Below are 288358 nucleotides of genomic sequence, written 5' to 3' on the forward strand. Positions count from 1 at the left end.
GAATCCAAAGACAGCAAGCACTATGGGAGTAGTATGTAATATTAATGTAGCATTGCAGATCAGTGCACAGCGGGGATTATTCAATAAATGTTGAGAAATTGCGATTGGCATTTAAAAGATAAACGACTTTATTTACTTACTTGTTGCACTAAAACAACTTTTAGATGGATCAAGTATTTAAACTTAAAAATGAAGCTATAAGAGTACCAGAGAACACCAGGGAAGCTTTTCTTTGTCTTCTTCATGTGAAGGCTTCATTAAGTGTGGAAAGGAAAGAGAAACCACAAAATACAAGATGGATAGATTGAACCACAGGAAATGTTGTATCAAAAAAGCACCATAAATAATTCAAAAGACAAACAACAAATATTTGCAAGACATCTCTAAAAGCAGAGGGCTAATTTTCTTCATATAAACGGTGCCTTATTTCTAACTAATGATGTGGACCCTTGGGTTGGTAAAGAAATGGAAATATTAACATATTTTAAATATAGACAGTGATGAGTCTTTGAACCAGCAACTCCACTTTTGGGAACCAGCAATCTCGTTTCTAAGAACCTATCCTTACAAACATGCATATCTGCATATCTGCAACCTGATGTACACACGAGGAGATTCTCTGCAGCCCTATCTGCTGTGATAAGAGACCGGAGGCAATCTGAATGCTCACCAAGTAAAGGCCCGTTGATTGATATGGTGCATAGACCAAGGTGATGCTACGCAACTCTGGAGTAAATGACTCAGCCTGGGATGTACTTGCATTAAAAAAGAAAAATCTACAAAGATATAACATCAGGTAAAAAAACAAAAACTAGAGTAAATAGTATAGTAATGTTTTTTGGCAAACAAGCTTATAAATGATTATACTAGCTTATGTATAGAATATCTCTGAAGTGGTACAAAATAATCGTTACCTCTGAAAAGTGGAAGTGGTGGTTGAGAAACAATAATAGAAGAAAGAATTGCTATTCTCTGAATTTTTTTTTATCCTTTGTATCATGTTCATATAAAAACCTATTAAAACATTTTTTCAAAAGCTTAATCTGGAGAAATGAGCAAGAACAGCCAATAAAATTTTGAAAAATAAGCTTAATAATTAAGTTCTAATTTTACCTGATCTTTAAGCATATTATATAACTACAATTATTAAATACATGTGTTGTACTGGTGCAAGAAGAGGAAAAAAGGCAATGAAATAGAACTTATAGCTATATACATTTAATATATGTGTATAATATATATGTAACTTTTGTATATTATACAAAATAAATTGATAAATGATAAATGAATCATCACAAATTAGAAAAGAACAAGTGAAATTTCCAGCTTGCTATACAAAGATAGAATCTTTAAAAATAGCTAAGTTTTTTTGTGGATGACAAACTTTCTAAAGTGAAAACTTTAGTGTAGAAAAAATCTTTAAATATGAAAATATCACTTTTCAAGTTCTACATTTCAAAGAGAAATAGAGACAAAATCAAAATAGAAAACAACTTGGAATAGACATTTGCAACACAAATGATTAAGTGTTATTATTTGAAGTATTTTAAATTTTCTATATGTCGCTAAGGATCTGAAACAGCCTAAGAGAAAAGTGGGCTATGAAGATGAATAGGAATTTCACAAAAAGTACAATTACAGATGGTCAATGAAGATATAAAAATATTCTGTCTCACTTGTAATGGGAGAACGTTGTTCCAACCTGAGACGGCAGTTGTGCTTCTGTTTGTTCAGTATGGAACCTTGCAACAGAGGTGTGAAGAAACAACTCTCGTAAATGCTTCGGTTTTCTGGCCAATATTTTTTGTGGTGAATTAGCTCGTTGTCTTGCCCAGTGTGTGCCTTGATGTGACTCACGCCCTCTGAACGCAGTCCCCCCAGCTATGACAATATGATGGAATGTATCAGCAAGTTAAGTGGACAGGGAGAAGGAACCTGGGGCACCTGTATGGTCACATAATCCAAAGTAGAAATTACTCAGATGGGTCAAGGTTTACCTGTTCTAGCCCAGTTCCTGGTTTGAGATGATCTCTTCTTAGATCCTGATTCCAGTAACCCGGCACAGCATACCTATAGCCTGGAATACCTCACATTTAACCTTTTACACAACCTCTGACTATAATGTCTTTCACAACGTTTTACCACCTCAGTAGAGTTAACGAGATTCTTGGTTGCAAAACCACTACACCAGTTTCTGTGAGGTTCTGTTCCTCCTGTGTGCTTTTCTTTATTACTTGTGACCTTTACCTCTCTGTCCGTGGAAATTTGTTGACGATTTTAATTTATTCTTTACTTTTATAATAAAATTGTTCCGTCATGGGCACTGAAATACTTTGAGTCTGCAGGATGAGTGTGTCTAAAGAGAGACAGAGCTCAAAGGTGCAGTGAATCTTGGCTGCAACACTTACTAACTGTGGACTACAGGCAAATTCCTTCACGTCTCTCCGTCTCAGAGATCTCATCTTGTAAAATGAGATTATCCCTCATAGGATTGCTGTAGGAATTAAATGATTAATATTTTAATAAATGATTATGTTAATTCAATGATTAATATTTATGAAGCATCTAGAACAGAACCTAGCATAGAGTAAATGCTAAATAAATAGTTTATGTTGTAATTTCTTGCAGTATACATTTTAGCAAGCATGTTCCACATCATTTGGAGACTTTTTTTGGTAAAGATTTTATTTTTTTCTTTTTTCTCCCCAAAGCCCCCCAGTACACAGCTGCATATTCTTAGTCGTGGGTCCTTCCAGTTGTGGCATGTGGGACACTGCCTCAGCGTGGCCCGATGAGCAGTGCCATGTCCACGCCCAGGACTCGAACCAACGAAACACTGGGCCGCCTGCATCGGAGCACTGGAACTTAATCACTGGGCCACAGGGCCAGCCCCCATTTAGAGACTTTTGGCCTACAGTTGCAATGTACTCTACAAATGTCTTTATTAACAATGAGCTCACATGTCTGTCTCCAGGTGTGAATGACTAAAATAATATACCACAAAATCTAACTTTGGATATGTTTTTCTATTTTTCAAAATCATTGAAAAATAACAGTAAGCATATTGATTAAATATGCATTATATACGCATTTGTATTAACACTAAAAGAAAATTTTTTTTTTTAAGGATTGGCACCTGGGCTAACAACTGTTGCCAATCTCTTTTTTTTTTTTCTGCTTTATCTCCCCAAACCCCACTGTACATAGTTGTATATCTTAGTTGCAGGTTCTTCTAGTTGTGGGATGTGGGACGCCACCTCAACGTGGCCTGACAAGCAGTGCCATGTCCGCACCCAGGATCCGAACCCTGGGCCGCCGCAGCGGAGCATACGAACTTAACCACTTGGCCACGGAGCTGGCCCAGAAAATGTGTTTAATGTTTGAAAAAATAGTAAGTATAAATTTTTACTTCTTAATTTTGATTTCAAATAATTTTAACTTTATCTGACTCTGATACACAACTGTCTTAAATCTTTTCTGAAACAAGTGTGGTATAATTAAATTATTAAAAGCAAACTCTAGTATTCTTCAAGAAATAATAACTCTGTGATACTTTCTAGTATTAAAAAGTAGTCCTTGATGAGTTGTTGCAAGTTTCCTTGATAAAAGTTTGAAAATTGTCTCCGTTAGAACTAAATTACTTACACTATTCTTGTAAAAGGGAAACAGGGGCCATCCCATGGCCAAGTGGTTAAGTTCAGGTGTTCTACTTTGGCGGCCCAGGGTTTTGCTGGTTCGAATCCTGGGCGCGGACATGGCACTGCTCATCAGGCCACGCTGAGGCGGAATCCCACATGCCACAACTAGAAGGACCTGCGACTAGAATATACAACTGTGTACTGGGGAGGCTTTGGGGAGAAGAAGAAAAAGAAAGAAAGAAGATTGGCAACAGTTGTTAGCTTAGGTGTCAATCTTAAAAAAAAAAAAAGGAACCAAAACAGGTAAACAAGTGAGAATATACTCACTTTGAAGCCCTTATTCAGTCATTGATTCAGCAAGTATTTATTGAGGTCCTGCTATTTGTATTAGGTGTTGAGATATATCAGTGAAAAAAAATTGACAACCATACCCTCTAAACTTACAGTCTAGCAGAGGAAAAGATAAAGAGTAGACATCATAAACAATTAAATTGTGTAGTATGTTTGATAAGTAAGTTTAGCGCTATGGAGAAAGAAAAAACATCATACAGTGTAAGGGTGATAGACAGTGAAGACGTGGCTTGAAATTTATGAACTTAACTTGCATTGTTGCATAACTTCCTCTGAGCTAAGTGGATTGCCCGATACTTTCATCCAATTTAAGAGCAAAAGTTTTGAGAAAGACAGCTATAATTGGACAGTCCTGGGAGAATTTCTCCATTTGGCAATATTCACCTTACGAGGATGACTTACTTCTGTTAACAGGTTACTATTTTACTCGAGTGTAGTCTGCATTTACTAGGCCTCCATAGCTGTTGGGTCACAGAAACAGGAGTATCTCCTGTCTTCTTCCTCTGCCTAGCCGTCTGAAGTCTTCCTTTCCCTTTTTCCCTCCCTCCTTCTTCTCTCCCTCCCTTTCTTTCTTCCCTCCTACCATTTTTTTCTTTGATAAATTTAAAAACTTTAGAACAGTTCAAAGATTTATGCCCTAAATATTTGTATTACCCACCATTTGGAATTGGAAACTTTTAATATTTCTTTCCAATTCTTTTTAATAAAAGAAGATGTTACAGATAAAATAGTCAACCTTTCACAATTTTTCTTTGGTGTTAGACTGCGCTATGTACTTTCCATATTTTAATTCATAATCCCCTATGTTAATTAGTATGTTAACTCATCTGTTAACTAATCCTCAGAACAATCCTGTGAGTTAGCTTCTACTAGTACCCCCATTTTACAGATGAAGAAACTGAGATGTAGAGAGATTAAGTAGCTTAAGTTTACACAGATTGCAAATGGTGGAGCTAAAAGACCCAGGCTGCCTGGCACTGGAGTTCAGGCTCTTAACCACAGAGTCATATGCCTTGTTCCAGCCTCATCCTCATCCTCCTCCTCCTCCTCTGAAGCAACCCACTACCATAAACTTTGTGTGTATCCATGAACAACACATAATTCCAGCATGTGTGTGTAAACCATCTCAAATTTTGCATATCTCTTTTTTCATACTTTGTTGTTCTCTGCCAAATTTTTCATTTGCAATTTACATCCTTGAAATACTAAGCATAATTATTGTAAAGTCTGTGAGAGCTCTAACGTCTGGAAACTGGATGGGTCTGTTTCTACTATCTGTTGTTTTTGCAAATATTTATTTATAGTGTCTTGTCTCTTTGTGTGCCTCTTTAATTGTGTGCCAGTACGTATTTGCAAAGTTGTTTGCTATATATTTGCAAATTATTTTCAAAATAATTTGAGGGTTAGAGTAATTTTACTTTTTCTCCCAATTTGATTTACATTTGCCTCTATCAAGTGCCTAAAGGGCAGTATTAGAATTTTAGGATCTCGTTAATCGAATTTCACACTGTAGTCTTTATAAGGCTCTATTTCTGACTTACCCTTACTCTTCAAGTATAGCCCTTCGGGTTCCAATTCAGGGCAAGGGGGATTATCAGTCCCCACCCCCAACCCCACCGTAGTAAACCTTGAACTCCAATCTGTGTCTTCAAAGTCCCTTTCTTCAGTCAAAGGAACAGCCTTTCAGCCTTTCCCTCTGAAGCTGGCAAATGACCCCAAAGGGAAAACAGCTCCAAGGCTAGGCTCCCGCCTTGGCTGTTGTTTCTCTTGAATCATAACTCGCACTCAGTTCTTCACTCCCTGGTTGACTTTCCTTCAAGCAGATGCCTGGGTTTTTTCCCTCAGCTTTTCAGGTTGACAGCAGTGGAATCATTGGTCCAAATTACCTTGACCCCTCATTCTAGGAAGCAGAAATTCTGTTTTTCAGTTTTAAGTACTTTTTCATTACCATTCTTATTTCCCATTTAATCCATAAATTATTCAAAAACAACCATTTTTAGTATTTAGTCCATTTATGTGTTTGCTTTTACTGTCTTTTTTTGTTAATTTCTCTCTCATGATTTTTAACCAGAGAACATTTGTATAATTTCTATTTTAAGAGTCATTGAGGGGTCCTGTTGTAAATATTCCTCCTGCCTTGAAAAGAATGTCTGGACCCTCTTTACGAGACAGTGTATGTATCTTTTAGATTAAACTTATTATTGAGCAATTCAAATCTTCTTATTCATACTAAATTTTTGTTTGCTTGTGCGATCAGTTTTTGAGAGACATTTCAAACTCTCCATCTATGATTATATATTTGTCCATTTCTCCTGGTAATTCTGTTAACTCTCGTTTTATAAATTTCAGGTTATTAGGTAGATGCCAGTTCAGGATTATTCTAGCTTTTGGTGCATTATTATTTATATCTTTATGTAAGCTTCTTCTATATCTCTATTAAAGCTTTTTGCCTTAGACTCTATTTATTCCAATTAATATTTTATATCAGCTCTCTTTTAGTGATAATATGATATCTAGGCATCTGTCATTTGGTCTTATGTGTATCTTTTGTAAATAACTATCTGAATGCTTGGATTTCTTTTTTTATCCCAGTTTGGAAATCTCCAACTCTTTACCATTATTATTATTCATAATATATTGCAACTTATCACTACTATCTCATTTTTGTTTTCTAACAGTTTTTCTTTCTATCCTTTATTTTTCCCTTTCTGCCTTTCGTTGGTAGAAAGACTTTCTCTGGTATATTTTTGTTTTCCTATATTTAAAAGTAATACACAGGGGCCAGCCCCACGGCCGAGTGGTTAAGTTCTTGTGCTCGGCTTCCAAGGCCCAGGATTTCGCCAGTTTGGATCCTGGGCATGGACATGGCACCTGTCGTCAGGCCATGCTGAGGTGGCGTCCCACATGCCACACCTAGAAGGACCCACAGCTAAGAATATACAACTATGTCCCGGGGGACTTTGGGGAGAAAAAGGAAAAAGTAAAATGTTTAAAAAGAAAAGTAATACATAGTATTTATCCTTAAGGCATAAATAGTTAATGATATGATAACGGTTAACCATATTCTTTTACACTCATTCTTAATTTTTGTAATTTTATAACAAGGTCTCGTTTTAGTCAGGGTCTCTATCCTTTATTAGAGCAAGATGAGAGGATCTTAGCAGTTTAACTTCTTTCTAAACTCTCCCTCCAAGATCCTTGTTACTGTTACCTAGTATTTAAGTTTCACATTGTTTTCTAAATGTTGCCCCATGTTAATTTTAATTTCTACTCAGTGTTTATTTCTGTTTCCAAACAGAAACATCTCTGAGATCCTTGTTCCTCATTGCTACTTGCATGGTATTTTTTCTTCCTGGGATCTTTTTTCGTCTTGTTGAGGTATATTCATTGGCATTTCTTTCAGTGATGGTTTAGAGGTAGTGAACTCTTGGTCTATTGCATAGAAAATTATAAGCCCTATATTCTTCAATTTAGACTTTGCTAGAAAGTTTAGCCACATGTCATACGCCTTAATTGAGTTTAATAAGAAATCTTGAAAAGAACGAGAAGGCAATTACCACCGGTCCCTGGAAAGGTGGACGGATGATTAACTCATAGCTCATGGCGACAACAGAAGGTTTGAAAGTGTTAACTGGTGAGTTACTCCAAACTTACTTTAAATTTATTGTTTGTTTTTCATCTTGTCATCATAAAGTTGAGTATTTCGTTGTCTGTTGACTGAGGACAAAGAAATTTACAAGTTCGGTTGACTTGTAACCTGGCGACCCAAATGTTTGTTTTAAAAAACTGTATTTCTTAAAATATTTGCAAACTGTTCACTTAAAGTTGTAAACTATGTTTGTCATAGAAAGAAAGTGTGAAATTAACCCATTATGTAGGATTTCACTGAATTTCTGGAATCTCAGTTATCTATAAGTGGTTTGAGTTCACGTGTTAGAAAGCGCTAATACCCTTTGTGGCTGAATATCTTTATTTTATCTTTACTGTTAAATGGGGTGGAATTCTACAGTAACCTTGATTTTATCCAAATATTTTGAATATTTTATTCCATTGTATAATAATCTGTTTTCACTGATGGGAAATTTGCTGCCATTCTAATTGACTTTCTTAGGTAATATATCGTTTTTTCTTGGTGAATTTTAAGAGTTTTTAATCCTTCATGTTCTGCAATGTCATTGTATTTAAGTGTAGACTTGTTTTTACTCACCTACCTCAAGACTAGGCATATACATCTTCAACTTGAAGATTCATGTCCTGCTTCAATTCTAAAAGATCTTTGCCGTTATTTCTTGAATATTTCCTCTAACCTATTTTTCCCTTCTGGAACTCATATTAGACTTATCTTGGAAGTTTTCATTCCTTATATCTCTTTATTTCCCTGTGCTACATTCTTGATGATTTCTTCAGAACTTCCTTCCATTTCTCGAATTCTCTCTTTGTTGTGCCTAAGCTACTGTTTACCTACAGGATTTTTTTTAATCCCAGACTGTATTTAAGATTTTCACTTGTCTTTTTTTCAATTTCCTGCTCTTATTTTTGGTTCCTTGTTTTATCTCCTTGAACATTTTAAGCTACGTATTTTAAAAGGCCTTTAGATCACACTTCCTGTAATTACTTAGGTGTGATTTCCACATTTCTTGGGTCTGTGGACTCTTTCCTTTCTGAAATTCTTTATGTGTTTTATAATTTTTGTTTATGCGGTCATCGTAAGTGGGAAATGTGTTCTCTGGAAGGCCAGCACATCCCCTTGGCTATGGAGACCTCTCTATCAAGCACTGTGATGAACTCTGCTGAGATGCAATGGGGGCCATTGGTTCTAAATCTTTCTCTCGTTTTACACTGGGTTTCTCAGTTTGGAATTCCCACGTTGTGTGAGTAATGTGATTTCAGGCCCTTGTATCCTTGCTTGGTATATCTTCAAGCTCTGATTTCTTGAACTTGATTCCATTTCGACTTACAGCCTGAAGTGGGTATTTTTCTGTATACTGAAGTCTTGATTGTCTGGGGAAGATTTTCTAGTCTCTTTTCATTAACAGAGCAGAACTTTCTTAGCTCAGGGCTCTAAATATCTGCCTGTGAGATCTTAACATCCTAGGTCCTAAGGCATACATCTATTACAGATTGTGACCACCTATCACTTTCTTCCCATTATAGCTTCAACGTCCGCTCCGTGTTTCTGGGATTGCTCTCTTTTTTGTTAGCTGCTGATAGCCACTCATTTCTTCTGTGTTCACTCATCCAGTAGCAATGTCTGACTCTAACATCATTTTCCAGGTTAAAATGCAAGCTTCAAAATGATGTAATTATGATCATATCAGACCGTAGAAAAAGAACTTTACAAAGTCATGTTTTGAACCCCAATGATTGCATGAGATTCTGCTGCTGTATCAAGTGAGAAATATGGCAAATCTATGATGCATAGTTTTGACGTGACAGAGTAGTATTAGTGGTGAATGAACATTCTCACTGAAGTGATGTTGTTGAAGGTCAACCTGTCTCACTCTGTGCTTCAAAGTCTTCATAGCACTTCAAAATGGAACTAATAGTTGAATAGTTATCTGTACTTTTGAAAAGAATACTGCTGGGATAACGTGATAGGCATTGAAAGGCAAATTACCAAAATGAATGTGCTGAAAAGATAATAATTGAACAGGAAAGAAAGGGTAGGACTTTACCATTGCCGCACAACCACAGGATTTAGCATCAATTCACATGTCAGAACATTCTTCAGATCTATACTGAAAGGGAATTTTTTCCTTCATTTATTCTAGTGAGAGTGACTAAATCACATTTTTATTTCTGCCTAACAGTCTCACATTAACAAGAATTAGCATACGAAAAACTTTACATGGAAGATATGTAGGAAAAGCTGTGACACATAATTTTAACTGCAATAAGATTTATGTTTCCTGTTTTATTCAAGCTGCTGCTCAACAAGCTAGAACAAACGTACCCATATAATTTTGAAGCCAAAAAATATCTTGTGGCTAAATTTTACATCAACAGTTTTATCCATGTACTTTGAACAAGAGATTTTAAAAGCAATCTGTTTGAAAATCTTGGTACTGAATATTTCAGATTTTTTCCATATTTTAAATACATAAAGAAAAAAAATGACTGAGTTAGGAACGATATACTTCTTGCAAAGAAAATGACCATATTGCTTGCTTTTCATCTTCTTTTTCTTTTTCTTTTTTGGTGAGGAAGATTGGCCCTGAGGTAACATCTGTTGCCAATCTTCCTCTTTTTCTTTGAGGAAGACTGTTGCTGAGCTAACATCTGTGCCAATCTTCCTTTACTTTATGTGGGATGCCTACCACAGCATGGCTTGACAAGTGGTGCTAGGTCCGCCCCCAGGATCTGAACCTGTGAACCTCTGGCGGCTAAAGCGGAGTGCATGAACTTAACCACTACACCATTGGGCTGGCCCACTTTTCATCTTTGCTGTCAAAGATCTCCACCGCTATGTTTCTATGACTATGGAGTTGGAGGGATGTATAGTACTATTAAAATTATCAATTCCTAGGCACTGCTTACTGAATTCTGATTTTCTTTTCTTTTTTTTTTTTTTAAGACTTTTTTTTTTTTTTTTTTTTAAAGATTTTATTTTTTCCTTTTTATCCCCAAAGCCCCCCGGTACATAGTTGTGTATTCTTCGTTGTGGGTTCTTCTAGTTGTGGCATGTGGGACGCTGCCTCAGCGTGGTCTGATGAGCAGTGCCATGTCCGCGCCCAGGATTCGGACTAACGAAACACTGGGCCGCCTGCAGCGGAGCGCGCAAACTTAACCACTCGGCCACGGGGCCAGCCCCAGGATTCTGATTTTCTTGATCTATGTTGGAGCCCAGTAATCTACATTTTAGTATGATTAAACGATTCCTCCCTCCACATGATTCCTGTGCATACTAAATTTTGAGAACCATTGATACAGATGCTGCATTAAAGGGCATAGTAGTCAATACACTAAAACATGTACTCAGACTACCCAGATTTCTGTGGAAGGTGGTCGTTTCTTTGATTACTGGCCGGGTATGTTAATTTATAAAGGAACAGCTGATACTAACAACTCAGTGAACAGTTTTATCCAAGCTACATATAGCAAAGGCAAGTGGAATTCAAAATATATCATCCTGCAGTTTGAAATTCATACGCTAGATCTGCAGGGTTAAATTAGGAAAAGGCCAAGAACATTTTCAAGGAGAAGTGGCACCAGTGACATGATTAAAATGTGAATGAATATAAAGAATAGTTTTCAACCCATAGGGGCTTTGATAATGAAGCAACCTTAATGTATCTAATGAGAATTGCTTATAATTTTCTGGTGGGTTAGGTAAGGAATACACATATTACTAGATTTGTAATTCAAGTAATCTGATTACTAGAATATCATTGGTAGAAATAACCCATAAGATGAATGGCTGACATTGCATACAATCAAATTTATTATTCATGCAAGCATTTACATTAGTCGGTTGTGCAGTCTTAAAAATATTACTTGTTAAATAAGCCAACTTTTAAACTTTATGTTATTAAGACAAGCCATGGGTTCCTTTTCGCTTTTAATTTTTTTTTTAAAAATTCATTGTTGTGATATTATTACTTTTTAATCATCATTATTCACATAGAAAGCAATTATTAGTTTTAGATTTGAAAATTGATAAGCAACTATGCTCCTCTATACTTGCCAATAAGTAGAACAAGTTTTTTTTAAAAATTATTTTATTGAGGTCATATTGGCTTATAACATTGTGTAAATTTCAGGTGTACATTACTATATTTCAGTTTCTGTATAGACTACATCGTGTTCACCACCAATAGTCCAGTTTTTATCTGTCACCGTACGTATTTGCCCCTTTACCCTTTTTGCCCTCTGCCCACTCCCTTCCCCTCTGGTAACTGCTAATCTGTTCTCCTTGTCATCTATATGTTTGTTTGTCTTCTGCATGTGAGTGAAATCATATGGTATTTGTCTGTCTGACTTATTTCACTTAGCATAATACCCTTAAGGTCTGTCCATGTTGTCAAAAATGGCACGATTTTGTCTTTTTTTATGGCTGAGTAGTATTCCACTGTGTATATATATAAATATATATATATACCACATCTTCTTTATCCATTCCTCTGTTAATGGGCACTTGGGTTGCTTCCACATCTTGGCTATTGTGAATAATGCTGCAATGAACATAGGGGTGCATAAGTCTCTTTGAATTATTGATTTCATGTTCTTTGGATGAATACCTAGTAGTGAAATAGCTAAATCGTATGGTATTTCTATTTTTAATTTTTTTCAGAAATATCATACTGTTTTCCATAGTGGCTGCACTAGTTTGCATTCCCACCAGTAGTGTATGAGGGTTCACGTTTTTCCACATCCTCGCCAACACATTATTTCTTGTCTTGTTAATTATAGCCATTCTGACAGCTGTAAAGTGATATCTCATTGTAGTTTTCATGTCCCTGTTGTCTGTCTGTATATCTTCTTTGGAAAAATGTCTGTTCACATCCTCTGCCCCTTTTTTGATTGGGTTGTTCATTTTTGTTGTTGTTGAGTTGTATGAGTTCTCATATATTCTGGAAATTAATCACTTGTTGGATATATGATTTGCAAATATTTTCTCCTGGGTGATGGATTGTCTTTTCATTTTGTTGATGGTTTCCATTGCCATGCAGAAGCTTTTTAGTCTGATGTAGTCCCATTTGTTTATTTTTTCTTTTGTTTCTCTTGCCTGAGTAAACAGCGTATTCAAAAAGATACTGCTAAGACCAATGTCAAAGAGTATACTGTCTATAATTTCTTCTAGGAGTTTTATGGTTTCAGGTCTTCCATTCAAGTCTTTAGTTCATTTTGAGTTAATTTTTGTGAATGGTGTAAGGTAATGGCCTACTTTCATTCTTTTGCACGTGGCTGTCCCGTTTTCCCAACACCATTTACTGAAGAGACTTTCGTTTCTCCGTTGTGGACTCTTGGCTCTTTTGTCAAAGATTAGCTGTCCTAGAACAAGTGTTTAAAGTCTTCTTATTTTATTACTTCTTAATTTATTTTTAGTTATTACACATTTGTCTAAAACAAAAAAAAAATTAAAATTGCTATAATTTTTATTTTATTTTGTCTGTAGTAAATTTTAACATTTGTACCAACCCATCAGACATATTGAGAAAAGCATGAAGCAAACTCTTAGAGGTAAGGAGAGTCCAGCTACAGCACACAGTGGCTTAGATGTGGGCTATTCCATCAGAAATTTTGTGTCAAACTTTTACCCATATATGTAAATACTGCATATTTTTTTCCAACCAGTACCAAGGATACCAACAATCTCTTTAAAATGTCTTCGCTTATTTTACCATAAAGCAGTTCACAAACTTATGTCATCACAAACATCATCCCCAGTTTAATAGCAACATAATAGGCAACAATTAAATTCTCTGCTTCTGTCCAATTTTAAACAGAATTGGATTGAGCTCAATCTTTTAATAATTTGTTTACTATTAAAATGTGAGTTGTTTTATAAAGGAAACTTATTCACCTTGGCTTCAGCTTTGGTTGTCGGAGCCATGCTGGACTTCATAAAATATTCTCCAGTTATATTCAATTTACCATCCAAGGTGATTCTGACATTGACTTTGAAGAAAGTTTTGAGCAATTTTAATTTGACCCTCTGATTGGGTTCTCCATTCTTCCTAGTTAGGACTTCTGTCTTTGAATTTCAAAATAGAGTGATGATTTTATTTCAAATGTGCATGACAGTTTTTAAATATACAGTAAGACTGATGATTTCATGCATTTATATCTTGGGGATTTCTCACCAAAGAAACACCCATATTTTGGATCTTTTGCAGCTTCACAGCAATAAGACTGATCTTCAATTAAGTACCTAAGTACTTCATAATTTTTACATCTCCTGTTGATGATCGCCAATACCAGTTCACTGTTCGTGGTTGAGAACCTGCTTTGAGCTGTTTCACTTTCAAGTTCAGCTCAGGGGACCTAATGGACAGTTACTTCTTTTCAACATGCCTCATGATCTCAGGTTGTTCTGAATTTTTCTCATCATGAATATTTTCTCTATAGTGAAGAATGTTTTCTCTCTCTAAATTAAGAATCATGTTTAAAAAAACAGAATTTTCCATTCATTAGTATTATCTGGAAACTTCTTGCAGAAGAGTAGAGTTCTGCCCATTTAATAAGAAAAAACATTTAGTGTAGCACAGATCCAGCAGATAGGGAAGCTGATTTGTGGAAGCTTGGTTTATGGAAACAAAAGTTTAAAATTGCCGCTAATTTATGAAGTTACAAACTAACTTTTCAGAAAATCTATCTGTGCAGGACTCCTGGTTACGTCCAGAAATTATACTTCACAGCATAGCCATGTAGGTTACTAGCTGCAGTGTTAATATCTAGATCCTCCCAAACCAAGATGTAAGTGGCCAAAAAAGTGGCTGCATATGTCTTTCAAAGTCTCTAAGGAGCAAAAAAATCAGAACTGGCTACTCTGATCTTTGAGGAAATTTGATCGTTTCAGAAGATGGTCAGTGTTTAAGCTAACAATGAAATGTATTGACTAGTGTATCCTAAAATGTCCAGGGGCAGGGCTGAAACTTCAAACAGGGTTCTAATCAGGGGTTGTCAGTGGTCGGAATCTTTTCCATGGTTCTCGCTGCTTCTATCTCTTGTAGTTTCATTCTCAAGCAGGCTGTTATCCTGTGGCAGCATTGATGGCTTTTACAAAACTCTAAGCTTTCATTCTGCTAACTTAGCAATGAAATCTGAAATCGAGAACTTTTCCCCCCAAAGAGTTGTGATAAAAATCCCAGGGCTGATTGTCACCGTCCTGAATTAGGCTGCCTGCCTGACTCTCAGTTAATTGCTTGTGTTGAGGGTGACGGAATGCTCTGATTGCCCCTGGGGTTAGAGGTGAGGTAAGCACACCTAAACCAGATGCAATGAAGCTAAGGAAAACTGGTACTCCATCGCAAAATCAGGGTGCTGTTTTCAAGATGGGCATGGATGCTGGCAAGGCAAACACATTTTTACCACCTTTTACTACATGCCGTGTATCTCCCTAGCCATGCAAACACAACCGTCTGGAGGGTAAACCAATTTTGATCAGGTTGAGAAGCATCTGAATGTGTGTCACTCACAGGAGGCCCTCTAGTCCCTCAAGCGAATGGACTGCAGTCTGCTCGAAGCAGTAGTGTGCAGACATCTGTTCGCCGGGCCCACTGAGACCGGCCTGATTCCTGATAGTCACATATGTTAGGCTCAAGCTGGGGACCCTAATTAGACCAAATTTACCTCTTTTCTTTCTTATAGCTTTCCTTTCGCTCACTGACCCCTTCTTTCTATTAAATTTTTTGTTAATTCTTAAGCAAGCGCTTGGTCCTGGAAGGCCTGCAGTTTGACCTAATTTATTGCCTAATATAGACTGCTGAAGGAAGCCAAAGTTTTTTTTTTCTTCTGCCTCATTTAAACACTTTTGAATAACAGTTTCCTCAGAGGGTAAAAATAAAAAAGGAGGAGGGGAATAAGTCATGACAAAGGACGAAGAATTGGAACTCTTCACATTAGTGCTGTAAGTTGATAATATTTGGAAGGAAGCCATCTTAGAGTGTGAATTAATTTAGGAAGGAAAGTATAGTTATGAGGTTTTCCATCCGTTTATAGCTTGACAAAGGGAAGAACAAACACTGTGATAATGTTTGTCTGAGAGAATGTGAATCCACAGTAACATGGGGACTTGGAATTACATCCTTGACACTCTTGTTAAAACTTAGGTGGAGAGATGAGGGTTATCGTAACCCCCAGTGCCCAAGACCTTAAGTGCCTAATATAATGAGAATATTTCAAGTGCCTAAATTATATAATTATAATTAAGGTTGAGGTTGAGAGACAAGGGTGGTGATAATTTCAAGGTATAGTAAGTTCTGTTTGAATGCTTGTTTTGAAAACCTGAATTTATTCCAACATAAAGGCACAATTTGAGCATAATGGGAATTTTGTGTTTGCTTATGCATGATTTCCTCTGAGAGAACGGCTACATAAATGCACAAAGCTGTTGAAGCAACCTGCGTAGACTATGCACACACATGCCCACTTCTCAAATATATACCAGCTACCTTGGTTCACATTTGTGTTATGAGCTGACTCATCTGCATCTGCTGTTACATCTTTCTATCCAATTTCTATAGCCCTTCCTCCATCACTTGACAGTAACTCACAAGCTAAAACCCTTCTGGACACCCACTTCCACATGCAAACTTCAGGCATTTTTCAAGATAAAAACCCTCAAGATAAAGTGCCCTATATACTGAACCATTTATGTATTTCTTAACCATTTAAAATGTATAAAACTATGCTACTGTTTTTATTAGGGTTCTTTATTTTTTTAAAGATTTTATTTTTTCCTTTTTCTCCCCAAAGCCCCCCGTACGTAGTTGTATATTCTTCGTTGTGGGTCCTTCTAGTTGTGGCATGTGGGACGCTGCCTCAGCGTGGTCTGATGAGCAGTGCCATGTCCGCGCCCAGGATTCAAACCAATGAAACACTGGGCCGCCTGCAGCGGAGCGCGCGAACTTAACCGCTCGGCCACGGGGCCAGCCCCGGTTCTTTATTTTTTTTTAATGTGTCACTGATAAAATTTTTGAGCATTATATCCCTAACCTCAGTTTTCCCACAAGCCCTGAGGTTTTTATTGCTCAGTTTTACAGCGTGATGATTTAGGAAGGCACATATCACATTACGATAAAACTGACTGTATTGAGTGCCAATAAGACCTTCAACAGGAGTTTCAAATATTTACTAATTATAAGTAATATTTATTAAGTGAGTACTGTGTTCTACATATTTTACATATACCAGCTATCTAATTTAACTTAATCCTAAAATGACGCTATGGGTTAGGCATAATTATTATCCCCATTTTATAATGGAGGCAACTGAGATTTAGAGGGGTTAAATAATTTCTTCTCCATCACAGAGCTAATAAGCAGTTGGGATTCAAAACCCAGCTCTCTGAAATTGCAGATCCTGTTTCAAACAACTTTGGCCAAGCAACCGCCATGGTTAAAGTGCTGTGCTGAAGGCCCCGGAACTGGCAGCCTTGGCGTCAAGTCCAGGTTCCACCACTTACTAACTGGGTAGCACTGAACGAGGTACTTAGATTTTCTAAATGTCAGTTTCTTAATCTGAGAACTGGAAGGCAATCATAATAAAATAGCTAATATCCATGGAGCACTTACTATTACCCTCAAAACACTCCAGGAGATAAATATTAACCCCTTTCTGCAAATGGCCACACTCAGGCTTAGAAAGGTTAAGAACCTTGATCAAGGTGGCACGGTGAGGAAGGAGTGGAGCTGGGATTTGAACTTCAATGTGTTCCACTTCAGACTCCTTGTCTTGACCACTCTTCACCACAGCCCCCAGTAAATCCTTCCTCCTGGCTGTGTCTGAGGTTTGAAAGAGATGCTGTGTATAAATTACTTAGGACGTGCCCACTCTATGGTATGAATGTAATGAGTGAGGTCCATTATTGTTATGATTACCACTGGAACTGAGTCCAAAACAAAAATCATTATAATACAAGGCAGAATGTAAGCAGCATTGGAGAGGCAAAGAAAAAAAAAAGGATATCCAGGGAGTTCAAAAGAGGGAAAGCTGATGGTTATAAATAATACAATTCTTCAAGGAGGAGGCAGAATTTGAAAAAAATTGTGTAAGACCTTGGCAGACAGAGATAGAGGAGGGTTACACATGTGGAGCAACAGCAGAGAGCCTATCACACGGAGGGGCATGTGGGGAGTGGAGGGCAGCTGTTGGCTGCAGCTGATGGTCTGCGTGGGGAGCCCTGAGAGGGTAGATGAGAAACAGAGACCACTCGAGCCTCCCTGGGGAGGGTCTCCCACTGCTGGGAGAGGAGTCTTTGCCAACATGGCGCACAGTGGGGAGTCAGTGTCGATTTTTGAGGAGGGAGGTAATGTAAGCAGGGTTGAGCACTGAGAAAACAAATCTGGCACAGATTGTAGCAGAGAGTGACTGAGGGCGTGGGCAGGGCAGAGTGTCTGAGTCATTGGATGCCCTCCCCTGCCAGCTTCCAGGTGAGTGTGGGTTCTCCTGAAAAGCACATTCCTGGGCAGCCCTGCCATCTGAGATTCCTTTCTGGCTTGTGAGGTTTGCAGTACGACAAGGCCCTCTACAGGCAACCTGATGACTAAACTCGGAGGAATTCAAATAGGCAGGATCTTAAAATTAACCCAAAGAATCAAGGGGGCAGGCTTTAAAGGCCCATAGGAACCCCGAAGGCGTGGCATAGTGACAGAAGCAGGCTGGCTGTTGAGGGCATACTCTTCTAGCCAAAGCCATGTAAGAATATAGGGCCGTCGCTCTATATCTTTCAAAAGAAGCTAGAAAAGCTAGATTTTTTTTTTTTAATAGTAAAACATCTTGATTCCTAAATGTGGACTTGATTTAAAACAAACACCATGAAAGCCAAAGGAGATATCTCAGTGGGCTAGATCTGCATTCTAGGCTGCATGTTTTCGACATACAACTTCCAACCAGGAAGGGCATGTGGAGGTCATCTTTTGTCTAACTTCTCCACTTCATAGACAAGAATATCATGTCTAAAGGGCCCCAGCCAAGTTAAATAACCACACAGCTGGACTAGATCACAGGTCACGTAAGTGTCCATTCATTGCACAGATTTTTAAATGTTGCTTCCAGTTTTTGCACCGAGCTGGACCACCGCCATTGACTCTTTTTCTGTAAGGCCTATGTGGGACTAGGGTTAGGATTCAGAGTGATGTGGTGGGAAGGAGGTTGATGAGATTTTCCTGTAAATGTGAAAACCGTGCACTCCTCACCCCGTTACCAAACTGACCCAGGTGTGTCCCAATTAGGGTAACATCAGTGCCAGAGAACCCTTGTCCACAGGTGGTGTCAAGTGTTCCCAAGTGACCTCCTCGTGCCCTGAGTCCTGAGGATGAACCGGGGTTCACTTACAGTCTACAGGCTCTTCCCAGCCTGTACATTCAGCTGTCAGCGGGCACTTGAAGACTGTTCCGGCCCCACCCTCAGGATGGTATGTGTATCTTAATAATCTGCAGATGACAGCAGAGAGTTTTTGTGGTTGATCCATGACAAAGGTTATGATTTTATGTATTTTAAAGAAAGGAACTTTTTTCATTTGCATACAAATTACCTGGGTATATCTCTAAGCTCAGCAAGAAATCAACCCCTGATGCTAATGTTTTCCGTAAAATATTGGGAAGCATTATCATCTAGAGTTCAGATGAAGGACTTTGGCGTCAGAGCTACCTGATTCAGGTCTAGGCTCTGCCACTTAAAGGCTGTGTGACCTTGAAAAAGTGAATTTCCTTCTCGCAGCCTCAATTACACATGGGTGTGGATTAATTAAAACATGCTAATAATGCTTTTCAAATGTTGTAAGTGCCCATAAATGGTAGCTATATTACACTATTGCTTCAACTTGATTTGTGAAGGAACTTAATATCCAATTAATATTTTTGTGGAATTTTAAAGATCTAGAGATGCCATTCTTTCCAGAAAGATGTGAAGCCTGATCAACACCCTTTTAAAGATCAAAAGCACTGCGCTTGAATGGGGTCTTAACCGAAGTGCAATCTAAGTGACTTATGCTCCAATAACATCTGAGAGGTAAAAATTACAAAGAAAGGCCATGGGGTATATAGATAAGACCTAACTAAATAATTCAATTCTCCTGGTTACCATATAATCACCTTCCTAATCTTTATGAGGTGTTTCCTTGGAAGCCATGGGTGTTGCCCACAATCTGGAATATCCATCATGTTTAGTTTTGGCAGAGGAGTGAAATATGGTGATGGGACATATTTACTCATGGATATACTCCAGGGACCCAGCCTTTGGATTCTTAGGAAATTCACTGCATAGGCTCTCGTATTCTGAGCTGTGCATTCATTGATGTAATAATTAACAGAAATTTGGAGCTGAATTTGGAGGATATGCTTCTGAAGGTGCTACTGAATAGGGCTGCGCCAAAGGTTTGGACAGAAATGTGGACTCACCCAGGTTAGCAGTGCCAGACTCTGACAAATGAAATTTCAACACTTCCAGTTCATCTTGGCAGATGCTGGTATCCTGATGTCATGCAGCCATGATGTAAGCCAGAAAGAGTGGTATTTTGCAATAGAGAGATTCTGGTAACCCTTCCCATGAGTGTGGGTTGCCGGATATCAATATTTACATCACACCACAGAGAGTGTGTTACATTCTGTAATTCAGAGAAGTTAGATGGCTTACTCATGGTCTTCTGCAGACAAAAAATTGTCCTATGTTCAACATCAAAGGCTTAAATTACTGATGTTTGCCTTGTTATTTTCTTAAGACATTTTTTCAATTACATATAATGAAAGGAAATCTTCTTGATGTCACCAAGATGGACATTTCAAAATTAAAGGATTAGATTTGTATTGTGCCAGGAAACACTAAAAGGTGAACCAAGTTATAATTTCATCTACTTCAAACGTTATAAAAACATAATCACACAAAAAACTAATTTGGGGAAAGAAGATACAATAACAAGCAATTATAATTCCCTTTTTGTAAATTTACTGGCTCAAGTATGACTAAAATTATAGTGTTTGTTCCAACCTCCATCATGCTCCAGAATATTAACTAATGAAGCACTCATGAATATTGATGACCTAAGAATGTGTTCTCCAAGAATTGAAGGGTAGACACAGGAAAGAGACAAAATAGGAAATGAAAGAAACTGATGAATCCTTTGGCCAGTTTGATTTAAAGATTCCAGAAATATGTTCTCATTTTTTTTCTCAATGATCCATCCCACATAATGATCCATAAACTGACGGTTGAAAATGTAGTTCTGATGCAAGGGCTTCACTGGTAAGCTTTTTTCAGGGTCTTATTGCATATAGGAACAAAATAGAAGATGAAAAAATTTGCAGAACATCTTGTGTTTGTGCATTTTCCCACTTAAGTTCTGCTTACACACATCAATACTGCCATAGGAATGCCAGAAACTCCATCCTGCAAAATTAACCCTAGGAATTATGGGATCACAAGATGATTTTGTATGACAGACCATAGACAGATGGCTTCTCATGAGCCACACTGTAAACTTCTGTAGTCCCACTGGTGGATTTTATACTGTTAACGCATACTGGTGAAATTCTGCATTAACTGTTTGACAGGTGCAAAAATTTGAATCTCTAGTGGCTTTTGTTTTGGTTTACTTTTTGGCTGGCAGTCTGGGGCTTTAATTCTCTGTCTGATGGTGTTTAATTTCGATTGTATTTTGTTTACCATTTAGAAATATTTATAGACAGCACATATTTATAACTTTATCGGTTCTCACCTCTCTAGACTCTAGTGTTGATTGTTCTTTCGTCGGGAAGCAGTCCTTAATTAAGCTTTATTGTTTCTTCCTGGACTCTCCCCAGTCTTTTAAGACCATTTTGAAATGCTCAGGAAGAGCATAGCTTTCTAGGTGTGGTCACTGGCGTCACTGGGAGGAACCTTCCCCTCCCCACTCCTCGTATGATGTAACCTCTGCATACTGTGTGAGGACATGCAGAAAGTGCTAACGTGCCGTTCCTTCCGAAGGAAAAACAAAGCGAGTGAAACACCTTCTACTCAAAGGAAAGCAGAATGTGAGGTTTTGTTTAGGAGTGAATGAAAAGTCATTAACTTAGTACAAGCGGAAGTTTTGTTACTAGGCTACCGTTGTGAGAATATTCACATTTGATCCTCTTTTAACCCATCTCATGATCAAAATTAGTTTTGCTTATCTACATCACAACGGGGAGAAAGCGTCCATAGTTTTAGATTGAATCTAAAAGAAAAATGGTCAAGATTATTATTCTTTAATTTCGTGTTTTAATTCCCTTAAAAACAAATTCTTAAATTATTATTTTACAAACCAAACAGTAAAATATACACCTAAGATGATATCCAGTGGTGCGTTTTTGGGTTAGAGATGGGGCTGGGGACAGAGGTGGGTTTGAGAATAATCCCACTTGTAGCACAGATGTGGAAAAATTCCTCTCTTCTCCCCCTGTCAAACTTTAGAGCTAGAGGGGCCTTGTAGAAAATGAAAACGAAGCCCAAAGAAATTAAGGAAACTGCATAAGACTTATTTAAATTAAGTGGAAGAAACATGATTAAAGAGGAAGGACCCTAATTACCAAATAGTTATGTCTACCATTGTTCCATTTTCTCTCTCTCTGTGCAAATCTGCTTTCAAGTATTCAGAAATGGTAAAGAAAGTTTCCATATGCTGTTGGCTGTGGAAAATTCCTATGTCCAATTCTTCAGTTTCTATTTCAGGGCCAATTGTAGAATTTTATTTATTAGTAGAATTCTAGAATTTCAGCCCATATGGATAGTCACCGGGTAATTCCGCTAACAATAGGAGGAAGTGATGAACGTAAGCATTAGGAGACTAATAATTCTGACCCAGAGTTTTATAATCCATGCAGAAACAGAAATGTTTTGCCTACTCAGGGCTCGATATGCAGATAGCTTTCAGTCATCAGAAACTATTTAGCTTATTCCATATTTCACAGATAAAGGCTACACAATGTTGTCACCAGCTGGGTATGACTTGTGTTTGCCTCGGACATTCCATTTTCTTTTCTCTGGCGTAGACTTCTGGCACATGTTTGGTTCATTGGAGGTGCCATAACACTGATCTCATCCTAAGAGTTGACATCACATTCTTTTAGACACCATGAAAGCAGCATGTTTGGGATTAGGTCCATAGAGCCGTGGTCCAAAATACTGGGAGCATGCACGTGAAGAACCCAAGCTTGGCATTGCTTTGGCTTCCTGCAAGGTTGATCATTATTCCCGTGCAAATTCACATCTGACATGGTCAGAAACATGAAACTCAGTCTCTGCTGTGAGCACGATAACAACACAAAAGAGCAACAAACCCAGAGAAGGACTATGAACTTGACTTCTGTCACAGCAGCCTGTTACTTGGCTCCCATGGCACTCCCATGATGGCAAAGTCTAAAGACCAAAATGAAGTTTATTCTCTCATTTCATCATGATCTCAACTTCCACTGTTTTCAAGTCTAATCAGCTTGGATGGTTTTGTTGCTTCATTTGAAGATTTCCATTTTGGGCCCACTGATTTTTACAAATGCCTCACGATCATTTCTTACGAAGGCCTCACAGTGGTCTTCCTCCAGAACAGATGTTGTAAGGTGATTTCAATTTCAAACACCTAAAACAGAGCATCAGTTTCCATATGAATTTGACTTCTGTTTGTATAGCTTATTGAGGATTATCAAAATGGTCTGGTGTAGCAATTACTCTTGGTGCCCCACCCAGATCCCCTTCACCCACTGGTGGATCCACCCCCCCAGCATTTGTGGGTGTTAACAGGCTCCCAGGAGCATCCTCCTCCAGAGGATTGCCCTTGGCCAACAGAGCACTTTACCTGAAGATCCCTGGGAAATTCCAAGCCCCTGCTTCCTACCTGACCAGGAGTATGCCACCCGTGCTCGGCTGACGCAGGGTACTAAAACCAAGATCCCTCACTTTGGGACAGGGCTGCAATGCCATTCATGTTCTACATCTCCCTGTGGAGTCAGGGTGAGGCTAGACTTCAGCTAAAGCCACATCTTTCCTTACCTTCTTCCTCAGCTCCAGCTTTCTTTACTTTCTTACAGGTTCCACCTTAGAACACTCCTTTAGCTAATCACTTGCACGAGAATCCCCATCTTAGATTCTGCTTCTAGGGAACCTGACCCCAGACAGCTGTCTTGTTAACATTAAAAGATCTTATTCCCCCTTTTTTTTCCCCTTTCTTGGTCTCTTAGGCAATTGATATAGCAATATCAATTGATATAATAGATTTATTCTCTCTAAGATGCAATTGTTAAGCAAACAAAATTTCTCTTATTTTGTACAGTCTTGATGATTTTAAAAATGACAACTTAGTTAATAGAGTACAGCAAGAGAAATATATTTTTACTTTTTTCTTAAATGTATCTTATTATTTCTTGACTTTTCTCTAGTTATATGGATTTAAGAAAAAGTTACTACAGTGGATAAGGCAGAAATAAGAATTAATACGTAAGCAATTTATACTTAGTGGATCGAGCTTATCTTCTTGGGCTTTTAGCAGTAGACAGTATCTCCTGAATATACCTTCAACTGATGTCTGGGAAGAAAATGGCCCAGGTTTGTCACAATTTTCATTAATTTAAGACTCATTTCTTGAGTTGTTCACTCAACAAATATTTACTGAGTGTCTCTTGTGTGCCAGGCACAGTATTTGGCACTGAATATATAATTGTGAAGAAGACCCACTTACCCTCTACCCTTGTGGCACCTGCTGTCTTCCTCATTTATAACTCTGATATAGGCAGAGAGAGATGAGGATGAAGGGAAGTTGTAAACTGGAGCTATCCTATGGCAACTGCAGGTTAATTTTTGCCACTTGTCTGGGTTTATGAGAAAAGCATCAAAACAAATATGTAGGGGGGCTGGCCTGGTGGCATAGTGGTTAAGTTTGTGCGCTCGGCTTCAGCGGTCCCACGTTCACAGGGTCAGATTCCCGGTGTGGACCTACACCAGCCGTCAGCCATGCTGTGGTGGCATCTCACATATAAAATAGAGGAAGATTGGTACAGATGTCACCTCGGGGACAATATTCCTCAAGCAAAAAGAGGAAGATTGGCAACAGATGTTAGCTCAAGGCCAATCTTCCTTACCAAAACCAAACAAACAAAAGCAAATATGTAGGAACTTGCCAGATTTACAGCCATATTTTCACTAGAAAATTGTACATGTCAATGCCTGGTACATGGTAGAGCCTCAATAAATATTTGCCAAATGAATGAATGCCCCATGCCTTCATAATTTGTTTCTTTCATACCTCTTTCTTACGTAGCAGTAAAAAATAGCAAGAAAACCACTTAATAATAATCCAACGCCAATCCCAATTGCAACGTATTTTTCATAAGAATCCACAGCATATGAAGTTAAGGTCAAGTGCTCACATCTTTCTCCAGTATAACCAGTAAAGCATCTTTAAAAGAAAAAAGAATATATAATTTTAAAACTTATGATGATAGAAGTATAAAGAAATGACCCATTTCAAAGAATGAAAAAATTTCAATGGAAAGGAAGTAATTTAAATCAGAGGCAAATACCAAAGGAAAGGCAATCTGGTAAAGGTATTGAAGAAGCTGTGTATTTTACAATTATCATTTCATTAAAGTTCCATATTAATGCAACTTCCCTCATTGGTAGAAGGGAAAGGCAGTACGTTTGCATGAGTTGATCTAGAAAATTATTAACCTACTCTTTCTCAGAAGGATTCCAAGCAAATCAATGATCATAAAAATAGTATCTTAGTTGCTCTAGAACTTTTTATTTTGAAAGGTCTTGCTTGCTTTTTTTTTCTCCCTTTCTTGGTCTCTTAGGCAATTGGTATATCAATTGGTATAACAGATTTTTTTTTTTTTGCCATAGTCTGTTTCATTTCATCCTGTAATCAAACCCATGAGAACTCAGAACCACCTTTGCATGTTGCTAAAATGCAGGTTTGGATTCAATAGTTTTGAGGTGGAGCACAAGTTTCTGCATTTCTAACAAGCTCCCAGGTTAATGCTGTTCATCTGGGAATCATATTTTTGAGTAATGAGGATTAGGTGGCTTAAGAAAAGACTCCTTAGATATTCAAATACAAAGAGGATTAGTGAGTCATGCTCAGATCACGAACCTTTTTTACTAGATAAGATAGAGGTGTGTGGAAATGTACTATGTGAAACACCAGTGGCATACATTCAGCTCCCAACTCTGGGACCTGGGAGGTTCTTTGCAATTACCTGCAGATGGCTTTCTCCAGCTCGTGGTGGAATGCACAAACACCATTGATGCAGTAACTATTGAGGTCTTCCAGGCAAGGATGTGAGAACTTCAAGGCTATGGGTCCTTCTGTACTGTAGTGAGCTAGGAAAAGGAGATACAATATTTACAGATGAATTGAGTCGTACTTTTACAGTAGATTTGTAATACATACGTAAAGAGATCTTTAATTTTAAGAATATTTTCTGGGTGCTCTGTCCTTTGAACTATTGATTTTTTCCTTTGGCAGTTATATCCACAAGGGCTAGGTTAATATCATCTAGACATTTCATTAATGAACAGGGAGTGGAGGTGGATTGGTGATTCTTTCATTCTTTGGAAGCTACATGATCAGGTACAGATACAAGTTTGCCAAAAGGTGGCAGCGTTGATTCTAGCTGTAGCTCGCTATCTTGAGCAAGGCTTTCCAAATGTGTGCCTGAATGCTGATAAATATAGAAGATCTCACATGATTTTTTCATTCTTCCCTTTACACCTGAGAAGTCAGCACTCAGGAAGATTTGAATTTACACTTGTGGGATAATGAACTTGATTTCTCTTCACTCTTCAAGGGAGAGTAAGATGAGAATTCTCCCCTCCTCTTCGGTGGACTACCATGAGTAGCTAATCGAAAAGGGAGCATTTTTCCTAACTGATTTCAGAAGAAGTATTGTTATCGCCTATACAAGAAGCTAGAAACAACTTATGGCTCAGGCTTAACATAGTTAAGACAATACCTTTGAACATTAATTAGAAATTTTACATAGTCAAGAGGCATTATGAGGGCCTGGGGAAAGCCGTGGAGTTCAAATGAGAAAACCTGGGTTTTGATTTCTAGCTCTGATACTATGCAAGTGACTACATTTGGCCAAACTTTCGTGGTCAAGTGTTCAAAGCCTCTGGGAAAGCTTCCCTTTGGGAAGCTGTGTTGTGGCAAAAATGTCTATATTTCAGGATGCTTACTCCACATTCCCTGACATACTAAAGGCATATGCTAGACCATCCTTGGGATTTATGCAGTGGGAATGACCCTTGGGTAAAACTGCATAAATGAGTCCTTTTTGGTGTACTTTAATTACTGATTCTTACATTTTTCTTAAGCAAAATGAGTGGCATTTTATTTTGTCATTACATTACACCATATTTGCCTTGCTAAATAGATTAAGAGAAGTCTACTTATTTGCTTTTAGGGAAAAAAAAACAGTTCTAAAAAAGCATACTGTTTGATAGTGAAAATACTAAATCTTTAGATATATAAGATACTGTGTTATATAATTTCATTTTGGTTGAGAACAGACGATATTACCTTAAAATTCACATTCATTTTGTTGAATGTGGTGTAATGAATTTAATTTCTCATTTTAATAATTCTGAGGCAGTGAGAATTTCCCATTACAAACAGTGCTAGGTTCTTCCTACTTGAAGACTAAAGAAGTTCAGTGAACTGAGCCTGAATGAGGACCTACTAGAAAATGTGAGAAGTGAAAGAAGACATTTCCAAAGAAAGAGTATACTAGAGAGACATCTTTCCCCTAAGGAGAGGAATATTAGTTATAACTTTGTGAAAATTTTCCTAAGAAATTGGATTCAGATTTTTAAGTTAAATAAAAAGCAAGGAAAAACTAAAGTTCTCCATCAAGAAAGCAAAGGAAAACTATAGAGATGGTATATTCAATCCCTTTCTTCCATTATTACTACCTGTAACTTGGAGCATTTTGCTTGCAGTTTACTATGAAGGAAGAAAAAAGGCGGTGCTGGGATAAGGTTATGAAGTCAGTCACTGAGAGGAAACTGCATTTTAATTTTCTACCATATTATCTACTAATGAAGATGTTTCCTCTCTGTTCAAAGGCTCAGAAGACGAAGAAGCTGCTAAAAGTTATTCTAAAATCCAGATTGATTTCATTTTGCAAATTGATAGATATTCAAAAACTCAAATGGGGAAAATATGTATATATATTTTTTTTGCTGAGGGAGATTAGCCCTGAGCCAACATCTATGCCAATCTTCCTCTGTTTTGTATGTGGGTCGCTGCCATGGCATGGCTGATGAGTGGTGTAGATCTGAACCCGTGAACCTGGGCTGCCGAAGTGTAGTGTGCAGAACTTAACCCCTGGGCCACAGGACCAGCCGCCTAGGCAAAATGGTTTTTTTTTTTTGTTTTTTTTTAAAGTATAGTTTTTTTTTGCTTTTTTTTTTTTTAAAGATTTTATTTTTTCCTTTTTCTCCCCAAAGCCCCCCAGCACATAGCTGTATATTTCTCGCTGTGGGTTCCTCTAGCTGCGGCACGTGGGACGCTGCGTCAGTGCGGATTCGAACCAACGAAACACTGGGCCGCCTGCAGCGGAGCGCGCGAACCCAACCACTCGGCCACGGGGCCAGCCCCCTAGGCAAAATGTTTTAAATAAATTTTTAAAATTTTAAAATTAACAGTGAAATGAATATTTAAATATTACTGTCTTCCATATTCAGAAACAAAATATTTGACTTGATCTTCTTTTATTTGCCTGGCTCTGAGGACAAGATATGGTGTTTCCTCTGTCGGATGTCCCCTCACCAGTCTTCACAGCAGGGGGCTGTTATAGTTTGCGTGAGAATCATTACCACCCAGTACACAGGTCTTGGCAGGTAACAAGCTTTTCCAAATTCACCTCTGAGATTTCAAATAGGTTTGAAAAAGTGCTGATGCTCAATAGCAGTCAGAAGCTCTTCTAATAATAATGATAAAATAGGAAACAAACATATCATCACCATCAACAATAAAAATTGAGTGCAAGTGTGAGGAAATATAGCATATGCTAAAACAATAACAAAAGCCCCCAAAAACAAACAACAAAAAAGATCTTTTCAAAGATGAGGGAAAGTGGATTAAGGCTTCATCTTGGAGCCATAATTTCTCTGGCTGTTAAGAAGACCAAAATCTGATGTCACTCATCAAGAATTCCGAAGTGGGGAGAAACTGCCTCTGGACACACCTGGCTTATGGGGACCCCACCAGGAGTCAAACAGAAAACGTGGCATGTTTCACAGTCAGGACAGTAACTCAAGACAAACGTTTTCCTCTCATTTGCTTCATTTCCTCCTTTTAAAAAGGCAATTCTTGCTGACACATTTACCTGTCACTTCCACTTAACTTCATCTTGCTAAAAGAGTCGATCATCTAATAATAAATATACATCTAAAAAATTCCAATTTGCTTTTATCACAATCCAAATTTCTCTTAAAAGTTAAAAAAAATCACTTGAAATAGGAAAGTGCGAAGAAAATACCTTCTGTTTTGTTAACTGTCCAGTTACTTTGCTGGGCTGTGACTGGGGGTGTGACAGTCGTGGCTGCCTCTTCAGTTAGCGCCATCATTGCTGTACGAAGGGGGGAAAGGCATCGTTAGCCGGTGAGCCTCCTTCTTGGTACAAGCAACAGATTGAAAGTTCCTATTTATCCTCACTTCTGTTCTATTTTTAATTCATTTACACGTGAAATCCATAACCTGACTAGGGCAATTTCCTGCCAGTTTCTCATTCATACCAATTCCATGGACTACATTATGATTATGGAAAATAGAAACACATTAGTTTTTAAGAGAAAGTGATATACTAATTCAATCACAAGGATGTTAACATATAATAGTAAAAACATCAACTACTCCTCAATTGCACAAAGCAAACATTTCATAGGTCTCAGAAAAAGAGGTGTCAAATATATTAGGAGAGGAACGTACATTACATAGGAAACTAAATTGGTTCACAGATTCCTTGCTCTGATCTTTGTCTTGAAGAACAACTGTTAAAAGCCAACTTGTCACTAACTCAGAGAAAACGAATCGTATCCACATTTTAGGCTGATACAAAATGAACAAAACAAAAAGAAATTACCTACCATTGAAGAAGAGACAGACTGAGATTGGCACTCCGAAAGCCATTTCCTGCCGTTGTTAACAGTATCTCGCTCTTCTCCTCCTAGACTGACGGGTGGAGGCTGGAAGCCTTTTATTGAGCTCTCTGAGTCTTGCGTTTATATTTCGTGAAACGTCATCTGGCAGTTCTTACCAATCAAAAAAATATGTACATCTGGCAGCAGCTTAAAAAGCCTCGAGGCGCTCACGCACTGGGTTCAGATACCTGTGTTATCTCGTAATGTGATCAGGTTTTCTTGTGGAACACTGGTTTCCTGTTACCCGTGGGCATAATCGTGTATGTAAAAGCACTTAAAACAACAAAAAAGAATCTGAATTCAGGAAAGGCCCCACTGGTGTGAACAGAATTGTACCAGCTCCAATGTTGCTAGGGACCTATATAGGATTCCAGGAGAGTGGAGTTTTGATATTTGCAAACTAAGAAATAGCATAACTTGTTAATAAAAGAAATATTCCTGTAATTGCACTTACATGACTTTTCAGTACAGACTGGGTCCCACTGCAGATCAAGATATTTTGTCATTTAATAGCAGGGGAGAACAATTAAATTTGCACAAGAACAGAGGTTCAATATTCCATTTTAGTTTTTGCTACTTAGTTTTACTAAGTTCTGTAACAGTAATTGTTTTTAGTAGTATAACATTTACTTTTATGTCATTCTGCCATTTAATATTTTTCTGAGTGAATGGGATGGGCTACCAATTCTGGGAACTACAATGCTTGAATCTGTGCCCCAATGATTAGGCTAGAGAGAACCAGTAAATTACCAAAGCAATAATAAAATAATAATAATAATAATAATAATAATAATAAGGAAAATCTCCATTAAGATAAATTTAAAATATTTAGGTTTAGTACATCTAATGAATAGAAAGTTGTAAATTTAACACAGAACATTCACAATTTTCTCACTTTTAATCTAGTTAGGATTACTAAAGTGCATTTTAAAGGCTAAAACATGTAATTATTACCATTACATTTTGTGATTATAAGAGCTTCCTATAAATTTGCACTTGCTCCAAATTATTATAAATAATTTATAAATATGTTTTGCCGAGGCGTTGTGTCTTTCTACCAGGAATTTCAGTCACTCATATTTTCTATACCTTGAAAACCTGTTTAAGTCAAGCTTGTCTATCATTTGCAATATGTGCACCCAGCAAATTCAATTTACCAGAAAGGCTCCCTGTCACTATTCACATATGAACTGGGCTTTAGAAATCACACAAGAATGAGCTTGTTGAACTCATTATAACTTGGGCAATCACTTACCACAAGAGTCATCATTTTAAAGTTGAAAGAATATATAGTACTTGGCTCACTTTGAATGTGCCTACATTTTGTAATGCTTTTGTAGTTTTTTTTAAACTGTTTATTATTAGGACAGTGTCTGGATAATATTTTTCCCGGGCAAATAATATTTGAATTATAAATCAAATAACCATCTTCTGTACCATTTACAAAGGCTTAAAGAAACATCACAACCAGTTGCAATGTTAGCGCCACCAAATTAGTTGAGATAGACATGAGATAGACATAGTCAAAAGTTAGCGTAGGGAAAGCCGTGGTGGAGAAGGAAGCCACACTGGAACTATCAGTGACCCTCACTCACCAGACCCCCTCCTCCGCCTCATTCTCGCAGTGTGCTTTCAAGAAACGAAACGCTTAGAAAGGCAGGGAGGCAAGCTAATTAGGAGCCAGTCAGTAACCAGTGGAGAGAATGACTTGTTAGTAAAAGGTTTAAGTCCTCTCCCCAAACTATTCCTTCTCTCCCTGATAAGAAAATAACCAATGTTTGCTTGGATTCCTCAGGAATGTTGCATTCAGCAGATCCGAAACTTTTGTCTACGCAGAGGCAGCCAAGGGTCTGGGGCCATCTGGTCATCCGACCCCTGGCACTACTGAGCCCCTCCCTTTCCCTGCTTCTTTAGTTACATTCCTATGTCAATAGTTTCTTTAACCTTTGGCTTCACATATGCCAGAAGCTAATGTTGAGATCAGGGCACTAACCTCCCCCTCTCGCACAAGGCAAATAGAAGTTACAAATTGTTCAAAGCCCAGGTGGCCCCACGCTGGGCTCACGCTGGAGTCTGAGCTAATTACGGGGCCTTAAAGTTTTATTACAGGGAAACTGATGCCTGGAGGATATCAAGAAGCTGAAGCTTCCCAGACCCCAACTCCTGGGCTTCCTGGCGCCAGAATCCACTATCCGCAAAGGAGGCGGACACAAGGACACCCACCTGCCAGTCCCTCTATTTCTCCATCCGCCAGCAGCCTCACAGGGGCAAACGCAGGCGGAGGGGAAGGCGCCAACCTGCAAGGCCACATACGCCCCCCACCCCCCCGCCCCCCGCCAAAACCTCAAATAAAAACCCCAACGTTTTTTCCTTTAAGGCGGTGGATTTGAGTTTTAGCTTCCGTCTCCTCGTCTGATAATAATAATAAAAACCCTTTCCTTGCCATAAGCCTGGCGTTCCAGTTTTATTTCGCCCCTCTTGTGTGGTGGGTAAAAGAACCTGTGTTTGTGTCCGGTAACAGCAGTTTCTGGAGGTTGATGCCAGGACTAATGTTAAATATCTTTATTTCCAACACTGTGACACAGAAGTACAACCATTTTGTGATAATTATTAACTGGTGTTTGCATAGTGCTTTGCATTTTATGGAAGGTTTTCATGCATATTTAAATTTTCAGTAATCCTGGCCCCCAAAATTCCAGTGCCTAACATAGAGTAAATACTCATTCTGTCTTGAGTGAATAAAGAAATAAACTACAGGCCTTATTTTTATTCCCATCTGATAATTGAGGAATGGAGACTCAAAAGAATGAAGAGTCGGGACTTGAATCTGTGTTCAGATTCCAGATCATATGCCCTTTCCATTTCTCCAGCTGTGCCCTCTGGGGGGAGTCAGTATACTGATCTAGGGGAATTCTCTTAATTATCTCCTAAAATCGAGCGTTAAATAAATTATCTTTATCATAATAATCTAAATATTAAATAAAGTGTGGCTCTCACACACATTTGGGCTGAGAGAAATGGAAACATCTCTCTAGACGTTTCCCCACTCTGGTGAATTGGGCCACATAATATAGAAACTCATCTACCACTTTAGCTTAAGGTTTATACCAGAAAATAGCCCTAATCATCCCCAATGCTTCTTTTCCTCTGGGACTCATACTGATGGAGGCCACTTACATTTCTCTATGGGAGAGTCTCCTGCCTTCACTTCTTCAGTCTCTCACCAAAAAGTCCTTTCCTCAATCCTGAAGAATGGGGGAGACGGGTATTGCAGGGTCGCCTCACTGACATCTTTACTCATTCTTTTTTGGGAGGGTTCTCTTTTTCCTCCTGGGAAAGATTCACCCTGAACTAGCATCCGTGGCCAATCTTACTCTTTTTTTTTTTCTCCCTCCCCAAAGCCCCAGTACATAGTTGTATATTCTAGTTGTAAGTCCTAGTTCTTCTATGTGAGCCACCACCACAGCATGGTAACTGACAGACGTTCAGTTCCCTGCCTGGGAACTGAACTTGGGCTGCCGGAGGGGAGAGCACCAAACTTTAACTGCTAGGCCATCAGGGCTGGCTCTACTCATTCTTGCTACATGTTAGAGCAGTTTATAGTGAGAAAGGAGAAGGCTAAGAGCTGTGGCACTCCACTATTATTTTCCCCTCCTACCACTTTTTCTATCTTAATTTATTTATCTCTCTCCTCTAGTCATAAGCATCTCTACAAGTGTCTTCCCTTCTCTTGCCTCCCCTCCCTCCCTTCTCTTTCCCTTAGTTTATTTTTTCCTTCGACTTCCTTTCTCTTCTGCTTCCCCTCTGTTTTTTTTCTTTTCCTTTCCTTTCCTTTCTTTTTTGCTCATTCACTAACTCAATCAAAATTTGTTGCTGGACATGGGCAGGAAATGGTCACCAGTCCATTGCTTATCTCTCTCTATAAGTATTCTGTAATTCTCATGGATTCAGTTGCCATTCATTCACAAAATATCGAATGCCTACAACATCCATGGCACTGGGCTGGGTGTAATGATGTTTGCAAAACAAATAGACAAATCATGCATGGACTCTGACCCCAGGGAACTGGAAGGAGCTGAGGAAAGTACATACATAACTACAGTACTGGGTAGGGACTGATAACTGCCGTGGATGTCTGTATAAAGGGCTATGAGAGTTCAGGGGTGGGGCTTAGTCAAACTCTCACAGTGTTTTTTCATGGACAAGTTTCATTTGAGGTGAATCTTAAATAACAAGTAGAATTTAAACATATAGCAATAAGAGAAAGGATTCTAGGTGGGAGCTGGGCACTGAGGGGAGGCAGAGTGGTGTGTTGTGAAAAGAGAGTGAGTTCTGGCTCACATCATCTCAACAGATCTTGGTTGGAATCCTAGTTCCACTTTTGCTATCCATTTGCCTAGGCTGAGGCTTTTTAATAACCCTAAGGGTCAATTTCCTCATCTATCAAATGGGGATTGTCAATAACCAAAAAAAAAAAAAAAAAGTAAAGCATTTAGCACATGATAGGTGCTCAAGTAAGGATAGCTATAACTATTGAACATGTGTAAAGACACAGGGTGTATAATGGTCAACAAGGTCAGAAATTTAGTTGTTAATACATGTGGATGAGTCCTAAATTCTCATCACTAGCCATGAATTCTTATTCTCTTCCCAGACTGATATTACATCAGGACTTTTATTTATCTACTATGTCATCATCTCAACCTCAACATGTCTTAAACTGAACATTTTATCTCTTCTCCAAATCAGCTTCCCTTTACAACTTCCTCATGTTCATCAATGATAACATCTTCTGGGCTCTAACCACAATTCTCAGAACTTATTAAATACAGTCCAAACTCTGGTTTATCCAGGCTTTCTCTAATCTATTTCTGCAAACTTATCCAGCTGTATTTCCACCACTCTCCAACACACACTTCACCTTAGTCTGACTGTAATCCTTGCTTTCACACACACACACATATGTACTAAGCTCATTCTCACCTCCATATCTTCATACTATTGTTCAATCTCCGTTCATTCTTCAGGTCCTTTTCCAGACACTTGGAGGACAAGGAAACCTAGTTCTTCAAAGCTCCTCCACCAGACCATCACATGTCTGTCTTTTATGGACCCCAAATATCCATAAATAAAGTCACGGTACCAACGAACCAACTTTATCTCCTTTACGTGTTGACAAAGGCTTCCTCCGTGACCAAACTTTAGTCAGGTTCCTCTGAGTCCTCTTCTTGACAAGGGCTGGACTTGGCCCACTGAGCCCAGTTTTAGCAAAGACTCCTGATAAGTCAGTTTATAAAGAATCCTCTCCCCCTTTACATCTGATCAAGTCCCTCACCCCCCGACCCTTGATAACTGGCCTGGGTTTAGCACGACTCTAGTAAACTAGTTTAGAAAGAGACCCCCTACTTTTGAAGTCTAGTCAAGCTCCTCTTAGTAATTTTCCATCCACTGATCTCCTCGCTCTGCTCGTTGGCCACAAATGCACAGCTGCCTTTGCTGTATTCAGGCTGAGTTCAATCTCCTCTACTGCTGCAATGGTCTCGACTCCTTTGCAATAGTCTAGAATAAAGTCTTCCTTACTGTTTTGAACAAATGTCAAAATAATTTTTCTTTTACAGTATTTTAATTAGTCTCTGGAAAGGCTCACCCCTGAATTTTAGCCTAGCCAAGGGGGCAAAAATCTTCCAAAAATCACTCCTCCTGCACCTTGGGGGGTGAGGGGACTCAAAATTACACACTTCACCTTTCCTATGTACATATATTTTGGGTCATTTTGTTTGTTTTGCGAATTTGGGAGCTTTGAATTGAAACTTCTGTCTGGGTTATGAGACAAAGATTGGTCTAGGCTGATTGTGGGATGGGCTATAGAACCCTTTCTTTCATGTTTGAGAAACCTGTACATTTCCCCAGCATGTTGTAAAGAAACAGATAACAAATACATGAACAAAGAATCTTACAGATATCTTAAGGAAACAGAGGACAGGTGTTCTTCAAATTGCTTTTATTATGCAGTTGAAATATTATTAATTATAAACAGTAGTCTATTTTCACACAAATTATCAAGAGTACACACTGATACAGACATGCATTGGGTGAGAATCATTACTGGTAATAAACACACTGGGATTTGGGCATGAAAACAATACAATTATGTGCCTAGGGTAGTCTCAAAATAGCCTTCAACTGGCACTCACATGTATTTCCTGATTTAACTTGTGTGAGAAACAGGGCATCTACTTTGGGAACCCAATGCCATAACAGAAGAGAGAACTGTGGGCAACAAAGCAGTGGATTTTTAGTCATACCCTAAGGTTTAGCTTTGGCACATTGTGTCATATTTTTCTATTAGATTTCTGAATTTGTGAACAAACATAACATCTGTTCTTTCTCTTTTCTTTTTTTTGCTGAGGAAGATTAGCCCTGAGCTACCATCTGTTACCAATCTTCCCTTTCTTTATTTTTTTGTTTGAGGAAGATCTGCCCTGAGCTAACATCTGTGCCAATCTTCCTTCGCTTTATATGTAGGTTGCCACCACAGCATGGCTGGCGAGTGGTACAGGTCCACGCCCAGGATCTGAACCCAGGAACCTGAGCCACCAATGTAAAGTGTGCCACACTTAACCACTACACCATGGGGTCAGCCCCAACATGTGTTCTTTAATGAAGTACTTGCTCATACTATATCATATTTTTCTGATATTTGTAGGAAAACACAACCTTAGTTTGTTTTGCTTGTGTTTGGATTTTCTATTATTCCTCAAGGAAGGTATTGTTCAAATATTTTTCTAGAAGAACACAGAAATTACATGTAAGCCTAACATATTCTTATTACGTTTTTACTGTAGCAAGCAGTCAGCCAGAATTTGACGTCACCATTTCCAAGTGGCACTGCAGGTTTTGTCTCCCCTGTATGTTTTTCTTTCCTTGAATAGAGCATCATTTCTCATCAGGATGGCCCGTAGGATGCATTTGGGAGATATATGAGGTCAAGATTTTATTTTTAATATTTTATCTTTCTTTTAGCAAGTAAGCTCTTTTTTAGCATATGATATAGAACATAAAATATATAAAAATTGAGCATGCTCGTAGCAAAACCTAAATTACATTTTACATGGGTGCTCATTTGGCTGACAAAACATTTGTTGAAAACATACTGTATGTGATGTTTAATTGGTTCAAAAATATATTCATTTATTATGAGCCCTTTATTGTTTTAACATTATGAACAAATATCATCCACAAAATAATTGTTACCAAAGTTTTCACTGGAATTGTTTTGATTTTTTTCCTAAAACTGAAAAACTGTTAGCAGGAAATGCATAAAGTTGTGTGAATCATCTGATCCACAATGATTCCATCCATGAAAAAATAAATACAATGTAGAAATAAATAGCTTTCTAGTAAAATATAAAGGTTTTTGCCCTTTGCCAAAATAAATAAATAGCATGACTTCAGTTTGCTTTGCTCTCTCACGTGATCTAGTAAAGGGTTTGTTTAGCCGCCAGAAGGGTGTTCTTCAGAAGCATTGCCACGGTCACGGGTCCGACGCCTCCTGGAACTGGAGTGATAAAACCAGCCTTCCTCTTAACGGCTGATGGAGGAAATAGAAAGTATTCTTTACTTTTAAATTTTTCGGAGAATGTCATAATTTTTAAACATACTGAACTGTTAAAGGATAAACTGCAGCATATTAAACATTTTAAGAGCTTATTTGAGCATTTATTGATTAGAATTGGGCACCACCAAACCGGAAATGGTTAGGGGCACTCTGCTGACAGGAACTCGGCGAGAGACTTTACTATAGAGAAAAGGAGGAAGCAAAGTAAGGAAATTACCAATCTGCTGTAGCTTAAAGCCTAGTTGGCTGTTTGTGATTGGTTGTCCTTAGGTTTCAATATGGTAACCTTGAGGCATTTACAGGCTTAGATTTTGGTTTGCTATGTAGGCTGCCACAGCATTACAGCCACCTCAGTCTAAGGGCCCCCTTGTTTACTTTAACAGAGTATAGAGGATTCTTCTACATTCCATATAATTCAAACAGCCTCAAATCATTTTTAGAATGAAGTGGGCTATCACACACACACACACACACACTTAGAGAAACACTGCTGTGTGTGTTATCTAATGTGGATAGAAAGGAAACAGAGTCCAAAACTGTGGGTTTTGTGTGCAGCTCAGTTAGTTTTCCATGATTAAAATCTATAACTCATTGACCCAACTACCTGTAATTCCAGTTAATTACTTCTAAAATGCACGATATTGGTCACAAAAGAGAGACAGGATATAGACAGTTCAGCAGACACCATTCATTACAGTGGAATATTCCTGTTATACCAATAGCATCATGTATGTGTGGATAAAACATTCCAGTGCAAGTCTAATAAAAATCATCAAACTTATTTGAATTACTGAGCATATACACACATAGTCCTGTTCTAAGGTATGAAGACTTCCTATTCAGTAAATCTACTCAAAGGAAATGGCAGAGAACTTTCAGCAAGTTTTATTTACGAACATTTCACACCCACATTATCACAGCTGAATGGCTCCGTGCACAGACCTGCTGGTTAGCGTTTTACCGTGTGAGTAAGAACAAGGAGGTTTTCCCAGATAACTCTTTTACAAAGTTAGCATGGACAATACTTCTTTAACTTGTAGTCTGACGTTATTAATCACATATTATTTAGATGCATAAGTTTTACATTTAGATGTATAAACTTTTACAAGTTTGCTCATTTATGCTTCTGCATGAATCAAAACCAACAGATGTTTTCTAGATTTAAGTATTATTTTTGTATAATTTATAATGCTTTCTTAAAATATAGTTTGTAAAATTTACATTTACCTTAAAGCGTAGTAGTACATTGCAATAAAATTTTTTAAATTATAGGAAAAGCAAAGGAATAATATTCTTCTACTTGAAGAAAAGTCGAAATAAGCTTGAAGAAATCACCAAAAAAAAAAAAAAAATCTATCCAGTGTGTATCATGAATCTTCTCATGGTATGTAACAAAGAAAAGATAAGAATACTGTGATTTGGAAGGTAATATTTTAGTTTTCCAAAAGCATGCCCTCTCCCGTGCCATACTTTCATCCAATGTGCTCTCTGCTGTAGAAACACTCACTGAGGTCAATAGCTATTTCATAAACAGCTATGAATTATCTCAATCCTTCCTTCCTTTGCTCTGGCTATTTCTTCCACCTGGAATACTCTTCTACCTTATCCAAATAAGAAAATCCTCATTATTTCTTAGAAGCTAATAAAGTGTCACCTGTCTGTAATTTTGCTCAAAAGTTCCCCCTCCAACACTGAATTAAATGTTTACAGGAACTTTATACCTACCTCCATTATGGAACTTAAGATGCTCTGCTGTCTGTTCCCTTAACTAGTCACCACACCTAGAAGGCACAAACCAAGTCTTTGTGGTGGCGGTGGTTGTCATTTTAAATCTTAGAATTTCTCCATATGCATTTTAGGCAGTCAGTTTTGATAAAGTGAATTAAATAGCCCTTGAAATTCAAAATTTAAAATCAATTTGTAGGAATCTTTCAGTGCTTTTGACTGGATACAAACAGTATCAAAACAATTTGGTTCAAGCTAATTTCATGAAAAACTCAAGCTACTCCTTCTGCTTGAGGGTGACAAACTGCATTTTTCACTTTTCAATAAGCCAACTCAATGGCATGAACAATGCCTTCCAGGACATTTTCTCGAGGATTGGAGGAGCAATGCCTTGGAAAATTTCAGCAGGTCTCTGGAAGAAATGTACTATACTACTACCACTGACACTGATAGTATATAAATCACATATTTATAAAGCACTGACTTTGAAATATTAACAGATAAAAATAAAAGACTATTCAGTAATATGGTAAATTAATAGTCAAGTACAAACTAAATCTTCAATGGAAAATGAAATAGTTTATTTCATAATCAAAAGGTGGATAAAATCGGTTATGTCAGGGAATCTGTTATGGGTATATAATCATTTTTATAGAATTTGGTTTTCCACTTTGAAAAGTAAAGTGGCTTAGAATTATGTGTATATGGAAAAAATAATAATAACCATAGCTACTATCAATTGAGTACCTACTTTTTGCCAAGAACTTTATACACATTATTTTAATAATTAATATTTAATTATTATTTCATTTTAGTAGGTGAAGAAAGCATGGTTCTCTGAGCATCTTACTACTCTCCTATATGGTAGAGACATTATTCAGAGCCAGGTTTGAAACGTGCTATGATTGCAAAATTCTACCCCCTCCTGATGCATCTGTATTACCATGACCTGAACAAGTAGAAAAGTCCCAAGAAAGGCTCATATGCCAAAAATTAGCTCATTTTTCTCAAATGATTAGGAGGATAGTCTGAAAAATGAAACAAAGAGGAAAAAGTTCCAATATAGTAATTTTTCTACATTTTTACTATGAGTACTCATAGCTCACTATCTGTGAATTATATCCAACACTGTAAATTACACAGATGGCTTAGCAGTCTGAGTTGGCTTCTTTCTGGGCATCAGATTGGATAAATGAAACCACTGGGGTGCTCAGGTATCATGACCTTCCCTTACCAAATTATGTTTTTTCCAACATGCTTACTATTGCATTCTTTTGCTCAAAAAGTGAGCTTTAGGGTGGAGGACGAGGGAACGGGAGAGGCTACTGCATGAAGTAATACCTGTCTGAAATTTGTAGCTGGTGCCTGCGTTTTCGCACACTTCACTGATGGAAACTAACACGTATTTATCCCGTCCTGCCTATCACTTCACAGAATTTGAGTTCATATCCATAAGAGACGTGTAATGGCTCTTCACCCCACCTCGGTTAGGGCTTCTCTGGACATTCATAAGCACTTAGTGGCATCAGTGGAGTCTTGTAAGTTACTCACTAGGCAGAAGTTTATGATATCACTGTGAACACACCTGGTTATTCAAATACTTGTTACAAATATTTTTTATAGACAGATGTGAAAACGCAGTTTATACATAGTCATAAGAAGCAGACTGTGATGAATTTGACTTTAAATAACATATAAGGTAATCTGTTCCTTTTGATTTGATTTTCATGAGCCTCTATGTCTAAGAAAGATATATAAATTTATCTGATGCTGGCTAGTGTTAGTGTATTCTTTGTTTAATAAGGATCAGAATACACAAAGATGGACCTTGAGGGTATTATGTTAAGTGAAATAAGCCAGATAGAGAAAGACGAACTCTGTATGACTCCACTCATAGGTGGAAGTTAAACATATAGACAAAGAGAACTCATTGGTGGCTACCAGGGGAAAGGGGGTGTAGGAGGAGGGCACAAAGGGTGAAGTGGTGCACCTACAACATGACTGACAAACAATAATGTACAACTGAAATTTCACAAGGTTGTCAACTATCATAATCTTAATAAAAAGTTAAAAAAAAAAAAAGGATCAGAATACAGAAGTGATTTTTCAAGAAAGTTGGAGGATGTCTGATGCTCTGAAAAGCATCTTCCCTGAAATGTCTGCAAGAGAGTAAGTTAGCAAGCATTACATCACCAGAATAACCTTTCATTGGCTGGTCTTTCTCTGAGGGCAGACAAGGGTTTGCATGTGCTTGTAAAAGATGATGCTTTTAAAGATTAATCTTATTATATGTGGGGAAAAGGTGTTCTATATGATCCACTGAAAAGAAATACAGAAGCATTTTAAGGCAGTAATTTCCTTCACAGACTTATTTACTGTGTGTTTAGATATGAGGGAGTGTGTGCCTGTTTTAAGGAAAACACCAAAAGTTCTGTATGTATGAGAGTCAGGTGTTAGATCTTGATTGATATTAGAACTTTCATGAGAGGTTCATGAACAGGTATCACAAAACCAGGGTTAGATTCACTTTCATAAAGTGAATTTCATAAAGTGAATTTCATAAAGTGGTTTTAGAGTTACTGAAACTGTTTGAGAACGGAGGCAAATAAAGCAATCATCAGATTCTATTGTTATCTGCATGGAACTTGCCCTGAGGAATGAGATTTAGATGGAAATGATGTGGTCATGTTTAAACCAGGTTCCCAAAAATAAGAATATTTTGAAGAAAGGCAATAATTATCATGACAATTTATTTGAATGACCTCTCCTGCAAAGTGAATTCCTATAGATTTCCTTGAAAGTGATAGCATGATTTAGAATGTTAGAGAGTCTATGTTCAGTTGTACAGTGAGAAAAGAGATGACCATTTAAAATCAGTCATTTTAGATACAAGATTACTCTTTGTACCTACTATTCTCTTTGTTTGACAGACCCTTCCCCCACTTCACCTGGTGAATATTTAGTCTTCCTTTTCAGCACTAGTTAAATGTCACTTCCTTTGTGGTGCCCATTAGTTCCTCAAGCTGAGTTAACTGTTCATTCATTGATCCATGAAATTTAGCAGAATGATTTTCAATTTGTAGTCAGAGAGTATGTTGGAATCTCCTGAGAAACGCAGTCCGACTACATATGTCTCCTCTCACCTCAAGATTCTAGTATGCACCACTGAGAATCACTGCTGATGTGAGAGAGGTTTCTATCGTGGTTGTGGGATGGGGGAGTGTTACACATATAAACAGTGTGGAGGAGGTTTAAAACATGGTGGAAATTCACTGCTTCGGTAGGGCTGCTTCACATGGTGGCCTCAGTCAGGTCCCAGGCAAACCCTCATATGTTAAGGCTTGAATCACAGTTGCTCATGCCCCATTGGTCAAAGCAAGTCACATGGTCAAGCTCAAGGTTAAAGGCTTGGGATAGGAAGAATGGCAAAGTCACATTGCCAAGGGGATGTGCATATGGGGACAGAAGATATGTGCGGTCATTTTTCATAATCTACTATAATAGTCTCTTGGTTTCTGGTCTCTTCCACATCAGCCCTATAACCTGCTATCAGATTTATTCCTTAAAACACAGATTAGGCCATTTCAGTTTATAAACATTTGCTGACTCTTCACTGTCTCTTGGATAAAATATCAGTTCTTTGTCATGGCAATTAAGATCTTTCATTATCTGGCCCTGCATCCTTCTTAGTTGTTTCCTAACTCTTGCATATTCTCCTAACTCAATTATTCACTGTTCCCACACACGCTACAAACTGGCTCAGATAGATTCATAGCAAATGTTTCTTGAGAAAGGCAGCCATAGTCATTGTCCCTTGGAAATTATAGTCTAGTTGGGAGATATATAATACAAATATAATTACTTAAATAATAATTGAGCGAATGCTATGAAATGTGCTACAAATGAAATGTTTACTGCCCTGTGAATGTTAGGAGGACCTAAGTGAGCCTGAGCACTGTGTACACATGTGGCATTTATCTATGCCAAGTTCAGAAACCTGAAGGATAAATTAAACTTTTCCAGGTGAAATGGAATGGGAGGAGCAGACAGTGTTTTGGTAGGGGGAACAATGTGATGAAGGTGGAAAGAAGCTTCTCTCACGTGGAAACCAGCATGAACTCTTGGAAACACTGCAAGAAGGCCAGTGGGGTCAACAGGCAGGAGTGAGGAGGAAGCATTGCAGGGCACGACATGGAGGAGTCCAGCTCATGGAGAGCCTAGCACTCAACGTTAAAAATTTTGGATATCAACCTAAGAGCAATGGTTAAAGTATTTTTTAAATTTGGAAAAAAAAAATATATTCTGAGGCAGGATAAAATCAAATGGGGAGACAAACTGTTCTCTGCACATTTCTCTAATGGAATGAGTTTATCATCTGGGGCACAAAAGTAAGTACGTAAAATGAGATGTGCTAAGATGGGAATAAATTCTGGTTCTTGCGCAAGCACCTCAAAGAGGAATAGAAATCAGATTTGGGGGTCAGAGAAATATTTGTAAACTGACAGAAAAGCTTCAAGATCTTATGGATGTCCAAGGGGGTAAGAAAGAAGGAGAGAATGCAGTGCAGACATAGAGAATAGTAACGGCGAAGAGGTTTGGAGCTGACAATCAATCTAATGCAATGAGGAGCCGAAAGAAGCTCATTATGACCGAAGCACATGGTGAAAACAGAGAGTAGACAGGATGAGGCTGGGGAGGTGGTCATGGGCTGCATGACCACGAGGTGAGGGGTCAGGCAACTTAGGTTGGGTGATAGCAGCTGTAATTACTGTGTTCAGGGTAAATAAGCTTTTTTAAAAATGTCTTTTGTCAATAAATTTGGTTATTTATATATGAAGGAATAGCCAGTTTTGCAAGATGAGAAATTAGAGAGCAAAATGTGTATGGCTAAATAATTTTCAGAAGAAAATTAAAGGTGGAGTTCATGTTGTATTTTCATGTTTCAGGTTCTTGCATGTCATTAAATTATTATCCAAGAAATCCTTTTTCTGCCTGGAATATATATCTAATCTGCTGTGCTCCCTTTTCTTCACAGTGTGGATGGCTACTTTTTTCATGCTATTGGCTTCAGATTTCTAAAGGGAAGAATTAAGACATCAATGACTTGACATCATTTCCATTATTCTTACTTGAAGACAACCATTTTTCAATTCAGGATAAGAACAATAGGTCTGGAGCAGAGATCATTTCAGGTTTAACATCTGAGGTGATGACAAGGATGATGGAAGAAACTAGGTGTTCAGTTTACGTGTGTGCCTCAAAAAAATCCAGGGGTGACACACGGTCACAAGGTGTGGAAAAACTGCTCATGAAGGATACTAATAGCAGCATAAGGGATATTAAAATACCCTTTTATAACCTACATAAGAATAAAGGAAGAAGTATGTGATCATTAATGATTTGGCACCGTCAACTCTGCTTCATGACAGGGAGTCTCTGGCTTATGTGCTCTGTCATCATTGCCTCTGGAAACTTTACATTCCCAGGTGCCCAGGGCCTGGCTTAATAATCCAAACTCTCATCTAAGATACTTTGTTAGGAAGACTCGCTAATTCTTAGACAGATAGTGAACTTCCACTTCAATACATCATATATAACACCAAAGGTCTCCAATAATCGAATTTCCAGATGTACATAAATAGAATTAATTTTGCTAGTATTGTTTGGAAATTATATATTCTAGCAAAGTCAAAGAACATATTTGAGATTTATAAATCTATTTTTGGGTGGAGGAAGAGGAACTGATGTCTCAACTTACTGTAGCATTGTTTTATTTCCTTTATATTTTTTCCAATTCTCTGTCACTTTTAAGGAAGTACTCTATGGCCCATGTTAGATTTCCAACAATGCTACAACTCATTTTTAAAACCCACTCCCTTCCCCCAAAGAAAAAGGGATGATTCCTTATCTGTGACAAGACAGCAGAAGAAAAATTTCTTGTTCCTCTCATGTGAATTTCTGCCTCCGAGTATACACATGTAATTGTCTAAATTAAATGCTTAGAGAATTTTCCCATGCTTCTAAATGCAGTCCATTTAGGCATGACCTCTCAAACATATACACTATAATGAAGGGGAGACAAGCTTCAGGAAAATGAAGTGCATGAAATAACAACCAGAAAAACCTGACTGGCATAAGACTAGAGAAATAGTATGACTCAAGAGGTATTATGGAAAACACTCAACTTTCTCAAATTGTTGATATAAAAATGACACAAGGGCATGATGAGCCAGAGAGAGTAAAGTGCTCCTTGACAAGTAATGGCACACCACTCAACTCTCAGAAGGCAACAAAGATTCAGGTGCCGCAGCGGCAACTTACAATGCTTTCTTTTGCATTTATCTGGTTGCCTGATTCCTGGGGTTTCTACAAGTTTTCTGCATATATTAAGACATTCATTATCACACCACCCTGTGGGACAGACAGGATTAATGCCCTAATGGTACAAGAATATGAGACTCTTATCCACATTCCTTTACAAATTGTGTTGGCTTCATTGGGTTGGTGAGCTGTACTTACAAAGACTTTCCTCATCTCTTTACCATGCTATCTATATGTGTGTGGTGGCTAAGCCTTTATTTTGTTTTTTGCTTTAGTTACTTTTCTCCTTATATTAGATCAAATCTATATATATCCAGCTACCTGCCTCGTAGATTTGAATACCTAAAAATACCACTCATACCTCTCAGAAGGCATACATGGAGCCAAATAGCAAATCAGTCACCTGATGTAAGTTTGAAATTGCTTTCTGTGAACTCTGTCTATGACCCATCAGTGGAACCTCCTTTCTGACCATGGATGGTGTCAGTTATCATTACCAGTTTCCATTTCGGTAGGCAGGAGTAGGGAAAACTGCTATGATATTTCTAGTACTCTATCAAAATGACTAAAAATATCTCCCTTTCATGATTTCTTTAAAAAAACAAAATCATCATTGACTCCTGTCATTCTCCCCAATCCTTTCTCCTCAAGCCACTGAACATTTCTATCACAGAGTGGCAAATCTGTAAACTGGATAGGCTGTTTGGAGTCCTCCTCCAATGTCTTGGCAGGGCCTTGACCTGAGTCATCTGCCATCTGCCAACCAACCCGAGATACTAGGAGATAAAATTTCCCTCTGATCGCTATTTGTATTTTAATATGGGGCCCCAAGAAATAACTACAAAAATACCCTTATCATTAAGTGTAAAAGAAGAAAGACACCAGGCCCTTCTTTTGTTCCCACAGATATCCTTTTTATGCTTCAACTTTAACTCTTCTCTATAAAGGTAGATCATTCAATCTTAGGTACATTCTACTAAAAAGAAAGTCTTTAAAGGTTGACCTGATTTCAAAGCCCAAGGCTTCGCAATAAGCATTTTGTCCATGTTGTAAGCAACAATGGAGGCAGTGGCTCACTGCTGACAGGGATCTCATAGTGACCATCAGTGGTTCTACCTGTTTCAAATGACATGTGTGGGCACTATAACCACAGTCTTAGTAATAGTCTCTCTAACAGAGGCTTTCGTAAATTTCCATCAACTTTTTCAAAATGCTCGGAAGAGACCACCTCTGGGTTAAAGTGTTAAGTCTTCCCTTTTCCTAAAGCTGGAATTGGGGCTACTTTGTAGTCATCTACCACAAAAAGTTGATGTTTTGAGTCACACTGATCAACCATATTGTTATGGACTGACCATTTGTGTCCCCCCCTAAGTTCATATATTGAAGTCCTAACTTCTGATGTGAAGTATTACGAGGTGGGGCTTTGGGGAGGTGATTAGGTCATGAGGGTGGAGCCCTCACGAATGAGATCAGTGCTCTTATAAAAAAGACTTCAGAGAGCTCTCTGGCTCTTTGGGTCATGTGAGGATACGACGACAAGTTAGCTGCCTGCAACCCAGAAGAGGGTCCTCATCAGCACCCTGATCTTGGACTTCCAGCATCCAGAACTGTAGGAAATAAATGCCTGTTGTTTAAGCCCCCCAGTCTATGGTAATTTGGTGTAGCAGTCTGAACTGAGACACATATCTTCAAATTAAATGAATAACTGAAAACTGAGTTGCTGGGGAGTCACTTTAAGTTGATTCTTTACAATATCACAGACTAATAGTTCTTTAAAAGTGATATAGTTCAAAAACAGTCCTATTTCCTTAGAAACTGGTAATATGCTCTTACTTTCCCATCTTGTCAAACACACACTTGGGAGAAAATAGTGCCAAAATTACTTCCAAAAGAAGCTGACTCTGACATATAGTCTGGAGAATATAAGTCCCATGAGAGCAGGGACTTTTTTTCTATCTTGTGCACGGCTATATCCGCAATACCTCAAATGTGTGCTAAGTGAGAAAAATGTGCTGAGTAAATCAATGAATGACTTAATGGGTGTATCATTACTGGATCTGGGTTGTTGTAGATTAATAATCTGTTTGATGCTACCTTGAGTGGGAGCTTTTTTTTTTCCCACTAAGGCAACCTTAAGGAATTACTCCTGTAATGTAAGAGTAAATAACACTCAAGATTTCTAAGCACAGAGGAAGAGCATACAAATGACCAATGGTATGACTAAGAAGACTGAAACTTGGTGTGGGATGGAGATACAAAAGAAATGTAGGACAGGGAGCTTCCCTGACAGGCACATACAATTTAGTTGGGAACAACTAGGTAAAAATGCAAGGTCATACAGGATTAAGAGCAAAATGAATAAGGCAGAGGAGACCTGCTATAGGAGTTTGGAGAAGATGGGGACAAGCATGAGTGCTTTAAAGTTGACTCATATGACTGTTGGTCAAAAACAGACTCGACCAGAAGAGAGCTGAGGCCAGAAAAGGAATGAGAGGCAGGTTGGTAACTGAAACATGAAGTTATATATTTCCAGATTAGTACTGCAGCGGGACTGAAGAGAAAAGGTGAATAATGTGCACACACACAAACACACACACACACACACACACACACACACCACACACTGTTTTCTGCCAGGCATTCTGCTCAGCAAGTCACATATGTTAATTCATGTGAGGTGATTATTTCATTTACTCTTCATAACAACTTTATAAAATAGGGATTATTATCTCAGTTTTTCAGATGATAAAATCGAGTCTCAGAGAGGGGAAGTGATTCGCCTAAGATCATAACTGTTTTAAGCAACAGAGCTCGGATTCAAACCCAAGTCAATCAGACTCCAAATCGTAGTCTTTTATGAAAGGTTGGACATAACAGAAAAAGAGCAGGGAGTGAAAAGTAACTGTCAGGTGTCAGATGTAGAGGACCAGGCATACACAAGACACCTGGAAGGGACTATAGTAAAAGAAGAGAAAATATAGATGAAAAACTAGTTTGAAAGCACTGGAGTTTTACTTCCATTTCTAGTAGTTTCTTAGAAGAATGGTACTGGGCTTCTCTATAATTCCAGACAGTCTTCTGTACTCATGTCTTGATTACTGGGTTGGAATTTTGAGGAATAATTCTGACCAGAGAGAGTCCTAAATTATAGAGTCCCTTTCACTGTAGGAGAAATTTCCTGTCCAGTGGAGATTCTTTTGAAGAATGCAAGTTAAGGCTTCAGCTATTTGGGGCACAGTTCACAATTGTTTACTATATCATACTTCCTCATTCAACAAACAATGTTGGGCTTACTATTGAGTATATTAGGCCTTCTGTAATTTTTCCTTCTTGCCTTTGATCTGCTGTTCTCTCCACCTCTGCCCACTCTCTGCCTTATATGCACATACTTAGGAGAAATTCATCAATCCTTTCAGGCTCATTTCAAAAGGATTCTGGAAGTGCATTCACTCTTGCTTATGCGAATACTCTTGGAGTCATAATTGATTCTTCTCTTTCTTTATATTTAATCATTTAGCCAATCATCCCAACTCTCTTTTTAAATTTTATCTACTATCTAACCATCCCTTAACATCTTCACATATTAACACCCTGGCCCATGCCCCATCTGGGATAATTTCTTACTTGGATAATTACCATAGCCTCCTAAGTGGTACCCTATTTATACTTTTACTTCTCTAAGATGTATTCACCATTCAGTAGCCAGAGTGATTCTGTTAAAATCAAGTCAAATGTTATTTCTTTGTCCCAAGGCCTCCAGTGGCTTTCCATTGTACTTAGAGCAAAATCCAAATTCCTCTCTGTGGTCTACAAGGCCCTACATGATGTGGCACCCCTGCTGATACCTCTTTGACTTTCCTTCCCATCATTCTTCCCCTTACTTTACTCTGTCCCGGTTACAATGGCCTTATGGCCACTCATCAAAGCCGCCAGCCAGGCTGCGCCTCAAAATCTTCACACGTGCTACTCCATGTGCCTGGAATGTTCCTCCCCGTATATCCACAGGCTCTCTCCCTCACTTCAGCACTTAGCCTTCCTTGGTCACCCTTTCTAAGCAACTTCACTCCATAACTCCCTAGCCCCCCTTCTCATTTTATTTTTGTAACACCAAATGCTGCCTAATATATGGATATGTGTGCATTTGTTTGTTATCTGTCTTCTCCACCAGAACGTTAGTACTTGTGGGTAAGGCTTTGCCTGTTTAGGTCACCGTTGTATCCCAAGGGCCTAAACAATGCCTGACACATAGCATCCCCCCACCCTCTCCTGCAGCCCCTCCTCTCCCAGCCCTGCTCTGGCCTCCAGGAATTCCTGAGAGGGCTGTGGGCAGCCCCTTCCCTTCCCACTGGCCTCCTCAGCTCTGTTTGCAAAGGGCTGCTATGAGGGGACAGAAAGGCCCTGGGCCTCCGCTGTGCTGGGAATCATGGGTCAGGAAAAAATCACTAGCAGGGGGTGGACTCAGCTGTTGTGTTCCCTCCAAGGCTAGGGGGTGTTCCATTCCTGGTGCAGTTTAAGAAAAGAGCAGGTTGTAGGTCCTGAGAGTAGGCACACAGACTAGCTCAGGGTATGGGACTTCTCTTTCCTCTTACTGTCCCAGGGCAGCTGGGCTAGGGGCTTCCTTTCTCTCTCTCCCTAGGATCACCCCCTTCCTTTCACACAGCCTCTCCCAGTTCAAGCACAGACTCCATCATGAAAACTGTTCTCTGCAGTAGCTCAGTCAGCTAGTGCTGGCCCTGTGTCTCTCTGTGGCCTATAGGGCAAGGTGACCAATCTCTGGAAGGGCTCTTGGCTCCATCAACTCCTGGCCTATCCATGGCAGGGGACCCTGCAGTGGCAGCACACAGGACCCCATGAGAGGCCCCAAAGGTCAAGCCAGGACATTGAGGAGCAGAGAACCAGGAAGCAGCAGGAAGGAGAGGCCCATCCCCATGGCCCTCTCCAATGTGTCCCAGCCTAAACCTAACTAAGATCCTGAGCACTGTGGTATTTAAAAATTTTTTTATTGAGATATAATTAATATATAACGTTGTATAAGTCTGAAGAGTCCAACCTGTTGATTTGATACATTTATGTATTATAATATGATTACCACTGTAGCTTTAGTTAATACCTCTATCACGTCACATAATTATCATTTCTTTTTTGTGGTGAGAACATTTAAGATCTAGCATCTTAGCAATTTTGAAGTATATTGTTGACTGTCATCACCATTCTGTGCATTAGATCTCCAAAACTTACTCATCTCTACTTGCAAGTTTGTACATTTTAACAACATCTCCCTAATTATTACCCCATCCCCTAGTCTCTGGTAACCACCATTTTACTCTCTGTTTCTATAAGTTCAGCTCTTTTAGACTCCACACATAAGTGAGATCATACAGTATTTGTCTTTCTCTGTCTGGCTTATCTCACTAAGCGTAATGCCCTCAAGGTCCATCCTGTTGTCACAAATGGCAGGATTTCCCTCTTTTTCATGGCTGAATAATATTCCATTGTACATATATGCCACATTTCCTTATCCATTCATCCATTGATGAGCACTTAGGTTGTTTCCATATCTCAGCTATTGTGAACAGTGCTGCAATAAACATGGGAGTGCAGATATCTTTTCGGTATCCTGTTTTCATTTACTTTGTATATATGCCCATAAATGAGATGGCTGGATCATAAAATCAATATATAGAAATCAGTGTGTTTCTATATACTAACAGTGAAATATTTGGAAAAGAAATAAACTATCCCATTTACAAGAGCATGGAAAACAATAATATACTTAGGAGTAAACTTAACCATGGAAGTAAAACATCTATATAATGAAAACTGTAAGAGTTTGATGAGAGAAATTGAAGAAGACACAAACAAATGGAAAGATACCCTGTGCTCATGGATTGGAAGAATTAATATTGTTAAAATGTCCATATTACTATAAACAATCTATAGGTTCAATGTAATCCCTATCAAAATTCCAATGGCATTTTTCATAGAAATAGAAAAAACATTCCTAAAATTTGTATAGAATCACAAAAGACCTGGAATAGCCAAAGCAATCCTGAGAAAGAACAAAGCTGGAAGCATCAGACTTTTTGATTTCAAACTATACTACAAAGCTACAGTAATTAAAGCAGTATGGTGCTGGCATGAAAAATAGACACATAGACCAATGAACAGAATATAGAGCCCAGAAATAAATCCCCATATATACAGTCAACTAATATTTGACAAGGGAGCCAAGAACACTCAATGAGGAAAGGATAGTCTCTTCAATGAATGGTGTTGGAAAAACTGGATAACCACAGGCAGAAAAATGAAATTAGACACCTATCTCACATCACTCACAAAAATAAAGTTGAAATGGTTTAAAGATTTAAACATAAGACCTGATACTGTAAAACTCCTGGAGGAAAACATGGGGAAGAAGCTCCTTGACATTGATCTTAGCAACAATCTTTTGGATTCAACACCAAAAGCACAAGCAACAAAAGCAAAATCAACAAGTGGGACTACACCAAACTAAAAACCTTCTGCATAGCAAAGGAAACCATCAACGAAATAAAAAGGCACCCACAGGATGGAAAAAAAATCATATAGCCGATAAGGAGTTAATATCCAACTTATATAAAGAACTCATACAACTCAATAAGAAAAAACAAACAATCCAATTAAAAAACAATCAGAGAAGCTGAACAAACATTTTTCCAAGCAAGAGATACAGATGGCCAATAGATACATGAAAAGATGCTCAACATCACTAATCATCAGGGAAATGCAAATCAAAACCACAATGAGATATCACTTCAGACATGTTGGAATGCTCTTATCAAAAAGACAAGAGCTAATAAGTGTTGGTGAGGATATGGAGAAAAGGCAACCCACCCTTGTGCAGTGTGGATGGGAATGTAAATTAGTGCAGCTACTATGCAAAACAGTATGGAGGTTCTTTAAAAAATTAAAAATAGGGGCTAGCCCAGTGGTGTAGTGATTAAGTTCCCGTGCTCCGTGTCAGTGGCCCGGGGTTCACGGGTTTGGATCCCGGGTGTGTACCTATACACCACTCATCAAGCCATGCTGTGGCAGCGTTTCACATACAAAATAGAGGAAGACTGACACAGACATTAGCTCAGGGACAATCTTCCTCACCAAAAAAATAAAAAATAAAAAATAGAACTAACATATAATCCAGCAATCCCACTTCTTGGTAGATATCTGCATGCTGTGTTCTAAGAGTAGGTAGCTCACAGTGCCTGGCCATGCATACACAGAAAAACCTTAGTACCTGAACCAGGAGACACACGGGGGCTTGGGAGCCCTGTGCAGCCCTGGGCCCAGGAACAGCCGCCAAGGCTTTCTCATAGGCATGTCCCCAGTTCCTGCAGGTATGACCTGGCCTTCCTGCCTTGGGCTTCCGTAAAGTACCACTGGCCACACTACTGGGGGCTTGGTGAGCTGTGCCCAGCCCTGGCCCCCAGTCTCCAGCAGAGCCACATAGCAGTGGCAATAGCCACATCTCCTGAGGCCGGGGGCCTTAGGTCTACTGCAGACTCCCACCCTGCGGCCCCCACCCCACCTCTGGCCAACATGGCCTGACTCAGCCACAGTTGGCATGCCCTCTGTTGCTACCCCACCTGTCTGGTGTCCCAGCCTCATCCCCAATCTGTCCTGGGAGCTCTTGCTCAAGAGGCAGGTTACCTGGAGCCAGTTCATGTGCCATGGTGAGACCAGTAGGGGCAGAGGGAAGCTCAAGGACCCCACCCTGGCTAGTTCACCTCTCAGCAGACCACCCTGAAGGCCTCATGCTCTCCTGCCAATCTCACTTTGTGGGTTTCTCTTTCTTGCCCAGTCAAAATAGGTGGTAACTCATATGCCTTTCCCGCTCAGGACCTGTTGTATACGGTGTCTGGGCCAAGGCTGGTCTCTAGATATGCTCCCTTTGTTATTTTTCCAACTCCAGAGCATATTGCATGACATGCATTTCAATAAAAGTTGTGGCCTAGTCAATTTGAAGGGCAACGCTGAAAACATCGGTAATGATCAACAGATTGAAAATGAGGTCAGTAAAGTTGGACATATGAAAAATAGAAGCCACAAAGGGACTTGATATAATTTTCCACACTGCATAAAGTGGTCAAAAAGTGTCTAGTCTCTACCAAATAACTGAATAATAAAAGTGAGTTTAGTTAGAACTGAAGACATTTTTGTGAGGCTGCACAATGTATACAAATTCTGTTGCAAATCTACACACCTCTGACCTACGGAGAGTTCAGGGTTAATTCTGTAAGATCTGAGCCAAGTATGACTTCACTGACACCAGGCATCCACCAAACCCACAGGAAAGAGTTAATAAGTGGAGCAAGCTTTCAAACTGATTAAAAAGCAAGCAGATAATGATCAGACTGTCCCTGAAGTTTTCACAATTGAATTCAGGACAGACTGAATGGTCTGTGGATGTTAAGTGAAGAAATCTCTCTCTTTTTTTTTTTCCCAAGTGAGAGATTAGTTTTCAAGTTTTTATGTACAGAGTGGATCATTATTCACCCAAGTATGGCCTCCCATCTAAAGACTATGAATTCTACATCCTTTTCATGTCCACTTAGAATGGCCATGTGACTATTTTCAGGTCAATAGGATTCCAGCAAAAGAGATGCACGCATCTTCTAGTTCAATTTTCTTAAAGGTGAAGTCATTCTCACCTCCCCCTGGAAGAAAACATAGACGAGGAGGCAATTGAACTTCAATTATACGGATGAGAACAGTGCTCACATGCAACAGTGTTATAGGCTGAACTGCTCCCCCCGCAAATTCATGTGCTGAAGTCCTAACCCCAGTACCTCAGAATGTGACAGTGTTGGGAGAAAGGGATTTTAGGCCATTAAGTTAAAATTAGGTCATTAGGGTGACCTAATCCAGTATGACTGGCATCCTTTTAAAAAGAGGAAATTTGGACACAGACATGTACAGAGGGAAGACAATGTGAAGAGACGGGAGGCAGACGGCCATCTGCAAGTCAAGGAGGGAGGCCTCAGGAGAAACAGCCACGGCAACACCTTGATCTCTGACTTCCAGCCTTCTGAATTGTGAGAAATAAATTTCTGCTGTTTAAGGCACCCAGTCTGTGGTACTTTGTGATGGCAGTTCTATCAAACTAATACAAACAGTAAAATGGATGAAACCAGCAGCCCTGAATGAAACAGAGCTGCGAACTCCCTTGACTGCCTGCCTAACTCCCGACTGTTATGGGAGAAAGCGAAACTATCTTGTTTGAGTTAAGGTATTTTGGTGTCCCTTTGTTACAGCAGCTTAACCTATACTCTAGCATAATCCTTAGAGGGGTAAAAATGGAAACAACTTAAGCATTTAATAAGAGAGAAAGAGTGAAGCAAACCACAATATATTCACTAAACACAACCATGAACTAGGACCTCAGTATGGAAAATGACTGATAAAAATTTAAGTGTGTAAGTCACATATCCCTCAATCAATGTAAAATATGCATACACAAAACATCTGGAAGCAATTATGGTAAAAATAACCATATTGATTGTGATTCTAGGTAGTTTTTTTTTTTAAAAGATTTTATTTTTTTTTCCTTTTTCTCCTTAAAGCCCCCCGGTACATAGTTGCATATTCTTAGTTGTGGGTCCTTCTAGTTGTGGCATGTGGGATGCTGCTTCAGCATGGCTCAATGAACAGTGCCATGTCCACACCCAGGATTCGAACCGATGAAACACTGGGCTGCCTGCAGCGGAGTGCGCAAACTTAACCACTCAGCCATGGGGCTAGCCCCTCTAGGTAGTTTTGACATAGGTATCTTTGCTGTAAACATCTTTGCCATACGCATTTTCTCCACAAATATTTTCCCTGCACAAATAATTGGCCGTAAGTCAATTTTGCCATAAAAGATAAAATCTGACTGGTTGACAGTTTTTGGTCTCATTTTTCCATTTTTTATATCTACAGTGATAAAATTTACTGGAAGAGTGAAATAAAAGAGCATAAAGCCAGATTGCACACTATTCTAGGAAACAATAATATATCAGTCTCTGCAAATCCTTTGGTGAGAGCACAGTCATCCCTCCCACATTACCCATAGAACACTGGAGATGTGACAATATTGCATTTCACAAGGCAATACAAAGCTCAGTTACAACTATGCATCCTAGTATTTGGAAACCTATACCTCTCTTAATGAAGGAAAAAACTTTAGTGAAAAAGAAAAAGTGACCCGTAAAAACCAAAACTTGACCAAACTATGGCAAGTGTGATGCCGAAGGAGAATAAAAATCAACCAGCAAAAAAACAAAATGCATAATACTATGAATGAAAGACTTGGAAGCAGAGTCCTTAGGTACACAATACACAAAATAAAATCAGTTATTTACACAGTATGTATTAAAATATTTTGTGCTTTCATTTTTTGCAAAAAAGTCTTTTAATTTTGATATTAATTTTTCATGTGTCATTATGTCTTTTCTAAGGTCCCTCTTTTATTTTTCATTATTTTATCCTTTACAGCAAAATTGCCTTATGGCCAATTATGCGGTGAAAATATTTGTGGCAAAGATATTTACAACAAAGATGCTTACCCTGAAACTATCAGAAATGATCGGTTGTGTTAGAGGATTGCATATTCTTTCCCATAGTATATAGCTTCTTTACTTTTACAATGTAATGTACCTTTAGACTTATCTCTATAATTTCTATTTCCTATCCTATAACTTTATAGGATAGTTAGCTGAAAGCATCACTCTTAGACATTAACCCCACCTATTTTGATTTTGAGAAATGTGCCTACACATTGTTCCTCTTTCCTACCTCTTGACTTCCATTTCACCAGTTCTCCCCAGCATTACTGCGTTCCCTGTTTTGGTATAGACCAGTGCGTGGAGAGACATGGTAAGGGATGGAAGACTGGGAGGAGAGATGGTAGGGAATAATGAGCAGACATTACAGTTCCCTTCATTCCACCTCCATCTCAGCAGCATTCATCATAAAACTGAAGCAAAGCTATTAAAGCTTCAAAAGATTATAGAAACATCCGTGTGCTAGCTACGAGGTGTAAAGGAGGCCTGAGAGTTCACCAAATGTGAGCAAGGTTAGCTGAATTGACAGCACGGGAAGTCATTCGTTAGACTGTTCAGCTGACCAAATCTATTCAGTGAGTTGCTGTTACAAAAGCAGTGTAATTACAAGCTTCCGGGACTAGGACTACAGACTGCTTTCCAGGTTGTTATTCAGGACAGGCAACTACAACTCACCGCACATAATCTCTTGTTTGTGTCTGATGAGAATACAGCATTCTTGGTCAGAAATGTATGACGTTTTCTTCAAAGCTACTGATAGCAAATGATTAAAGAAAATTCCAGGTGAAAGTAGGTATGTCTCACCATTTTTCTTTTTAGATCTATACAGCAAATCTGAATTTTTCAGATAGATTATTTATTGTATGATTTTATTAGTTACGAAAACAATTCTTAGACACAAAGTAATTTTATCACAGATGCTTTTAAATACTATTTCTTCTTTTAATGTCTTAAATTGGAGGGGGAGGCATGTTCAGGTAACTGAAGGGGAATGGTAATATTTGTCAGAGGCTAGAAGGAATTATGAACTATCTTGAGTTCTATAATTGAGGATCAATACAAAAGAGCATTTTAATTTAGTAATAATTTTAGGGCCCTATTAATTCCCTGAAGCACTCAGAGAGGAATGGCGTTGCAGGGCAGAGTAACTTGGATCTATACTGAGGAAAAGCACCAATGTGGATTCCCTAGGAAAGCTGCTAAGCAAACAATACCTCCAACACTGAACATCCTACATGGGTAGTAACACTGAGAAACTGTAATCAAACACAAGTGAATAATCATGTGGTAGAGATGAGTATGGCACTGGATGTGAATTTGAACTATATGACCACTACTTTCATGACTATTGTAGGGCATCGACATAAATATAAGCAGTGTTCACTTTTCACCATAGTGAAAGACCATGAAAATGATTGTGCAAGCTGAAACAGCGCACAGCAATCTTAATAGTCAACACGGCAAATTATGTTTGTTCAACGACCTTTAAAAATGTTTAGTGTTTTAATGTCAAAACATTTAAAACTCTCTTACTCTGGTTTATAAATATGTAGGAAATTGAAAATAATAGAAAAACTAATATTTATTTAGTACACCGTAATTTAAAACATTAGAAACATTGAGAATTAGTGTTTTATTTCTATGTAAAGGTCTTAGCAAGAGTAGTTTGAACGGTGCTTTTCTTCTGGTCATATTCTTTATGATCTGGAGCCAGCATCTTTTCTACGCCTTGGTGAATTGTCAGATTCCTTTCTAAGTTTGGATCGGCTTCCAACATTTTGTCTTTGCCCTTTCAAGGTCGGGAAATTTTTCTGAGAGTTCCTTTAATGTGAAGTTTTATGTCATGTCACTTCCTCTGAGACACTGCCATCCTTTTAGTCACAACCATTTTCCTCATTTTTGTCGCTAAGTTTGCTTCACTAAGTTCCTCTGGCTGTATACCTAGAGTCTCTCAAGTGGCAAACGGTGGCGTCATCAACATCCCATGGCCAGCTATTTCAAATTTCACTTTCAGTATTATCACTTTTCATTTATTTGCCGGCAATTCCTTCTTTCTGAGATCTATTTTTGTAAAATATGTGGTTTATCACTGGGAGACAAGGAGTCAACAGAATTACACACTTTGCTGTCCGAACTGAACAGCAAACGTGCTATGACCAATCACTAAGAGATTTTGAAAGAAGTGATGGGATTGATCACAGATCACGATGCACATTTATTTACATAATGATTTGTGGACTGAAGAGCTAGCAGAAGAGTCTGCACTTTATGAAAATACAGTTAATACGCCATGCTAACTGAAATTCAAACCGCTTCACTGGGGGACTGCTGTTATTCAGCCAGACCATGGTAACTGAAATCTGTACATATCAGAACCATGCAAAGTGAGGGCTGCTGTACGCCAATACTGTTGTCCAGACACTTTTAAAATCTGCTACTATACATCTCCTGGGGGAGAAGCGGAATAAAAGAAGTAACTTCATGTCCCCAAAGCAAAATATTAGCAAAGTGAAGTACAAGATAGTGGGGACAACAGAGGGTAGAAATTCCAAGCGCCTGGCTGTGGACCCACAGGGCCCTATTACTATGTCATCTCAGACAAGATGCCCAGGCTCTGTGTGCCTCTGTAAATGAGGGATAATAGCAATATCTACCTTATAGGGTTGTTGTAAGAATTAAAGGGATAAGTTACGTAAAAGGCTGAGAATAGTACCTAGCACATTGTAAGTACTTCTCAAACACTAGCTACTATTATTACTAAATGAAGAACAATACCAAATGACCTGAAAAGAGGATATCCCCATGTAAGAAAGCCTCTTATACCTTCCTTACTCTCAATGTAATTTTCTACTAGACTTGCCAGCTCTCTCTCTAAGAATATTGGCAATTTTGTGACTGAGGTGGCAGGAAATTATTGGAGGAGTGATGGAGGGACAACAATTATTTCTCTCTAGTCCTGACCACAACACAATGCCACCAGCTCAGGAAGGGCTATTCTATTCTACTCTGGGCTCAGGAGAGGAGGAAGAAGGAAGAAGAGAATGGAGCAGAGGCAAAAATGAGAGCAAGAAACCCTCGTAGATGAAGGAAGCTGTGCTCTGGAGGAAATTATATCTAAACCAAAGCAAAAACCTGACATTAAAGTCAAAAAGAAATATTTAGGGAGTTTTTATGTCTCCTTTTGTTAAGAACCATAATAAGTGGTGATGCAACCCTTATGGTGTATTTGATATAAAATATCACTCTTCTTATAGAGGAGCCTGATTCAAAACCGAAGCCAAAACATCTCACAATGAAGAAGATCACAAGTATGCATTTGTCTTTTCTTAGAAAGAAAATAGATAAAATAACTCTTGGTTTTACAAATCAGCGAATTTGCAATGATTTACACATTTCTGAAATGGCCCAAATGGGGTCATTGATGAAATGATTCTTTACAAATCATTCTCATAAAAGTAATCTACTGGAAATAGGTAGTCCTGTTTCCTTTATTAGTGCGCCAAACATTTCTACAGGGACAATTTACTTCACCATTTGACTTTACCTTCATCTGTTTTGTTTGTCTTGGCTATGGTTATAGTGAAACTTCCACCGATACTCGCAAAGCAGCCACACTTTCCCTGTGGCAATCTGCAGCCAAACGCTACCTATAAGTTTTGTGGCATAACCCAAGTTAAAATTCCTCCCTCTCAGCTGAGGGATCATCCCTCACCTCAAGTTAAGTCCTGATGAACAACCTGAAGAGCAACATGTCAAAACCTATCACTTGCCTGCTCCTCTGGGTGGCTGAGTCATGGCCTCGCTGGCAAGGCCTTCTTTTCCAAGTCCAGACCTTCCTTAGGGCTCTGGCTCCATGAACCAGCAGGGTAGTAAGAGTGATATTATCAATCATATAGGCATACTTCATGGCAGGATCAGAGAAACCTGACCTTCCAAAAGTTTCCATGGTTTTACACAATCATTTGGTAGCACTCAGTTGAATGTCCAAGATGCACCAAGCACTAGAGCTGGAAGGAGCCACTGCTGTCATTGCTATCATTTAACTAATAACACTGATGGCCAGAGAGACTGCAAAGTTATCAGGTTACTATACTAGATCTAAAAGCACCTCTTCAGTCTCCCAGCCTAATTCTCTTTCCTGTTCATCTTATACCTTTGTTTCTCTGTCATTTCCTTTTTTATTTCATTATATACTTAGATGCACATAACTGCAATTTAATTTAAGATTCGACCAAGCAGAGTGGTATGCAAACTGAAGTGCGTATCTATGTGTAGCTAAGCATAAGCACCCACTTAAAAAGGCTCATTTTTTTACATATTCAGAATACCCTCATGAGTAAAAACCATTCTTAGCTAAACATAAAAATGCATGGAGGGGCCAGCCAGTGGCGCAGCGGTTAAGTGCACACGTTCCGCTTCCGCAGCCCAGGGTTCCCCAGTTTGGATCCCGGGTGTGGACATGGCACGGCATGACAAGCCATGCTGTGGTAGGCATCCCACATATAAAGTAGAGGAAGATGGGCACGGATGTGAGCTCAAGGCCAGGCTTCCTCAGCAAAAAGACGAGGATTGGTGGCAGATGTTAGCTCAGGGCTAATCTTCCTCAAAAAAAAAAAAAAAACAAAAAGAAGGCATGGAAATAATCTGACACCAATGAACTATGAGAGAAGGATCTTATAAGATGCAGTGAACTACTGGGTAAGCTGGCCCCACAAGGACAGTCAAGGTTGTGAAGTGCAAACATCCCTGCTTTTCTTGCCTTGAGCCAGTTATCATGTGCTGTCTGTGCCATTTGGGTGCATCATAAGTGGGTGGTGATTTTGCAATAAATACATGGTAACTATAATGTTATCAAGAGGCAGAATGACAGTGAAAAAATAAGAAACAAGGTCAAGTTGTAAAATGAAATGTATCCTTAACTCTTTCAAGTTGAGAAATTCAAATAAATTATTGACATCTGACATTGGTGATTGAACACGAAAAATGAAATAAAGAAATGAGGTCATTTCCTAGAAGAGTTCAGTGTGTAGACAGACATAACACACACATATATACAGACAGACGACCACGTTCACTTGGAGAGCCACCCCTGTAAGACTAGAAGCTCCATCCCTGGCAGGGACCCTGTGAATGACAGCCTATGAGGGCAGGAGTATGCTCTCGGATAAGGTCCCTCTGGGGGCTGGCCCCGTGGCTGAGTGGTTAAGTTCGCGTGCTCCGCTGCAGGCGGCCCAGTGTTTCGTTGGTTCGAATCCTGGGCGTGGACATGGCACTGCTCATCAAACCACGCTGAGGCAGCATCCCACATGCCACAACTAGAAGGACCCACAATGAAAGAATATACAACTATGTACTGGGGGGCTTTGGGGAGAAAAAGGAAAAAAATAAAATCTTTAAAAAAGAAAAAAAAGGTCCCTCTGTACTTTGCTCTTATTCACCATTCTGTCCCCAGAGTGTATTATTGCATATTTCTGTCCTGTGGTTTTCCTTTTTTTCTTTTCTTTTTAGCACCAGGCTCAGATTGCCTACCTGGATCCTGTCCTTGGTGCACACTGGAATCTTACCTGTGGCGCCAATACCCTAGACACTGCTGAGTGTCTGCATGGCTCTTCTTCTTCACATGGCTCTGCTCTTTTTGGCCAGAATGATCAATCTAATATAAAAAATATTTCTAATATGAAAATGTCTCCACTTACTTTACTACATTCATGTCTTATTAGACATCTAGGATTCCTAGACTACACTGAACCCTGAATGCAGTCTGACAAAGATACTGGAAGTAAAACTGGATTAGCGGTCAGGCATATAAAAACATGTCTGTCTTAGGGCTCAGCTTCCTCATCTGTAGAGATAAGGCATTGGGTTAGGATTGTTTTTTCATTATGACACATTGGCTGCCTTATGACACATTGGCTGCCTTATCTCCTTCGTTGGACATAGAAATGCTAGCCTAGCTCCTCTTCCTCATCTTCTTTAAAACACAAGTAAAGAATATTGACTTAAATGACCCAGATAACTGTCTAGATCTGAAATGCAGTTAGGGTTAGCACCCGCATCTGAAGATGCCTTCTGGCTCTAAGAGTGAAAGGCTGAGTATACAGCATGGACGGCGAAGTATAGAGACACACTCCAAAAAATCAAAATAATGCCTGCTATAAAAGGCCAGCTGAATTCTTTCACTAAAAAACGGCACTACAAGGAATTTAATCTTAAAACTAAATATTAATGGTGCGATTCTATTTTCCTCCCAAGAAAGGAGAGAAGAAGGAAAGGAAGGCTAGAAAGAAGGAAGGCCAGGTGGGCAGGCAGGCAGGCAGAAAGAAGGAAGGGAAGAAATATGTTAGTACAACTAAACTCTTTTCCCTCAGAGGAAAGAGGTGTAATGATTAATAACTTAACAATGTCCCAACAGATAGAAAGTTTCTTCTTCTACTATCAAAACATGCAAAGCAGAATCTTTCCTTTTCTTTACTTATCAAGAGATAAAGTTTATTACCTTCAAAGTCCACATCTCCAACTAATTTTGTCTTTCCTGTCACTGGGTCGTGGACATAGTTGATACCCACGTCAATTACAGCAGCACCTTCTTTAACCATATCAGATGTAATCAACTTTGGAATACCTGAAAGTAAAACAGAGTTGTAAAACACTCCGGAAAATACTTGAACTTTGTCCTTGAGTAAAACAAAGGTTTATTCATCTAATTTTTTGTTGTCATTGCTTTGAAAAAATACTTCCTAAGGAAGAGGCCAACTGTGCTTGATCATTTCTGATCACACCAAAGAGCAAAGGTAGCACATGGGGGCTTCTGGGGATAAAATCCTGCCAGGATTTACCCTTTCACCTTAGTGATTGCTCACCCGACTTCTCCAAATGGATACCTGCTTGAGCAGCATCCTTTTGTATTTCATGTACTGTAAAGAGCATGGGGAATTTACAGAGATGAAAGAGGCTCCTGCTGAAGTGCAGTGGAGTGGAGAGGAGTGAAAACAACTTGGAAATTGGAGGCAGAGGGAAGAAAGGGAAGGAGGAAGGACAGAGAAAAAGAAAATCAATGAGAATGATAATAATTCATATTCCCCAGTGTTGTGGTAACCTGTACAGTGCCTTACACAAAGTGGTATCTCATCAACCCTAAACACGAAGTGCTACCTTGAGCTTTCTTTTTATTTCTTCTGGGTTTCTTTGATTCACTATGTCTGTACGTGACTCGGAAAGGTGTAAGATCAGTAAGCTCTACTCACTATTTCTACTTTCCAGTTCGAAAGATAGCTCCACAGAGATCTTATATCACCATCTATTTTCTATAACTATTTTCAAATTTTATTTCAAGTACAATAGTACCAGCTAACAATGGCTAATGTTACAATTTTTTGGTTAATAAGTAACAAACCATCCCCAAACTTAGTGTCTTAAAACAACAATTTATTATTATGTCTCATGGTTCTGTGGATGATCTTCCTTGAGGTCTGTCATATAATTAAACTGTGGCTGAGGTTGAAGTCATCTAAAGATGTGACCAGGCTGACTGTCCAAGATGGCTCATTCACATGGCTGCAGTTGATGACCATGGAGGGCTGAACTCAGCTGGGGCTGTCAACTGGAGCACACAGGCATGGCCTCTCCATGTCGCTTGGGCTTCTCACAGCCTGGCAGCTTCCAAGAGTGAGTGTTCCAAGAGACAGGAAGTAGAAATTGCCAGTTGCTTAAGGCTGGAACCTGGAAACTGGCACAATGTTGCTTCAGTCCTACTCTATTGGTCAAGCAGTGACAGAATCCACTTAGATTTAAGAGGAGGGATACAGCCTCCACTTCTCAGTGTGAGGAAAATCAAAGAATTTGTGGCCATCTTTACTCTACTCCAATGCCTCTGGTGGATGTTGTGTCTGGTAGATGATGTACTCACTTTCACATTCTACCCCCTTGCAGGAAAAGGGCCACCCCAGAGGCATTCTTCTAGCATCTAAACTATCCATTTAAGCATTCCAGATTGTTTACATGTCACCTTGTGACATATGATTTTTAGTGTTAGTAAGAATTTAAAGTCTATAAAGAAATGATCAGTGCCAAAAGAGATGTAGCTACATGATAGGTTCCTCAGCCACAAACTCACATAACCAACAAGGCATCAATGTTTGAGATCTAAGCAGAGCACGTGAATTCAACCACTACCCCACCGGGCCTGCCCTGCACGAAATATTTTTAAGATGAAAATGTTGATGAAATAGTTATTAACATCCAGCTGCTATGCTTTTGAAACAGATTCAAATCTACCTCCCAATTGTAATTGTTCATTACAATTTCTTAGAATATCTGACTGGCAATGGACAAAGGCACAATTTTCAAAATAGAGAGAAATGTGAGCTTGATTTTAATTTCCAGGAAAATTTCAAAATGGGAAAAACTTAAATGCATGTTTATTTTTTTCTGATGATGATGTTACATATGTCTGTTGTAGGAAATCTGGAAAATATCTAAATGTTTAAGTTGAAAATAAAAGTCACTATAATCTTGCCATCCAAAGATGATAATTTTATTTTTTGTTGCATTTCTTTCTAGTATTTCAAAATATTTATTTTTAGATATAAAGTATTATGCCTCTAATTTTGTTTATGTCTCACTATGTATCTTACATTTTTGTCACTAAAATTGTGAGCATGTTCTTATCTCATCAATTATTTGAAATTTAAAAACCACATGAAATAATTTATGGATTACAATAAGTTATTCATTCTGCACTCTTTCCAATATTTTGCTATTATAAATAATGCAGTGACTGTTTATGTTCAGAAAACTACAGATGACATCTTAATTGCAGCATCAAATCTGACAAAATTTTTCACTGAACCCTTATTAACATGAGGGAAAAACGTGGGTGGATGAAAGCTCCTATTGGTACAGTCATGGCTGGTTAGATAACATATTCCAAAACACTCGATCCATCTGTAAAAAGGTCTATTAAGATCTTCCATGAAAAGTATTTGTCAGTGCTATTTTCAAATTTTTTATAAAGAATTTGTAAGAACACATGGGCATTGTGATAGTTATTTTATCTTTGTCCTCCTCCAGGTCCATTTTCCATCTTTCTCTGCTCTACCCTATGCCAGGGGTGGGGCTGATCCGTACAGAGGTCTTGTGTGCTTCCTATCTCTCTTGGAATCCTGTCACCGCCATGAGAACAAGCTCAAACTAGTCTACTGGAGGATACAAATCCTGTGGAGGAGAGCTGAGTTGTTTCAGCTTAGGCCATCCCAGACCAGCCAGCCTCCAGCAACCACTAGCTGAAGGCAGCAGATGCTTGAGCAAGCCCAGTCAAGGTCAGAAGAAACAGGCCACCGTCACGATAACTGACCAGCTGAACCACAGACTCATAAGAAATTGAAAAAAGAAAGTGGTTGTTTAAAGTGACTGAGTTTTGTTGTTGTTGTTGTTTTTTAACCCAGCAATAGCTGTATAGTCTATATTTCCAAACCACACGAAATTGGATAGAATAGCTAGTAGGTAGCCACTTTGGAAGGATGGACTATAAGTAGCAAGAAGAATTTGAAAGGGGATAAATGTATAATTCTGACTAGGTTCTGTACTTGATTAAAAAGTCATTAAAATAACTATTAGGCTACACTAAGAAAAACAGTGTCCAGATACAAGGATGTAATGTTGCCACTATATTTTTAGCAGACTTTCTCTGGAAATGCTGGTTGCATTGCAGAGGCTGGTCTAGTGAAGAGTGATTAGAACAGATCAAGAAATCATGTCATGTGGAGCAAGTGCTATCAAACTGGTTGGTTTAATGGCTTACTGTCAGTCTGCGACAAGATAAAAAAGCTTGTGCCATAAGGTAAGGCAACTCTATCACTCAACACACTGTTTAACTCAGCTAGCTTGACTTTTTCATAGCAAGATTTTTTCAGTGAGGGAAGCAGCTCCATATCTTGTTGTGGACCTGTAACATATGGTTCCCAGTGGCCAAGAAACAGTCACAGACCAGTACCAGTCCACATACTGAGCACCTCTGAAATAGGAGAATGGGTGAATACACTCAGGCTGCTTATCTCAGGGGAAAAAAAAAAACAACAAAAAGCAAAACCCAGTTGTCACGGTAGTATCTCCAATATGTTAAAATGAATAGGGAGTAGATTTACTCTGTATGTTTTCAGAAGGAAGAATGAAGGAAGGAGGGAACAAAGTAAGAGAAAAGATTTTAGCTCAATATGGAGAATATTTTAAGAATAATAAAATATGCCACAAAGAGAAATGTTATACTGTCCTTATTCCCCATTAGAAATATTCACAATAGGCTAGAGGAAGGGTTGAATTGGGAAGATTCGTGATGCCTTCCAACTGTGTGATTTAAACATTCTCTTTTATCAGTCAAATTTTAAAAAATGTCTTCTTTCTTCTCTCAATTAATTCATTTCCAAACCCTTACAGACTTCTGACCTTATCATTCTACTAAAGACAAGAAAGAAATAATACAAATGGTATTTAGTGGTTGAAATTATCACAAAGAGACATAAAAAAATCTATTTCAGATGTTAAATACTCTAAGTCGTCTACTTGTTTTCTTGTAGAGGCAAATGATTGGAAGTATAAAGTTGTTCATTAGTTGTATTTTTAAAGACACAGAAATTTCTTAGAGATGATGTATTTAGTTCTGGGAGTATACAAATGCAATATATTTAAATTCTTATCACTTGACAACAGTGAAATAGCAGTAAAAGCTATTTAAATATTTGGTCAAGATAAGACCTATACATACCATTAGGATGTAGTGTCAGAAAAAAATTTTTTTTTTGCTTTTTGTTAAAGTTGAAAATGAAGAGTGATTTCAAGGGAACATTTCCTATGAGCTTTATTTATTTTTTTTGCTGTGACAATTCCATGGAAACATATCCTTAATTCTCATAATTTGAAGGCTCAGGCATTATATGTGAGAACCGAAACCATCCACACCCACATAGCTTACTGTGTACATTAATATGACTTTACTATTCCACTATCTTCATCAACATGACTTTATTATTCCAGGAAACTCTTGCTCAGAAAGATAAAAGTTGCAAGTAATTTCATTGTCTCAGGAACTTAGTGAAAAACTCATTTTAATTAACATCAAACTGTTTGACTTTTCAGTAGATAGTATGAAATGACTGTTTATTCTCCAAGACTCTTGGAAACCCTTGCTTCAAAACCCTCTCCTTGTTGTGCCCACAAATCCTAACCTTTTATAGTATGATCCTTCCCCAACCCTAATCAAGCCTCTGCATTAAAAGACTTGCCTTAAACTTCAACATCTCCTAACTATCTCAACTTTGCTCCCATACCCCAAGATGCTACTAAGGTAAACTGGCTTTCTAGGGGAAAAAATCCCTGATTTGTGAAATTTGATGATTTCTGTGGTATAAATATTCCTACTATGGCTGACTTCAAGCTGCCAAGGTGATATCACTGAACATGAAATTGGGAAGAGATGCTCAGAATCAACCTTCTCAGGCTGATAGGAGCTAGCTCCAGGGACCACTGCTCCCAAGGGACTGTCAAGGTAGTGTTGTCCCATGCTTCCATAAACTCAGATTTGTCTTATCAATGGATTGTTCGGGTGATATCTGGGGAGAGCCGGTATTCAACCCTATTGGGGATCCACAAAGATCTAATCAAGAACTTCTCTTGGCCATGATCCAAGACCTCAACTCGGAAACTGCTGGCGCCTCTGTGGCTTCTTGAGCCTCCGGCAGGGACAGGAAGCTGCTGGCCTCTCTGACTGGGATGATGAGGTAAGCCTCACTTTGAATCTGATTTCTTTTCATTAAAGCTCCCCAAAAGCTGAGTTTAATTTATCTTCTACGAATAAGGAACCCTTTTTAGGAATTCTTTCATTATGCAATCAGTTAAAGAACTTTCATCCATGGTGGAAATCAGTCTTATTACTTATAACACAATTTGTCTTTGTCCCTGTCATTTTTCGTTGTGTATCTATAAGAGAAAAGTTCGTAGGAAGGGCATGGGGGTAAGTCAGAGAAATCCATTCCTCAAACTGACCCTGAGGACTGAGAAATTCAGAAAGCGGCTTTTGAATTTTGGAAAACCCTGTGGAAAAACTTTGCCTCGGGTCACTTAGCAAAATTTTATGAGAACTGTCCTCAGTCTTGTTTTGTCCGTGAAATCTCTCCAAACCTTTCTGTCTGCGGGGAACTGCAAATTAGTCAGGTTTGCAGCTGGAGACGGGCCAGCCAGTAGGCCGCAGGGGCGCTGAGGCCACGAGGTACAGCACTTTCAACTGACCGGTCCTAGACTCTTCCAGATTTGCCTCAGTCTAGACCAGAGACCACTCGACCTCTGATGTAGACTGCTGCTTCCTACATGTATTTACACCACATCCCACGTTCTTATACTTACCTTTCTAAATGCCATCATTTCACCAAGGATAATTTAGAACTACAATAGCCATTCTGAGGAACTTTGATGTGAATAAAAGTGCTCCTTTGAGAGGTGCCTTACAACATAAAGGAATAAAATCTCAAACATCCAATGGTCTGCCTTTTTTAATGTTCTTGAGGAAGTATCCAAAGATATTCAGATTCCAAAATTGTTCCCTTAAAAGATTTCTTGGCCAAGGCAAACAAAATGTGGTAAACTAAAAATGGTCTCTCTCTTCGATTCCTCCAAATCTTAGCACAAATCTAATAGCCTTTTTCCTATCATTCCTCTTTCCCCCAGCCTAAGTTTCTCCATTGCCTTCTGACTTGTTCCTTTTCCCTTCCAGCTGGCCAGAAACCCCCAAAGTGCAATTACCTCATAAAGTTAAATCCCCCTCAGAAAAGGAAAACCACTTGGTTTTTAAGATCTAGTCTTATTCTGAGCCGAAAGACGGTGTTGAAAATTTTCTAAAGCCTAAAAATTTGCAGAGGAATCAGGAATAGTTTTAGGAACGTATAATCCAGCACTCCCAAGTATATATGTTCAGATGCAAAAGAAGTGGATGGAAAGGTAGAATTCAAAGACCCCAAATTGCATAAGAAATCAGGCAGATTTAGAAAAACTGTATAGATTGGGCAAGGTCTTTTGGAAACTATCCCCCAAATCATTCCTGTGAACAGAGAGTAGACTCTGATTCAGTCCTATAAGCAAAGAAAGGATCCATCCAGTGGGAAATTCAGAGACAAGCTCTTTAATACCTTTACACAGCATTCAGCACTAACTCCTGATGCAGAAGTAGTGAGTTCTCTGCTAACTGTGAATAACTTTGAGCCTTAAATGGAAGCTTAATACACAAGAAAAACTAGAATGGGAAATAGCCCCATTCCCAGACCTCCATCACTGAACACTTTGAAAGAGGCTAAGAACAAAAACAGAATAAGACTTGGAATAAATTTATGGCTTTACAGATAAAACAATTAGACGCTCTCAATCATGAAACAAAAGGAGTCACTTGATAAAGACATTTGTAGATACTGTAAACAGAAAGAACATTAGCCAAAAAACAAAACAAACCTAAAGGAAGTGAACAATGCACTTTGTTCCTCGAGGAAGAGGAGGAGGAATCAAACGCCCAGTCTCCCATTTTATCCTTAAATTCACAATAGAAATTTCTCACAATGTTAAAGGACAACCTTTTGCTTGATCTAGGCATCCCTTTATTAGCTTTAAACTCTGCTCTTCTTATTCAACGTCTCCCTCGGAGTAAACAAACTTCTCAAGTGGTGGGTATCTAATAAGCCTCATACATTCCCCACTTGTCCTGGCCCAGGGCAGAGGTGCAGTCTTTCCTCTGTGACACCACACCTGCTAACTTGATAGGGAGAGATGCACTCCGAAAATGCAATTGCCAACATATTAAATGACTTGATGGTTTCTTTCCTAAAATCCCTGAGGACTCCCTATTCATCCTGAGGTCACAGCTATTTGAATATTGACTTAGACTTACTGGTACTTGTGTGTCTAAATAAAGCCCCAGTTGAAGATCTCAAAGAGGTGCCAGAGTTTTTGTGGGTAACACTTCTATGATGTTGGCAGGATTCATGGGGCTGAATCCACCGGAGTTCAGACTGACCTCTATCTAAACTTATGCATCTGCTGCCAATCCTCCACTTTTTGCTGAGGAAGACTGGCCCTGAGCTAACATCCGTACCCATCTTCCTCCACTTTATATGTGGGACGCTTGCCACAGCATGGCTTGTCAAGCAGTGCCATGTTGGCACCTGCGATCCGAACGGGCGGACCCCAGGCAGCCAAAGCAGAACATGTGCACTTAACTGCTACGCTACCAGGCCGGCCCCAAAACTTACACAATACTCTCTTAAAGTACAAGCTAAAGAAAGACTAAAAATGATAGTGAATAGACTCATTCTTACAACACTCATCCTCCTAGTTAAAAACCCAATGGATGAGGAGATAGATTCATTCAGAATTTTAGATGCATAAACAGAATATTCATTCTCTGGTTCCCTGTAGTAGCAAACTCAAATTCTTTTTCTCTTTGTGCCTCCTGAGGCTATATATTTTAGTTTTGGATCTGTATTTTGTTTTCCTTAGTGTCCCTTTGGATTATAATAATCAATACTTACTTGCCTTCTTCTGCAAATGTCAACAATATACCTACTTGGGTTGTTATGCCCAGAAGTTCACTAAGACACCCTCACACTTTTCACAAGTCCTCAACTCAGACCTAAAATATCTGAAATTTGCCTGTAATTCTACTCATCATTCAAGTGAAGATTTGAGGCAGAATATATAATTCAGAAGATATGAATCAAAAGCTGAATTTGAGGTTTGTAACAGTTCAAAGTACTTTTATGTTATGCTGATCATATTAGCAGACATATTCCTGAAGTATAGAGGTAATAAGACACATTACAAATACAATAAACTAGCTATTAGAGTTTATAGAAATACTTGCTGTTGTAAACTCTCAGCTTGATATTTAGTAGTTTTCAAAACTCTTATATCAGTTGTCTAAATTCCTGATAAAACATATCAACTCTATATGCTGGGATATCCAGTAAAATCTGAACTCTAATTGTTATGTACTTATAATATCATCATTAAAAAATTCTAGCTTACAAATATAATTATACACTAAAGCCCAAGGAAGCTTTATGGAGGTAAGCTTGGGTTTTTTTCCCCAAGCCAATTAATCCATCTATGAATTTATTTCTTGCAAAAGAAAAAGGTCTATTATTAATGCAGATTTTCAAAAATAATTGGGATAATTATTTTAGGGTGAACTATTCTCATCAGGAAATTTAGTACGATTTCTGATTCTTCTAAGATTTCTCTCTTGTGGGTGAAAATCTCTTGGACTGATAAGTGTAGACTAACCAATGGATGATCGGCCCAGAATTACCTACCTCAAAGGTCACGACTTTCTTATTAGGCGATCGCAAATCTGTTATTTTGTGATTCCTTACGTGACAAATATGAAATAAATCACCAATGTTGTCTTAGCAAAATACACTGAATAAACAACATATTAAAACAATACTGTCACCGACTAGTTACCTGAGGAACTCAAGGGTGGGTTTGGATATTTTAATTGTTTTTCCAAATTGTTCTTTTTCCTTTTGTTATGTTAAGGAGATGCAAACACCAACCACCCTGAACCAGATCAAGCCTCTCCACCAGGAGAGCTCTGCCTATGACCTTTGCCTTGTTTTTAATGCTAAGATCTCTCCAGGAGGTGCTTAGGCCTTATTACTGTCACCTGCAGTGTATGTAGCAGTACATTTTTCATCTGAACCTGCACAAGAGAAAGTACTCACCTCTCCCTGTTGAATATTCATTCCCCATCCAAAATAAATGTCCTTGCTTCCCTTTGTTTGGGGATGCCATGACTCTGAAAATGATTCTATGGTCTCCTATTTGCCTCAAATATAGTTTACTTTGTGAGACAACTACTTCTGGTGTAGAGTCTGATTTAACTCACCAGGAGGGAACCCACTTCAGTTTTGGTAACAATACCAATACCTAAAGCACACAATAGGGTACAATTCTGTACCCTAGGAGCTAAGTTTACCCTAATATGAAGGTATAACCGTTACCTCTTAAGCAAGAGTGAGGCTATATCCTTATTCTTATCAATTAGAACCCCAACTGGGTATTTTCATATGCCTCTTTGACAATCTCAGAATTGAGTTCACATGAATTAAAAAAAAATCCTTTCCCTGTGAATCCTCCTATCATAGTCATCTTTAAGTGTTTATGAAATGGCTCAGTCAAGGTATCCTGATAAAAGGAAGAATCGTATTTACACATCAATTTAATTAGTAGAGTTCAAAGGGCTGTGCAAACATTATCTAATTAAACTTCACAATAATTCAGTGAAGCAAGAGAAGGTTTACCCATTATCCTCATTCACAGAAGAGAGATTCTGAGGCACCGAGAGGCTAAATGATTTCTTAGTTTCACAATGATGAGTCAGAGGTAAGGCTGGGAACAAAACCAGAACTGTTGTTCAGACAGAAAAGTAACACCATGGAAATGCTTATTCGGGAGGATCACTCCTTCACCCAGAAGTTGTCCTACAACCTAAATAACAAGAGTAATTGCAATGGAATTTGTATGAATGCACATGTTCCTTTCTAGATGAGAAAAACTTTCTTCAGCATTATTTGCTTTGGAGACAGTCATATGACGGCTAAATGCATCCTAGCTAAATAGAACCTACATTAGTAGTAAGAGTACCTCAGCATCTTCCCCCAAGGGTCCTCTTGTTATTTCTAGAAATCCTCAAAAAGTGTTTATATATTGGCGTGTCAGCGGCAATGGCCACAGACCATATTCTCTTTTTTCTTTTTTTCCTTGGCTTCCTTGGTTCCTATCTGATACCTGTTTGGCTATGATGCCTGTCATGAGAATAACGCCCATACCAAGGATAATCTCGGTATGCTTCCAAAGCTTCTAATCCTTGGGGTGCCAGAACAATGCCAGGCTCCTTACAGAGCTGAGGGCCAGCAGGGCTCTGCTTTGTGCCATACTTGATCATCAAGGGGTATGGAATCCCTCTATTCTCAGAAATTCATAGGATTACTCTTGAGTAGTTCCATTAGCTTCTACCTTAAACCTTCTCTCTGCAAAGCCCAGCCAGATGCATGTTTCTCTTTTCTTCCTCCCATCAACAGACCCTTGGTTCCCTTCAAATAGACACTGGTGCATTTGGGGCACGGGTAGACAGTAGAGGCCAGTGAGGGCAATAGGCAAAGGTCTGTATTACCAACCACCAGGTATTAAAATCAAATGGAATGAGGTTTCAAATACTTTTTAACCCTTTCTTTAAAGGAAAAATGTTTACCAAGTTCAGTATGTAAAATCGTCAAAGCAAGGAGACATGTACTAGTTGAAAAGAGAAGCTGAGGGTAGGAGAGCTCTATAGATAGCCAACAGCCCCTTCAGTTCCCCAGAGTCCAGTTTGAAAACCAGCGAGTCCAATTCCTTTGCTTTAAAGATGTAGCTCCTGAAAGCCAGATAGTCTAGATAATGTATACAAATGAAGCCTGATATTTAGGAAACAGAAACTGTTTTTCATAATCCCTGTATTTGATTTGTATGTAGTCTTAGATCTTCCCTTCTCCCACCTTGCTGTGTGCCAGTCTCAGCCTATCAACAACCAATGTTGTGGCTGGACCAGCCCTTGTGGTTCTTATGATTGCAAGGTGCCCTCAGCAACAGCCATCGGGAAATTTTGAAAATAGAAAAAGGGGTTATTACTTACAAAACCTGGAAGTTACATGGCACACCTGGAGCCATACAGGGAGGTCCTTGGTAGAGACAGAGAATGAGAGCATGGGCCTGGGATTCTGCTTTTTATTGGGGTCAAGGGTGGGGCCTAGAGTTTCACAGGCTCATTCTTTATTGGTGAATTCAAAGCATAAGAGTAGAAATTTAAAGCATAGTAAGAGAAAAAACAAGAAGTACAAATGGTCATTTTTTTTTTAAATCAACGAAGATCTCTAAAACAAAAGAGTCTGGGGGGGAGGGGCAACCTGGCTCTTTATCTAGTGGCTGGCGATGTGTTTATTGAGATAGCTGTCTTTCAAGTAGATGCCTCTTTGAAGTGGATGCCTCACAATCCAAGCTTAAGTTAGGCACTTGCATTATGAAAAGAAAGCAAATAGTCAGGCTTATACTACATACCTCCTCTAAACATTCAAGCAGCAGCTAAGACAATCTGTGCTTACTGACATAGGGAAGTGATACAGATGAAAAAGAGAAGCAGAGAAGAAGGAATTTACTCCCTGGCTCCTGGATTTCAAAAGACTAGCACTTCTGGCAGACAGATGGACTCAAACTAGAAAATGGAAGGCTAAGTATGAAAAATAAGGAGAACTGGAAGGAGTGATGAGAGCTTAGACTTAAGAGGTTCCCAGGGAGAGGTCACTAGTCAATGCACCTTGGGCTGTGTCTTGGAGAGTTGGCAAAAACCTCACTATTGGTTTTGGGTATCCAAATACAAAGGGATCTTTTCCTCATAGCCTGTGTAGAGGTTGAGAAGGTGCCATAGTCCAAATAATTAAATAGATGCAAGGAGGGCCTAGGCAGATGCCTTAGATACTTTCTTAGTTTCTTATAGCAGAGTAATACAGCCACTGGAAACAAAAGGGCCAATATATGTGTAGATAGTTGACCAAGAACCAGATGAGATGAAAGATATCTTATTGGATGCTGGTAGAGAATCATAATAGTGAGAACTAACTGCCCCCACCGTGCCTGGGCACTTACAGGCAACCTCAGGGATTATGGAAGGAAAGTCCAAATGGATGAAGCTTGAGTTTCCACTACATAAATTAACTTTTCAAAGATATTAATTTAACAGTCAATAAAGATTAGGGGGTTGTTTAACAGATGTGTAAGGATACAGTGGTCTGGATAATTGGTCGCCAAATAACTGAAATGTTTTTAGAACTAAATCAGATCTACAAATACCAGAATCTCAAACACAAATAACCAAATTTAACCTAACATGTTTAAAGTAGTTTGGACGGACAATTTAACAGTGCTTTGCCTGTTAAAAGAAAAAAAATAATGAAGGCTCCACATGTGCAAATTAGGCAAACTGCATTTCCTCTTCATCTACCACACAAGGTATTGCTCTAGAAATCTTGCTAGACACATGTTCACACAGAGAATATCAAACTTTGCAGATCTTATGATCTACCAAATTACTATCTTACTAACTTATATATTTAGTATTATCCATGACAAAAATACCAGCCATGGCCAATTTTAAGTGCTTGTCTAGGTTCCCCTGTCCCCTGGCCAGTAGGTTCAAATCTGAGGCTTTCTGGGTAACCTTGGAAAAGCATCTATCTGAGTCTCAGTTTTCTTATCTATCTATTTAGAATAATAACAATATTTACTTTCTAAGAATGGCTAGAGAAATAAATGAAACGATGTATATAAAGTACTTAGCACATTGCCTGGCACATAGAAAGCACCCAATACGTGCTCAGGATATGCCAAAGTTATTCACATATTATCCTGGACAAAGCATCTGGAAGAAGAGAAAGTTACTATAGATGCTCGTGTTATGTTACAATACGGTATTTTTCAAACTGTGAGTTGTGATCCATTAACAGATCATGAAACAATCCAGTAGCAATCAGCATTTTTTTTTAAAAGAATAGCACAGTATAATGTAACCTGGCATAAATCAAGGAGCAAGATAGTAATGATACCGCCTCAACACAAGGTTGACATAAGGGAAGCCATATTGTAGAAAAGAGACCATGTCATAACTTTGAACGACCTCTGACTGACTAACCCAGCTGGATTTGCACTCTCCAGGAGATCCACCTGTTCTGTAGATTTTATGACCCCTGCTAGTGCATATACCTCCCAGCTGCGATAGGACGATAACTTGGTTCTTTTGAGTTCCTTAAGTACGTGATGACCCCCCAACAGAGGGTCTATGCTGATAGCCATCATTAGTGAAAACTGAAAGATCAGGTGTGGCAACTCCTAGTCTGTAACACCAGAGGGTCAACATTCCTAACCCACTCCCCTATAACCCACTGGCCTATATAACTGCTTCAAGTTTCTGTGCCCCCGCTTAAGATGGTTCTTTTGGACATTAGTCGGCCCTCTTCTTTCTTGCTAGCAAGCTATAATAAAATGCCCTTTCTCTGTCACCATCTTGCCTCTTTTTTTTTTTAAGGAAGATTAGCCCTGAGCTAACTGCTGCCAATCCTCCTCTTTTTGCTGAGGAAGACTGGCCTTGAGCTAACATCCGTGCCCATCTTCCTCTACTTTATATGTGGGACGCCTACCACAGCATGGCTTGCCACGTGGTGCCACGTCCGCACCCGGGATCTGAACCTGCGAACCCCGGGCTGCCAAAGCAGAACATGCACACTTAACCTCTGCGCCACTAGGCCAGCCCCACAATCTTGGCTCTTGATGATTGGCTTTTGTCTCGCAGGGAGCAGATCGTGCCCCTCTGTGCAGTAACAGTAAGGGTAAGAATTCTTTTGTAAAAATTTGTCTTATTTTATGTATGTATATGTAAGTATATATTAAGTAACGAAATGTGTTATACATTGCATTGAAGGCCCTAATTCTTTATCTCCATTCCCCCTGTATTCAAACTCCTTAACATGTGACTTTGCAGTTCCTTTATTTAAGAGGTAGAGTCTACTATCTACCTTCCGATGCAGGTGGAGTCTATTTTCTACCTTCCCATCCGAGCCTGGCCACGGGAGCCAATCTGGCCAATAGAAAAAGGCAGAAATGACAGGGTGTCAGTTCAAAACCTAGCCTCAAGAGGACTTGCATGTTTCCACTTGCCCTTTGGCACTTCTGCAATTGCCATGGGAAGATCACATCTGGGTCTGTATGCTCGTCCTAGGATGACGACGACACACATGGAACAGCTACAGTGCATCACCCAAGCCCAGACTGGAGCACAGCCCTTAGCAGACTCGCAGATGCATAAGCAAGCCAGTTGACCTATAATATGTGAATGAGTCAGTCTGAGATCAACTGGGTCCAGCCTAGTGGGTCAATGGCCCAGGAAACCACAGACTTGTGAGTCAAATTAATATCTGTTGTTTTAAGCCACTGAGTTTTGGCATGGTTTGTTCCACAGCAATAGTATGAAGTAAAAATTATTTCTTACTATCAGTCATAAGTAAAATACTTGAAAGACACTGGTTAGAAATTGATGTATATTCTATCAATTACAATGTGCAGTGAATTTGTTTTCCAATGAATTCCTAAAATCTCCACATATGATAATATGAAAGATTTTTTATTACTCCTTCAAATCACTGTACATCAGAACTTCTCATTCATGATGCCAAATAAAAACTGTCTTCTTTTGGGGCTGGCCCCGTGGTCGAGTGGTTAAGTTCGTGTGCTCCGCTGCAGGCGGCCCAGTGTTTCGTTGGTTCGAATCCTGGGCGTGGACATGGCACTGCTCATCAAGCCATGCTGGGGCAGCGTCCCACATGCCACAACTAGAAGGACCCACAACAAAGAATATACAACTATGTACCAGGGGGCTTTGGGGAGAAAAAGGAAAAAAATAAAATCTTAAAAAAAAACCCCAAAACTTCTTTTTGTTTCTAGAAATTTAAATAACATAGAGAAATAACATTGAAAAGTATGCAGCAACAAAGAAATAACATAGAAAGTAGAAAAAAAGAAAAGAAAAGCCTACCCATACAGCCACTACTCAGATTTAACCAGTATAAACACTTGGGCATATTTACTTCAAGTCTTTTTTCTAAGTTTATGCTTAAAAACATTGCCCTTGAAAATAATAGAATCATAGGTATAGATAAAGCATCTCTCAACACTATTCTCATCCTCTTGCTAGACTGGTGCGTATTCTAATCTTCTAACATTTTTCTCATTCTTTTATCTACATTTGTGTGTTCACAAATATAAACTATATATAAAACATTGAAGAGTTTTTAAAACATGAGGATGGAATAAAAAGTACATACCAGATGTAAGTTACCGGAAATATTCTAGTTCTTGGGTTGGAGGGGTGAGTACATAGATATTAATGATTATATTATTCTATTGACCATATATTTTGCAAACTTGCTAAACATTTATAAATTCTGGTAGTTGTTTTGTAGATTCCACTGGATTTTCAGACAATCATGTCATCTAAAAATAAAGACAGTTTTACTTCTTCCTTCCCAACTGGATACATTTTATTACCTTCCTTCCCTGATTGCACTAGGTAGAACCACGATGTTAGATAGCAGTGGTAAGAGGGGACATCTTGGTCTTGTTCCTGATCTTAGCAGGTAAGCATTCACTCTTTTACCATAAAGTATGATGTTAGCCTTTAGATTTTTTTCTCTTCATTTGTTAATTTTTTTTCTAAAGATTGGCACCTGAGCTAACATCTGTTGCCAATCCTCTTTTTTTTCCTTCTCCCCACAGCCCTCTCACCCCCCAGTACATAGTTGTATATTCTGGTTGTAAGTGCCTCTGGGTGTGCTATGTGGGTTGCCGCCTCCGAGTGGCCTGAGGAGCGGTGCCACAGCCACACCCAGGATCCAAACTGGAGAAACCCTGGGCCTCCAAAGTGGAGTGTGTGAACTTAACCACTCGGCCTCAGGGCCAGCCCAGCTTTTAGGTTTTTATGGATGCTATCTATCAGGTTGAGGAAGGCCTCTTCTCAATCTGCTGAGAGTTTTTTGAGAAATGGATGATAGATTTTGTGATTTCTGAGACTACTGGGATTTTTTTTTTTATTTTGATTGTTTGGTTTTAGTTTGTTAAAACGGTTAATTAGATGGATTTTTTTTCTTTAGGAAGATTGGCCCTGAGCTAATATCTGTGACAATCTTCCTCTTTGTTTTTCTCCCCAAAACTCCAGAATATAATTGTATATCCTAGTTGTAAGTCCCTCCAGTTCTTCTATGTGGGATGCCACCACAGCATGGCTTGATGAGCAGTATGTAGGTCCATGTCCAGGATCTGAACTAGTGAACCCAGGGCCACTCTAGCAGGGCAGGCGAACCTAACCACTAAGGCACTAGGCCAGCCCATAGATGGATTGATTTTTGAATATGAGACCAATCTTCCATTCCTGAGGTAAACCTCATTTGCTCACAATGTGTTATCCTTTTAATATATTGTATTAAATTTGGATAAATTTTGTTCAGAATATTTGCATCTATAATGATGAGAGATATTGGTCTATAGTTTTCTCTTCTTGGAACATCTGCCTGTTTTTGGTATCAGAGTAACGCTGGCCAATTGGGAAGTGTTCTTCCCTTTTCCACTTTTTGGAAGAGTTGTTATACTATTGGTAATATTTCTTCCTTAAATATTAGGTACAGTTCACGAATGAAGCCATTTGGACATAGAGTTGTCTTTGTGGGAGGAACTTTAACTATAAATGTAATTTCCTTTGATAGATATAGGGCTGTTTTAGGTTCTAGATTTCTTCTTGAGTGAGCTTTGGCACTTTGTTTCTTTCAAAAAATTGGTCTATTTCATCTAAATTGTTAAATTTATTGGCATAAATTTTTCAGCGTATACCTTTATCATCCTTTTAATATCTGTAGAATCTGAAATTATATTAACTCTCTCATTCCTGATATTAGTAATTTATGTTTTCTCTCTTTTTTTTCCTAATCATTCTGGCTAGGGGGTGTGTCATTACATAGATCTTCTGTGTATTCTACCTAACGCACTGCAAATCTTGAGTTTTTCCAGTCTGGATAACAGAGAAAGGCACTCCTCCTGGCCCTGTGTGAGTGCTGGGCCCCGTTATCTCTAATCCTTTCAGGTGGCTCTTTCTCTGCCGTGGATAGTTTCCTTACATATAAGCACTGTGAGCACTCAAGGGTGACCCTCTACAGAGCTTGAGTTTTCTCTCTGTGCTGCCTCTCCTTTTCAGTATCATGTCCTGTGAACTCTAGCCATTGTGGTCTTCCCAGACTCTCAGCTCCTTCTCTCCAGCTCAGAGAGTCCACCATGCTTTGCCTGGGTCACCTCCATCCATGGCACAGTCTTAAAACTTTCTCAAGCCCATCAGCTGGGGCAATCAAAGGGCTTGCCTTCTTTCCTATGTCTCAGGGATCATTTTCCTCAGTTGCTGGATATCTAGTGAATGTAAATTTTTTCATATATCTTGTCTGTTTTTTTTTTTTGGTTGTTTCAGGCAAGAGGGTAAATCTAGCCTGTTACTACATCTTAATCAGAAGCAGAAGTCTCATGATTATATTATTATAAATGAATACATTTTTATAAAGAAAGTTCATATTTCCTATATATAACCTAGATTACTCCTTTAATTGCTATCCATTGCGTGTATGCACACCATTTTATTCATCTCTTCCTCTCTTGGTGAACACTTTAGCTGTTTTCAGTTGTTCACTCTTAAAAACAAACTGCAGTAAACATTTCTTTATATACGGGCCAGATTTCTCTTCAGACATCTAGAAAAAATGGGATCTCTAGGTCATATGACATGCATATCTTCAGATTTAATAGCATTTTCAAATTACCTCTGGAATGACTGTAATGAAGCACACCTTCCTCAGCAGGGTGGACAAGTGTGTGCCTCCCTATAGACTTGCCAACACTGAGATCATCAGACTTTTTATTCTTTGCCAATCTGATGTATGAGAAAAAGGTCTCATTTTGTTTGTTTGCATTTCCCTGATTATTAGTGACACTGAGAAATTTTTCATGTTTATTGGCCATTTAAACATTCTCTTCTATAAATCATCCTTTTTAAAACTAGGATTTTATATTTTTAATCATTTTTTTTAAATTTAGTTATATACACTGGATATTGATTCTTTATCATTTATAATGCAAATATTTTGTCCCTACACAATGCTTGTATTTTAACTTTAATGGGCATTTGTTCTATAGGTTTAAAAATTTTGATGTGTTGATTAGGTCAAGCTCTTTGCTGATTTTCACTTGTGTGTGTATCTGTGTGTTTGTGTGTATCTTTTCTAAGAAAGCTTTACTTGCTCTAAATTCATGAAGATGTCCTATTAAATTCTCCAATAATTGTTTCATTTTTTATTTTTGTTTTTTTATTTTATCCTCTTTATTCTACCCGGAATTAATTTTTAATTTAATTTTGTGAGGTGGGAATCTAGTTGGATTTTTTTTACAAAATGAGAAGTCAAATGTTCTAACACTCTTTATTGAATTGTTTGATTTTCCCTCAATGTTGAATGACACCACCCTATTGCATACATAAGTATGTGTGTATTTCTGGCTTTTTCAATTTTCTTCCATTGATGTATTTGACTTTCTTATGCCTATGACATAATGTTAATTACTGGAACTTTATAATATAACTTGAGATCTAATAAAATACTATTATTCATAGTAACTAATATTTGCTGAATGTCTATATTATGTCTATGTTCCAAAAGTCTTGCATATTTTATCCCTATTAAATAAAAACCATATGATGTACATATTATTATCATCCTCATTTTAGAAATGAGGGAAGTGAGGAAGAGAGAGGTTAAGTAATTTGTAACTTAAGTACAAGATCACACAGCTTGTAAGTGGGAAAGCTGAAAAGCAGAAGTAAAAGGATCTTCTTCATTTTTTTCTTCCACTCCTCTTAACTTTTATAAATAAAATGACTCTATATTTTATGATCCAAAACAGGACAATTTTGAAAATAACAGAGAGCACTAATAATAATAACAGGTAACATAATCCTGAATCCAAATAAATCATGACATATGGTCACATTATTTATAAGATAACCCTTCTGTGAAATGAACTTTTCCATTTCCTTGCAAAATCATGATACTTTGAGATCATATTGAATTTATAGATTAATTTAGGGATAATTAACATCCTTATATGAATAAACTCTCCCATGCAAATACATGAGTTATATCTCCATTTTTAAGACTTTTCTCTTTCATTATATTTTATAATTTTTTTCTACTTTATTATTACTCTGTTTAGTTTTATTCCTAGGAATTTTACAGTTTTGTTACTATTGTGAATAGAATATGTTTTCTGTTACATTTTTTCATTGAGGTATAATTGACATACAACATTATTTTAGTTTTGAGTGTACAACATAATAATTCGGTATTTGTATATATTGCAAAATGATCACCACAATAAGTCTAGTTAACATCCATCACCATAGATAGTTCCAGAACTTTTTTTATTGTGATGAGAACTTTTAGGATCTACTCTCTTAGCAACTTTCACATATGCAATACAGTATTAACTATAGTCGCCATGCTGCATGTTACATCCCCATAAATTATTTTACAAATGGAAGTTTGTACCTTTTGACTCTCTTCACCCATTTTGCCCACCTCCCCCCACCCCCTGTCTCTGGCAACCACCAATCTGTTCTCTGTATCTATGAGCTTGGTTCTTTTTTCTTTGTGTTTTTATATTCCACACATAAGTGAGATCATTTGGTATTTGTCCTTCTCTGTCTGATTTATTTCACTTAGCATAATGTCCTTAAGGTCCATCTATGTTGTTGCAAATGGTAAGATTTCCTTCTATTTTATGGCTGAATAATATTCCATTGTATATACATAGACCATATTTTCTTTATCCATTCATCAGTCAATGGACACTTAGGTTGTTTCCACATCTTGGCTATTGTAAATAATGCTGCAATGAACATGGAGGTGCATATATCTTTTTGAGTCAGTGTTTTCGTTTTCTTCATATAAGTACCCAGAAGTGAAATTGTTAGATTATATGGTAGTCCTATTTTTAATTTTTTTGAGGAAGCTCCATACTTTCTTCCATAGGGGTTGCACCAGTTTACATTCCCATCAACAGTGCACAAGGGTTCTCTTTTCTCCACATCCTTCCCAACACTTGTTATTTCTTGTCTTTTTGATAACAGCCATTCTAACAGGTGTGAGGTGATATCTCATTGTTGTTTCAATTTACATGTCCCTGATGATGAGTGATGTTGAGCATAGTTTCATGTACCTGTTGGCCATCTGTATGTCTTCTTTGCAAAAATGTCTTTTTGGATCTTCTGCCCATTTTTAAATAGGATTTTTTGGGTTTTTGCTATTGAGTTGGATGAGTTCTTTATATATTTGGGATATTAAACACGTATCAGATATATGATTTGCAAACATATTCTCCCACTCACTAGGTTGCCTTTTCATTTTGTTGATGGTTTCCCTTGTTCTGCAGAGGATTTTTAGTTTGATGTGGTCCCACTTGTTTATTTTTGCTTTTGTTGCCTTTGCTTTTGGTGTAATACAAAATATCCTCGCCAAGACCCATGCCAAAGAGCTTACCGCCTATGTTTTCTTCTAGGAGTTTTATGGTTTAAGGCCTTATATTCAAGTCTTTAATTAATTTTGAGTGAATTTTTGTGTATAGTTTCATTGTTTTGCATGTGGCTGTCCAGTTTTCCCAACACCATTTATTGAAGAGACTGTTCTTTCCTCATTGTATATTCTGTATATAATTTGTCGTAAATTAATTGGCCATATACGTGTAGGTTTATTTCTGTATTCTCTATTTTGTTCCATTGATCTATGTGTCTATTTTTATGCCAATACTATACAGTTTTGATTACTATAGCTTTATAATACAGTTTGAAATCAGGGAGCATGATGCCTCCAGCTTTGTTCTTTTCTCAGGATTGCTTTGGCTATTTGGGGTGTTCTGTGGTTCCATACAAATTTTAGAATTGTTTGTTCTATTTCCATGAAAAATGCCATTGGAATTTTGATAATGATTGTGTAGAATCTGTAGAATTATTTGGATAGTATGGACATTTTAACAATATGAATTCTCCCAATCCATGAACGCGGAATATATTTCCATTTATTTGTGCCTTTTTCAATTTCTTTCATCAATGTCTTACAGTTTTCATTGTATAAGTCTTTCACTTCTTTAGTTAAATTTATTCCTAGGTATTTTATTCTTTATGATGCAATTTAAATAGGATTTCTATTACATTTTGTAATTGTATAATATTGATATCTATTGATGATACTTATATTTTGTTCCTATTGTATCCAGCCACCTTGCTGAACTTTCTCATTAGGTATGGTATTTTATTAGTTGATTATCTTGAGTTTTATAGGTAAACAACCATGTCTGCAAATAGACATCATCTTGTCTCTTCTTTCAAGTCTTTATCTTCTAAATTATTTCTCTCAACTCATTGAATTAGTCAGGAACACCAATACAATACTGAAAAATAGAAAAAATAGTTGTTTTCCTTGCTTCATTCTTAAATGAATGGGAATAATTCTAACATTTCACAATGGAGTATATATTTTTCTATTTATTTAAAATGATATCTTCCATTAGATTAAGAAAATTTCCATTTATTCCTAGCTTGGAATGAATTTTTTTGTTTGTTTGTTGTTGTTTTATTAAATCATGAATGGGTGTTGACAATTACTAATTATTTCTTCTGCCACTGTTTAGATATTAAGAGTGATGCTAATCTATTTCTTAAATTTTGAATTCTTGTCTTGTATTCTTTTAACACACTGTTGTTTTTAATTTACTAATATTGTACGTAAGAACAGACTGAAGGTTTTTCATTCCCCTGTCACCCGTCTTGTTTTGATATCATGATTATCCTAATCTTATAAACTGAACTGGGTGATGTTTCTTCTCCTCCTCCCTCCATACCTTCTTCTCTCCCTTTCTTCTATTCCCATAAATCTGTTTGTATAAGACAAAATTATTTATTATTTGAAGAGGTAACAGAATGATCTCAAAACCATTTAATACTTATGTTTTTTAATATGAAGAACTCTGTTATTTCAACTTATTTTATAGTTAGTAGCTTAATCAGATTTTCTAATTCTTGGGCCAATTTAGGTCATTTTTTTCTCCCTACATTTTAAATTGTTATCTAGGTTTTGAGATTCAATTTAGGTTTTAAAATTTAATGACATAAATTTGTTTATATAATTTTTTATTTAAAATATGCCACAGTCTCACAGCTATATGTAATTAAAAATTTTCTGGTGTTAGCTTTTTGCTGTCTTTCTCCTTTTTCCCCCTAATTTTGCTCCTACTTTACATACGTCCATGAAAATTTTCATGTATTCTAATAAGATTATAAATTTATCCTATTGAAAATATGAGCTCCATCAAAAGATTTATCCCATTAGTTGAGATATCTCGAAGTTCAATTATAGAATTCATAGGTAGATCTGTATACAGCTTTTGATATCTCACATTTAAGTTTTACTATTTATTCTTTAATTCATAAAGCTATATTTCAATAAACTAAGGTTTGTAATAAATGCAAATAAGTGCAACAAAACCCATAGAGTTTTGGTGTTTCATTCATTGAACACTTAGATTTGAAATTTCCAATCAATTTTGAATAAAATGCAAACAAAATTTAGATGATCCATTTATAAAATTTCAACTCCACTCTAGTACACTTTACTTGACTGACAAAAAAATTATTTAAAGGTTCAAAATTTACATAAGATTGAGGATGAGCAGAAAAGAAACACAAACATATGTATGCATATATAAAAAACTGTAAATTTTGACAACTACTGCTTCTGCTTCAATTAGTAGAATATTTCATCTCCTTTGGAAAAACATCCTAAATTATGTGTGTACCACAATTAATACCAAGTCATTCACATCCATAGGATTTTTTTTCTTAGCAGCTTTATTGATATATAATTCATCCATTTAAAAATGTAGAATTCAATGGTTTCAGGATTTTCAGAGTTGTGCCTTCATCACCACAATCAATTTTTTGTGTTTGTGTGAATAAGATTGGCCCTGAGCTAACATCTGTTGCTAATCTTCCTCTTTTTTTGCTTGAGGAAGATTGTCACTGAGCTAACATCTGTGCCAATATTCCTCCATTTTGTATGTGGGACACTGCCACAGCATGGCTTGATGAGCAGTGCATAGATCCATGCCTATGAACCCCAGGCCACCAAAGTGGAACACACAAACCCAACCACTATGTCACTGGGCCAGCCCCCACATCAATGTTTGACCATTTTCATCAACCTCAAAAGAAACCTCTTACCCACGAGCAGTCACTCCCCATTCCTCTCTTATCCTACTCCCAGTCAATCACTAATCTATTTTCTACCTCTGAATTTGCCTATTTGGGCATTTCATATAAATGAGATCATATTATATATGGTCTTTTGTGGCTACTTTTACTTAGCATAATTTTTCAAGATTCATTCATGTTGTAGCATGAAGGTGGTTTAGTACTTTTATCCTTTCTATTGTTAAATATAGTATTCCTTTATATGGTTATGCCACATTTTAATTATCCTTTCATCAGTTCATGGTCATTTGGGTTGTTTATACTTTTGGGTTATTATGAATAATGATGCTATAAACACTTGTGCACTAGCTTTGGTGTCTCTTGAGTATATACTTGGGAGTGGAATTTCTGAGGTATATGGCAACTCCATGTTTAATATTTTGAACAACTGCCAAATAATTTTCTGAAGAAGCTGCACCATTTTATATTTCCATCAGCAAAGTATGAAAGTTCCAATTTTTCCACATCCTTGTCAACACTTGATATTATCTGCCATTTTGATTATAGCCATCCTAGCAGGTGTGAAGGGCTATCTCATTTGTTTTGGTTTGAGTTTCTGTAACAGTTAATGATGGTGAGCATCTTTTCATGTGCTGTTATTGACTATTTGTATAACTTCTTGGATAAATCTCTGTTCAAAATAATTTTCCCACATCTGAAATAGGTTATTTGCCTTTTCATTGTTGAGTTGTAAGTGTTCTTTGTATATTCTGGATACAAATCCCTTATCAGATATTTGATTTGCAAATATTTTCTCACTTTCTTTGGGTTGTCTTTTTACTTTCTTGATGGTGTCCTTTGAAGCACAAAGTTTTTAAAAATTTTTTTATGAAGTTCAACTTAGCTATTTTTTTAATTGTTCCTGATTATGCTTTTGGTGTCATAATTAAGAAGGCTTTGCTTAACCCAAGATCATGAAGATTTACTGCTATATTTTCTTCAATGAATTTTTTAACTTTAGCTCTTATATTTGGTTTATGACCCATCTTGAGTTAAATTCTGTATATGGTATAAGGAAGCAGTCCAACTTCATTACTTTGCATATGTGGATATCCAGTTGTTCCTGAACTATCAGTTGAAAAAGACTTAATATCATTAAGATAGCAACACTCCTCAAATGGTCTACAGATTCAGTGAAGTTCCTGTCAAAATCCTAGCAGACTTTTTGCAGAAATTGACAATCTAATCCTAAAAATCATATGGAAATTCATGAACATGGGATCAATGAATACAAGATGTCTTTCTTTTTATTTAGGTCAGGTTTTCTTCAATTTTTTTGAAAAATGTTTTGTTATTTTCAGAGTGGAAGTTTCTCACTTCTTTTTGTTAAATTTATTCCTATTTTACTTTTTTGGAATTGTTTTCTTAATTTTATTTTCAGATTGTTAATGCTAATGAATATAAATACAATTGATTTTTATATGTTGACCTTGTATCCTGAAACATTGTTAAACTCATTTTTTAGTTCTAATAATTTTCAGTGGATTCTTTAAGATTTTATATATACAAGATCACGTCATCTGCAAATAGAGATGGTTTTACTTCTTCCTTTCCAATCTGAATGCCTTTTGTTACTTTTTCTTGCCCTGGCTAGAACCTTCAGTATAATATTGCATAAAAGTGGTGAAAATAAACACTCTTATCTTGTTCTTGATCTTAGGGGAAAACATTCAGTTTTTCATGAATAAGTATGATTTTAGCCATGGGCTTTTCAAATATGCCTATTATTGAATTGGGAAAGTTCTCTCTGTTCCTAGTTTGTTGCTGTTTTATCTTGGAAAAATGTTGCATTTTGTTGAATGCTTCTTTTATATCTAATGAGATGATCATCATGTAGCTTTTGATGATCAGTATTCTGTTGATGTGGTAAATTACATTAATTGATTTTGTATGTCACAGCAACCCTATAGTCCCAGTATAAATCCCAAATGCTCATGGTATATTATCCTTTTTAATTATAGTTAAATTCAGCTTGCTAGTATTTATTGAGGATTTTTGGATCTATATTTATAAGGAATATTGGTCTGTAATTTCTTTTTTCTTGCGATGTCTTTGTTTTGGTATCAGAGTAATATTAGCCTCATAGAATGAGTAGAGAAAGGTCCCCATCTCTTAGATTTTTGGAAAAGTTTCTGAGGAAGTAGCATTAATTTGTCTCTAAATATTTGGTAGAATTCACTAGTGAAGTCATTTCAGTCTGGGCTTTTCTTTGTGAGAAGTTTTTAAACTACTTATTCAATCTCTTTACTTGTTAAAAGTCTACTCAGATTTTCTATTTCTTCTTGTGTCAGTTTTGGTAGTTTATATCTTTACAGGAATTTATCCATTATAGTTTTTCATAGTATTCCCTTATAATTCTTTTTATTTCTGTAAGATTGGTAATCATATGCTTTCATTCCTGATTTTACTAATCTGATGTTTCCTTTTTTTTCTCTTTGCCAGTCTAGGTAAAGTATTGTTAATTTTTTGATCTTTTCAAAAAACCAATTTTTGGTGTTGTTTATAATTTCTATTGTTTTTCTATTCTCCATTTCTTTCATGTAGCTGTAATCTTGATTATTTCCTTCCTTCTGCTTCCTTTGAGTGTAGCTAGCTCTTTTGTTTCTAGTGTTTCAAGTTGGAAGATTAGGTTATTGATTTGATGACTTTCATTTTTTTATTTAAAGATTTTATTTTTCCTTTTTCTGTCAAAGCCCCCCAGTACGTAGTTGTGTATTTTTAGTTGTGGGTCCTTCTAGTTGTAGCATGTGGGATGCTGCCTCAGCATGGCCTGATGAGCGGTGCCATGTCTGCACCCAGGATTCGAACCAGCGAAACACTAGGCCGCCAAAGCGGAGTGCATGAACTTAACCACTTGGCCATGGGGCCAGCCCCCTCATATTTTTCTAAATACAGATATTTATAGCTATAAATTTCTAAGCACTGCCCTACCTGCATTCCATAAGTTTTGTTATGTTTTCATTTTCATTCAGTTTAAAGTATTTCCTAGTTTCCCTTGTGATTTCTTTTGTGACTCATTAGTCATTTAGGAATGTGTAGCTTAACTTCCACACATGTGAATTTCCCAAGTTTCTTTCTGTTATTGCTTTCTAATTTCATTCCATTGTGGTTGGAAAACATACTGTGTATAATCTCAATCCTTTAAAATTTCTTGAGCCTTGTTCTATGGCCTAGCATACAGTTTATCCTAGAGAATTTTCCATGTGTGCTTAAGAAGAATGTGTATTCTGTTGTTGTGTGGAATGTTCTAGAGATAACTGTTAAGTCTAGTTAGTTTGTAGTGTTGTTCAAGTTTTCTGTTTTCTTGTTAATCTTCTGCCTAGTTTTTCTATCCATTATTGAAAGTGGGGTATTGATTTCTCCAACTATTATTGTTAAATTTTATATTTCTCACTACAATTCCATCTGTTTTTGCTTCATGCATTTTCAGGTTCTGTTTTTAGGTATACAAATGTTTACAATTGCTGTATCTTCTAGATGAGTTGATACTTTTATCATTATAAAATGTCCCTCTTTATCTCTAGTAACTACTTTTTTTTACTTTAAAGTCTATTTTGTCTATTAGCATATCCATTCTTAGTTTCTAATGGTTGCTATTTTCTTGATGTATTTTTTGCATCTTTTTATTTTTTCATCTGAAGTGCACCTCCTATAGACACCATACAGTTCAATCTTGCTTTTTACCAGTCTGATAATCTCTGCCTTTTTATTGGATTGCTTAATCCATTCATATGTAGTGTTATATTGATAGGGTTGGGGATATGTCTGTCATTTTACATTTTTTTACATATGCTTCACATATTTTTTCTTCTTCTGTTTCTCCTTTACTGTTTTCTTTAATTAAGGGAATATTTTCTAGTGTAACATTTTAATTTCTGTAATTTTTTTCACTTTATTTTTGATTTGTTTTCTTAGTGGTTGCACTAGAGTTTACAGTATATATATTAACTTATCAGCACTGACTGAGATTTATGTTAATTTAGTTCCAATGAGATATAGAAATGTTAATCCTATATAGCTCTATTCCTTCCTCCTATTTTTAATTTTACTATTATTATATATATTACATCTTATTATATCCTTATATGTTACAAACCCAACAATATATTGTCATAAATATTATTTTATATAACTTTATGTCTTTTAGAATATATGAGAGGTTAAATTCAAGCAAGTATTATATGTCTTTTCTGTTTCTATTTATTTGTTCCTGTGGATTCAACTTATCATCTGATGTCATCTGCTTATAGCTTTGCTCCCATCTGCTTCATTTGTATGCTATTATCAAATATGTTACATTTGAATATGTTATAGGTCATCAATGCAATTATGTACATATTTTTGTATGTATTTGCTTTTTAAATAAGAGAAGAAGGAAGAAACATAAATTACACTGTCTTTTATAATTATCTCCATAATTACTTTTACTGGAGCTCTTTGTTTTTTGTGTGTGCACATTTGAATTACTGTCTAGGGTACCTGCTTTCAACTTAAAGAGCTTCTATGGGGCCAGCCCCATGCCCAAGTGGTTAAGTTCACATGCTCCACTTCAGTGGCCCAGGGTTCACTGGTTCAGATCCTGGGTGCAGATCTACACACCACTTATCAGGCCATGCTGTGGCAGCACCCCACATAGAAGAACTAAAATGACTTACAACTAGGATATACAACTATGTGCTGGGGCTTTGGGGGGAAGAAAATAAAGAGGTTCCTTTAGTATTTCTTGTAAGGCAGGTTTGCTAGCAATGAATTCTCTTATTTTTTGTTTATCTAGAAATGTCTTTTTTACCTTCATTTTTAAGAGAGAGTTTTACTGAACACGAGATTGTTTGACAGTTTTTTCTTTCAGCATTTTAAATATGTCATCTCATTGTCTTCTGGCCTCCACTGTTTTTGATGATAAATAAGCTGTTAATGTTATTGGGATTCCCTTAAACGTGATGAGCTATTTCCCTCCTGCTGTTTTCAAGGTTTTCTCTTTGCTTCTCAACATTTTGGTTTTTTTAAAGATTTTATTTTTCCTTTTTCTCCCCAAAGCCCCCCAGTACATAGTTGCATATTTTCAGTTGTGGGTCCTTCTAGTTGTGGTATGTGGGATGCCACCTCAGCATGGCTTGATGAGCAGTGCCATGTCTGTGCCCAGGATCTGAATTGGAGAAACCCTGGGCCGCTGAAGTTGAGTACCCGAACTTAACCACGCAGCCACGGGCTGGCCCTGCTTCTCAACATTTTAAATATGATATGGTTAGGGGTGGATCTCTTTGGGTTTATCCTAGTTGGAGCTTGTTGAACTCCTTGCATGTGTACATTAATGTTTTTCATCAAATTTAGGAAGTTTTCAGCCATTATTTCTCCAAATACTTTTTCTGCTCATTTCTCTCTCTCCTCCAATTTTGGTAATCTATTACACATATGTTGATATGCTTAATAGTTTCTCACATTTCTGGTGTACTTAATGGTTTCCCATATTTCTCTGAGGTTCTATTCATTTTTCTTCATTCTTTTTACTCTCTATTCTTCAGATGGCACAATCTCCATTGATCTGTTTTCAAGTTCACCAATTCTTGCTGATAACAGCTCAAATCCATTGAGCCTCTCTAATAAGTTTTTAAATTTACTAATTTTACTTCTCAACTTCAGAATTTCCATTTGGTTTTTTTTTAATAATTGCTACCTTTTTATTGATATTCTCTATTTAATAAGACATTGTCATCATGCTTTCCTTTACTTCTGTAAGCATGCTCTACTTTATTTCTTTGAATGTATTGATAATAGCTGTTTTGGAGTCTGCTAAATTTTAGGTCTGGGCCTTCTCAAAGGCATTTTATTTTTCCTGATTTTTTTTCTCCCTGTGTACAGAGAGGTCTCATATTTTACTGTTTGGCAGTTCTTAATTTTTTTTTGTTGAAAACTGGATATTTTAGATAACATATTATAGCAACTCTGGATACTGATCCACCCTAATGGGACTTGTTGTTGTTAATTTGGTTAGTGACTTGGCTATATTATTTCAGTGAAATCTATTTCACCTATAGTGTGCAGCCTCTGATGTCATGACTCAGAGCACAGCCTTGGGCATACACACAGCTACCATGGGATGACAATGGTTTTAGCAGATCTCTCTTTAACTACATCTTTCTCTGATGTTTCTGGTAAGCTTTTAGCTCGTCTTCCTCTATTGGTATCACATCCAGCTTTTACGCTCCTCTAATTGTCAATTAATTGCTCTACTATTTCAACAATAAATTAGGGAATAAATTGCTCTACTGTCTGATTCAATTAGATTCAAGCTTCTTTATAGAGGTAGACTTTGAGGCCAGTCTTTTGCTCCAAAACCAGGAGGTATTTTCTTAGGTTTATCTTTCCCTGTTTCTCTCTGTTAAACATATAGCTGATCTGTGATTTAGCTTATTGTTCTCATGACTACTAGCCTCCTCTTAATTGTCCACCACCAAAATCTCCATTGATTCTGACAGTGCCTTTAGGCTTGAACTTCCCTGCACTCTCTCCAAATAGTCATTTTCCTTAGAAAGAGCTATGGAACTCTCTGTTTTTGCAGTCTGCCTGTCCCCCTATACAAAAACTTTAAGCCACTTTTTCAGACTTGAGGGTGGGGACAGTGGCTCCCTACCAACAGAATAACACTTTTGCTTTATAAGCTGGTATTGGGGGCCAGGAGTGGTGGTAGTCCCTGGCCTTCACAGTTTGCTTCTTCTGGCAGGAAGCCTATACCCTACAAGTATGCTGGAATGAGGGTAAATGAGACCCAGTATTCTTGAACTGCAACACCTGGGGTAGAGCCTCTGCCCTATGAATGGGGGCTGGGTGGAAGAAGGGAGTCCCAGACTGCTCAGCTGCTCTTGTTTGGAATAAAGCTTCTGCAACAACAAGCAGAGGGAGACAAGAAATTCTGGCAGCCTACCTTTCCTGGGAAGATACTAGATTGGGATCTAAGAACAGGGAGCCCTGTGTTCCTTGGATACACCTGCCCAAAATAGAACTTCCGTTATGCCAAGCTGGAGGAGGGGCGGGAACCAGTGGGTCATGGCTCAAATGCCACCGACTTGTACTTTTCTTAGAGAGATTTAGTAGATTTTCTTGAATGAATGTTTCTCCATTTGCTGTATGCCCTTTACAAATTTTCAGAGATTTAAAATGATTTTTTAAAAAATATTTTTCACCAATGATGGTTTTTTCACTGGGGAAAGTGTCCATGAAGACTCTCTCGCCACCATTCCAATAGTGTCTCCCTGCCCAAAGGTTTCTTAATAAGGATACTGTTCTGCACTCATATTTATGTTCATATTATCACCACAAAAGCTAATTATTTCATCTTTAATGATGAACTTTTAAACCAAATTTACTATAATATTCATAATAATGTTAGATGTTTCATATTTTATAGAATACAATTCTAAAACTTTACATTGATTCTATGAATTAGATGAAAAATCAAACCATTATTATAAGTAAGTGAGTTTCTCTGAAGTGTCTGATGATATTTTTGAGCACTCTATTAAAATCAGCAGGAGCTCTGCATGCTGTCCAAAGGAATGTGTCTTTGGTTCAAGAAAGAAGAGGGAAAGAAAGATGGGTTATCTCTGTCTTTCAAATTTAACTCTCTCTGTAGACTGACTTCACAGCTTCAGACTTTTGTCAACCTTATTTGCTCCCCCACTGCTCTTTTCTTTTAGAGGAATATCCTTTTTCTAGTCTATAGAGACCTTTCATTCTTGTTTCCTAGAACAAGTATGTTAATTAATTTTAAAAATATTTTACTCTAATGTTTGAGTTTGGAGTAGATAGGATGGGGTACATTTCAGCATGTGCTCAATTCATCATTATTGACCAGAAGTTCATACAAATAATTTCTTCACATAAAGTGTTCTATATTATCAACAATATAATATATACAGCATATATGACGTATAATGTATATCACAGAATATGTGTAAATATCATTTCCATATACATATGTAGAGAGAGAAAAATCCTACCTAATGGAGTCATAGGTTTTAATGTCCATGAAAACTGCTCTTGAAGGTACCATGTTGGAGAACAACCTACTGTGTCTCAGGAAATCCAACACGGCCAATCAGTTTCTCTGGTTGATACCAGAGCTGGTAGCTGGCTCAGGGTTAGGGGCTATGCTGAATGAAAAATAAATCATATCTTTTATCTCTAGACTCACACACAATGCATCATGATACTTGAATTCTAAGAGACACGTAGGAACTGAGACTGTCTGAAAGTTGAGCATATTCATATTCATATTTATATCATGTTCATTCTCAGGCATAATGTAATTAAGTGGAATGTCAAACATAGCCTGCATTATTTAAAATATTATTTCTCATTCTTGTTTTTCACCTTTACTGTTGCTTTAAAAATTTATTTAGGTTAAGTGCAAGTACTATGCCACTCACCAACCATATCTTTTAATATATTAACGATCTCTGATGCATTTCAAAGGAACTATTTGAGTATTTACTATGGAATGGCAATGGGCCATGGTTTCAACCATTAGGGCAGATAGCATGAATTGTGGTAATTGAGCAGCTTAAGAATTTAGGCACTACCCCCAAATTCTGACTTGTGTTCAGGAAAATGCTTTTCCTCATAGCAGTGCCTAAACCATTATTAATCAACCAAACTCAAAGGCAAGCAAGACAACATCAATAAAAAAGTCACAGCAAATTCCAAACAACAAGTGCACTGGAGTAAAAGTCAGGAATTCTTAGTTCTAGTACTAGGTACATTGCAACTAGGAGTACAACCCAAGATAAATCATATGACTGTCTTGACTTCACTTGTAAAATGAAAGTTATGGATATCTAACCCCTAAGGACACTTCAGATATAAATATTTCATAAAACATCCACTAATTAACTTTTCCAATATATAATACACTTATCCATCTGTCCACTCATCCATTTAATAGGCACTTAGTGATGGTTTATTATGCATTAGGCTCTGTCTGGATACTAATAATTCAGAAATTAAGAAATATACATGGTCTGTTTTTAGGAGTTCATGATCAAGCAAAAGAGTCAGGCAATTATAATAGGGTGTGTCACTGTGATTATAAATGCCCAGGATGTGGAGGTAAATAAATCAGGGAGGGCACACCTAACTTAGGCTGTGGCAGTGAAGGCTTCTTTTCCAGAGGACTGTGTTGATTCTGAGAGATGCTTTGAAGTGTGTGAGGTAAAAAAGGTGTGAAAAGCTGTTCTAAACAGAGGAACCTAACTATACAAAACAAACAAACGTGAACTTCCAATAAACTTCATAGGTTTAAGGAAACTGAAAAGAGTTTGAGATGGTTAGAGTCTAGGATGCATGTTGAGGACAATGGCTGGAGATGAAGATGGAGTCTAAATGGAACCATCAAATGACAGACAAAAACATTTTGCTTCCCACTATGCACTTAGGAGAAGAGAAAGGCTGATTCACTTTCACTTTCAATCGATCACATTCCAGTTCAGGTGTATCCTGAATTTACAAGACACTTGGTTTCTCCATTGAAAACGTCATAAACAGCTAGTTTTGTATTACATTCAATTCTTGGAAAAATTATGGCTGAGTATACCCAGTGATCTGGAGGGATGTGCTGACAGAAGTCCCTGTGGGGACGCCTGAGGAGCAATTCAACCAGGTCTTCACATTAGGGTCATCTGGAGAGCTTTGAATGCTTTCAATGACCAGGCTGCATCCCAGATCAACTAAATCAGAATTTCTGTGGGTAGGACCAAGGCATCAGCACTTTTCAAGTTTCTCAGTTGATTCAAATATGTAGCCAAGGTTGAGATTCTGCTCTAAAGAAAAAGGGAGTCAGGTGTGTGTGATGGGCTTAAACAAGCATAGTATTTATTGTTAGAGGAGAGATGGGTCTAAGCGATCTTAGTGTTCATAACTCACATTGGGTTCTATTCCAGGCTCCCATGGAGTCCATTCAGGGTTGTAGGAGGAAGAAGCCATAAATAAAAAATGGCAAGGGCTCGTTCCTTAAAGATTCTGTCGTGTGTTTTGTGACCCTCTAAGAGAGAATACCGTGAGAGACAGGCATTCTTTCCCACTTTGCAACAGAACTCCATGCAATTCTACCTTGAGGGCTCCAGCACATCTAGGATGGAGTGTGCAGTTGCGAAACTGTGTTTGGCCACAGTGGCAGCTGTTCTTCACAGGAAAAATGGAACCTCATCTCTGAATGAATTTGTGTTGTGAGGAGAGGGTGTTGAGGGGGTTGAAGCAGAAGAGAACACCATGCGAAAACTGGCTGGATTCGTTCGGGAGTATAAAAATCCATGAGAGACTCAAAAAGAGAGACTCAAAAATAATGGCAAAGGCGTGAGACGTAATTAAAAAGAATTACATACAGAATCCCAAAAGTTTTAACACTATAGGGAAAATATCCAGATAGGAAATATTCTCATCATTTCAACAGATATTTGCTAAATATCTACTATGTGGCAGATACTATAATAGATGATGGGGATAAGGCAATGAACAAGATAGACAAAAATCTCTTCCCTAACGGAGCCCACATTTTCATAGGGAAGACAGCTAATAAGAAAATAAACAAATAGATACAAAACACAATGTCTGGTCATGATAATGCCAGAAAGAAAAATTAAAAGGCTGCTATTTTTACATAGGCCTCTCTAAACAGATGCCATTTGAATAGAGAGATGAAGGAAGAGTGTTATTACGCAAGTTAGTGGTTCTTAAACATTTTGGTTTCAGGACTACTTCACATTCTTAAAAATTATTGAAGACCCAAAAGAGCTTTGTTTATGTGGCTTATATCCATTGATTTTACCATAAATTGTTTAAATATTTATTTAATTCTTTGGCAAAAAATAATAAATTTATCATATGTTAAATAACACACTTTAAATAAAGTAACTATAAATCCCCCAAAACAAAACTAGTAAGAAGAGAGGCATGATTTTAAAATTTTGATAACTTTTTAATGTCCAGCTTAATAGAAGATAGCTGTATTCTCAAATCTGGTTCTGTATCCAGTGTCACACACATATGTAGTCGGAAAAAGGAGAAGTGTTTTAATAGCCTTTTAAGATAATTGCAGTTGTCTTTCCTGGAATCTATACCAAAATTCCACAAGTAATAGTTTCTTTTATTTTTTTTTAAATTTTATTGAGGTCATAATAGTTTATAACATTGTGAAATTTCAGTTGTACATTATTGTTTGTCAATCACCATATAAATGTGCCCCTTTACCCCTTATGCCCACCCCACAACCCCCTTTCCCACTAGCGACCACTAATCTGTCCTTTTTGTCCATATGTTAGTTTATCTTCCACACGAGTGAAATCATATGGTGTTTGTCTTTCTCTGTCTGCCTTATTTCACTCAGCATAATACCCTCAAGGTCTATCCATGTTGTTGTGAATGGAACAACTTTGTCTTTTTTATGGCTAAGTAGTATTCCATTGCATATACATACCACATCTTCTTTATCCATTCATCAATTGTTGAGCATTGGGCTGCTTCCACATCTTGGCTATTGTAAATAATGCTGCAGTGAACATAGGGGTGCCTAAGTCTTGTTGAGTTCAAGTTCTTTGGAAAAATACCCAGTACTGGGATAGTTGGGTCATAAGGTATTTCTATTTCTTTTTTGAGAAATCTCCATACTATTTTCCATAGTGGCTGCTGCAGTTTGCATTCCCACCAGCAGTGTATGAGGATTCTCTTTTGTCCACAACCTCTCCAACATTTGTTATTTTTTGTCTTGGTGATTATAGACATTTTAACAAATGTAAGGTGGTGTCTTAGTGTAGTTTTGATTTGCATTTCCCTGATGATTAGTGATGTTGAACATCTTTTCATGTGCCTATTGGTCATCTATATATCTTCTTTGGAGAAATGTCTGTTCATATCCTCTGCCCATTTTTGATTGGGTTGATTGCTTTTTTGTTGTTAAGTTGTATAAGTTCTTTATACATTTTGGAGATTAACCCCTTCTCAGATATATGATTTGCAAATATTTTCTCCAAGTTGGTGAGTTGTCTTTTCATTTTGTTTGAGGTTTCCTTTGCCCTGCAGAAGCTCTTTAGTCTGATGAAGTATCATTTGTTTATTTTTTCTTTTGTTTCCCTTGCCCGAGTAGACATGGTATTTGCAAAGATCCTTCTAAGACTGATGTCAAAGAGTGTACTGCCTATATTTTCTTCTAAGAGTTTTGTGTTTTCACATCTTACCTTCAAGTCTTTAATCCATGTTGAGTTAATTTTTGTGTATGGCAAAAGATAATGGTCTTTCACTCTTTTGCACTTGGCTATCCAGTTTTCCCAACACCATTTATTGAAGAGACTTTCCTTTCTCCATTGTATGTTCTTAGCTCCTTTGTCAAAGATTAGCTGCCTGTAGATATGTGGTTTCATTTCTGGGCCTTCGATTCTGTTCCATTGACCTGTGTGTCTGTTTTTGTACGAGTCTCATGCTGTTTTGATTACTATAGCTTTGTAATACAGGTTGAAGTCAGGGATTGTGATGCCTCCAGCTTTGTTCTTTTTTCTGAGGATTGCTTTAGATATTTGGGGGTCTTTTGTTGCCCCATATGAATTTTAGGATTCTTTGTTGTATTTCTGTGAGGAATGTCACTGCCATTCTGATTGGAATTGCACTGAATCTGTAGGTTGCTTTGGCTAGTACGGACATTTCAACTATGTTCATTCTTCCAATCCATGTGCATGGAATATCTTACCATTTCCTTAAGTCATCATCAATTTCTTTCAATGATGTATTACAGTTTTGCTGTACATGTTTTCATTCGCTTGGTTAAATTTACTCCTAGATATTTATTCCTTTTGTTTCAAAAGGGATAAATGGGATTTAGTCTTGAGTTCTCTTTCTGTTAGTTCATTATTAAAGTTTAGAAATGCAACTGTTTTTTAGAGATGATTTTGTACCCTGCAACTTTGCTGTAGCTGTTGATTATTTCTAATAGTTTTCTGATGGATTCTTTAGGGTTTTTTATATATAAAATGACATTATCTACAAACAGCAAGAGTTTCACTTCTTCACTGCCTATTTGGATTCCTTTTATTTCTTTGTCCTGCCTAATTGCTCTGGCCAAAACCTCCAGTACTATGTTGAATAACAGTGGTGAGAGTGGGCACCCTGTCTTGTTCCTGTTCTCAGAGAGATGGCTTTCAGTTTTTCCCTATTGAGTATGATGTTGGCTGTGAGTTTGTCATATACGGCCTTTATTATGTTGAGGTATTTTCCTTCTATATTCATTTCATTGAGAGTTTTTTTTTTTTTTTGTCATAAATGGATGTTGGATCTTGTCAAATGCTTTCTCTGCATCTATTGAGATGATCATGTAATTTTTATTCCTCATTTTGTTAATGTGGTGTATCACATTGATTGATTTGTGGGTGTTGAGTCATCCTTGCATCCCTAGTATAAATACCACTTGATCATGGTGTATGATCCTTTTAATGTATTGCTGTATTTGGTTTGCCGATATTTTGTTGAGGACTTTTACATCTATGTTCATCAGCGACACAGGCCTGTAATTCTCCTTCTTTGTGTTGTCTTGTCTGGCTTTGGGATCAGAGTGATATTGGTCTCATAGAATGTGTTAGGAATTGTTCCATCTTCTTCAATTTTTTGGAATAGTTTGAGAAGGATAGGTATTAAATCTTCTTTGAATGTTTGGTAGAATTCTCCAGGGAAACCATCTGGTCCTGGACTTTTATTTTTGGGGAGGTTTTTGATTACCATTTCAATCTCTTTACTTGTGATTGGTCTATTCAGATTCTCTATTTCTTCTTGATCCAGTTTTGGGAGGTTGTATGAGTCTAAGAATTTATCCACTTCTTCTATAGTGTCTAATTTGTTGGCATATAGTTTTTCATAGTATTTTCTTATAATCCTTTGTATTTCTGTGGTATCTGTTGTAATTTCTCCTCTTTCATTTCTAATTTTATTTGATCCTTCTCTTTTTTCCTTAGTGAGTCTGGCTAAGAGTTTGTCAATTTTGTTTATCTTCCAAAAAAAAACAGCTGTTAGTTCATTGATCCTTTCTACTGTCTTTTTTTGGTTTCGATTTCATTTATTTCTGCTCTAATTTTTATTATTTCTCTCCTTTTGCTTACTTTGAGCTTTGTTCGTTCTTCTTTTTCTAGTTCTGTTAGGTGTAGTTTAAGATTGCTTATTTGAAATCTTGCTAGTTTGTTAAGGTAGGACTGTATTGCAATGAATTTCCCTCTCAGGACCACTTTCGAGCATCCCATATGGTGTAGTACGGTGTATTTTCATTTTCATTTGTCTCCAGATATTTTTTTATTTCCCCTTTAATTTCTTCAGTGACCCATGAACGAATGGATCAGTAGCACACTGCGTAATCTCCACATATTTGTCCCTTTTGCAGCCTTTTTCTTATAGTTGATTTCTAGTTTCATAGTATTATTGTTGGAAAAGATGCTTGAGATGATTTCAGTCTTCTTAAATTTATTGAGGCTTGCCTCATTTCCCAACATATTGTTTATTTTTGAGACTGTGTTATGAGCATTTGAGAAGAATGCGTATGCTGCTGTTTTTGGATGGAGTGTTCTATATCCATTTGGTCTAGTTTTTCATTTAATTCCACTATTTCCCTGTTGACATTCTGTCTGATGATCTACCCATTGATGTAAGTGGGGTGTTGAAGCCCCCTATTATTATTGTGTTTCTGTTTATTTCTCCTCTTATGTCTGTTAATAGCTGCTTTATATACTTTGGTGCTCCTGTGTTAGGTGTGTATATTTATAAAGGTTATGTCCTCTTGGTAGAGTGTCCCTTTATCATTATATACTGCCCTTCTTTTTCTCTCATTGTCTTTTTTATCTTGAAGTCTACTTTGTCTGATATAAGAATGGTAACACCTGCTTTCTTTTGTTTGCCATTAGCTTGGACTATCATCTTCCATGCCTTCACTCTGAACCTGTGTTTGTCTTCAGATCTGAGATGTATTTCCTGGAGGCAGTATATTGTTGGGACTTGTTTTTTAATCCATCCAGCCACTTGTGTCTTTTGATTGGAGAATTCAATCCATTTACATTTAGAGTGATTATTGATGTATGAGGGTTTAATACTGCCATTTTATTGATTGTTTTCTGATTGTTCTGTATTTCCCTTGTTTCTCATCCCATGTATTTCTGACTGCCAATTCATTTTGGTGGTTCTCTATGATGGTTTTCTCTTTATTCATCATTTGCATCTCTGTTCTGATTTTTTGTTTAGTGGTTACCATGAGGTTTCTATAAAAGATCTCATAGACGAGATAGTCCATTTTCTGATACCCTCTTATTTCCTTAGTCTAAGTAGGTTCCTTCCTTTTCCTTTTCCCCATCTAAGTTATTGTTGTCACAACTTACTCCATTTTGTGTGGTGAGTTTGTGGTTAAAATAAAGTGATTATGGTTATTTTTTATGTTTTCTTTCACTTTATCTTCAATGTTATAATTGTTTGCTAACTTGTTCTGATAGTTAGCTGCAATTATATGGGGGTTTTTTGGTCTATTTATCTCCTTGCTCAAGCTTTTGTAAATCCTTTCTTTGTTTTTCCAGGTATGAGGGCCTTCTTGATCATTTCTTGTAGCAGGGTCTTATGTTGATGAACTCCCTCAGCTGCTGTTTATCTTCGAATATTTTTCTTTATCCATTACATCTGAAGGATATTTTTTGCTGGATAGAGTAGTCTTGGCTGAAAGTTTTCATCTTTCAGAATTTTGAATATCTCATTCCACTCTCTCCTAGCCTGTAAGGTTTCTGCTAAGAAATCTGCTGAAAACCTGACAGGGTTTCCTTTGTAGGTTATTTTCTTCTGCCTTGCTGCCCTTAATATTTTTCTTTGTCATTGACTTTTGCCAGTTTTACTAATATATGCCTTGGATAAAGTCTTTTTACATTCAAATAATTAGGAATTCTATTAGCTTCCTTTAGTTGTAATTCCAGCCCCTTCTCCAGGTTTGGGAAGTTCTTGGCTATTATTTCTTTAAACAAGCTTTCTGTTCCTTTCTCCCTCACTTCTTCCTCTGGAATACCTATAATCCTTATGTTACATTTCCTAATTGAGTCAGATATTTCTCAGAGAATTTCTTCATTTCTTTTTAGTCCTAATTCTCTATCATCCTCCATCTGAAGCATTTCTATATTTCTATCCTCTGAATTGCTAATTCTGTTCTCCATAATATCAGCTCTGTTACTTAAGGACTCCAGATTTTTCTTCATCTCATTCATCTCCAACATTTCTGATTGGTTTTTCTTTATAGTTTCAGTATCTTTTGTGAAGAAATCTCTCTGTTCATTAATTTTATTCCTGATTTAATTGAACTGTCTTTCTGAGTTTTCTTATAACTCATTGAGCTTTTTTATGATAGCTATTTTGAATTCTCTGTCATTTAGATTGCAAATTTCTGTGACTTCAGGATTGATTTCTGGGTACTTGTCATTTTCCTTCTGGTCTGGAGGGTTGATATACTTCTTCATACTATTTGATGTAGTAGGTTTGTGCCATCGTACAGTGGTAGTATCTGGTTGCAGATTCCACCTGCCACCATGGCAGGGGGTGGGCAGGAGCTGTGCATTCTGAGCCACTGCGATCCCAGCAGCCGTGCCTGTCCTTTGGAAGCTGTGCTGACAGGGTCTGTCTGTGTTTGCCTGCTGGCTGCTGCTGCTTTACACATGTAGGTGTGCAGGTGCTCTGGCAGGGGTCCCTTGCTCTGACTGACCAGCCGAGCTGGTGTACCATGTTGGGGGAGGGGTGCTTTCTTTTGCATTTGAGATCCCGGAGATGCTCCCACTCTGAACTTGCTATCTGCCATCTTGGGCTGGTCAGTTTGGTGAAGACATCCCCACAATTGCTTAGCCTCCTTGGCATTGAGCATTCCCATGGGCTGGAATGCAACTCTGAGAGCCAAGGCGTTCCCGTGGAGGGCTTCCCTTTCCACCCTCTCCTCTCAGAGCCACATGCATTCCCATGCCCTAGATTGCTGCCATTCAGGGAGGAAGAGGAGATCCCCTTACCTCTTTCCACTACCTCCTGGGGGGGTTCAGCACCTCCACCTTCAGACGAATGACTGCATGGATCTCTCAGATGTCTACTGTATTGTGTGAATGTCCTCTGTTGGTTTATCAGTGTCTTTTCTTTGTACCTTAGGGAGGATAGTCTAAGCGAAGAACTCATTCTGCCATGATGCTGATGTCACTCCCTCAAGTAATAGTTTCTTAACGGTTTTTGCCTTATGGAATTTGAAGCCATTTCAATGAGCTTCCTATACTTTGTAATATTAAAATCCAATATTGATCTATCTTATACTTTTAATGGATTTAGTGTCATCATGCATTGCTTATTTGGAAAATATCACTTAATTGAGTTATGCAGATCTTCCAAATGTTGTCACATATTGTTATATGATACAAAACATCTTACTTGTTAATATCATCATTGATCTCATGAGAAAGAAATGTTAAGTACTGAAAAGCTTTTAAGCTCACACTGGGAGCACTGCTTTTGCAAAATTCTAAGTTTGCTTGAAATCAAACTATAGTCTAGCCCAGAGGGCTAGTTCAAATCCACCACAACTCTCCTGGATGCCTTCTGTACCCACTACCAGTCTTTGCTTTGATATCTTCCTTCCCACTGACAAAGGCAGACCATGGGGCACTCTGACCCATTTCCTTCAAGCCAATAAAAGGATCTATCTCTACACCAAGAAAAGACCTCCCCATCCCATCCATCTTTCTGGTCTAAGGATCATACCACTCCCTGAAGATTGGAAAGACTGTGGTGATGAATACAATGAATGATCTCACTCTTCACTTGAGACGCACCCCCCCAAACAGGGAGTGGCACAACTTTAAACATATAATAATAACATAACAACAGTTGGAACAAACAGTAGCAAGAGGATTGCTCTGTCACACCTATCAACAAGCTGAATGGTGTTATTTCTAATTTTGGGCCTCCATAAAGCACAAAAACAATATTATTAAACAACGTTTGGGGCCAAACCTCACAGAGTCCACTGCCATAGATGAGGTCAGTGTACATGCCAAAGTCAGGAAAGAATGGGCACTCTGAGAGAATGTGAGAAAACCACTCTGTCCTCATAGGGATTTAATACGTGGCCCTGTTACCTTGCCGACAAGCTTTGTTTTGGGAGAATTACTGTTGCTTACTTTGTGATGCAAGGACCAAACTAAAAACAAGGGCGACACATTCATATTCATTTGGAAACACCAAAAATATGCAGAGCATGGAACTCTGAAGAGGCCTGAGATGAATGCAGGCAAATCAAGGAAATAAATTTTTGAGGTAAACAAAACGCTTGTTAAAACAAACAAATAAAAGAAAATAATAAAACTAAATACCAAAAAAGGCCAATGCTTGTTTTGAAAAAAATCAACAAAATCCACAAAAGTGGATTTGAGAAAGCTTCAAGACTTCATGGTAGAATTCTCATCCAACCATAGCAACCCGTTCCCATGCAGCCTAAGAGGAGCATAATGAGACAGGCTGACACAGGGAGTGCAAGGATAACCAACAGAGCCCCTGTCCTCAGAGAATTCAAACGTATGGTATGAAAGGTGACTGGTAAAACTGAAATGCACTATAATAAAAATACACCAGATGTGCACAAGGTGCCTAGTTAAAACTGGTAAAAGGAAAGAAAACTGCAAAGGTCTTTATTGCTTATTATTAACAAATTCTTGAAAAGTGTATGCCAGCTGAATAGCCGCTTCCTCCAGGAGGCCTTCTGTGGCCACAGCAATCCTGACACTAGACTAAGCTCCCCTCTGCATATACACCCATAGCCCTTGAACTTTCCTCTCAGCAGTTTTCAAACTTCACCTTTACATTTGCTTGTCATTATTTGACTAATGTCTGTTTAGAATAGACTTCAAGCTCCATGAGGGCAGAAACTAAGTGAGATTTGTTGTACGCCCAGCACTTAACACAGTGCCTGACACTACTAGGTGCTTAACAAATGTGTTGAGTACACAAAGGGAGGGAGGGAGAGTGTAGCTTTAGACCAGCTAGGTATGCCAGTCCTTGGGAAGCAGCACATTGATTAGGAGAAAGACAAGAGAAAAGAGTCCCATGGGAAAATAGGAAAGTCCCCAAGCCTCTTGTCCCTTACACTTTAACTTGGTGAAAAGGAGTTAATGTGAGGAAGCAATTGAACACAGTTCAGTGAGCACCTATTAGACATCTGGAGATAACAGATAAATCCTAAGAATTCTGACCAATAAACTCAAAGTATTCTTTGTGAGATGTTTCTTTTTTTCTTGGTGGTGAGGAGGGAAGAGTTTCCAAGAGGAGAGAGAACATTATTTGAGAAGTTTCTTCCATTTGTGCTTATAATTTAATTGGCTTAGCTGGCACTGCAGGGCTGTGGAGAAGGAAGAAAGTGAAACAGCTGTAAGAGTCTCTGCAGGTCTTGGAAAGGTCTTAGCTGGCAGTGGCAGCAAGGACGGCAAGAGGGGAAAGAGAAGTGAGCAGAAATTCCAGGAGTTCCCAACCACAAATTTCAGGGGGAAATGTAGATGTACACCTGTGATTCTGCTCCATGTGACACGACAGGGCAAAGTACGGTATGAGTAATTCTTCATGGGGGAAAATGGAATGATATTGACAGCTCTGCATTAGGAACCAGTAGTTACCCAGGAGGGTAGTCAGGTTTGCCATTTGGTCTGCACAAGTACACAGTCTTCTCATGGGAAGGAACTTGAGCTTTGGCAACAAACAGATCTCCACCTTGACAATTATGAATTGTGTGATCTTACACTAATGGTAAGATTATATTCCACAGTTATAAAAATAAACACAATAATATTTCCCACTCCTTGCCCTAGGTTTGCTATAAAAATAAAATTAGATGAAAGCACAGAGCATGACAATTGATGAATGACAATTGCCTTTGGCTTCTTAGTCTTCTAATTGAAATCTCAAACACAATCTGAATATTGTATTGTATACAGCTTTACTGATATTAAGTTACTGTAAATGATCTTCTTTCTATATTACTAAAATGTCTGTCTTTTTCTATAAGTTTCTTCAAAATTTTTCTTCCAAAGAAGTCAGGGTAGAATTAAATTTCCATAAATAAATGTCATTGTTAATCTCCTTTTGGCAATTTTAGCAATTCAATTCATTTTGTGAATATCCTTAGTTATTTCTTTAGGGTAAAAAACAAGTATGGCTAGGGGCTGGCCGGGTGGTGCAGCGGTTAAGTTCGCACGTTCCGCTTCTCAGTGGCCCAGGGTTTGCTGGTGCGGATCCCGGGTGCAGGCATGGCACGGCTTGGCAAAAGCCATGCTGTGGTAGGCGTCCCACATATAAAGTAGAGGAAGATGGGCATGGATGTTAGCTCAGGGCCAGTCTTCCTCAGCAAAAAAAGGAGATTGGCAGTAGTTAGCTCAGGGCTAATCTTCCTTAAAAAAAAAGAAAAAAGAAAAAAAAAACAAGTACGGCTAAAGGACCACATAGAAATGCACTAAAATTGCCCCGATTTTACCTGTTTTGAGCCACCACTGTGATGTGACTATGATCTCTAGATGATTCTAGGAAACAAAAGTGATAAATAGCGAGTTGTTATTTTTGTCTCTTTGGTGGGAAAGGAAGGGGGAGACTTTCCTTGACCTAAATAATCTAGGATGAGTGGTGCACCAACTAGTTTCCACCCAGAGTCACAGGCCAGAATCTCTAACAAGGCACATTTGATGGTGAGAAACCATTTAATGAATATGCAAGAACAAAAAGAGGTAAAAAAAAAGATTTTGATTGATTTATAAATTAATTCCTTGGTCATAAAAGTCATATAAAAAAGCTACCAGGAGCTTAATTTTTCCAGTTGAAGCACATATTTTGCTAGAAACAAATATGAGTCTATGACAAAACGGAATGGAGATGAAAGCATAATTTTTGCCCCTTTCAGCAGCTTATTGATTCCTAAAGAATGTCAGCATCACTCTGTGAGCATGCTCTTCATCATCGCCACACACTATGAAAGGGACACATATGGCAGGCTGTGTTTTGTAAAAGCAGAACTGGAAGTAAAGATGTAGTAATACTCTACTCAGCTTAGGAAAATGCCAACTTTTTTGCTATTTGAATATCGGAATGTGAAATGTTATTTATTGGCAGAGAGTTACAGAATTGTAGTCACAACTCTGAAAGCTTTGCAAATTTAAATGCATGCTAATTTTTCGTCTTCCATAAATATGCCCCTTTGGTTCTATTAAGAAGTGTTACTAATAAAATACGAAGTGTGACCAACATAACTATAAATTCTTGAGAAAGAGTTATGCATGCCTGATGCCTGCTTCTTCAATTATTATAACATTGTCACTTAAGATAAAGCAAATAAACAAGGAAAATACAAGCACATGGCACTTTCCAAAATCATGGCAGCAAAACCCAAAAGCAGAATGATGAATCAAGATCAGGGGTTTTCTAGTCCTGGTTCAACCACTTCATTACATGACCAGGGACAAATCAATTCACTTTAAGCCTCAATATTTTGCATCTATAATATAAGGATAATAACCTTACTGACCTCATAAGGGTGTTATGAGGTTTAAATAAGATGATGTTTCAGAAATGCTCAATAAATATGAGTCATTATTATAACAAACATTATGAACACTGATATTTAAATAAATAAAATGATGAAAAGCCTATACTGAAACTCTCTATTCAAAGATTATTTTAAAATCTGTTTGATAACAACTATCACATTTTCAAAAATAATATCCCATGATACTCATAAATATGAGAATATGTTATTTAATCATATAGGAAAAAATTTTAATGTTCTTATATATTTTTGGTATATAAGCTATTTTGATATATAAGTTATTTTGATATATAAGCTAGTCCTTATATATCAAGGATTAGCTAGTGCAGGAGATGAATCAGATAAATTTGAAACTATATGGGTTTTTCTAAGGTTTAAAATATTTATATAGGGGCAAAAAAATGGATGTGGCCCTATTTAATATAAAGCCTGCTTCAGTTAAAATCTGGATTTGTCCTCAGTTGACCTCAGCATTACAAGGTATTAATGACATCTGGATAGCTCTAGGGGCTCGAGGCAAGAGGAAAGAGCTTCGGCAGCAAGGGATGTTCAAGACAGAATGGCAAAGGTAGGAGTCAGGAATGCAAATGAGAGCAGGTACAGGTTTTCCGTTCCTACCTATTTCCTTCATATGCTTGCTCCACTCCTTCTTGGTGCTAATTGAAAACTAGATGACTTCTTTACTCTATATATTTGGAAGTGAATTTAAAAGCCAAAATTGAGCATCCCTAGGTCTTTCAGTTTTCCATCTCTCTCTTTTTTTTTGTAATCTTTACTGAGATATAGCCAGCCCTGGTGGCCTAGTGGTTAAGATTTGGTGCTCTAACCATGTGGCAGGGGTTCATTTCTCAGTCAGGGAACCACACCACCCCTCTGTGGTGGTTGCGTGTTGCTGTAATACGGAGAGCTAAGCCACTGGTATTTCAAATATTTCAGAGGCTCACTCATGGTGGACAGGTTTCAGTGTTCTAGACCGAGAGAGACTATGAAGAATGACTTGGCCACCCACTTCCGAAAAAAATTGGCCATGAAAACCCTATGAATAGTAGCAGAGCATTGTCTGATATAACATCAGAAGGCAAGAGAATGGTGCAGAACGACCAGGCAGGGTTCCACTCTGCTGTACACAGGGTCGCTAGGAGTCGGAATTGACTCCATAGCACTAATAACAACAAATTGAGATATAATTTACATCTCATGCAATTCATTCATTTAATTCACATCTCTTTTCACTTCTTTTCTTCCAAGAAAAGCCATTTAATTAACATGTTTGGTACTTTGTAGGACAGGAGCTATTTCAGTTTAGTACACCACTCCCATGCTCCTCTATATTAAAAAGTTAACAGTCCCAGAAGACAACATGGACAGCAGGCAGAAACTTGACATGGATTGGGAATGGATCATCTTAATATTTTTTAATTTTATAATTATGAGATCAATACATCTTGGAGAATTCAGAGAAAGATAAAGAAGGAATCAATATTTATTTATCACCTATTCCCCACTAGCCAGAGATATCCACTCTTCTCAAGTTGTATTTTTCTTCCATCTTTGTTTTTCTGTTTGTCAATGTGTGTGTGTGTGTTGGGGGAGGAAGGTTCATATTTGGATTTTTATCACGGATGTAATCTAATAAATATATTTTTCAAAATATAATTGGCTGTAGGAATTCCTTTTAGTAGCTACACCATCATTCATTAAATGTCCCCATGTGTTGGGTGTTTAGGCTGTCCAACTTTTTGCTATCATAAATAAACCTGTGATGGATATCCCTGAATATTATCTCTGCAAGCCTCCCTAGATGTAGGATTTGGGGAACTGAGATAGTGTCTGTTGATAAGCTTATATGTGAAACAAGTTTTAAAATCTATTTATTTATATTAAATAAAGTTTACTCTCTAATCTAGTGCCCATTGTAAACTAACGCCATTTTTGAGTTCTTTCCAAGCCATTCAGTACTCCTTTGAAGAGCTTCCAGTAAAAAGTCAGAGAATTTATCATAAAGTAAAGGAGGGGGAAACTCCTTCAAATAGTTTTTTATTCAACAAAAGTAAATACGGGGTGATATCTTAGTGACGTAAAAGATATACAGAGTGTGTGGTCTTAATATACAAGGGGCGATTCTCATTCATTCTGACATGGTGTACCACATTATTTTTAGGAATATCCTGACCAACTATCCTGGGAAGAATGTATATTATAATTATTATGTGTCCTTTGCTGTGTGCGTCATGCATCTGTTGCATTTGTGTGTGTGTATTTTACAGAGATAATGAATCCTCCTGGTTATCTTTAAAATATGTTTTAGAATGAATTATGAAACACACAACAGAAACGCAATAGAATATTATTGAACTGAATCTGCCTTGTTTTTGCAATGGAATATCTGATCTCTGATATTGATTAGGATCGTGATTTAAAGGGCACATATTAGTAAGATACTAAGAGTGAATTGCCTGCAATCTGCACACTCAGAGAAGAACTATGACTTATTTGAATTTGTTCCAACCACAGTAATAAAGCCCACACTCATGCACAGTACTCATTAATCCTCAGGTTTTGTAACAAAGGTAAGTTGTTCTAAAATAAGCAATTATTAATGACCCAAATCAGAAATAAATTTGGAGGAAATGCACTTAGGTGAAAGATGAAGAGCCAGAGTTAGAAACCTTTTTCTGACTACACAAATGGGTAAAAAGAAGGGACTTAGAAAGCTGCCTGAGGAGATCCATGCCAACACAGTGGTTCCTTCCTTCTCATTGCTCTCCCTCAGAACCAAAGCCACACCTAAAGCAGGTAGCCAGGTGCACAGTCAGAGTCTCCATAGCCCATTTCAAACACCGCCTCTGTTCAGATTACTACACAAGTGTTGATGTGTGACATTTTGATCCCTGAATTTCTTTTTTAATTTTCAATTTTCCTGGATTTTAATCAGGTATGTGGATGTTACTGCAAAGCTACAACTAATAATGACCGACTATAGATCTAATGAAATCATTTCACTTTCTGCCAATCAACACATATTTGGAAGAGACATCGAGCAATACCACACACTCTGAATATACCACAGAAATGATGACTTCACCAAAGAAGGGCTCATAGTCCTACCCACACTAGAGAGCAAAGCAAGAGCATTTTCTCGTTCTTTCACTGAGGACAGTCATCATTTCTCAGCTGTTTCTCTGCCTCCTCCCTACCTAACCCTTGAATTCTGCAGGTGCAAGCTCTGAGTCAGTGCTGCTGATGTAATGCCATATTAAGCCTTCATAAAGTGGAACAGCCCCAAACAAGACATAAGGAGAATCTAAGGTTGAATGGATCCTGAAGAGATCATCTGCCCCTGTGAAGGCCTTCCTCAGCTAGGAAAAAAGGTCAAACCAAGATAAGCACCTGACTTTCAAAGAAGGAATTTTATTCAATCAACAGTGAGTTTTCTAGTCCCCATGCAAGGTTCTTCACTGGGTACAAGAAATGCAAAGATAAATAAGACATGGTTTTGGCTATTGGAGGTCACAATACAGTGGGAGTCACTTGAATGCTGTCCCCTCAATGTGGTCACCTTCAGTGCTGTTCCCCTGTAATTCTTACTGTTCTTCACTCATCACATACTGTACCTTATCTACGTCCTCCGTGTTTCCATTCTCCTTCTCCTCTTTTATTATTTGGTTACACTGCAAAATTCACAATGTGATACCTGAGAGAGGACTTTTCTACTTTAAATAAAGGCAACCAATGTCATCCCATGTTAGCATGATGTATTTAAAATTTACTAGTATTAAGGCATATTTTATGCCTTACCATGGGTGTTGTTAAACAGGTTTCTACAACTATAAATTATGACTTGATACAGCCTCATATAAAGCAAAGTCTAAGAAAAAACCAATAAATTACAAAGAGGTAAGCCCACCGAAGGTATGGTAGAAAAAATGCCTGAAACTTTCTCTTCCATGTGGTCCAGATAGCATTTATTAGAGTCATCTGTTGAAGTGGGTGATAATATTCAAGGGACATACTCAAAAAGGGCACAGAAGCCTTAGAGTAGATTTTAAATCATCTACTGATACACCAGGGAAAATATCATGGCTCTAGACACCAGCCTTTGTTAGCTATGGATTAGATACCCTAGAACCTATCCTGCTTTGAAGGCAGAGATAATCATTTGCTAACAGGCGGATAGAGGGCTTTTAATCCCTACTAGCATGTAGACACTGAATGTCTTGATCATGTCTGCCTTGACCAGAACCTCAGGAGAGTTGAATGGACAATACAAGGATGGAAGAATAAATACAAAAAAATAGACTGGATGACCAGAAAAATAGACTGGTCAGGAATAGATGACCAGAAAGAATGACAGAGCACATCCAGAGCATGCAGAACTTTCATTTTCAGGTCCCATTTTTTAAAGAATAAGAATGAATTTACGTCAACAGAAGTTTCAAGAAAAAGTTAGGCAACCCAGGCTCAGAAATCAGATACTCAGACCATAAAGGATTGAGGAAACAATTTCTTCCTGTTTTATAAAGCATTAAAATTATTAAATAATAGACATGGGAAATACATGGTTACTGAAACCGGGCTTTCTATGGACAAAACTACTATGAAAATACAATAGGCTGTGAGAATTAAGGCTGGAAAAAGCACATCAAGAGGGTAACATGGCCAAGCAAATATAATGGGAATCAAATGCATCAGATGGTAAAGCATTGGACGGTCAGGACAAACTCATCATGCACAGACCAGAAATGCAAGCGTGAACAGAAAATACAGACTGTGAGAAACATTTATTAATTAAGCTTAAATTTATACATGTAAAACATTCAACATTTGTGAAGTTAAGTCAATCATTCTATTTTTAGAATATAATTTTGTCTCTACTACAGAGAGTATTTTGGCTTAAAGACATTTTCTCACGTTACTTAAAAAATGCTTTCAAAGATGATAAAGGGTGGGGTTACAAGAGAACAATAGGTATAAAACAGCAAAGTTTCAGAAAAAAATTTTTTTCTTACACAATTATTCAAAGTGAATGCTGCAGCAAGAATAGGCCATCTTTCATTGGCACTGGTTAGACAGAGGCAAGAAGGCAATGTTATGTAACTTACATCAACCAACACGCTTCAGACATTTCAGAATAGGACTGCTCAATCCACACAGTACAAACAAGCTCACTCTAGATGGTATGGCCCATGCCTCAGTGTCCCATACTGTTGATGCTAATGACTTCCAAACCTGTCACTCCAGATTAGAGCTCTCTCCCAAACCCCAAATCCACATATCTCAATCCTCTACTGGACTTTTCCACCTGAATATACCACAAGTGTCTCAAACTCAACAAGCTCAAATGGAATTCATCATCTCCTCCCACCCACTCATCTTCTACCCCTCCTGAACCTCGCTTCCATTCTATATGCTCTTCCTTGTTAATGGTAACACCATGTACCCAGGATGCAAAGCCAGAAAGTCTTTCTGTTTCTCTGTCTCACTTTCAATTACTCCTATATTAGTTTAAAACCACATCAATGCTACTTCCAGCCTCATCCCTTATCTGGTAACCCAAAGTAATCCTTCTAAAATTTAAATTATTCCAATGCTTACAACTATTTAAAGATCACCCATGACCTACAGGATAAAATCCAAATCTCATTTATTTTGCTGTCTGGCCCTTCCTAAATGCTCAGGTTTATCTTTTACCACTCACAGACAGGCATCTATCATTTTGAAATAGTTAACATTTTCTTTGATATATTCACAGTGTTTTACATGTCTAAACTGCCAGAAGTCCCCCTTTTCTTTGATTCTGCTCAGTGGATTTCTGTTCATTCTGTAGGATGGGACCCAGCTCAATCAATCCATCTTCAGAGTCAGTGAAACACAGCTGTCACTCCCTCTTCAGTGGTCCCTCTCTGTGTCCCTCTTGGTCATTGTCTCTCTATTTCTCTGTCTCTCTTTCTTTCTCTTTCTGTCTGCCTAGATAATAGCCAGACATATATAGGCATAGACATATCCACACACACACACACACCTCTAATACTGTATTAACAAACTGTATTACACTAACTTGTTTGCATATCTTTCTCCTCTACTAGATTCTGAATTTCTCACGAGCTGGAACTATATTTTATGTGTATTTGTGTTCCAGCACCTGATGTAGATCCTGATATAAGTAGGGGCAAAATTAATATCTGCTGAAAGAGTGAATGAACCCAAGGAAATATGTACAGCCGTTTACACTATAGCACTGTTTATAAGAACAATAAATTGGAAATTATATACTACGTATCCGTCAACAGAAAGTGGATACTCAAGTAATTGAGTGCCATACAATTAGTGCTGCATGCATTTGCATGAGCAATCTTCAAAGTACAAGGTTAATCAGAACAAAACAAGTTCCAGAAATGTACAGCATGTAGAAATTGAAAACATGCATAACAATATTCAAATCTGACAAATCTGGTTAGTGGTTGTATAGGTGTTAACATTGTTCTTTTGCTTCTTTTTTTTAATTTTAATTTTTTTTTTTTTTGAGGAAGATTAGCCCTGAGCTAACATCTGCTGCCAATCCTCTTCTTTTTGCTGAGGAAGACTGGCCCTTACTAACATCCGTGCCCATCTTCCTCTACTTTATATGTGGGACACCTACCACAGCATGGCTTGCCAAGCGGTGCCATGTCCGCACTCGGGATCTGAACCGTGAACCCTGGGCCACCAAAGTGGAATGTGCAAACTTAACTGCTGCGCCACTGGGCCGGCCCCTATTCTTTTGCTTATTTTTATGCATATTTAAAATATTTCATAATATAAATTTTTTGAAGACTTTTCATAAAAATGTAACAAAATGATGATGCCAATGGCTAGAGACATACCTTGAAGGGGCCCTTTCCCCCTGTGACATGCACCTATGTAACCAAGTAGAATTAGGTATAAACATCATATCATTTAACAATTTAAAACACATTTCAAAGGAAATCTGTATTTCTCCATAATAAAGAAAGATCTTTGATCTAATTGCTGTTTACTGAAGAAGTTTTCTGGTTATTGCTTTTGACGCTTGTTTTACCCATGGAAAAGAGGAGTGTATATATGTGTAGAGAGAAGAACCTCCAAAGGAAGAGTCAGTCTCAGCTCACCATGTGCTGACGCCACCAAGTGAAAACACTGGAGATGAAATGATTGCAACTGCTTTTTCATGAGAACATGTAATTATAACAAGTTGAGAAAAAAATAGAAGGGTCCCAGGCAAATAAAGAAAAAGAAACAAGGCCTCAGGATGCTTCTCCAGTGCTCGATTTCCAGGGAATGTTTTTATCCCTTTGAGAATAACATGGGCCAAGGAACAATGTAAGAGTAATAGTTCATAGATAGCTTTTACAGTCTATATACCAAAGTAACAGCAACTTAACCAAGTCCTTTGGTGCAAGATGATAAATTTTTGTATATTTTCAGTTGAAGCATACTGTAATTTTAGCCATAGGGTCACAACACAGTATCACACTGAAGGAAGGAAAACTACACTCATTTAGTACCAATTATGTGCTAGGCACTTAATTCTTACAGCAGCTTGTACCATTAGTAGTATTACCTCATTTTGTAATAGTTGAAAATGAAGCCCAGAGAGTTAAACGTGATTGTGTGTGTGTGTGTGTGTGTGTGTGTGTGTGTTTGTGTGAGGAAGATTGGCCTTCAGCTAATACATGTTGCCAATCTTCCTCTTTTTGCTTGAGGAAGATTGTTGCTGAGCTAACATCTGTGCCAGTTTTCCTCTGTTTTATGTGGGATGCTGCCACAGAGTTGCTTGACAGTGGTGCTAGGTCCACGCCTGGGATCTGAACCTGCGAGAACCTGGGGTGCCAAAGCAGAGTGGGTGAACTTAACCACTACGCCGCCAGGTTGGCCCCTAAATGTGATTTTTAAGGTTAAAACTGAAATCGAACCCAGACCCTCCTTACTTTAAATTAGTCCATGCTTCTACTATAACACACTGTCTCATGTTCTTGTCCCTTTCCCCTACTATCTTCTTGCATGTTTCCCTAAAGCCTTGCAGTGCACTGATTTGTAATGGCAACAGGCCTACAGAATGGGTTACGAATGATACACATATGCCAGCTTTGTATATGCTAAAGCTGATTAACAACACACATGTAAGGCATAAAATATGCCTTAATATTATAAACACATACATAACCTTCGGTATACACAAAGCTTTAAATGTTAATTTTGTTTTTGAGAATATAAGTAAGCATTCATAAGCAAATAAAGAACTTAAGACCAATACAATAAATATTAAGGTGTCTTGTGCAAATAATCTTCAGTGTTTACAAAGATGTTCACAGTTGTTTACTGAAATATTTATAATAGCAAAAGACAGGAACAATCTAAATGTACAAAAATCAAAAACTGAATAAATAAATTATGGTGTACCCATAGCACAGAACACGATGGAGTCATTAGAAATCATGTTTTAGAAGAACGCATTTTATGAGGAAACACGTACACAGCGTGGAGCTGTTAAATACGAACAGTAAGAACAGAGTGAAAGAATTGTGTAAATATTTGGATTTACATATAAATATAAAATAGTGGAAGACCAAACATCAAATTGTCAACTGTGGTTGGCTTTGGCTGGGAATACTGTTCTTTCCCCCTCTTATTGTCCATATTTTCTAGGTTTTTAAGGAAGGGATGTATTACTGATACCAGGAAAAAACCCAGTAGTTGCGTCCCCTCGTGTACACGGGTAAGGCTTGCTTGTTGTGGATCAGCGAGGCTTGGCCTACGGGGTAACTGAGGCTCAGGATGGATTGTGGGGGCTGAAATGGGGAGGGGAGAAGAGGTAGGAGGAGAAAGGAGAATGGGTGGGTCAAGGTCTGAGAGAACAAACCCCTTCACCTACGTGCCTCTACCTTCCCTAACCCCTCACAAAGTCAGACCGTTCCAGAAGAGAGAGAACAAGAGAGGACTCATCCAGGGACCACAGAATCTACAGCTATGAGCAAAGGTTGGTGTCATCCTGAGAAGCCACAAATCTTAAGTAAAAATAAAGCTTTTATGAAGTTGGCCTCGTACGTCTAAGTCATTGCTTAGATTAATTTATGTATGTTTATAATGACCAGTCAACTCTGATAGTTAATATTAAAAGTAACCCAAAGGAATACTCCTTTAATTATATAGAAGTTGTAGCTTAATAATCAATTGATTTATTATTTCTAAATTATTGTTTAAATATTCATATGCAATGGCCTAAAAAGGACTAACATCTAACATATTAGCCTATAACATTTATTCAGTATTTGCAATACGCTAGGCACTGAGCAAGGCTTACATGGGTTGACTAGCTTAATAACAGTGTGTTAGAGGTTATTATTCTTCACACTGAAGAAACTGAGGCTCAGAGAGATGACTTGACCAAGGATGCACAATTAACAAGTGGCAGAGTTGGGATTTAAATTCTGGAATTCTTATTCTAGCAAGGCTTATGCATTTACACTACTCTATACTATTGAAAATAATTGGCAAAATTGAGATAAATGACAAATTTAGGAAGGCAGGAAGGAATTCTAAGTGGAGAAGCAGAGGCTAAAGGGGACAAGATGGAGAAGGAGAAATAGGATATGGAAGAACAACAGCATTAATGAAGCCATGAAATGTGCTGGCACGCACTCAGGAAGCACCCAGAGCTGACAGTGAGCAAGCTCCACTCCGGAGCTGAATGAGCTGCAGATGGTGGAAAAGACTATTTCCATGCCCCACCCCTTGGAATTTCTCAGTGTCCTAGCATCCTGAAAATTACTAATTCTGCTCCAGGGAGGAGGAAATCCACCAGAGGGAAAAATCTATTGAGAACCTAGGATGATGTTTGATGGGAGTGTATCTAAAACTTGATAATATGATGGGAGAAGTGGTGAAAAGAAGGTGGTTGGTCACCTTGTATTCTATGACGAGTAAGTATGAATATTCCAAATTACTCTACTGAATTGCCCATTTATCCTGTTTTATATTACAGTGTCTATCATTAAAAGTGTTGTAATAGAGACGCTAGAGCTATGACTGTGAAGGTTCATTCATCATGCTGGAGGGGATGGCTTAGTGGACAAAACACCAGCTTTCACCGGCTATGACACTGCATCCAGAGGTTAATATGCAAGTGACATTGCCTCAGCAGCTCATCTTCTGAAGGAAGCTAGTTCCACAGAGTTTACTCAGATGGGTGGAGGGTCCTTTGGACAATGTCCAGAAGAAACTTGCCTATCCTGCCTGGATAATGAAGATTCCTAGAACTTTTGTAAACTTAGGATTTACCCCAACTTCCTGGAAGCATGAGATATGAGAGAAACGAAGGATCTTCTAACACCTTCTTAGAATTGGTGCCCGATTCTGGCTAGCTCTCCCTTCTTCATCATCAGCCTTACACAAGCTAATTTAGCCTTCCTCTAAACTACTTCTTTCCATTCAACTGTTTAATACTGTAACTATATTTTAGATGTCTATAACAGACTCTTTACTTTCTGTACCCTCCTCAAAATTTCTTAATCTTAACATTTATATTCAAATCAGTCCATTCACCACTTTCATGACATGACCCATTCTTTTATGAAAAAAATCCTTCACTTTTGTGGCTTTAGCAATTACTTTACAATGATAAACTAGGAATGTTTAGTAGTTCACAAAAATAATGCTGCTACTATATAAATCAACCAAAAACTAAACTCATGATTCCATCCTTATAAAATTATACTTTAAAAAATTTATCAGCTAAATTTGTATCAGTTTGAAGAAGCCTTTATTCCAGTCGTAATCTCAAAATCAATGCAGCATACATTTACTGAGTATTCACCACGTGTCAGATATTGTTCTAAGCAATTGGCTACCAAGCTAAAAAAAAAAAAAAGCCAGTGCTGTCCATGGTGCAGTCTAGTGAAGATGGCAGACAACTATAAACAGGTGTTAAGTGCTATAACCACAGTAAATAAAGTGCCCTAGAAACAGACTGATTCTCTCCACAAACTCAGAGAAGTAGCTTTGAGTAGGGACTAGAAACCTCTTATTTCTAAATGTATAGTTTGACAGGATCTGATTTTCAGATCTGAGCTTCTAAATTAGTCTAAATCTCAATTTTTGTGGGGAAATGTTTCAAAGGTAAGTGATACACATCATTAAACCTATAAGGTTAGGACTACAGGAATTTGAGAAACTGGAGAAGTGAGAATAATATGAACCTAAGCTAATTTTATTCATGCTCCAAAATCTTCACATAATGATTTCCTCTTTTAGTTTTTTTCTTCTGCAAGCTCATTCCGAGATTTCATCACCAGATTTTTCACTGCCATCCTCAGACATTATCAATCTTTCTGATACATCACACACTCCTCCTCCTTTCTACTCTTCATGACTCCTAGATGGGACTGCTTCCATATATGCTGACATTCTGGTTATGACAACGATCAAGCCCTCCCTGTTCCAGCTACCTCTGCCATTAGATCACTATCGCCTTCTTTAATATGCACTGTTAATTGTATTTGTTTATTTCCCACACATAATGCATGAGGTGGTCATTTAGTTATATTTCATTCCTATTGTCTGGCTATATGGAATCTCTTTCTATATTAATTCATGCTTTCTCATTACTTTCACTGTAATTTACAATATCTACACATTTTACCCTTAAATTCTCCAGATAATTATGAAGGAAGTGGAAATGTAGCAATCTTTAGTTATTTCTCATAAACTCTCAAATTTCTTTCCCGAAATTTCCCATTATCCAAATATTTATTTCTTCGGGATGACTGCAAGGTTATATACAGGACTGCCTTCCAGCATTCAGCATACCCAGGTATCTAGATAGAGGCATTAGAGCTAGAATACATGGCAGGGAACAAGACCTGTTCACACTGCCTTCACTCAAAATGTCTTTCAGCGAGGATTAGGACTGTGTGTGGCCAACCGGCTGTCTAAGTTAGCTGCACACCTGACTGGTGCCCTCTGGTGGTAAGAGGATACTCTGTAGGGTGGCTGTGGTATAGAGCCTCAAATCTGTCTTCACACCTAGGGGCCTGAGTATCCCCTGGCTCCAATTTTGTTAATTTTATATAAACTTGGTCCTTCCTTTCCCTTCTCTTCCTTTATTTTCCTTTTTTCTTTTCCTGTCTTATTTTTTTATTTTTTATTTTTCTGAGGAAGATTTGCCTTGAGCTAACATCTGTTGCCAATCTTCCTCTTTTTGCCTGAGGAAGATTCACCCTGAGCTAACATCTATGCCAGTCTTCCTCTATGTTGTATGTACATCGCCGCCACAGCATGCCTGATGAGCGTGTAGGTCCGTGCCCAGGATCTAAACCCATGAGCCCAGGCTGCCGAAGCAGAGCACATCAAACTTAACCACTAGGCCACGGGGCCAGCCCCTCCTGTCTTATTTTTTTAACACCTTGTACACAGTGCTGATTTAGGCCTTTACAAAGGAGTGTACAATCAGTCTACAGGAGAAACTCATTGATCACGACAATGTGGTATAATGACTTGTGACATAAAGTTTGATTTGGTCACAATAAAATGTCAGCTGTTCTTGAAAGAGGAGCCTGATCATCCATTTGCCATTTCTCATGACAAGAAAAACATGAGCATGAATGCATTCTGAGGGGTTTTGCTCTACTAGAAAAAAATATTCATTCAATATTATAATTGATAAATGGGAACTAAGATAAATTGTGAAATGTCCTTTTCAATTTAACATTAGATTCAAGTAGCACCTTTAAAAAATGTAAATTTTATTCTCTCTAAAGTTAGCAATGGACAAAGATGACAACTCAAATTCCTCTCTACTCACCAAATTCTGAGTCTTGTGTATGAATCCAAGTGTTTCTAAAAAGAAATCAATGTAATATTTGTCGTCTATGAACATATCAGTTGGTGTAGCAGTATTTCATTTAATGTTTATCTGTGGCCTGAAAAAGTTTATTGCCTCTCTAAACATCTGTCAATCCAGTTCAAAAATTTGCATTTGATATCATCTAAATATAATTTCTCAGAAAAACAGGAAATGTGGGTAGCTGCACCAGCTTACCGGTGACTTCTGGAAAAGGGAGTATTTCTATTTTTACTTTATAAAGAGGTGAATTATTCCACCTGAGTCATCACATATATATTTTGAGTTCCAGAAAAGGGTCTATATTAGAATAAGAAAGTGAATTAAATTGGTTGAAACTAATTTAAACTCTCATTATTTTCTTCATCAAACTCAACTTCTTCTGGAACTTTTACTCTCGCTTCATAGTTTGTAAATACTCAGCAATTCAAATGCAGGGTCTAGGAATTCCCACTAACATCTAATTGACAAACAAAATGAAAGGCTCTCATTCAAGACTTGGAGAAAGCAAGAGAATCACAATTGTCTGCAATGTAGAAACACCACCTGACAAGAGTAAAAGTCGAAGGAAAGGGCAGAATTATTTTGTATATTTGAATATAAAACAAGTCATGGAAAAAAACCTAGATCGATCCATGAAATGAAACTGTTCTCTCTGTGTCTACTCTTGCCCCGCTAGAGTCAGTTCATCTTCAGACAGTTTGAGTAATCTTTTTTTTTTTTGAGGAAGATTAGCCCTGAGCTAACTACTGCCAATCCTCCTCCTTTTGCTGAGGAAGACTGGCCCTGAGCTAACATCCATGCCCGTCTTCCTCTACTTTATACGTGGGATGCCTACCACAGCATGGCTTTTGCCAAGCAGTGCTATGTCCGCACCCAGGATCCAAACTGGCGAACCCTGGGCCGCCGAGAAGCAGAACATGCGCACTTAACCACTGTGCCACTGGGCTGGCGCCTGAGTAATCTTTTAAAAACTTAAGCCAGACCATGTTAATCTCCTGCTCTCAGCCATCCTTGGCTTATATCAAAGTCCTTACCATGGCCTACAGGGTCCTGCATGAACTAGCCCTGCTATCTTCTCAACAGCATTTCCTACTGGTCTCCCCATAGCTCATTCATGTTTAGAATCAATCATGTCTGTCAAACAAATTGGCAAAGTGACATTTGTTTTTGTGTTTAATCTGTCATTCCAAAGGCTGTTTGGGTTTTCCATAATGAAATGACAAATGCTAACGTAGGTACGATGGACCAATATGATGACTGCCAAGAGGCAGAATACAGTTGATGGAAGTTAGTCATACATATACCTAACTCTCCCAAGAAGCTCTTCTTATGGAGGTGTCAGCAATTAGGGCAGGAATTACTCTGCTGATGACATGCCACTAAAGACTCACCTGCAGCTACTATGATAACATCTGCCAGCTGTGTATGGATCTTCAATTGTTCTTTGGGGGTATATCTGTGAGCTATTGTCACAGTTGCATCACCTGGAATGCAGAAGAAATCTTGTTAATGATTACAGAGCTTTGTCAAAATTTATGAATGCACCAATTTTAGAGTAGTTTCAGTTACATCCAAAAGGCAGGAAAATTGCTTTGAAATGATCAAATCACTTTGAGAACAAAAGCTAGATAAGAAAACTTAGAAGACCCAAAATGTAGTGCTGTTCAACTGACCAGTGGAAAATCAGAGACCAAAATGAGGGTATGCGCTGACCATCAGAGGAGAGCTATAAGTAGAGTCCTAGAAACCCAGCATTTGAACGTATTGACAGGTTAATACACAGATGCAGGGGATGCGCATTAGCTTGATAATAAGATATGTAAATACTGAAGACAGCAAGATAAGTGCACTAAAAATGGGGCAACGTATTGTGTGAGCTCTGGTGAGAGATTACTTCTGCCTCGTCTGTAGCAGGTGCCTCATCTTGAGGAGGTGTCGAGGAAGGGTTCCTAAAAGAGGCAATATAGTTTTTTAGGGTCTTAAAGTATAAGCAGGTGTAACCTAATCAGGACAGGAAGAAAAGGGCATTCCAAGCCAAAAGAAGAGCAGGGAAAAATGGACCAACTTTGAAATTATGAGTTCAGGAAATGATGAAGAGGTCTAGGATATAACAGGAAGTATTCATACATGCTTTAATGAAGTGATGTGTGATAACAGAGGTTAGCAGGCTGATGGATTCCAGTGTTTAAAATGTGAGTGAGACAAAGGCAGCGACGAGGACAGTCAAAGGAAGGACTTGAAATAAGAACATGGCTGTGTGAGACAGTATCTTCTCTCTTCCCCTCCTGGATAACATACAAATGCTACACAGTTAATGACAACAAAAACTGCACAATCTCCATTTTTAGCAAGAAGACACATTTAACACATTTAACAGACTCCAAGAACACTTAAGAGTTACCCAGGAGCAGCAGAGTTAGTAGAAACCACACGGGAGAAATGCAGCAAAGAAATGTAGAGAATAAAAAGGCAGCCAGCAGCCCAGATCTCCAAAAACGACTGTAGAAAGATACTTCCTGAATGTGAAGCATTCACGTCAAAACGCAAAATATATCTCTCTTATTTGTAGCAGAGAAAATAGGAACAAAAGCAGAAGTGGCCCTGTTGGACCCAGTACAGTTTACAATGGGTGGTAACACAAAGACATATGCAGAGGAGCCAATTCAAGAGGAAGCAGTTTAACTCTGTGAAAGTGGTGAAGGAGGAATCTGAAGGCTGCCTAGCACCTCCTCCCCAACCCCTAGCAGAAGTATCCCGCCAACAGCAGACCCAAGAAATCAAACCCATTCAATGATAAGAAAATTTCAAAGGAGTTGACACAGCATTAATAAAAGGATACTATATAAGGATCAGCCCAGGGGAGTTGTGGGTGCGATGGAACTGTTCTGATTCTAGTGGTAGTTACATAACTATAGGCATTTGTCTAAATTCACGGAACCGTATACCAAAAAGAGTGAATTTTACTACATGCAAATTTTTTAAGTAAATAAAAGGATATGTTTCAAAAGTGGTAGACTCAAAAAAACAAAAGCAAAAAATCTTTTTAAAAGAATTTACCAACATACCAATAAACTCAACAGAAAAATGTTATGAAAAAGTTGAACATTATGACCAACCATTATGCCAAAAATTTAAAAACTAAGAATTTAAAGTCACAAAAAAGTGGGGGGAAAAAGACTCAAATCCACACATATTGACCTATAATGGCCAACACTGAGACATATTTCAGTAAAGGTGCTAGATTTTTAAGTTTAATTTTTTTTTAATAAAAGAATCCTATGAGCAATCAGGCAAAAATTCAGATTTTTACATCAACTCCAGAAAACAGCAGAGCAATACTTACAAGAGACTCATGTAAAGAAACTGGGAGTCAATGCTTTTATATCCAGTCAAATCCTCCAAGATTAAAGGTTGCAGACAATTTTGAAGATGTAAAAACTCAGGGAATATTGTTCCCATGAGTTTTGTGTGAGGAATTTGCTAAAAGATGAACTTTAATGAATCAAAATATATCTGAGGAAACTTGCAAAAGCACCATTGGAGAGTTTTGAATATATTTAATGACAAAACTAAGACTTAAAAAAAGCTGAGGATTGGAGTGACAGACAAAATGTAATGCTATTTGCTCTGATTATGTAGAAATGGTACAACTAAAAAAATTTAAATGGGAAGGGCAAAAATGAGAAAGTTTGCTGATTGTCTAATTTCTAATGACTGAAATTGACAGATATCATTTAAAGCTGACCAACCAAATAATAGAAGTATAAGAATATTTAAAAGTATAAGGAAACATACTACAAAGATAATTTTTATTGGTAAATATCAGGTAGGAGACAAAAGAAATGGAATCAGGGAAGAAAAAGGAAACATTTTATAATTTCTTTTATTAGAGTATCAGTGGATACCATATAAAGAAATAGATAACTAAGGGTACTGCGTAAAGTTAAAATTATTAAGGTGACCACAACCTTCCTAAATATAAGAAAAACCATACACTAAAAAAAATTGTAAGAAATAAATAGAAACCATAAAAACAACAAACAGAACAGAAACTAATATGACAATTCAGACCATATATTTGTCATAACAATAAATATAAATTTTTGTATCTATTTAAAAGAATAATATTTTCAAATTGGCTCACAAAGCAAAATCTAATTCTAAACTTTATGTAAGACACATCTAAAACAAAGCTGTTTAGAAATGTTGAAAATAAAAGACGTATAGCAAATGTATAGCAGGAAAATGGAAAAAAAAAAGATGACGTTCTTAAATAGAATAAGGAGGTACACATTATAATGCAAAGCGGTGATTCAAATGAAGATAGAACAATGACAAATATATAAGCAACAAACAAAAGAGAAATATAATTCATACAGTAGAAATTACAGAAGATACAAATAGAAAAAGAAACACGTATTCGCTAAATTTAATTCACCTGTCTAATCCATGACAGATCAAAGATATAGAAAACATAAATAACATAATTAATGCTATATACTCGATTAAAATATATCAAATTCTGAAAGTAGATCATGTATTTCCTTTCATGTACCCAAAGAATATAATTTTAAATGGTAAGATTTTGTCTACTAATAAAATTTTAATTATTAACAAAGGACAGTTAGATAAACTACAGATTTTTTTATCACAACTCTAAAGTTATAATTATGACAAAATCAGGAATTAAAGTCCCTTCCACTGGAAATTTTTTTTAAATCCTACTTTAATCAATCCTCAGGTCAAAAAAACCCCACAAAACCACATTGAAGAATTTCTAGAAACATTTATACTGAAAGTACTACATACTAGATGCTATAAAATAAAGATAAAGCAAAGCTTAGAGAAAAATTCATAGACAAATTATTTTATCAATAAAAGAGAAATAAGAAAAGAAGTGAATTAATCATTTAACTTAAAAAGTTAGATAAAAAACAATAAAATAAACAAAAGAATTTAGAAAAAGATCAATAAACATAAAAGTCAAAACGTTAATATTAAATAAATCTAAAAACTGGAATATTATAAGCAATGAGAGAATTCAATAAGTTAGCCAAGTAAAAAATGAATATACAGTAATAAATAGCTTTCATATATAACATGTTATAAGATATAATGAAAGAAAAGACCCTATTATGATAGCAATACAAAAGACAAAATAGTAAGAAATAAATTTAACAAGTTTAGGTGCAAAATCTATATGGTAGGAGAAAATCTCTAGAACACCACCAAAGGATATAAGTAAGACTGAGGAACTAGAAAGATGAACTACGTTCTTGGATAGAAAGACTCAATATCATAAAAATATCAATTCTCCCTATGTGCATTACAAATTTAATACAACTTCAATTAAAAAATTGTAATTTTGCTTTTTTGGGGGAAGGATATAATTTGATTCTAAAGATAATACGGAAAAATAAAAGACAATAACTAGGAAAGCTTTGAAAAGGAAGAACAGAGAGGAACTAGCATTGATAGGAGTCTTTCTCATCTCAGTTAATGGAACCACTTTCTGCCCAGTTACTTAGAGTAAAAGTCTATGGCTCTCCCCTGTTTTTTCTTTCTTTCACTTGCTACGAACCATCAACAAATGTGGAGTATATGTTTAGAACCATCCCAACGCATCAAAATTATGAAGCATCCTCCCATCTCTACCTGAGTATCTCTCCTATATTGAGAAAGGTCCCCTTAGACATTAGCAACCCACTCAAGCATTCTCTAGTTCCAAAGGAGAGCCTCCCAAATCCCCACAAAAACTAAAATCAAAAATAAAACAAAACAAAAACCTCCTACTTCATCAGTACTGATGATTTCAGCAAGGAATTGAAAAATACATAAAAATCCAGTGAGTTGTATATACATATAATTAACAATCTGTAAAGTTTTAAGCAAAACAAAAAAATATTGAGATGAATTGCAATCAGCATGGAAAGATCTTTTAGGTAACTTTACTTCCCCTTCAATAATATCTACTTAACTTGCTATTAGTCCTAAGTGAGTTTGGCTAGAGATACCCATGGTAACTATCAAAGTTATATTTAGACTTGATTGATAAGTTTCTGACTATGGGGATATCAAACCATGGAAAGGTAGATCAGATGATGACAGCAAAAGAGAAGTGAACCAAGGGAGTTAAAAGCAAATGTATTCAAATAACGCCTCAGACCCTTCTGCCTTTGCCCCTTGCTGATGAGCACCTTGATACCGGTTCTGCTCCTGAGAGCTTGCTATTCTGCTAACTATATTCTTATTTAATCTGTGAAAACTCTTGTCATTCCCATTTTCAATTCTGGTGCCCCATTACTTTTCTTCAAGGAATTGTCTGTCTTGCTGCACGTAATCCTTTCTATCTCCTCAACTTTTAACTAGGGTAACCAGTACTAACAAGTTACAGCAGCTACTCAGTAGACTGATCCTCAGATGACTTTTTCCCAAGATCAATTTTATCCTCTTATTGTGCATATGATAACAGCCTGGGCGAGGACCTAGCTTTTTTAACTATCACATAGACCCAGATAAAATTTTTTATTAGCAGAGTCTTAAGCAACTTCATTGTGCCCAGGGCTTTACATCATGTTTGTGAGATACAGCAAGAATAAAAGACATAGAACCTATCACCTAGAATCATAGGGTCCTGTTAGAACGTAATAATTAACTGCTGGGCAGGATCTGCTTCGTACAATATAAAAGTCCACAGTCGATCAATCATTGTCTCCTGGAAGCCACCTGAGAGTGCTCTAGACTATCATTACTTCTATAATTTATGCAAAATTGCAGATTGTAGCAAAGAGTTGTTGGCAACTAATGCAGAGTGCCAATTTGAGGAAAACAATATTTGCTATTTTAAAAAAAGCTAGAAAAATAACACAATACGTCTCATTTTAGAGCATCATTTTTCTGTTACAATTACTTAGATGGGGAGTTTAATTTGTTGGACATTTCCAAGCTATTCCCTACCTTCATTTATTCAATAATCAAGAAATAATCCCAGAATTATGCTAAGTAATGGCGATACACAATTCTCTACTCTCATATGAAAAACAGATATATAAATCAGAATTATAATACAGTGTGATAAGTTCCATATTAACGGGAGGTAAAAGTTACAGTGTTGGCACAGAGCATCACTATCTACTGCAGCTGAGAACAGCGTAGTGGCAGTTAAAGGTCTTAGGGATGACAGGCTCTTGATCTGAGTAGGAATTTGTTTGGCTTCTACTTCAATCCCCCTTTAACTATGTTTTTCTCATCCTTTATCACTGATAAATTATTTTCCATAAAAACACGAGGAAGGCATATTACTTAGCATAGACTGTTAGAAACTTCTTCCTTACAAGAGCTGAAGTCTACCTTTTTGCAACTTTTGCCTTCATTCTAGATCTATCTTCGACAGCAACACAGAACAAGTCTCAACTTGCTTTTCTACAAGGCAGTTCTTCAAATATTTGCTTGTACCTGCATCAGAAGGTGGAGCAAGACAGCAAACCAAATAGGAGCGAGAATCTCACATGGAGGGTTTTGCTTTGTCACTTTCCCTACATAAGGGAAAATGGAGTCCTTCCCAAAATATTAATTCATACCATGGTCTGGTTTAAAGGAAAAGTCACTGAGGAAATTACAGGAAGGAAAACTCAGTACTCATCAACAGAAGAAACAGCACCCGAAGGAGGAAAGAAGCCTGAGTTCTGTTTTTGGACAAATGCTTCCAGAGGCCTAAAGACTCTGGATTTGAATATGTCTTTCTTTCTCCAAAAACTACTATTGCATCTGTAAGCATAAAAACAAACAAACAAAATAGGTTTCTACAGAGACATTCTCTGTAGAAGCTAAATGGGCAGAGCCAAAACATATGTGATGTAAATAACCTTCATATGAGAACTTACTACATGTCTAGCACTGTGCTAATACTTTACACATATTAACTCATACAATCTCCACAAAACACTGTCAAAGATATTTCTCATGAGTAGAAACTAACATTATTTTTATTTTATAAGTGAGGAAACATAAGTCCAGTAATTTGTCCAAGGTCATACAAACCATCATAAGAGCCAGAATTCAAACTCATTCAGTCTAGTCTAGTGCCCAAGCTCTCAATCATTTCACTATACAGGCCCCACATCGGGTAGAAAGAAAAAGAACTGTTGGGGTTCACAGTTGTGAAATCAGAGTCGGCAAACACTATGCTCTCACTTCTGTCAGCAGACGAGCATTTGTGGGATTATCATCCTGACTCTTTCAGGAAGCCAATGTGGGATCTTGGATGATACTTCTTTTTCCTGAGGGACAAATTCTGCCCTCAGATCCCACCTGGAACACACTGGTAGTACCGATAACAGAGCATCTAATGACAGAAAACACATGTGCCTCTGACACAACAAGGACAGTTTTAGCTTTAATTTTTACTACTTGTAAAATGATCAACAGATCTATTTCTCAGATCTTAAGATAATATTGCACTCTCTTGACTCCTAAAGTCCATTTACTGTAAGTTTTCTATTTCAACTTCAGCTGCTTTTTGTGGATTAAACTGTTGAAATAATTTTAGATATGGTTACAGAGCACTCAGATCTAAGCCTTCTTTTCATGAATAAGATGGACCAGGCTTCAATAGCTTTGTATCTGGTCGAGACCTGGCTGGTTTGATTTGCTGTTTATCATCCTTCAGTTACCTTCCAAACACCTTGGGCCACTGGGTAGATGACAACTAAGGAATATGATTTCACTTTTAATTAGTCAAATACTGTTTCAAGCTTACTCCTTTTCAATATCTATCTCAAAGTTCTTTTGAGAGAAACAGTATTAGGGAGCACTGACTGAATCCTGACCACCAGTGTGTCTAGATATTTCAAAAATCTGCCGCTGGATTTGACCAAAAATTATTGAATTGAAATCATGGATTCATGTATTCAACAAGACAAGATACAAATGAACAAATACATATATAATAAAATTTTACATAGTAATCATCCTATAAAAAAAGGGTAAAGAGTAAGTGAATCTGAGAGCATAAAGAGTAATAGCAGAGGGGCTGTTTTGATAAGGCAGTCAGGGACAGCCTGAGAAGGTAACATCTGAGCAGAAACCCGAAGGAAATAAACTATGTAAATAACTTCAAAAGGAGCATTCCAGACAGAAGGAAAACCATGGGCAAAGACCCTGACACATGAGCATGTATGACATGTTCTAGGAAAGCAAAAGTCAGTGGTGCCTGGAAGGCAGTGATGGTGGGTGAGAAGGTAGGAAACGAGTAAGGAGACACAGCCCTGGTCAGATTATGGATGGTCTTGCATATTATTGTAAGGAACTTGGACTTTATTCTGGTGTTGCGTTGTTCTGAGTGTTATGGGAAGCCACGGATGACTGAGATCCACTGGAAAACATACTGCATATGGGAGATGGGACAAGGGTGGATGCATGGAAACTACTTCATAAATTTTACAATGTTCCAAGTGAGAGATAATGGCTGTCTGGATTAGGATCTTATTATTGGAGGTAGTGAGATCATGGGTATATTTTATACAGATTGTTAATGGATAGGACATGAGGTGTGAGACAGAGGTCAAGGATGGCCTGAGCAACTGGGTGAAGTGATGGTACCACTTCCTAAGATGGGGAAGACTACAGGGAGTAAAACTAGGAGTGAGGATTTGTATGTGGTAAGTTTGAAACGCCTGTTGGCTATCCAAGCAGAGCTGTCAAGTGGACAGTGGTTACATGAGTCTAGAGGACAGGGGGACACAGATGGTATTTAGAGCTATGGGGCTGGAAAGGATCACCTAGAGAATGGTTCTGGAATAAGAAGTGAAGCCCTGGGCTCATTCCAGTGTTTTGAGCAGTTGTCCTCAACCCTGACCGTCTTAGAATGCTCTATGGAGCTTTCTGAAAAATATTCACACTCAAGTCCAACTCATAAAGATTCTGATTTAATTGTTCTGTGTTGGGCTCAGGCAGCTATATTGTCAAAAGCCCCAGGATGATTCTAGTGGGCAGCTGAGGTTGAGAACCACTGGTTCAAAAGTTGGGAAGAAGAGAATGACCCAAAAACAGAGAATGAGAAGAAATGTCTGGTGAGATAAGAGAAATGCATGCCAGTGGTAGCTTTAGTTTGGGCTTAAACAATAAAATAAATAGCCCTATAAAATGTGGCCATTTCGTTAAATTAAAAAGCATGTTATGAATATTACTCAATCTACTACATAGTTTCTCATTTATGAGACCCCTCAGGGGAAATTACTTTTCAGTCTTAATATCAGAAAATGTTTTATTTATCCTGAGCATGTGTTCATTTTTAATCCTAAAGACACTTAATTGGGTAACTAGTTATTTTCTTTCCTGCTAAAAAGCCTCTCAGGATGAAATTAGTGACCCAATCACAGAAAGTATAGTTGAGACTCAGTTAAATAAACTCACCAAACATATATTCCGTGCCAGTGTATAAAAATCAGGGTGTGTGGCAATGGGAATATATCCGTGAAGATTTAACGATATGCTTATTTCGAATAATAGCCTTATTCTTGGCTCCATTTTAATTCCAAGTCTGGCTTCCTCTTTTTCTTAACTATTTCTCATTTGCTTTGTGTTTTATATATTGCTTTTTAGAGTAAGTATACTGTAATAACTGATATGTATTGCAGGCTTACTATATTGGACACTAAATTCTTTATAGGTATTAGCTTGCTTAATCCTCCCAACAGCCTCACATATCTTATCTCACAGGGAAATGCAAGAACAGAATGTGCACTCAGGCAATATGATCAGAGAGCCTATGCTCATTACCACTAGGCTCTCCTGCTCCAGGATCTCCACCAATCAAAACTGCAACTATGCTATGAACAACCTGGCAGGGACAAATGAAGCTACACGCTTGGAAGCCTTATATTTCTAGGATGGTTTTCCTATTAATAGGGATAAAATGTGTTGAATCACCCACAGGAATCAATTCCCCAGGTAACCAAATCCCCCATAGTACCAAACCGCCAGGTCAGGGTTGGCGGCAGCATACCTGATTGTGAAATGGATTTTACAATTTTCACAATACCTGATTGTGAAATGGGTTTTAAGCTATAAAAACCAAACTAAATTTTAAAGCAATCAGATCTCCTAAATCCTAGCCAAAATCAGCTAGCCAGCTCAGCCAGGGGACAAGGGACAAGTGTTAGCATGAGCCAAAGCTCTGCCTTTTCTTTCCTAGTTGTTTTGGCTAAAAGTTGTGTGTATGGCATCTGTTTGTTAAAGCTTTATAAAATTTTTGCATTTATTTTCTGCTTTCCAAGATTAACAGATGAAAATAAACTGAGGAATCTTACTACAACATCTGATTCTGCAAACATGCTTAAAAGATCATAGACTAATGCTAAATAAGCATTCCCAAGGTGCCTGCATTTGAGAGTGAAAAATGCAGACATCTTCATCCTCTCTGTGGAAAAAGCTAGAACTCTGGGGGTATACTAGTACAAACACAGCAAGTACAGAGATACAATATACCAGATATGAATACAAATATATATATTGTGTTAGGATAAAATAAAACCTTCCAGGGTCAAACACTGAATACTATTACTCTCTCAGAGATTCACAGTGCTGCCTCTATTAAAGGCTATACTACGTTACTATATTACAGCCTCTGAGAAAGAGCACAGCCAAGTTATATGTTTGATTTTGTTTAACCCAGATTTCCCATACTTATTTGACCAACTCCTCTCTTTCCTTTTTTTAAAAGATTAAACCCATTTAAGATGCTGTGGCACATCAGTGTTCTAAAGAATACAGCTTATGAATAGCTTATTAAAACTTTCATGATACTCTTGGTCTTCAAAGGATTCATTCATTTATTGAACAAAGACTTTTTGGAAAGCTATCATGCTAGGTGCCGGAGACAAAATGGGAAGATAAACAGATCTGGTCTTTGCTTTTGTGGAGTTAACAGTTCAGTGAGTGTGATGAACATTAATCAAATAATGATGCAAATAAACGATCCTTGCAAACTGATAAAGTCCTGAAAGTCTGCAGAAATATTCACAAAGGGAAACAGAAAAAGACCTCAGAATAAGAAGAGCAACACATTGTAAGAACACAAAAACAGCGGAAACCTCAGAGATATTTATTGATCAAACAGAATAGGGCCCACACTCTTTTAAACATTTACTACCTTTATATAATAATACTGCTTGGTATTGACTTGATTTTTTTTTTTTTTTTTTGAGGAAGATTAGCCCTGAGCTAACATCTGCCACCAATCCTCCTCTTTTTGCTGAGGAAGACTGGCCCTGAGCTAACATCCATGCCCATCTTCCTCTACCTTATATGTGGGATGCCTACCACAGCATGTCTTGCCCAGCGGGGCCAAGTCCGCACCCAGGATCCGAAATGGCAAACCCTGAGCTACCAAAGCTGAACATGCAAACTTAACTGCAGTGCCACAGGCTGGCCCCTGACTTGACTTTTTAAAGTCATCAAATCATCATTTGTATTTATGGTATAAATTATCTATTTCGTAGAGAATGAACATTTTTCTTCCAGATTTTAAATTTTTTAATAACTTCAATTAGAAGATATTTTTAGTTTTGGCTGTGAAGTGGATTTTTTTTGGTTATTTGAAATAAAGAATAGTAACAGAAGGTAAACAATAAAAGCATCCCATGGGGCTGGCCCTGAGGCCGAGTGGTTAAGTTCGCACACTCCATTTTGGTGGCCTGGGGTTTCGCTGGTTTGGATCCTGGGCGTGGACATGGCACCACTCGTCAGGCCATGCTGAGGCGGGCGTCCCACATAGCACAACCAGAGGCACTCACAACTAGAATATACAACCATGTGCTGGGGGAGTTTGGGGAGAATAAGAAGAAAAAAAGGAAGAAGAAGATTGGCAACAGATGTTAGCTCAGGTGCCAATCTTTAAGGAAAAAAAATCCCATTATAGCTGTAACACAAAGTAGACAAAAAAGAGTATAGCATTCACATATAACTATAATTAGAAATCACTCATTCCTTCCTACAGCTAAGTTTTTATTGCAGAAAGCTCTACCTCTCCTTTGCAGCACTTTGCAAAATCGCAACGAGTTACTCATTCATACCTACTTGATTAACGGCTGTCTACTGTAAGCTCAAGAGGACAGGGCAATATCTGATTTAGTCACCATCGTATTGGCCATGCTTAGTAACAAAGAAATCAGCCCCGCTGCAAAAGGACAGTGTTACATGTCAGTAACTTAAGAAAAAATAAAAAGTTAGTCTAAACAAAATGATATATCCTCAATGTTTTACAGGAAAAACACTGTAACTTCTTCCAATTAATGCTTTCAGCAACAACTTCTCCTCCCTGCCCAGTGTCCTGAGGTCTCCTCTCCACTTCCTTATTGTCAGGAGGCACCCTCTTCCCCTGTGATCTGATTCTTGGGAGCAAGGTGAGTCTTAAGTTATACTTTTATATAAACGCCTATAATTTTAAAATATAGGGGAATTAGTGTACAGTGAACACCTAGTTAATTCTCTCCCTCCTCCTCTTTCTTCCCACTACACAAGATTCTTTTTCAATAAATGACAATGTCTTACTTTAAATCCCTAGCCTGTGGTCTTATTTTCTACAATACTGGCACAGTCCTTGGTACCTAGGAGACATTAAATAAACTTTTATTGATGGACTGACTAGTTGCATTATTACAGGCCAAGCCCTGTGCTAAATTTCAGAGATACAAAAAGCCTAAGACAAAATATTTGTTATTGAGAAGTTCACATTTACCGTGTGAGGGTAGGAAAGGGGAACAGGTAGGCAATCAATATGCAATAGGATTAATATTGTGATGGCAGCATATACAATGTGCAAAAGTTAGAAGATTTGAACCGCATCTTGAAAGATGGGTGGGAGATGAGAGGACAGTAGGAGAGTGATGGGAAAGAGCATTCCACGCACAGGACACAGGGTGTACAATGGCAAGGAGGCATGGAAGAGATGGTGTGTTTGGAGAGCAGTGTGCAATGGAGCTTCAGCATAAGGTACCAGGGAGAAAGTGACAGGAGGAATAGCTGAAGAGGCAGAGTGGAGCAGACCACAATATCCTTATGAGTGATGCCTTGAACAATCAGGCTTACAGACATTAGAAAAAGGATGCTTTGTGCTGGTAGTAAAACAAATGCCTAACACTCTGAGGTCATGTGAAAAGAGAGAAAATGAAAAGGAAAGAGAAAGATTTGGACTTCACTGTACATTTTAAGTAACGTTTAACGTCAGTTTCAACAGTGGAACAGTCCCAGCTGTCTGATGTAAGAAAACATATTTTCCAAGTACAGTGCTTTCCAGATAATAAGCTGGCTGAATTTAAGAGACATTGAAAATGAAACAGTACTTTTATTATTTATTCAGTTTAGAGAATGAGACGAGAATAAGCATTTGTTCTTTTTTATTGCTTTCCACTATGAAAACTCAAAGGTGTAATTCAGAAAAGTCTAACCAACATGGAGGCATCATAAAACATAATATCCCTAACACCTTATCATGAGTACTTCTAATTTACAGGTAGTGGGAGGAGAGGGGCAGAGACTAAATGCCTGCCATCCTCTCTGCCGCAGTGTGACAATCGTTCATTTCGCAGAGGAAGCAAACATCTGACTCCTCTCACCACCACCAAGACTCAGAGTCTCAGTCCGGGTGGTGTGATCCTTTGTGTACTCTTGCATTCCTAAGTATTCCTACTTGGCTCCTCCTTTTGAAACCTGAGAGTGCCTGGCCCAACCTGGCCCTGAGCTGAGCTTAATCACACATGCCACCCATATCACGTTGTACTACCTGGAACATCCACTGCTGTATTACTACCTGAAGGCACCTCCTGTAGGTGGGAGATAAAACTCCCAGGCTGCCAAAAATTTTCATTTTCACTACTGGAGCAAATTTTCACAAAGGAAAGGCATTCTACTTGCAAAATTTCTTGTGATTTTCCATTTAGATAGGATGCCCCTTGAATAAAAAAAAAGTTGCAGCAGCAGGGCAGCTAGAGGGCCAAAGCTGAACACCAATGCAGAAGCAGTGCTTAGAGAAAACACAGCATCCAAAGATGAACAGTGAAAATGCAGACTGTCAACTTCTGGAAACAGAAGACTAAGTCTTTTTCACTACTGTACCCCACAATGTTTCATAGGGAATAAGCACTGAATGCATATTGACTGAATGAAATCAAGAACATCCCTGGGCCCATAGGACTCTAAGTAAATTCAGTAACTTGCTGATCCTTTCAAAATACTCTTTAAAAAAGTCCCAGCATCAATGCTACTGCAATGATACCACAACCTTTTAGTTAAAGGAGGAGCATGTAGCCCCATGCTGTAGCTATTTAGGGGGATCTACTTAGATGAGATGTTCTATAGAAGAATATAGATATGCAGAAAGGAACCTACTTTAAAAGAATTTAAAATAAAATCAGATTCTGTATTCTTTTGATGACAATTAATAATCACAATGCCTTGGTCATTATGGCACTTTGTTATCCTGAAGGAAAAAAACTGTTTTGGAGAAATTGAAGAACTTTCCTCTTGCTTCCTCACAGTAAAGCTAAAAATAAAGACACTGTGCTAAAGCCAATGGTATTCGGTTTTCATTCTGAAAGAAGGTGAAACTGGGTAGGTTACTATATATAAAGAAGTTAAAAGAATACAAAGTGATCTATAGGTCATCACAATGGTACTCAAACATCCTAATAAGTAGTGGGGCTGAAGAGAAGAGACTTTCCACTGTCAATCTCTTTATCCATCAGTTAATCACGGGCTTCCCTAAGCAAATGGAATGTTTGCTTAGGGCTGCCAAATTTTATTTTGTGCCACTGACTATTTATAATTTAAGTATAATTTATACTTGTATATCATGCCTTGTCCACCACCACCACCAAGACTATAAGCCCTTGGAGGTCAGGAACCATCTCTCACCTACTCTCTCTAAACTACACAGTGGCTCAAATGCCATGTCCTCTACAAAGCCTTCCATGATGACATTCCTCCACAGCAGATGCTCTCCCTGCAGCATCCTGCTGTGTTGAGTACCAGCACTTCCCCTTTAACTCAAGATTTTAGCACAATCTCAGTCCTCTAAATAATTTCAGCCCCTTAAGGAATTAAAAGAAGTTCTTTCTCAAAAAATAGCTGGCATTCATGTCCAAAATAATCAAAACTAAAAGCTAGCCATGAGTAGACACATATTAATCAAGCTAAATTACAGTATGATAATTTTTCTTCTAGTGCAATTATCTTTGGCTTTAAGATACAAATGAATCATTGGGGTTCTGAATCTCCTCTGGCAAAGAAACACAGTGGGAGCTGAATGCTCAACATTGTGAGTGCCATCAGAACAAGCTCTATAGATGTGAATTTGCTAAGTTAATACTCCTTCATTATCTCCATTAGCTAACAGCGCATGTGTAGTCACTGCACATAATTAACTGCTCTAACAAACATGGACGTTTGAGATATTAACTTTCCTATAGACTCCAAATCTTCAATAAGCAGCTCTCAACAATTCATTATATTAAGCATGCATGTCACCACACTCCTATTAAATATGCATGAGAATAAACACCATCCATGTTGCAAACTGTCCAACATCATCTTTAAAGTAATTTACTACCTTTTAGATACTGTAATTATAACGGCACCCAGGTGCCTCTATAATAAATATAAATTTAACTACCTGACTTGTAAATTACCAGGATTATAACTAATTCCACTTTCATTGAATTTTTAACGTGCATTCAAGTGAGAATATTTTATAACACAAAGTATAAAATATTTATAAAGTTAATATGCTTTATGACATTGAAAATGTCTAATTTAAAATCACATAAAGAGTGTTCGCTTCAGCAGCACATATACTAAAATTGTATAAAGAAAGGGTAAATTAATTTTCTTACACTGAGGTATTTTATAGACAAATAATTCAAAATTGAAATTTATCAAGAAATTAGCATGCAACATAATGATATGTACAAAAAAGTGCAATGGAAAGTATGATTTGTTGCAGTATGATGTCCTATTTCTAATCAAATACTTTATAGACTTTACAAATTCTACATGTACGCAAATTATTATAACAAAGACTAGATTAGATGCAAAAAAGAGCAAAAATAAAACTCACCAGAAAACGAAAATAAAATTTCAAATTAAGGCGAAAAATAAAATGCATCATTAACCTCAGATCATGTTACTCTAAACGTTATGGTTAGTATGGCCACAGGTTATTAACTTAAGCATGATAATGAAAATAAGAGAAATAGCCACAGTTTACATGTACCAAGGGCTTACTTCACTTACTGTGTCAGGCACTGTAATCAGTGCTTTACATTCATATCTCCTTTAGTTTTCACAATAACCCAGTGAAGGAGATGTTAATATTATCTGCACTTCACAGATGAGGGAAGTGGAGGTTTACACAGATTAAACGACTTGTCCAAGGGCTCAGCAGGAGAGTGGTCTGACTCCAAGCCTATCCTCCTAACCACACAGGCAGCACCCAGCTCCCAGCTCTGGATCTACCAGTTCCATGTGTGGCCTTGGGTAAGTCACCTGAAGTCTCTAAAGCTCATTTTCTTTAACTGCAAAATGTGAATAATATTAATATATGCCAGAATTACTGACAACTAAATAATACAGTTTATAAGAAAGTACTGTACAAGTCGTGGAGCTACATAATACTGCCTGTTACGTTATTAATGAGATAGGAAAATAAAATGTTGAAAATAAAAAAAAACTGCTTATTGGCTGTTGGTCAAAATTTTCCAACAAAAATGGTATACCTAGGTAAACTTTCATGGTTGTTCATCTTGCTTAACATAGAAAGCATTACATAAAGGCAAATAAAGCATTATCTTTATTATATCCTAAGAGACAGATAGACAAGCACTAATAAATTAAGTTAGAAGTGAATAGTAAAACTAGAAATGCAACTTTGTAGATAGTTACTGTGAAAACTACCATCAAATTCACACCACCAGATTTGGCCTTTCAAAGAGCTCTTCAAAACTAAGGCTTTTTAAAGTTGCCTGGATTCACTACCAGGCCCTAATTTACTATGATCCACAAACACATTCCGATTTCTGGCAATATTTAAATCCTTAGGCCTAGGAAGGAAAAATAATATTCAAAACTCACTATTCTTTATTTTGGATAAGGGATATGTTATCATTGGGCTTATTTTTCCACAGAGCTTTGTGGCTTAGAAAATTATTTCACATGCATTATGTCAACCAAGATCCTAATAGTTAAAAGAGGTATTTGAAAATTTGAGATCAGGAAACTGGAATTCATCAAGGTTAATAATGATAAGAAATCCATATATGTATACATCGGTGTTTTGTGTGTGTGTATGTGTGTGTGTGTGTGTATCAGCATGCAGATGTCTATCAACACGTGATTTTTGTGTATCTAGTGGCTTTCCACTTTCTTAATGTCTATATTGTTAATGACTTTTAAAAAGTATATATAGCCAAAAGAAAAAGAGGAACAAAAGTGCCACATATTTCCAGTAATTCCTCTATTGACTTTCAAGGTCCTCATGTCATTAGGTGAAGAATAAGGGAACCTTTAATTGCATAAACCCACAAATATGCTAAGTCACATTTTCAGACATCTTTACTTGATCACTTTAAGAAGTAAGAAAATTGTAGGAATATATAGATCTCCAAGGTCCCACTTACCTCCTGGCCGTTCGTGTTCTCCATCAGTGTGTAAAAGCATGGCAATGGGCATCCCTACATTCTTGGATCTTCCAGCCACAACCACATTTTTCCCAAATGTTTCAATTCCTTAAAAATGCAGAGTTTGATTTAAATGAAAAATCAACAACAAGAAGCAAATTAAACATTTGAATGGCCAACTGAAACTTCTATAAAAACTTCTAATTAAATTTGGATTATTGTGTGGCTTATCTATAATGTGCCCACATTCATTATTTATAAATATTTCTTTTTACACTTCTCGGATTTGTCACTTCCTCTCTGATTATGTCCTCATTAGAAAACCACAAACATTTTCAAGTTGCCATTAAATTACTTTTAAACACTGAGATTCACATGAAGAATTAGAAGTGCAGAGACTTAAAATATATTAACTACTAATTATAAAATAAGCAAAGTACAATGTCAAGCTTAATTGGCAATCAAACTTTGAGCAAATCTGGAACAAAATGAAGTGGGGAAAAAAGTATTTTTCACAAAGCTCATGTACTTTACTCCACAGGAGAGTGCTTTAGAGAAGTACTAACCTTAGAAACTTAGAAAAATATGAAAGATAACACACTTTACCTCTTTGGGGCATAGTTTCTTCATAAGTAAAATGAAGAAGTTAAAATTAAGGTTTTTCCAAGTACTAACATTCTAAGAGGATGACACTAGGATCTGCTTTCCCTTGGAACTTTTCTCTCTTAGTTAGAAAACAGCAAATTCGAAAGGAGAAGATGCTGCCAGAAATGGAAGTGACAGTGATGGAGGCAGGAGAGTCATCCATATAAAAGACAATGTGGATCAATGAAAGTAGAGAGAAACATCTCTACACATCTCAGGGGTCTGTGACAGCATTACAGTATTAGAGCACAATTCAAAGATAAATATTTGTAACGAGATCCTGGGTCATTAGAGATGGTTCAAATATGTTCTTCACATTTTGTTTTTAAAGATAAGAAAAAATATAATACATTGTGGAAAATGTACATCAAAATACATTAAGTTTATAGTTTAAAAGTAGAGAGACAAACCTACTATTCGGAAAATTCACTCCCTACATGGTGCAAGAGCAGTTACCTGTAACCTGGCACATGTTCCTCATTTTATTTTATTTTGGATTACTGTTTGACTTCTATAACTTTCCATCTTCCTACAGTCTGAAGTTTTATGGCTTATCATTTTCTTTCACCCAATACCACTGAGAAGGTTCCATCAAGGCAGTGCACAAACGCTCAGTTTGGCTCTGCGCGCCCCTGTCCTGTGCACTGCAAGTTACCAACCTGCTCGTTTGATTATTTCCCAGACAGCACTGGCAGTGGCGGGCATGAGAGAATGCTGGTCAAGGCACAGTCTTCCAATATTGATAATATGAAATCCATCAACATCTTTCTCAGGGGCAATGCCATTGCATACCGTTCGCTCATCCACATGGTCTGAAAAGTAAATAAAATTGGTCTAATTTTACAATTGTTCTTTATTTGGAAGTCTGGAAAATGAAATGTGAAGACCTACAGCTAGATCACTTAAGATTCAGCTTGAGTAAAGGTGTAAAGTCATGACTCTGTTCCTTTTCTTGCCAATGGCTGTAACTAACCGCTGTAAGAATATGCAAGGAGAGGGCCGGAAGTGGCTGGCGTGGTGAAAGGGAAAAATCTGAGAAATAAAACAATACCAGTGAGATCTGCAAACAGTCAGGTGATAAGCCTTTGCCTCAGTAAGTTTGCATATTTAAATCTATGTTTTTCCTATACAAGCCATTTCCACAATTAGGTTTCTATTAAACATTTCTAGCTTTACAGATTAAAAGGGCTGTGTTAATATTAAAAATAGTCATAACATCATTAGTGTCTAGTTTCCTCCCAAATGACATAACAAAAAAGCAAATATAAAACACGCACACACACACGCCACACACATATACACACACACGCGTGTCATTTCCCTAAAGCACTAGCACATTGAAATCCAAAATATCATTACGGTTTCCTATACGAAAGGAAAAGAACGTAACTTAAGTAAAGAACTAATCAAATGAGATAGGAGACGCCCATCACCTCACTTTGAAAAGCAGTAAGTATAGAAACAGAAAATAGGCTCTTACTATTCTGTGCAGAGTAGCTTAGGTTACCTTAAACCCAACAATTAACCCTTGTGCCTAAAATAATAAAATAAAAGTACATTTGTTACATAAAAGTTTCTTTGTTCATTACATAATGGATGTCATTTAGACATAATTTTTTAAAACATTATCAAAGCCCAAGTTCAAATTGTTTTCAAGGAGTTATGCCTTGTCCTAGATCTTTTGTATTCTAAAAGTGACACTACTGCCATCTTACTTTAAATAGACCCAATTTGCCATCATTAGACTACCAAAGTCCGTTACATATATAAAAGTAGTAATTTGAATCATATTCAGATAGAATCATATTCATCTGGGTCTTTGGAAAGTCTCTCCAGTCAATAGGTTTCCACTTTCAATAACTGTATTCATTCTATAATGTTCGAGCAGAGCCTCCATCTATTTTCTCTGAAGTTAGAAGATGATTATAAAGGTTCTAGTAAAACTTCTTTAAAATTTTATGTTTAATTTACTATTTGAGGACCAAAATAGTGGTTCCTTTTTTAATCTGGATGATGATGGTGGTGATTATAGTGATGATTTATTTTTTAGACATCTACCCACTCATGCAAAAGCTTCATGCCATGGATATTTTTTACAATAAAATCAAAAGTTTCGTAATGAAAAGAAAAATAACTATATTTGAAATCTCCCTATTGAACTAGGACTTAAATTAGTTCATTTCTAAGTTCAAATTTGGCTAATATATGTATGGGTTGGCCATTGATTGAAAGAATTCAAAAAGCTCTTTTGTAAATTTTGAGAGCCATCATCTCACCAATAAGCCTGGGCTACACTGAATTTTGCCATCCACTGGTCTGTACTGTTCCATTCACTGAAAATAACGTTAAGTTGTAACAAATAATTCAACTCACACAACAGCTGAAATACTCCAGAAGAAATATAAGCATCTGAAAATTTGGAGGCAAGCATGAGAGACTGGTAATTACAGACCTGTCCTCTTACGTACTTCTTAAACTGCAATGCAGTTCACAACTCAGGTCACCATTTCATAACAGTTCTGTCTCAAGCTAATTAAGTAATAGTTTAAAAGACAGATGTGTGGACACACAAAAGGTGTTATGTAGAGAACACATGAAAACCAATTATTCATGTACTGGTTATTTAGACTAAAAGAGAAAGAGCCTACATGAGTACTAAAAATGTTAAGATCATAAAAATCTAGGAAACCAATTCATACACTATTTTTATGTAACTCTATATTATCTCAGGACTGGATTAAATCTCACATACACCCTATGCCAGGAGAGCTGTAACTTTTATTATGTAATGCACAGTGTATGGCAATAATATGAATTAGTGTCTCTTACATTTAAATAGGGCTTTGCAACACTCATGTTACCATCACAAAGGCTTCCCCTTTAATATTCACAGTTACTGGGGACTAAGGTAGAAAAGATATTATAATCTTAATTTTAAAGATGAAGCTCAAAAATTTGAGACTCATCCAATCTCAAACCACTACTGTGAGAAGACTCCAGAATTCAAATCCACATCTTTTTACCCTAAAACCAGTTTTTCCTTCTGTATTACAAAAAAGTCATAAATATTAATCATCTTGACTACCACGCAAAAATCAAAATCAGAGAGGGCCCCTCATCTCTTTTTTTTGTTGCTGAGGAAGATTTGCCCTGAGCTAACATCTGTTGCCCATCTTCCTCTTCCAGTATGTTAGTAGCCATCACAGCATGGCCACTGACACATAAGTGGTGTAGGTCCATGCCCAGGAACCAAGCCCAGGCTGCTGAAGTGGAGCATGCCAAACTTAATTACTAGGGAAGTAGGGTTGGACCTCCTCATCTCTTTTAATCAAGACATTTGATAATCCTAAAATATCTCAAGGAATATACTGTTTCTTCTAGGCCTCCAAATACAACACTATTCCTAGATTAACTAATACGTGTCTAAACACATGCAAAAAAAGGCATCAAATGTTTTACAACCAATACTACCTTTTGTTATATGAGTAAGAGAAATAAATACATTTTATGTTTTTGACTGACTCCTACTGAAAGTCGCCTGATGTCCTACCCCTGGGGCCCATCACTTGAAGAAAAGAAACAATCATGAGACTCAATAGCACCAATTTTTTCACAATGGTTATAAAACATTTCTGATTCAAAGAATACACTGGCAAACAACTAATCTATTAATATCCTACTCAGATGAATGAGAAACCTGGCATTATTCACTTTGTGTGTGTTTTTCCTCTATATTTAAGATCACGAGAAGTCATTAAATCAAGCTGGAAGAAAAAAGTCATCAAATTAAATTCATAACATCGCAATAGAACAGCTCAGGGAGTGCCTTAAGGAACTACACTGTAGAACTACAAGACAGAATATATATTTTTGTGATTTATCTATAACACAGTTAAGTGCCTTTGGACAGGAACAGAAAAAAAAGGAACAAATTACGGGTTTATTTGCCACCCAAGGATTTTTACATTACTGTTTAAATGTACCTCTTTTCACTTACTCAGTTCCTGTTGTATAAGTGCAAGCTCATTAGCCTAGTAAATAATATATGCTGTAGCTCAATACATCTTTTTCCTATAGTTTCCTCTCTCCAAGTGCTCAACCCCTTTTCCAATCGTCATCACACATTCTTAAATCTAGTCCCACCAAACTGTGTCCCATTCCCAAGCCCTTATCGTTAATTTTTGCATTTCAGTGCTATTGCTCATAATTATTTTCCCATTACTAATTCCTTCCTTTTGGTTCTTTCACACCTTATTCATTCTTCAATAGATTGATCCATTTCCACCTGTTCCCTCATCACAAATTGCAATGATACTTTTTTCTCTTCTGTTCTCCCACTGAACTGCTATAAAAAGTACTTAGCAGATTAGTTCAGTTAATTGATCATATTATTCAATTATCTCTCTCACCTATGAGTGTGACCTTTTAGGGTACAGACCTTGTCTTATTAAACCGATTCACTCATAGCCTTCTCCATCTCAGTTGATGGCAATTTCACTCTTCTGTGCTACTTGCCAAAAAAACCTGGAGTCACCCTGAATGCCTCATTTTCTTTCACATATAACATCCAATCAACTGGAAAACCTGTTGGCTCTTCCTTCATAATATGTCTAGCACTTCATTTGTCTCATCAGGCCCATTGACACTACTTTGGTTTCAGTGGCCATTATCTCTCCAGCCAGTTCTTGCAACAGCCTGGTAATTAATTCTCTGCTTCTATATGTGCATCCATACAATCTATTCAGAAAATAGTAGGCATTATATTTTTGAAATTCATGTCTGATAACAGCACTCTTCTCTTCAAAACTCTGTTCTTCTTGCTGTTCCAACATATTAGGCATTTACTACCTTGGCTATAGCTCTTCTGTCTGCCTGGAGGCTTTTCCAAAAAAACTATCAATTTGACTAAATCCCTTTCTTTATCTTTGCTTAAATTCCATAGTCTCTGTAAGGACTATTCTGACCACGTTATTTAAAAATGTAGGTTCCATGTGTGATTTCTACTCAACATTTCTACTCAATGTTTTATTGGAAATCCTAGCTGGTGTAATAAGATGAGGAAAAGAAAAAAGAAGCCTAAAGATCATAAAGGAAGAAGTAAAACTCTCTAGTCACAGATGGCATGGTGTTTTATTTACAGAGAATATCCTAAAGTATTTACAAAACAACAAAACAAAAGAACTAATAAAGTGAATTTAGCAAGATCACAGAGTTCAAAGCCAGTATACAAAATATCAATTGTATTTCTGTATACAAGCAGAAAGTACTAGAAAATTAAATTTTAAAAATTCTATTTACAATAGTTTACAAATCATAAAATGCCTAGGAGTAAACTTTAGCATTTTGAGGATGACCTCTATAATGAAAATGATAAATCACTGCTGACAGATGATCTAAGTTAAAGGAAGGTGTATCATATTCATGGATTGGAAGACTCAATAATGTCAATTCTTCCAAATTGATCTATAGGTTCAATGTAATCTCAATCATAATCCTATGAGGTTTTTTGGTAGAAGCTATAAAATGATTCTAAAATTTATATGGCTATGCAAAGATCTTAGAATCTCCAAAGCAATCTTGAAATTGAACAAAGTTAGAGGACTTACAATACGTGACTTCAAGACTTGCTACAAAGCTACAGTAATCAAGACAGTGTAGTACTGGTGTGATGATAGACAAATAGCTCAATGGAACAGAATAGAGAGCCCAGCTTTAGACTCACAATTATATAGTCATTTCAGTTTTTACAAAGGTGCCAAAAGCAATTCATGGGAAAAGGAAAGCCTTTTCAACAAATGATACTTGAACAACTTGAGAGCCATATAAAAAAAAGAAAACAAAAAATCCTGAACCACAATCTTTACTTCACACAGAAAAATTAATTGGAAATGGATTATAAACCCAAATATAAAAGCTAAAACTAAACATTTCTGAGAGAAAACTTTAATTTGTGTGCTGGGTGAAGGCCAAGTTTTCTTAGAAAGAACACAAAAAGTATAAAGCATAAAAGAAAAAAATTGATCAATTAGACTTCAGAAAAATTAGGAATCTTATGCTTATGAAAAGACACCATTAAGAAAGTGGATAGGAAGAAATGAAGAAATCCTCTGATAAATATCTGACTCAATTAGCAAATACAACATAATGATTATAGGTATTCCAGAGAGAGAAGAGGAGAACAGAGCAGAAAGCTTGCTCAAAGAAATAATACCAGATAACTTCCCAAACCTGGGAGAGAAGTTGGCAATGCAAGTGAAAGCAGCCAACAGATCTTCTAACTATATCAATGTAAAACCCCTACCAGGCTTTCAGTGGATTTCTCAGCAGAAACCTTGCAGGCTAGGAGAGACTGGATGAGATATTCAAATCTCTGAAAGATAAAAACTTTCAGCCAAGAATACTCTATCCTGCAAAAATATCCTTCAGATATGATAGAGAAATAAAAAATTTCCCAGATAAACAAAAGCTAAGGGAGTTCATTGCCACAAGACCCCCACTACAAGGAGGCCCTTATACCTGAAAAAAAAGAAGAAAGGCGTTACAAAGCCCTGCATAAGGAGATAAATAGGTAGACAAAATCAGAAAATTGTAGCTATCCCTCAGAACAGGTTAGCAAACACTCAAACACAACATTAAAGATAAAGGGAGGAAAAGGCCAAAAATAAATAAATTCTTGTCATTTTAACCACAAACTCACAATACAAGACGGAATAAGATACGACAAAAACAATGTAGGAGGCGAAGAGGAAAGGGATGAAATTTGTTTAGTCTAAGGAAATAAGAGGTTATCAGAAAATAGACTAACTTATCTATGGGATTTTTCACACAAACCTCATGGTTACCACTAAACAAATAACTAGAACACAGACACAAATAATAAATAAGGAGAAAACTAAGAAAACCAGCATAGAAAACTACCTAACCAAGTTGGGAGTCCAAAATACATGGGACAAGAAACAAAAGAAATGCAGGTGAACTGGAAAATGAGCAATAAAATGGCAGCATTAAGCCCTCATATATCAATAATTACTCTAATTGTAAATGGATTGAATTCTCCAATAAAAAGACACAGAATGGTAGGATGGATTAAAAAACAAGACCCAACAATATGCTGCCTCCAGGAAATGCATCTCTGCTCCAATAACAAACACAGGCTCAGAGTGAAGGCATGGAAGATGATACTCCAAGCTAATGGTAAACAAAAGAAAGTAGGTGTTGCCATACTTACATCAGACAAAGTAGACTTCAAGAAAAACAGGTTTGACGAGATCCAACATCCATTTAGGATAAAAACTCTTAACCAAATCAGGATAGAAGGAAAGCACCTCAACATAATAAAGGCCATATATGACAAACCCACAGCCAACATCACTCAATGGGGAAAAACTGAACGCCATCACTCTCAGAACAGGAACAAGATAAGGATGCCTACTATTACCACTCTTATTCAACATAGTACTTGAAGTTTGGGCCAGAGCAATTAGGCAAGAAAAAGGAATCCAGGGGGCTGGCCCCGTGGCCGAGTGGTTAAGTTCGCGTGCTCCGCTGCAGGCTCCGCTGCAGGCGGCCCAGTGCTTCGTTAGTTCGAATCCTGGGCGCGGACATGGCACTGCTCATCAGACCACGCTGAGGCAGCGTCCCACATGCCACAACTAGAAGAACCCACAACGAAGAATACACAACTATGTACCGGGGGGGCTTTGGGGAGAAAAAGGAAAAAATAAAATCTTAAAAAAAAAAAAAAAAAAAGAAAAAGGAATCCAAATAGGAAATGAAGAAGTGAAACTGTTGCTGTTTGCAGACGACATAATTTTATATATAGAAAACCCTAAAGAATCCATCAGAAAGCTATTAGAAATAATCAACAGCTACAGTAAAGTTGCAGGGTACAAAATCAACTTACAAAAATCAGTTGCATTTCTATACTCTAATAACTAACTAACCAAAAGAGAACTCAAGAATACAATCCCAATTACAACCACAACAGAAAGAATAAAATATCTAGAAATATATTTAACCAAGGAGGTGAAAGACCTATACAATGAAAATTATAATACATTACTGAAAGAAATCAATGATTACACAAAGAAATGGGAAGATATTCCATGCACATGGATCAGAAGAATAAACATAGTTAAAATGTCCATACTATCCAAAGCAATCTACAGATTCAATGCAATCCAAATCAGAATCCCAATGACATTCTTCACGGAAATAAAACAAAGAATCCTAAAACTCATATGGGGCAACAAAAGACCCCCAATAGCTAAAGCAATTCAGAGAAAAAAGAATAAAGCTGGAGGCATCATAATTCCTGACTTCAAAATATACTACAAAGCTATAGTAATCAAAACAGCATGGTACTAGTACAAAAACAGGCACACAGATCAATGGAACAGAAGTGAAAGCCCAGAAATAAAACCACACATCTACAGACAGCTAAACTTTGACAAAGAAGCTAACAACGTACAATGGAGAAAGGAAAGTCTCTTCAATAAATGGTGCTGGGAAAACTGGACAGCCACATGCAAAAGAATGAAAGTAGAACATTATCTTTTGCCATACACAAAAATTAACTCAAAATGGATCAAAGGCCTGAAGGTAACACCTAAAACCATAAAAGTTATAGAAGAAAATATAGACAGTACACTCTGTGGCACTGGTTTTAAAGAGCTCTTTTTGAATACCATGTCTTCTCAGACATGGGAAACAAAAGAAAAAATAAACAACTGGGACTTCATCCGACTAAAGAGCTTCTGCAAGGCAAAGGAAACCAGGATCAAAACAAAAAGACAATCCACCAAGTGGGAGAAAATATTTGCAAATCATATATCCAACAAGGGGTAAATCTTCACAATATATAAAGAACTCACACACTGAACAACAAAAAAACAAAACAACCTGATCAAAAAATGGGCAGAGGATATGAACAGACATTTCTCGAAAGAAGATATATAGATGGCCAATAGGCACATGAAAAGATGTTCAACATTACTAATCATTAGGGAAATGAAAATCAAAACACTAAGACATCACCTTACCTCTGTTAAAATGTCTACAATCACCAAGACAAAAAGTAACAAATGTTGGAGAGGTTGTGGATAAAAGGAAATCCTCATACACGGCTGGTGGGAATGCAAACTGCTGCAGCCACTATGGAAAACAGTACAGAGATTTAAATAGAAATAGCCTATGACCCAGCTATCCCACTACTGGGTATTTTTCCAAAGAACTTGAAATCAACAATTCAAAGAGACTTATGCACCCTCATGTTCATTGCAGCATTATTCACAACAGCCAAGGCATGGAAGCAACCCAAGTGCCCATCAACTGATGATTGGATAAAGAAGATGTGGTTTATATATACAATGGAATACTACTCAGCCATAAAAAAAGACAAAATCGCCCTATTTGCAAAATAAGCCAGAGAAAGAGAAAGACAGACACCATGTGATTTCACTCATACGTGGAAGTTAAACAAACAGACGGACCAAGAGAACAGTTCAGTAGTTACTAGGGCAAAGGAGGCTGGGGGGTGGGCACAAAGGGTGAAGAGAAGCATTTACATGGTGACAGACAAACAACAATGTACAAGTGAAATTTCACAATGTTGGAAACTATTATGAACTTAATAAAAAAAAAAGAAGAAAAAGAAAATGGACAGGCAAGCCAAAGACTGGGAGAAAATATTTGTAAAACAAATCTGACAAAGAACTTGTATCCAGATATATAAAGAACTCTCATAGCTCAATCATTAAAAGATAAAAAACTCCATCATTTAAAATGAGCTTAATACTTAAACAGGCATTTTACAAGGGCAAGTATTCAAATGGACAATATGCATGTGAAAAAAATCAGAAGAGTGGTTACTTGAGAGTGAGAATGAAAAGGAGGGACAGGGATTGACTGGGAAGGGACATGAGGAAACTCTCTCAGTTGATAAAACGATTCTATATTTTGATAAGAGTTTAAGTTACATGGGAGTTTGCATTTTTCAAAACTTAAGGAATACTACATTTAAGATATGTGCACTTCAATGCATGTAAATTTCACATGCAAACATAAATATTGAACTGTAATTAATGATATGCACACTGAAGTTTTAGAGGTACAGTGTGTCCTTTTTTAAATGCTTTAAAAATAAGATTGATGGGTGGATGAATAAATGGATAGATGTGACAAAACAAATATAACAACATGTGAACAATTATAGAATCTAAGTTAGGAATATATGGGTGTTCACTGTGCCATTCTGTTAACTTCTCTGTATGTTTCAGATTTTTCATAACAAAATATTGAGGGGAAAAACAAAACTACAACTTGTCCCCCAACATCACAATCCTCTTTACCATGCTCTGCTTTTTCTTTTTTCCTATAGTGTATCAACTTCCAATAAATGTAATTGCTTATTTTCACTGTGCTTATTTTTTATTGTCTGTCTCTCCTGCTACCACAACAACAGAAATTTTGTCTGTGTTTTTCACTGATGTAACCCTATCACAAAGAACAGTACCTGGAAATTTAGTGAATAAAAGACTACTATTACCCCTGATTTATAGATGAAGAAACTGAGACAAAATTAATGAACAAGTGAGAACAATTAGAACAAGACTACTATAAGGAAAAGATGTCTCATCCTTCTATAACCTCTGATATCTACCTTTAAAAAATATGATGAAAAACCAAAGGTGTTGTGGGGGCCTAGAATTGGCCACCCCAAGACACGTCTCTTTGGCATGAGGATTATTTGGGGCTGGTTACTTTTAATAAAAACTGCAGACAGGAAAGGAGCTCTGAGAAGCAGAGTTTACTTACCCTTTGTTAGGAGAGATTTACATTGCAAAGGAAATCTTCATCTGTAAAGATGCTTCCCTCTCTGTACCAGGAAGAAGGGGGGATGACCTTACCTTATCTCTAGAAACTCTTAATCAATGCCAAAGGCAAGGACTTAAATCTGCATAATAATCTTATTCTTGTTTTGGGCTTGTCTGGTAACCTCCTGTAACTGACTCCCCCGACCCCAACATCCTCCTTTGTCTTTAGCTGGATATGATAATTAAGGTGGTGGCTTCAGCCATTTTGGCGAGTTGCTCAGCTTTCCTGAGCCTCTCCCATGCATACATCTTATAAAGCTTTGTTTAATTTTCTCCTGCTATTCTGTCTCATGTGAATTTAATTTGTTCTCCTGCCAGACGAACCCAGAGAGGGTAGAGGAAATGTCCTCCTCCCCTACAGTGGCTTTCATTAAAATCCTGATTTGTCAATATCTTTGTATCTGCATCATTAGATATCTGGCACTTTATATTCTCTGATACAAGTTTTTTTTTTAATTTTTATTGAGTTGATAGGTTACAATCTTGTGAAATTTGATACAAGTTTAACATAAAAGATTCATGTTTGTTTTTCATTTATTTCTTCCTTTGAGGATTAAAAATCAGAAATTTCAGGCAAAGCTTTATGCTAATTGGTTAAAGTCCACACTCTGAAGATGAATATAAGGCCCTGAAAAATTCACTTATTTATTCTCTCAGCAAATATTTACTGAGTGTCTACCATGTGCCTGGCACTGTTCTAAGGGATTACGATACATAAGTGAAACAAACAGACAAAATTCTTATCCTCTGGAGTTCACATTCTAATGGAATAAATGTCTGCCTAACCAAATTACTTAGCTATAGCCTCTTAATGAGTTAATTATTTTCTAAGAGTAGATGAGAGAGAGATTTTTGCAAGCTGTGTTCACTGTCTCAAGCCAATAAATAACGTTTAAGTTACACTCTCTGGGTTCTACATCAAGGTTTCAAGACAGAAAATACTTATCAGATACTTATCACTTGCCCAATATCATTTAAAAGTTGTTTCATCATCCAGGAGTGAGGGGACAAAAAAGGAATGGGAAGTGACTCTAATCTCACTGTGCCACTCCACCCCCAGATGTGAGAATCCAGTAGAGATCGGAGGTGGAGTGGGAGGTGTTCTCTGGGCCAGAAAAGGGTGGATCTGGCCCTCCACCCTTCTTTAGCCTCTTCCTCCTATAGCCACAGAGACTGTACAAGATGTTCCCAGGCAGGCTTACTTCACAGGCTATAAAAAATAAATAATGGAGTGGGAACCTACACATCATGCAAAATTTGCCCTTAATGACTTTCTAGAGTGCTCTGAAGAGTACATGGAGATCCAAACGTCACCTTACTCTTCAGAAGCAGTGTTGAAGACAGCCTGGTTTATTAAGCCCTTGGTTTCCTGGGCACTATACACAGTGACTTCTGTCAAATAGATAGCACTGCACTCGAAGCAGTGTATAGTCTATAGAGGAAAAAACTCAGATAAGGGAGCATGTCTATTCTAATGAGCTTCTTTTACACACAAGGGACAAGCAGAGATTCTGTATTTTGGGGATTTTGCTTGCAAACTTCTCAAGGACAGTTAGTCTCAAATTGTTTTCTAACTATCCCTTTCCCCTGGTGCCTAGCACAGAGTTATACATAAATTGGATTCTGGGCAAATATTTTTTGGAACTGGTAAATGAATGGAGAAGGTCAGAGAGCAATCATATAAATAGATCTTTTAAAAGACTTTCTACAAAGAAATATCCAAATGTTTCAAAGGAACTTTTGAAACAGAGTAAATTCTTTATCAAAACTGAATGCACTCAAAAATAGATGAGGATATCACGATAAAGGAAAAAGAAAAGGATGAAAAAGAAAAGAAGTAACTACTGTTGTTCCAAGAAATTTTGGATTTTGAAAATACTTTGGAAGTAAATTATCTTGTTACATGATATAGCCTGTTTATGAGAGTAATTGCTCAAAAAGACATAATTCTATAGATCTGAGGGACTAAAAAACTCTTGAAATGGTGTCCACCTGGGCATGAATAGGGAAAGATATAAGTGGTTACAGGGGCCAACCAATTCCATTAATATGTAAATCACATGAAAGTGATTTACTCAGCTTCCAGAATAAACATTAACCTTGTAAAAAATCACTGCTTGCTTAATACTGCCATCATGTGGTTAACATAATCCATACACAGGAGAATTGTGTTCCATTTTGTTCCTTTTGCATATAAATTCCTTGAGAAAAATGTTATCTATGAGAATTTTCTTTTTAAAGTAGATAAATGATATTGTGGGGATGAATTTGTTTCTATGTGAACACTTAAATCATACCAGAAAGGACTTTAACAAAATATTCTGTTAGAAATCTGGCCTTTTTTCTTTGAATAAACCTCAAATGCATAAGTTGGTTGAATCAATTCATGGCTTGCGACAGAATCTCAACAATGGTCTAAGCAGAATCTGATTTTAAATAACTAATTAATTAATTTTCATAATAAGCTAGGAATATATAAATCCATCACCCAAAACAAAAGTTATGGCCTTGACAATAATCTGTATTTAACCATATAATCCACCCAATAACCCATTCCCTTTCCTGCTCCAACCTGACATCAACTTCATCCTGCATCCTGTACTTATCATTCCCTTGACTTCCCTTCCATACAGTTTTATTGCATTTATTTGTATTCCTAATAGATTTTGTCTTTGGTTTTATTTTTAAAAATAGCTTTATTTAAGAATATTTGAATATAATAGAAATGCACATATGTAAAGTGTACGATCTGATAAGCTTTGACATATGTATATACCTGTGAAACCATCACCACAATCAAGATAACGAACACATCCACCACCCTGAAAAGTTTCCTCACACCCCTTTTCCTTATCCCTTCCCCCCTCCCTTTCCTGTTCCCTCACTTCCAATCACCTGCAACCACTTGCTATGGACTGAATTGTGTCCCCCGTAATTCACATGTTCAAGCCCCAACCTCTAGTGTCATGGTATTTGGAGATGGGGGTTCTGGGAAGTAACTGGGTACAGATGAAGTCATCAGGATGGGACCCTTATGATGGGATTAGTGTCCTTATAGGAAGAGACACCAGAGAGCTTGCTCTTTTTCTCCACCATGTGAGGATACAGAAAGAAGGGCCATCTGAAAGTCAGGAAAACAGTTCTCACAAAAATCCAACCATGCTAGCACTCTGATCTCAGACTTTCAGCCTCGAGAACTGTGAGAAAACAAATTTCTGTTGCTTAGCCACTCAGTCTATGGTATTTTGTTATGGAAACCTGGCAGACCGATAACATCTGCTTTCTGTCACTATATATCAGTTTGCATTACATAGAATTTTATACAAACAGAATCATAGAGTATGTATGATAAGTATGTATAAGAGTATATTCTTATTAGCCTGGGTAATTTCACTCAGCATAATTATTCTGATATTCATCCATGCTGTAGTGTGCATCAATATTTCATTCCTTTTTATTGCTGAGTAATATTCCATTGTATGAATATACCACAGTTTATATCCATTCACCTGTTGATGGGCATTTGAGTTGTTTCCAACTTTTCATTATTACAAATAAAGCTTCTATGAACATGTGTATATAAGTCTTTATATTGACATATGTTTCCTTTTCTTTTAGGTAAAAACACAGACATGGAATGGCTGGATCATATAATAGATATATATACATGTAACTTTTTCTTTTTTTTAAAGATTGGCACCTGAGACAACATCTGTTGCCAATCTTTTTGTTTTTTCTACTCCCCAAAGCCCCTCAGTACATAGTTGTATATTCTAGTTGTAGGTCCTTCTAGTTGTGCTATGTGTTTTGACCATTCAGGGTACTAACTTTCCATTTCCATGTGAATCTGACCATCAGTTTGTCAACTGCTACAAAAAAGTATGCTGGAATTTTCATTGGGACTGCCTTGAATCTGCAAATGAATTTGAAGATAACTGACATCTTAACAATATTTAGCCTTGCAATCCATAAACATAGTATATTGATCTATTTATTTAGGTCTTCTTTAATTTCTCTCAAGAATGTTCTGTAGTTTTCAATGTACAAGTTTTTCACATTCTTTGTCAAATTTATGTCTAAAGATTTCATATGTTTGATGCTATTTTAAATATCTTTTTTCATTTCAATACTTGATGTTTGATAATAATATATAGAAAAATTGATTTTTGCATATTAATTCTATATCTTCCAATTTCTTAAAACTCATTTATTAGTATTAGTAGCTGCTTCTTCCTAGATTCCATTGGATTTTCTACACAGACATTCATGTTATCTGCTTTTTATTCTCTTTTTCTTGCCTTATTGTGCGGGTTAGCATCTCCAATACAATGTTGAATAGACATGGTAAGAGTGGATATCCTTGACTTGAAGAAAACATTCAGTCTTTCATAGTCAACCTTGATGTTAGCTGTAAATTTTTCATACATGCCCTTTATCAGCTTGAGGAAGTTTCTTTTATTATTAGTTACAGGACAGCTTTTTATCAGGAATCAATGATGGATTTAACCAAATATTTTATCTGTATCTATTGAGATGATCATATTTCATTTTTAGTTTAACATGGTGAAATGCATTGTTTGATTTTCTAATGTTAAACCAACATTGCATTCCTGGAATAAAACCCATTTGGTCATGAAAAATTATCCATTTTATATATCATTGAATTTATTTGTTAAATTTTTTAAATACCTTCTGCATTTATGTTCATGAAGGATACTGGTCTGTGATTTTACTTTCTTGTAATGTCTTTGTCTGCTTTTTGGTATCAGGGTAATGGTGGCCTCATATAATGAGTTTGGAAGTATTCCCTCCTCTTCAGTATCATTTTTTTCTTTAACTATTTGGTAGAATTCACCAGTAAAGCCATCTGAATATGGAGCTTTCTTTGTGGAATGGATTTTAATTACAAAGTCAATTTTTTAATAGAGTTATTCAGGGTATCTATTTCTTCTGGAGTGGGTTTGGGCAATGTGTGTCTTTCAAGAAAGTTGTTCATTTTATCTAACTTGTCAAATTAACTGGCATAAAGTTGTTTACGATATCCCCTTTTATCCTTTTAATATCTGTAGAATATTACCTCTCTCATTGCTGATATTGGCATTTTGTATACTCTTTTTCCCCTGATCAGTCTAGCTTTTGTTTAATTGATTTTTTTCTTTATTTTTCTGTTTTCTATTTCATTAATTTCTGCTCTGGTCTTTATTTTGTTCTTTCTTGTCCTTACATTGTCTTTAATTTGCTCTTCTTTTTCTAGTATCTTAAGGTGGAAGCTAAGGTTATTGATTTGAAACCTTTCTTCTTTTCTAAGATAGGTACTTAGTGCTATAAGTTTTCCCCTAACTACTGCTTTAGCAGCATACAATAAATTTTGATAAGTTGTGTTTTCATAAAAAGTTAAAAATAATTTCTAACTTCTCTTTTATTTTCTTATTGGACACGTGTTATTTAGAAGCATGCTATTTAGTTTCCAAATATTTGGGGATTTTCCAGACATTTTCCTGTTAGTGATTTTTTATTTAATTCCATTGTGGTCAGGGAATGCACTTTGGGTAACATGAATCTTTTTATATTTGAGATTTGTTTTATGGCCTAAAATACATTATATCTTGGTAAATGTTCTATGTAAATGTGAAAAAAATGTGTATTCTGTTGTTTGCTGGGAGAGTGTTCTACAAATGTCAATTAGGTCAAATTGGATGATTTTGTACTTCAAATTTATATCCTTACTGATTTTCTGTCCATTTGTTCCCTCAATTATTGAGAGACAGGTACTGAAATCTACGACTACAATTTTGAATGTGTCTATTTTCCTTAAAATTCAATTAGTTTTTGTTGTCTTCATAGGTATATAAATGAATAAGATTGTTATTTCTTTTTGATAAACTGACTCCTTTACTTCTGTGTAATGATCATCTTTATCCCTGGTAATATTCATTGTTCTGAAATATGCTTTGCCTGATATAACATAACCACTCCAGCTTTCTTTTGATTAGTGCTAGCATGGTACATCTTTTCCACCCTTTTGCTTTTAACCACTCTGTGTCTTTATACTTGAAGTGTGTTTTTTGCTGGCAGCATACACTTGCATCTTGCTTTTTATCCAATCTGACCACCTCTGATATTTAATTGGATTATTTACAACCTTACATTTTATGTGATTAAATCTATCATCTTCCCATGTTTTTTCATTGTCTTTTCTCCCTTCCTTTAGAATTGAGTATTTTTAATGATTCCATTTTATCTCAATTATTAGTTTATTAGCTATAACTCTTTGTTGTGTTATTTAGTTGTTGATTGTGGTTTTATAGTATATATTTTTAACTTATCTCAGTCTACCCTCAAGTGATATTATATCAGTTCACTATAGTATAAGAATCTCACAAAAATATCCTACCATTTCTTCCCTCTTGACTTTTGTGCTATTCTTGTCACACATTTTACTTTTATATATGTTATAAATCACATATTATATTGTTTTTATTTTTGGCTAATATGAATTATATGCTAAAATGATTTGAATAATAAGAAAACTATCACATATATTTACTTATGTAGCTACCATTTCCAGAACTCTTCATCCTTTGACTAGATACATATTTCCATCCAGTATCACTTCCTTCTGCCTGAGGAACTTCCTTTAACATCTTTTATAGTATGGGTCTGCTAGTGATTGTTTTCAGCTATTTCTGGGTTCTTCCTTCCCTAAGTGTTTGAAAAAATACTTTATTTTGCCTTTTTAAAAAGATATTTTCACCAAGTACAGAATTCATGGTCAACAGGTTTTTTTTCTTTCAAGACTTTAAAGATCAAGATGTTCCACTGTCTTCTTGCTTACATTGTTTCTAACAAGACATCTGCTGTCTTCCTTCTTTTTGTTCGGTATGTAATGTGCCATTTTTCTCCTTCTTGCTGCTTATAATATTTTTTCTATCACACTGGTTTTGAACAACTTGATTATGGTGTTCTTTGGTATAGTTTCTTCTTATTTCATGGGCTTGGAGTTTGTTGAGCTTCTTAGATCTGTGGGTTCATAGTTTTCATCAAATTTGTTTGTGTTTTTAATCTGAAATCTCATTCACTTATGAAAGGATATTTATTTCTTATTCATGTAAGGCTCCATAAGAATCTCACTTCCCTCCTTCTTGTAATTTACAATCATCTGTAATACCTAGCTTCCATGATAAGTGCAACAAAAAGAGGAGTGGGCATGGGGGTACAGTAACTCTTAACCATCTCAGTCCAGAAGTGGCTCAAAAACGTCACTTCCTCTCACAGTCCAGTAGCCAGTAGTCACACAACCCCAGTTTAATTGCTACAAGAAGCTGAGAAATGTAAGGGAACATGCGGATATTTGGAGTACTTTATTTGTCTCTGACACAGGAAAAAGCAGGTCTGAAATAGAGAATGACAGAATTAAAATTATTTCAGAGGATGTTGGCTGGGAAGGGCTCTCTGAGGCTGTGGCACTTCAGCTGAGACCTGAAGGGCAGAAAGAAGTCAGCCCTGGTATGTCTGAAAGATAATCAATGTAGTGGTCAGAGGCTAAGCCCTATTCAAGTAATAAAATGTACATTATCCTAGCATGTCCTCTGTATAATAAATACTACAGCTAAAGGTAGCTTTCAAGCGTATTGGGAGTATAAGATCCTCATCAAATCTTGATCAGTGACAGAACTTACATACTACTCTCTTAGAGGTAGAAAAATATGAAGAAGGATTAGACTTGAATAACAATAATCACCACAACAAAAAACAGTGGCTGAGAAACTACAGGGTTCATTCATCCCAGCAATAACATTCACTAAGAGTCTACCATAATACAGAGTGGATTTCAATAAAATGTTGACAGCAATTCTCACTGCTTTGGTGGAACTAACAGACCAGTCAAGGAAACATATTACTAGAAAAGTAACGAAATATTCTTTGTGGAATTGTTCTGAACACTCAAACACAGAACTAGGGTTTCTCCCTAGAGAAAGGGGAAAAAGTGCTATAGCAAAGGCCAAATCAAAATTTAGAAATAAACAGTGGGGCCGGGCTGTTGGTGTAGTGGTTAAGTTCACATGCTCCACTTTGATGGCCTGGGTTTCATGGGTTTGGATCCTGGGAGCGGACACACACCGTTTATCAAGCCATGCTCTGGTGGTGTCCCACATACAAAATAGAGGAAGACTGGCACAGATGTTAGTTCAGTGCCAATCTTCCTCACCAAAAAAGAAAAAGGTTTAGAAATAAACAGAATAAATGGCTCTACAAATATGAAAGAGTCCAGGAGGATGAAAATTTCCCACTCTGGTCAAGAACATTAAAAATAGAGTAATAAATATTCTGCACACATAAATTTTATAATCTCACAAGAAAAGTAATTATGGCAAGACATTTTTTCCTCCAAATGAAGAATCAAGTTTTAGACAAATGTATGTATCTACATGTTTACTAATTAGGTCAATATCCACATTTTTATGCCTACTAATTACTAGCAAATTTTATATTTGTTAAATCTACACAGTGAATTCTAACTCTTCTTACTTACCCTCTCCAGATTTAATCATAGTCAGGACAGGAGGAGAGAATCACCTACATCTGGCTGTTTTTACTTCTCCCTGGTTTTAGGACCAGCAACAGGAGAAACAGCCAGGCCATGTGACTGTGGACACATGATTCTATCCTGAGTATTTCCTGACCAAAGTTGCACAGTTTCTGAACATAAACAGAGGGTTGGCCTGTGACACACTCATTACCACCACAGAAGACAGAATTCCAACTCACTTCCTTGCTTTTTACCCATACGAGATGCATGGAAACTCCTTGTAAATTCTGTTTAATCCTTAGGCAAACTGGTCCTTCAACATCAGAATTATAATTTTACTTTAGAATTTCTTTTACTTAAGATATTGCCTTAATGGCAAAAAATAATCTCTGATTTCTAATTGTGAAATAATTTAGAATCCAGGTTATTAACCAAATTATAGAAAACTGGAGGTATAATCAACTAGAATCGTTTCATTTGTTCATTTGCTCATTGTCTTGTTATAATAACCTCATAAGACACGTACAGGAGAGGCTATCTCAATTCACTTCCACAGCCAACCTACCAAAATGGCTGAGTTCCATTTCTTCTGTAAAACATGCAGGCCGATGCCCAGGGCTTGCCGAACCTATCAGAAAGTAGTTACTAAACTAGTCTTGTCCCTACCCAGTTGAGTTTCATAATAATCAAGAGACAACTGTGTGTATTTCCCAATCTGTTTTTGCCAATTCTGTCACAGTGAATTATGTAATTTAATTAAAAATGGTATAAACAAATGACAATGGAATGTGAAAAGAAAATAGTTGCTATTTCTATGAAAACTAAGTTGAACGTTCTGGAAAGACTCTTGAGAACTAAAACAAATTATTAGTAACTTAGATAAGGGCAAGACAGCTACGAAGATTGGGAGACATTTTAAAATCTAGATAAATTTTCACTTAGATAGTATCACTCAAACTGAAAATTATAAGCAATGAATCACAGGTATTATTAATACCAGAAGATGACACAAAATTCCAGTCAGTAGGTTCCCAAGAGTCTTGGACCTACATCAAAAGATTGACGAATGAGTATTTAAATGCTTTATGCTATAATATAATGTTTAAGGTAAACATGCATTGTTTTATGCTTTTCTACTTTAACCAACTTTTTCTATTAACCAACAAACCTTATGTCCCAGTATAATGGAGGTTAAGTAGGTTAAGTACTGTAGATGAGTCTCTTCATCTGTAAAATGAAGATAATTCCTACTCAAGGCTGTTCTGAGGATTAAATAAAATCATTCATATAAAGGAATACCTGCCACATAGTAAGCACACATCACTCACTAGCTAACACTGATATATATGCTTGTGAAGATAGTAACATCATGGTTAAAAGTAATGGCAAGGGACCAGTCTGCCTGGATTCACATCCAGGCTCAATTACTTACCAGTTCTGTGACCTTAGGGGAAGCTACTTAACCTCTCTGTGCCTCAAATCCCTCATCAGTACTATGTACGCAATAATAGCTTCAACTCCACAGGATTATTGTGAGGATTCAATGAATTAATAAACGTAAAGTACCTGAGACATAATAAATTTTAGCCACTATTCCTTTGTACATTATTGGCTTCTCAGCAAGATAGAAAATTGCCATATCTCAGAACATCCAGATATTTGTTACTACCATGGTCCCTTTGGCTCTACGTTTCTCACTCTCTAAAATGAAGTCAGGACTCAAGCAATTTATTTTAGTACAGACAGATTACCAGTGCCATCTAGTGGTAAACTGCTAATAAATTCATCAAAAGAGGAATGTTGCCCATAACGAGGGAAAAAATCTACAGATATGAATTTAATTTTTTAAGACAAACTAGATTTAATGTAGTTATTTTTAAATTTGTGACTTTTTTAATTTTTACTTTTTAAATTTTTTTTAGGAAGATCAGCCCTGAGCTAACAAATGCTGCCAATCCTCCTCTTTTTGCTGAGAAAGATTGGCCCCGGGCTAACATCCGTGCCCATCTTCCTCTACTTTATATGTGGGACACCTGCCACAGCATGGTTTGACAAGCGATGCATAGGTCTGCACCCAGGATCCAAACCTGGGAACCCTGGGCCGCCGAAGCAGAATGTGTGAACTTAACTGTTGTGCCACCAGGCTGGCCCCTGTGACATGTTTTTAATAACTACATGAATGTAGTACAAATACAAGTGGGAGAAATTTTAAAAACTGCAAACTGCAAGATGATTGCTTAGCAAACACAGTGCAAAAAAGAGATTATTTTTTTGCATGAGCCAAACAATTGGGTTTAAACCCACTGCCAAAATTTTTTGGACAGATTTGTGATGTTAACAAAGCCCTGATGTTTCCTAGAACTTAATTTCCTATGATATAAAATGAGAGTGTTGCATGTGTTGAATTCCTTTTCCAGTTATAAAAATAAGTGATTAATCACTACACTGGTTTCAACATGATGTATCTACAGTATTATCTGTCAGAAGCATTTTTCTCAAGGGGAAACCTTGATGACCTCTAACATCCTTCCAAACTTTTTTTTTTTTAACGCAGCCATATTGGAGGAAAAGAATCTGAAATGTGAATTTTTGGTGTGATTTAAACAAAACAAAAGTTGTAATATATACCAAGATATTAAGTTCTATTGTTGGATAAATTAAATACTGATGCCGTACAAAGATCTCACATCAAGAGCTTTACTTTCTGCAAATCCAAACTTAACAGAAGACCTCAAAACTGCACAAAACTACTGTAATCTATACTATACTGGCAGTCCTTGCTTTGTTCAGTTGAAATATGCATGAATTTCAGAGCCACAATTTAGTTAAATAAATACCAGTCCTCCAACAACAGTTCAAATTTCAGTTATCATCGTATTTTAACTGTGAGTAATTATATAAGAGCTATTGGCTCTTTGGGCCACAAACCACTACGTAAATAACAGATGGACATCAAGATCAGTGACTATGTCACTTCTTTCAAAATCCGTCCATCACTGGTCACTGCGCATTTGTTATTCAGTTCAAACAGAGACAGCAAATCGAGTTGCCTCCTTGTACCCCAGTGATAAACTCACATGCTATTTCAAAAAACCGGATAATGGGCAGAGGAACTTAGCCTATAAAGATGAAAGTGCAGCAAAGAAATGAAATGTGATGAGGTTGGAAGTGAAATTGGATGCGAACAGAAGATCTGAAAATGGCGACAGTGAAGTAGATAGGGGATATCTAGGCCAGCATGAAAGTAAGAACCATGAATGTAAAAAATAAGATAAAGTCACTTCAGTAGGATTCTAACTGACTGTAAATGGATCGTACAAGAAATAGGTGACCCTGGAATGTTGACCCTGAGCCCTTTGGAGCGATGTAGCTACGCAGCCATAGGAACTTAGTGAAGGTGAGCTGTTGACATAAACGAGGAAAATTATTGTGACAAAAAGAATGCCAACGTCCCAGAGGAACTGACACCAGCATAAAACTTCAGATATTAGAAATTCGCAGAGATATTTCACAACATTGGAAGTACAAAGGACAAAATGAAAGCTGTTCCTAACTTAGAAAGGAACATGACAATTTAATTCAGCAAGGTACAGAAAAACGCTTGCTCCATATTATGTTCTACGAGAAGAAGGCAAGTACTGTTCAGACTCCTCTTGACAAGTTTTTTGCAAAGAAATAAAACACTTTAATTCTCAATGTTTCTAATGTTTTAAATTACAATGTACCAAATAAGTGTTAGTTTTACTATCTTTTCATTCCTTTATACATTTAAAAACTACAGTAAGTGAGCTTTTATTGTTTTGAGAAAACATTTTAAAGGTCACAGAACAATTATTATTTTTCCCATTGATTATTAAGATTGCTTTGCCCAGTTTCAGCTTACACAGTCCTTTTTACGGTCTTACACTATGGTACAATGCAAGGACGACATGCATTGCCAATGCCTAAGTTTTTCTTTCACAACTTTCAGTCAATATAAACATAAGTCATTCAGAAATTGTCACCTATTACATGCTAGTATAATAGCTAGTCCCCTTCTGAACATATTTTATAAATTACTTGAAGTATCATGATATAATGTTGAAAGATGCCCTCTTTCCTAACCAAACCAGACAAACAGAAGAGCGTTACGTACCTGGCAGTGGCAACTGAACTAATATACCACTGACTCTCGGGTCCATGTTCAACTGATCAGTCATATCCAAAAGTTCTTCCTGAGAAACATCCTTAGGTTTTAGAATGATCTCACTACAGATACCTGGAAGGAAAATAAGTACAGAGAGTCACTTGACTAACAAAGATGTGGTTTTTCATTAGTGGTGTCTTACACAGTGTGTGGCCGGTTTCCTCTGCTCCTGTCCCACTGGAAGGACAGGCCCTTCTACAAAAACGATGCTCAAAGCATCATCTGGAAGGACTTCTCAAACAGCACACATGCTTTCTCATAATTCACATGCATTCTTCGGCCCAGTGTCTCATGTGGCAAATTCCATTTATTTGTGACAAGCTACTGTTAGTGGATTCTAATAGAATAAAAATGCCAATACCACCACCACCACTATTAGGCCAAGTTCACAGAGTGAACTAGCCAGGTTTATTATCTGATTAAAGCAAATGTAATAAAAACTGGCCCTTTAAATGTAAAATGTTCCTCTCACATCTCACCATAGGATCTGAAATCCCACTGAACAGATTCAATAAGAAATCTGAAGAGAAAGAGTAAGAAATGATTATAAACTTTGGTAACTGAATAATCTCTAATAATAATAACATGTTATTTGAACAGCACTTGTTTGACAATTATCACTCATAATTACCACACTTTGAAGTAAAGCCAGAAAAAATTTAGTAATAAGTACAACTAAAACACATCCCTACCTACAGCAGAGGCGGCTCTGATCTTCCTTCTGACATAAGTGTGACTTGCTGGGTTATCACCCACTAAAATGATACTGAGGTGAGGTCTTCTGTTCCCAAGGGAAATCCATGACTCCACACCTCGCTGGATTTCTTTCTGGATTTGTTTGGCCATTTCAGTTCCTGAGATAATAATGGCATCATGTCTGTGGAAAACAAAAGAATAAATTTAGTACTAAAAAGACAATAAGGAACATTCAACCACCTATATTTAAAGTAGAAGAGTGAACAAAACATCTATGGTTCTCCAAGTGAGCAACCAAAATTTGATTTTTTTTTCATGTATACTTGACACCCATTCTTCAGTTTCATAAATACGTTAGTGATTTTGTGGATTCCAACTCTGCTTTTTAGTTCTATATTATACTTATCTATAGTGTACATTTCTTCAGAACTTTCATATACACATATACATTTTTTTTAAATTACCAAACCACATACTGAAGACCCGGACGATAATAGTGGCTGTATTAAAGGCTCTGCTATTTTTTCAGAAGAGGCAGACCAGCACAGTCTATGTAAAACCAGCACCCATCTTCAAAGCCCAGCGCCATGCTGTATACACGTGGCCGCAGTCTTGGGACCCTAAGGTTAAGTTAGTTCACTCTTTAGTTAGTGCATCCTGCACAAGACCCTGAAGTCATGAGCTCTGTACTACTCAACTCTTTTAACTTACTCAAGGAAAAATTTCATTCCACACCTCCAGGACAACTCTGTGACAACAGCTGCCAGTCTTGCCATGCTTGTCATTCATTACTGTGGGGACCAGTTCAGTAAGCTGATGGCTTAGCTGCTCCCCACACCTCGGCATCGTTTCTAATAGAAAAACTGCTCAGAACATCATTTCCCGGCAGTTTATAAGTGCTTAAGAAAGTAAGAAATGCTATACTTTAATAAATGACATAAATCTATCTTTGGAAAGGCACAAAGAAATGCATAGTGGGAAGGCTTTCCTACTCTCCATGATATGAAACTTAAAAGTGGTGAACTAATGTTGCTCTGTGTGTTTATTTTTTAAAGATATCTGATAAAGTATTTGATGGTTCCTTTTTCCTGCTGATCCTGTCCTCTCAATGTTGAAAGGCTTGGTGAAAGCATGATCTATAGCACATGATTATTACACAAAATGCCAAATGCAGGTCAATGAATACGCAAAGAAGAGGAAAAGGAGGAGGAGGAGGAGGAAGAAGCAGAAGAGGAAAAGGAGGAAAGGAAAACCTTATGGCACCCTAATTCTTTCTAGTCCCTGTACACTCTTTATTTTCTAATGAGGGCAGGCACCATGAATATCAGCCAACACAAACAAAACGCAGACTTGCACTCCTTCCAAATAGGTCAGCCGCCCTCTCTAACAGGTTTGTGTACATATACGTAGAACCCGATCAAGAATACTCTATTTCAGCTTGGCAGCAGCGGTCCACAGTGTTCATCCAAGTTCATACAACTTTGATGTAAACAATTTTCTGGTAAGAAGGGATTCCAAAATGTGGTCTATGGATACATACACGAAAATTGCCTGGGAAGCTTGCTGAACTTGCAGATTCCCAGACCCCACAACCATATCCACGATTCAGAATCCCTAGGGGTGGGGGAAGCCTGTGAATCTGCACATCTAACAAATTCCCACAGGTATTCTTGTGCATGACCGTCTCTGAAAACTACTTCTTCAGTTCAACACAAAAGTATATTTTAATAATAATCATAACCATGGGTAAACAACTAACTGAGCAAGTAAACTGACTGGCTAGACAATACAACTAAACAATTATACGTAAACTTCTAATTTATAAGAAAGTATAATTAAAAGAAAACTCTACTTTTGATTCTAATTTTTTCTACTTTCCACTAAAACTTTAACAGCTTTCAAGACATGGAAGGTCATGGTAAATTCAGTGTTATCAATCTTGCTCCACTGCCCTAATTTTGTAATAGATTTGAATTAATATTGATATAATATTAACAAGATATTGAAGTATAATTGACATAAAATAAACTGCACATATTTAAAATGTACAATTTGATGCTCCGATATATGTATATACCTGGGAAACCATCAACACAATCAAGAAAATGAACATATCCATCACCCCTAAAGTTTCCTGATACTCCTTTATAATCTCACCATTTCACCTGTCCCTGTCATGCTCTCCCTCCATCCCCAGGTAATCAGTGATCTGCTTTCCTTCACTATATATTAGTTTATATTATCATGAATTTCATAAAAATGGAATCATGCACACTAAATACGCCTTTTTACCCAGCTAATTTCACTCAGCATAATTATGATTCATTCCTGTTGTTGCCTGTATCAATAGTTCATTTCCTTTTATTGCTGAGTAATTTTCCATTGTAAGGCTATATCAAAATTTATCCATTCAATTGTTGATGGATATTTGGGTTGTTTCCAGTTTTTAGTCATGACAAGTGCTGCTGCTTTTATAAACATTCACGTACAAGTCATTGTATGCACATATGCTTTCATTTCTCTTAATCAAATACCTAGGAGTGCAATGGCTGGGTCATATGGTAGGTATGTGTTTAAATTTGTGAGAAATTGCTAATCTGTTTTCCAAAGTGGTTGTACCATTTTACATTTCTACTAGCAGTATGTAAGAGTTCCAGTTGCTCCACATACTTATCATCACTTGGTAAGGTCAGCCTTTAAGTTTTAGACATTTTAGTGGCTATGTGACGGTATCTCATTGTGCTTTTAATTTGCATTCCCTTAATGAATAATGATGCTGAGCATCTTCTCCTGTGTTTATATACCATCTGCCTGCCTTCTTTGGGGGAATTGTGTAATTTAATCTTTTGCCATTGTTTAATAGGTTCTTTCCTTATTATCGAGTTTTGAGAGTTCTTCATATATCCTAGATTTAAGTCCTCTATCAGATATGTGATTTGAAATATTTTTCTCCCAGTCTGTGTTTTGCCTTTTCATTCTCTTAGCTAAGCTTTGGAAGATCAGTTCTCAATTTTGACATATTTCAATCAATTTCCCTTTTATGGATCATGCTTTTGGTGTTGTGTATAAGAAATCTTTGCCTAATTAAAGGTGACAAAGGTTTTCTCCAATGTTTCCTTCTAGAAGTTTCATGGGTTCGGGTTATACACTTAGTTCTATGATTTAGTTTTATTCCTAGTTTGATGAGACTTTTTATAAGAATATTGTCAAATGCTTCTTCTGTATCTATTGAGGTGATCATATATCGTATTTTTTTGTTTGTTTGTTTTAGTCTTTCAATATGGTGAATTACACTGATTGATTTTCAAACATTAGACCAATCTTGTATTCCTAGGATAAACCTCACTTGCTCATGACATATCTGTCCTTTCCAGATATTGTGGATTTCATCTAAAATTTTGTTAACTTTTTGCATCTGTGTGCATGAGAGGTGTTTCTCTGCAGTTTTCTTCTCTTGAATGTTTTTGTATGGTTTTGGTATCAGGGTGATGCTGCCCTCATAGAATGATTAGGAAGTACCTCATTCTCTTCAAATTTCCAGAAGAGTCTGTATGGAATTATTATTATTTCTTATTATTTCTTCCTTAAATGTTTGGTAGAATTCACCCGTGAAGCCATCTGGTCCTGGAGCTTTCTTTGTAGGATGGTTTAAAACTACACATTCCAATTCTTTAATATAGAGGGCTGTTTGGGTTATCTATTATTTTTTGAGTGAGCTTTTGTAGTTTGTGTTTTTGTACATTCTAATAATTAGTACATAATTACAATTATAGACTAAATCAAGTTGAGATGAAATATACTTACTTCTGAGTTTAAATTTTATTTTCCAGGATTAAGTAACAAGCTTTTTTCACTATTTAATATGAATTTCGGATGCCCAATTTTTATTAATTCACTTAGGTGGCCTTTTAATGCTAAGAGAACAAAGACCTCCTATATTAGCAAATACCAACTGCAGATATGGCAACTGATTCCAGCATGAATTATTTCTAAGAGGTAGTAAAAATAAATACTTTCCATAAATTAAGTTGTGTCAGCAATATTCAGTTAGGGCAAAATACTCTACTAGAGAAGCAAGTTTACCTGCTAATATATTAGCACTCACTCTTACAGTGGAGAACATACATTTGTATTTTAAAATACAAAACCACCTGAACTCCATGTTGCATTTTACAGCATATGAATAGCAGTGTTGCTGCTGATACGTTTTATTAGTTGGTTCTCTGCTACACACAGTAATTTGTTCATAGGCTACTGTGAAACTGGCAATCACTAAACATAAGCCAGGATAATTATGGCCTAGACACTACGAAACTGTGTGACCCCGAGAATGTCATAGATGACAATGGCATAAACTGATTCCTGGCTTCCAAAGAGACACTCTATATACAGATTAAACTTGACTGCACCCAGTATGCTGGAGTCTGAGAGAGTGACAGGGCTTACTTTACATTATAGCTCTGATGTGCTAAGTCATGTTGCTCATTATAGCTGGCATGATATAGCCTGGCCTAGCTGGTGTTTATGGGTAAACACCCATATGACAGTCACCCAATTACGAATAGGGACTTTGAGGATTTCCCATAGCAGCTGGCCCATCCTATTGATTCCCGCAGTCACTGCAGACCTCAGCAAGCCTGGTTCTGTGGGAGATACAATATAAGGATAAATCAGGCAACCTGGAATTAGTGGAGGCCCAATGGGAGGATGCCTGTATCAGTCCACATGCTGGAAGAAGTGGTAAACACACGTATTATCTAGCTCACGTAGTCCTTAGTGCATAAACAAATGAGATCTTTTAACATGCATATTCTTGACAAATGTTAAATATCAGCAACAATTCAGATGTTCAGTCAGAAGCACACGGCTCCTAAGAGTGCTCCTTGGCTGCAGAGTTGATCTCTGCTAATCCATTTTCCACATTACAGCCAGAGTGATTTTCTAAATTTACTCATGTCAGTTTCCTGGTTAAAACTCCTCACTACACGCCCATTATTTAATAACTTAGTAGATACATATTGAGAAACTTCTCTGTGCCAGGTGCTATTCTAGGCACCAGGAATATAAATAATAGTGTATAAAACAAATTGTCTGCTTCTATAGAAACTATACTTTAGCTAAAGAAGACACAAGCAATTTTTTGTGTGTATGTGAGGAAGATTGGCTCTGAGCTAACATCTGTTGCCAATCTTCCTCTTTTTGCTTGAGGAAGATTGTCCCTGAGCTAACATCTGTGCCCATCTTCCTCTATTTTATACGTGGGATATTGCCACAGCACAGCTTGATGAGCAGTGTGTAGGTCTGTGCCCAGGATCTGAACCCACGAACCCCACGTTGCAAAGTGGGGTGGGCCAAGTTAACTACCATGCCACCAGGCCGGCCCCACAAGCAACTTTTCTTAAAAAAGAAAATATTTAACATGTCATATGTGAAAAACAGAAGGAAAGGGCGTATCTGGAGGCTAGAGCTGCCATTTTATATAGGTGAGTTAAGGTGTCACTTCTCTGATTAATCAGGTGACATTTGAGCATAAATGAAAGAAATGAAGGAATAAGTCATGTGCTTATCTGCAGAAAAGAATTCTAGGCCAAGAGAAGTACACAGCAAGTACAACAGACTTTAGGCAGAAGCGTGCCTGGCATGTTTGACAAACAGTAAGGACACCAGTGGCTGCAGTGGAAAGAACAAGTGGACCAGGACAGGTCTTGAAGTCAGACAAGTAGTGGGACATCAGATCACATAAGGTCCTGCAGGCCTTCAAAAGGACATTGGCTTTTACCGTGAGATAGGAAGGCATTTGGAGATTTTAAGGAAATCATGACCTGATTTTCACTGTTCACCGATAAGTGGTTAAAATGTGGAGGGCAGCCTCTAAGGGAGCAAAGGGGCAGTGGGCATGCCCATTAAGAGACTAGTGTGGTACCCCAGGAAAGAGATGATGGTGGCTGGGGCAAGTGGGGTAAGCAGCGGAGATGATAATTAGTCTGATTCTGGACTATTTTGCATTCTATTTTGGAGGTGGAGCCACTGGGATTTACTGAGATTGGGTGTAGGATGTGAGAAAAAGGACAGAAGTCAAATACAACTCCAAAATTTTTGACCTGAAAAACTGAGAAAAGGGAGTTTCAACTAAAATCCAAATTTCCTGTAGCTTACAAACCCCTGCATGAGCTTTCTTTAACCTCATCACTAAAGAACGCTGTGCTCACCAAGTCCCACACTACACACAGCTGCATTTCAACTTACCAAGTGAGCCAGGTTCTCATTTCTGGGCCTTCGCATATACTATTCCCTCCAACCAAAACACTCTTCCTTCTCCTTCCTTCCTCTCTAACCTCCCTAACAAGTCTGTTCCTCCTTCACTCCCACATATTCCTCAAGTCTCAGTGTGGAAGGCAGTCTGGAAAGTGTTCTCTGACCCCTTTACCCTGAAGACTTGCCTCTGCTATGAGCTCCCACAGCAAGCAGCTCTTACCCTTTCGTAGGATCTTATGTCCTTGTTAAAATTACTGTCTCCCCCACTATATTCAAAGCTGGGCAGGGCTGTGTTAAGAAAACCTCCACCTTCTCTGATAAAATTTTCATCACAGAACACAACAGGACTCACAGTTGGTGAGACAGACTGGCTAAGGTAGTGCCAGGACTTTTTGAGACTGGAGTTACAAACCAAGGAAAACCAAGGATCACCAGCCACAAGAGGCTGGGGGAGCACGGCTCTGCAGATACTTCACTCTCAGACTTGTAGCCTCCAGAAGGGTGAAAATAAATTTCTGTTAAGTCATCGAGTTTGTGGTACTTTGTTTATGGCAGTCTTAGTAAACAAATACGGCTATAATGCCAATTTAAAATATTCCAATTTGTGGGAAGAATCTTTTGATGGAGCTCCTAGTTTTCATTGAATAAATTTATATTTTGGAATGGAATGGAATGGAATTGAGAAGTCCTATAATTTTATTACATCAAAATATGGCAAAATATTTTAAAAATCATAAATAGGAACAACTTATTTGATGACTTTTACCCTAAGTATTTATCAAAAAAAGGTATACTGAAAGCAGGCACAAAGATGACACCTGTGAAAATATTTAGACTGAAATATCTTCACGTTTCAATATGAAAAAAACTAGAATTGAGACTATGTTCCATTTGGCAGAGTTTGGTCTGGGCTTCACAGGTGCTTCAGCATCTGGAGAGACATACTTTTAAAATTGAAAATACTACTGTCTAAAGAAAAGAGTAATTTGCAACTTTTAAAAAAACTGTAGCGAATTTAATTTTAAAATGAAGCATCTTTTTTTTTTCAGAAAATTAGTATCAAGATAAAAGATACGGCTAAGAAACCGATTCAAGGGGCTGGCCCCGTGGCCGAGTGGTTAAGTTCGTGCGCTCCGCTGCAGGCGGGCCAGTGTTTCGTCAGTTCGAATCCTGGGCGCGGACATGGCACTGCTCATCAGACCACGCTGAGGCAGCGTCCCACATGCCACAACTAGAAGAACCCACAACGAAGAATACACAACTATGTACTGGGGGGCTTTGGGGAGAAAAAGGAAAAAATAAAATCTTTAAAAAAAAAAAAAAAAAAAGAAACCGATTCAAGTAGGTGATTATGTACCAAGAATTTGGCATGTGTTAAAAGTTACTCAATCAACAGAAAAAAATAAAGATAAAATTAAGATAAAAAATTTAAATTGTTTTAACGTATAAAGATATAAATTACCTTTAAAAACATTAATTTTGAAAAAAGTTTCAAATAGAACTCTTTCATAGGCCCACTAATATATCTGTAAGTCAATAAATATTCTAAATTTTCATTACTTTAATGTCTCTTTTTATTCTCATAAATGTGCTACTTTGGTCAAAAAATTACATAGTCACATTGCCATTAAGACATATCAAAGGTACAGTCAATTTGATGCCTTAGCTATCTTTCACACCATGCACCGTGTCACTACTTGCTCAGGTGACATTTTCTGAAAAGGCAGAAATGCTGCAAGTGACCCCCAAAGAAGGCAGGACAAGCAGGTCTCTTTTTCAGCACTTTCTTTTCCCCTCCACTGCTGGGCTGGCACTAAATATGGCTTCATTAGGGAGCAATAAATCACAGTGTGGGGGGATGTGAGTAGCAGGGCAGCACAATGCAAAACAAATTACTTACTCCAAGCCACAAGTCCTGAGTGTCAGCCTTGGTTCACCATTAGTAGCCATAATGAGGTTGGACAAGTCACTGAACTGCTCTCAAAGGCATGCAATTTCCTCATACTATATACTGGGAGTGTTCTGTTTACCTTACATGAGAGGATTTGACTAAGAGTTGATTGGCTGTTCTGCAAAAATGGTTCTCTTTCCTAGTTTCTGTTAAGAAACAGGTGGAGACATATTCAGATAACCAAAAGCAACATGGGAGCAGAAAGCCATCAGCATTAAGTGCTGCTTCTATGAGCTTGTTTATTTACCTATACTTTCCAGAAAATAAACTGTAACTATGCTAATCTATGGTTCTAGAACTAAATGAAGTGTTTAATTAACTAAGGCAAAGTAGTAAACAGGAGAAAAAAAATCACTACTTTTCTTGTGTATCAAAATAGTCCTTCACGAACCAGTAAAATAACAAATAAAATCCACCCAAGATCAACAGTGTATTTAATTTGTGTACTTGGCATCTTGCTTCTGTATCTAGGTTTCAATCTCATTTTCAACCACAACGTTAATTAGAGCTGCAGTAAACTTTTATGATCTATAAAGATAAAAAAAGCCTAATATAATCATTAGCAATTAACTTTTCTCTGCAGGTCCTAACACAGTTTAATTACTTTGTATCTTAGAGCGTAACTTGGAGATTTGAGTTTGAATTAACAATACAATAGAAATAAAACCCAAGGGAACCAGGACAAAATTACATACGGAATAAAACCAATCATTAGTACTAGGAAGCCTTTTGAAACAAACATTTTGAAAGTAAATACTTAGGAATACTTAGGAATGTTAAGTTTACGGTCTTTTAAAAACATTTCATTTCACATCTTAAATACTATACTTATACCTTGAAGTAATTTTATCAGAAATTGTACTTTTGTAAATCAATAAAAAGCAAAGCAAATTCTTTTCATTACATATGATTCCGTTATTCAGTTTTGTAACTTAACTCTTACAGGACCCTAACTTATAAACTAGAACATCAGTAGCCATCTAAACAACATCCACACCTTTTCACAAAGAATCATGGATGCTAAGCTTTGTACCATGAGGACACCTGAGCAGTCTGTTGAATCCTCTGACACCTTCTCAGATTCTCAGAACAATCTTTTTAAATGTTAAATATGAAACACACAGGTTTACAAGGAAACCAGTTTTACTGAAATATTATCAAACACTTTTTGTTAAAGCATTAAATAACAGTTCTAATAATTACCATAATATCAAAGTAATGACGAGTGTACGTAGTTTTGAGCTCTCTACATCAACTCTGTGATATTAAAATATGTATGGTTTTTATTGGCAACATTACAAGTATTGCTAATATTACTGTTGGTTGTTGCCAACACTCACCATTGAAGAAAATGCTAAATTTATTAGAGGTTAGTGACCTCCCATCTAAGTTTATGGATCCCCTAAATTCTAGCCATGAAGTCCCAGGTTAAGAAACACTCTTAAGGGAATCTGACAAGATAATTTTTAAGATTTGCATGTAAAATTAACTTTCTTGATCCTCAAAAGTTCTCTGAGATTTAATCAACGTTTTCAAAAAGAGGAAAAGCAATATGAGATATGTCAACAATTATAAAGTGCTTGTAGAGCAAAGCACTACATCATGGGTAGATCACGCAGGTTCAAACCGTGCCCTCACTATTTATTTACTGTGTTAACTTGGACAAGGTATTCAATTCCTCTAAGCCTCAATTTCCCAATCTGTTAACTGGGAATAGTAAGTGTCTACCTCCTTCAGTTGTTGTGAGGATTAAAGGATATACTGTGTGGAATATCTCAGCAAAGCGCTTAACACAGAGTAAGGGCTCATTGAATATTAACAAGAATTTATTTTTCAACAACACAAATGGATTAAAGGCAAGATGATATTCATTGCAAAGTTAAATATAAATAGCCGAAAACAGGGGGGGATGGACGGGAACATCGTTTTTAAACTATTTATATGCCTTCACTTTAGAATTATGAATCTTTGAATAGTCTTTTAGTTCTATGCACACTCTTTAATGAGAATAATTACAGAAACCTACATAGGACTCAGATCATTAAGTATGAAGTTGTCAACAACATGACCTGAATCTGAGAGTAAATTATTTCATATACTCCAAGGACCAGACATTGAACAACAGCAAGATGGTTAGGTAAGTTATGGCCAAATGACTTAGTGTAATATGATGCAGCCAATACAATGTTAACAGAAACAATGGCAACACAGAAAATGCTTATGATGTAATGTTAAGTGGAGCAGCTGGATAAGCCTTCTTGGATAATATCCAACCCTCCACTCTTCTTTGACACCAATTTAGGTTTGGATTATGTGCCATTCTGACCCCACAGTTCTCTATCTTTCAGGTGTGTTTTTTCTGGTCCATATTGCACTTCTTAATAGCAAATCTCATTTATTACTAACCATTAATTTATCCCACTCACTGGCAGTTCAAATTTCACCCAAGCTCCTTTCTCTTTAAACATCCCTCCACAACTTAATCACCTCCAAGCCAAACTATTTTAAGACACCTTCAGTGAGCTCCATGGAATTCCATGAGTGTGTGACCATGGAAGATCATCTGGTGGTTTTTTTTCCTGCTGTTTTTATCATCCCATCAGGGTAGTAACATGAAAGGATAACATAACTTCAAAGCATCTGAAAAACAAAGATTTGGGTAATTAAAGAAACTGCTAAACTACTACTAAAACCATGACTGAGTAACAAAATATGAGATTAATATCAGTCTCCTTTTTTCATCTATTAATCCATTAAAATTAGAAAACTTGATTTCGGAGACACTATATTAGAAGACACTATCCCTGAAAAGCTGGAACACAGACATAAAACTAAGACATAAGACACTAAATGGTGAAACAATTAGGTTCTAAATTTAAAATGACATAAGAACTGCTTAGAAATCAAAATTGTAGCCAGATAGCTATCATATCTCATTTTCATTAGAACAGGCAAGGCATTAAGACAGGAAAACCACACTACCGTATTTGTCAACAAAATAAGTTATGACTTTGAGAAACTGCCTTTACTAGCCATGGGGACTAACTCTACCTTGGCTGAAATCGGTTTACAGAAAAATCAGCTTTAGTAAGGGTCCTAACTGGAGTCTGGGTCCTTCAAGCTTCACATGAGGATAAAAGGATCTTTAAATCAAATAATAATTCTGCAGAGACAGAAATACTGAGTAAGTATTAGAGGGGAGAGTCTGAAGAAAAATGAACAGCCTTACAGATAAAAATGTCTTATTTTAATTATTAAATTCAACTACCCACTCTACAAGACATGAATATTTAAATAACATAAACCATAAACTAGCTCTAAAAAATAGGTTCTTTTAAATGCTGGCCTAGCTGCAAAAATTATAAAGCCATTGGCAGTGAGACATAAAGAAAGGTGAGGCTTGCATAAAGAGATGTAGGCTAGGACACCAAATTTTACAAATCTAAAATGAATCACAGCAGGAGAGAAAAAAACTGAGAGAAGCTGCCAAATCAATGATTTTAGGAATCAATGAGCAACAGGATAAATACAGAACAAACACTTGGGATATCCATTTAATTACTGAAAACGAGTTCACGTACGATGACCTAAGGCAGAGTTAGGGGAAGTACCTGTTGTAGGATCCTTGCAAATCTGCTTTGAGCATGACATTAACGTACAAGGTCTGTAACCTGCCCTCCAAATGGGACAGGCTGCTGCCCAGCTCCATACACTGAAAAGCACTGGACCAAAGACTGGTGTGATGTTTACAACGCAAGGACATTCTTACACAGCAAGGCAAAACAGGAAAAATTTAATCACCAAGAATTTTTTATTTTTAACTTTTTGGCTGTTTAGATAATTCATTTTAAGAAACAATAAGCTGCAACAAATAGAAGGGCTTATTTATTTCTCTGACATTAAATATAGTTTCTTCCAATTAATAAGATCTAATTTCTCACGAGTAAATAGAAAAAAAACTCACTGCAAATTTTAAAGGGAAAACCACTGAAAGAAAAACTTTAAATGCTACTTCAAGATTTTGTGACTTTCAAATTCCGTTAAACATTATTTCCTGAAATTCCACTTACTAAAAAAAAGCACTCCTCCACTAAAAAAGTATTTATATGTTCAATTGTTAGGTATCTGACTAATCAAAAATATGAAAAGATAATCAAAAATAATTTTTCATTTTTCATTTAAGCTCTATATCGCTCAGAAACCGGTAATAAATCTGTTAATTTAAAAGAGTTAATATCATGAGGGAATTTATCAAATCAAAGGCAATTTTCACCAAGAATAACACTAAGGTTCAAATTTCAAGTCAATAGGAATGATGTCAGATTTAAATTACATTCACTATGAAGAACTAGACAACGAATGTGTCATTACATGTTAAAAAAAAAGATGACTGATGATGGGGATAAGTGGGGAGGCAGACAGTGGCGACCTCTGGAAGATGGAATCTCTTCTCTCTGCTGGTCCTAGAAGAGAAAAGAGACACCAATAAGCATCAACACACTGTCCGAATTCCTCCCCACCCGAGACCCACCAGTCCACAGGTGTTTCTCAACCTTATAGCCAACCTCACCTTTATATATGGTATTCAGTGCCAAGAGGATGTCAAAAACACCATGCTTTCCTAGCTTAATTAGTGCAGCCTTAAAAAATAAAAACTATCGAAAGTATCACTTATTTTTATGCAGTTATAATCTGCTTAAAATGGAGCTGAAAGCAGCTGGGTTGAAAGCAATACTTCTTATCTATGTTAAGACTAGCGTTACCAAAATTATTGCACTTAACCATTTTAAATTATAAGGAAGCCATTAAATATAATTAAAAAGATCTGAACTAGGCTTGTGTGTGTGTGTGTGTGAGAGAGAGAGAGCAGACAGAGAGAGAGAGAAGCAAGTAGCTACAACAAATGTTTGGGTTGTAACTTGTGCCTTCTCTTCAGTGTACATGGAGAGGACAGGGTGATGGGGTCGTTTACACCAAGCTGACAAAGGGAAATTAATCAACTTGTAAACTTTGAAGAAGATTATCCTTACCCTGGAAAGCAGCACTAAAACAACTGAAAAAATAATTACATATCTAAATAAAGAGTGACTATAGTAGATAATTCCTTCAGTGCTGTAATACAAATAGAATTCTATAGAATCTCCTTTTCCCAGGTTGCAGAGTTACTCATTCCAAACCAACTGGTAAATTCTTTCAGACCCATGAGAGCTTACACAACCAGAACTCCGAATCACCGTTATTTTCTCACATATCCTCGTGGAAGACCTAGTCACTAAAAACTACGTCCAAAGTAAACCCTAAAGAATTTTTTACTACAGTCACTCAAGACGAAGGTCCAAATATATAATCAATTACATTGGAGTTAATCAATTTAAATTAAATATGCATTAGCTATGTTTCCATATCCCTGATCACTACGTTATTCCAGGTATTGTGCTGGGCACTGGAGATAGAAAAAGATGAGCAAGACACAATCTGTGGCCAGGGACAACGGCAGTGAAAACACATGACTGGAAGCCCTGAAAGTCTGAGAACCAAGTTTCTTCTGGACTCACTGACCCTGGGTCAAGCGAATATATTTTTAGTTTCTTAGGTTTGAGTTTGCAACTACGACAAGCAAATGAAGGGTGAAGTGCTCCTGGGCATGACTGTGCAGAAGAGTTAAACCCGTACTGTTCTGTACTTGCAAAGTATTAGCCAGCAACAAGGTCCAAAGAGATGCAGTGAATCTAAGACTGATCGCGTCTATCTCAGATCGCAGAGGTTGGGGAAGCGCCATACAGAAAAAGACTGAGAAACCAAGATCAATGGCTGATTTTGTGAAATCACTAAGGATTTTGGAGTTGGAAAAGACGTCAGCATTACCACCAACAAAGGAATTCAGAAACTCAAATATTAGTAAACCATCTGGACAACGCCCACGCTTTTGTTTAGGAAACACAACAATAACCAAAATAAAAACAAATGCCGGCACCAAGCAGGCCGTGCGTTTTTATGGCACCTTTCCTGAGGGCCTCAAATGTCACCCTGAATCACTCAACTGCACCTGCTGCAAAGATGGAAGTTCTGGGGCCGGAGCCCAGAGCAGAGCACATCCAAGCAGCCCGACCTGAGGCCGACGCCACCCACCCGGGCGGCCGGCAAGGCCAAGGTCGGAAGCCCAGCCCGGGCGTCCCGCGCCGCGCCCGCCGCCCCTCCCACAGCCGGCGGCTTCGCACCGCGCAGCACGCGCCCCGCGGAGAGCGAGCGACCGGGAGCGCTCGTACCTCACGCCGCTGCTCCGAAAGCCCCGCAACGCGCGCCCGGCCGCGCCCGACGCCCCCACAGGCGGCGCCGCGCTCCCACTCAGGGCCGGCACTCGGCCCAGGAGGCCTCGGAGCAGCGAGAGGGCGCCGGCCCGCACAGCCATGGCCGCGGATCCCCGGCTTCCGGGCGGAGGCTCCACCCCCCGCCGCCCTGGCCCTCGCAGCTGCAGGCTGGGCTCCGCCCCAACCCGGCCCGGCGGGAGAGCGAGTCCCCGCAGCCGGGTTCCGGCGCGCCAGGCGGGGCGGGGCCAGGAGCCAAGCTCTGGGGCTCGGGGGTGGGGCCAGGCACCCATCTCCGAACCGGGGCGGGGGCGGGGCCGAAGGAACTCCGGGCCCATCAGGGCGCGGGGCAGAGTATACCGGGGTGAGTCTGTGAGAGTTAATAAGACTCGACCTCGCACCTGCCGGACAAGCTGCTGATCTTCCTACAGCGAGACCGCAGAGCATGCTAAACTGAGCTCAAGAAGCGCGTCTGCTTTCTCCCAAGCCAGAGCCCTTGCCCAAGAGCCACTGTAGCTACGTGGAATTTGATTTAAAGCAAGAAGGATGTTATTGGTTCTTTGTTTCCCACTCCCTTAGTGCGACCTTGAGACACCCTGGGAGCTGGAGAAAGAAACAAAACTGTGAGTGTGTGGAGGGAGGAGGGGCTCCTGGCTGAATAAGTCCTGGACCTTAGGATTTCTGTAGCTCTACCTTATCGTCTCCACTTCTGGAACGAAACATTAACCCATGTCCGTGGTTTTCCAGAGACTGCTCAAGTTAACACAGCCTAGTAACCTGCGTTGTGTGGTGAATTTGCAGTGAGAAAGCAAAATATCAGCTCCCTTTGAAAAAGTAAAAATCAGACTTATTCGTTATGCTGAGATAACAGACAGATAAGACACAGTCAAATGAAACCAGCTGCAAAGTAGGAAACAATATTTCTCCCAAGATCCGGCTGCACCTGTGAAGTGTCGTCACAATGCCTTTGACCATTGCTTTCTTAGAATCCCTGCTCTCTGAATTCATAGACTGTCAGAAAATGTGCTGTTTAAAATCATATCAGTAAAAAGGAAACATCGGACTTTTGCTAGGATGATCTAAGTTAATCTAACACAAAGAAGCAGCTTTTATTTCCAGCCTAGGTCCGAGCTTCAGAGGAGGAATTTCTGGACACATTCCGCATCTATCTTGACTTTATCAATTCCAAGGAAACAGGCCCCTGGACCCATCAGTCTGGTCTGATGTTGGCCCCTTTACACACAGCTGTTTTTTGCTTTGAGCCTGCCGGAATGCTGCCTCATTTAAATTTCACCTAAATTCTACCCTTCCCCAAATCTTATAATAATCCTGTATTTTCCTTTATTTGATGAGACATTTCTGGGTTCCTCTGGTATGCATTCTCTCTCATTGCAAGGAGCCTGTTATCCTAACTTTGTCTTGCTATAGGTTTATCCCTGGTGGTTGTGGTCTGATTAGGCTGGGACAGCAGCCAGAGTGATTGTCCTGAAGGAGGGATTCCCGCCCAGGAGTAGTCATCAGTCCAGCAGAGTAGGCAATATTCTGTGCTCTTTGTTGGATGGAGGAAGGCATGCCCTCCATGAGGTCAAGGACCACATACGCCACTTCTTTTGCATTCCACTGTGCCCAGCACAGTATTAGGCAAAGAGTATGTGTTCAGAAGTTTCTTGAAAATTAGTTAATTCAAGTTGATAAGGAATCCATTTACATTACCACGTTGCAAAACAATCTCATCAAAATTTTCTTTAATCATTTGGCCTTGCAGAGGATATGTGCCTGTCTCATAGGGAGATACATTGCTCATTGCTCTTCCTTATTGTCTGTCTTGTGCTAGTGTCTTGCCAGCTCCTTTCTCTCTCTTCACACATAAATAGTATAGACTTCCTACTAATGAGCAAGCTAAATTATATTCCACCCAACCATGAAATAAACTTCCACTGCTCCTGAGTAGCTCATTAAAGTCATCTTGAGAGAAGAGGCTGCATCAAGCAAAGGAAGGCCACTGCCCTCTGTCATCTAATGGTGGCCCCACCAGCAAGGCTACCTACTGTCTAATCTCAGAGTCTCCTCCATGGCATTATCCCCAGAGCCTATCCCAGTGGGTAGCACATGCTAACTGCTCACTAAACATCTGTTACATGAATCAATAAATGAATTGGACCTAGGCTTAGCAGGAATGGAATGCAATGCCCAACGGACCCCAACAGTCACCTCTGAGGAGATTAGGACAGAGCTGCTACTCCCACCCAGAGGTGTGGAATGTGTAGTTGAGCCTTTCCCAGAGCTAAGTACGCTGGCGAATGCGTATTGTGGGCTACTGCCAGCTGTTGGGTGACTAAGTTTTCTGACACATGTTGGTTTTCTTTTCAATTAATAAATCACCCCTGCAGAACATTATGCCTGCTATTCTTACAAATGGGCAAATTAATGTCGGTCAACTGGATTATGCCACGGGAAATTTTCCCCAGGTTTCTGACTGATGCCGTGGCCAACAGAATTGTAACTATCCTAAAGCTAATCTGGATCATCTCTGGACAACAGTGACATTGCCATTTTCAGCTGTTTAATTAAGAGCAATATATATTAATAGTGATTTTTATGAATCCAACGCACTAAAGATGTCAGCCTGCAAAAATGGAAACCAGTTTAAAATGCAAAGTGTTTGTCTGGGATCAAAGGATTGCAATTTAGGGAGCACAGATTCAGCTCCCAAAACCTAAATAGTGTCCCACTAGGGAATAAAAGTTAGGAGATTTTAAAAGCAAAGAAGGTAGGTTGTCTTACAAAGAATTTTAATTGCAATTGGAGGCAGAGAGCTAGTCTTGGCTAAACATTGATTGTCTATTGATTCTATCTTCAGAAAGTCCACAATCCTCAGTCTTTGTGATCAGGATGTCTGTTCTCCTGCTGACTTCTCAAATAGTTGCTTGTAAAACAATTGCCATTTTGGTCCAGTCCAAAGGTTTGGCCCACTCCAAGGTGCAAGATAGCGAGGCAGTTTCTCTGGAAAGGCAGCTCTGACTCCATTTTAAAATGGCTCCACTAAAGGCAGTTTTGACACAGAGGACTTGAAATGTTTTTCAACCTGGTTGGAGGAATTGTTTGAAGAAGAGATTTTCCCCAATTCATTGAATATGAAAAATTATAACCCTATAATCCAAAACAATTGGCTTTGAAACTATAAATCAGAATTTCCTATATTTTTCTTTTTTAGGTTAACTTTAACTGCAAATGTAAGCTTAATTCTGGCTACTATGGCAACAAAACTAATCATTAGGGAAATGCAAATCAAAACCACAATGACATAGTAGGATGACTACTATCAAAAAACAAAGCAAAACCAAAAAACAAATGTTGGTGAAGATGTGAAGAAACTGGAACTCTTTTGGTGTTCTGTAGGTGGAAATGTAAAATGGTGCAGCCATTATGGAAACCAGTGTGAGGGTTCCCTAGAAAATTAAAAATAGAACTACCGTATCATCCATCATTCCCACTTCTGGGTATTGTGGGGACCTGGAATTGGCCACCCCAAGATATGTCTCTTTGGCGTGAGGATTATTTGAGGCTGATTGCTTTTGATAAACTGGGACAGGGAAGGAGGCTCTGAGGAATGGAACTTGTCCTTCCTTAGGACACTTACATTTGTAAAGTAAATCTCTATCTGTAAAAGGTGCCTCCCTCTCTATACCAGGAAGAAGAAAGGCGATGACCTTCTCTCTAGAAACTCTTAGTCAATAGCAAAGGCAAGGACTTAAATCTGCATTTTATTGTGCTAGTCTGGTAACCTCCTGTAACCAACTTTCCTCCCCCTCCCAACGCTGGCATTTCTTTAAGGATTAAGCATCTTTCCTTAGGCTAGGAACTGATTGCTGTGCTCACCTGTGACCGCCCAGCTCCAGACAATCGACTTGCCTCCTGCTACGCCCACCAAGATAGCAGACCCACTACCTGCTGTGTCCATCAAGCACTGTGCGGACAGGGCAATCTTGTGACTATTGTGGGAGGGACATTTCAATCACATGTGAAACACCCCGTTTGGGGGTATATAACCACTCTGTGCACCCCACTTCTTCGGTGCCCTTTCTTCCTTCAGGAAGAAAGGCCCTGGGCCATGGTTCCTCATAAAGCTTTGTTTAATTTTCTCTTGCTATTCTGTCTCATGTGAATTTAATTTGTTCTCCGGCCAGACGAACCCCCATTTGGGAAGAGGAAATGTCTTCCTCCCCTACACAGGATTCAACATTCATTTATAATAAAAATTAAAAAGCTCTCAGAAAACTAGAAATAGAGGGAAATTCATCAAGCTAATAAAAGACATCTACGAATAACCCATAGCTAACATTATACTTCATGGTGAAAGATCCTAAGATTAGGAACAAGAAAAGGATGTCTGTTCTCACCGTTCTTATTCCATATTTTACTGTTTGTCTGGGGTTGACTGCAAAAGGTACACAAGAACTTTTAGGGGTGATGGAAACGTTCTATATTTTGATTGTGGTATGCTATATGGTCTATATGATGCGGGGTCAGTGAGCCAAGGAGTCCAAAGAAAGATTTCTTAGACTTTTAAGATTCTGGCAGTAGTGTTCTTTTATTTAGAGAGTAGAATAGCACGGGGACAGGACCCATGGGCAGTCAGAGCTTCTGCTGCTGCCGGCATGGGGACAGGACCCATGGGCAGTCAGGCTGCTGCGTGGGGACAGGGCCCACGGGCAGTCAGAGACGCTGCTGGCATGGGGAGCTGCTGCTGCTGACGCTGGCATGGGGAAAGGACCCATGGGCAGGCAGAGCTGCTGCTGGCATGTTGCTGCTGCTGCTTCTGCTGCAAAGTTGGGTGGAGAGTAAGGCTAAATTTAAGGCATAGGTATGTGAGTTATCTCTTTACAAGACAAAGAATATGTAAAAAAGTTAAAATGATGTCAGTGCCCATTTGGTCCGGCCATTTGGCGGTCCCACAAATTTTAGATAAGAATCAAACCGGATTGAGTAAATGGCAGAAGTTACCGCTTGAATTTTATCCTCAGCTAAAGACAAAGGAGGATTTGTTGGGGGGGGGGGGTCAGTTACATGAGGTTGTCAGACAGTAACCAACTTAAGTTCTTGCCTCTGGCATTGATTAAGAGTTTCTAGAGATAAGACCATCCTCCTTCCTGCAACAGAGAGGGAGGCATCTTCACAGATAGAGGTTTTCCTTAGAAATGTAAATCTTTCCCATCAAAGGGACAAGCAAATTCCACTCCCTGGAGCCTGAATCTCATCTGTAGTTTTAAAACTAACCAGCCTAAAAATCCTCATTATAAACCGTTTTAAAATTAAGCAGCCTAAAAATCCTCATCATATACATTTATCAAAACTTATCGAGTTGCACACTTAAAATGGGAACATTTTATTGTATGTAAATTATACATCAATTAAAATTGGTAAAACACAGTTCTTAAACATTTGTTGATTCTCTTTAGATGTAATCCATCTAATTCTAATGTTTTCTAACTCTAAAATCACATCGATTTTCCATAATTAATTTGGCCACTAGAGGGAACCCATATTTCATGAAATCAAGAGCTTGGTAATGATTCAAAAAGCACGTTGTCTATGGATGTAAATGCACAGAAAAGAATAATAAATATGAAAAGTTTTCATTACCAGATTTGTAAAAAATTAGTAATAAAATTTGGTAAAACTTTTTCTATCCATAATAATACAGAAAATAAAAATGTTACTTGTGGAAGAGACGAAGCTCCTTTCGTTAGTGCATTTAAATAGTGGACTCGATCTTGACTTTCATCTAGATGTTGTGGGTCATTTAAACATAACCTTGGAATTTCTTTTTAAAACATAACTTCTATTTTTGGTTATAAAAGTAATATATGTTCATTATAAAACACTTCAAAGTTATGGAAAAGCTGAATGAAAGAAGAGAAAGAGGAAGAGGAGAAGAAGAATCAGAAGCTGTACTGTTGTTGCCATCCTCACAGTCTGCAAATAAGAATGCTGTCAATATGTGTGTGTATTGTCCCAGGACGTTTACTGTACACATTGTTTTTACTTGATTGTAATCCCATTTAACACAATGTTAGAATTGAACCACTATATGATATCTTAGCCATGAAAATGAAGTACAAATTAAATATTTACACATAATATGGAATGTTAATAATTACATTAACAGTGTTCCTTTGAAGTGTTTTCTAATAGTACTCAACTCAAAAAGTTATAATAAAAGCTTTTTAATATTTAGTAGTCACATTAAATTGTCCATATTTCTTTGGTGGCTCTACCTCTCTTCTGCAGGAAAATCTAATTGAGTCATTACAACTGGAAAGGGATGGGCAGTGGGTAGCAAAATCCTTTGCCTTATCCTAAATAATCTCTACTTAAGTTTTTAGAAGAAAAAAATATAATGTATGAACAGGAAAACATCTCAGACAAAAAGAACACTTTTTGGAGGCCAGCCCGGTGGCACAGCAGTTAAGTGCGCATGTTCCGCTTTGGCGGCCCAGGGTTTGCTGGTTCAGATCCCGGGTGTGGACATGGTACCGCTTGGCAAGCCATGCTGTGGTAGGCATCTCACATATAAAGTAGACGAAGATGGGCATGGATGTTAGCTCAGGGCCAGTCTTCCTCAGCAAAAAGAGGAGGATTGGTGGCAGATGTTAGCTTAGGGCTAATCTTCCTCAAAAAAAAGAACACTTTTTGAATTATTTACATATTGGGCTTATGGTGCATTTCTAAGGAAAAAGAAACTGTACATACATTCCAATTTAGCTTTACCTTGCCACATAACAATAATGTATTCATGTTTAAGTAGAAGAGACAATGAAATGGATGATAAACCCTAAGTTTTGAGCCTTGTTTGTGAAATTACTTGTACTTTTATTAAAATCCATTAGGCACAAGTGAGTTATATGTAGACTTTAACTGATGGAGGGGATAAAAGGAAGAGAGTTAATATGAATGTTAACAATTATTTTAAAAATAAACAATATTTACTAATATTTACTGAAAACTTATTATTTTCCTGGTACTATAGGTATTGTGTTACATGAATTACCTTTTCTTTATTTAATCTTTACAAAGCTTTATAAAGGTTTAAGGGTAATTACTATTTTCCTTCTAATTTTACAGATACAGAATTTGATGCTCTTTACGTTATGGTAAAGACAGTGTTTTACTTATGAATATACAAATACAGTGATTTTTAAATTTAACTTAATAACTATTTATTCAGGGCATACTATATACCTATATCAATAAGCTGACAATGGATTAAATTATCTGTACTCATTAAAAATGGCTTAAACATCCATTCTAGATTTTTAATACTTTCAATAAAATATGATTGCACACTCACTGTCGCGATATCTAAAGAGCTCAAGACACGACCTCAGCACTTAAAAAAAATAATAATAACAACAAAAAAAGAAAAGTCAAATGAGTGGGATATGGAATCAATAATCAGTATTTAATATTGATAACAAATACCTTGGAAGATGTAGCTTAGTATGTGAGTTTGTAGACTGCCAACTGAATACCACAAATAAGCAGAAAGACACTAAGTCACTTTTGCTGTTGGACCAGAGGGGTCTCATCTGCATGGAAGGCCTGCTTCCAAGGGAAAAAGGGAGGTACTGAAGTGAGCATGCCTGACTCATTCTTTCCAAATAAGATAAGTTACTTCTCTTCTGGACAGAATCATAAAAAGAGCTAGTGAAGACTAGGAATGCTATGCAAATTGAGCTAGTTCAATTTAAAAAGACACATGAGGAGTGGAAATGTATTCTCCCCATAGATATTTCTAAAATATTAAAAATAACAGGAGCACCAACCTACACATATAACAGGAGCCAAAGTCAGCACCATGCCTAATGGTAGAACAAAAGAAGAAATGACCTAAAAGGCTGAAATTGAGACAATGATATCTAGAACCACCACTATAATGTAACAGAGTTTGGGACATGCTAGACAATGCAATTAGACAAGGGAAAGAAATGAGATGCAGTAATTAGAGCAAAAAAAGCGAAAGACTAGAAGCACCCTAATTATATATGCACGAAACTTCTTAAATAAATAATGATACATTTCAACAATAAAATAGTATGTCTCACATCTCTCTACCTCCAGGGAAATATATAAAAATATTCATTGAAATTGAGCATTCACCAAAACATATTTTACACAAAGCACGCAAGATGCAGAACAGTGTGCATGGTATTGTCCCATGCGTACCACAAACATATATGCAGATTTATGTATAGGATATTTTTTTCAAGATACTCACAGAAAATTGGTAATCCTAATGGGTTCTGGGAAGGAGAAATGAAGATCTGGAGTGGGAGGCAGAGGTTGGTGTTTTTTTTTACTGTATAACCCTGTGGAATTTTTGTGATGTGCACATATTTTTTTCTTGAATAAATAAGTATAACCAGTTTACCTACTTGAGGGTATAAGTTAATCTGAATGGTTAACAGCAGGCTGAGTAAAGTGCTGATGGAATGATCATAAAGATAGTTAGGAATTTGGATCTCTTTCTGCTAGCGGAGTATTAAATTTTGAAAGTCTCAAGGAAGACTGGCACAGCTCTTGGGGCAACTAACAGTGTTTTGTGTGTTTTGAGACATATTGTGAGAATAAATAATAAGAATCTTTATAAGGAATCAGATGAGTAAGCCGCTTATTAAGGATTGAATGTGTTCCCCTTAAAATTTGTATGTTGAAGTCAACCCTCAGTACCTCAGCATGTGACCTTATTTGGAGACAGGCTATTTAAAAACGTAATTAAGTTAAAATGAGGTCACTAGGGTGGGCCTTAATCCACCGTGACTGGTGTTCTTCTAAGAAAAGGAGATTAGGACATAGACACATACAGTGGGAAGACCATGTGAACATATATGGAGATGGCCACCTGAAAGCCAAGGAGAAAAGCTTCAGAATAAACAAACCCTATGGACGCCTTAATCTTGGACTCCTGGTCTCCAGAACTCTGAGAAAATAAATTTCTGTTGTTTAAACCACTTAGTCTATGATACTTTGTTATGGCAGCCTGAGCAAACTAATGCACCACCTAAGCCCAGAATGTTGGCTATAGGTGATAGACAGCCACTGAAGAATCTCAAGTAGAAGAATGACCTGATAAGATCTGCTCTTCACAACAATCACTTTGCAACGAGTAAGACTGACTGGCTGGCATGGACAGGCTGGAGTCTGGGAGACAAGTTAGGAAGTTACATAAATGATCCTGTCAAAGCTGATGAAAGGCATAATTGAGGCAATTTCACAAGGAAGAGAGAGGGGGAGTTACAGATGAGAGTGGTTACAGAGGGTAGAAATGGCAGGACCTAGAGCCCAGGTGGATACAAACCAGAGACAGAGAGTCCATCTGTGATGAAACCCATGCCCTGGCTTAGGCAGTTGAATGAATTGTTTATAAAGCAAAATGGAAAAACAGAGGAGCAGTGGGCTCTCCATGTGAACTCTGGAGGGGGCTAACCAAATTAGAGTGGTTACATATTAACATTGACAGCAAAGAGAAAACGCAGAAGATAGACGTCACTCCAGATTAAGATCATAGCACCTGGCGATCCAGGGAAGGGAGGCTGCTAGAGCTGGCAAGGAGGAGCAGTCAGGATGTCTTAGATGGCCCGATGAATTGCCACATCATGGGGAAGAAATGCACTTCACCCAGAAATACACAGTGGGTCTCGTTCTGGAAGTTATAAATCTCAGCATTCCCAGAAGCTGGGTGCAACCGGGGTGGAGCTGGCCTTGTTAGCTGAAGCGAAAGTAATGGAAGACAATAGAGAGACTCCTGGCACCAGGCCTTGGCTCTGCCCTTAACAGGTTTTATAACCTTGGGCAAGTCAATTGATTTCTCTTTGCCTCATTTCCTTTTACCAGCAAATCAGGGTGAAAATGAAGTGATTGTTATTATAACACATTAGCTACTTAATACTTAGAGGACTCAGGAAAAGCCTCCTGGAGGAGGTGATTTGTAAACTAAGAGCTAAAGAATAAGTAAAAATTAAGCAAATGAATGGGCTGGGAGATGCGGAGAAGAAGAAAAATGTTCCAGTTAGAGGGAACGGCATCTGTACGACCCTGAGCCAAAACAAAAAATGGTATTTTCAGAGAACCAAGAGGTAATTTGATACAACTAGAGCATAGGGTTTCATAGGAGTGAAGTGAGGAAATCTAAATTGTAAGCAGTTAAGTAATTTGCTCAAGGTCACAAAACTAATAATTGTCTGATACGTGAATTGAGCATGTCTGCACCAGAACTTGCATTTAAACTATTAATTGTGTACAACACCATATAATGAGAAGGCCATTACCAAAGGTAATACAGGCATAATATTTCTCAGTGGGTCTAGGTAACAGAGTGAATATTTGCTTGAGCTTAAATAGAAAAATCAAGGTGAGAATGTCAGAAGGAGAGTCATTAGGAATACAGAATTAGGCCACAAAAGTGAGGAAGCCAAACTTAGTCAAATAACTCATTGGACAATCTACCAACCCTTCGTTCCACTACTAGTCCTACAGAAATGTAGAAATCACCTCAAAACGGATTTTGTGACTAACACAAAACAAAATTTTGATGATTAGTTTTCTTTTGTAAACTTGCTTACTACTCACTAAATAGAAAGTGAGCTCTGAAAAGCCGCAATAGTTGTGTTTATTTTACAAAAACAAAATGAAACAAAACCCAGATCCAGATCAGTTCAGTTTATAATGGACTTAGCAGCTGGGTGAATTGTGTCACATACTATCCGGAGACTGGATGAACTAGTCTGTCTATGCCTCTTCCATGGAGCGTTGACGCATAGAAGATTTATTACACTAATTTATTATAAGATCTCCTCTTTGTCCTCTGTATACTGTTTTCTTATGAGGTGGCAAGGTGTGGAATTATTTTGTTTGTCTTGCTTGTGATTTGTTGGGATTCCTGAATCTGAGGCTTGTTGTCTCTGATGGCCATGGAGGTGCATCAGTCAGATCTTCCTCCAGCAGAACTTGCTGCAGGAGCTCAGTTGATGTCCTAGTGTGGCAGCTGGCTTAACAGTACACCTTTTATTGGTGGTGTTCCCATCTTGATATTGTCTCTGTGCACTTCTCTGCTGGCCTTCCAGCCGCCTCCCAAATGCATACTTGCTCTTCAATCCTTGTCTCAGAGTTGGCTCTCATTATCCCATTTCCACCCAATGACCTGTCAACTGGGCTTGAAGTTGAACTTCTAGCAACAGTGTGTTGGAGTTAAAAGATTTCCCCCAAAGGTACAGGGGAATTTTGCTCAAAATTTCTCTTAGCTAATATACCTATGTTTTGATCTGCATAAGACAACTGATAGCCATTTTATTCATTTACATGTTTAGTAGGAATAATTGTAACAGATCATGCCACATTACATAAAAGGTATAGTCGCAATTCATTCAAAACTATGGCAGGACTTTTGTTTAAATATCAATCTACTTGAGAAGAAAAGTGTTTGCTTCAAGACACCTTGCCATGTGTTCTATCTGTCTTTAACCTTTTTAAGATCATTGGCCATACCATCCTCAGGAGCCAAGCAAATTGATTTTCCATCATTCAATGTGACTCAGAAAGGAGAAAATTTGGATTGGTAAAAATGGGAGTACTACCTTTAGAAAAAATGGTTCATAAATTCTGAAGTGATTTAATGTTATTTATTGGGTTTTTAAAAACAACTACAAAATATATGTATTTCAAAACAAATTTGTCTCAGATAATACAGTAACCACATATTTAGTATGCAATGTTCTGTGTGTACTACCAAAATTTTCCACCATTAACTATGAATAATGTCAGTTAAAATGTAAGAAAGGACCTTTTCAACAATAAACTAATCAGAAAGCATTTATAACTATGTCTGTAATATGTCCATAATACATGTAATTCTATGTACAAGTCTCTATGTTGTTTGTTAATCTACACATGTATCTCCCAAGCTGCCACCATAGAATATTTACCGTATATTGTTCAGCGTTATATCTCTGGCAGTCTTTTTGGTCTATTTTTGTTTGTTTGTTTCTTCTCCTTTTAACATCTGCTTAAGATCTCATTTATTATTGAGTAGGGAGAGCATAGTTGTCCAAATCACAAGGAATGTGTTCTGTGTGCCTATTTAAGTTCCCATTTATATTAATTCTGAAGTTTTCAACTGCTCTTCACAGACCACAGGGCTCTACCTGTATCTGCAGGATTCCTCAGAAGTTCGCTAGGTTCAGACATGACCATTTCACCATAGTTTCTACTCTGTGTGGAAATTCCAGGATTTAAAAATAATGTAATTCAATATTCACTTGTGATTTAGAAAGAAATTATTAATTTAGATATTATTAATTAAATTTAACTTAAAAAATTGATTGAGAAATTAAGATGAAATCTTTAACCTCATAAAGCTATAAAACATCTACACTAGATCCTATACTTAGTGGTGAAATATTTAAGAGGTTTGTTGAGAACAAAACAAGAGTACCTGCTATCATCATTTTCATTCAAGTTTTACTGAAAGTTTTAACCAGTGCAATAAGGCTAGAAAAAGACATAAAAAATTATAAATGGAAAAACAAAACTGACATTAGTAGCAGATGACATAATTGACTATGTAGAAAATGCAAAACAGTTTACAGATGCATAATTAGAAGATTAATGGATACAAAAATAATATACAAAAATCAGAAAAGCAGTTTTAAAGATACCCTTTATGATAGCATTCAGATAAAAAGTCTCTAGACATAAGTTAAATAAGGAGCAAGAAGAAAAAAATTTAAATGTTATTTCAGGACCTCAATTTATAGACTATGTGAAGTGCAAAAAATGGAAGATTTACTATTTTAAAGATGCATCAACCACCCCTACTCAAACTGATTTATAAATTCAATGCACTTTTGCCCCAAATTCTCATATTGACAAGCTGATTCTAAGGTCTGAGAAGAGCTAAGACATTGCTGAAGAAGAAGAGTAATGTTGGGGAACTTGCCTTTCTACTTATCAAGAATTTTTTATAATGCTATAATAATTAAGATGGTATGGCGCTGGTATAGAGATAAACATATTGACCAATGAAGAAAAAATTGGAGCCCAGAAACAAACCTGTACATATAACATTATCTTGATTTATGGCAGAGATTGGAAAATGATGGGTTTTTTAAATAAATGATGCTGGGACAATTGATTATCCGTATATGAAAAATAAAATTGAATTTCAACCTCACACTGTAGAGAAAAATGAATTTTGGGTTCTAAAAGTAAAAGACAAAAGTATCCAATTTTTAGAAGGCAATATAAAAGAATATTTTTATGATTTTGAGAATAGAGTAGCCATAAAAAAGTTACATTACAAAAAGCTTATTTTAAAAAACACTGCAGATACAAATTTTTGTCACATATATAAATGGCAAATGATTGGTATGCAAAATGTATGTTTTTAAAAACACTGATGAAATAGCAAATAGCATAACAGAACAAATGTGCAAAAGAAATAAAATTTCACAGAGGATCAAATAGAAATGGCTCATAAGCATGAGAAAGATATTATTTGTAACAAGGGAAATGCAAATTAAAACCACAATAAGATTCCATTATATAGTAATTTGGCAACAATTTAAAAAGTCGGACAATTCCAAGTGTTGACCAGTAGGTGGAGAAAGAGGAACTTTCATGAATTGCTTGTGGGTGGAATAAATCAGTACAACCATTTGGAAAACAGTATTATTTGGTGAAGTTGAAGATGTGTATACCCCATGACTCAATAATTCCCCTCCTACATATACATCCTGGAGTATCTTTTACACATATAGCCGGAGACCAGTACAAAAATGTTGAGAGCTGCATCGTTCATAATAGCAAAACTGTAAGCAACCCAAAGTTCCACCCAACCGTGGACCACAAAATAAATGTCAGTGTTAGCATAAAATGCAATGGCAGTCATCTGTAAAAATGAATCTGCCTAGATTAAACTCACAAACTTATTGTTGAATGAGAGAATTAAGTCATATTTATACATCATCTCATTTATTCAATGTTCAAAAATCAACAGAACTAAAGAATTAATTGTTTAGCATTTCATTCATAGGTGGTATATTTATAAGGATAAGTGACAAATTGACACTGAGTTAAGATAAAGTTAAGGGGTATGTGTGTGAGGAAGAGTGACAAGGAAGGAGAGGAACGAGATTTGAGAGGAGTATAAAGAGTGCTTTCTGTATCCTGATAATGTTCCGTGTCTTGGACCTGGAAGTGAGCATAGTTAAGTTTGTTACTGCTCCTAAAGCTGTACATGTATGTATGTATGTACACACACACTTATAATATACATATGCATACATATATTGTACAACCTTTTATATTGTATACATAAAACATATATACGTATGTTTTTGTAAAATATTTGTTGTACAATCTTTTATATCTATAACATACACTGTATTGTGCAATTTAAAAAGATTTTTAAATCTGCTAAGTCATATTGCATCTTTTGAATGTCCTCTATTCGAGTATGTAAGAGACTTCCAAATAACCCAGAATTATCCATGTCTCATTATTGCTGACCATGTATCTTTGCTTATTGTGGATATTCTTTGACATCAAAATTAAATCTACACATTCCAGTTCACACCTTACTCATGTTGCTATGTCTGTATTTGGGAGGTTTTTTTTTTTTTTTTGAGAAGGTATATGGCAGTTTCTAGAATGGGACCTTGAAGACTGAGCAGTTGTTTCCTGTACCATATATGAATAATGCCTGTAGAGGAGCAGAATTTGCCACCCTAAAATATGTCTCTTTGGCATAAGGTTTATTTTAGCCTGATTATTTTTAAAAAACTGCAGAAAACCAAGTAGAAGTTACCTTTTTATAAGAGACACTTATATGTGTAAAGAAAATCTCCATCTGTAAGGGTGTTTCCCATGCTGTACCAGGAAGAGAGGGATGACCTTGTCTCTAGAAAGTCTTAATGCAGAAGGCAAGGACTTAAGTCTGCATAACAGCCTTACCCTTAAGGGTTTACTGTGCTTTTCCTGATAACCTTCCATAACTGACTCTCCCCATCCCCCAAATCTTTTTTATCTTTAGCTGAAGATGGTATTTAAGGTCGTGGCTTCAACCATTTTGGCAAGTTACTCAGTTTTCCTGGGTCTCTCCCATGTATACAGGAGATAAACATGCTATTGAACTTCTGTTAGTTTTTCTCCTGTTAATCTGTCTCATGTCCACTTAATTCTTACACCAGCCAGAAGAACCTAGAAGAGGGGGAGGAAAAGTTTCTTCCTCCCTGGCATGCCCAAAGTCTTGGTCTCCTGTAGTCTCAGTCTAGTACATTTTGTAAGCATTTCAGCTCTGAAAATTCCACTATCAGAGGCTCGTATTTCTGCCCCCATGATTCCTGCTTACATGATTTCTTTTCAGCTACAGCAAGAAGCTTCAGGTATCAACTGGATATTTTCAATAAGTTTAGGAGAAATAAAAATAAACGTGAATGTCTGAATACACTGGTATTGCAAGTCTTGGCTCTCACGGCATCAGCTATGTGAGATAAGTACAGCAAAACCTAGAGTGAAGATAGAGACACCCATACTTCCTTACTCTTAGTTTAATATTTTAAATCAATGTCACAGGCCACAATATTGGATTAACAATTCAACACTGATAGAAATAATTAAGGAAAATTTATGAAAGACCAATTATTTGCCAATATCAAAATAAACGTGCATTATTGACCTGCTGCTATGGAACTGTGTTAGACATACTAGACCAAAAATCCATTCCTTGAGGTCTTTATTGCATCAGGAAAGCCTATATAAGCATAAAATAAACTGGTTAACTCAGTGAAAATCTGTTAATATGATAGTTAGATGTGAGATCTCCGTTGAATATATAATTCCATCTGCTAACCAACATTAAATAAACATCCTAGATTGATTTGCAGTAATATTACTACTGTCATCCCTAAAAGAGAAGTACAAAACATTGTAGTCAGTATTTCAAGGTCATTAAATAGATTTTGTTCTGCCTCGACATGGAGTTCTTCAACACTTGACAATCTGAATGTATGCCCTAGTTTAATTTTAGATATTTTACAATTTTTGTTCTGCTTAAAGCCAAAATAAAATCTCTTTAGATCTAGTTTCTCTTTCATGAAAATTTCCAATGGCTAAAAGGAAAAGATAAAAATGTTTGTGCAGTCTCAGTAGGCATCTCTGATTTCAAATTTTGATTCAACACAGTGTTCTTTACATAGCGCAATCTCGATATTAGTTTCTATTGCTTGTTCCCTCCTTGTTGAAGAATGAAGGAAGTTTATCAAAGAGGCATTTGTCAGTTACTGGCCAATAAGGAAGTATAGAATTTATTTTTCCAGTTTGTTTTATTTGGGAGGGATGGAAAGTACAGAATTTAATAGATCTGTTAACAGAGATATGAACTTTTTTCCTTATTATTCCTCGGGGTGGAAATATGCAACTTTAGAGAATCCAACACCATTTTCACTTGATGATTATTTTAAGTATATTGTCACGAGAAAGTCTGTGCATCTTTTCAAAAACCATGTTTGTGCAGAACAGGAAATTAATATGCTTTCATGTTATCTTTGCTTTTTATGTCCATTTGCACGATCATATTTAATTTCTTGATGGAATCTGCCATCTATTGATAAATTAATAATTCTTGTCCTGTCAAGAGTAGTATTAGCATGTTTTTTCTGAATCAACAAATCAAACACTTTAACTGAATAATTAATACAATTATTGATACAGTGTCACTGTACACATAACCTCAATAATCAGAATATCTCATTTGCCTTCACAAAGGGAGATACCATTGAATTGTATCTATAAAGATGAATAAAAGCTCAGTGTACAGAGAAAAAGCTGGTAAATGTTGTAGACAGACTCACGCTCCAAGAAGTGCAGCTTTGTGACAGGGAATGGCACATGAGGGAAAAGTCTCAACATGCAATAAGATTGAATGACTTTGCAACCTTCAATTGATTGCTGGGTTCTTGGCCTTTACACCAGGCAAAAAGTGCCACAATGAATTAGAAACACTGTTCAGACACAATCTTATCTCCTTGAGTCTCATTTCACTGTGTACCAAGTGGAGGTGATCAAATTGTGTGTTGTCAGTATTTGAGGCCACGATGATGATAATAAGGAAATCTATAACAAACATAATAAAAAACGTTTGAAGAATCAAAAGAAAGGAGCAGTTTCTAACCTGAAATTATAGTTTAGGATTTAACAGAATTAAAATTAGTTATTCTGGAATTTGTCAAAGTGATCATGGTTAGATTTCCAGGGATATTCACTTTTAAACACGGATCTCTAATTTGAGACATTTTGTTACCAAACCTGAAGAGAGTTCGCTCACCCGTTGCACAGCAAGCCAGTCTCTGACACTGGGTGTGGTGGAAGAAAGTGAGAATTTTATTTTTGCACAGCGCTGAGCAAGGAGAGAGGGCAGCTAACGCTGAAGTCCCAAACTCCCCGGAAAGCTAAAAGGAAGGGTTTTTATTTGGGGTTTTAGGTAGGGGAGGGGCCTTCCTGGTCAGCAGCACTTTAAATCCATCAGCCCACATCCAAGACCTTATCTTCACCTGTGTGTGTGGAACCCCTTTGGAAACATTTTATGTTCTGCCTTCAGAGGTATAGTGACAGCTGGCTGGGATTGTACCGTTTACTTTTAGGGGCATATGGCCTTGCTGGTCAGCAGCTTTCCCTCCAGTCTGTATCTCTTTGTGAGGAGGAGATAATCCAGGTGCTTGTCCTTGACGGTGTCTGTCTCCATGGAGGATAGTGGATTCTGGAGCCAGGAAGCCAGAGAGTAAGCAGGGAATGAGTGTTTTGGTTTTAACACCGTATATGCTGGGTTTAATGTGGGGAAACTGATATCAGAGTCGATATCACTTTGACTCAATGCCAGATTGATAGTATATTTAATTTGTGAAGAATTCTAGGCTCTTAATACTCTAAGTGGTCAAAATATCAGGGGTTTTTTTGGTTTGCTTTTTTGCTGAGGAAGATTACCCCTGAGCTAAAATCTATGCCAATCCTCCTTTACTTTTTATGTGGGTCGCCACCACAGCATGGCTGACTAGTGGTGTAGGTCCACGTTCGGGATCTGAACTTGCGAACCAAGGCTGCCGAAGCAGAGTGTGCTGAACTTAACCACTAAGCCATGGGCCAGGCCCCAAATTCTCAGGTTTTTAAAATACCCAATTATATTACCATGATCTTCCAGCTGATCTGGGAGCTATACAAGTTTGTAAGTTACACTAAGTTCTCCATTTTGAACTGTATCTCATCCTTCCCTCTTCAAAATAATTATTTATTCTGACATAGACATCATACACTGTGCTAATAGTAACAACCATTTGTTGAGTATTGCTTTATGCCAGTACTATTCTATGTACTTCTGTTGTATTATCTTGAAACCTGACAACACTACATGGACTGTTTTTATCTTACGAATGAGGATACCGAAACACAGAAGAGGTAAGTACTTTGGCAAAGTAACAAAAAGAGGAAGAGATTTTCTTTTTCTTTTAAGTGTGTTTGGCCACAATGCCCAACTTTAATTTAAAATATTCTATATGTCAAAGTGGCATATTTTGGAGTGGCCTACCCTGAGCCCCATCAAAGCCACCAGGAGCCAGTAATGGCAGCAGTAATAGCAGGGTGCCCCCAAATAACTTTCCTTTAGCCCACACTGCAGTGGCTCATAGTGTGGGATCTGTAGAAGAATCCTGAGAAGCAGGGGGAAATGGTGGTTACACAATGTGTTCAAAGACAATACTGGAGGCAGAGTCAATGCACAGGCCTCTCTGATGGTCATGCGAAGTGAACTGATGTTCAAAAACCTTGTTTCTCTTTCTTGTTTGGTATTTAGATAGCTCTATGAGGACACTGAGTTAGGTGGTTCTGTGCACTGATACGTTTTGTGACCCATTGGGCAGACTTCTCTGAGCTCTAACTTGCTGCTATCGGTCCAGGTCCATTTAATCTGTTCACAACTGCCCATAATACCATCTCATTTTCTTTTCATAGGACTACTAAAAGTAAACGGTACAATCCCAGCCAGCTGTCACTATACCTCTGAAGGCAGAACATAAAATGTTTCCAAAGGGGTTCCACACACACAGGTGAAGATAAGGTCTTGGATGTGGGCTGATGGATTTAAAGTGCTAGCACAAAGGCCTTTGCCTCAGGCTCTGCTTTATGGGAAACTTAGGATAAAACAGAACTCTTACCTTAAAATTTTTCTGTTCCAGCAGAGAAAACATTGCTCTGTCTTGCTATTACAGAATGTCTATCTCTCCTCTCTCTCACATCCTGTCAATTTCTGGAAGTCTCTAGAGGATATCTTAAAAGAACTCTCAAATAAATAAACAGAGCAGGATCATACATCATTCCTTTTCTTCTGCTCTGGCTTGTTTGTCAAGGAAACCTCAGGCACTGCTGCCATTATTATTTCTTGATGGCTTTGATGAGGCTCAGGGCAGGCCACCCCAAAATAGGCTACTTTGGCATATTGATTATTTTGAATTAAAGTTACTTAAGAAACAGCTGGTACAAGAAGAACACTCTGACCTTCCTCTATGTTCTCCTGAAAACAGGAAATAAATGTCTCATGTGAAAGGTACCCTCCCTACACCAGGAGGTAGAGAGACATCCTTAACCCCAGGGACAGGGAATTCAGGGCCATGAAGGCTATGCAAACAACTCTGTTTAGTTTCTTTGCTAATTGGTACCTAAGTCTAAGTTTCTTTGTCTTGTCAGTTTTTCACAAATTTATTGTTTCCTTGTCTAAGCTGCCTGTTTTGGTCATTTCTTTGGGGTCCCATATCTGTGAGACTTCTATATGTATGAATTGAATTTGTTTCTCTCCTGTTAATCTGTCTTATGTCAATTTAATTATTAGGCTATCCAAAGAACCTATAAGGGTAGAGGAAAAATTTTTTCTCCCTGACAGCTTCTCAAAGTTGTATGGTCATACTTTGTCACATTGTTCCAAGACTTATTTGCTAACACAGAGAACACTTTCCTGCCCTCATTAACCTGTGACCATCCTCTCAAATAGCCCTGTCCTCCACTTCCTACCTTGATGTTCCCAATGGACTGCTGCCTTGTACTCTAAAGTCTCACAGACAACTTAACGTGATACCCATTCTTGCCGTTTCTGCTTTTCCAGGAATGCATTGAAATCTACGAGAGCAAGCCAGAGGACCAATGATAAATGCAGACCCAAAACTTCCTCTTACTCTTCCGGTCATTCATGTATTCATGTCTTCCCCCCAGTTATGTAATAAATACATTTTGGTTTACTTTGAAGATTTCTAGTAGCAGTGTAGAGAAAGTACCTAAATCTGCTTTTATTTAACTTAGGAACATTAACCGTGGTCATATATATTGAATTTCATCCAGTGTTGGTACCATTTGGTTCCTCCCACAATCTCCAACTCTCCTTCTATAGTATGTACGTTTCATTAGCCTAATGAAAATGCTTTGAACACTGAAATTTAAATCTCATGTAGAAGCCTGGATAATGGTTCCCCAAAGATGTCCTTGTCTTTATCCTCAGAACTTGTGAATATGTTACCTAACATTGTAAAAGGATCTTTACAGATGTGACTAACTTAGCGTCTTGCAATGGGAAGATTGTCCAGATTATCTTGAATAGGCCTTATAAAATCACAAAGATTCTTATGAAAGGGATACAGAAGGAGTCAGACTCAGACAGAAAGTGATGTGACAAAGCAGAAGGAGAGAAAGAAAGAGATAGGAAGAGGCTATGCTGATAGCTTTGAAGATGGAAGAAGATGGCCATGAGGTACAGAATTATCACTGCAAATAATCCATAATCAGTCTATAAATCAAAATTGGGGTGAGTGTATTATATGAGCTATCTTTGAGAACTATAGCCTGGAAGTGACCTTCACAAAGAAGGAAGAACTCCAAAGAAGCAGGGTATACAGAGTGGGTACATACTGTCTTAGGACAAGGAACATACGTCACTTATGACAGAAATCTCTCTTACTACAGTCATGAGATGTTTACTGGCACAGCAGGTCAGTGGTCACAAGGTGAATACAGCAGGTCAGCGGTCATGAGATGAGCTAGAGCAGGTTGGTAATTAATCCTTAGTTTCTGGGAAGAAATGCTTATCCTTAAAGAAATCCTTTTATGGGGAAAGGCAACATCCCTATCTTTAAGGGCATCGTTCTTGGCTTTAATACATTGTGTTTAAAGCAGATGTATGATGCATGTTCAACAGTCCATGTCAGGCCTTTCTGGAAAGACAAGGTCAGGTCAAATAAGTTTTAAACCAAATGGCTTCCTCATTTACTCCCATATATACTATTGATCTTCATTATTTCAACATTTTTCCCCTTTTGATCAATAATCCTCAACTCAATGTGAGAATACACAGATCATTACTAAGATATTTATATCCTTAAGACGGTGGTATTTGACCCTCAAAGGGTCCCTTAAGAAGAGGAAAGTAACCTTGCGACCCATGAACTGTTTTCACAGGATAATATTTTGGACATATAGTACAATGAGCATATGCTTTATGAGCCACTGTGGGAGAAAGTTTCCAAACATATTGCTTTCCCCATAAAATCATCTTTTCAGGTGCTCAATGGGTTAATTGATGTATATGCTGGCACAGTGGCAATTGTGCTCCAATAAGCACTATGGTTTATTATCTGGCCCGAATCGCATCTGCATAGTTATGTCAAAAATTCCTCCTTTCTCTTGCCATATTTGTTTCTCTTTTTCTCTGATTTCTTGAGCCTATCGAAGAAAATCTTTCACTTGGTTAGTAGAGTTAACAGAAAGCAGTGGACATTCTTGAGGCTGGACAGGATACTCAGTCCCATAATGTCCCTCCCTATCTTTGAAGTAATACCCATCTGTAAACCATTCTAAATAATAAAACACAGCTGTAGTCATTTTCCCCCTGCAGTACTAGAAGCAAGGTTGCAGGGTTAAGATAATGAGTAGTGTTTAGCCACATAATAAAACCTAAAAAGGTTTATCATCATTTACTTGACAATGCTTCCCATGCAATTTAACTACCAAATAAATCTAATTAGTTTAGTATCTTCCTCTTTATAGGAAGAGAGAAAAATTCTTTGAGAAGTCCCTGGAAACTGTCTTTTTAAGAGAGAGAAAATCAAATTCTAATTTTGCACTAGCTTACTTTTGATACTAAAACTCATTTACTTAATTAATTTATTCCGATCTTAGCCAACTTGAAACCATTCATAAAACTCTTCTCTCAAGATTCCCTTTCCTATATCTTTCTTTTGACATTCAGATTTTGTCCTATGCTTTTCCTTTTTTTTGACAAAATGCATTTCCATTTCATATATATCATAAATTCCATATAAAAATATATATATTTTACTGAAAACACATTTTATTTTCCTTGCATATTAATATACTTTCATTATTATTTTAGCAGTTTTAATTACATATATTAATTAGAATTTTTAACCCTTAGAAACCTTAATTACTAGCGAAAAATAAAGAAGTAAACAATTATGGACTGCCTTTTATATTAGTATTCTGTGACTTGGCAAATTTATAAATACTTTTCATAATTTCTAAAAACATATGCTACTCCATAGTACAATCTTTCAGTAAATCATAAGACACGTTTACTAATAGATCCAAACATCTTAATTTTCTCTGTAATAAGAAGACAAAAGTGGTAAACTTAAACTTGTTAAGCAGTTAATGGTTCTTTATTTTATCTTATTTGGAAATAATCTAGATATTCAATGAATTTTCCATCATTTAATTTGACCTAGCAATACTCTAAAGTTTTAAGTTACCAAAGAGATTTTAGCAGCTATTTTAAGTACACATGCCATAAAATGTAATTATCTCTAAAAGTTTATGTGTAAACTCTTGTCCCATTTACATCTACCTAAATCATTTCCTCTCACAAATTCTGGTTAGATCACCCACAAAAACTGCATGACACATTAGACAAAAGCAGCTATCATTTTAAGTTATTTTTGCTGACAAATTTTGGAACAGAGATAACATCAGCTTATTTGATTAATAACCCCAAGTAGAATGAAGGTTGCATGTCTACCTCATAACCAATCCTGATAATTCTGAAGACATGCTTATTGCAATCAAACCAACAAACTTAAATAAGATTTCATTTACCAAAGATTTTTGGGTCAATTTCTATTACAGCTATATAAGTGCTTACTTTTAGCCAATTGAATGGAACTCTTTTAGAAATTATAGAATTATAGATGGTAATTAGAATCAGTATCTGGAACTAGAAAAGTATGACATATATAACATATATATGGCACACACATAAACAACAGACAGATGCAACAAAGATTTTATAGCCTCTGTTTTCAAAATTTTCCTTAGAATTTTGGGCAAGGGTGCTTTCATAGCAGTCTGCATCTCCAAAACTTCTATCTTTTTTTTCTTCCAGTCTTAGGAATCTGAGATGGTCTAGATAATAGCTCCCAGAAAGGTCACAAGTTTCTTGAGAGAAACAGGGAGGTTAGTTGCTTATCAAAGGACCAACACACTCATCCAATTACATTATTCCCTCTGGGTACATAGTTATATCTTAATTTATGAAGAAAACAAAATCTTATCAGGCTTTGAATATCAGCTTCCAATTTGGCTAAATTTCTGATCGTGTTACTAAATCTTGTCAAATATCTTGTCAGGTTTCAGCTGGGACAAGCAGTAACTATTTCTGGCAGCATTAAACAACTCCATTAATTTTTTAATTTTAGTTTCCCCTTGATTGTTTGAGGGTAGCAGTTTCTCAGAAAATCTCTCAGAGTCTTGTTCACACTGAGTGGAGCTCATATTGGGTCCTCCTTGGAAGGTAGCCTGACTTAATAAGTGCACTTCTTAAATGATCTTACCTAATTTGAATGTTCCTTCTAATGGCCAATCTACAAGTTTTAGAGGCTCAAAGGAGCCCCACAATTGCCACTGTAATTTTAAATTATCCCAGGTTATCTTTATCCAAAGATCCAACCATTTACAGTTATCCCCATTTTGTTAAGCACTTGCAAGTATCACTGCATATGTATTGCATGTGAAGCCAGTCAGAGTTCCAGGGGGAGCCTGCCAATTCAGGAACTGGTCAGCTTTTAGAAGTGTGATTTCCTATTTTCTTGTAATTTAGTTTTACTATAAAGTCTGAACAATTTCTAAGGACTGTGTAGCGGGTCAGAAGGGTGCTGGTTGTGAGTGTCACTCCCTTAAAAAGGTCGTGAGCAGGGGCTGGCCCGGTGGTGCAGCAGTTAAGTTCGCATGTTCTGCTTCAGCAGCCCGGGGTTCACCCGTTCAAATCCCAGGTGTGGACACAGCACCACGTGGCAAGCCATGCTGTGGCAGGCAGGTGTCCTACATATAAAGTAGAGGAGGATGGGCATGGACATTAGCTCAGAGGAGTCTGCCTCAGCAAAAAGAGGAGGATTGGCAGCAGATGTTAGCTCAAGGCTAATCTTCCTCAGAAAAGGTCATGAACATTCTCTTGCATGTCTTGGTTTCTCCCATTGGCGTTCTAAAACTACCATGGGGGCTCAGAGCACATGGACAACCGATCCTCAGGTCCTCAGGTGTGCATCCCTGGACAACCTGTCAATTACTGAAAGCAAATGATCATGATGGAATCCCCTATGGGACTGCTGCGCATCGTGAGGCTCAACTTCAGACACTCCCACGAGGTTCTCAGGTGCCTGAGAACACTTTATGGTTGAGAGGAACTGGTGTCCCTTCTCTTTGAACTGAATGAGTTTTCAGTTTCTCATTTTGCTATTAAACAATTCGTTCAGACTTTATAGACACAATTCTTTCCAATGTAAAGCCAAATTAAAAAGGTCAGCCTCCCCTGTTTACTCTAAAGTTCCCCCTGGGCTTTCCTGGCCTAGAAAATTCCCCCTAGCTTCCTCTTACCTAGGATATGTACCAGTACCCCTGAAGACACCTAGTCTTAAGACTTGGCACAGCTCAAGTAAAAGTTCGGACGTACAACTTAAATAAGAAGGTCCTGGTTTCAGGAGAAACTCACAGAGGCACCTGAAGAATGCTGTGAAGCTGGAGGGAATCAATGGGCCCACCTAGTACCAAGCCCTGGTTCAAAGCAGATTCCAGGTGGTCTCCAGTGGGTTTCTCTGAAATTCTGCCTACCACACCATAAATGTCAATGTAAAGTAACCAATAACCATTCTACATACAAGAGAGATAAGGTGAGCTTTACTTAAGCCAAAGTGAGGACTGTAATCCGAGAAGGGCTTTTCCTGAAAGGAAGAAAGCATTCCAGAAAAGCATGGTTTCCAGTACAGTCTTATACGTTTCTAGAACAAAGAACATCCATTAAACATACCCAGGATACATGTTCATCAAAGTTTCAAAGAGGTAGTCAGTTGCAAATTAGCAGGTTAACATGACCCTGATGTTGGGAAAGGGACTAACAGGACGAAGGAGGGGAAGTATGCATTTTTATTTTAAGAGAATGCATTCTTTAAAGGTTAAAGCAGATGCATAGTGCATGTTTGATAGCCGATAAGTTAGGCTTCTTTAGTTCAAGTCAAATTACTTTTGAACCCAAATAGTTACCCCATATACTTCATATGTGAAATAACCTTGTGACATCTTACCTCATTCATTCTGAGCACGTGCCATTGGAATTATGAAGACACTATTGTACTTGATTTTCAGGGAAGGATGTGGAGGCTCAGAGTGTTTCTTGTCTGCAGTTACCCAGTTGCTCAGAACAAGCCCGGGCGTGTACCCACCTTCCTCCTCCTGCTGAGGGCTGTAAAAGAGCCCAGGAAAAGGTCCTGAATCAGAGCCAAGCACACACCCTAGCTGGCCCTCCCCACATGTGCACAATCTTTCCTTCTTTTCAGATTTGGAGTGTGTTCCTTTCCAGGTGACTCAGAGCTTTATCATGAGATGACAGCCTTTGTTTCTATTGAGAAAGCTGGACATGCTCCTGTCATCCTGGGGCAATGGATAAATTCAATTTTATGGGCTCAAAAACATTTAAACTGTCACCCTACCTGTGAGGCATTGAAACAGCATTACACTTGGTGATTGTTATCTCTCCATGAAGGTTAGAAAATGAAGCACTTCTCAGTGAAACCTTTACACAGATGCAGCACTCAGCCACTCAATTTTTCTTTTCTTTTTTCCCCCCATTGTACAAATTGTTTGAGTTCTGAGGAAGAATCCACTTTACTACAATATACTTCCCAACTTCATTAAGTGGCAAAAAAATGCATAATTGTTTGGAAAACCATTTAACAAAATAATTTCAATGAGAGCTCTTTTTAAAATATGTATGAACATTTGAAAAATTTTAAGGAGCTACAATTGAATAACAGGTTGGTATATTGGAACAAAATGAATATTTTATGCAAAATAGGGATTCAGGGTGGGGGCCTACAAGGACTTTGAAAAAGCGTCAAAGATGCCTTCATGAATATCAGCGAAACAAAGAGGAGTGCCAGCTAGTGACAGGTCTTAAATGAGTATGATCTACAGTTTGTTACAAATTTACAGCACTGGGGTATTCAGAATGAACAAAAAGTCAAAAAGTAAAAAACAAACCTAAGCAAGAAATGTTTGTGAAAAGCTTTATTTTCATGGTATTTGTAAAAATACATCAATAAATATTTAAACTTCTCTATTTCAAGACATAGAGAAATACTGCATAATTAACGCTAAACAAGGCATTATGCCTTACAAGGAAGACATAAAATGTCCAAGGGATATTTAGAACATCGTAGTTTTTAAAGCTTCAACATCAGACATGTTGACCACATACTGAAATTGCTACAATAAATAACAACTGACGTTCTTCTCAACAGTACAAAAATAGATATACACATACATTCCCCTACCTGAACAGTGATCTATTTACTTGGATCTCTCCCATTATTTATCCCCAGCCTTTATCACAGTGCACATATAGTGTGGTCTCCCCCCTCAAACCCTCCCTCAAAATATTAGTTTAATAAATGTTCTTCAACATTTAAAATGCATGATCTGCAAATTAATAGTCAGGAGTGAACTAACTTTGATTTAACGTGAAAATAACCTTTTCACACAGTACAGTGAACCAGCAAACATTCAAATCTTTAAATATTAGAATGTTAATATACAAGCTTTGAAAAATAAATAAATAAATACTTATGTAAATAAATAGAAGAACTCTCATAAGAAACAAACACATTAAACACAGTCCAGGTGACCCCGAGAACTATTTGTTTCTCTTCTTTAAGGCTGCCAACAGCAACCAGTACACTTCCTCCTTTTCTCCAGGTTAGTTGGCGCTGCCCCTGTGATGAGAAAATGGTTGCGGTTAGCAGGACTCAAAAAGAATGACTGCAGAGCCCTGCATTTAATGGTACTACTTATACCACTGCTGCCCTGTGTGGCAGAAAATGCCAGGCTCCTGATGCCGTTTAATTAGGAATAAGGGGCCTGTGGTCACAACTGTATTATTAGCTTCAAAAAGCCAGGGCATAATGCTCAAAAAGTACATGCATGACATCCCTTAAGCCTCATAGCAAACCCCGTGAAGTAGTTATTATTATTTCCCCCATATTATTGCGATTCAGTGATTAAGTACTTTCCCTGGGGTTACAGGAAACTCACTTCTTTAGCATCTTTTCGATCATTTTCTTAACCATGGGGGCTTCAGGATTGAGACAAGTTTCCTGTCCATTCTTGAGAGTGGCTCTGCAGAGAGAAAGGAAAATGCACGTGAGGTAGGAGGTCGGGCTGGGGGCATCGGGACGGTACAGGTCACAAGGACGGTAGCAGCGGCGGCGCGCGGCAGCACTTACATGACTTCGGTTTGGGCGCAGTGGGAGCCCGCCGGCGTCACCTTCACGCTCTGGATGTTCTTGAGATGAATCCCCTGCACGGTCTGCAAGCACTGGCAGCGCAGTTCACTGACCACGGGCGCCCCTGCAGGGAGAACGGACTCGGTTAGCGTGACTGTCTCCCGATGGGCCCGCCCGATCCCTGTCCCGCCCTTGGAACCCCAGGGCGCGAGGTCTCACCTGCCGCGTGCCGGGTGGCGGCGACCAGGAGAAGGAGCAGCAGCGCGGCCCGGAGGAGCCGGGGAGCGCAGGAGGCGGTGGCGGTGGCGGCGCGGGCCATGGGGCTCAGCTCAGACGGTCGGGGCGGCGGGGCCTGGAGCAGGAGAGCTGGCGGGATTGCTGGCGGAGCGAGCTCTGTGGCTCCCCGAGCCCGGCGCACCCCTTTTATCCATGATCGCGGCGGGAGAGCTCACAGCCCCGGGCCAGGGAAATTCCCGGACCTCCCGGTCTCCCCCGGGTGCGGAAGGAAGCGCGGCCCCGCCCCTGGGTGAGGCGGGGTGCTGGGACCCGCCGGTGCCGCCTCATCGCGTGACTCTAACTCCGCGGGCTCGGGACTGTTCACTTCTCCTCCCCAAATCCCCAAAGGGAGAATGAGTCGCCTTGCAAGAGGCGGTGTCACTTGTTACGGAGACATGCGTCCTGAGGAACGTTAGTTTATCAGCATTGGGGGAATTAAGGCGGGGAAGAGGTGGGGAAAGGCGGGGAGAACGGATTTTTCACTTATTACGTACGCGTAAATATCTTCTGACGATGAGATGATTTTGTTTACGTCTGCATAGATACACTCTGTTAAAAATACATCAGTCATCTTAGATTATACATAAGAATGTTCTCTTTGTTCCTGGTATTCCACAAGAACAAATAATTCACATTTGGTGTTATGTCATCTCACAGGGGCAGGGGATGACCAGAGTCAAAAGTTTAATTGTGTTTAATTTAGCATAAAGTGTCGTAATCCTACATAGTTTACTTCCTCTGTGAAATTCTGGAACTTCCAGAGCTCGAGTAAATCCAGAGTACCACCTTTTTGGTGTAGAGGGCGTTGATTAATCCATGAAATAAGGGGCTGGTGGTCATTTTGGAGTTTTTGAGGGGAGAGAAAGCTGCGTTGAGTCGCAGGGTCTACAGTTTGTAGTTTTGTCCAAGCACAAAAATTGTCATAGGCATATGAGATCTGATGGCTAGTGGGAGTAGCGCCCTTTGCTCATTTAAGCCGCAAAGAGGCGTGTTCCTGTGTCATGTCAAAGTGCTGGATCTCGAATCTAATCCCACTTCCTTGTTTAATGGACACAAATCTCATTCATTTCCATATTATATGGACTTTCTTGCCTCTAGGGATTTGATTTCCTTTCTGGAGAAATAATTGCGATCATGTTTTGTTTCTACTGATTTCTAATAAAAGATTTCAAGCTGTTAACTCGAGCCTTTGTCATTCAGTAGCTCATTTTTTCACCGTCAGTTTTAATGTCCTTTATTGGATTATGTGTAGGTTTCAGATGGTGTAGGTGTGACTCTGGATGCAGACGAGCGAGAGGTATGCGGGGACCAGTGGAAAGGTGTGTGCGCTGGGGCGGAACCTATAGATGTGCCAGGGGAGGAATTTCAGCTCTGCCAGTTGTGGGTACGTGACATTTAACCTGTCTATGCCTTAGTTTTTCATCTGTAAAATGGAGATAAACGGTAGTATCCACTTCAATTAGGTTATCATGGATAAATGTGTTAACATTTGTAAGACACCAGCACACATTACATGCTATAAATAATTTTTAAATAAATAAAATAGAAATTGCTTTTTCCATATTACTAAGTTAAAACTCACCTGGGATAAAAATCCTTGTACAAAGAGAAAAGAAGTTTTGCAAAAAACCCCCACAAAAACCAAAAACGCCTCCAATATAAAATGTTTATATTAGTTTTTTCCTCAAGAGAAAATTTAGAATGAATTTTTGTCTATTTTAATTATCAGGTAATTTTATAAAGCTAGTTTTAGTATTTTCTACTACAAAATGTGAATAAAAGTAAAGATGTCCCATCTCAATTATTAGAAAAGATTATAAATGACTATATTGTAAATAAAGATTTGTCTTTATAGTTTTTTTTTCAGTATTCATCAGTACAGTCCTGTGAAAAAGAACAGGAATTAAAATTTTTCTTTAAAAGGAGTAGGAAATGAAAGATGACCTAAAGTTTATAATATACAAGTAACTCGGTAGTAGTTGAGAATTTGTATAGACACTGCTTGTTTTTCTGGGATTCTTAGTTGGAAATACTGTGTTTTCTTGAAATAATCAGTAGCTCAGAAATCTACTCTAATAGCCATTCCTTGAAAGTTAAAAATATAGTTTTATTTTTCTCATTATAGATGTATATCTTTTTATTACAAAAAATTTATGAAAGACAGAAAACATGAAGAGATTGCTGTTCAGACTTTTTAATGTTTGTCCAAGGAGCAAACCTTAGCAGATCTTTCCTTTTTCTTCAACATCCCTAGTAACTGACATATATATGTATAAAACCCACTTAGTCTGCTCAACTGCCCCATGAAATGGTTACTGGTTTTTTCTCCACAAGGAAACTCACGGGCCGGGAATTTAAGTAATTTGCCAAGGTCTCGCAGTTAATATAATTCAGAATTTGAGTTCCAGGCAGTGCAACTTTAACCACTACACAATAATTTTTTTTTTCTGAGACAAATGACAACTTCAGAAGGGCAGTTTTGTTTTGTTTAAATATGTTTGCTATCTTCCTGCTTGAATAGGTCAAGTTCACCTTTTCTAAAGCGTAGAAGTAGCAAACTACTCAGAAGTCTCTAGTGTTTTATTCCACTAACAGCAAGGGTTTTCTTTTGTGGTATGAATATGATATAATTAAATTTAATAAAATCCATATCTATTCATCTGTCTGTCTGATTTTCCAAATCAGTCGACTTCACCTCCCAAATCCGGTCAGAGGGAACGAAGACTCCACCCTGGGAGCTTCCAGAAGGGGAACTGAGCATTTTAGTCAGCACTTATTTGCTGAAATAAAGGTCACAATTTTCTGCTGACTCAGCTTGGGCACTTCGTCATGTTTAAATAACTGAAATATTTTGCCGTCAGCATTATCAAGAGGTTACTCAGAACTTTACTCTTTTTATGACTTAAGAAAACAGAAAATGTTTTCCCTAATGCTTTCCAGATCCAACTCAAAGTATTGGCGTAAACGAACACTCAAGGTGAATGAATAGAGCATCAAAAAATTTACAGTAGGAGCCGAAAGGATGAAGCATTTCAAGAAGCAGCCTCATATTTGTAGAATTATCTATAACTTCATGTCTAAGACTTTCTTGACACACATCTTACAAAAGAAAGGTGTTTTCCTACCTCATGATATATTAATTCTCATAATTCCTAAAAGCCTCATATTTATTTTTCAGAAAATTTAAAAAGCAGTGGTGTTCCGAAGCCTACTAAAATAATCCAATTCTTTCTTGTTTTAACAAGTGTCTTCCCTAGCTAATTAGTCATTTTATGAGCTGAATGACAGATTTGTATGCCCGAACTTTAAACTATTGCAATTACCAATCTTAAAATAGAGCCATCCCTAAAATAAAAGCGTTGGTTGCTAGATCCCATTTTGAGCTACCGTATTTACTGCATCTTGCAGATTTGATTGACACAGTCTAATCTGCCTTTAAAATTCAGAGTTGCTGCTGCATCCTGAGACAATGGAGCCGCAGGAATGGGCAGTGCAGTGCTGCAGTCCCCATTCTGGCCTTGGGAAATTGTGCTGTCACAACTGCCAACCCTATTTTATTACAATCACTGCTTCTGGTAGAATGTCTCTGGCTCTGAGGGAAGAAGAATGAAGATGCCTGAATGTGGCATTCAATCCCTGGATCCATCCACTTCTTCAGTTCAGAACAGTTTGTCCAAGGTCAATGTCATCCACCTGGTCCAGTCTCTAGGACATTTGTCATTTCTGCCTGGCTTGAGTTCCTCTTCCTTCTTCTGGTTACAGAACCTTGGTTTTCCTTTGGGAACCGTCTCTTCTTTCTCCCAGTCTGGGCAATGCAGGCAGAGTGACTCTGTTTCAAAGCTCCAGGAGTGGGCTGATGACCCAAAGTAGTATTGGTCAATTTTTCCAGTTTGAGTCCAATCCCTAGCCACTCTTGGGTTGGGCAAGTGACCTAAGCCTGGCCAAGTCAGAAAAATTCCCTGGAGTCCTTTTTGTCAGAAAATAGTTGGAAAAACAAGCCGTTGCTTCCTGCTGAGTTATATCTGGTAGAACAGAAGCTTGGGGCTTTGCCAATGCTTGAGGAGAGCTTGCCTGAAATGAAGCCAGCACGGAGAAAAGCAGCCTGAGCTGGAGAGAGACCGAAGGGAATTTTTGAACTGCAGCAAGCAGCTTTGTCTCATCTGCTCATCAGACTTTCTATTTGATAGGTCAAGTGATTTTCCTTTTCATCAAGCCAATTTGAGTTGGATTTTTGTTGCTGACTCCACTTACTGCTAGAGTTATCTTTCTAACCAGAAGGCATTTCAACTTGAATTTAACTCCTTTCTTTCTTTAATTGTTTCAGCATTTTCATTGATCATTTCCTCAGCATTTACAAGGTGTGATCGAAGTTAGGTGTCAGGGATACAAGGAGGAATAAGATAGACTCTGCTATCCTCTAATTCTCAATGCAATTGGGGAGATGAAATGTACAAATAGAAAATTTTAGAAAAGCCTGGTGAAAAATTAAAAATAGATCTACCATATGATCCAGCAATTCCACTTCTGGGTATATACACCAAGGAAATGAAAACAGGATATCAAAGAGATATGTGTACTCCCATGTTGGTTGCAGTATTATTCACAATACCCAAGATATAGAAACAACCTAAGCGCCCATCAACAGATGAATGGATAAAGAAGATGGTGATATATATATATACATACAGACACTATATATATATACACAAAGATACATACACAATAGAGTATTATTCAGCCATGAGAAAGAAGGACATCCTGCCATTTGTGACAACATGGATGGACCTTGAGGACATTATGCTAAGAGAGATAAGTCAGACAGAGAAAGACAAGTACTGTATGATGTCATTTGTATGTGAAATCTAAAAAAGCCAAAAGCATAAAAACAAACAGTAAAATGGTGATTACCGGGGGATGAGGGTGGGAGGGTAGGGCAGATGCTATTTAAGGGTACAAACTTGCAATGAGTAGTAAATAAATCATAGAGATCTAACGCACAGTGAAATGTATATAGACAACAATATTGTATTAGAATCATCAGACTTGTTAAGAGACCAGATCTTAATTATTCCAACCACTAAAATGAAATGATAATTATGTGACGTGATAGAGGTGCTAATTATTGCCTATGGCAGTCATATTATAATGTATAAATGTATCAGGGTTTTTTTAAGTGTGGTAAATACCACTGTAAATCATTCCTGAGGTGTTAGGAGCAAGGAGGGGCACCTAATCCAACTCTTAGAGAGCGGGTTTGTGAGAGATTGTCAGAGAAGTTTTCTTGAAAGAGGTGCTCACTCATGTGAATCTTAAAGATGAGGAGGAATTTCCCAGGTAAATGAGAGCACTGAGGGGCAGAGGACATTCCAAGAGAGGGCCAAGTGAGCAAAGCCGTGGCTATTGGAAAGAGCAGGATGAGGCTAGGAGTAGCAAGAAGCTCATATAGCTGGTGCTCATTCTGTCAGTAGGGAGAGAGGAGAGAATGAGGCAGGAGGAGGTGGCAGGGCTGGGACACTGGAGGCCATGTGCCCCTAAGATCCTGCTTGTCTGTCAGGACCCAGTTTGTATGTTACGTCCTCTGGCAAGCCTCTACGTGTATCTCAAGGTGTTTCCATGGCCCTCTTGCACAGACCACACTGTGACCTTTATTGGCAGTCTACCATGGGGAAGTCTGGAGTAACCTAAAGATTCAGGGCATGTCCAGAAAATGAGAGGAAAATAGATATAAAATTCAAACGACATTTATTATGCACACACAACATACAAGAGACTGTGGTCAGTTTTGCAAAAAACACATAGTGGATAAAACTGAAACTCCAAATGTGTTGCTCTTCTTCCATGTCTAACTGCGTACTTCCTTCTGCAATGCAGCTGGTCTTTTCTTCTGTTCCCATAGTAAAGCCGTCTTGATGAATTCAGCAATCTATAATTATTTAAGGACATTTCAATTAACAGTGAGCACCATTCACTATATTAGATTTGGGCATTATTCCAAGGCTTCTAAAAGAATGGATTTCGATATAAACTTTGTATTTCCATTTTCTTAAGATTATATTTTAAACTTTTGTGGAAGCAGTAAAGAATAATTAAATTATCTTATATATGATATAAACCAAACAAATACAGGAACGCCAAAATTACAAAAGAATATGTCAAGAAATAAATAAAGGAAATGAGGAAATGTCTCTATGGAAATATGGTTGTAACGGATGAAAACAACATGATGACCCTGTTTGATGCTTCCTGTATTATGGAAGCAAAATTTAGGAAGTTGAGATGAGTTATAAACCACAGCAACCATATTACACACTGTATGGATACATTTTCCAGCTAGAAAAATTGCAAGTCATCATAAAAACCTTGATGACCAAAGAATGTCCTCTGTAATGTTTCAACATTTTGAAATTTGTGAATATGTTCTTTATGGCCCATATATGGTCTCTTTTAGAAAATATTCCCTGTGTGATTTATGCAGTTGTTGGGTGAAGTGTCCGTATATGTCACTCAGGCCAGTTTGTTGATCTGTTGCTTAACTCTTCTATACTGTTATTGATTCTTTACTGCTTTGCCTATTCAGCATTGAAACAGTTGCCAGAATCTTTAACAATGATTACGTTTTCATCTAGCGTTCTTTTTAATTTCTCTCCATTTTGCTTTATGTAATTTGATAGTATTTTACTTAGTTCATAAAATTTTAGAATTATTTTGTCATTTGTAAAATTGCCCTCTGTTTACTTTGAATCAGCCTTCTTTGTCTCTGACTGCTTCTTTCCTTAATCCTTAATATATTAATTAGGCCTTAATTAATATGTCAGGTATTAACTAATATATTAATAATTTATATTAATAGATTAATACTTATTAATAAGTAATTAATATATCCATGCCAGATTTCTTTCAGTTAGTTTTTGTATGATATAACACTTTCTTTTTATTTATTTATTTATTCACTTATTTATTTTATTGAGGTCACATTAGTTTATAACATTATAAAATTTCAGGTGTACATGGTTATATTTTGACTTCTGTATTGATGGCATTATGTTCACCACCAGATATCTAGTTACCATCCATGACCAAAAACATGTGCCCCTTTACTCCTTTTGCCCTCCCCCATCCCCTTCCCCTCTGATAACCACCAATCTGTCCTCTGTGTCTATGTTTTTGTTTGTTTATTTGCCACATATGAGTGAAGCCACATGGTAATTGTCTTTCTCCATCTGAATTATTTCACTTAACATGATACCCTCAAGGTCCATCCATGTTGTCACAAATAGCACAGTTTTGTCTTTTTTACGGCTGAATAATGTTCCATTGTATATATATATATACCACGTCTTCTTTAACCATTCATCTGTGGATGGGTGCTTGGGTTGCTTCCAGGTCTTGGCTATTGTGAATAATGCTGCAGTGAACATAGGGGTGTGTATATCTTTTCAAATTAGTGTTTTCATGTTCTTTGGGTTAATACTGAGAAGTGGAATAGCTGGATCATATAGTAGTTCTATTTTTAATTTTTTGAGAAATCTCCATACTGTTTTCCTAGTGGCTGCACCAGTTTACATTACCACCAGCAGTGTTTGAGGGTTTCTTTTTCTCCACAGCCTCTCCAACACTTGTTATATCTTATTAATATATATAAAACTTTCAATTCTTTTAATTTCAAGTTGTGTTCTAATATTTAAAGTGTGTCCTTTTTAAGCAGTATAGATTTTCTGTCTTATTTATACAGTCTGATAACTTTTGAGTTTTATTTAGACTGTTTATTCTGTTTAAATTTACTCTAATTCTTAGTATAGTTGGATTTAAGTCTACTATCTTGCTATTCTATATAGCCTTTCTTTTTTTAAATAAACTTTAAATTTGTAATAATTTTAGATTTACGAAAAATTTGTTAATATGGTACAGAAAGTTCCTTTGGCTCTTTTGCCCAGTATCATCTAATGTTGACATCTTACATAATTATTGTACATTTGTCAAAACTAAGAAATTAGCTCTGGTACGTTATGTTAACTAAACTTGATTTAGACATCACCAGTTTTCATTGCTGTCCGTTTTCTATTCCACGATCTAATCCTGAATACCACATTGCATTTAGTCATCACTTCTCCTTTGTCTTCTCTGATCTGTGATGGATTCTCAGCTTTGTTTTGTTTTTCACGACTCTGACACAATTTTGAGGAATACTTGTTAGATATTTTGTAGACTGTTCCTGAATTTGCTTTTTATGATGATTTTCTCCTGATTATACTGGGCATATGAGTTTTCCAGAAGACTATCATAGAGATGAAGTGCCCTTCTCATCATACCATGTGGAAGGAATGCATGATGTTCACACGACATAACTGGTGATAATAATCTTAGTCTTTTGGTTAAGATGGTATCTGCCAGATTTCTCCACTGTAATATTATAGTTTTTCCCTTTTCCTAATCTCTTCTTCAGAAGTAAGTCGCAAAACCCAGGCCATACTCACGTGGGGAGGGGAATTAAGCTCCATCTTCAAGAGGAGAGAGATTCTACTTAAATTATTAGGCATTCTTCTGTAAGGAAGATTTGTCCTTTCCCCTGCTTTCCTGTTATTTTGTTCCTTTACTCCTTCATTTCTGCCTTCTTTTGTGTTATTTGGATATTTTCTTTTATTCCATTTTATCACCTTTTTCACTTTTTTGTTTTTGAGGAAGATTAGCCCTGAGCTAACATCTGCCACCAATCTTCCTCTTTTTGCTGAGGAAGACTGGCCCTGAGCTAACATCTGTGCCCATCTTCCTCAGCTTGATATGTGGGATGCCTGCCACAGCATGGCTTGCCAAGCGGTGCCATGTCTGCACCCATGATCCGAACCAGGGAACCCTGGGCCACCAAAGTGGAATGTGTGAACTTAACCGCTGTGCCACTGGGCCGGCCCCTCCTTTTTGATTTTTAAATCCAAAGTTTTGCATTTCCTTCTTAGTGGTTATCCTAGCAATTACAATATATATTCTTGCTACATTACAATTTTCTTAAGTTAATATTTTCTCCAACAATTGAAGAAACATATTCTAAACCCCTCTATCTCCCTACCTGTCCTTTATGCTATTTTTGTCATTATTTTACTTTCCAGTGTGTATCTCCATAGATCATTATTATTGCTGTTTTAAATAGCATAAATTGTTTGAGTTCTGAGGAAGAATCCACTTTTCTGCCTTTTGCTCCCTGCCTCAATAAAAGGAACAGAATTTATTTGCATAATTGTTTGAAAACCACTTACTAAAAATATTTGTGGGATCCCTTGTTAAAATACTGATAAAAATTCAAGTTTATAAAGAAGTAATTTTGAATAATGAACTGGTCAGCAATATTTTACATAAAACTGGGATTCTTAAGATGGTTGGGGAAGGCAGTGTGTCAAACACTCCTTCCTAAGTACGAGAAATGTATGGGAAGTAACAGTCCGGAGCAGGTGTAAAGTTAGGCATGACCTACAGTCTGTGCAATACCTTGGGCAGCCATGAGGAACTAAAGATCATAAAGAATAAAACAAAACCCAAGCATGCTATTTTTTACAAAACTTTTATTTTCATGTCACTTGTAAAAATATAACAGCACTTTTAACTTCTCTGTTCCAAGATAGAGAAACATTGCATAATGAATATCAAACCAGGCATTATGCCCTACAAGCAAGACATAAAATGTCTAAGGGAAGCTTCAACATAAAAATGTTGACCACATAATGTGAAATAATTTCAATAAATAGCAACTGACCTGCTTTTAAACAAATACAAAAAAAGATGTGCACACACTTTGTCTGACTCTAATAGTGATCTTGCTGTCTAATTGCTTGGAGCCCCCTCTCCCAACCCACACCCCCCACCTCCATCACAGTGCCTGGCACTCAGTGCTCTCCTGATATGTATCAGTTTAATGAGACACTTAAAACCCATCATCTTCAAATTAAATAGCAATCAGGACTGATTATATTTGATTAAACATATTCTCATTTTTAAATACTAACATATAAAATATTAAAATACAAGCTTTGAAAAATAAATACATACATACATATATAAATAGAATTCTCACACAAAATAGTCAAACACACTAAACCCTTTCTAAGTGTTGCCATAAGACAATTGTTCTCTTCTTCGTTTTCAGTGCCAATAAGGGCAGGGACCACTTTTCAGGAATCGCCACCAAAGAGCTTCTTTCTTCTCTCAAGGTCAGTTGGTGCTGCCTCTGTAATGATAACAAGGTTATGTTACAGGCACTGAGGAAAGCTGTTTTTTTTCTCACACTGGCCCCTAGGCTGAAAGGATTTCTGCATGCAAATCCTTGGCCCAGCCCTGCATCCAGAGAAGGTCCCGCTCTACCTATTGCCCTGTATGGCAGAGAACTTGCTCTTCCTTTGCGAAAAAGTGGGGCTGTGGAGTCAAATCTATTATTAGCTTGAAAAAGCTCACTGACTGCCACGTTGGGTTAAAGATTTACATGCATGACCTCGGTTAAGCCTCATATAACAAACACATGGAATAGCTACTATTATCTACCCCACTTTGCTAAGGAAGAAAGGATTAAAAACTCTCACAGGGATCCTAGACTTGAACTCAGGGAGGTCTCACTGCAAACTCCTTGCTCCTCACCACTGAGATTTAGAGGCCCATGCTGCCCAAAAGCAAGAGTTCCACTTGTCAAGTCTGAAGCCCATTAGGGACTGGGGTAAACATTGTTGTTCCTTAATGGGTAGGAGCCATTTTAGCATCATTGCCTAAAGCTACATAATCTTTCAGAAATACATGTTTACCCACACTCATTTAAATGGAGATGGAGAGATGGGGATGGAGGGCATCGGAAATACACTTCTGGCGTTAGAGCAGATAATGACTTCAATAGCAAATTTAATTGTAAAATAATGATTTTCAGTTCTTCAGCTAAACCCTGGTTCTCTGATATAATTTTCAAGAGGCAGATACCAGTATTTGTGACCAATGGTTCTTGTCACATGTGTGAATAAAAACCATAACTCACTTGTTTAGCATCCTATCGATCATTTTCTTAACCATGGGGGCTGCGGGGTTGAGGCAAGCTTTCTGTCCATTTTTGAGAGTGGCTCTGCAGAGAGAAGGAAAAATGCACGTGAGGCAGGAAGTGGGGATCAGGTAGAGTGGGGGGCATCGGGACGGTGGAGGTGACAAGGACGGTAGCAGCGGCGGCTCGTGGTGGCACTTACATGACTTCGGTTTGGGCGCAGTGGGAGCCCGCCGGCGTCACCTTCACGCTCTGGATGTTCTTTTGGTGAATCCCCTGCACGGTCTGCAAGCACTGGCAGCGCAGTTCACTGACCACGGGGGCCCCTGCAGGGAGAAAGGACTCGGTTAGCGTGACTATCCCCCGGTGGGTGCACCCGATCCCTGTCCCGCCCTTGGAATCCCAGGGCGCCAGGTCTCACCTGCCGCGTGCCGGGTGGCGGCGACCAGGAGCAGGAGCAGCAGCGCAGCCCGGAGGAGCCGGGGAGCGCAGGAGGCGGTGGCGGTGGCGGTGGCGGTGGCGGTGGCGGCGCGGGCCATGGGGCTCAGCTCAGACGGTCGGGGCGGCGGGGCCTGGAGCGGGAGAGCTAGCAGGATTGCTGGCGGAGCGAGCTCTGTGGCTCCCCGAGCCCGGCGCACCCCTTTTATCCACGATCGGGGCGGGAGAGCTCACAGCCCCGGGCCAGGGAAATTCCCGGACCTCCAGGTCTCTCCCGGGTGCGGCCCCGCCCCTGGGTGGAGCGGAGTTGGGAGACCCGCGGGTGCCGCCCCACCGCGTGTCCTCTCTCGGGTGACTGTAACTGCGGGGACTCGAGACTGTTCACTTCCCGCCCGAAATCCCCAAAGAGGGAGTGAGTCGCAGCCATCCTGGAGCTCTGTCTGCGAGGGGGGACCGTGGGAGCCGAGTGACCCCTGGTCGCCAGGCGAGGAGGGTCAGACCCGTTAGACTGATGTAGGGACTGCTCCACATCTTTAAGGAAGACAGTTACTTTTCTTAAAGACATCTCAGTTGCTGAGATTGAAAAAGTTGAGGCGAGAATGGCAGCCTATCGATCCTCTTTTCTCTTTCATTTGGGTTTTGCAGATTTTATTCATTTATGAAATAAGCTCACTCTTTAAAAATACATCTGTCATCTCAGATTACATGTAAGAACATGTGTCTTGTTCCTAGTGTTTTATGATCTCAAATAAATCACACTTAGTGCCATGTTTTTCTGCGTTGGGATGGGTGGTAGGGTGAGGGGACAAACCACGGCCACAGGTTACTGTTTATTTTAGGACACAGTGCTGTACTCTTTCATCCTTACTTTCTTTGAAATTCTGAGACTTCCCAAACTCTAGCAATTCTTGGAGCAGCAACTTTTTATTGTATAAGAGGCTGTGTTTTCATTCATGACACTCATTCTGGAACTGTGAGAGGCGGTGTTGGGTCAGGAGGCCCACCTTTCTAGTACTGTCCATGGACAGAAAGAATCATAGCCACCAGAGAGCCAATACTTGGCAACTCTTGCCTTTACTCCTCTAAGCAGCAAACAGAAGTGTTTTTTGAAATGTATAAATACCAGATTCCTGGCATTTTCCACTCCACATGGTCTGAATTTCCTGCCTCCTGGGATTGATTCTCTCTTGAGAAATAACTATCAACGTGCTTTAGTTCTCTAAGAATGGCAATCAAGCATTTCAAAATCTGTGTAGCTGGAGCCTTCTCACTAGGTAAATCACTTTCCACCATCGGCTTCAATATCCCTTTTTGGATTAAACTGTAGTTGGTTGAAGTTGGTTCTCCAGGGTAGATGCAGGCCTCAGGGATGTGTGTGATGTTGGGCCAGTGCTGAGAGAAGAGGAGGTGGGGCCACCTTAAGAACAAGAAGCCTCAGGAACAGAGAGTTTGGGAAGACTGGCAGGACTGAAATCTCAGCCACACACTTACTTGCCGCATGACCATCTGACCACCGGCAATTTATTTAATCTCTCTCTGCTCTTGTTTTCCCTCTGTAAAAGAGAGCTAATAAAAGTGCCCACTTCACAGGGTTATTATGAGTATTAGGTGCATTAACATTTGTAAAACAGCAGCACATGTTAAATACTACGTAATATTTGCTAAAGAAACAAAATAGAAGTAGTGTTTTAAAACCTTGTTATTATAGATAAATATTTGTGTCTCCCCAGAATTCATACATTTGAGCCCTGTACCCCATTGAGATGGTATTAGGTGATGGGGCCTTTGGGAGGCAATTAGGTTTACATAAGGTCGTGAGGGGGGTCCTCATAATGGGATTAGTGCCTCTATCAGAAGAGGCACCCAGAGAGCTGCTTCTCTCTCTCTGCCATGTGAAGAAGCAGCAAGAGGGCGACTATCTGCAATCCAGGAAGAGGGTTGTCACCAGATACTGAATGTGCAGACACCTTCATCTTGGATTTCCCAGCCTCTAGAATTTAACTTGTTATTTAAATCACCCGGTGTATGGTATATTGTTATAGTAGCTGGAACTGATTAAGACACTTACCTAAACAGAAACACTCTATGGTGAATCCTTATGTAAACAGGAAAAAAAATTTTTCAAGGAAACATTTTTTAATTTATCTTTTACGTTTTCAGCATCAGGAATTTTGAAAGGAGGGTACATCTTTATTCTCTGACGATCTTTGAATAGATTTTAAAAATTCATTGTTTGTTTGAAATTTTAATTTCAATTACTTCCCGTATAAAATGGGAATAAGAGTAAAATTCTCCCCAATCCATTTATGGGAAAATATTTAAGAAATGACTCTCTCTGCCTTGGGCTTTGACAGCTGGCTGCCCCAACAGTAAAAAGGATTAGCTATAATGATTGCCAGACCCAACCCAAAGTTTTGACGTGAATGAATACTGCGGAAAAGTAGAATTTCAGCTTATCTACAGTATCAACCAAAATGATGACATATGTCAAGAATGAAGCTATTATTTGTAGAATTATCTACAATGTGACTCCTAGAACTTGTTTAATCAAAATCATTTGCTTTCAGGAAGGAAGTAGAAAGGGTTTTTTTTTCTTTCATAATGTACCACTTTTCATTATTTAATTTATGACAGCCCCATACGAAGCCTCAGAAAATTTTAAGAGCACCAGTGTTATGAAGCCCACCATTATAAACAAATTGCTTCCTGTTTTAACACGAATGCCACTTTTATTTGCACAAGATGTACACCTATGCAATCACTAACCCAATGACGTTATCTCTAAAATAGAAGCTCAGTTTACGAAATTCCATTCTACTCTATAAATTTTTATTATATCTTTCAGATTTGACTAATACAATGTCATATACCTGCAAAATCTAGGGTCGCTGTTCCATGCTGAGCATTGACCTTGCCAAGTGGCCCCAAAAATGAGTGGTGTGGCTTTGGTTTATCCTGGTTTGCCTTGAGAGCTTTGCTGACAAAACTACCACCCCCTCCCCATCCATTTCCTAACAGCTATAGTTTGTTGTTTAATGGTTCTGGTCTGAAGGGAGAAAATGAAGATGACTGAACTTCTTACTGGATCCCAAGATCTCTTATCCCTCTGTCTAAGAGCACCCAATTGAGCATCAGAGTTAACTTTCCCATCCGATCTCTACTGCATCTGCTGTTTCCACCTGTCTGGCACCACCCTTCCACCTTCTTAAAACAGAACCCTGGATTTCCTCTGGAAATCTTCACTTCTGCCTTTATCAGTCCATGGGATTAAGGTAAGATGACTTCAATTCAGAGCTCAAGAGGTGAAGTTTGTCACATTAAGGCAGCGTTGATCCCTCCTTTCTGCCTGTGCTCTTGCCCAGGCCAATATGGGTTCAGAGTGATTAAATATAAAGTCGCATATTTAGCAATGACTTACGATTGGCCAATTTAGTGACGAAGCCACTTGTGCAGGAACAAAGGGAATTGAGAGGCTCTTGCTCCTTGTTGAGATTGCCAAACTGGTAAGATGGAAACTTGGAGTCTTGCGGTTACTTGAGAAGAGCCTGCCTGAGAATGGAGCTGTCACAGAGGAAAGCACGGAACTGGCCTACACAGACATAGGATTACTGGAGCCCTTGTTTGAGCACCTGAATCTAGCTTTGCCCTACCTAATCCATTGATTTTATTGTTATATAGCAATTGAGTCTCTTTTCTTTTTAAACCAATTTGAGTTGTGTTTCCATCACTCACAGTAAAAGAGTCATGAAAAATGCCTTCTGTCTTTCATGTCAATGCTAAAGTTATCTTTCTAACAGATGGACTTCTTCACTATTTAAATCTTTTCTTCCCTTCCTTTCTCCAACTATTAACTTTTGCGTTAAGATTTATGAATTTGGAATCAAGTTAGGTTCTAGGAATGCAAAAAGGTATAAGATGTGTTCCACTGCCACCAAACTTTCAGTCTAATAAGAGAGGCAAATATATCTACAGAAAATCATGATGCAGCCTGGTAAATCCCATGAAGAGTATGCCTAGGATATGATAGGAGCCCAGAGATAGGACAACTAACCTTTTTTCTCAAAGGAGTGGGCTGAACTCTAAGAGAACTTCAGAGAAGCCTCTTTGTGGGAAATGCCCCTTGAATTGAGTCTTAAAGGATGAATGATACTTTCCAAAGTAAACAGGGAGATTAAAGGATGGGGGAAATATTCCAGAAGGAGATGACCAGATGGGCAAAGGCATTGAGGTTAGAATGAGCATTGTGTCTACTGGGAGCAGCCAGCAATTCATATATCTGGAGCTTAACCCATGAGGCAGGGAGAGGGGAGAGATGGAGGCAGGAGAGTGAGGCAGGACTGAAGGCCATATGTGGACCTTCCACTGGAATGCTCTTAAAATCCTTCTCAAGGTGATGCAATGACCCTATGTGCACAAATCCACCGTTTACTAAGTGGGATGTGGGAGGGTCTGAGTCAATAAAAGGCTCAGGATATGGAAGAAAACGAGAATATAGTGGATATTCATTTTGGTAAATCTTTACTAAGCCCTGACTTTTATAAAGTTCTATGACAGGTTTTAAAAGAGATGCAAAATTGGATAGAAGCCAAACTTTTGACATTCTTTAATATCTAACCAATACATTCCCTCCTGTATGCTAGGTAACTTCCGTTGTTGTTGTACCTGTAGTAAATATTCTGATGATTTTAGCAATTTGCAATTATTTAAAATCATTTCAAGTTACACTAAGTAACATTCAAAACTATTGGCTTTGGAAAATTTTCAAAGGATTTAAAAAATTTCTTTAAATTAGGTTTTCATCTCTACTTTCTAGAATTGTTTCTTAAATATTTATGGAAGTTGTCCTGGTTAAACAAATGCTACCAGGATCATATAATGTAACAGGAAGAAATGGTGATATGACAGATTTACAAAAGAGAAGTAAGCAGGGGGAAAGGGGAAACTTCCTCATGGAAATAGTCTATGTTATAAGAAGATGTTTTTAGAGAATGAAAACATCGTGATGACTTTAGTTTTATGGATGCGAAATTTAGGAAGTCGATAGATGAGTATATAAAACACAAATAAATGTGTCACACATAGGGTTTCACAGTACAGATTTTGCCTAGAACAATTATGGATAAAGAATCAATAACTTGATTTTTGAATCAAGTTGTCCATAGTATATTTTCCAATGTTTTTCACTACACCCTCACATGTTTTTTCATCAGAAATACTTTTGTTTTTTGTTTTACTCTTCTTGATTCTGTTTACTTGCATTTATATATTTTTAGAGACATACAAAGCATGTGTGTGTGTTGCGTGTATTACTGTTTGGTTACAGGGAATTAAAACTTTTATTTATTAAAACCTAGTACATACAGAAGGCAAAGAAAGAAGTCAAAATATGGCCAGGGCAAGAAATAGCAACAGTTATTACATGGAACTGAAATTTGAGAAACGGAAAATCAGGAATAGAGTTTCTTCTTTCTGTTACCATGCAATCTCTCATTGCAGCTTTTCTCCTTGTGTCTGCTTCATTTATTTTCCTTTCTGCATCCCACCAGCCCAGCCAACCTAGACATTTTTACTCCTTTTAAAGTCTTGAAAACAGTTCTCATAGGATTATTATGAAAATCGAATCAGTTCACATTTGTAAAATGTGCTGGAAAGTAAATTTTATATAAAATATTGCTAATTAAAGAAAAAATAATGAAATAATAACTAAAATTAAGAATACTTGTTAAAAGTAAAGGAAATAAGTCATGCATGAATTTGTACTTCCATAGCTGAGGTTAAGTAATCAATTTCATTGACTCTTTATACTTTGCAAATGAGGTCAGGGAGGGGTTAATATTCTTCAATTTCAAGAAAGTAGAAGAAGAAAAATGTGAAGATCCAGAGAGATTTTGAGGATGAAGAGGGGTGAGTTTAGAGGTCATCATAGTAAAGTAGGATGACAGGTTGTCTACTGAGTGGCCAGGGCCAATGACAGGACCGGGTGTTTGAGGGAAATGGCAGGGATTTGGGAGAACGGTTTGTGAAAGTCCAAAGGTAGTTGACTTTAATGAACAAAAGGATTATAAAATATCAGGGAAAGCTCCCCTAAGACTAGAAAGCGTTAAATTACACTGATACCAATTCACACAGTTTCATCTCTTCAGCAATATTTTGTAGTTCAGGGACAAAAACAGGGAAAAAGAGTGGGAGTGAGCAAGAATGAGGATTAACCTCGTGTAAACTATGTGGAGAGTAATTTGCGAGTCCAGGCTGAGTTGGAAGGTGAAAGGGATGATACACTGAAAAAAAGGTGGTGATGGGGGGTTCTTGGAGGGACTTACAGGTCCCTATGGGATGTTCAGCATGTTCAAGCATGCTCAGTGTAAGTTCGAGAGTAGAAGAGTTACAAGGACAAAAGGTTGTGGTCTCAGAAGGGCTTTTCAGTATCTGTAATCTTGTGGCACCATTTGAAGCTAATGATGTCAAAGGCGAGGTCCTGCTTGTGGCTGACTGAGCTAGTGTGTCATTTGCAGGTTCTGAAGTAGAGCAGGTTAAAGAATCATGAGACCCAGTTATGACAGATGGGTGCCAAATTTGGAATCACCTAGTAGAAGACAAATTAGCTAACACTGTTGATAATTAAGTCAGGATAGTCCTAACTCCATTTATGCCTGGTGACTCCTTTGCTTTCAAGTTTTGCTGCCACCCACACAAAACTGGACACTGGTACAATCTCCTTGCTGTGTCTGACCCAGTGAAGAAATAAATAATTGACGTGATTACAGACTATGTTTATTTCTTATTTTTTTTACTAAAGAGAAAGTTAAGACAGCCTCTCAATCACCAGGTTCTCGGTATACTTTACAGTCTAATAAACATAGTGGTTGACAAACTTTGCAGGCTTTCTTATTTGGTTTTTTGGAAAACAAAATTTCTATTCATTGTGCTAAATTTTTTTACAGTTTTAGATGGTGCTTCTGCCAAAGCACAATTCTTGCTTGTCTATAGTGTCCTTGGTGGGTTGCTTGTTAGCTCAGGGATTGTGGCCACTGCTGTTTGAAAATGATATGTGTTCTGGGGATAAAGCAACAAGGGAAGAGAAGGAGAGTACTATTGTTAGTTTCCAATTCTAGGTGAGATGCAGTGCCTGAGGTTTCACACAGTCATTTTAATAACTTTAAGAATGCTATGAGGTTGATTTTCATATTCTCATTTTATAAATGAGGAAACTAGGGTAGAAGATCTTACAGGTGGAGTTAAAATTCAAACCCAAGACTGTCTAACTCAGGAGCTCATTGGTTCAAAGCCAGTCTTTCTATGGACAAGGAAAGAAGGATTGGGGGAGAAAGACACTATGTAAATCTTAAGTCTGTTGAGTACAATATTTTAAGCCCTCCTGGAAACAATGCATTTTTAAGAATATTCAACCTAGTTTGTACCAGGAACCTAACAGAAATGTAGGACTGATGACAGCTACTAGCCCCCGGAGTGTCGACAGCCCAGAAATCCTCCTACCTATTGTGCCAACTCAACCCCAAATGCTTCATCCCATGGAGTTCCCAGAGACTTCCAATACTAGGTCAGGATCTGATAATCAGATGGAAAGATGTAGATGATAGGCAGGGTGTGCAAAGAGCCTAGCTGCTCTAAGTATTCTACCCCTACCGACTCTCCAAGTATCTTTGAAGGCACTAATAAGGATGTAGACTCCAAACGGACTGTCAAAGCGTGGCTCTGTCATAACAGACTGGAGAAATACTTTTAGACTACAAGTCACGTTGCATTTGTAGGCCATAAAATCAATTGTGTGGGTTGTAACTAGTATTTAAAAATACATGGAATTAAATGTGATAGGATAGAAAAAAAAAAGATAATACTATAATGCATCACATATAATTAGCTTAAGCATTATTTTGTGAAGCTTTTGTTTCTTATATACATGAGTAACTGTGTAAAATTAAACCCGTTATGCTCAAGATGTAGAAAAAGAACTTCTACAAGCAAAAATATCCCTTCAATGGTTTTGTTTCATCGACCAAGGTTGTGACAATATAATAAGTTCCTAGTCTGAAGATATTATCTGCTGAGAATTTCCAGTTAAAAAATAAGTTGAAGTAATGCCATTTTCATTTCATCACTCCTTGAAAGTTTGCACAATAGGGAGCTACAGTAAGTTGCCGTACAACCTGTGCTTTTCCCGACAGGACTGCCTGCTTCTGATGCTCTTGTTGATAAGGGTGACAGCTTCACAATGTTCTCAGCAGAGTTCAACTGAAAGAAAGATAAACATGGAGAAAAGTTTGTTTTGGTTCTTTGACCAGTTGGCACATATTTGCTGACTATTGTATCCAACTAAGTATATTAGCTGTGGCAGGCATCAAAAGGGAAATAAAGAAAAAAGTAAAACCATAATATTTTGTTACTGACACCCCACTTCCTAATGTGTTAATTTTTTAAAATGTCAATTGAGGTACTTGTATTTCAATTTCAACACTCCTTGCTTATTTTCACTAAAATATCTTTGTTAAATGTCTGACTCAACCCACCAGACTCTGTATGATAGCACAAAGAATAGCAATAATAATAATGACATAATTATAATTATTAATAACCACTAACATTTAGTAAAAACATACCATTTATGTTTTTATATATAGAATAGGGCTGAGATTGTGTGTGTGTGTATAAAATCTCCTTCAGTAGCCCAAGAAATAGATATTCAAAATATATCCATTTCAAAGATTAGGAAAACAAGGCATGTGCGCCATGCATGCCAAGAAATTTGGACCTTACATGGGGGCAAAAATGAAACCTTGAGTGTTTGTACATATGAGTGACATTGTTGTATTTGTATTTTAGCAAGATAATTCTTGTGCTGTTGAAGGTGAAATATAAGGTGGAAATTCAAAAAGAGGGCAAAACTCTTTATTGTCTTATTATAATTTTTTTAATTATAAAATTAGTTTTATAATTATAAAATTATTGTCTACTCTCTTTCCAACTTACTCTCCTGCCTCTCTGCATATATTCCATCTATACAGAATGATAAACTCTTCTCCAAACACTTTAGAGTGTGTTTAGTGTGTTTGCACTCATTTCTCCCTCTGTCTGCAGTTCTGTTCTTCCCTCGACTACTAGTCAATTCCAACTCTCTTTTTCAAGGGCAAGCTCATATGTTGGTACCTCTATGAAGAAACTGCTTACAGATCATTTGCCTGTACGAGGAGCACGATATGGTAGAAAGATCAAGGGGTCGGGAATCAGCCAGACTTTCTCTGCCTCTTAGATGTGTAACCTTGAGCAAGTCCCTTAAGATTTTTGAGTTTGCTTCCTCAATTGTAAAGTGGGAATATTTTACAATTCCGACCTTGGAGAGTTACTGGGAAGATTAGAGATGATTCCTGGCATCTAATAAGTACTTAAAAGATGGTACCGTTTATGATTATGCTTTTGCAAAGTCACTCAGACAGAGTAAATCATTCTCTTCTCCCTCTTCTCATTGTGCTTTGTTCCTAATTCATGCAGACATTTGCAGCATTAGGTTGGAAGTTTATTAGCCTACGAGCACAGGCAGAGACTCATTTTTGAATCCTAGTATATAGCACCATTTCTGACACAAAGCAAGATGCCCTCTATAGAATATTTTTTGAAATGAATGGTGTGGGCCTATCCTGGGGAAAATGATAGAGACACTGGATAAATATCTGAAAGTTCTATGGGGAGAACTGTAGGAGTTGATGACTGCAACACTCATTGCTTAACCAGCAGTAGTGTTCTGATGCTCAGAATGGAAATCAAACTGATGAGATACTATAGGCCCCATCTAGCATTAAGTTCATTTAGCTGTTCAAAAAGACAGAGGACAAATACAACACTGAATGTGAAAGGCACTATGATCAATGGATTGTGGATTTTTTGGTCAGCTTTACTGAAATTTTGTTTACGTATTATGAAATTGGCAAATTTTAAGTGTAAAATTTGATGACTTTTGACAAAAATATGGTTTTTAACAACCATAATACCCATTTAAGATAGTCATGTCCTTTTGAATAATTGATAATTCACCGTTATTAAACAACTCTCTTTTTTCCTAGCAACATTTCTTCCTCTAAAACCTACATATATAGGCATTTAGTTTTACTTTGATTACTGCTAATATGGTAAATTTTCTTCAATCCTTTTATTTTTAAACTGTTTGGGGTCTTCATATTTAAAGTGAGTTTTTGTAGATAGCATATGTTTGGATTTTGCTTTTTTATACAGTCTGATAAGCTCAGCCTTTAATTTCAGTATTTATTCCATTTACGTTTAATATGATTCTCAATATGATTGGGTTTCTATTTGCCATCATGCTATTTTTTCCTATTTGTCTCATCTATTTTCTTTTCTTTTTAATTCTTTTCCTGCTTGCCACCTTTTGAATTAATTAGTATTATTTTATTGTTTCACTTCCTATCATTGCCTATTAGCTATCTTTTTTTAATTGCTCTAGGATTTATCAGTGTCTATCTTAATATAAGATGACTTTACATATAATGTAATAATCTTACAACAGCATACTTCCATTTCCCTCTCCCTGCCTTTGTGCTATTGTTGTCATACATTTTACTTCTTCATATGTTATAAACTCTGCAATATATTGTTGCTATTTTTGTCTTAAATAGTCAATTTTTTTAGACAGACAAATAACAAAAATATCTTTTATATTCATGTACACATTTCCTATTCCAGATGTTCTTTACTTTTTGTAAAGATCCAAGTTTCTATCTAGTATTTTACTTCTGCCTGTAGCACTTCTTGTAACATTGCTGGTCTGCTGGTGATGAACCTTCTTCATCTTTTATATGTCTGAAAAAATTTTCATTCTGCCATTAAAACATTTTTTTTTTTAGTTTAGAATTTTAGGTTATTAAGTACCTTTCAGAGTTTGAAAGATGGTATTTCATTGTCTCCTGGGCTGCGTGGTTTCTGATGAGAAGGCTGCTTTCATTTTACCTTTGTTCTTCTGTTTGTAGTGTGGTTTTTATCCTCTAGCTTCTTTAAAATGTGCTCTTTGTCACTGTTTTATTGGGTGTGTGTGTGTGTGTGTGTGTGTGTGTGTGTGGTCAATTTGATTGTAATGTGTCTTGGTTTTATTTTCTCCATGTTTTTTCTGCTTGAGGATTACTGAGCTTCTTGGATATAATTTTCAACATATGTGGAAGATTTTTGGTTCTCATTTTTTCAAGTATTTTTTCTGGCTTCTCATCACCTCCACCATTTTCTGAGACTCCAGATCTATGTATGTTAGGCTGCATGATATTGTCCCACAGTTCGCTGATGGTATCTTCATTTTTTAAAGTCTTTCCTTTCAGTGATTCATTTTGGATAGTTTCTAATGCTAGTCTTCAAGTTCAGCAATTTTTTCTTCTGCAATGTTTAATCTGATGATAAGTAATCCAGTGTACTTTTCATTTCAGCTATAGTATTTTTAATCTCTAAATGTTTGACTTGGGTGTTTTTATTTCTTCCATTTCTCTCTTCATTATGCTCTTCCTTTCCTCTGTTTTCTTGAACATATGGCTTATATTAATAATAACTGTTTTAACATTCTTGTCTACTAATCTATCATCTGTGCCATTCCTGTAACGGTTTCTCCTCTCCTGATTATAGTGATATTTTCCTGCTTCTTTGCATATTTTGTAATTTTTGATTGGATGTCAAATATTGTGAATTTTATGTTGGATATGATTTTTTAAATTATATCTTTTATGTTACTTTAAATATTTTTTCACTTTGTTCTGGGATGTAGTTAGGTTACTTGGGATAAGTTTGATACTTTCAAGGCTTGATTTTAAACTTTGTTAGTGTGGGTTCAAAATACCCTTTAGGTGAGGATTAATTTGACCCCACCACTGAGGCAATACTCTTCTGAAAACTCTACCTTTGAGCCTGAAGTATGCTTTGAATCTTTCAGGACAAATTTTAATTCCATAAGATAAAAAATATGATGATATTCTTTGTTTCTGTTATAGGATTTTGTTAAATTAAATGTAATTATACATAAGTTAGTCATTGGACACAAATAGAAAATCTTTGGATTACAGAGGAATTTCTGTAACAATATGTTTATCTAGGGTATAATCTTTTTCTGTGACATCTTTATAGGTTTTTTTCCTTTAGCTTAAGTAAAAATAGATGGAAAATAGGCAAATCTTTATGAGAGAAGAGGTAGTTATCTCTGTTATCTCTGTTGTATGATAATTACAATAAAAAAAAGCAAAGTCAGTGGCTTTGTTTTAAATTCTAAACTATCAATCTACCCTTATTGCAGTTTAATCTCTACTGTCTTCCAAATATTTTTCTTGAGTTTTCAAACATTGGGTAGTGAGTTTGCAATTTTGCTCCATAAACTTGAGTGTGTGGGAAAATTTAAATTTCTTTATTTTTTTAAAAACAGATTAAATTGGACCCTATCCCACCAAAAAGAAAATTATTTAATATCAGTCATCACTGTGGCTCTCTGATCACACCCCTTGGTAGTGCAAAGGTCCCAAGAGATTTATGCAGAACAAAACATCCAGGAATATCCCACTGGACTTTGGCTTAAATTTGTTTTCCCTAAAAGGACAAATATTGGCAGGGACATTTCAAGTGCAGCACTGTGCAGCTTTTTTCCATTCTGGAGTACAGAAATCGTTGCTATGGTTGCAATATCATAATACTAGTGCTTACTAGTTTCCTAAGTATAGACTATAACCGTTCTTCCATAGTCCTGTTACCTTCTTGGAAAGAGAGAGTTGAGAAAAGGAACAAAATAATTAATCTTGGCAGTGTGTGAAACACTGTGACAGCCCCTTTTCCCTTCCTAATCTTCTATCTCTGTGACGTCCAGCAGGGAACCCAGTGAAGATGAAGGGTTGATCATGAGTTCAAAGAAGGGGAAACCTAGAAAGTGGTGAGAAAAAGAGAATAAAAGAAGGAAAAGTCCTTGAGAGAGGGAAAAGAGAAGGATGCCCAAGGGATAGGCAGTTCTTTAGCCAATTTTGAGGATTTGGCCAACTGGCAGTCCAAGATTCACAAATGGAGACTTTGAAACAGAAAGTGAAATTGGGGTAGCCAAATGGTGGATTGGAGACTAGGAGCCACTTCTGTGTTCTAATGCCTTTCTTGTTCTATATTTTCTTCTTACCTCTTTTGGATGTTTGCCAAACTAATATTAACACCATGTGGGACATGGACTATCTTGTCCCCTCTCTTGCAAAGTAGGGGTACAATTCTAAGGTTACACATACCTTAACCAAGGCACTAATTTGTTAAGCTGTGACCATGTTTCCAAGATTGGATGAGGCGCTGAGATCCAGAAATCAAAATATCTATAGCTTCCTTCATAAGAGACAGTCTGATTGAGCAGACAGGCATGCCAACAGGCAATAATAATGTAGTACTTTGCCAGACATTATGTATGTAAGGAACTGGGGATAAAAATAGGAGTCAAATACTGTCCCTATTCTCACAGATCTTAAATTCTAGAAGATAGAATAGACAAATAAATAAAAAAAAGTGTATCATTTTTTGGTTGATTCTGCATAAGGTCCAGTACTGCCGTTAGACTGAGGAAAGAAGGGCCCCCTGTCCTTAGCCAAAGCCTCATAAGTCTTCCCTATCCCAAACATACAAAAAAATAAATGTCCCAGAGAACACATGGGCAGTTCTGCCACATGAGGAACCAAAGCCCAGTGTGGGCTTCAAATGACCTTTAACATCCTAAAAATCCTTACCACTAAATCTCCACTCTCTTGACTAACAAAATTCAGTCCTAAGGCTGAGTTTTCCCAGGGTAACATACTGGGGAGGCTAATGAATAATAAAGATGGTGGTTGGTCTCCCTTGCATTCTTTTCTGCCCTGGGATGCCTATGAGGAGCTGGAAGTTTATTTTTAAAAAAATGTAATTTTCCCAGGGGACTTGACCTAAGAAGCTTGGGGGAAGAGGGCCACATACCCTTATGACCAACAATTTCCCCAACCTCTCAGCAAACACAACTTGAAGGAATCTGTCTACTGCATGTCTTCTCATTTATTCTGGAAGGTCAAAATCTAGATAATTTATCCTAGGCAACTCATTACCATGTGGGAACATGATATAAAAGTCATAGTTCACTTTTGAATCTAAGTAATACTTTAGAAACCTCATTGACAATTCAAGTCACTACATTAGCAGAGTGAAACCACCAAATTTAAATTAATAACAAAGCTATGTAAGGATTAATGATTCAAGTAACACCTCATTTGGCATGATTGTCTATAGATAACAAATTGTGTAAAAATTTCAATTATAAAATCTTAAGAATTAATTTTGCTGAAATGTAGCCAAGAAAAATAAATTCTGTATCATAAGTATAGCATAAATCATAAATTATGTTGTCTTTATTCAAACATGGCCCACATGATAACAGAAAACCAGATATGTGGAATAATTAAATTTAGTTGCCGTTGATATTTTGCTGACTATTACCAAATAAAATCCATAGCTTTACATATTTCTAAAATGTTGTTGATATATATTGGCCAAGGTAGAAGGATAGAACTATTCTGCCACATGGGCCCTCTAGGACCAGTTCAACTGACCCCATCTTATCAACAGAGTAATTGAGAGTGGTTTTTCAGGAACTGAGAAGTGACCTCTTGTCCAGTTCAGGCCAGCTGAGACCACCAACCCACCAACTGGGCCTGCACAAATGCCCAACAAGCAACCCTTTTGAAGTCAAGGGGCTGGAAACTCCCTCAGACCCTGATAACACCACCGTTTTGTGAACATACATCCTATGAAGAGTCACGAAGCTTGTCTTGCTCTTGCACAGATAATCAGTTCTCATTTCTTCTTGCCTCCAATCATCTATCTCCATACTTCAGAGCACCCTGCCTTTCATCCCCCAATTTTTCCCCAAGCTCTGGATTGAGGAGACAGATTTGAAAGCATTGCCTCCTGTCTCCTTGCAGGTGGATCCTGCAATAAAGCTTTTGTTTTTCTCAAAGCTGATGCTGTGATGACTGGCTCTTTCTGCACATTGGGCAAGAGAACCCCGATTCTGTGTGGTAACAATTTTATCTAACATTTTAGCTTGTTTAGAAAGTTTCAAATATTTAGGCAGAGGAATGTGGGCCTCTCTTTGAACTCTCCCTCAAGAACTCACAATTGTTAGAGATGGGCCTGAGTGCATAGATATTGGGGAATGCATTTGGGGAAGGATTTCTGGAAAGGCATCCTAAAGGCTGAGGACATGAATTTTGGAAAAAAGTTGAGTTTTACAATAATGCATTTAAATTTGTGCTCATTTTGATACCCTCTCAGAGGACTTGTTGCTTTTTGTAAGCAAGAATTATTTATTTTCTATTTATGTTTTTATCTATACAAAGGGTTCATTTTATAGTGCTTGGAATGCAACAGTGCTTAGTGACTTGAAATAGAATGTCCTTGGGAGGGAAGAAAAATGGAGTGCAGATAGTAAGTTTTAATAGTTAAGACCTCAGATTGGAAAGCCACATTAAGGGATAAGATGCATGTTTTTCTTTCAAGTATAACTTTTTGGCCAATTAATAAAATATTATTTTAACGATAACCAATTCTTAATCACATAACACAATATGCCATTATTGGGAAAAACAAAGAATTATCATCTTGCCTTCAGTGGTTCCTCAAAGTATCCTTGAAAACTTGTGCAATGGGAGACAGGTCTATTTTCTAGTGGTTTAAGAATCTACCTGATTCAACTCACTTGTTCTAAGTTAATTCATTTGGTCTAGTTTTAAGCAAATCTCTTTCATTATTAAGTAAAAAATGCCAGTTAGTTGCTTCTGTTTATTGAAGTACTCCAAGGTATAAGAATTTCAACAGCAGGAAGTTTATTTCTCAACTTGCCCTTATTACTCAAGAGACGTCAAGTTGCTCATGAATTAACAGCAGGACAGCAATTGTCATTTCCTGGTGGGAGACTTCCACAGTTAGGGCAGAAGTCTGCACTGGTCATCCTGTGTCTTGGGATATGTTCGCAGACAGCTGCGCCTCATGTTAAATTCATAGGAACAATGTCACTGTATTAAGTAGAGAGGAATTCAGATCTTAGAGCAAGAACGTGAAGTCAGACAGTCTTGCCAAGTGAACCTTTGGTACTTAACATTTGCTAAAGCTTTTCTCTGCCTGAAATTGCCACAGGAAATGCTGCTTTGTGCTTCGAACAACTTGTCAGGCTCACAGCTCAACAAACCAAAATATCAGCAAAATGAAGTTTTGTTACATAACATGCATACAGAGCACACAACAAGCCTCAGATCTGCCAGCCTTGAGTGCACTAAGACGAGCAGAAATGAAGCAAGACGAGAAGCAGTCTGACTTTGGCCACAAAAGGCAACAGCATACTAGCAGACTCAAGGTCATGTTGTTTTCCCTTTCTATTGAAATGGCAGGCCTATGACAAATTTGTGCAAATATAACATGGAAAATAATTTCTTGAAGACAACTTCTTTGTGCCAAGTGTTTTCTGATTTTCTTTGGCCTAGACTAGGGATGATATTAGGTTACTTTAGAGCCTAGCTCTTTCAAATTTCCTCTAAGCTAGGGCCAAGGAGTGTTTCTTTCACAAAAAGGCCAAGGCCTTACATGCAGGGCTGGGATGAGAGAGGCCTAGGGGCAGGGTGAGAACACAGGGTGGTCTAACCTGATGTTCTATTCCTTTTTCGCACTCTTCCTCCGTCCCAGAGTGGCCAGAATTCACTGAAGGAGTAGTAATTGTCATCTAAACCAGGGAACGGAGGTGCCTGGCATTTGAGGGGTCAAACCACTTCACTTTTTTGAGCCCCCGTTCAAAATCTCCTCTTGACAAACAGGATATGCACATCAATGCCCTAGAGTAAAACATAGTCATAGCTTCATTAAAAGAAAAACGCAGATGTGAGGCTGTAACTGAGAGTTATCCTCCCAAGGGTCCTGTAGGAACTCATTCTTGGTCAGTGAGTATTTCCCAGTGTTGCTTATGGTCATCACTGTGCTTAAGCCAGCTCACACCATTGCAAGAGCTGAGTATTAAAATTGTCAGGAATTCTGTTAGCCAGTTATTAATTCTTGGTAACATAAATTTGAGCATGTTTACACCATGGAAATCAGCAAATACTACAAATCTGGGGGTTTTTTTGAGAGTTGCTTTACCAACACACTACTATGTACAATCTCACTCAGCTCTGCACAAACTTGCTCCCTTATTTCCTCCCCTTTCCTTTAGTCTCTGTCCTCTGCTCCTCTGTCCTCTGCTTGGATCCCTTGGACATTTTTCGTCCCTTAGCTGTTTTCCTCTTTTATTCTTGATTTTTCTTGTGCTTCACTATTCATGCACAGACAACTTTCATGCATAGAAGATTCTTAGGAGTTTGTTCTCACTGGAGTGATCAGAGGAAACCAGTTTTGTTTTTTGTTTTTTTTGCACAAGCAAAGCTCTGGGAATGGAATGCTAGAAGATGTAAGATTTCTTCCTCTGGGAATCATAAATATGGGCACCACTGCCTATATATTCTGGAGCTGGTGAGGCATTCTGTTGTCCCAATTACGGTTAAAAGACAAGTGAGAATTCTCAATGACTAGCTCTCCCAATCAGCTCCAATCCTAGAACATACTGCTTTGTCTAAGCAACAGCCGAAGTCTGTATGCCCTAGAGTGCATATTTGTGGGTGGCTTAAATATTCCCAAGTGAATGTGGAAAGAGATAATTGTTTTAGACCTGGAGGGACCTTAGAAATAATCTTGTCTAATTTACTCATTAATCTGGTAAATAAACAGGTTCAGAGAAATAGTGGTAGAAGCAGGACCAGAATTCAAATCCCTGACTCTAACTTCTAAGAATTTTCAAATCTGCAACAATGCCTTTTTTTTTTTAATATTATAACTAGGGCCAAGATAATGTTCATCTAACTCAACAAATATTTTTTGACTACCAGGTACATTTCTGTGTTTACTTACTTACGCTCAGAACTGTACTAGATGTTGGAGCTTCAGACGAGTTCCTTATTTTTCTAGAGCTTTCTTTTAAGAACCAAGACTATTTGTGTTAGCATGACTTAACTCCATGTTCCAGGAAATTCTTACCTAGAGAAATGAAACTATAATTCAACAGAGAACTTATTTGCATCAGGAAATTCTTGTAAGTTAGTTTATCTGGGCCAACAATCTGCTTAAGTGGGCTAATAGCTCATGCATCAGACAATAGGTTGCTTATAAAAATTCATGTCAAGACCCTCACCTCATTTGTCCACCAATCTGAACTATCAGTCAGCCACTTTGCCCAATTCCAGTCAGTACTCTTCCTTGAATGACCTGTTTTAAACTTTTTGAGCCCCCTCTCCCTAACATCCTCTTTCTGAGACACTATAGCTCTGTCAAACTACTCTTCGCCATGTTGAATACATCTGATAGCTTTACCTTTCCCTGATCAAAAGATTTTTTCGTTGGTATTTCTCAAGAGTTGGCAGTTGACTCATTCCCCTGGAGAATAGAGTGTGAAAATGAGGAGGACTATGTTTACCATGAGCGATTTGGATGTAGTTAAGACCTCCACTTGCCGCACTCCATCGTCAGGTAACTTGCCCTGGAAAATGTCTGGCTGCATGTTGTTTTACAACCTTGGTTATACACATTCTCTGTTTTCTGTGACATTCTGACTTAAAAAATTTCTAATTTCCAAAACATATTTGGGATTGGACATCTTGCTGTCTGATTCTGAAAGTGTGGTGTCAAAATTCATAGAAGAAGGGAGGGGTGGGTGACTCAGAAGTCATGCAAAAGAAAGTCATTGGAGGAGCAACTCTGTGAAGCCACGGAAGAACATTATCCCAAACTAGATTGGAAAGCTTTTGATTTTATGTCATTTTTAAAATTATTTTTGCATTTCTTTTGATTAGGGTTTGGATCACTGTTTTCTCTAAATATTTTTTGTGTAAAATTCCCCTCTGTTAAAAATACTATCTATATGGGTTTGCACGCTCCGCTTTGGCAGCCTGGGGTTTCCCTGGTTCGGATCCTAGGTGCAGACACGGCACCACTCATCAAGCCATACTGAGGCGGCACCCCACATAGCACAACCAGCAGGACCCACAGCTAGAATATACAACTACGTACTTGGGGGCTTTGGGGAGAATAAGAAGGAAAAGGAAAAAAAGGAAGATTGGCAACCAGATGTTAGCTCAGGTGCAAATCTTTAAAAACAAAATACTATCTACAGATTGAAATATAGTTACCAGAAGCATCAAAATAGCAAAGGTGGTATGGTGGGAGGGGGGACCCTGAATGGGTCATAAGGAGTTGGTCTCTGAAAGGCCTCATCATGGCTTGGATGACATAACCCTCAAAACTCTCTACCTCCTTTGCCTTTAATTTCATCCAATCTTCTAATCATTCAGGTGTTAGCAGAAAGAGCCTTCTGGTTAGAGGATGCCAACATACAGGTTAGATTAAGACATTGACATTCTGGATTTTTAAAAAGAAATATTACCCGTATCACTATGGTTTAAGCCAAATTGACTTCATTAGGTGGAAATATACCTGTGAAATTGTCTTTATAATTTGTTAAAATATCAGTTTCTCAAAGAGGAATTATACATTTACTTATTATGCACCTGCTGGGGTTGAGCATTGAGCTATGTACTCTTGCCCTAAGAGACAAGGTCCAGCCCTTGGCCCAGAATAGTTTACAGTGTAGGTGGGAGGCCACCTGACACCTTACCTGACACCTGACAGCAAGTCCAGGTAAACTGTCCTAAGTGCTGTAAGAATTCAGACTAAGGGCCAACTCACAGCTGCCTGAGATTCCTCTGTGAGGTCAGAAGTCAGAATCTCATTCTTGTTAAGTAGAATTCACTCATTCAACAATTATATGTTAAGCACCTACTGTATTCCAGGCAATATTATAGGAACTTGGGACAATGAGAGAACAAAACAGACAGGGTTCGTTTTCTCATGCATGGCCATATCCCATGTGGCTTCACAGCCCTCAAGATAAGCAGGATAACTGAAGGAAAGAAGATAAGTCATCAGGACTGGGATGAAGAGCCATTCTGAGAAAGTAAGGAACAGGGCAGGGAAACAGATGATTTTCTCTTGAAATTTTGAATCCTGTCTTAAGTATGTCTGAAATTTTCCAGTCCAAAGTAATAATTCGTGGACCCAGCACACTTTTGCTTTCTAAAAAGGGCTGCTTGTTGGATGTACCATCCTGAAAGCTTCGGGAGAGGCTCTGTGGGAGAGAGAGGAGAATGGGTAGTCTGCTGGACCTAGAGTCTGACAAATGGGGCCCACCGTGTCCGCTCTGTAATTAACTAGCTGTGTGACCACAGGTAAGCCAGTCAGCATCGCTGTTACCAATGACAGATGATTATGAAAGCTCCAAAATGTTTCACAAATGTAGGAGATTATTAATATACATATTAATGTCTATGTTTACGGGTCACAATAGCAGAGGTCACAATAAAGAATGATAGCTGAGCAAAGCTGCAAAGAGAGTGGGAATTAAAATATACATTGAGTATCTGCTCAGTGCAGTGTGCTGCACTATGCTGGCTTTTTCTGCGGATTGATTTCTTTGATTCTTACACTAACCTCATGGGAAGGATTATTAGCCCTTTTTGCGTGAGTTAACTGAGACTCAGAGAGGTTGTCCTCAGTCACGCAGTCAGCAAGTGGGGGGATCTGGCATTCTAAGTTAGAGCAACAAGACTTTTTGTTTCTGTGCTCTTCCAGCCCGGCCAGGCAGATGCCCTTGCCCAGTAAATGGTACTATCACGCTGTTTGATGAAAATACCATTTCCCTGAAACAAGGAAATGATGGTAATTTTTAAAAAAAAAGTCAGGGGAGACATTTGAGTGTATTTAAATATATATGAGGACTGTGTATTTTCTTTTAAAACATTTTAAAGCAATTTATTGGATTATGAATATAAAGACTTTTTCCCCCTGCTTTATTGAGGTATAATTAGCAAATAAAATGGTAAGATATTTAAAGTGTGTCATGATGATTTGATAAATTTATACATTGTGAAAGATTCCTTCTATTTAGTTAATTAACACACACGTCACCTCACATACGAATTTATCCTTTTGTGTTCACGTGTGTGTACGAACATTTAAATTCTACTCTCTTAGCTAATTTCAGTTATACCACCCGGTGTCATCAACCGTACTCACCATGTTATACATTAGATTCTCTGGACAATTTCTTCTTCAAATATGTAACTAGTATAAAACTACTATTTAGTTATTCTGATTATTTTTTAATATAAAAGAGACTACAATAGCAATTCCGTTAGTGGATCTGAGATTGAATTTAGAATATTACTTTAAGCAGATCTAAGTCTTGCCAAAATGATGAATAATTCACGTGAAAAGTATAATTGAATTTCTGTGATGCCTTAATAATGATACTTATGATTTACTGAGTCTATATTCTGTGTTAGACACCGGGCTAAATGGTTTACAAAAATGTACCTTAATTATCCCTCACCCCTCTCTTCTGAGTTCCTTCTTCACCCTTGTTTTAGAGGTAAGGAAATGGAGATGGAGAAAGAGCAGCAAGGTCACGCAGTGGGTAAGTCATAGCTAGCAGTGGATTCCAACCCAGGGAGGACCACCTTTTGTAGGCGCTGCTCTTGAATGCCATGTGACTCCACGTGAGGGGACAAGGGCCACTCTGTTGAAGATAGCAACAGAACAATGTGCACATGAAACTTTAAAAAAGTCATAAATTAGGCAGATCCAGGCTTTGCAGGGCCTGAAGCTCATACAATTATGGAGACACTCTAAAGAAAGAATACAAATTACAGTATAAAAATGAATATTTATTTTAGATAAGAAAAGAAATCTTAACAAATTACAAATTTATAAAGCTGAAAAATACTGCAGAGAATCCAGAAAAATAGTATGTGTTTATTAAAAAATTGCCTGAAACACCTCTAAGATACTTTACAGTTTTGGTTACATGCTCTTGATCTCCTCTTCATATAACAATGATTTATTTTTTATTTTTTTATTTTAAGATCTTTTTTCTTTTTCATTTTTTTTTTTTTGAGGAAGATTAGCCCTGAGCTACCTACTGCCAATCCTCCTCTTTTTGCTGAGGAAGACTGGCCCTGAGCTAACATCCATGCCCATCTTCCTCTACTTTATATGTGGGACACCTACTACAGCATGGCTTTTCCAAGCGGTGCCATGTCTGCACCCAGGATCCGAACCGGCAAACCCCGGGCCCCTGAGAAGCAGAACGTGTGCACTTAACTGCTGCACCACCCGGCCAGCCCCTGTATAACAATGATTTTTAAGATAATCTTCTATTCGAAGAACAGAGCGGTAGTTTATTCTTTCTGTTAGTATGGTTGATCAAAATTTGTTTTTCGTATAGATACCTGGGTGAGTAAATCATGTGATTTCATACTCAGAAGTACTTAGTATATGTCATGTTACTACAATTGCATCTTTTACAAACACAGGAATTCGGAGAGATTTCATGTAACATGATTCGAGTCAAATAGGAAAAAAACTGTAGGAAACATTTATAATTGTACAGCCTGCATTATTGAGTATATTCCCGGAATGAGAGGGTTTGTTTTGTCTAGGGTTGATGTAAACTGAATCCTCAGCTTGCAAATTTTCATTTTGATGATTGAGAGAATTTTCCCCGGACTAGCTTCTGGCTCTGTGTATTTCAACCTTGTTTCTCCCACATCTGCCTCATTGTGGCGTTGTGTACTTGAAGCCCCATTCTGATCTCCGCATCAGGAGGCGGGGTGATCAGGCATGGTAAGCAGAGGAATATTCCTAGAGGCTATTCTCGTACGGGGATGGCTAGTAAAAACAGTTATAACATGACTGTGAACCAGTAAAATATATGTCACTAAATATAAATTGAATTTAGATATCCTCAACTCAACTTCCCCTTAGCCAGATCTCAAAAACACAGCTATATCAACGTCACCCACTACAAGGACAGTTGTAAAGAAGGGAAGTGGGAGTGAGAAAAACAAGCAGTCCTAATCAATTTGGTTAAAATATATGACTTCAGCAAATTTTATAAAAATATATGACCCTTGCTAGGGCCCCTCCCAATCCTTGAGAAAAGGCTGAATTAGTGAGGGGTCCTGGAGCTTAAGTTAATTAGCTTCACAATAGATCCACCTGTGGCTAAGGTGAAGTTCTTATCTACCTGAGTGGCATCATTGTTTAAAGCATGTAAATATATTCATCCTTATGTTCAGGTTAGTACCTGTGACCCTAGTAACTGGTAACAGTGACAAATATAAGAAGATTCTGTTGTATGGTCAAAATGGTAAATCCTACCTAGATCACTGGAGTGATCTTATGTAAAGCTTCCATTAGGTTAGGCTCAAAGAGATTTTTCTTTCTTTGGCACTGAAGTGGTATTTTGAATTAGTCATATAGATTTTTTTCTGTTTTTCTCGATCTCCACCCAAACTACACTCTCATCAGCTATACTAAAATTTGCAGGCTAAATTTTAATTTATCAAATTTGTAAACTAACTCTCATTTGGCTTCCTCTTTTGTAGCTCCTAAAAGCAAAGTTAATGTTGGAGATTTTTTTCAATAGCTGACTTATCCTCAGGGTAACGATACCCTATTACTCTTTTCCTCTGGAGGCATCAGTGATAGAAATGTTTAGGGAAAGGGATTTTGAAGGGAGATTCTAAAATCTTTGGGAAATTCCACAAGTAGACAAGGTTTCATAGCCATGTCGACAAAGGACATTGTCCAGAAATCAGCGAGTCGTGAGTCATGAGTGAGGCATGCCGACATTCGAATGGAGTCAACAGAAGGAAGCTGGCCACGGACCCAGCAAATCTTGGCTGCTGGGCCAGAATTACTACAAAAGATTTCCTCTTTTCAGTAGATTTTTCTGGAGTGTTCATGCTGTATGATGTGATTGGAGCTCAAATTCAGCTCCTGTTGTTAAGGGGAAAAAACCAAGAAGTCACTTAGAAAAGTGTGTAGTGGGCAATAGAAAGGTTCACAGCCAGGGAAGACAGACCTTGAGAACTTAGCTCATATAGTGAGGTGGAGGTTGAAGGAACAAACTTCCAGGAAGTGTCCAAGCAGTGCTGCTACTTGGGGTGAATTTTAAAGGATGAATAGGTTTTGCCATGCAAAGAAAGAGCAAGGGTATTCCAGACAGAGGGAATAGTATGAGCAAGGACTCAGAGGCACTAGAATTTGAAAGATGAAAGCTGAGGGCAGGAGCAGAGACAGATCTGGAGAAGCCAGAAGCGGCCAAGCAGAGAAAAACTTTTATCAGGGAGAGAATGTAAAATGTATCCTGAAGACTACGGCAAGGGGGTAGACATTGAATATTAAAGCTGGGAAAAGACATGATCAGATTCATGTTTTAAAAAGTTCACTTGGGAGAAGTGAGTGAATCATGGAGGGGGAAAGCTTCAGGTTCGACCACTTAGAGGTTTCTGTGGTAATCTGGGTCAGAGAAAGGAGGACTTAGTCCAATGCAGTGGGGCTAGAAAGGGAGAAGAAATTCACTAAGAATTTTTTTAAAAAAAGACTAGATAAAGTTACATGTTGGAATACTTCATAGATACAAGTGGAAGTAGAAGTAGAAATGCTGACAGGGCAATCATGACACACAAGTGCTGACTGATGTTAAGAAATGCTGACAACACAATAGGAGGTGAAACAACCAGGAGATAAAATTATAGTACACACATAACACACAAGATTGAAATGGAATATATCAAAACGTTAACAGCCATAATCCCTGGATAGTGAGATGACAGATAGTTTTTATTTTCTTTTTTATATTTTTCTATACTCAAAATGAATCATATTAGTAATGCAGAACTATGACAAATGTTCAGAAAACAAGGATGGAAGGAAGAGTGGAGACAGATTTCAAAGCTGTTAAGGAGATATACTCTGGTGTATGAGAACTAAGAATGATTCCATAAAAAGAAACAGAGTTATGATTCCTACAGAAGCCTCTCTAACTTAACCTGTTCTAGAAGTTTCTACAAAGCAAGCATTATAGGCTATGGCACCCAGGTTGGATATATAGTAAGTGAGGGGTGTAAACACGAGATAGGAACCGAGGTAGGAGAGAAATTAAGTTGCGTTCTCCTTTCTGTCCGTTGGTTTAGCTCTGACTGCTGAGCTGACTACAAGGGGAACGTGTACACAGGAAAGCAGAAGTCTCTGAGTCTGATTTCTTGGATAGATGTTGCCCTACTGAAGTCAGACCCATGAATGGCTACCCCAGGTCTGCCCAGTTCCCGTCCAGCCCTAGGCTCTGCTCCCCTGACTCATAGCATTCGATGCCCTGGTTGCTTGTATGTGTTGAGAATTCGAATGTGCTGGAACAGGAAATTGTAGTAAAATACCCAGTCATTAACTGCCTTCACAGCTGCTTATTCTTTTCTGAACCCTTGGAAAATGAACCATAATACTCAAAATTATATTAATAATAATAGTTACACTGATGTTAAAAAATAGGCAATACCATATATTTGCCAAAGCACCTAGGAGTAATATCAACAGCTTCATTGAGTGTTCAAAGGTTCAAATTTGAGGGTCATTTTTTGCCAAGAAGAGTCAGTAAGTGGCCTGAAATTCCACTCAGTACCTTCTCCTATCAGAGCTAGCTCTATGAGCAGGCCCAGCGTTTCTGGAGGAGAGCACTTGGGGGTGTGAGTGCGCTTTCCTCTTGAGCAACATCTTTTCTCCTCTCCATGCCACCCTTGCCTTAAGAACTTCAAGCTCAGACCTAGAGCTCAGTTCATAAATCAACTCCCCCAGATGGTTGAAAGGTCCTGTTCATGTGCTCCCGTGGCCTCTGCACCTATTTGTATTGTAACACTTCACCCATTGCATTTTACTTGCCTGTCCATACTCTCACTAGATTTCAAGGTCTATAAAAGAAGAAATGGTCTCTTATTCACTGTTGTATTCACAGCACCTATCAAAATGTCTGGCATATAACATGCTGAAAATATATTTACTAAATAGTTAATAACTGATTTTATTAAATGACATTATTAAATTATTGAACAAATGATCAAGTTCAGAAAAAACATAGAAGTTAAAAACGTGAAGAAGCAAATACTTAGAACATTTGCCTTGCTTTGCTAGTGAGCCCTTTATTACAGATTTCACCCCTCCCTCCTCCACACCCTGCCTTCTGTGAGCAGCTGCTCACTGTGGCATTGAGCTCCAGAAAAGAGGAAATGTGCTAGATGGGAATAAAGTCTTTACAATTGTGACTACTATAAAGTCTCTTGGGCGGTGTTCATTATACCAGAAACTGAAACTATTCTTCAAAATAAGATGAAGAGCAGAGGGAACAGAGCAAGAGAGTTTCATTTAGCAAGTCATTTTTTCTAGGACATAAATTGATACTTTAATGTCCTATCTTCTGGGGTGCAAAATCCTTTTAACTATTATTTGTGCATATGGAAATAGGAATATATCCTTATATGAAGCACCCTCAGATATTGCTGCCCAAAACGAATGTAATCACGAAGAAACATCAGACAAATCCAAACTGAGGAAATTCTGTCCCAGAATAAAGGAGACTAAAAATATATGACAACTAAATACAACACACGATCCTAGATTTGGATCCTGAAATACTTTTCTCTCTTTTTCTCCATGCATCCATGCATCCATGCATCCATGCATCCATCCATCCATCCATCTATCCATCTATCTATCCAACTATCCATCTGAAGGTCATGATGGTGGAGCTCTCATGAATGAGATTAGTGCCCTTATAAAAGAGACCCCAGAGAGGTCTCTAATTTCCTCTGCCATGTGAAGACACAACAAGAAGGCCATCTATAACCAGGAAGTGGGTCCTGATCAGATACCAAGTCTGCTGGTGCCTTGGTCTTGGATTTCCCAGCCTCCAGAACTCTGAGAAATAAATGTTTGTTGTTTAAGCCCCCCAGTCAATGGTGTTTTTGTTATAGTAGCCCAAACAGAATAAGACATGTACCTTAAACAAAGTAGTTATTAAACTAAGTCAGGTTAAAAGCTAAGCATGCTGAAAATGTGTTAGAAGACCTAGGAGTGTTTGTTTCTCTCAGAGTTAGTTTCAAAGTACAGGGGGACATATCAGACTTTGTGTAATTTCCAGTAACGTTAAGTGCAAGGATGAAGGCCCACACATTTAGTGTTGCAAATAATATAAAAGGCCCCAGGAGCACTCCAGTGAACACAAGTCCTCAGAGACAGCTAAGCACACCAGTGTCTAGGGGCTGTAGGAGCCTGGAAAGCAAGGATCCAGTGTAAACATAACTTCCAAGCTGATCATTTCTCTATTGCTCTCTTGGCAGTTTCATGCTTTCTGTAACACCGTGTAAAGGTAGGCACATCTTTCTGATCAGTAGAGTTTTCTTTCTTCTAATTGTGATCCTCAGAAATCAAGGCTCTCCAAAATGCTTTGAGAACATTATTTTTATTCAAGCAAAAACTCTGTTTGCATTCATTTAATATGACAGGGCTGCAAATGACTTTCATAGACCCTAGACACGTCTACCTTCTGGGGGCTCTCCCATCAATACTAAAAATTATTGTTGATGTAACTTTAAATACTTCAAACTTTTCTTTCTGTTTTAGGCAACATTTATCAGATTTTTGTGGGCCCCCCAAATTTTATCTTTTTCTGTTGTGATAAAAAATAATACTCTCTTTGACTCTAAAGCTTCGTTTTTATATTTTAATTTTAAAAGAAATTGAAACATTTTCACGGCCCCTTAAAGTTATCATGGGCCCTAGGCATTGTGTCTACTATGCCTAATTCATAAGATTTGAATTAGATTTTGAATTACTTAGGGGCCATCTTCATACCTCTAAGATAAGTGTAATATTTGAATTGACGTAGGCATTGCAGTGCTAAAAATCAGATCTTGTTCTATAACACATATATTTATATATCTGAATATTAATTGAATTTTATAGACCTATGGATCACAATATATACCTATATCCATTTATAATTTATATTATATTCCATTGGGAGTCACAGTTGATTTTAAATATCGTCTATTAACATTGAACCAGGTAATCCATGTATTTTTACTCAGCATTCTGTTGATGAAGGCTTAGACAGCTATCATTACCTGTCTGTTTTGAAGACCCCATGGTGGATCCTAGACCCTCCTAAGATCTTGTTCTATAACAAATAATATTGTGTTTTTATCATGTGGTTTCCATACTTGCTCTTTTCTTTTCTTAGTATTAAAATTTTTTTAAATATAAGACATCTCTGTGAAATAGTCATATGTTACTATTAATTCTTTCTGAAGGTGAGTTCTTTGTTGATAAGATCATAGCTTACCTCCTATAAATAGCATTATGGTGTCACAGAAGATTCTGCAAAATCAAATAGAAGAAAAAGTGCCATATGGAGGTTCAATATTAATTTTAAAAACTCCAAATATTAGTCTTTATATAGAAAGCTATTCAAAATAGTAGTGTGAATCATTTTAAAAGAAAGGAAATTAATGTCAAGGGCTAGCCAAAAAATTAGATCTTTTATTTGCAGCAACTTGTTTCTTAAAATTAAGACATTTTCCATGGTCTTCAAAATCATCACATCAGAGTTTCAAGAGTACCTAGCAGAGCGGTGCCCTTGCATGAAATCAGTCCCTAGTCCCCTAGCGTTTTCATAGCTCCCATTGTGCCAAGCATTAGTGCAGCCCTTCAATGCCGGGGCATGAGGACGCATTCCATTCCTTTCCATCCCAAATTTATCAAAGAGTTAAGAATGATTCAGAATAGATCACACTGTAAAAACTGAGAAATCATGTAAATGCTGTCAAAAGTGCTTAGTTACTTTGCTTCTGCAAATATAGAATGTCTAGGTGCTGGGTCTTCAGTGGTGAAAAAGCAGCAAGAAAAATCTCTGTCTTTATGAAACTTAACATGGTACAGATGTCTGTTTAGTTTTAGCTACCATGTCCCCTTACTTCTGAAGTTAAATCTTTCCAGAGCAATGGTTTTATTTATTTGATATAAGCAAATTCTAAAACACAGTCTGGGGAGGTGGCTAACCTCCATTCTGCAGAGCTAAAGTAATTAGAGAAGCAGGAGAAAATTTCTGAAGTAACAATTAAGTTTGGATTGGGAATTAGGGCAATTGGAGAACTCCAGGTGCCTGTTGACTAACCCTAGCAATCTGACACCAGGTAACCAGGGAGTTCCTTTTACTGCCACGACTGGGTCCAAAGGCCTTTGGCAGCATACACGAAGTACCCGTGGGTTCCAGAAAATTGTGAAGAAATCCTGTTGGGATCATATCAGTTCACCACCGAACCCAAAGGACCATGATTTTAATGGCAAGGAATATCTCAAACCAGATAAATAATTCATCTCAAAAATCTCTGTTTTTTTAGTGTGAAGCTCATTCATGAAGAGACCTCTCTTTGCTTGGACCTGCAGCAAAAGTGGGTGCAGAAGCTTGTACAGATAGTTTTGAGGAGGTAAGTTGATTGTTCTCAATTAGAATTCTTATTTTTCGTGGAACTAATAAGGAAGGTTCAGAAAAGTCAGCTCAGTTACATGATGGAATCGCACTCTTTTTTCTTTTTTTTTTTGCTGCTACTTAAAAGGTTTCTTTCATGCATTTCTTCTTCAATGATAGGAAAAAATAGCAGCAATAGCAATTTTGCTTTTTTAACAGCTCAAAATGTAGAGCAAAACAATAAACCTAAAAGAGTATTAATTTCTCAAAAAAAAAAAGCACAGCAATAAAAGTTCCTTTACTCTTTCTTAATGCATTGTTTTTAATTGCTTTTCGGGAGGAGGAAAATAAATGGTAAAAAAATTAAAGGATAATTCTTTCATAATTTCCAAAAATTTCTCAGTGAATGTGCTAACGATACTTTAAGGAAATAAAATGGGAGCTCTAGGCAATGCTGTTGGATCCCCACACGTATCGCTCTATCTTCACTTCTTCCGCGCTCACTGTATTTAGTCTTCCAGGCCACCGGAGTCCACGACAACAGCAGAGCCACTGGCTGGAAATACTGGGAAATTAACCCCCTTGGAAGCATCTTTTAACTAACGATTCACTGGGGCAGTGTATAAACATCCCAGCTCCCTGGCCCTCAGGTGAGATCACGCTGAAGCACATGTTTTATTTCCGTCGTTTCCAGTGAAGTTCCGTTTAACCCATACCAATAACTTGCTCGAGAACCAACACTTTATTGATTGCCTTCTCTTTCTTTCACCAACATCCCCCTCTCCACCTCATGTTTGCTGCGATCACTTCCAGTGTAAGTGTAAGTAAACTACTTACACTTGAATCCCTAGCTGAGTGACCACTTTTAGGGAGAAATGAACTGAGACAATAGCTTGGGGTCCTCTGTGGGTCTAGAAACCAACATTATGTTTAGTTTCTCCCGAATTTCTAAAGTGGGGTAAAAATGTACCACTTCATATTACCTAGGAAAATTGTGAAGACATGTAAAATGCTTTAAGTTTTTAAATAGTCACGTTAAATAGTATTTTCACATATAATTTAGTTCAAATATTATGTAATACATATGTGTGTATATACAAGCATATATAGATAGATTGACCAAATGTTAATATAAGTAAATTATAAAGAAAAAATATTAAGAGGATAATATAATGGCCTGGTAGACCATTTATGTTTATTTTAGACTCTTAATGATGTTATATCAGAGAACTTTTGATGCTACTGCTTTCATCTCTTCTCAGCTGGTACTCTCTTATCCTGCCTTCATTTTTACTCGGTTATACCTTGAACAGTGAGACTCTTGGGCAAGAGCAGCACCCCTGTAATAGTTTCATTATATTTGAAAAACAAAATAGCAAGGATTCACTTGACAATGTGTTCGGTGTCATTGTTTGTTGGTCAAAATTATTTATTATGTACCATAAGTTGTCATTATTTTATTTAAATAAGTGTTTTGTCCACATCGTTTTATTTATTCAAATTTTTAAAAGAGACTTATTCATAGCTCCCAAAACCAAATTTTTTTTCTTCTACCATTTTGATAGTTCGGAAACATACATGTTTGTTCCATTATCTCTCCTTTCTTATTGCCCTCCTTTCTTCCTCTTTCCCTTTTTCCTTCTTTTTCTCCCTTTTTCCCTTTCTTCCTCTCTCCTTTCTTCTTTCTTTTCTTCTTTCCTATCTTCTTTCCTTACAAATGTAAACTTTTCTGGAAAGCTTTTTTTAAAAAAATCAATCATATTTCGACTTAGAAAATTTAAAATCTTCTATGGAAACTGTTATACTTTTATTTTCAAAATACAGAACTAATTCCAGAGAGGATTTATATATTTGAGTCTCTTAGTTTGGGAATTTTTCTCAAGTCCCCATCGTGAAGCATTAGGAAAAGTACTTCATAGTTTAGGTATTTGTCCCCAAGGCTGACTTCAGACTATCCATCAATCAATAGCTGTGCTCAGCAAGGCCAGCTAGCCTTCCACGGCTCTCAGCGAAAGGGAGGAGGAAATATAATTGATGATGAGCTTATCAGCCAGATAAGGAAATGAAATTTACATATATGAAACAAAGAAAATCTTCTGACTATATGATCCTTAGCATGGAATTACCAGCTTTTCTTATGTATCTAATTATGTCATATGAAGTAGATGGCATTCCCATTTTATCAATGAGGAAATTGAGGATAAAAGAAGTTTAATAACTTGCTAAAGTTTATCTGAATAGTAACAGGGTAGTAAAACCATGCAGGTGCTCAAATAAAAGATAATCTGATTGAACCCAGTCAGGATGTTTAGTTCCAGCTACCATACTGTTTTCACCCTTCTTTTAGGATACCTGGACCAAATTATGCTGTACAGATTATAAGATATAATGCAGACATTATTAGGTTTGGACTAGCCAGGATATTGATTGCATTAGAAGTCCTGATGATCTTGATTCCATAGAACTTGAAGAATTTGTTTTTCCCTTTGTTGCTTCCTGCTGCTGTTTATTTCAAGACAGCTTCATGAGATTACATCTGCAGTTAACTGAGATTTAAAAATATTACCATATGGTTACTTCTACTGACAATTGGGCTTCAAACAATTAACTTCTTCCTTAGATCCGATTCCTCTTCATTTTGATTCTCACTTTATCCAAAGCCAACCATGCTGTCTATTTGGAGCAGATTATTAGCTTCAGGAGAGGGTCTGATTATCATCCACTTTCTCCCAGATAAGATACTGGCCTAAGAAGTGAGTTGAGTGGTAGAGAATAGGAGGAATATCTATATTAGTAACGATTTTCAATAACTAAAATAATAGTTTCCTTCATAAATGTTTTTCATGTTCTAAAAATAAATGAATTTTTTTGAGGACTATAAGAAGGGATATAGTCATACTATAAGGAAATGTGGCACACAATTATGGGTTTGAAACATAAATCTTCAAACTTATGTTTCCATCAAATGAAACAGATGGCTAGATTGACTTCTGAAAATAACTTTCAAAAATATATTAAATATTTTAAAATATTTTTAAATCCATCAATAAACTGTTAAAAACAAGAAGAAAATTTAAGCCAAGGAATGAGTAGAGTTGGAATTCTCTTTATGTGTTATATACCTTTGTCTAATTGTCAGTGTTCTGTTTCTTGTCTGCATACGTGTAATCCTCACAACAACTCCAAGTTGATAGTATCATTTCTAAATTTAACATATAATGAAACTGAGGCACAGAGAAGTTAAGTGATATGCTTGTGATTACTTGGCTAATCCTATATATCTATAGATACACAGATACATAGAACTACATATACATAGATCAAGATGTATTAGAGTTGATAAAAGTACTTTGGTATAATAGAATAAAGACTGGATGCTCTGAATAAAGGTAAAGCAAATTGAGAAGTATTCCTATTAAGACTTAGTAAAGTCAAGGATAATTTGGATATATCTAAAATGTGTCTCCAACAGATTAATTTTAAACATGATGAAAATTTCACTTTTCCACAGTTTTCAGCATACTCAATTAATCACTTATAACAAAGCAATAAGAAAAAGACAAACAATTTATTACAAAATGTGGGAGAACAAATATAGGAAATTCACATGGAAGGGAAACTTAATGTAAGCCAATCTACGTATAAGGAGATGCTAATGCTCATTGGCCATCAGAGGAATGCATAGTAAACTATGATGAAGTACTAAGAATTAATACATCAGATAACACTGAGCATTATTCTAAGGGTAATGGGAACTCATACATTGCCCAAAGGGGAATGTAAATTTGTATAACCGCTTTGGACGTGATGAAGCAGCTTTCTAAATTACTTTCTACCTGGAACAGAGCATCTGGGTATACGCACAGGATATATTTGATAGAGAGTGAGGTCTACTGGGTTTTATGGGAACTGTCCAAAGTAGTAAGAAGGAGGATCATTGGGAACTAATCTATAAATCAGCACCTGTGAATGCCTACTTTCAAAATACTTTTTAAAAGATTGTATTATTCTGAAACTAGAAGCTAGAACTTGCAATTAAGAGTTTGATAATGTCTATGATGGAAGTTTTGAGGTCCCCAAAACTATGATGTTTTTCCAAAAACCAGGAAAGAGAATTTTGAAATATAACTAAATCATCCCACATAAATATAATAGTATTTGACAGTTACTAAGCTGAAAGGAGAAGATTATTTATGAAAAATCTTTAAGCAGAGTCCAATGCTGGAAGTTCTCAATGCCTCTATGACTAGGTGTTTTCCTTTAAAGGCCAATTGAAAGATCTTTGGAAATATGGAGAAGATCAAAGACATATTTATGTTAATGGTGAAGTCTGTCAAATAACAAAAGACATAACTCTATTTGTTGATGATGAAAAAGTTTTGTTGCAGGCAGTAAAGAGAGAAAAAAAGGAAAATTTGGTCAAAGTAAGTGGGAAAAGATTCAAGCTCCAGTTAAATGTTTTGTAGAAACTTAATTGGACTGAGAACAGTGAGTGACCACCTCACACCCAGTGTTTGTATTAACAGTATAAATTTGGGAGAAGAAAGAGAAAGGTGCAGTAGTAGAGGCATATTAAACAAACCAATGAAACAAGACTAGGAAGTTATTACTGAAGTCCTGGCTCAGGCTTTGGCGGGAAGCACTGAAATGGCCGTGGAGAGCAGGTTGAGGTCATATCTACCTAGTTAAAGCCTCTGGGGACTGTGGATAGCCAGGTTCCTTCCTATGAGTTGAGCCATCCTTACTCCCAACTAATGCAAAGACCAATAGCCCAATGATAAATATATCAATTGCTATCACCACAAGCCAAGTTTCATGGCTACCATAGAAACCACTTATGATACAAAGAAAACTATTAATCAGTGCCAGTCAAGACAAGGCCATAGAGTTCTAAATGGTGAAGAACCTAAGCACTTCACAATGACACACTAGACTAAGAGAGTTTCTCTAGTTCAATGCTACTCAGTGTGGTCAGTGCATCAGCAATATCAGGATCACCTGGGAGCTTGTTAGAAATGCAAATTTAAGGCCCTACCCAGACCTACTGAATCATAATCTCTGAGGCTAGGATCAAACAACCCGTATTTTAGCAAGCCCTCCAAGGCTCACTAAATTTAAAAAAGTCTACTTGAATTTACTCTTTGACATGTAGAAGACAGGTTAGGAAGAAGGTCATGTTCTACCATATTAGATCATGGATTAAAGATAAATGTAGTTGTAAAGTCATTTTACATCAAATATCTGACTTTTCTATCACCTCAAGTCCTGAGAGAACCACCTAGTGCCCAGTACATAATATAGTCAATGCTCCATAATTATTTATCAAATTAATGAACAAATAAATAGTTAAATAGAAGGACAAATTGGAGGGGATGCTTTCTGTTAGGGCTAAAGCATAGTCTCTAGATGGAAAGGATACTTGATATGTAAAAGGGAAGCAAGAAACCATAACATCGAGTAATTCAAGGCTATTAACCTTGGAGAATTGTTTTGTTAGAGACCAGTGGTCTAAGAATATCTATTAAAAAACGGTTGGAAAATACAATTATTATGGAATCTTATTATCATAATGCATTTCAAATTGTCATAGGGCAAAAGAATCCTGGGAAAAATGTGGCTGACTGTAGGTTTCCATACTTCTATTGGTCAACTGAGGCTGACAAATGTTTAGTTGCCATGCTCTGTCATGAACCGTTCAGCTTGCTATGAAGCCAGGGTTTCATAGTGAGATTCTGAGAGGATAATACCAGATACCAAAAGCTATTGAAGACAAGGAGAAAACCAGTTTTGCTTGCTCAATGAAATTTCCATGAATTTAAATAGATGCTTCTGGACTTACCTGAGAAGTCCCAATATGATTCAGCACCTAAAAAGAAGATGGTCTAAGGTAAAAGTCACCTGGAAGAGCTAGATTAACTCCGGCAATGGGTGGAGGCAGAGACAGAAGAGGCTTCCCTTTTCAGAGGCAGCTCCAGAAGCGATCACTCTCCTGAGAGCAATCACTTGCCCGGAGTCCAAGGATCCATGATGCAGTGTGTGGTGTCCCTGTCCAGTGAAGGACAGATGTGTTGTCTTTGTCAGCCTCATGCTACTATGAAATTCAGATGACTATTTTTTCAGCTATGGATCCTCTGGGTCTGGCTTTCTGGCCCTTGGGGAAGTTCTCTGAGCTAACCAATGTCTCTCTCTCTCCCTCTCTTTTTTTGTAGTTTTATTGAGGTGTCATTTTCCTACAACAACTGCACATATTTAAAATGTACAGTTTTATGAGCTTTGATATACGTATACGTCTATGAAACCATCACCAGAGTCAAGAAAATGAATATATCTTTCAACCTCAAAATTTCCCTCCTGTCCCTTGTAATCCCTTCCTCCAACCTCACCCCTCAGGTTCCTAGGAAAACACTTGTCTGCTCAGAGGCTCTCAGGGACAATGGTCCTAGAGACCAAGGTGAAGCTGCAAGACTTCATCTGTTCTAGCTGGAAAGTCACGTCACATCACTCATGTCATGTCCCATTTGTTAACCAAGTCACAAATAGCAACTCAGATTCAAGAGGAGGGGAATTAGATTCCACCTCTCAATGGAAGAAATAGCAAAAAATTCTCAGCCATCTTTAAATTATTACAATTGGATTGAAAGCCACTGTCATAGCTTAACCTCCCTATTTTATAGATAGACATACCAAAGCTTGGAGTTTCGATGTGACGCCAATTTTGAGTAAATGCAATTAACTCTAAAACTCCAAATACAGTGTCCAGGACTTCAGGAAAGCTTTAAGTCAACAACTTTATTAGATACCTGCCACATTGCTTTTGGCATCTCTCTAATAAAAAATACCTCTAGCTGTTTGCTTAAAATTTCTCAAGAGAGAGACTTCCTATTCCTAGCTGCTTCTCATGAGGGCTAGAAAAAAGAAAAACCTAACTCTTTAAGTTGCATGGAAAATATTCACAGATCCCATGAAAAAGGGGTGTGATCATTGCAAATACTCTACCTTATGTGTTGTCTGTCATCTTTTCTCATCACAATTTTATATTGCAAGCCTGGTTAAGGCATTACTGAGAAAGGGGAGCAGCACTTCAAAACATCTGAAAGAGTTTAGATCCCAAAAGAAATTGTTGTCACAGGTTGGCTTCTCAAGAAGCAGATTCTGCTGAAAAAGTTCTCGAGATCTGTTGTACCACAATGTGCATATAGTTAACACTACTGTACTGTACACTTAAACAAAGTTAAGGTGGTCCGTTTTTTGTCTTGTGTTTTTTATCACAATAAAATAATAGAAAGCAGACTCTGAGATGATTTTAGAGTTCAAGACGTTTATTAAGGATCAAAACCTATGAAAAAAGGAGGAAGAAGCAGGATTGGGCAGAGAACAGTCAAACTGCTACTCAAGCCCTACATAGACAACCCAGCATGGCAAGTCCCAGAGCAAAAATTGTTGTCCCACCTGGAGCTGAAATGACCCCCCTTTATACTCTCACTGAGTCACTGGATGCAGGCTGCACCAGGAAGTGCGTGATGTTGGTGGAGGCAGCTCTCTGCAGCTGGGAGAGCAAGTTCCTCCTTGAAGGAGGACCTGGCAAGCAGAACTGCATGCCTACAGCCATCACTAGAGATACGAAATATAGACGACAAAATAGGGGAAAAGTAACAACTCTGCTTTTGAAGATGTTGTCTGAGATCCCTGAAGGAATAATATAGGACTTCTGATTCAGTGATAATTCCGGTACACTGAAAATGGAATACAGCGATATTTAGTATTAATTTTAGCTAGAGAATATTTTCTTTGTTTTCACACATGCAAACACAAATCCTCTTTTAACATGACATCAGTGAAAGGTCAAGAATAAGATCATAGGGGACAAGTATGGGAAATGGAATATTTTTATGCCTCTTAATTTCTACACTTTTGAGTTTATTCATAATATTATCAGTTCTTATGGTTTTCTTCCAGGTTTTTTGTACTTTTCTGTTATTTTGTGCTTTTATGAAAACAGAGTCTCTAAAACAAAATATGCTATTAAGATGCAATTTGAAGCTTTAAAATGTTACAAATGGTATGTTGATTTACGTCTCAATATTTTCATGTAATTTTGTACTTTCGTGTAGAACAACTTTTTTTTCACGTTTTCAACCAGAATATTTTGAGGCTTCCTAACACCTCACTTGCTCTCTGCATGAGTTATTTATTCTCTCTAAACCTCAGTGGCTTCATCTATAAAATAGAGATATGATGGCACTTACTTCATAGGATCATTGTGAGTGTTAAATGATATAATGTGTCTAGATGGTTTATGGAGGTGGCAGTCAATATGTGTAACTGACTCTACTGAGATACTGGTAACCATCTTTTCATCGGTAAAACTCAGTCATTGCTATATGATACCCTTTTGCAAAAGGTATTTGTTGAACAGTAACAATTAAGGAAAGGAAACCTAAATTCTAAGCTCAGGATTCAGGCTCCAGGACTTTTCCAAAGCCGTCACAAGGTGGCCCCAAATCCATATCCTTCTTGGCTCTGTGTTCACGGAAAATGAATCAAAGAGCAAGAAGATATTGCAGAAAAATCCATGGTAATAACAATCCAAAGTGTAGGTGGTTCACTTAACAATCCATTGTCTATTTGGCTAGAAGAAGAGAGAAAAGCAAGCTTCGTATGTTTAAAATGGGCAAGAAGGCTGTTAAATGTGTTTAGACATTTTTCTTCAAGGCTAGTCTCTATAAAAGTAGTAAATAAATCATCCTATTCACGTTAACACTTCAAGTAGTACATGGCCTAGCATGCTTGGCTGAGAAAAATCTCTAATCTTTACCTTTTCCCTCCTCTGTAAATTGGTTAGTTAACAATTATTTGTTTTTTTGCTTTTCCTGAGTACTTGTAAAAGAGTTTCAGAACCCTTTCCTCTTTATCGTCTTCTACTTGAAACACAGGGAAAAATTACAGACTATGTAGCCTGTAAGGTTCTGTCAAGTAAGCCTCAGATCGAAAGTTTTATAAGATCATGACTAATTCATTACTTCTTCTTCTTACTTCAGTATCCTTGAAGTCTTAAGATGGAGCCTCAGAAATTTCCTTCCAGTCAGTGAAAAATTCTTTCCAGGGTAAGTAATGTGGTGTTAGAGAAAATGCTTGGCAGTTGACGACAACTGATAGATAATATTTGAATAGATGGTAAAAGAATTAATTCAGTGGAACTGACCATGTAAGTACTACCAAGTGGTTACAAGTCTTAGGCTCTAGGGTCAGAAGTTTGGTATTCCAGTTTAATTTAATAGTGGGGTAGCTTAGATAAGTCACTTCAAGGTAATTATACTTACTTTGTGTAGGTTTTTGTGAGAATTAAATGAGAATGCATGTAAAGCGTGAACATTTTGCCTGGAACGTGGTAAGGACATAACAGTACCTCTTATTACAATCATTGCTTTCGCTCATAATACCATGGGATAATGGAAAGAATTAATTTAATCTTCAGTGGAAAGATCCAAACATCACTGCTGATATTTCTCAACTGATTCTGAATTGAACCTCAAAACCCTGCTCTAATTGGCACAATGTCTTCCACATTTCTTTTTGCAGAGGGAGAGGTGGTCAGAAGTGTGGACAGCCCAAGATTGCTTGGAAGAGGGCAGCCTGGAGTTTAGTAAGATGGTCTGAGTATATATTTTAACCAGAAAAATAGAAAATTGTATTTTTTGAGTGAGTTCATAGATTTTTCAAAGTAAATGAGAGAGACTTGATTTGATTGTGTGCACTCTGCTACATCTTTGATTTTTTATCTCAAGAAAAGAGGCAGAAATAAGACAAAACTGTGGAACTTAGTCATCTACAGAAGTTTTCCCTGCATGTCTTATAAGTAGTAAAGTAAAATTAGGTAGTCTAATTGTAGTGTAGATATATCACAATTCCTAATTAAATGTGACTCACCTTATGCCTAGAATTTCCAGCTTTACGTATTACATGAATTGTTAAAATTCTGTTGATTTGTGGTGAGGGCTTTTGCAGCAGGCCATCAAGATTAAGACCTTAGGTAACATTGCAATGCTAGATGGCGGGCACATGTTTAATATTCTCCCTGCATTTTGGAGAAAGTTGTTCAGTGTTTCTCTTCCAAGGTAAATGTGTTATTAAGACACAGCCACTTTCATCAAGAATGCAGTTGTATGCCTAAAACATTTCAAGATGCAATCAAATGCAATATTCATGCATGATCTTTTGAAACTTACCAAAAACTAAATCGCACTTTTGAAGACTAAAATATATATACACCAGGCACTCTGTTGCATATTTTTATATATTATTTTATCTAATTTTAACCACAATTTTATAAGTATTATTATCCCCATTTAACAGTAACATATGTTGCAACCAGGAATTAGATACACTAGGTCAGTAGTTTCCAAAATATTGACTATGTACTAGTTTATTGTGCAGTGATTGATTCATGCAAAAGAAACATTTACCAAAGATATAAAGTATAAAGCATAATGAAAAGCATGGTAAAAATGAACAGTCATGAGTGAGCATCATGAGCATCAGAACTAGAACTTTATCATTATTACCAACTCCATCTATGTGCTCTTCCACTAGCCTGTCCTTCTGTGTCCAGGCAGAGTTAGTTACAGTCCTAGACTTTGATTCATTCTTACAGTTTTAAGTGGAGTTATTTTCCAAAACTAGCCTAGATATTAATTTATTTATAACATTCCTTTAGTCTGTGTGAAACTACATCAATGTTTTGACAATCATAGATTTAAGGTAAACACTGTTAAGCCTAATTCTCGGATTTTATAGTCTTTGCTCAGAATTCATCAGTTTTGTGGTTTTAATTCAGTACTTACACGTGATTTCTTGGTAATCACTTATTTTGTGCTGACTGAATCAAGAAAGCTCAATATAACATTCTACTTCCGAATAGTTTTCTTAAAACTGTTCAAAATTTGAGATTGAATAGGAATAACATCAAATACACTTTCTCATAATTTTTTACCAGTTTACTATGTTGTCAATGGGAATGTTGAAAAGGTAGTAAACGAAAAATATTTTTCTGCTGTTTGTATCTCAGAACCAGCAGATTTCAGAAATCTCTTCAGCTTTTACTCTGGTTAGTCCTGTAATATACCAGCTATTTGCCAGGCACTGGCTACAGCCTTTACGCATATTATATCATTCAATATTTTCTATATGAACTGTTGATAGAAGTGATAAGATGGTCCTTCCCCTTCCTTTCCCTGATCAGATATTTACTAAGCACTTACTAAATTCTGGAAACTATAGTTAAATCTAGGGCTTCAAATATGAAAGGATATAATTCAAGATATTAGGAGACCACATCATATTAAAAGGACACAAATGCATGTATTTATTTTTTAATTCATTTAATAAAACATTTACCAAAAAAATGGAATCCAGGATATAAGGGAGTCCTAAAGGAGTTTATGTAGGTGCTGTGGGTGTCTAGAAATCTGAATTATGGCCCTTTGTGACAGGCAGCTACTGCCTTGAGCAGATGTCAATGGAAGGGATGATGCTGGACACTTCCTCTCTCCCATGTCATCTCTTTTTGCCAGCAATATCCACAAACTGAATTATACAGGAGCACAAGATTTTAATGAAGTCTTGGGAGCAACTGAAGGGAACGTATGAGGTGAGCCTTGAATGGCTTCTTATGCCAGAAAGTAAGGATGTGCTCAGAAACTGAGAGGGATATGTCCAGAGGACAAAGGATTCAGCTTGAGGGAGTAATCCTCACGGAGAAAGGAGATGTGAGCAAAGATCTCAAGGAAGTGAGGGGTTTAGTTTAAAAGATAGCTGGTGGAAGAGAATTCCAGGCAGAATAAACAGTCCTAAAGTGGAAGCCTGGCTGCTGTATGTTTAAGGAAGAGTAAGGAGCCCAGTGTGGCTGGAGTGAGTGAGCAAGGGCAAAAACACTGTCAAAAATGCTGTCAGAGAAGGAATAGGGAGCCACAGCATGTGAAACCTTGTGACTCATTTCTAAGGACTTAGACACTAACTCTGAGTGAGAGGGGAGCCAATGGTGGATGTAAACAGAGGAGAGTCCTGGTCTGACATATTTTGAAAGGATCTCATTGGAAAATGTGTCAAGAGTAGACGTGCGAGCTTAAGAATACCAGTTAAGAGGCTATTGTAGTCATTTGGGCGGCTGAAGATGATGCCCAGACCAGGAGGGTGGCAGTGCAAGAGCTTAAACTTTGAAAGTAGAGCCAACAAGGTTTCCTGCTGTATTGGATGTAGAGAGAAGAGCTGAAGATGACTTTTTTTTTTTGGTGAGGAAGATTATCCCTGAGCTAACATCTTTGGCAATCTTCCTCTGTTTTGTATGTGGGATGACACCACAGCATGGCATGATGAGCAGTGTGTAGGTCCGCACCCGGGATCTAAAGCTGTGAACCCCGGGCCACTGAAGCAGAGCATGTGAACTTAACCACTGCACCACCAGGCCAGCCTGAAGATGACTTAAGTTGGCTTGTAATAGTATTCCAGGTGACAGATATATGGATACAGACAACAGGGTTGGAGTGGTTGGCTTTGCTTCAAAAGATATTGACAGGTAAAAGTTATAAGAATTGGTGATTAAATCATCATTTTAACTTTAAATGCAGGTACTTATCAGTTTGGGGCTCTTTTTTGCTAAGGAAGATTTGCCCTGAGCTAACATCTGTTGCTAATCTTCTTCTTTGTGTATATGAGAAAGCCACCACTGCATGGTCACTGACAGACAACTGGTGTAGGTGTGCGTCCAGGAACCGAACCCGGGGCCACTGAAGCCGAGCATGCTGAACTTAACCACTAGACCACTGAGGCTGGCCCTAGGGCATATTTTATACAGGCTTCTAACTTTATTTCAAAAGGCGCCTCATAATTAATCCCGTCCTGCAGATAATTCTGTAGTAGCTGTCTCATTTCTCTTGTTTTGAACCATCAATTTCTTCTGTGCATGTCTTGATGTGTTGCATGATAATTATAAAAGATAAATATTTCTGGATATAAATCCTAATGTTTCTTAGTATACTAGTAATTAAGACGGGGGGAACGAGCTCAAACACTCTGTGTGTGTGTGTGTGTGTGTGTGTGTGTGTGTATGCAGTAAAATACAGAGTTTACTCATTCTTTTACAGCTCTTTTAAATTAACCCCTTTCTCTCTTTTCTAGTTGGGGACCAGAATTGACTGGGAAAACTGGGATGAATTGATAAGGAGGAGATTTTTCATCTTCATACTAACCTGGACATATTATTGCGAGTTCACTATGCAAAACTGCAAAGTCACAATTGTTAAACAGTGTTTTTTTTTTGTCACCTTTCCACCCTCATTACCAAGCCTTTTTGCCTGCCCTTTGTCCTTGTGTCTCTGGCACCTAGAGCTTTGTCGCCATTTTCTGGCAGATCAGAGCCTTCCCTCCAGAGCCTCCACCTCTCCTTCCAAATAGAAGTTAGCAGCACCCCCTTGCCCCATCTCCATCCCCACTTCAGAGCTACAGATAAAATAAGTCACCGATCTGGTTATAGTGCTTAATTCTAAGATAAACGAATGAGCCAAAACTTTTATCGACAAACTCTAAAGAGAATTTGCAGAACTAAAAGCCATCTCTAATAGGAAAATATATGAGGGTTATATTTCATTACAGACTACCTCTTAACAACACCTTAACAATGCATAAACATAACCCTCCCCCTTATCCTACAGCAAAATTAAAATGGCAAGCAATGAGCTTTGCAGCCACATGCAATCCTTTGTTCCCATACTCCTCCTCTCTCCCAACCTATATTTTCATACACAGAGCTTTAGTACAGGAGAGGTTTATGTGTATGTTTTAATAGTGTACTCCTAAATGCTAGTCTTTGCTTTCTGGGAGAGTCCTACAGTTTCATGCATTGTTTTATCCAAAGGAATGCATCCTTGCTATTAGGAGGCAATATAGTATTGACTTGGTCAGGATGAGCTTCAGAAAGAGATGTAAAGAACTAACATGCCATTCAGTATTTTTAATAATTTTGCTTCTCTCACTTATAAATAATTTAATCTCCCTGTATCAGAGTTCAATTATTAAATAAAAGTACGAAAGATCATTCTTTCTTCTTTTGTAGTCAAAGCATATTTCCAACCACATCAAAATAAAACAACTATTAGAAATATTTTTGGTTATAAGCACAAGAAAGTGCAGTAGAATTAGGTCTGTTCCTGATTTAAGTATCCAAGAGGCTTTTAGTACTATTAACTGTTTCTCTTAGTCTAGGGCACAGATAAGCGCTGGGTGGCTCCATTACAGATGGAGAAACTGCCTAGAGAGGGTACAAGGTTTCCCAACTTTAAGATGGGTAGAATCATAAAAAGGAATTGAGGGCCTCTGACTCACAGTCCAGTGTTTTCTAAAGCAGACCACACTCAGACGTTTAAATTCATAGCCAAATAATCTCCAAACACAACTAACCACAGGGACTGTGAGGTAATCAGACCACTTGGGAGAAAAATATAAGAACAAGAACCTCTTGAGCAAGTGTTAAACATATCCCAGAATTATGGTGGTGTCTTAACTTTGTTTACCGTAACATAAAACTAAGGATAGTGAGGGGCAGAGCATTGGGGACTGTGCTATCAGCACCCTTAGACTTCACTAAGTTGAGTATTTTGGGGTAATTTGCTATTTACAAAGAGAGAAGAGAACATAGGAGCAAACCAAAGAACTTTAAAGTGGGCAACTGAATAATAGAAAGATAAATGCTGTTGCAATCTACAGAACACCCAGAAAGAATTGCACTTCTGTGGACAAAATAATGTTTTTGCTCTTTTATCTTTTTTTTTTTTTTTTAAAGAATTGCCATAATTTTCAATTTCCTAAAATCAGAACTTGAGACAAGGCCTTGGGTGCTGGTAGTTTGTATGTGGAAGGATCCAGGACACGAGAGTGAGGGAGTAGAGAAATGAAATAGGGAAGGGTGGAAAGCCAATATAAGTAAGCATGCTTCATTGCGTTTCTGCTATGGGTAACAGAGTCTCTATTCCCCTGGAACTTCTAGGAAGCACACGAATGCCTTCTATAATTGTCTCCCTTAAAGACCTAGAGTCTGAAGTATATAACCATCACTTCTCCTCACCCAGTGGTTGAGGACTACCTGCAGGGGCATTAACTCTCACCCCCTCCTCGTAGCTCTTCTTGCACATTAGTCAAGCAGTCTCCCACTACCTCAGGGAAAGCTTAGAAAGCAGATGCAGAAATATGCCTGCCCTTGAGGTGGGCAGCCACCAGTGCAAAGTGAATCTGAAATTATATGGAACACTTTCCCATAGTTGTGACTGAGATCAGAGGTATTTGATGGGATATGTGATATGGAGTACAATAAATTAAAGTCAGAGGCTGCTTCTTGCACTACTTAGATTCACTGGAACTCCACATGAGTTCAATCAGTCACTGAGTCTTAGAGGAACAAACTATACTCCCCACTACAGCAACTGGTTCTCGGCCATCATTGACATTCATCATCTCTCTCCTCCACATCCATGCTAGATTTTCATTATGCTTGGTTAGAAATTGAACTTCTTTCACTTGCTTGCCTGGTAGGGTAACCTAGACCTTCATCCCTGAAGGGTTTGAGCTTTTGGTTGTCTTGCCCTTATCCAGCCACAGTTTTTGAAATTGACCATTTCCCCTGGCATAGAAACATCACAAGTCCCCATAAGTATCAGCAATCTTAATGCCTCATCATAATCAGGGTCGATTATATCAACCAGTATAGCAACTCTTTTATTTCTCTACTGATCCATGAGCATGAGTCATATAAAGTGACCAGGGGGCAATTGTACTTTTAGGTTCAGTGGAACACTTTCTGTGTGCCCTGGTACCAATGTTCTTCTCCTTCAAACCAGAATCTTTGAGATGTCAGAGCTTAGCATCATGAGTTCTGTAAGCACAAAATCTGCAAGCGGGTAGCAGGGCATGGTGGTTGGAGAGGTCAGTGTTACCTCTACCTCTTATTTCCCAGATCCACGTATATATTCTAGCACCATATAATGGCCATGGTTTGAATACATATACCACATCTTGGAGGACAGTGCCTCAACCTTTGGGTGTCATCCCTGAGCTGGTTCATTTCAGTTAGAAAGTAATGTTAGAGCTTACCAGAATCTGTCTACAAGGTCATGGAGAATCACATGGTTTGAGTTAGAGCAAAATTTCTAGAAATTTACTCCATTCAGCTATCTCCGTAAAACTCTCCTACTACTTCATTCCCCCAAATCTTTCCACTCCATCAATAGCAAAAACTTTATTCAAAACCTTTAGCCCTAGCTCATTTAGCTTTGGTCAGGGAGGAAAAATTTCTCCTCTACTCTTATAAGTTCTTCTGGCTGGTCTAAAAATTAAATTGACATGAGATAGATTAACAGGAGAAAATAAAATTTAGTTACATACGTATGGGGGCTCCATAAGAATATGAGGCCCAAAGACATTCAGGCAGTTGAGGTTTAGATGCTATTCTGAGCTAAAGAGAAGGGTTTAGAAGTCTGGGACTGCAAAGGGGAGGTAGACTATTTACAGGAAAATTGGAAAAGAAAATATTTGGTAAACAAATGTTTGCCATGCCATACAGAGAGAGAACTTTGGTTTCCAGGCCCTGCTTAGTTCCCCCACCACACCTTGCTCATATTCTTTGTGTTTATCTCTGGTGATAGTTCTCTTCCTGAAACATACTCTCTACCTCAATTCTTTCAGGCAGTCAAGGGAGAGGTAAAAGAAAAACTTCTTTATGCCAAAGAGACACTTTTTGGGGTGGCAAATTTTGCTCTTCTGCACCTTTGAAACTTCCCCCAAGAAGTTTCACAGTCCAGAAGTTGAGTTGATAGATTGTTCCCTCTCATTGAACCAGTCTCTTAATCCTGACATTAGGTCAGTTCAAAAAAACTCATTTCAGGAGGCAGTGATGCAGAGGGTCTCTCAAAGTTAGGCCTGTATTATGCAAGCAATCAGAGTCATTTCTAAAGAAACAAAAGAAACACAAAGATTAATGATTAGAGAAGATTATAAACCAGTTTCTGAGTTCAGGGAGCAGCCCATAAAGATTCCTAGATGTCAGAATTGAAGCATCTTTAGCAGTTTGAAATGTCTCTGATGATGCCATCAGGTGTTCCGGTAAGCTTTCAGAGTGGCCTGCATAGCAACAGGCATGAAGAATATTGTCTAAACATGAGCTGTTGTGGTGATCTCTCTGAAGTTTACATCAAGTCCTCTAGCTTCGGATTGTAGGGCTTCAGGAAAAGGACAGTTTCAGTTCTCAGTGTTCCAAGTCAAAAGATGAAGGAAAATTGGAAACATTAGTTTGGGAATTTGTAGCCAGATATTTGAAGAAACTAGAAAAATTCGGGATGCAGTCTACTTTACAGGTAGAAAATAAAACCTTAGAATACAATGAAAGGCACCATAATCTAATATGCATAAGAGTGAGTTATGGTTTCTTTTGAAACATAATTTTTCTCTCTACAATCACCCTCATTTTTACCAAAAATAATTACAGTAAAACTAATTTGCTTTCAAATTGTGTAGTTTCAATAAACTTGTCCAATTTATTTACATAAGTGTAGTAAGAATAGTGATTGACCATGTAGAATCTTTTAAATCTGCTTTGCTGAAATTTTTTCATAAGGAATCTCAGATTGGACTTTTAAAGGCCTCTTGAGGCCAGGAAAGCCAAGCCAAGGACTTGGCATCAGATTTTGCCTGAAATACCTACAGGTTTGGGTGAAATTCCTTATTCTCAAAGTCCCCCAATTATCCTAAAGTTCCTGTACCTGCCAGGAAGTGACCTTCTTTACCCACCTGGTTAGACTGTCAGGAACCCCGTAAGCAATATACCAGGATGTTTTTCTAAGGGGCTTTTATTGGCTCCATAAAGTCAATCTTAGTTCCTTAAAGCTGTATCATCATATCTGAGTTTATGCATGTCTCTCTCAAGCATGACATTTCAGTCAAAGCTTTGATAATACCACCAATGTTACCAATTGTGTCCTGTTATAAAGAGAACAGATTCTTATTGAACATATGCAAATAACTATATTGCCATCAAAGTACAAGAATGCTCACTGAGAGTTTTCAAATTCTGGAGAGATCAGGTAGGGAGAAAAAGATAAATGTTTCATTTTTGTTCTAAGTTCTAAGGTAGCTTAAAGATAAAAGAGAAAAAGTTGTCTTAAATCTGGAAAAACAACACATTAAAAATATCAGCAATGTTTTAAACAAAAAATCTTAAAAATTGTAATCATCCTCATGAGTTCGTTCAGTCCCATGTAATAAATTCTTGATTTTTGATCTTTAGCAGTTTTATGAAGACATCAGTTTCTCATTAGATTTCAGTAAATTCTTACCCAGTTCAGTGGTATGATCTGAAAGTTATCAGAAATATATACTTGTCAAAAAGCCCTTTCTATGAACCTTCTTGAAGATGAAGCACTTTTGCAAAAGCATCAGAGTAAACCAACTGTCTATAAATGACAAACGCTTAAAAATGCCCATGGATAAAGGTCAGATGAGTGTACATTATAATGTGGTTGATGGGAAAATTTGGTTATTTTTGTGACACACAACATTTAAGATAGTTATGACTGATAACATCGTACTAGGACATATTATTATTTTAGGAATTTTATATAATTTCTAGAATACTTAAGTTAATAACATTCACCCATGCAAAATAGCCTAAGAAGTTTATCATCACTTATTTGATAATGCTTCCCATGAAATCTTAACATATCAAATAAGCCTAATTAGTTTAACATTTTCCTTTTTAGAAGAAGAGGGAACAAATACTTTAAAATGTTCCAGGGACCCTCTGGAAAATTTCAAAGTTAATTGAGGTCAAAAAGACTTCATTTAGAATTTGATTTGGGGAAGTTTGTCAAAAACATCAAAAAATTTTAATCTTTGATGAAATAGGGTCACAGATCATTATGAAATAATACTTATCTATTTAGTCAAAGTGATAAAAGATTTCAAAGGCAAATACAGAAGGTTACATAGTTCTGAGCAAAACTTAGCTCTTAAAATTGAAAATACCTCAGTTCTCTTAAGCAATTAAAGACCTGATGATAAAGACAATAAACACAGGAAATTATTTTGATAAAACACAGAATCCTAGTTTTCTAGGCAGATTATTTTAAAAGACAGAGAAAAACCTTTTACAATATCTTATCAAGAGCAGACCAATAGCCCAAGAAAGCTACATCCTTTTAGCAGATGAAATGCATTTAAATTTTAGTTCTATGTAAGTACACTATTGGTATTAAAGCTTAATTTTAAGTCCTTATAATAATAATTTAACTTTTAGCCAATTTGACTGCACAAAATTCCCTCTTTCTCTGTTCAATTTTCTATGTCCATATTTGTCCTTTACTTTCTTCCTTCCCATTTTCAGATAATCACCTTTATTGTAGGACAAATTTACTTTAATTTTTTTTTTTTTAACAAAAGTGCATCTCCACACCCCATATCTTTCTTAGCTAAAATATATACTACTTTCCTTGCAGAAAGAGTTGTTTCCCTTATTATTTCTAGTAGTTTTAGTTACACATATTAAAATTCTTAACCCTTAGAAACCTTAATTTCTAATGAAAACTAACAAGTAGGCAATTATGAACTATCTTTTAATTAGCATTCTGTGAATTGACAGACTTATTAGATACTATTTATAATTTTAAAAACATGTGCTTTCACATGGAAAAATTTGGGGCATGGCATAAGACATGTTTACAAATTGATCCAAGCATGTTTAGTTTCTTGGTAATAAGAAGCCAAATGTAGGTAGCCCTATGTTCAGTAATTTATGTCCCATTACTTTATCTTATTTGGAAATGATCTAGATCTTCAATAAATTCTCATAATTTAATTTAATTTAGCAAAATTCTAAGGTTTCAAGTTAGCAGGAAGGTTTTTGAAGAAATTTTAAAGTACACATATCATAAAACATAATTATTGCACCTGAAAACTCTTATCCCACCAACATCTACCTAAATTATTTGCTCCCAACAATTTTGTTTAAATTACTCACATAAACTTCTTGAGAAATTATACAAAGTCAGCCATCATCCTAAGCAATTTCTTTTTTTTTTGCTGATGTATTTTTTTTTAAGAAATGTAACATAAACTTATTTGACTGGTAAACCCAGATAGAATAAGAATCATATGTCTGCTTTATATTCAGTGTTGAAAATTCTAAAGACATATCTATTTTAATTAAACCAATGAAGTTAAATTAATTTCAATACTGAATATTTTCCCAGATCACATGAACCTGAAATGCATTGGGGTTAGTTTCTATATTTCTGAGAGCTTTAGAATAGCCAATTCTTACAAGTACTTGATGTTTAACCCAATTAAATAGAGGTCTTTTACAAATTAACTTTAGTAATACCATGTGGAGGTAGAAAAATATCACACACCTATAATATACACTTATAGACATGTGCACAAACATACAGAGAGATGTGAAAAAAGGAATTTTATAGCTTTCACTTTTTAGAAAAAATTGAAGTTATGAGATGAGTGTAATAGTACAAAACTCACTACTTTATAAAAGAACAGTTGGATCCAAATTTTGTTTTCGCAGTTGGAATAAGTTAAGTTCATCTGCTCAGATGCCCAAAGCCTTCTACTAATATCTGTGGAGAGTATATTTAAGATTTTAATTAGCCCAATTTCAAATAGTTTCTTCTCCTTCTTCTTTTATTCTGATGAAAAACCCCTCTCTGAATTTTTGCATTTCAAAGAATGATTCTTAGGTCCCAGAGAAGATTAGGGTAGAAAATCTATTACAAAGGCACAGAGGAAGTATCCAAGTTCCTCCCAGAAGCACTTGGGTTTCCTAAGGCCAGTAATTTACAAGCCTTTTGAGATAAAAAGGGATGTTTTGGGATTGGTGAAAAGGGAAGGTGAACTTTGAATTGTTTCTGGAACCACACCTCTGATCCCGTAAAGACTAGATTAGTAAAACAAGGACAGCCTTTTTTTTTTTTTTTTAATTCCTCAAAGAATAGGGCTGCACTCTAAATTAAATCATAGGTTGATCCATCCATAAATCCTTTTAGAAAGTGCTTTTAGAAGGTTTTTCTTCCCCTCTGGGTACACAATTTTATCTTAGCTTAGGAGAAGAGGATGAAAAGTTTTCTATCAGGCTCTGAATATCAACTCTGGTTATGAGTTCAGTCTGACTGTGGCCTTTCATCTTATTTTCCACCTTTTTTATTTATCCACTAATCTCAGGAGGTAACCTATTTATAAAATCTTTTGAGGATCTTCCCTGGGTTTGAGAAATTCCTTACCTATGGCCCTTAGTTTGGCCTTTGACCAAGGAATGAAAGATATCTGAGGAGGATTGCCTGTTACCTTGGTGGTTTTTAAGAAGGGGAATTTACATTAGATGTGGACTTTAATTTTTAAGTCTAATCTCTGTTAGTTGTTATATTTCTTTGTATCTACTTTTTAATTTGGTCTTTCCATAGTTGCCAACAATTGTCTAGAATGAGAACTCTCTATAAATTTTCTTTTCAAATATAGCCAATTTAAAGAATCCATCACTTGACTATTGACAAGTAGGATCTTACATTAATCTCAATAGTGACTCAAACCAATAAGCCTTTATGGCTTAACAAAAGATGTGAGAGGTGTCCCGAGAGAGTGCAAAGAATGCAGTCCTCACAAGATCCAGAAAGTTCATTCCCAAAGGATACTCTAAGAAAGCAAAGGCCTTTGTTGCACAGGTGGTAAGGATGGTGTAGTGAAAACAATGTCTTTGGTCTCCCTTGGGAATGTGGGATGCCTCCAGTCACAAATCCACTAATTTGTGGCACCAGGCAGGCACTACTGGAATGAGGCTTTTCTAGCAGTAACAAATAATGAAGGTTGATATGACAAAGGCCTCTGATGGACTGGGATGTCGTATGACAAACTCCCTTGAGAGCTGGCACGGCCAGACAAAGAGAGCGCGGCTTGTGACTTTGTGTCTTGGAACTCTAGTTTTTTCTAATGGCCGCCAGATGCACCTCAGTAAGTGCACCTTCTAGATGGCAGAGGCCAGAGAGAACATTCTCACAGGTCATAAAGCCAAGCTCTCAGGTCACAGAACAAGAGACAAGAAAAAGTCTCATCTGGTTTTTCTTATATTCACATTAACAGCTACAGCTAAGCCCTGGATCTCTTGTTGTCAAACAAATACTTAGGAGAGCTGTGCTATGGGGTTGGGGATTGTGTGTTGTTTTATAGAGTACCTCATTGCAAATAAATTTTCTTGAGGTTGGTGAGTAACCTAGTGTCAACACACGCATTCCTCTGTGACCAACTTATCCTATCATGGGGGCTTCTTGAGGTGGCAAGTGCCCTAATGGCTCTTAAATGTTTGCCCCATGCCCATCAATTTTGGCTTCCAAGATGTCCCTTAGCAACAGCTTCCACCTCATGTGCATCTTAACCCATGGCAGTTTGTCTAAACAGATGCCAGTCTGGTGAGAACCATGAACTCACCAGGCTGTGTGGCCAGCTCAAACAACAGGTTTATTAAGGCCTAGACCTGCATTCCTACCCTGTGGTTTTCCCTCCTTGTGACAAGTGGCACGAAAGACAAAGAAAAGGAAAAGCAGAGACCATCTCTAGGAGAAAATGGATCAATAAAGAAAAGAGTACTGTACCAAATTACCACAGTTGCCAAGCCCGAGAAACTACTTTCCCAAATACGTTCTCCTGCTAATCTAAATTTAGAAAGGAAAAGAAAAAGACACTAACCATTTTTCCCTTCCACTGGACCCCACAGACAGAGATTTTAGGAGGCTGATGCTGTAAAAGATCTTACCTTCTGCTAGCTTTTGTCCCACGTCCCAGAATCTCTTCATCTGTGGCAGTCTCAGGAGAAAGCTGTTTTTCCAGCCAGTGATTATCCGGCTGAGTTTGTCAGCTGTTGGGGAAGAAAAATTTCTCCACTACTCTTGTAAATTCTTTTGGCTGGTCTAAGAATTAAGTTGACATGAGACCGATTAACAGGAGAAAATAAAATTTAATCGTGTGTGTACAGGGGCTCCACAAGACAATGAGGTGAAAATTGAGGTTTATATGCTATTCTGAGTGAAAGAGAAGGGGTTATGGGTCTGGGACTTCAAAAGAGAGGCAGACAATTTACAAGAAGATGGGAAAAGCAGATATTTGGTAAATAAATGTTTGCCATGCCACGCAGAGACAATGGGGTACAGAGAGAACTTGGGTCTCCAGTCACTGTTGAGCTGCCCCCACCACACCTTGCCCGTATTCTTTGTATTTATCTCTGGTGATAGTTCTCTTCCCAAAACATGCCCTCTACCTAACTTCTTTTAACCAGTTAAGGGGGAGGTAAAAGAAAAGCTTTTCATGCCAAAGAGACATTTTTGGAGTGGCAAATTTTACTCCCCCACACTTTCTTCTTAATAATTTTTTTTTTATTCTGTTTTTTTTTTTCTTCTTAAGATTGGCACCTGGGCTAACAACTGTTGCCAATCTTCCATTTTTTTTTTTTTCTGCTTTATTTCCCCAAACCCCCCCTGTACACAATTGTATATCTTAGTTGCAGGTCCTTCTAGTTGTGGGATTCAGGACGCCACCTCAACATGGCCTGACGAGCGGTGTAGTGTCCGCGCCCAGGATCCGAACCCTGGGCCACTGCAGTGGAGCACGCGAACTTAACCACTGGGCCATGGAGCCGGCCACCTCTTCTTAATAATTTTATTCATCCTCTTCAATCTTTGAATTTCAATTGGCTTTTCTTGGATGAGTTCACTGTTCTTTCTTTCTAAAAAAAATGAATCTAGGGGGCCAGCCCTGTGTCGTAGTGGTTAAGTTCAGTGTGCTTTGATTCTGTGGCTGGGTTAGTGGGTTCGGATCCTGAGCGTGGACCTACACTGCTCATCAAGCCATGCTGTGGCAGCAACCCACATTCAAAATAGAGGAAGATCGGCACAGATGTTAGCTCAGCAACAACCTTCCTCAAGCAAAAAGAGGAAGATTGGCAACAGATGTGAGCTCAGGGCCAATCTTCCTCAGTAAAAAAAAAAAAAAAAAAAAATGAGAGAAAATCTAGGTTTTTGCTCTTCTAAACCTCCTGGTACTCCCTCCTCCAATCAATGCAACAAAGACCCTGGAACATGTACCTCCATCCTTAGATGAAAAAGGAAAAAAGAAACATGGAGTATTCTTACTCATGGGGCCTGGCCCTGTGGCTGAGTGGTTAAGTTGGCATGCTCTGTTTCAGCGGCCCAGGGTTTTGCTGGTTTGGATCCTGGGTGTGGACATGGCACTGCTCATTAGGCCATGGTGAGTTGGCATCCCACATGCAACAACTAGAATGACACACAACTAGAATATACAACTATGCACTGGGGGAATTTGGGGAGAAAAACCATGGGAAAAAAAGAAGATTGGCAACAGTTGTTAGCTCAGGTGCCAATCTTTAAAAATAAATAAATAAATAAATAAATAAAGGTAAGCTTAAACACAAAGAATACTTACAAATATGCTTGTTCTTGTCATACCTATTTACATTGAGCAAACTCTCAAGTATACAACAAATTTTTATTTAGTCCCTCCTCTTGTCCAAGGAAATGGTGCTAACCATTCATCAAAGTATCTAAGGAAGGCAGCATCTATTCTGGTTCTTATCCTTTTCTGAATGTTCCATGTGTCTTCTGTCCCCCTCTGTCTTTGCAAGAATGTCTATTTCCTGCTTCAGGGCCCATATTATTAAACCTTAATAATTCTTATTCTGTAGTTATACATTTATTTAAGAAATCAAACTTCAGTTATTGAGTTGTCTTTATTATTCCATACTCTTAGAAAATTTTGCTTCCCTTCAATATGATCTGCAAAATATTACATAATATTTATTATCTTGGAAAATAGTTGTGTGATTTTGTAACTCCATTTTTCTAACCCAAACTCTCTATGTTTTTTAGGAGGAGGAGGGCCCTGCTGTGGTGAGAATCCTCAACACTGAGTGACATAAAGAATGTTAGCAGGAAGTGACAATTCCTACTGGGAGTACAAGCTGGAAACCGATCCTCACTTCACAGTGTCACATCCTTTCCATGGGTCACCATTAAGTGTTAGTTAGGGTTATTACTATTTGATCTTGTAGGGGAGGAAAAATAATTTTTCCTTTACCTTTCTAGCTTCTTGATTGAGATCCCCCCTGTAATAAAAGACAGATTAACAGGAGAAAAACAAACAGAAGTTTAATAGCATGTATACTTTCTGTATACATGGGAGTACCCAGAAACACTGAGTAACTCCAAAAAAATGGCCCAAGTCACCACTTTAAATTCCATCTCCCACTAAAGGCAAAAGGAGATGTTGTGGGGAGAGAAGCCAGTTATGGGGTTTACCAAGCAGAGCACAGTAATTGAGGGTATGGTTGCAGTGCAGATTTAAGTCTCTGCCTTCTCCGTTGATAAGACTTTGTGGAGATTTAGTCATCCCCCTCTTCCTAGTATGGCAAGGGAGACATCCTTACAAATGGAGATTTCCCTTAGAAATGTAAATTTATCTTACAAAAGAGTAACTTCTATTTGGTTTTCAGAGCTTCTCCTATATCTGCTGTTTCTTAAAAATAATCAGCATAAATTAATCCTTATGCCAAAGAAGCACGTTTGGGAGAGAGATATTTTGCTCCCTTCCAATCTGTTCATGCCCAACACTACATGGGCTGTACTACTGCAAATTCCATGTATGTTTATTCCCCAGAAATTGTATCACTTTACTGACAGCAGATAAAAGCATTATTACATTAACTCACAAAAGTGGGTTCTCCTACCCAATGTGCATAAGAAGTCAATTATTACAGCATCAGATTTTGAGAAAAGGCTTTATTAGGAGATCCAACTGCAAGGAGCCAGGAGGCACATGCTTTCAGATCTGTGTCCCCAATTCAGGATTTGGGGCAAAATTTAAGAGGTTAGGGAGAACAGGCTGGTACACGAAAACGCTGGTGAGAGAGCTTTAAACATTTATGGTAAGGTTTTAAACATTTATGGTAAGTTGTGGAAGGGGCTTTAATACCAGATATTCCTAGACAACAGACCCCTCCCCTCTGATGAGAGGCTGATTTTCAAGTTCAGGTCACCTTCCAGTCCTTTGGTTCTGTTGTGAGAGGAGTCTTTGGATCTGAGGTCATTCCAGGTCAAGATTTTCTCTTCTGCATGCTCTGGCTACATGCAAATTTTGGGCTTGCCTTCCCCCCATCCCCCAACCCTGAAACCTTCTGTTGATAAGATGAGGTCAGTTTGAACTGGTCCTAGAGAGCCCTTGGTTACGATTATCCTTTGACAGTATTTCTTATCTTATAAAAATATATTTGAGGCTGACTATTGAGAAAGAGTGACTATTCCTTCAATATCACATTTCTCCTCATTAGCAAGAGCTTGGATTAAAGCTACAATGTGACGAAGTTCTTGTATTTTATTACAAAGAACAAAGTGACTGAGATTGAGGGAAAGTAATGGGAAGGGAGAGAATTATAGAGAGAACTGAAGGGTATGTGACCCTCAGCTCTCAACTTAAGATGTTTTATTCCTCTTTCAGGCAGCTGGTATAATGAGGGAAAGAGGTTGTAAACAAGGTCGGGAGAATGGGACTGAAACTGACTTGTATCTCAAAGACACATCGAGCTATTTGAGTGGATATTTTAGTTATTATCCTTTGTTTTATCAGAACATTAGAAGATTTCTCACTTTGAATAAGCCAAAGCTTATCGTCCTAATTCTCTCTGAACATTTTTGATTTTGAAAATTTCTACTGCCAATAGCCAAATCCAAAGTGTTGAATATTGGAGCAGCGATATGGGTCACCATTGTTGCCCAGGAGGGAGAACTTCCATATGATTATGTACATCTCATCATCAAATTCAACATAGGGGATTCCCTGAAAATGCAATCAGGGACAATCCACGGGAACTTCAACTGTACTAGTAATATTTTAGTTTCTAAAAGGAATGGTGGACATATAGGTATTTATTAGATTATTTTTACACAGCTTTGAATTTCTAAAATATTTTACAATAACAATTTTTAAACTACTCAATTAAAGAAGAAGAAAAGCTTATATACTTCTTCATAATTATTTACCTGTCAATACAGAGGATGTCTTATTAGCTCTACACCCACTTGTAGGTGATAATTAGCACAACACTATGATAGTTCTTGCAAAGACTTCATGCAAGCTCTAGTATTCATTTACTTAATAGGAAAAAGATATTATATGATCAAGAAGACGCATTATTATGGAAGGATTTTATTTTTAATATACTACTTTTTTCTCCTTTCAAATATTGTTCCCCTGCTCTTAGTCTGGATGTGGTATGATAAGCCCATATGGCATTTTGAGAATTTAGAGCTTATACAAAAGATTTGAAAGAAGTGAGATTTCAATAGGGGGCTTCTTCTCGAGTCGTGGTTCCCAACTGGGGTGATTTTTCCCTCCCAGGGGACACTTGGCAAATTCTAGAGACCTTTTTGGTTGTCATGATTTGGGAAAGAGAGGGTTGATGGCATCTGTTGGGCAGAGGCCAAGGATGCTGTTAAATATCCTACAATGCGTAAGACAGTTTCTCACGATAACGAATTATCTGGTCCAAAACGTGAATGGTGCTGAGGTTGAGAAAATCTATCTCTTTTCTAGAGACAAGAAAAGTTTTCCCTGGTATGAAGGTGATGTGAATTGAAGGGGGCACGGGCATCATGGCAGTGTAGATACTGCTGGGTTCCAGAGAAAGGGACTCTGTGCTTTCTCTCTCCTAGAAGGGTGTTAGAGAAGAGGTAAAATCCAAAATGGATTTACGGGATCTGATAAAAAGCAGTTTACTAGAGGAGTCTGGACAGCGGAGCCCTCACATGGCCTCACAGAGTGTGGAAATATGCCCTGGCAATGGCATAGAAGAAATGTAATGATTCAGCTCCTCTTGATCCTGCCCCAGAAGTTGTGGAGAAAGCTATGTACCTAGAGAATTCAAGCAGATTAGAAATGTGTACCTTAACTGTGATTGCCAGGTAGACAAATGACAGTGATGTCCGGAGGGGTACCCCTACAATCTCAGTTCTGAATCTACCTCCTAACTCAGAAATAATCCTTAGAAAAGGAAACAACCAACTATCAAATGAGATTGTGTGTCCGCCACCCAGGTAGAATAGGATTAGGAAGAAGAATTGAGCTGAACTACAGAAAAATAAAAGAGAGAGATGTCTTGCATACCTGTTATTATGGACCGAAATTTTTATCCATTTCACCATAAATTGTATTACTGAATTGATATTTTAATTGAAAATTAAACCAATACTAATAAAGGATGTGCATTCCTTCAAACATTGCCCGCACTCCTTCAGCTGCTCCACAGACCCCAGATCTTACCATTCTCTGCCTATGTGTAGAGGTGTGCACCTCTCAGCTCATAAGGAGTGGGAGTGAGGTTCTGCAGCTACTAGCAGTTCTGTTTTCATGTGGAGTACTTCTTTGGAAAATTCTATTTTCCTTGAGTCTTATATTGCCTGATTGCATCTAACCATAGTGCAAGAGAGTTCTGTGTTTACAAAATCCACGCTGAACTCACACAAGTCTAGACAGGAGATCTGATTATCTCCAGGCTAAGGTTAAGACCATGTTTTTAAAATCCCAGGAAGCCATAGGTCATCCTTGACTTCAGGAAGCCCAAGTTTACCCCTCAAGTTCTTGATGAATATTGTTCCAAAAGAAGTCTTTGCAGAATATATGACTTCTCTTTAAGCTTCTGTCTGGCTAAGACTCTATACCATCTTTTTCTTCGCAGAGTAGATGTAGGCATCTCCCCTTTTACAGTAGTCAATAACCTACCTCTGTCTTACCTCTCAGTATTTTATTTTTTCCTTCTTTTTATTTAGTAGTATTTGGACATTGATCTTTAGACTGCCAAGAAACTGGTGTTTATATTTAAGATGATACTGTCTTTATATACTTAGATCCTTACCAACCAACTTGGCTTGTCTCCAGCCATCTCCTAAAAATCATAATCCTTTGCTGAAATGGGTGGGACTATCTAAACTCCAATCCAGTTCTGCAAAAAGAATGAGAGAGAAACATTAACAATTCTTGCAAATAGCAATCAAAATTGTTCTCTAAAAAAGGTTGTATGCTTATTTCAAAAGAGATGTTTATTAACCATTAGCATAGGTAGTTGCATTTTTAAATGAGGGTCAATTTGTATTACTGAATAGTAAAAGTCTAAAGGAAGTTAGAGCTTTTCTAACTACCCCATATCCCTGTTGGAATATAAAAACACACTCCTAAACAATCATAGCATTTCCATAAGCCGATAAAATGATGACTCAGAAGGTTAGATACCCCAGGCCACAAACCATTTAATATATGAATGTTTTAAGTTTATGTCAAAGTCCTATTTTTTAAATACTTATGTAATCAGAAAATAAATATATTGTACATAAGTCATTTAATCCCTGACTCTTACCTGAAATGTCTCAAGGCAATTCGCCGATTTCAAGAAATGTTCCGAAGGAAATTTTGAGGGTTCAAACAGACTTATTATAATGACTTTAAAGATTTTTGGCATTTGTTTTCTTTGATGTTCTACTGCAGAAAAGAATTTTACATAAGGACTTTTTGCAATAATGCAGTCTATTACATTGCTTGCGGTTCACTGATATGCAAATTTCAGTGTGTCTGACTTCAGCCATGTTTGTGGCCACTTTACCAGACTCTTCATACTGTGGCCTGGTCTCTGGTTACTTCTATTGTCTAATAGCTGGCTAAAATTTCTACACGTTTGATTCAATTAATTATAGGGACTAGGCCTTGAGCAAAACCAGATGAAAGGAATGGATTATGTTGTGGTTGATTCTGTGGCTCATGAAAACAACAGAAATTGATGAAAATGCTGAATTGACAGCAGCGATTCAAAAGTAGCAATATCATCCATAACACTCAAGAAAAAAGTCTCTGTTGTTACTCAATACAAACTGATGAATGGATCTTAATAATTACTATAAAACTCTCATCTCCAAGTGTGAAAATAAGTATTGTGAATGAAGAAGATACAATTGGCCCCTTCTTTTGTAGCCACTGAAATCTTAAATGAAATGAATTTCTGCATTGAGTGCAGTACTCATTTCTATCCGCCGAAGCAGATAGATTCTCTTTAGAATATATTTATTGTATATTTTCTATAAGGCAGACAAACCAGGGAATACAAAGATCTGGTTTTTCTCATTGACGAGTTCACAGTCTAGAGAGAGAGAGAATTTTATAGTACACGTGTTAATAGAGTTACAAGGAGTTCCAAAGTTACTCCAAACCACATTTCATACTTAGTAGCATTGCTATCTATCAGAGAAAATTAATATTGTATAAATTAATATAGGGTAAATTAATGATCTTATCAAACTCTTAAGGCTGTCATGAGGATTAACTGCATTGTTACAGGTGAAGTGCTCCAAATATTGCTTGACATATTAAATGTTGGCAATTATTAGCACTTGTTATCATTATGGAAACTCTACAGTTCCCTTTGTCCTCTAGGTCCTGTACAGTAGCAGCCACCCCTTAATGGATGCCTACTACATACAACTTATTTTACTCTAAGCAATATTTTGTTAATCTTTTCAGTAACTTCCTGAACTAACTACCATTGATTCTGATTTATAAATGAGAAATTTAACATTCAGAAATTCAGTAATTTGCCCAACGTCAGCTCTAGTAAATCCAGAGCTAATACTCAGTCTCTGCTTGTCTACTCAACCGCACAGCCTCGTGGAGAGAGATCATTGTGGAGAACTGGGATTGAACTGCTGAGCTCTCCAGCAGTTCTATTCTCTGAGGGATTAGTTCCTTCAATCCACCCACTGGTTCCTTTTGGATCAAAGACAGACACTGAGACAAAGACCTACTATAACTTGTAGGGCACTAGAAAAACACACAGAATCAATTCAAGGCATTTTTCTGACATTTCCTCCCTTTCTACAGCTGGCCTGTAGAGAAGATGGAGTTTGTGGCCCTCAGTGAATGAAAAAAATGTATTTGAGCATTATACTTCCCACATTCAATGGTGTCTAGAAAATCTATATTTCTAGGTGTATCATATCACATTTATAAAACATTATTAATAATCTCAATTCATTCCAAAGCGTTGAGTAGTCAGGAGAAAATTGGACAAATGTGATCCGTGAGGAACAGGGATGAATGAAGCTTTGCTTGCGCGGGACTCTGACTGGCCTACGCTTTGTCAGTTGCCTCCCTAGATCTTTCTCTTTACCTTAAGGACACTAAGTGTAATTAAATTGGATTTTTAAAAATACTCATTTGCCGGGGCTGGCCCCGTGGCCGAGTGGTCAAGTTCACGCGCTATGCTGCAGGCGGCCCAGTGTTTCGGCGGTTCGAATCCTGGGCGCGGACATGGCACCGCTCATCAAACCACGCTGAGGCAGCGTCCCATATGCCACAACTAGAAGGACCCACAATGAAGAATATACAACTATGTACCGGGGGGCTTTGGGGAGAAAAAGGAAAAAAATAAAATCTTTAAAAAAAAAAATACTCATTTGCCTTATTGAATAGAGAGCTTCGTTTATTTATTTTCATTGTTTTAAAACTTAAATATGTATTATGTATATGGGTGTGCACACACACACACATATTCTCTTTTTTTAGGGTAATGAGTAGGCAAAATTTGTCAAATGGTTGACTATGTGCCAGAAGTGTTCTACGCACTTTATATTATTTCATTTAATCTTTAAAGCAGCTCTATGAGATAGGTGTTATTACTATCCTATTTTCCCAGATGAGGAAATTGAGGCCCCAAGAACTTCAAGTAAAATGCCTAAGATCACAAGGATAGTAAAATATGAAGATGGTAAAACTAGGAAAAATGAGAAGCCAGAGAGCCAAATGCAGATCTTGAGTTTTTATTTATGTTAGATTGTTTCCCATGTTCTTTAGAAAATTTCGAAAATAATTGAGAAATAAATGTTACCCATAATTGCATTGCTAAGAAATGACCATTGTCTGTATTTTTAAAGTTTTGTGCACATATAGAATATAATGCCAGTGCAAAGTTTTCATATTTTTCATTTGATATATTGCAATGCACAATATTAGGTATTTTAAATTGCTTGAATATTAGCACTTCATTTTCTATGGTGTGTCATCATTAATTAACTATTTCCCTGTTTTTAAGAGTTTACATTGCTCTCATCTTTCACCATAAAATTATTACATTGATATCTTTGTGTTTAAAGTTTATTATGCAATTATTAAGTTATCTTTGGGGATATATATTTAGAAGTGTAAAAGATATGATTTTGTTTTAAAGCCCCAGGTTTTTTTGAATGAAAATTCATTTAGAACATTCCATGATACTCTCTGTCTATTCTCTCTGCCTGTCAAACCCTCAGTTACTCCTCTGTAGTGGTTTCTACCCCTGAAGAATTCTGAATTTCCAATTGCTTAGAGAACAAGTTAATTTCCAAATGGAGGCCAGCTGTTTATTTCAGCTGGTATTAGTTTAACAAGTTAAAGTAGTATTTGCAATTCTTGCAGTGTTTTCTCCCAAGTCAACCGTTTCACTCCTCAAATGCAGGCTTTGGATTCTTTAGTGCTTTCTGGATGCAGAGTTCTGTCTGTGCTGCCACTTACCCCAGAAAGTCTGGCTCTTCTTAGATACTTTCTAGTTTCTCTCCTCTAGGCTTTCACATTCTCTCTGCCTCACAATATTATTCAAATATAGTTTCTATCTTCTGGTTCAAGCTATAACTATTGCTTTCCTAGCTTCTCTGGTGTCTGAAGGCTTTTATTTTATCTTACTGGTCTTGGCAAACAGAGCTTGAATTGGAGGACAGCTGCTTGTTCTCCCAATTCCGCTGGTTTTCCCCAGGTGCTGGGCTCTGCGGTCAGGCTTTGACTTGGAATTGTTTGTAACATATCGTGTCTAGGCAGGAGGGAAAGGGAAAATCTTCCACCCCACAAAAATCTCTCACAAGCATGACCTGGAGATAAGTGAGACTGTGACTGTTCTCAAAACCCTAACTCAACACCGCAACTTAACAAATTCATTGTGAAAAGATAAGCTCCACTTCTCAGTTGCACACACAGTGCTAAATCCACATTGCAAACCAAAAAGACAGGTTAAAACTAGTTGGTTAGCTGGCAAACAAATCTCAACTATTTTTTTGACTTTTTTTCCTTTTTTAAAAAAATTATTTTATTGAGGTCGTATTGGCTTAAACATTGTGTAAATTTCAGTTGTACATTATTATATTTCAGTTTCCCTATAGACTGCATCGTGTTCATCACCAATATTCCGGTTTTCATCCATCACCATACGTACATGCCCCTTTACCCCTTTTGCTCTACCCTCATCCTCTTCTCCTCTGGTAACCACTAATCTCTTCTCTTTAACTATGTGTTTGTTCGTTTATCTTTCACATATGAGTGAAATCATACCATGTTTATCTTTCTCTGACTTATTTCACTTAGCATGACATCCTTAAGGTCCATCTATGTTGTTGCAAATGGCACAAGTTTGTGTTTTTTTTTATGACTAAGTAGTATTCCATTGCATAGATATACTGTGTACTCTTTATCCATTCATCTGTTGATGGGCACTTGCGTTGCTTCCATGTCTTGGCTATTGTGAATAATGCTGCAATGAACATAGGGGTGCATAAATCTTTTTGAATTATTGATTTCATGTTCTTTGGATAAATACCCAGTAGTGGAATAGTTGGATCATATGGTATTTCTATTTTTAATTTTTTGAGAAATCTCCATACTGTTTTCTATAGTGACTGCACCAATTTGCATTCCCATCAGCAGTGTATGAGGGTTCCCTTTTCTCCACATCCTTTCCAACATTTGTTGTTTCTTGTCTTATTAATTACAGCCATTCTGACAGGTGTGAGGTGATTTCTCATTGTAGTTTTGATTTGCATTTCCCTAATAATTAGTGATGTTGAACATCTTTTCATGTGTCTGTTGGTCATCTGTATATATATTTTTTGGAAAAATGGCTGTTCATATCCTCTGCCCTTTTTTTGATTGGGTTGTCCATTTTTGTTGTTGTTGATTATATGAGTTCTTTATACATTTTGGAAATTAACCCTTTGTTAGATATATGATTTGCAAATAGTTTCTCCCAGTTGGTGGGTTGTTTCTTTGTTTTGTTGATGGTTTCAACTTTTTAATGAAAGGGCCAGGAAGAGATCAGTTGGTTGCAAGATGATGACTATGGGAGCCTACAGAAGACTGTTAAAGACCATGTGTATTGTCCATGACAACATCCTATTTAGATGAGATATTGGTACCGGTAGAAATAGAAATAGGGATCAAAGGGAGTAAAATGCTGTGTATCAAGCTCAGGACTAGGAGATGGGAATCAGAAAACCTGGGATCTAACCACAGCCTTGACAATGACTTTACATATTTGGACAAGTTACTTTAACTTTTGCTTTTCAATAGCAAGTGCTAACTATGGGGGAAGTTCCATTACAATAGCAAGTGCTAACAATGAAGAGAATTACAAAACAGTCAATGAAGGTCAAGTTCTTCTCCAGAAGAGGTGGGGATAGAAGTAAGTCACTATTCTGCTTGCAGCCCATGTCAACTTTTAAGTGTGTGTGTGCTTTAATAGTAATATTCACAACATTTTTTGAAATAATGGAAAAATATTTGCTATATTCTAGCATATAAACAGTTGAAATCATTCTAAAATCTTGGCCAACTGGTGGAGGCATTAACGGAAATCAAGGCCTTATAAAAATATTACTTTGTGACATTGCATCTCTTAGATCATTCATTTCCCAAAAGAAAAAGATGCCGACTCGTTCTGTCTCAATCTGTCAACCACATGTTGACAGATCTTTGGAACCATGGAAAAGGAATAGTCTTTTTCAAAAAGCTTTTTAACATTTATCTCTAATCGTTAGTGAAACTTCTTAGCAAACAAAATATCCTGATGGGGCACAAGTGTCAGGGAACACAGTAGAGAGGTGATGGGGTATTCCAAGGACAGACAGCCAAGAGGTTGGAAGACTTGAGAATTCACCGAAACAAATATGGCTTGATGGTCTATAACCAAAAATTTGAACTTAGGTAAGAAAAACTAGAATATAAAACAGAATAAATTTTGAAATATGTTTTAATTTAAAGCCAAACAGATGAAGTAAAATATATTATAAACACCATTTTGTAATGAGAAATTGTAGACAAGTTCCTTGGAAACTAATGTATTATACGGACAACCAAAGTAGCCTGCTATTATGGATAGAAGGAATCCTGTCTTTCCAGCAGGATAATTGATTGTTATTTTAACATGAAAGAGAAAAATAGACCTATACTAACAGATATTCAAGGATCTAATAAATCAGCACAAGGAAAAATATGCTGAAAAGGAAGATGACATCTTTTTGCTCGACAGAAAAATGAGGTCATAAACTATTTGGCTACAGCTCCAGTTTTGCATTTTGTGTCATCAGTTTCCAATTCATAAGTGGATAGTATTCTAAAATTTTTAACCCAAATTGGTTTGTTAGCACTTGAAATGTTTTTCCTCTAGAAATAATGTTCTGAATGGTGGATTACTTCACAGAATAACAGTTGTCCTGACACACTTCCAGCGCACAGACACATACACACACACAAACACACATACACAAATCCACATTCTTTCTAATCCCAAATGTGAGGCAACATGTTGTAGCACAAGTTTTGGTGATAGAACATGGTAATAACCCACAAGCAACTGTTATGAGCTAAATTAGTGGCCTTAGCAAATTTGCTCGATTTCTATTAACTTCATTTTACTCGTTTGAAAATGGAAATAATAGTAACTTTCTCATAGGGTGGTTGATTGCGAGCATTAAGTAAGGCAAGATTAGCAAAAGTTCTTTTTACATTGCAATATCTTATAACATGTTAGTTATCAATGTACTTAAGTACTTTGTGGTTCAGCTACTCTTTGGATTAAAGGGAAATAAAGTGCTATTTATAATGTCTGTATAGAGGAAAGTGCATTGTGTGGCAAGACAGGCCGCAGTAAACCAAGAAGTATAATGCTCCCAGCTGTGGTGCTTCCAGCATCCATCTAGCCAACAAAAATCTCTCCATTTCCTTGCCGTAGTGGTTGCAGTTTCTCAGAAAGCAATACATGTCTATTCTCACTCGTCTGGTGGGCCCACAGCCTGTGTTACCATGTTATCCTCCTTATTTTCATAACTTCCTTGACTCTATTCTCTGGTTGTTTCATGCATATGAGATTTGTTTCTTCTGTTAGATTCTAAACTGTTAGGAGGCAAAACCCATAGTCTGCATCTGTAGACTCAGAGCCCAGCACAAGTCTAGGCACAAAATTGGTCCTTAATGAATGCTAAGTAGAGGATAAGAGAGCACTTTCCAGGTAAAGAGGATTCTATCAAAGAGCTAAAAGGTGAAAATGGCCTTGCTGTCTCTAAGGGGTATTATCTAGATTATAATGACCACATTGAGTAAGAAGGAAAAGGCTGTAAGATCCAAACCGCAAGGAGGAGTGGTGGTAACTAGATAACAGATCTACGAGCAATAGCCAAGCCTGAAGTTACTTGAGAAGCAAGTCACTAGATAAACATTTTTAATGAGTAGTTTCTCAAGAAACAAGTACCATATATCATAAGTTTAGGACAATAAAATTATTTTAAATGGGAAAAGAAGATGAAATCTAGTAGGAAAGTCGTTTTCAGAAGAGTAATTTAGTAATATTCTGGACTGAATAAATCTAAGGAATTAGATTGTTCAGGCTGTAAGTAGATGTCTAACTCATCTTACTTGGCATCTGTACCACTCGCAATAGAGAGAGAATACCTCTGCTTTCCTTATTTGAGCTGTGTTGACTCAGCTAAAAACTTAAATCACAATTACAATAGTTAACATTTTGAACTGTGTCCCAGGGCTATTTCACATGCTTTGTATGGGTTATAATATTTGATCGTTGCATTAATGTAATGACTTAGAAACTATTGAGGAAATGTAGCTCAGAATTTTAAATAACTGGCCCAAGGCCACACTGCTCACAAGTGGTGGAGCCAGGGTTTGAACTCAACAACCATTATTCCTAAATCAGCTTTCTTAACCACTATACCGCAGCACCTCCCAAATATGAAGAAAGCTTCTCACTTACATGGTCTAGTTCTGTGCATTTTGCTGTGAAAACAAAAATGACCACTTTCTAAATTAATGTATATACTGTTTCCTGCCCCAGATCCATTGTTAATTGTCCTTTGTCCTTTTAACCTGTAACAGCCCTGTCTGTTGGCCCCTCCTTCTTTCCTTATTTTCCATGCTTTATCCAGTTGAATGTGTTGCACAATGGCTCCCCTGCCCATTGGCGGTCTGTGGTTAATTTTGGTTAGGCATTAGTGGGAGTGAGACAGTAAGAGGTCTGGCAAGTGAAGGGGTTAGGTCCTTCTCTAAAACCCATAACTTATGATCCAAACCAGTGCCTAATCTTCTTGCCTGGCTTCTCACCAAGATTGTCTTTGAGGCTAGACAGACCCAGGCTGAAGTCAGGGTATGTGACTGCATCTTTCAGAGCAGATGTGAGTGGGAGCTTGAAAAAGATGGTGGGTCGATTTCTATTGCATGCTCACTGTGCGCCAGTTTAGCTACTTGATGTAAATTATTCCATATGATCTTCACAATAACTTTTTGAGGTGGGAAGTGTTCTAATCATCTCAGGAGGAAACTGGGTCCTAGTTTTAGAAAAATGCCCACATTCACATTGCTTTAAATGACGGAACAAGAAATCATTTCAGGTTTACCTGATTCCAAAGTCTGTTCTTTTTGCCCTACGTCAGTTGCATCCCAAAGGCTGCACGTTAGCCAAGGGTAAAGAGTTATGGCTATAAGCTCCTTGCAGAATACATTTTAATAAAAAGAATTGTCTTAGAAAGATTAAGAAGCCCTTCACCTAGGACTGAACAACAGGTAATCTGTTTCCAGATCCCTTGCTCCTATCCCTCAAGTGTCCTTTATAGGACTTGCACAAACTGGGTGTTTTTGGTTCACCTACCTTGTTTCTAACTCTCTCCAAGGGACACATTGCTATATGTGCATAAACATTTATGTAGGGCTTATTAGATGTCAGGCACTGATCTAAACCCTTGACATGGCTTACTTCAGTTAATCCGCACAACAACCCTATGAAGCAGCCGTCATTATCATCCCTGTTTTACAGATGAGGAAAATAAGGCACACAGCGTGGGTAAATCATTTGTTCAATGTCACACAGCTATCTAGGGGAGGATTCTCTGCAGAGACAGTGCTTCTGTGCTCACTGAGCTCAGCTGCCTTTCCACCATTCATGTTGTTGCCAGAGCTCTCTTCCTAAAACTTGGATGCCCTCACGTCCATCCCCCTCTTAAAGATCTGCAAAAATTTCCCATTATTTATAAAACAAATTCAAAGATATTTTGCTCAGCATTCAAGACTCTTCACAATTTGACTGTCTTTGAAAATTCTACCTTAATTTCTCCTTCTTTCTATTACCTGTTCCATCTACTCTAGACAAATTGCCACCCATAAACTATACTCATACTCAGCTACTCATGACTTTCTTTTTTGCAGACTGGAAGACTCTTCTTTGCCTTTCAAAATCCAAATCAATGTTCAAGTTATCTCAAGTGGTTGTCTTCCCACAAAGCTTTCCTTGTTTTTCTCTGCGTGGAGCAAGCCTCACCTTCTTCTGCCCTTATTTATACCCAGATAATATCACGGCTTTCCCTCTGCCTAGAGTTATACTGAGATATTTGTTCCTCTCCTGTTCAGATGAGACCCTGGATCTCTTGAGGTCAGGGACTGTGTCTTATAATGTCCCCAGAGCCTAGCATTTGATGCAGACTGTTGACATTCATGAATACTGCTGAATGAATGAGTGTCTGAGTTAGTGAATAAAAATATTGAACATGTTTTTTAGCTTTGAGGGGAAGACAGTAGAAGGTCTAAGTGTTATTGAACTTAATTACTTTCAGTGTATATAATAATCATTTCTGTATTGAGTGCCTGTTTCAGATAAGATGGCAGCAATATTTTCTGTTTTTGATAAAACTACCACATCAGGACTATTAGGTTGTTCAACAAGATTTTCATGCAAAGGAGTTGTTCCTTCATTCGAAATATGTATAAAGTTGGCCATTTCATGTTAGATGAAGATAGCAGTTTTTCAAACTTTCTGTGAACATAACTCAAGAACTTAATATTACATCTTGACCCTATGATCTTTTTCTTATAATACCTTTCTAGCTGTATGGTTAACATGCTAGAATTTCTCTTTTGGGGATATTTAAGAGTAGCAGAGGCAAACCCTCTTTGGGATAGTGTTTTAATCCATGGTTCCTCCACTTTTATATATTCCTGGCTCCTTCCCTCTGTTTTTGCTCTTTACTCTGTCTAAATGCTCTTCATCTTCCTCCCCATGCCCCCACCCATCACCTCACACCCAAATTCTCAGTCACAGTGGTGCATCTAAAATGTCCCATTCTCCAAAAACTCCCCAGAAAAAAATTAACCTATTCCTATTCTCTGCTACCAAGACACGGTGTTTGTTTGCAATTATAATAACTCTAATCATGTTTGCTTGCTTCTCTGTTTCTCCTAGTGGGTTGCAAACTGATTGCAGGAGGGCATCCTGTCATTTAGACTCACATCATACCACTTTTCCCAAGCCATCCTAATCTCCATTCAGTTCCTAAGTATGTCAAGCTCTTTCCAGTGTTAGGGTTTCATGTTTTCGGTTTCCCCTGCCTGTGTGTTAGCCAGCTAGGGGAAACCACAGTTTGTTTTCCCTTTTACTCAGAATATGACTGTCTCATGAGAGACTACGTTTCCTAGTTGCCCTTTCATCTAGGTGTAGCAGTATTACAAAGCCATATGACACCAACAGGATATGAGCGTAAGTGATTATCGCATTTAACTCTCTCAACAGCATATAGAGAAGGCACTGATATTATCATTATCCCACTTCACGAGGAAAACATAGGCTTTGAAATGTTCAGTAACTCAGTCAATTAGAAGTTTATACTTTCAAGTTGAAACTCTTCTACATTCATGTATCTCTTCTGAGTTGGTTTGCAAGAATCAGGTGCATAAAGTCCAGACACTTCCAGGATTTCTATAAATGAGATCCAGGTCCTAGTGAATGATGACCACCCCAAGGCTGGTCAGTTCGATGGTAGCCTGTCTCAACATCCAGTTGACCTTCCTGCATAAGTGTAACTTTCAGCTTAAAGCTGCACTTTAAACTTCTTTAAGCAGAAGTTTAAAGAAGTTCTTCGTAAACGTCCATCTTCTTTTCCTCCCTGCTGGCTGGAAATAGCGGTGGTGGAGCAACGGTGGAAGTCACTGTGGAGGATGACAGAACGGCCTTTCTATCCTGGATCCCTAAATGACTTTACTGAGCAGAGCCTCACTACTGACTCTGGGTTGTTAAGTGAAAGAGAAATAAACCTTCGTCTTGACTATTCATTGAATTTTAGAGTCTATTTATTAACCATTACTCCCAAGTAATACGCCCTAGAACACTTTTCTATTGGTAGCAAATCCTACTGGTATTTTAGGTCTTGGCGTAAGCATTGCTTCCTTGGAGAGGTCTTTCTGAGCCTTTCAATCTAAACAGCTT

At 37.6% G+C, this 288358-nt stretch overlaps 4 protein-coding genes and 2 long non-coding RNA genes across 27 annotated transcripts; 1 reads left to right on the forward strand and 5 right to left on the reverse strand.

Moving 5' to 3' along the window:
• Nucleotides 1-21855: 21855 nt before the first annotated feature.
• EPGN (epithelial mitogen) lies at nt 21856-30074 on the reverse strand. Its single transcript, XM_008541119.2, has 5 exons — nt 29748-30074; nt 29141-29230; nt 25853-25976; nt 24898-25050; nt 21856-23238 (listed from the first exon to the last, which is right to left on the reverse strand). The coding sequence occupies exons 1-5, from the start codon at nt 29788-29790 to the stop codon at nt 23184-23186; spliced, it is 465 nt and encodes a 154-aa protein (XP_008539341.1). The 5' UTR covers nt 29791-30074; the 3' UTR covers nt 21856-23183.
• A 5713-nt stretch (nt 30075-35787) lies between these two features.
• MTHFD2L (methylenetetrahydrofolate dehydrogenase (NADP+ dependent) 2 like) lies at nt 35788-178855 on the reverse strand. 21 transcript variants are annotated; one of them, XM_070614646.1, is made up of 11 exons: nt 178572-178736; nt 176677-176768; nt 164096-164280; nt 163353-163475; nt 140473-140625; nt 139169-139276; nt 121889-121981; nt 120456-120490; nt 106577-106622; nt 62539-62664; nt 35788-37392 (listed from the first exon to the last, which is right to left on the reverse strand). In XM_070614646.1, exons 3-11 carry the CDS (start codon nt 164247-164249, stop codon nt 37280-37282), a joined length of 951 nt encoding a protein of 316 aa, XP_070470747.1. In that variant the 5' UTR covers nt 164250-164280; nt 176677-176768; nt 178572-178736; the 3' UTR covers nt 35788-37279. The 21 variants fall into 21 exon arrangements, 15 of the variants coding, with proteins under 15 accessions (XP_070470747.1, XP_070470741.1, XP_070470748.1 ...); XR_011538674.1 differs by lacking the exon at nt 176677-176768 and adding an exon at nt 61607-61695 and having other exon boundaries at nt 37255-37392; nt 178572-178831; XR_011538679.1 differs by lacking the exon at nt 120456-120490.
• Nucleotides 178856-194983: 16128 nt separating this feature from the next.
• On the reverse strand, nt 194984-204441 carry LOC139082560 (uncharacterized). Its single transcript, XR_011538681.1, has 3 exons — nt 204284-204441; nt 196311-196422; nt 194984-196159 (listed from the first exon to the last, which is right to left on the reverse strand). It is a non-coding gene; the product is annotated as an uncharacterized lncRNA (long non-coding RNA).
• Nucleotides 204442-205250: 809 nt separating this feature from the next.
• LOC103545812 (growth-regulated protein homolog gamma-like) lies at nt 205251-207208 on the reverse strand. Its single transcript, XM_070614655.1, has 4 exons — nt 206699-207208; nt 206480-206603; nt 206289-206372; nt 205251-205969 (listed from the first exon to the last, which is right to left on the reverse strand). Exons 1-4 carry the CDS (start codon nt 206796-206798, stop codon nt 205954-205956), a joined length of 324 nt encoding a protein of 107 aa, XP_070470756.1. The 5' UTR covers nt 206799-207208; the 3' UTR covers nt 205251-205953.
• Nucleotides 207209-216289: 9081 nt separating this feature from the next.
• LOC103565792 (growth-regulated protein homolog gamma-like) lies at nt 216290-218483 on the reverse strand. The gene is made up of 4 exons (XM_070614656.1): nt 218179-218483; nt 217960-218083; nt 217758-217841; nt 216290-216968 (listed from the first exon to the last, which is right to left on the reverse strand). The coding sequence occupies exons 1-4, from the start codon at nt 218294-218296 to the stop codon at nt 216953-216955; spliced, it is 342 nt and encodes a 113-aa protein (XP_070470757.1). The 5' UTR covers nt 218297-218483; the 3' UTR covers nt 216290-216952.
• A 28948-nt stretch (nt 218484-247431) lies between these two features.
• LOC103565790 (uncharacterized) lies at nt 247432-277157 on the forward strand. Of its 2 annotated transcripts, none has more exons than XR_548366.2 (5): nt 247432-247684; nt 248179-248315; nt 256704-256769; nt 257245-257316; nt 272637-277157. It is a non-coding gene; the product is annotated as an uncharacterized lncRNA (long non-coding RNA). The 2 variants fall into 2 exon arrangements; XR_548367.2 differs by having other exon boundaries at nt 257245-257308.
• The last annotated feature ends 11201 nt before the right edge of the window (nt 277158-288358 follow it).

Source organism: Equus przewalskii, chromosome 3 (assembly GCF_037783145.1).
Source record: "Equus przewalskii isolate Varuska chromosome 3, EquPr2, whole genome shotgun sequence".
NCBI classification, from domain to species: domain Eukaryota; kingdom Metazoa; phylum Chordata; class Mammalia; order Perissodactyla; family Equidae; genus Equus; species Equus przewalskii.

Excerpts from the sequence above, each read along its gene's own strand:
- MTHFD2L (XM_070614640.1), bottom strand. The coding sequence starts at position 178,714 with ATGGCTGTGCGGGCCGGCGCCCTCTCGCTGCTCCGAGGCCTCCTGGGC. Across the intron at positions 106,623-120,455 it reads TACACAAGACTCAGAATTTG|AATCATCTAGAGATCATAGT; the intron begins GTGAGTAGAGAG and ends TTTGTTTCCTAG. Across the intron at positions 37,393-62,538 it reads TGGAGATGTGGACTTTGAAG|CCGTTAAGAGGAAGGCTGGT; the intron begins GTAATAAACTTT and ends TTCCTCCATCAG.
- LOC103565792 (XM_070614656.1), bottom strand. The coding sequence starts at position 218,296 with ATGGCCCGCGCCGCCACCGCCACCGCCACCGCCACCGCCACCGCCTCC. Across the intron at positions 218,084-218,178 it reads CGCCACCCGGCACGCGGCAG|GGGCCCCCGTGGTCAGTGAA; the intron begins GTGAGACCTGGC and ends TTCTCCCTGCAG. Across the intron at positions 217,842-217,959 it reads TGCGCCCAAACCGAAGTCAT|AGCCACTCTCAAAAATGGAC; the intron begins GTAAGTGCCACC and ends TTCTCTCTGCAG.
- EPGN (XM_008541119.2), bottom strand. The coding sequence starts at position 29,790 with ATGGCTTTCGGAGTGCCAATCTCAGTCTGTCTCTTCTTCAATG. Across the intron at positions 25,977-29,140 it reads GACAGTTAACAAAACAGAAG|CTCACTACAGTACAGAAGGA; the intron begins GTATTTTCTTCG and ends TCCTTTTCCTAG. Across the intron at positions 23,239-24,897 it reads TACTGCTACGTAAGAAAGAG|GTGTTTGAAATTGAAATCAC; the intron begins GTATGAAAGAAA and ends GCTCTGTTTTAG.
- LOC103545812 (XM_070614655.1), bottom strand. The coding sequence starts at position 206,798 with ATGGCCCGCGCCGCCACCGCCACCGCCTCCTGCGCTCCCCGGCTCCTC. Across the intron at positions 206,604-206,698 it reads CGCCACCCGGCACGCGGCAG|GGGCGCCCGTGGTCAGTGAA; the intron begins GTGAGACCTCGC and ends TTCTCCCTGCAG. Across the intron at positions 206,373-206,479 it reads TGCGCCCAAACCGAAGTCAT|AGCCACTCTCAAGAATGGAC; the intron begins GTAAGTGCTGCC and ends TTCTCTCTGCAG.